This window comes from Aptenodytes patagonicus, chromosome 4 (assembly GCF_965638725.1).
Source record: "Aptenodytes patagonicus chromosome 4, bAptPat1.pri.cur, whole genome shotgun sequence".
Taxonomy (NCBI): Eukaryota; Metazoa; Chordata; class Aves; order Sphenisciformes; family Spheniscidae; genus Aptenodytes; species Aptenodytes patagonicus.
In genome coordinates this window covers 57838978-58127335 of record NC_134952.1, presented here as the reverse complement: position 1 = coordinate 58127335, position 288358 = coordinate 57838978, and the positions used below count along the sequence as shown (strand labels likewise).

Genomic DNA, 288358 nt, shown 5'->3' with positions numbered 1-288358 from the left:
CTTTATGCACTCTCTACCATTATTAATAATTATCTAGACCTATATCTATTTCTAACCACAAAGCACAGTTTCAGCTGATGCAAATCACATTTGTGTCATATAGCTGCTTTTGCTGGCCCTCTGCGATAGCGTCATGGAAATGCTCAGGAAGCCTTCAAAATCCCACCGCCAGTAATTTTGGATGAGTTACAATAGGAGTCTCATAGTCTTCCCAACTGCAGAAGTAGATGAAATAATAACCTTATCTTAGCTGGTATAAAGAGCACTAGAACTGCAGTACCTTTTGGTACTAAGAGTACTTCTAAATATAGCCAATTCAATATCAAAGTAATATAATTGAATGCATTGTACAACTTGCCAGATAGTAAGCACACACTCACTTTAAGAAGCCCACAGTCTATTGCCTTTGACCCTTCAAAAATAAGTAAATAAAATTCAGCCACAGATGCAGACATAAATTCAAGAGACCAATGACACTAAACTTTCACAGCATCAAAAAGAGAGAAGGGGTAAATTGAATTCAGATACCCTCTGACTGGAAAGAAAAAAATGTTCTCATTTGGGTCATATCTGCATTCAATATCTTTTAAGAATAAAAACCCTAGCTAAGCATCATCATAAATAGAGTAACAAGATATTCTAAAATAAACTGAACAGAAAGATCTCAGTACCAAAGGGGAGACACTTTTGATGCAATATTTGCAGAAAAATCCCTAGTGTAGGAAAGGATTCAGTTAAGGAATTATGTTTATATTTCATTTAGCTTTTCCCTTCACAAAGAGGCAAAAATGCAACCACTGTGTAACCCTCAGACAAAACCATCTAGTGCACATGAACACCTAGTTCATGCAGAAAACGAGACCTTCAGTTGCAGCAGGCATGGCAGTAAGGTGCACATCACATTGCTATTCTAGGAACTATTACAATATAGTTTTCATGCCCTCCTTTGAAAGGAAATTAAGACGCACGACAAGATGGTGCCCATGTAGCTCTTTTAACAGAATACACCAGGAATAGCGCTAATGTATTTTTCTTGGTAGTCCAGCTTTGATACTCAGCACAGACCGCAAAGAATTTTTCGAAGAAAAGCATTGGAGAGCAATAACTGCCCAAGGTCAGTGGGCAATCAAATGGCAAAACTTTCAGTACAACCCTGAGCTCCTAGCTCCACCTAATCAGCAAATTTTGGGCCACTCTACTCTGCTTACATACTTGCTTCATGTGGATTATTTATCTTCTTGTCCCTCTTCTCAAACACCAAGCTGTTCAGTAGATGTCCATTTACTTTCCTGGCAGCTCCTATGTTGCTCACACTTTTCTGTTGGAGTCATTCATCACTCCTTGCCTCCAGAGCAGAGCCAAGGACCTAACACGGCTTCAGCTGAAAGAAGCGGCAAAACCCATCCTGATCTTTGCCAGAATAGGAGCTGGATGCAAATTAGCAGACAGTTATTCTTCTACTATACTTCATCCCAAAGGAACTAAATGAAAAATGGTACTGAACAGAAAAGAAACTAGGTCTTATATTACCGCCGTACTCTCAAGAGCATGGTAAGGCCCGCAGGAATCAGAAGACAACCGATTGCAGCTATTTTTCTTTTCTCTTGTCCCTCACAGACATCTTCTATCTTTATAGCTGTTCACAAGGCTGTGGTGTAGAGTGCAGGTTGGTGCCAAGGGTTAAGCAGGACACATAAGGTAGCACCTCTGAATCACCTCCAGGCTGTGCTTTATTAACTCCTTAACAGCACTGACAGCTGCCTTTGTATGCTGCTTCAAGTTCCCACGTTTCTTTTTCAAGTCCTTATTTACAGACAACTCTTCAGTCAATCAACTCAAGGAATGAAAGCTGTGAGAAGCACGTCACTTCAGCTGTAACAGCAGCATACTGTGTTATTTGTTTCCATTGGCCAACAATGACAGGGATGGAAATGAATTTAAATTTGGCTTATTTCTTAAACTATAAAAAGGTATTTTATTGTTGCTTCCACTTTCATTCGAAGTTTCCAAATCCTGCCTTCAGTATTTCCTGTTAGTTGTGTTTCTCTAAACAAATCTTACACACCAAATTTCTGCAAGTAGTTGTGTTTGCACAGATCCCCACCCCACAAACTAAACACAAGTGATCATCTTTGCTGTTGAAATAAAGGCCAATTCTAACAATGAACTTTATAACTTGTAACCATAGCATGGCAGAAACAGGATGAACAGCTACCATCACCTTGAAGGAAAAGAGCTTCACAAAAGCATTCTTCAACTCCTATCTTCAAACCAGGAAATTTTATCAATAATTCATACAACTGTGTATGGTTACCATAGTTGGCAGTTTAGCGTGACTTCATTTGCATTTGTTACCAAATACTAAGTATTATTTTTCATGCTCTCTACTTTGACTCATTGCTCTTTTTCGCTGCCCTCTATTCCTCCCTAATTACGTGTCTGTGGAAACAGACACCAGAAATGCAGCTCCCATTTGATCCTGTGTTATTCTGTATTTAGCCTGTAACGTGTGGCTTCAAATGCAACACACAAAACCTTTTCTTTAAATACAAATGTATCTTCTGAAATCTTGTATCTTGAACATGAAAGGGGCCAAAACCACTCCCAAAACAATCAATGACTGCTAAAAGTCTAAGGTCCTATTATCTTGACTGCACATATAAATGGATAGGTGCTAAACCAGCAAAGCAATTATTTTTCAGAAATTTTGAAAGATAGTATGTTCTGATACAAGTCCTTTAAAAATCATGGTCAACTAAAATTATTTTTAATTCACTATACATTTAAAAATTTTGCACCTAAAAAAGTGTATTTATTTTAATTTCCTGCCATTTTCTGTGGATTAAATTAAGAACATCTTAAAGACCTACAAATTCAAGCTTTTTATGGTCCAGACATTAAGGGGGTTTAGTTTTCTTTCATGGTCTTTGTTTAGAGCAAACTGAAGTGAAAAACTAGACTTTGTGATGCAATAGAGAGATAAATTGATTCAGATACTGCACAGATCTCATCCTTGGCATTTCATGTCAGCATATGGAGAAGTGGAGAGAAGGCTGAGGAGAGATAAATGAATTGTACAAGAATCAGTTCAAATAAATTTTCTAACAGCATTGCCACCAGCTTACATCAACCTGGAAAACACAGATCTGTCTGTCTAGTCTCCCAGTTGTATTCTAACACAAGGCTGTTCCAGGCGGCGATGGCACAGGAAAGGTGAGCGAGGGGAAGTCAACTCTTTCGAACTGTCAAAAAAGCGCCTATGTTGCTGGTTGAGCTGAGTACAAATAAGACAGAAAATGGCTTCAAAGGTAGTGTCAAGACACATTTAGAAAACAGAGCTAAAAAGATATTTAGGCTCAGGCTGGGATTTACCACAGAAAGCAGAGTATGAATTCAACCTCTGACTCACAGGCAGCAACTGCCTCTATGACAAACCGTGCCAGAGAAACCGAGTCAGATGCGTAACTTCAGACAAGCACGGCAGTTGTTAGCGTGTGCGCCCAAAGACTCTTCCCTCTCCCCACAGCTCCCCGTGCCACACACCTGTATCTTCTGTTCAGTCCTGCAAGCCCAACAGCAATGCTCTGGGTGTTCATTGATGTTGTTGTACTTGAGTGAAACATGCAGCTGAGCATTCTTAATACTCTTCTATGCTAACACCATGAAGGGAGAAGACAGCTAGTGTTCTTGAAACACAAGCCTAAGTCACAAACATTTTGCACAGTTTTGCCACAGGGCTTCATTAACGCTACTTAACTTTCCTGTTTATGAATGCTAAAAAATGCTGGAGCTAAGAGACATCTGATTGCTGGCACGTTTCTAAAGGAAAATTAATGTGTCTGCTATGAAAAGAGAAACAAATTACATAGCACGCTGATATATAGCAAACATCAATACAAAGTTGCTGTACGTAACGGACTGGTAAAGCCAGAGAAGCACTCTGCTAGCTTTTAGTAGAAGAAATACGGGAGATGTGAACACAGCAGTTTTGCACTTGCTAGTGACATCCATCAGAAAGCAATGTATTAAAAAATCTTCTTTGAGATATCTTCTGTAATCCAACACTGCAATTGCAATTGCTTATTTAAGATTCTCAAACACTGTGGATGTGGTGTGAGACAGAAAAATACACGTACAACTAATGCCCAAGTGGGCTTATACTATCAATATCTGCTCCAGGCAGTGCGAATAAAATGGATGATTTAAGAACTTCTTATTGTCCTTTTTGCTAAAGTCAGTTTCCTCAAATATTTTTCCATCCTTGTCCATTTTCAGTCACTCACCTCCTGCACTAAGAAAAGTTTTGGACTATTAGTGTTTGAATTCCAGCACGTCTATAAAGCCATGATGCTTAAGATGGTTCTGTGTTACGGCCTGTTCTGTACTATTACAACAACTGGCGGAAGAGACAAGAAACAAAGCTCTGTTAGAGTAAGTTTCCAAGGTAGTGAATATTTCTCACAACAGGAACAGCTGAGAAGTGGGATTATACAGCTTCAATGTGCTATCCTTGAAACTGAAAATGTAGAAAGGTAAGCAATTGTAACTAAAATTCGCAAATTGCAGGGATTTCTATTCACAGTCTCTGCCAAGAAGAGATGGCAGTCAAAGCTATTATTTCAGTACTCTGAAACAACAATGTGAACTAGCTGAAGAATTTACCTTTGAGTTCAGTGAGGACATGTTGTCACCCCTAAGCTATTTGTCTCTACTAGAAAGACTGGGCTTTCATCTTTATTTCCAAGCCAACAATATTTTTTGCACCATTTGAGCAAATAGTACCTATGTTATACATAAAGAAAAAAGGCATGGCACTCCCATTAAAGTCTCTGAATATAACAATAATGTTGGGAAATAAAATGTTTTTCTCCCTAAATGACATGGAAAAGTCAACTACTTTGGCCTACTCATTAGGCTAGAGGAAATCCATCTTATCAAAAACATTGGGAGCTGGACTGGGTCCATAACTGAGACAGATGATTGTTGTTCTTAATACAATGATTCATGTGTAATAATAATAGTGAGCATTTGCACAGTGTTTCTACTTACGTTTTCCAAAAAGCTTCATAAACATCAGCTATTTAATTCACAAAACAACCATTCAAAGGGAGTGATCATTAGGTAAATGCCTAAAGAACACAACCCAGAGATATCTTCTTTAACCTTGTCTCATGTTTTGACTTCCACATACTTCTAACATAAATCTCTGCTGGAAAATCATTTGGATAATTACTGTGAATTATTGTTTGCAAGTTTGTTTTTCTACTTCAGCTGCAGAAGTGAACCATTGAAAAGATAGTCTGTCTTACCCTATTTGAAAAGACCTCCCTATAAACTAGGGTCTTTGCATTCAAACAGCATCAAAGGACAAGCAATGGGTGACCTTGTGAAAGGTGGCTGTTCTTCATGCTGAATGCTGTTGCTGTCCTAGCTGGCCTGTACATTTCTGAGCACAGCCAATTCAACAGCATGCTAGACCTTATTAACAGCAAAATGAGCTGTTTCTGCTCTATGCTTCTCTCTGCTCTCAGCCAGCTAAATATCTTCATATCATTGTAGTTGGGGAAAAAGATATTGCCAGTTTTTTTCAAAAGGGAATAACCAGCTTGACTAACATTTAATAGAAGGTTAGTTTGACTGATATTAATAAGAACTTGGTTTTGGAGGGGGAGTCCTTCCTTGAAATTAATTCTGCTCCTTTCACAGAGGCTGGCTTTAATGCACGTAGCTACACAGTGAGCTCTGTCTTTTGTGCTTCTATATATCCACTAGCTGCTGCTTCCTCAAGCCAAATGCCTTCACATTTTCTCAGCTCTCCTCCTTCTCTCTAATTAGCACCAATCTTTCAGGTTTCTGCAAGGAGCTGAAGGTGCCTCCTTCAGCAAGGAGGCACCGCACACAAGTCATTATAAGAGCAATGATGAACCCTCTCAGACTGCACAATTTATTCATGGACTTCCATATCAGAGGGAGTCCAACAGCTCTGAAAGGAAGGACTGGGGTGTATTTCCCCAAGGCATAAAAACAGACTAACAAAACAAAAACATTTAATCACCAAAAATGCAGCATTTTCTTCCAAGAAGTACAATTCTGTACCTCAACTTAGATGTTTTTGAGATTATCTGAATGACTGTCATCAAGTAACTGCTAATAATTTTGCTTTACTCCAGGCTCAGATGCGAACATCAGCTCCTAAGCAGTTCCTTACACAGTTTTGTCAGCTTCCACTGGACTAGCTGGGCTGATAAAGGGCTCACAGTTCTACATCAGCTGCTCTAAACCAAAATTCAGTCTCAAATGCCTTATAATGAATGCCATTATTGAACTCCAAATACTTTCATTCTCCTGAATGATAGTGTATGTGCTTAACTAAAAAATTACCACTAACTCTTATTAATGTTTGCAAGTACATAATTTCCCTTCTTCAATGTTTTCCATTGACTCCCACAACATTTCTTGCAAAATGTCAACATACTTCTTCAATGACAGTACATATTTTGTTACAGTGTTTGATATCTTATTGTTATACCATTCAATTTATTGTTTTCTAAAAACTGTATTGACCTTTAAGAATGAGGTATGACAGACATAAATGTAAACAGCCTCCTGCCTTTCTGAAGCAAATGCTACTTTTCTCCTGTGTCATTTAGGCTGTCTTCAGTTTTCTCTTATGTCAGTGTAATTCTCACATGTTTTATCCCAAGCGAATGACATTCAGTTACACAATCAAGGTGTTTCTGGCACAGACTTTGCTTTTCAGATACAAGGCAGATTAGAAGATCAAATTAATCAACAAGCTCAATTATGCCTAATAGGGATTAAGTATATGTTCTGTCTCTTTTTTTGATGCTAAATTTGCTAGATAAGAGATACATTTATCCATTTCTATTCCATAGTCCTACCTGTTTGGAGATTTATTACTTAAAGCTGTTGTTTGCTTTTCAACTACCGTACTGCATATTCCTTATAGAGAGAATCTAAGCATTTTACACGATGATCCTCTCCCTCTGGAAACTTCAAACCTACCAACATTATTCAATAGTTCTCCTCCACATTTTGTGGTTTCTATAATTCTGAAAGGCACTGCAAAAAACTCTAGCTAAAGCCTACAAAGAATTTCATTAAAAAATTCAAAATACCATCCCAACCAGAAAAATCATACAGGATTTAGAAGAAATCAACTCATTTTTATATGATGTAAAAACCAGGTAGCATGTAATAGGGAATAGTATTTTTCTACAGGTTTTGACAATCTATTGCTGTTCCAATTTGTATTTTTTAAAAAGCCCTATAAGAATGCTTATATTTTCTCTTAATACTCCAGGAAAATATAAACAGGTGAAGTCATATTGCTCCCTCAGATATAAACGATCAACTCCTTGTACAACAAAAACCTACCCCTTCACATCTCATTAGCTGACAGAAAGATAACTCTAAAAGAAATTCATTGACAGAAGCCCCAGCTTTCTTCCACCAGAGCAATTCCTGTGTCTCATTTATTCTAATCTATGCCTTCCCCCAAGGGATGGCTGTTCTGAAGATTTCTACAGCCAGCCTGTCCTATCCTCTCTCTCTGGCCACCCATCCCTTCCAATTCTCTAACACAAGAATAATCATCTCAAGGATCCAAAAATTAGGATTCTGATCTTAAAAGGCAAAGCAGTCCACTGAAAATCCTCAGCTTGGGGGAGGAAGGCTAAAAGTCTTCAGAGCCTTCTCATTTGCCTTCTGGTTTCTTATGGTATGTAATTTTTCAAATTCTTTTCTACAACTAAGGGTTAGAGATTTTTTTAATTAAAGAAACTTAAAATCCTGTAATAATAACACTGCATGTATATAAAGATCTTTTACTACCAAATGAGTCAGTATTGACTCTCATGGAATGAAGAGCTTTTACTACATACCCCTGTGGCTATGGGCCCACCACGTTAGACTTTAACTGGCTGTCTTCACTCGGAGAAGATATGGCAGAATCAATGCAGATATTCTCAGAAAGCATTGGCTCAGTAGCAGCCAAAGTTCAAATAGGATGTTATGAACTGATAGAAAGGGTATAAAGAACAAAACACAATTGCACCACAGTATGAATCTATAACGCATCTACAACCATTCAGAAAAAAAGACACAGATAACTAGAAGATTTTCAGAGAAAGGCAACAATATTTAACAGAAATGAGACGTGTAGTTTACACGAGACGGTTTAAAAATCCTCTGCTTGCAAAAGAAACACATCAAATACATCATAACTGATTTGGAGAAAATGAATAGAGAATGGCTATTTCTTGAGTTCTAGAAATAAAGATATCAGAGAAAGTCCAAAGAAATTATCAGGCCACAAATTTAAGAGACAAGACAAAATACTTTTTGGCACAGAATATTATTTACTTGTGGGTCTCACAGCCAGATGATGTATATACCAAAAGTATAAATAAAATCACTTTTGCTAGGTCTCAGCGAGGCTATTAAGCATGATACCCTAAATCTGATCTCCTCAGTGAGTTCCCGGGACACCACATAAAATAAAGTTGGATGGCACACCAGGGGAAAGACTGTATTATACTTCTCCGGTTCTTTATGTTTCTGTCATAGAAAGCTGCAGCTGATCATAGTCACATAGAGGGTTCAGCTTTATTCATCTTTGTATGGGAAAAGACCTCGTGCCCAGGTCTTCACCCAGAAGCTCATCCTTACAGAGTCATCACAGAGTCATTCTGTTCTTACCTGTAACTACTGGGGCCTCTTTTATTGGATGAAAAAAATAGCAGGAGCATCACTCTTTATGTGAAACTCTCAGTGGCTGTTGAAAAACATTTTCATTGCAGTGGGAATTCAGGAGAGTAATTTACTTCACTGAGTTTCCTTTTCCCTAAAAGTTGAAGATTTTTACCTCTAAATCTAGTTTCACAGATTCTGTGCTAACCAGGAAATACTCTGTATAGACCTTAGAGTTAGAGCTTTTGGATCTGTGTGCTTTTCAAGACAACATCGTAGGATTGAAGGAGGGATTTCCACTGGACCGATTGCTCAGTGAAGTCAATGGTAAAGATAGACAAGCTTTAAAAAATCTATGTATATAGTGGCACCTTTCTGTGGGATTTGGAGCTAGCGCTGGTAATGATTTATAATGCTAAAATACATTCTAGATCTATCTAAGAGTATATGATTCCACCACAGACAAAAGATGCAGAGTACATATAGCAGAAAAGATTATTTCAGTTGTCTGTGATGGGAGATGATTCCTGGTTAGCTGATTAATTGCATTAGCAGAGTCTTGCAAAAAACAAAGCCTGTGGGACGCAGAACATTCTGACAGGAAAGAGCTCTGCACAAAGGTGACAACATGCATCGATTAGCATATCAATATGAATTTGTCAGTCATATAAACCTGGAATGCCAGGTTGCTCTTCACTTTAAAAAAGAACAGTTTGCTCTTCTCAGATAAGAAGTGACAGCAGTAAAAAACACAGTTGATTGCTGCAGATGGATGGCAGTTGGGGTAAGGGAGATGCAACTGGATAAAGAAAATCTTTAAGTGAAACATACTATTTTCTGTCCACAGTATCAAACTGCTATTTTCTGACCTTAAGGCTTTGGGCTGCCTGTAAAGAGATGGCAGGAGCTGGACAGTATGCAAAAAAGACAGCCTCCAGTGTACAGCCATGAGAAATTTCAATATGTATTTTGGTCCTGAATCAAGACAAAAAAATCAACATAAAGCTTGAGATTAATTTTTTCCCAAGTGAAAATTATCAAAAGTTTAGATTTAAAAAAAAAACAACAACAACCAAACAAACAAAATACTTTGCCATATTTCACAACAGAAGTCATTTCAGCAGTCCGCAAGTCAAACACATTCATTTGAGGTTTGGAGACAAGAGTAGCATCTAGATTCTATGGTAATGGAGGCTGGATAAAATCCTGCCAATGAAAGACAGGGGTCTAAACAAAGCTGCTCTGTGTTGACAGATAAAACTGCAATATTTTTAGGTCTGACAATGGACACCTGACAAAGTGTATCATTATACAAGTATTAATATAACCACAGACACAAACTGTGTTTTTCAGTCCTTCCTTATCTGCCCCCCAAAGAACTCAGTTCAACTTCCAATTATCTTCAGGGCTCTCCTTCCAATCTCCTGTTTCCCTGCTACCTATTGATTCATCTTTTTCCCTTTTGTCCTTCCTTTGGGTTTCTTCTCTTCGGTTTTCTATATTTTTATTCTGAATGGAAGTTGGTTTTAATGGTTGTTGTTGTCCACTGCCCCAGCTCCAGACTCCAATTACCCTTTGCTTTGCCTTCTTGGGCATCCCACACACTACCTCAATAAGAAACAAGAACATGGGGCAAAAACACTGCTCAGCAGCAGGGAACACTAGTTCCTCTTTCTGGGATAAAATGATGTTTCATTAGGGCAATGCTAGAATTCACCTGAAGTACATATGCCAGTCCAGGATTTCTCTATCTCTATCATCCATAAAAGAAAACGTGTGCCGAAGGGCCCTTTCTCTGCCAGATTAATCTGGAAATAAATCCATTAGATAACGCTCTGAACACATTAAGTCAGGCACAAGAAATTAGTTTCTTCAGCCTACAAATGCTACCTCTACACAGATTCCTACCACTACAAATCCTACTTGACAAAATTAAATTATCTGAACAATTTAGTGAGACAACAAACATTTTATCAACACCCACCATCTGTATTGGTTTTAAAAGAGCAAAAGATTTATAAAACAGCCTCAATCCCAAGTGCTTACTACATGTATGAGAACAAATTATTTTCAGACAATAGCCTGAAGGGAATATGGGAGATTTAATCAAAAGATTTTTTTTTTCCTGCCTGCCTCAGGAAAGCTAAGGAAGACTCACATTTTAATTTTAAAAATCCCAGATCTCTGAACTCTTTTTATAGTCCTTTTTGTAGCTACTCTCTTATAAAACCCATTGCATTGGGGAAGGGTAGTTGCCTCTGGTTTTTTAATAGTAAGACTTAGTTTGTAAGTTCGTAATACCGTAGAACTCATTTGCATTTGTCACTTGTTGGAGTAATGATTCAACTACAAGGTACAAAAATTGACTTTAGGACATCCATGTTTGTGTCTGTTCATGTCTTTGAACCGTGTGTGTGTGTGTGTGTGAAAATTCAGGCTGTGAGCCATTTCCTTTGTTGTTTACATAGACAGGAGAGGGTTTTCACCTTTATTTAAACAAAATCCAGTAAAGTTAGAAGGCATTTTTAGCATGAGATCACTGCCTGGTGCCAACCCTAAAAGAATGGTATCCTTTAAAGAGAACAATGTTGTTGACAGATTAATATGGTTAGAGAAATTGCCGGATGATCAACTACCATCATTGTGGATGCAGTAACACATTATAGATGTAGATACAGTGTCCATCCACCTGCCTTGACTCTGTGATCAGGAAAGGAGCAGCAGTGCTATCTACTAACTTCTTTATCATTTCCACATAGAAGTTGTTTTCTTGTTCCAAAAACAGCAACAAGGATCAGAAGTGGTTTATTGCCTGGAAATTATGGAGCTGTCATAGCCCCTTCATCATTAAACTTGCCACAGTGTCAGTTTTGCTTCTGACTACCCTCTCTCCTAGGAAAAACAAGCTATCTGACAAATAGATTGGTCATAAGGCCAACTTAGGTCTACAAAAGTTGAAGTCGATTAGTTAAGGGAACTTAAATTATTGCAATCTGCAATTGGAGGAAAAACATCTCTAAGCCTGTGGCAGGGAAAAAAAATGATCTTGCATCAATTTACTGATTACTAAACTTGTTAAACTTCCAATTAACTGTAAATTCCTAAAGATGACTGCGATTTTAGGACACATCTCTGTTCTCAACATCAGTCTCGGAGCAGAGGTAGCCCTCATATGAAAAAAATCTCTTCTCTGAAATCTCCTTTTCTTGGCAATAAAATATTAAGCCATATTAAAATATGGGGTTTGTGTTTTTTTTCAGTTTTCCAAAAATACAGCCTTTCTTTACTACTTATTTGTACTGTACAGAATGGGAATATTTTAAACATTTATTTGAAAACCTACTTGCTGGATAAGAGTTTCTTTTCAAAAGACAAATGACATATACTTGTTCTTTATAAAGCAAAAAAGCACCCCTTTCATAGCAATATTTGAAACATTAAAAAAAAAAAGATGGTGACATTACTTTTCACAACCTGTTTTCTGGGGGAGTGGCATCACTGGTGCTAGCAAGACACAAGAAGCCAGGTACATGCACAGGTATGTGTTGGAAGGCAGGGATTGACAGATACTCTACTTTTTTGCAACTCACAATTTCTTGTGGTCAAGAAAGTAGCAGCAGGCTTCTTTTTTTGCCAAGAACAAGCTTTTTACGATTGCTACCCCAATCATCATCAGAGAATGAAAGGACTTATAATTTTATCTTCACATATTTTATTTTAAAGGAAAGACAATCCCCTTCCCATCTTTCTTGAAACGTATCATCTAATTTTCTAGTCTTTTTAACACAGATGGCTACTGCCAGTGGTTAGAATATCTTCTTGATATAGCTACCAACGTGCCTACTCATACTACAATACCAGAGATTAAAGGGAACAGTTCACAGAAAGCAGTAAAAGTAATATCCTTGGGTGTCCCAAGATGCTTTTACTGAAGCCTGAACACCCTTACTGAAAACTAGATCTCTTCATTGAAAATTAAATTTCTCTGACTAAATACATTCAAAGTGCATAAAACTCAGATCGCTGCTGAACTATTTGTAATTTTTTCCAGATAAGCAGGAATGAGGGGTTTGTCAAAGCAGCAAGAAAGAAAAGCCTCATATCATAAAGTGTAATGAGGAAATTCTCCAAATTTGGATTTCCCACTTCAATGGCTGTCTAGAGCTTGCCTAATCTCCTGCTTGTTTAGTTTAAGGAATCAGTGACAAAACCAATAATCAATAATTGAGTTACATTTTGGGAAAATATTTTGGGAACACATAGAAATGCAACAATGAAAATTTTCAGGGTCTTGACCACCTATCTTGGTATTCAAATTCTACCCAGTTGCCCAGATCACTTGCTACCCAGCTGTTTCTAAGCCATCTTGAAAGGAAATAAGAGAAATAAAGTGAACACTTTAGAGAAGCTTGCACCTTTATAACATAGCATTAAATGGATGGTATCATCACCAAAATTTTATTTTCATCTTGAAAAATGGAAGATATTATGGAGATATTTCCAAACCTACCCAAGAGAATTACTCCCATTGGGTTTTGATCGCCTGACTCCCACAGTCTGTATTTTGAAACTCCTGCTTTCTGTTATAAGAATTGTTTATCTCTTGAAGACCTGTGTGTCCTTTCTTTGTCTAAGCACATGGAGATGGAACATCTCAGTGAAAAAATTCCTCATCTGCGATTGAGTTAAGAGACTTCCAAAAGGACTGTGAAAGGGTGTGTCTGTGAGTGTAAGTCCTATCTTGGAAAATGTATGCAAACAAAAACTCACATGGGAGGATATTAAAAAAATATAATTTTAGGATCCTGTGGATAGAGGTCTGTACTGGTTTTGCCTGGGATAGAGTTAAATTTCTTGATAGTAGCTTGTATGGGGCTATGTTTTGGGTTAGTGATGAAAAGAGTCTTGATAACACAGGGATGTTTTAGTTATTGCTGAGCAGTGCTTACACAGAGTCAAGGCCTTTTCTGCTTCTCAGACTGCCCTGCCAGTGAGTAGGCTGGTGCACAAGAAGTTGGGAGGGGACACGGCTGGGACAGCTGACAGCTGACCCCAATCCCAATATCCCAAAGGGATATTCCACACCATGTGATGTCACGCTCAGCAATAAAAATCTAAGTACCTTCCACAAAGTTCCAAAATAATTAGTCAGCAAATGTGAATGCTAATGTTTGAAGCTTGTCTAAATAAATAAGATGCATTCTTTACAAATTATATTTATTTACTACTTTTTGCTTTTGTGCCTCTTCCTCCCTCTTTGCTACTGCTTGTTCAAAACTCATCTGGTGATATATGTTGTATTCACAAAAAATAAATTAGTCTAAATCATTTCACCTCAGAAAATTAATTGCCTTCCTCTCTGTTGTCTTCACAATGCCTCTGGAACATGCTGAATTACCGAGAAAGGTCAGCTCATTTGCAACAAGATTATTTTTCTGCCAAATAAGCCTGCATGACACCAGAAATAAGAGAAATGTTTTGTGATTTAGTGCAAAAAAAAGCAATCCGATTTTTTGCAAGGAGTGGCACATACAGAAAAGCTTGGGACAAAATTACTGACATTTGGTTTCCAACCTTAACAGCAACACTTTGTTGATGTAACTGCTAATCTCAGAGCACTTTACAAAACAGATTAGGAGGATGGGAATTCTGAAGTTGAGAGAGGAACTGATTCCTCCAAGCTGGGTTGTGCCACAGCCAAACTAGAATGCAGGTCTCCACAAACCCAGTTCAATGCTCTCAACACTCAGCAACCGATCGTCTTTTGCCTGCCACTGCTCTAGGAAAAAGCATAAGATTAACTAAGAATATTCTTTTCCTTACTTATTTTTTCAAGTAAATATAGCTCATTCCACATGTTCAAAACCAAAAACTGCTGATTTTAAGCAGTGTCAAGAATACTGAAGAGGGCCGATGTAGCACAAAAACGTGTAGCAGCCAGGTGATTTAATAGGTCAGCTCAATTAAAAGAAAAGGCAATAGGAACACTATCCCATGCTAAAACAAAGCTAGTACAACTTGGCTGTCTTTTCGACAATTTACAGAATATATCACCTGAAGAATCTGTGGCAGTGCAGATCAGCCACAGACTAAGCAGTACCAGCATACTTAAAATATTGTGTGCTAAAAGAAGCAAAAAGTGAGAAATACCCTTACCCTTTACTTTCTTCCTCTCCACAACACAACTAAGGCTTATATAAAGCTGAAAAATTAAATATTTTCACCAAAAGCCCAAAACAAAAAACTCAGGAAATAGTTTTGAAAATAATTTCTAATTAGAAGTTACTTTTAGTCAATCTTCTACTCATTAGTTGCTGTGTTAGAAGCACAGAACCTAGTAAGAAAACACTTTCTTCAACTCTTCTAACTCTCTAGTAATACTTCATAAATGAGAGAATAACGTAGCCCAGAAAATACTTTTCTCTAGCATATAGGAAGAGAAATCATTGAGAATAAGAGTTTATGGATCAGACCCCCATAAGTGAGCTAGCGCATCCTCTTACATAAGATGATCAAAGCAAGGAAAATATATTCAGCACTACAAATTATTCCTAGAATTATGATGAACACAAAAATCCTGGCCTGATTCGTGTCTAAATTATACCTGCTCTTCCTGGATTATCTCCACTATATCTCTTTTTTTGGTGGGGAACTTTTAAGTATTTTAAATGATGGCTAAGATAAAAAGAGAAACTACACCCTTACTTTTGGATGCGGTTAAAAGCTGACTTTGCTCTTTAGTTAGAAAGGCAGAAATTTAGAACAACTCCCCAGAAATCAGAGTAATTCTGGATCAACATCAGTGTAAGTGAGATCGGAAACTGTCATGAATACCTAACCTAGCATCAGCATGTCCTGTCATTCTTCCTTACAGTGACTTCTGTGAAGAGTTTAGACCCTACCCCTTTTTTAAGTAAATATATTTACTGTAGTAATCCACTGTGCTATAATACTTCTTAGTTTTATTATTATTATTATTACTTGTAATGTTCAATTCTTCCCAATTCCTTAATCTGCTCTGGATAATCTGTTTGTTTCACAGAGGTTATGGATATTAAATGTGATGATTTACTTTTTCTAAAAGCCTCAAAATGCAATTATTCTGCTTTTCCTTAAACTCTAAGCAATATAGAAAAATGAGTGTAGTAGGAAGCTTCTTTGGCCATGTTTTAAAAAAACAGTTTACTGAGCAGGCAGAAACAGAGTAGCAATTTACAGAACCATTTGCAGCAAATTTGTGGGAAAAAATATTTGTTGTCTGGAAGGCTTGGAGGAGGGAAATTACAGTTAACATATTTCTAGAAAACCTTCCATTAGAAAAACTAACAAAATTACCCCCTTCATCGCTCATTCTCTTTTTTTGCTTTTACTATCACAGCTTTTTGGGGGTCATAATGACCTAAAAATCTTCAAGTCAGTTTGTCATCAGTCATATTTTCTCACATTTTTTGGACTGTAATGCAGCTTGCTGAACATCAACCAAGTATGTGATCTTCAGCAGTCAATACACAATTGGCCAGTCAACTTCAGAGTGTCATTCCTTGGGCTGGCTGCAGGAATGAGTCCTGCCACGCTGAAAAATTCTGATTCTGAATGATGAAAGGCAAATGCCAAGTACTCTTGCTCTTACATAAATAATCTTCTTTCAACATGAATACAGGAAATCAAATGAATAAGAATTTTTTTGTAAATATATATCACAGCAGAAATAAGATCGTCCAACAGTTGCAGAAAAGGAGCAAGAGATTGACTGACTTCTTGAAGTCACAAATTTAATTTCACTGATATGGTCATAGCTGTTTTTCCTTCCATTCCGATTCCAAAGGAAGGAGAAAGATCACACAGCAAAGAAACACAAACTAAGCATTAGAGAGAAGAGACAGGAAAAGAAAAAAGATTACTTTTGGCAACAGTGAATAACTTTCATTGAAAAATAATAGTTCTTAAGACATGATTATTTCAATAACGGGTTCCATAAAACTCTACATAGGCAGATCATATTTTAGAATTTTGGGAAAAGAAATTAAATTATTATTTCTGCTGAAAACCAACTAACTACCAGACCTTTTGGCTTAAGAAACTTTATAGTTTAGAAATAGAATGTTTGTGATAAAATGTTGTAAGAATACAATGATCTGTATGCATCAGTTTTGACGGTTGTTTCTTTTCCACTGACAGACACATAAGCAAATGAACAAAACATGACAAGACATTGTCAGCATGGAGGCCACGACAGTGGTTTAGGATGCAGAAAAGCCAAGTTGAGATCCCCTCTCCACCTGCACCTGAAGCATCTCAGATGAGAAACGGGATTCTGAAGCAGGCAGGGCACGAATCTTAGATTCCAAAATGCTGAACAGGAGAAAGCAAATGTTTTCCTACATTTGAGAGAGTAGCTGTGAATGCATTGGAAGTAAAGGATAAAAAGAAAACAAAAAGACACATTTCAAGACACAAAATTTGTTATGTTGCCAAAACGCTTCCTCCTGTATTTGCTACACAATTTGCAGATACATCTTTTCTACTAAGTTATTATATGCTTCCCACATAAGCAATTACAAAATTGACTTGACTCTGATGCTGCTCTAGCACTTAGAATTTAAAATATTTTTGGACTAAAGTCATAAGAACACAGTAATATATAACTTTTTCTTTTTTTTTTTTTTTTTTACTTTTTTCCTTGTACAACAAAGACAAGAGTAACAAACTATTTCTATGCTGCCAGAATATGGTCTCATATAAGCATTCCAATTAGACAGTCTTCTAAAATGGATGAAATTATACTTTTTTTCAGAAATACTCTGTAGATAGTATTCTAAATCTGTGAATTGCCTGCAATGCTTTATGAAGAACAATCCATAATTTTTTTTTTTTAATGAAGGAAGCAAGTAACGTCATTGAATATTCTCTTGATATGACAGTGATAGTAAGATAATAGGGAAACTGCTTATCAGATCAAGTCTGAAATTTTCATTCATTCTTTAAAATGAACATCAGTAATATCTGTTAAAGGCAAATTGATTCAGTCAGAGGACATTCTAATATCAGCATTATATAACTAAGTAGCTGTATCTAAGTCTTATGAAATTTCTATTTATCGCTTGTTTTTTTCAAAATATTATTTCATATTGTAGTTGATTTACGCTTTACCAAAATTCAAGAATAAAAGGCAACTTTAGAGACACCTATATACATACATGCCTGTTACAAGTGTACTCAGAGCGCCACAGCTAGACAATTAAAATAAAAATAACACGATGCCAAATACTCTATGATTAGCAGATTCATGTGATTTCATTCTTTACATATAGAAGTGATCCTTACACTTTCTGATGCCATAGTGAATTTGTAGATTTTTCTGTTGGTGTGAATACCTCTATGGACCTACGATAACAGCTTGGGAGCATCTCCTGTTATTGAAGGGCAAAGTCAAGAAGCATCCTTGTTTTACTTTTCAGGTAACAGTGAAACACAGATGCATCACTGATGCTCTATGAATAACATGGATAAAGCTACCTGAAAATCTCATTTCCTGATTTCATTCAGCACTGAGTTACTATGATTCCATTCACGCCTCCTCATCTTGCTCAAGGCCTTAAAATATGCATTCTATTATGTATGTATGTACATTTTATTATATATAACATATATTCAGTAACTCCAGGAGAGAGAAAAGTCACCAATAAAATTCCCCTTAATTTGGATGTTTGGAAGGAAACAAACCACTGGAAAGAGGCCTGTGGGAGACAGAGGAAATTGTGTTGCCAGTAGGTGTCTTTTCTACTGACTTTAGTGGACTTACAAACGGGCCCACTGGAATTTCAGGTGGCAACAGCAGCTACCCATTAGTTTCAAGACTGTAGGTTCAGAACCTGCAAGATCTAATAAAACACACTGTTTTCATCTCTGACTTGTGTGACCTTATTTCTGTTGTTAAATGTAACTTTTTTAAAAAAAGAATTATTAAAGCAATTTAAAAGAAAGAATATGGGGAAACACATATGAGTGCACACATATTTGTAAGTTTCTAGTTCATCTCACCTATGACATTAAACAGGCACTTGAGCAGCTGGAGAAAGATGAAAAGGCAGAGGTGCCTGGAATTACAATTGCAAATAATTTATCTCCCACTGGAGAAAATAAAGAATGTACAGCGGTTAGAAGAAAAACATTTTAATTCAGTGAAAATTTCACACTAATTTGTGTCAGGGACTGCAACAAAGAGTGTAAAGAGGAAAAGAATAATAGCAGGAAAGAAGACTAACCACGATAGCCCAAGAAAATGTTTATTATATCACATACCATTTCACTCCGCCTTTCCCTCCTCTCCAGATATACTGCTGGCAGGTAGAAGAACCACTTGAATCAATCCATTTAATTTTTTCCAAAAAATTGCTAGTATCGCACTTTGTATAATGCACTTTCCTCTCAAAGCCCTAGCTGACCAGGAAAGCAAATGAATAAGAATTATTTTTCACAGAACAACTGTGCCCTACAAATTACGTTTTGACACAGGCACCTCACTGTACCAGCTATTCAGCCCCTTCAGTCATGTCCTATGTGCAGCAGCCAAAAAATCAGAAAGCTAAGCTATGCTGGTGACAATGGAAACCAAGCGTATTTAGCCTTCCAGGAGGATCAGAAGATCAAACTCTCAATGGCTGAAGAAATCCTCCTGGTTCTTTCATCATCAAAATTTTTCTCATATGAAATAATTTGTGAATATTATCTATAATTCAGAATAGTCTTCATTTCTATTTAGTGTTAGTTAATTTCCCATAACTCATCCCTAGACCTGCTGAGATTTACTTTATTCTAAAAATAGTTTCAGTGAAGTTGTACCTCAGCATCATATTCCAGAAGAAAACTTGTCTCTAATCAGTTCTTTGGCTCTGACTGTCCCCACCCTTCTGGCCCCCTCTAGCTATGATGAAGAGCCACATACAGTACTTCTGGTTTTGGCCTACCCCTTTGCCGCAACATCCTTACTCACATGCTTGTGAAGTTGCCTGATGTCCTACTGAGTCATTTTGAGTTGGTGCCAGGAAGAAGACTTCTGCATTCATAAGCAATAACCAGAAACCAAGTTCAAACTGAGTTTTCCAGCTGTGTTTTAAGCTACACAAATAAAAGCAACCTTTTCAAAATCCAGGTAGGCTGACATTGTCATGACAGCAGCACAATGCTAACAAGCAGCTATAATAAATAGGACAGCGTTGAGCACCCTTAAATTGCAAAAATTCTCCTGCCATAGCTAAAGCTTTGCACGACTGACTGATGAACGGGAGATATCTAAGCTGAAGAAAAGATTTGGACCACCAAAGCTGCTGCTGAAGGATCATCTCTTCCAGCTGGGGCCTGGAGGAAGGAGGCAGGGAATGAGGTCATCAGGCTAAACCTAATCAAGCAAGCAAATCCAAAAACAAAAGCAAACGTAGCAATGCCCTCAGTGCTATATACAAAAGAAAGGAACCATAGAAGACAGATCTTGTGAAACAGAACTGCTGTGATTAACAATGACGCAGTTAGCACTCATGCTAAATAGATGTATTGTAGAGTACACAGATGAATTTAGTGGAAGAGTGCCTTCAGATGAAAACTTCAAGTACACCAGAAGACCTGTAGAAGATTAAATCATAGTCTCATAAACAGCAAAGAATAGAATAATTTCTAAATCTACCTTGTAGTCAAGGTGCTAAGTCAAGATCTTATCTTCTGCAATGGGCTCAGTAGGAAACATTTTGATGGAAATGTGAAAAAATAGCTTCAAGCTATATAACACAAAGGAAGAACTACAATTACAGCTACTTTCCTGATCACGCTTCGGATATTTCTTTCACATTTCTAAGTATTTCTGTGAAGCTGGGAATGGGGAACTGCTAATAGCCACAAGTTTAACCACAGCTGACTGTACAAGGGAGGAATTGTTTAGATGGTCGCACCCAGAGGGTAGTGGTCAACGGCTCAATGTCCAGATGGAGATTGGTGACGAGTGGCATCCCGCAGGGGTCTGTATTGGGACTGGTACTGTTTAATATCTTCATCAATGACATGGACAGTGGGATCGAGTGCACCCTCAGCAAGTTTGCAGATGACACCAAGCTGAGTGGTGCGGTCGACACGCCAGAGGGACGGGATGCCATCCAGAGGGACCTGGGCAAGCTCAAGAAGTGGGCCTGTGTGAACCTCATGAGGTTTAACAAGGCCAAGTGCAGGGGTCCTGCACCTGGGTAAGGGCAACCCCAGTATCAATACAGGCTGGGGGATGAAGGGATTGAGAGCAGCCCTGCTGAGAAGGACTTGGGGGTGCTGGTGGATGAAAAGCTGGACATGAGCCAGCAATGTGCGCTCGCAGCCCAAAAGGCCAATCGTATCCTGGGCTGCATCAAAAGCAGCGTGGCCAGCAGGTCGAGGGAGGTGATTCTGCCCCTCTACTCTGCTCTGCTGAGACCCCACCTGGAGTACCGCGTCCAGCTCTGGAGCCCCCAGCACAGGAAAGACACGGACCTGTTGGAGCGGGTCCGGAGGAGGGCCACAAAAATGATCAGGGGGATGGAACACCTCTCCTATGAAGAAAGGCTGAGAGAGTTGGGGTTGTTCAGCCTAGAGAAGAGGAGGCTTCGGGGAGACCTTATTGCAGCCTATTAGTACTTAAAGGGGGCTTATAAAAAAGATGGCAGCAAACTTTTTAGCAGGACCTGTTGTGACAGGACAAGGGGGAATGGCTTTAAACTAAAAGGGGGTAGATGTAGACTAGATCTAAGGAAGAAATTTTTTACGCTGAGGGTGGTGAAACACTGGCACAGGTTGCCCAGAGAGGTGGTGGATGCCCCATCCCTGGAAACATTCCAGGTCAGGTTGGACGGGGCTCTGAGCAACCTGATCTAGTTGAAGATGTCCCTGCCCACAGCAGGGGGGTTGGACTAGATGACCTTTAGAGGTCCCTTCCAACCCAAACTATTCTATGATGAGCACGAAGTAGCTATCAGTGGAAGGGCGAAAGACAACAGCAAATAGCAGATGACCAGAAAGCAGGCACTCTAAAATTGAGTACAGTCTTACCTAGAAGAAAATGAAACATTCCCACTATGAATATGTATAGGCTGGAATGGGCAAAAGTTAACATAAGAAATCATGTACCTGTAACAGTTTCAGAAGAAAATGCGAGAATGGTTAGCCTCTACAACTACTATATTTTTCTAGAAGAGACTGAGAAAAACCACAGATCTTTGTCTTTTGTACTGCTCCTTTCCATAAGGAAAAAAAAAAACCAGTCAGGCAGGTTTTGCTACACAGAAGTTATTAATACAAATGTTTTCACCAAAGCTGCTGTGGCACTTATTTGAGAAACTGAATGCTGATGACCTTCAGCTGACCAAATTTCAATCAGTACATGTATAATCAACACAAATTTTGATGGAGAAGCACAGCTGAATTCACTGTCCAAGGGAATTTCCTGTCTAGGCAAGAGCCAGTTACTGGCTGCCTGACCTCTTTCCTTAATTAGTTAAATAAAATGCTAGCAAGACAGGTGCTAAAGCACAGGTCAACGTATTTCTTTGCTGTAGTCTTTTGGATGTAGGAGGGCCTGGTTTTGCTCCAATTGATTGTATCAGACTGCTCCTCTAGGGTTTCAATAAGAATGAAAGCTAGAGCACAGAGGAATTTATTCTAGCAAATTTCTACAGTCATCTCCAAAAGGAATTGTAAATGTTGCTCATGGGAGGCTGATCCAGTTGCCCAATATTTGCCCTGCGCTGTTCAGTGTTCAATTTCTCAAAGCAAAACAGCTCCAGATACTCAGCCACCTCTTCTGCCAGATTTGGATACCTGCCGCAACACAACAGATAACATCCAGCTTACTGAGCAGCAACTGATGAAAAATCTAGGTTGTCCATTATGGAGCTATGCTAATGGTACACCACAGTTTCTCTTCTCATGCGTGGAGAAGAGGGGATGGGGAAGAGCACAGTATATAAGAAGTTCCCTACAGGAGTGGAATATTTCCTCAGTTTCCTCAGGGTACCCCTGAAGAGGAAGACAGGAATCAACGATACTTTCATTTCTACACTGCAAAGCAGACACTTTTGTTCACATACTGTGTTGGTGGTCTGACTGACATTTCACAAACACAGAATACAAAAAGCTTCCTGATTTTTGTTTAAAGTAATTCTCAAGGACTCAATTTACTGATAGCTTTGCTTGCATAATGAGGTGTTGACTTGTACTAACTTCTCACACTGTGACTAGGAATGTATTGAGGAGAACAATTTCCCTTGGGGCCACTGTAGAGGGAAATACATATGGGAATGGTCTCTCCAGAACACGCGGTATGCAATGGCAAGCAATTTTCCAAGACAGAGAGCTAGAACAAGCTTCATTCCTGTGAGAGAAGAGGAACAAGAAATTAGACTCCTGCTCTCAAAGTCAAAATACAGCCCCTAGTTTGCAGCATTGGTGCAGAACTACTGCATAGTGCACATTTTTTAGGGGAATTCACCACTGAGACAGAATTTGCACACAAGACCAGAATGTGACTCCATGAACTATGCAGAGCGAATAGTTCAAACACAGATCCTTTATGTTTCTATACAAGGGAAGTTACTGCAGGTGCTATACTGTATGCTGTTCCTATAGGTTTGCACTCTGCTGCATGCCTAGCAGTACTGTGTGCAAGAAGTAACGTCCCTGTGTCTCTGCTGAAACTGAGGAAAAGGAGTAATAGAGCTGAGGCTGGGAGAGCTGGGTGGAAGCAACAGAAGCACGTGGGACACAAGGACTTGGGCAGCTGGTCTGGGAATGTGGAAAACACATCAGCTTAGTGAAAGGATACAGTCTGGAGTTCCTAGTTTGGGCATAAAGGTGGAAAGGTAGGGCACAGGGCTGGGTTTGTGCTTTCTGGCTCATAGCCATATGAAAAGCTTGAGTGAAGCTTCTGGAGTCGAGTTGAGTGTCCAAGTCTCTGCTATAACTAGTCAGTCCAGTATTCCTCACTCATTGGAACCACCATTTGAATTCTTTCAACACTCAGACTCACAGAGATTTTCTTTACCATAGTTAATTCAATTTCTTACTTGGATTTTGCCTGTGACTTAGATCGTTTATTACAAATCAGATTTCTTTGCCCAGGTATGGGATTCTCACAGTCTATCCCACTGGCCTAATTTGGACAATATGATACAACAAGGGGCCCTAGCTACTAATCCTCTGGCCAGCACCCCACTGATTTTACCAGGAGAGTGCACCTGAATTACTCAACTGCTTATTCTTCACTGCCTTCCCAAAGTCACCTCTATACATGCCCAAAAGGCAGAGAAATACATCCTACAGTTCATTGTAGTTTAAGCTAACTTAAGATTGTGTCAGCTGGTAAGACCTGAGAAGCATATAGAAATGGCCACAGTTGCAGTCATTCAAATTAAAACTGCAGTGAAGACCTGACAATTAAAGTGCAGACACTACTTCCACGGGGTAAATACAGCAGGGAGGAAGTGGCACACAGGAATATTTGATTTTTGTATGAAGCTTTTGTTTAAAAAAATGTAGAATGTGTCATTGCTGATAGGGGTATTGAATAGCTCCCACTGCTGTGATACAGTTGAAATCTCTGCTGATGACAAGTAGTAGCTCTAAATTGTTTAAGCATGGAGCAGATCAGCACTAAAACACATTTCCTCCCTAAAGACTGCAGCCTATTGAATAACAAAGGTTTGTTAGTTGAAGTCCCTTGCAATCAACTCTTGCACAAAGCATGCATTCCCAGTGACAGTTGCTGTTAACATATTAACAAGAAAACTGATTTCTTGGATGTGAAAACATAGGTGCTAAATTTCCTCATATACCCTTTTCTACCAGTATAGAAATCACTGCATATAAAACTATTGTTTGCTCAAAATAATAATAGTACTAAGTGTGGAATAAATGCAAATAAGTAAAAAGAACTAAAAAAACTTTTTTTTCAAAGATACAAAGAAAAAAAAACCCTACCATTTTACCCATATTTAAAGACATCTATGTTTAGGGCTGCATAACGTTTCAACAAAAATCAGTGTCTGCTGAATGTGCAAGTGGCTTTACAGGCACCAAAGTTAGTGCTGTAAGAAAAAGATAGTCACATTTCAATTTTGTAAATGTTTCTTCATGTCAATTACATATTATAGATTGAAAAGTGAAATTAGGGAGCAGCAGGATGTATTTCTTTATCTGAAAGAGGTCACTATTCCAAATCTGTAGTTAACAGAATGGTTAAAAGGAAAGCGTGTACTAAATGAAGAGACAGCAGCAAAAAAAACAGATCTGAATTCATCTGGAATAAATTCATAAATTCATCTGGAAACAGCTTTAATAAAACACAGTCTCAGTCCTGGGTTGTTCAGCTAAGCCAGCTAATTAGCCCTGCAAAGGCAGGGTAAAAAGACTATTTGAAAAGGAAGTGCAATAATGAAACTTAAAGAAAGGCAATATAAAACAAATCTCTCAACAAAAACAAGACGAGAATTCATTTTTCCGGTGGCGCTCTCCACAGCTCCTGAAAGTGCCTGCTGCTGGCAATGAATGAAATAAAAGGGGAGGAGGGAGAACAGAGAGAAAGAGGTGTTATCTTACCAGCTGACAGAGCTTATCGCTCCACTCCCTTCATGACGCTGGGAACTCACAAGCCTATAAAATGTGCCTTGGCTCCCAGTCCCTTTCTCCTTCAGCAAAACCAAAAGCAAGAGGTGGCTGTACAGAGGAGGAATGGGATGCTGTTCTACCCAGACGTAGCTCTCCTGACTCAGCTGGTACAGCATTTCTAACAGTTTGAACACCGTAGCCAAAGCTTTTCCTGACAGATCTCTCCTTCCCAGTACCTGCTGTGCCACCTTACTTCCTTTTTTTCTTCTTTCCTCTTCTTATCTGTTAGTGGGGAATTTGGAGAGTTGGGAGAGGGAGGTGGGAGAGTCACATCGTTCCCGGAAGAGAGGAGAGGAACGTCCAAGATGACTTCTGTCCCCACAGCCAACTGGAACGTGAGCATGAGCAACAGGTGGAACGTGAGCCTTGCTGCAGTGGGCGATCCCTGGGGACAGGCACTGGGAAATGCTTCTTCCCCTGTAGCATCCTCAGCAGCCAACTTCTCCAATCAGTTTGTGCAACCCTCTTGGCGCATTGCCCTGTGGTCTCTGGCTTATGGTGGTGTGGTGGCAGTGGCCGTTTTTGGAAATCTCATTGTCATCTGGATTATCCTGGCTCACAAGCACATGAGGACGGTGACCAATTACTTCCTGGTGAACCTGGCCTTCTCCGATGCCTCCATGGCTGCTTTCAATACTCTCATCAACTTCATCTACGCGCTGCACAGCGAGTGGTACTTTGGAGAGGCTTACTGCCGCTTCCACAACTTCTTCCCAATCACAGCTGTCTTCGCCAGCATCTACTCCATGACAGCGATAGCTGTGGACAGGTGAGAAAAAAGAGGAAAAGTTTAGGGATGAGAGATCGAGATCAGATTCTCTGCTGAAATAAAAATACAGAGATAACAATCATTAAGTGATGAGAGACAGAGCCCTCAATAGTTCATCGATCGTGCTCCTCTGTACTTCTTTAAGATCTCTCCCTAACACAGTTTTTCTCCCTGACTTTGGTCTTTCTTCTTCAGCCTTTCATTGGTTTTACTCTCTTGCTTTCTTTTACAACAAACACTTCCTCTCTCTGTTCTACTTCAGCTGCTCTCTGTGCTCCATCTTTTAATACTAATTCTGTAACAGCAGCCATTGCTCAGGGTTTTGCTTCCCACCTGTGAAAACAGTATCTGTCCCTCAGTCAATGTCATCTAATTCATACTGATAAGGAGTTGTAGAGATTGCATGTGAAGGGAGAGGATTTCAAATTTCCCTCCTCTTTGTATTTCTGCAGCTGGCAGAGGCATTCGCCTCCTCCTCAGAAATCACTTCAGACTCTGTTTTAAATAGCTCTTCTCACAGACAGCTCTGAGCTGCTTGGTTCCTCCTGATTTTAACTAATGAGACTATTTACATTTCCATCTGTGCATATCCAGACATCTGGTAAGAACATGGTTTCAAAGTGCTTGATTTTTTTCTGATTACTTGCAGCAAAACAAGCCTTTGTGACTGTGAAAGAAAACAGGACAGGGAAAAACTTTACCTTTGTGCTCTTGACAATAATGGAATAGGACAGCTGTAGTCTCTGTAAAGGGGAGATGTAGTTGTCAAGTTTCCAACAGAGAAGCTTTGATGGACCACCTTTCTCAGAAGGTGCTGTGAGTGTCTCCCAGGAAATGTTCCTTTCTTTATGATCATTTTCACATTTGCTGTACTGGAGAGATAACTTACCCCGTGCTTTAGAAATCCAATAAATTCCTGAATTTTCATTCAGAAAAACAGATCACTTTGTACTTCAGATCTTTTATTCCTTTTAGCAATGCACTGAAATTACTCACAAAACTCCTTTCTACATATTCAAATCATGTTATGCATCTTTCCTGAATTGACTTGGCAGAACTGCAGCACTTTCCGGTGATGGTAGTTAAGATTTTATAAGGTTCAATCCATCTTCTGAAACGTTATTTCTCATTTCCAGGTCCAAAGATTGGGAAACGTTGTTGTACCTTTTGTCTGTGCTGTGGACAAGTTCATAATAATGCTTTTCTTTTGGCCCTACTAGTTGCAAATTTTAGGTGGCATTCTCAACCAGATGCATTTCTGTTCCGTAAAGCTAAAAATGAAAGAGAAAATGGGATTCTTAGCAACTCCTCTACCTCTCTGCTCCAGGGATGGGTGAAGACAGGAGGAAATCAGTACGCTTTCCTCCTGCCAGTGATGTATCTTGTTCCCAACTGTTACTTTCCATTAATAATAGAGGAGGTAGTGTAAAGCCAGTGATACTATCTTTAACCAGGCAAAGATTTCTTCCATTGTCAATTTGGGTTTAGCTTAAGATTCTCATCTAGCCTGAGGTTTTCAGAAAGATAAAGGGTTTTTAGTTGATGCTGAGGATTTAACTGTTATTGCTGCAGCTGATCATGTCATTAGCAGAGCAGTTACTAGGATGCTCTGAGTAAGGCTTTTTCATTTTTCTGACAAAAACATCCACGGACATGTAGCACTTACTACCTTGAAAGTTCCTAAATTTATGCTAGGAAACTGGAAACAAAGGGGAATATAATTCCTTGGGAAATCCAAAGGGTGCATTTCCGGAGTGAGTGGAGAATAGCTCTGCTCCACACTGACTGGAGTGCAATGGTCAGATACAAACGTATTGGAAATATTTTCCTTGGTTTAGCAATGTGAGACACTGGTGCTCGGAAGTGAGTCAATTACTACTGTTATTCACTCTGATCTATTTCTTGTCTGAAAATCACCTGAAAAAAAATCACAATTTCCACCCCACCACATCTTCCATGCTCACCTGCCCCCAAAGACAAATCAAAATCTTCCCTTGGGGGGGAGCACAGTGAACAATGCCACAGCTGTGTTTAGGTGAGCTCTCTGCAGTACCAAGGAGGATTGTGTAAAACAAACAGAAGAGCAGTCTATCCCTCCTTCCTTATTCACACTGCTATTCCTTTCCCTTTTATACCAGGTCACACCTGATGCATTCAGTACCTTTAACCATTTTCTCACTACCTCTGCAGAACACTTCTGCAGAGTCAAGAGCAAAACTGAGGGTCAAAGTGAATCCCAAGGAATGTCCTTGGATGTACAGACTGCCCTATTCCAGGGCATATATCTGCTGCGTGGACATTTTTTAAAACTTTGGTTCCCATTTGCCTTCTGCAAAAGTTCAGCCAGTGCTTCAGACAGGACACTCTGCTTTAGTTTTGACCCAGTAAACTCATCCTTACACATTCATGTTCATTTAAAAATTAAAAAAAAAAAGAAGCTACAAATTAGGATAAAGCTACTGAGGGAACTGAAATGATGGGATCATATCAGATGATTTTCCAGTAGAAATTGTTAACATCCCAAAATACTGAAAGGTCATGGGTTGCAACTCACTAAAAAGTATGTCGTGATATGCTCCGCTGATTGTTTTAGAACATCCAAATGTTCACAGAGTATGAGTGAGTCACTGTGATTCTAGACATCACTGAGCAGCGGTCAGGGGCAGTACATGTTTCCTTTCACATCTGATTCTGTAGACCGTGTTGTCTAAATTGTGTGCACTGTGAAATTTCTGGACTGACACAGGCTTTTGTGGAGCAGGCAGTTCCACAGAACTGCTGCCTCTGGAGCTGAGGATGAAAGTGTCCAAGACTGCTGTATGACCACCTGGTCATTGAACATAGACTCAAATTTATGCGGGTTTATTCACACTTCTGACCCCCCCTTCCCAGTGGTCTTTTTCCCCTGCCTTCTGCTTCTTTTCCAACTGGCTGTTTGCAGTCTACTGCAGAGATGCCACAGGTGGCGTTAACCAAGCCAGCTCAAGTATCAGAAGCAGCACAGATTTTACACTGTACTGCTTCATGGGCATTCATTCATTCGCTCTGCTGTAGCTCATGCTGCACAGTACCACAGTTACATTGCTTCCAGTGCAATAGATTCTTTAGCTACCTTATGGGGATGAACCTTTAAAATAGCCTAACATAAACTGAATAGGGGATAGTTCTGGAGCCAATACGCCCTTGCCACTGGTCAGTGCATGATCCTAAAGGGTCATGTGTCTTAACTTCATCTGTGACTCCTGGCTGTGGTACAGTTCTTGGACATATTAAAGACAGTAACTTAGACAGAATTTAAGCCATCTGGCCCTGGCCATTGAAGACCCACTGTCCCCTCCTACCAGTTCTTAGCATGCAAAAGAGGTGGTTCATGTACGCTGGCAATTAATTTCCAATCCCAAGATTGCCTCATTATACAACCAGTTCTGTGTGCAGGCCTAGAAATTCTCTGCAGATATCTCATGGTTAAAGTGGCAGTTTGGAGATGTAGCAATGTAGCATGAAATAACATGCCTTCAGTAGAGCACTTAGTATATTTGTATGCATTTTTTCCTGGTATTAGCACATCTACAGTACAACTTTCTCAGTTATTTTTCTCTCAGCAATTCCATAATGATTTTTGCATTTCAACAAGTTTAACTCTTTGTAAAAGCAACTGCTCTGGAATTAAACAAGGTATTCTAACAGTGACGGTGAGTAGTTGCTGATCCTATTCACATCTTACCATTTCTTTTATTCCTAGTATGCCAGCAAACTTTTGGTCTTTGAAGAGCTATTACATATATATTAGATTTCTTTATATGCAAAAGTAATTGCAAAGAATGACATATATATATGCCAATATTTTATACAAATGTAAATAAAATTACATTTATGATACACTAATGTTCTGCATTACTGCAAAACAGCCTACAAGGCTTACTGCTGCTCAACATGGGTCAACATAATAGCATCAAAAAGACCTACATAACTTTTTTTTAACAAATTATTAGGAAAGAGAAAACCAATGGATTTGACCTAATCCTTTCTAAAGATTGGATTCTGCCCAACGTTAATGGATGAAGATGCCTCTAGTGTCACATAACTACACAAAACAGCCCTATCCCCAAACTAAAGTTCAATACAGCTTTTTTTCCAAACTAATGGATGACTTCATAATCATGACTTCATGAATCAGCCTTGGTCACTGCATATCATGAAGGGAAAAATGCAAGATCTCTTTTAAAATTATCACTATTATTACTATTATTACTTTGCCAGTCAAACTATAGAATTCAAACAGGAAATCCCTGTTTCTCTGTGTTTCCCAATTTGTATTTTAAGATGAAGCACATCATATTTCTGGATTCCACTATCTAGGCTGCCCTCTGAAAAATACTAGTCCTCAGAACTGGAGAGAAAAAGTTGAACAGGAGAGCATTAAGCGTTCAAAAATCAAGAGGTGAAACATAAAGGACTCTTTATGACTTGGGGGCCTAAAATGATTTTCTGGGTTTGACAATTCTCTCTCTTTCTGAGAAAAGAGGTGAAATAGTTTCTGCAGAACATCCTGATGCAATGGCTACAAGATTCAGACTGTCAGAAACATAGGAAAAATAATTCATTTCTTGCTGTGGTACAAACTCATAATGATCAGGCAAAAAGACAGAATATTTTTGGGTTTTGGTCAAAATTCATGTCAAAGTTACGTTATTGATAACATAGTGAGACAGTTTGGGAATAAATATAGGCATAACAGCTATTTTTTTCCTCTTTGTTTTGCATTGAGTAAATATTCTATTTAACAAACTGCTTTCAAAAGGTGCAGTCTAAAAAATGAGGTTGATATGCCGATACCTTGAGGAATATAAGCAACATTTACAACAGTGACTAGCCCCAAGTCTTCTTGTTCCAGGCAGGAAACAAGATCTGACAAGTTTGAACCATATGTTCAAATAAGAAGTTCCTTTTAGACAGAGTCTTAGCCTTAAATACATTTTCTCAGTGCCCTTATTTATAGCTTAATGAAAACTATTAAAAGATGTATCTGTGGTTTACTATGTAATGTAGCCTGACTACTTTTCAAAGATAGCCAAGGATTGGGTTTTTCTGTTTTCTTTTTTTTTCCTTTAATATTACTGCCTATATGCATGTATTTCTGACTGATTTACCAACCAGGAGAGAAATTTATATCATTCACATATTTATGTTTACTTAAAATAAAATTATTTCAAAATAACTGCAGAAACAAGAAGGAAGCCATTCAGATGACAGTGTCAGAAATGTAGGCAATAACAGAGTGGGGTGTAGTCTGTGCCAATGGAGCTGTTTTTGCAGAATTTGCATTGATATTGGTCCTTGATAGCCCAGGTAGATCGTATTCAACGAACAGAAGAAACAGAAGTCCTTCTGTCAGGGGAAGTCAGTTAGTCCATCATTTTATGAGACAGACCAAAGAAAAGTGTTATCCCTTTTCTATCAGTATGCATAGGTACAGAATATGTTGTGTAAAATTAATTACATACTTATAAAAATCTAGCCCATTGCCAGTTACCAAAATGTTCCTCAAGTAGAGAGCATTGCACTGTTTATGAGAACTCAGCTATACTGAAGAATTTCAATATTCCTGTTTTAAGGTTTCTGTTAAGAGGTACCCAAAAGCAAGGCATTGGACGCTAGTCCTGATTTCAGAAAAACTGCAGTGTTACCCCCTGCTCAAAGCACGACAGCCATTCACCACGAGCAGCACATGTGCCTCCGGGTAAAAATCAAGGCCACATTATCCCGCTGGAATATTGCCCACTGATCTCTCAAATGTACAATGTGTTTGTTTATCTATCATGCTGTCATACACTCTTTCTTTATGCTGTTAGCTTTAAGGTGATCACTGCCTAACAGTAACATTGTTCACCGTAGATCCTTCTGGCCACCAAAACCAGTCTTATTCAACAGTCAGAGGCAGTCCTACAAAAATGCCCATAGCCACTCTTGCTGCAGAGAAAGTCAGTCTAAATGAATGAATACAGACCACTCCCACAAGAAAAAACGGAGCGTTGCACTAGTAGGTAGAAGATAAAGATTAAAGAATGCAAAAGTTAAAGATTTGGATTTCATCATACAAAAAATGCCTCTAAAATCCCACAGTTCATTCCATCCTCTTTAGTTTACTGTATCTACCTTACAGAGACCTTTTGTAGGATTCTCCACAACAATGTTTTAAATAAGGACAGGGAATCATAGCAATTTCCCTACCTAAGTTTCTTAATTACCACTTGGTTCCAAATACAAAGTTTCAAAACCAGCTTCTGTTTTGAGGGGATAACAGCATCTGTGCATTCCTGAAGGAAGTGCACTCTGCTGTCGACGAGCCACTTCTATGCAAGCATTCTGATTTTCTCTCAGTCTCTTCCTTTGTCAGGTCCCAATTTCCTGTTACAATCTGGGGCTGAACTGATTACTTTTTCCCCCATTTGAGTTTATAAACATAGTGTAAACAGGTGAAACAAATCACTTAGGATGATTAAAGGGTTCCAACTGTGTCTCCAGATGGGCATTTGTAGGATCCAATTTTGAACATAGTTTTGTTTTTAAAACAACTTACGCATTTTTGCTACAATTTTCTAAATAACGTGTTAAAGAGGGAAGATTTTTCCTGCCTCTATTAGTCAGTGTATGCTGTTTTACAAAAAGATAAATTAAGATTATTTTTTTTTTATCATTTCTACTGTCAGGACCATAATACACAAACTTCAGAAGCTTTTATAGTACTTACCAGCTATTTGTCTCTTATGTTATTTGCAAACTGTAACAGAGCTACGTGATTATGCTGTCATTATAACCATTGGCTTAAAGAGTTTATCAATGTTATTCAAATTAGGACTGTCTCTATTATCATTTCAGAGAAAACAGATTTTCTTGATTTGATGAACTCCAGAAACAAGTACCAAACAGTAAATTGTAGATTCCAGCCAAAATGAGCAGTTCTGAAGGAAACTAGATCTATTCTGGCCCCAGCAGATAAGAAAACAGTCTTGAAGGAAAAGAGTGCTGCAGCAAGCACACCATGATGCAGCAGCCATTATATATTGCAGCCTGACTGATTTCTCATTAACTTCAATGGAAAGACTCTTGCTGACTTCAGCAGTAATTAGCTAGGGACAAAGACTAACACAAGCCAAAGCTGGAAGAAAAGCGATGACAGTGGGATAATAGCATGATCACAGCAAACAAAATCATGTGCTAATGATTCTAGTGATGAAACTAAAGTGCTACCTAAAAATGCTTTAGAGTAATACATAGAACATGGTGCAGAGGTTGAATAATCTACATTCTTGCAAGTGTTGGCTTGAGCCTCTACCTGCACATCTTTACATCCCTAAATTTCTAAATGTGCATATTCCATTTTATAATTACCTTCCAAGTGTTAGTGTTTATGTTGGATGGGGTAATAATGGTTTCTACTTGTTGTGATAAATGAGCATAATGAGTTAATTCTTTTCAGTTGATATGTACTTTAGATTCAGTATCCCTGCTTTATTGTGTGGAACAAGCTATCTGTGGCATTATCAGCAGCTCCCACTGGAGTGAGAAAGCATTAGAAGTCCGATCCTGAAATCAAACGACCTCAGTGAGGGTTCAGAGCCCTTTGTTTGGCAGGGGGTCCCACTGCTCCAGCCTGGTAACTGACTGAACAGTAAATGTCCAAAGAATGCAAAGCAAATTGGCACAGCACCCTGCTGAATAATGTTTGTGTGGCTACAGAACTCTTTTCAGCGGTGTAACAAGTCTTCAGTTGCTTGTAGTCATTGTAAGTCCTCCTTCAGCTCAAATGCCTACCGTCTTTCAGTGTCCTTAGAGACAGAGGTGTGGGGAGGTCCAAGGTCTGTGTATAAAGACCACGGAATACGGTGGACCTATGAGGGCCTCAGCACTCGCCACTTTCGCTGACTTCAGAAGGACTGCGTAAGTTCAGGCCACTTGAAAGAACAGTGGAGAAGCAGAACAGTCGTTAAGACAGATGACATGGGAGCATCAGAGAAGTCCATCTGTTCCCTTTGCACGCAGGTTGGCTGACCACAGAAAGAACAACTCTTTGGGAGTTCTCTCCCATACACCTGCAGAGGGAAAAGGGCTTGCCACCACAGAGCCTTACTGTCAAAACATTGTGCTTTTCTACCAGTTCTACTTATCTTGGAATCTCTGGTCCACTAGAGCTGATTTTTCTCATATGTCTTTTGCCTTTACATCACCCCAGTTTCCTTTCTTAGTCTCTCCCCTCTCAACCCAATTTCTATCTGCTATTATTCTACAGTTCTCCTTTCTTTGCTTCTCCTCCTATTAGTTTCTCATTATTCTTGTTTCACTTCTATTCCTATTTTTGCATTCAGCAAACTGTTCTCTAGTCTCAGTTCTTTTGCTTTTGCTCCAGATCCTGTATCTCATCATTCTCCCTTTCATTCCTGGCCTACTCACACAATCCTCTTTTTTTCTACACCATGTTCAGCACCATTCAGTGCACAATTCAGACAGCATTGTTACCGTAAATCGGCAGATGATGAACTCTCTAGGACTCAGTTTGGAGTTTTAGAAAGCAGGCATTCTTTATTGCGGCGCCGGGTGCAAGGTGGAATTTCAACAAATCAAGCAAACCTATGGCTAGATCGCCGTTACATTTATACACAAAAATTATAAGGTAGTACACTCCCAGTTACAATGATTGGTTAGTGATTTACATATAATTATAATATCGGTTATGTCATTCCCTTCTGTTACTACGCTTGCACAGGGGAAGGGTCTTCACCTGGGCAAGGGTCGTCTTGACCTGTGGGTGTGTTTTTTAGTATTATAATGAAGGCAGTTCACTTCAGGACACCTTAAAAGTAGGTTTTGTTGCCAAGTTGGCCAGCTAGATATCTACCTTGCCAGGCTGTCAAATAACTCATCCCGTATACAATAGAACCTAGGGGCTCTGTTTATGGTCTAGAGAGTCCAGAGAATAGGGAATAGGGACTTCAAGCAATACAGCCTCAAATAATAAGTAGCACAGCAGCCTATACATAACACTACCATAGAGGCTAACTTATTGGAATCAAAATGTTCTTATAGTTGATTATTTCACAACCTAAAGATTCAGTAAAACTTAAGATATTCTTCAACAGCATGTCTGCTGGTCCCCCTTGTAACTGGCACTTTGCCACACAAAATATACGTAAGGATATCAAACAGAGTAAGGAAATGACCCCTAATGACAGAGCTACACCATGAAAGACGACAAACAGTTGTCAGCCGTGGGTAACTGGAACATATAGGGACAATATCCTGCATCATACATACACATTATCCCATACTTAGCCTCCTCACCTCACTAATTTTCTGAGCAACAACTAAGCATGGAACCTCTAGCCTGTGCTAGCAGGAGCTTTCCTTCCTGATGGAAACACCCTGGCCAAAACGGACAGAGATCAAAGGCAAGGGCCAACTGAAAAATTAGCTACTGCTCCTTCAGGTTGAGGCTAAAGAGATAGACAAACAACTCACCACACTTAGGTACCAGTAATGGCAAGATGACATTTTCAGCAAACAATATTATGGGCAGGAGTGGCTAAGCCTCCTTTGCAAATGACCGCTAACAGTGCAGGAAGGACTCAATTCTCTTCTGGGCTTCTTTTGGCTACAGAGATTAACACCCAGAAACAGCTCAACTACAGAGGTGTTTTTTAACCTGCAACTGAGAGTCATTCCACATTTTCCACTATCCTTAATTATGGCAATGATGGCTTCTCTAGGAAAATGCTACCAAACTTATAAGACAAATTTGAGTGAGTGTAACAATTGCAGCTATAAAGCAATATCTCACTGTGTTAATTAAGCAATTTTGTTTCTAAGAAAAGCCACTTAAGGAACAAGTTAGATACTTCATTGTAATTGTTAGTGTACTGGCAAATTAGAATAAATTAGATTTGTTATCAAAGGCTCAGTAGTAAAGAGCTGTCAATACTCTCTGGTCAGCTAAGTCCTTCCTGCACGAAGGCATTATTGAGGGAATGGTCAAGGCTCCTCCAGCTCCTCCCCATCTTGTTTGTTAGAATGACTGCCTGCTACATTTTTGTAATCTGTTTTGTGCAAAAGCTAGGCTGTTGGCTTATCACTCAAATTTCAACCAGAAAGACAAGTAGCCTGCTTTTCATCTGATCCTTGTCCTTTGACTTACCTCACTCAGACAGCCAATAGTTAACATTTCCATCGGTACAGCTGTATGAGTCATTTCACACAAACAATCCACATCTTTAATGGGCAGTCACCAGACAGTGTGATAAAACAACAGAACCTTACCTTAGCCAAAGGGAATTACTGCTGGTACCTATTGGGAATAAGAATAATGTGAATGTAATAGAAATCTGACAATAGCACACAAAATAATGTCAATGTGCAATCTGAAGAAAACTAGCAATTGAAAGGAATGATTCCAGGCTAGGAGGAGATGCTTTAAGACTCCCACGAGCATGTGAAAATGATGACTTGTTTATTGGTTATCACCTACTACAGGTAAAGATCATCAAGCATTTTGGACAGTATCTGGCAGCCCATGCTCAAGCTAGCTCAATTTGAAAGACAGGACTCCAAACTTACCTCCATTACCAAGTTGTACTTACTCTTTGGAGGAGAAGGGAACTAGGAGGTAGAGTGCAACAATCCAACCGATGTACATTTTCATGAGATCTGCTGCTTTCTCAGGACAAGATACCCAGCACTTGAATAAAGCCATTTCATAGTTAGTATGTAATACCAAAAGCACCAGTTTAGCTGAAAAAAAACAAAAAGCAGGTAAAGGAGAGAGGAACTAATTTCCCTGTGGGAAAAAATATGTAAGTGCAGTAAAAACAATGCAAAATTAATAGGCTTGATATTCTCGATATGGAAATTGATGATTCAGAACTGAAGTTGTTTTAGATCACTCTGTTTCTAACAGCATTTAGATGTTTTAAGATATTAGCACAGTTATCATGTCTACTAGAGGCTGAGTACCACTATGATGGCAGATGTTGGATTTATCACATATTTGGTGGTTATCTATAAATGGAGTTATTTTTGCTAAAACAAATATCTATTCTATAATTACCCATCTCTCAAGAATGACATTTCCAAAAAGTAGGAATATCTTGGATGAAATTTGTTTGCCATAGCAGATAAATATGATGCAGAAGATTAGTTGCACAAATTCTTATCAGAAGCATTATCTTATTAATATTTTTCTAATTGTCTTGTAGATAATGTCTGTACCTAAAAATCTTGGGCAAGTCTGCCTAGAACCTAGGTGTGTACTGTAACAATTAGGACATGTCGTACCTTCCTTCATTTTAAATGAGTGCTACTCTTCTAATTGCAGCAGAACAGAAATTATTCATCAAAAAAAGGATTGATTCAAATCAGTGGCAGCTTATCCATTGATTTCAATGGATTTCAATTCAAATCCTGCCTGGATTTGGAAGCACATACCCAAGCAGTCACCTAACGGTTCTTGTGACCTAAAGCCAAGGCAGAAGATGAGAACACAAAAAGTAAACATCATGAATGTCTTTGAAATTTTTTTATCTATGAATGTCGAAAGGACAAACATAGACAAGAAAAATAACAATAATCACATATTAGTGTCACTTTGGAATAGGATCTACTAATTTATGCTTGCTTAACTACAAAATAATTCATTCTCTGTGAGTGTAAACCAAACTGATTTTATAACTTCTAAGCCCCACAGCAACACCTAAAGTCTCAACAATAGCACAAAATCTACAAATGCTGATGAGACAAAGTGATTTTTTTCCACAGTCCTGCCATACAATGCCTATTACTGCCTATGTAATTTTCCATACAAAAATAGTCTCTGAATCTATCCCAATCCATCTTTATATGAGGTAGAAATGTAGAGAAAGAGTAGGTGAAGAGCCATAGTACCTATTTTACTTATTTCAATTCCTTTAGAAGGTACAAATGACACAAGGAGGGAAGCAATACTGGAAAGTTCTGAAAATATTTTCTCTACACATGTAGGCTGGAATAGGCGTGGTGTGACTTTCTAACTGTATTTAAAACCTGAAACAGAGAGGGACAAGGGCAGTTACCAGGCATGAAGGCTGGCGACCTACAATGGAAACAAAGAGGACCTTTAGGAAATTACTGATACACTCCAATAATCTCGTCAAAGTTGATCAGATAACTGGACATGTGTACTGTGAAGAGAGTGAAAGTGTATGGGCCATAATTATTCTTTGGCAATGAGTTTGCTTCTTCCATAATTAGTACTAATGCCTGGGACTGATGACAAACTGTTGAAACTGATCCAGACATTGTCCTAGAAATCTGGAAAACTTTCATTAGTAAAACATTCAAGCTGGTTTTCATATTCATCCCAGTTTTCTATCTGCTTCTGGTGTTTTCATAGAATATGAAAACAAAAAAACCACAAGAAAACACAGAAAAGAATATTTTAATTTTGTTAGTTTCCTTTTGGCTTGCCCTGGTTATTCCTGAGGAGCTTCTAAATCATTGCTATTCTAATTCTGATTTCAGAAAAGCAATGGTTTGGGAAACACAGTGTAGAATGTCAATGCTACCAGTGACTGCAGAAGGGCAGATCTTTGGTTTCCTGAATAAGCACAGATACACTGAATACTTCCATGGAAATTTCTTGATTTAAATTGCTGATCCGTTAACTCCCACATTAACTCACGAACAGCATTGTGTTTCAATCATGAATAAAAGGGGGGTTTAATGTACTTTGGGAACCCTCTGGATCTGAACCGAAATATTAAGGTAAAAACCATTTCCTTGTGTTGTTTTGGAAAACATAGGATGTCTGATTAAAGAACATGTAGTTAGTTATTCAGTATGCTATATCAGTAACACAATATGGATATACATATAGCCAGTATCTCCCTGGATTTACGGAAGTACAAAAATTTCTTTAAATGTGATTCTGGCTGATACTTATCAGCGTTCCCCTTACAGTGGAAGAAATTTTGAATAGTGTTCCTATTTAATTAATACGATTAATGATTTTGCAAGTCATTATTTGGTCATTGTTAAATGAAACAAAATAGTGTGATCAGGGAAGTTGGTGGAAAATACATTAATTCAGTGGTTAGCCCAGAAATCAAAGCAGCAGTCACGCTAAGAAAAATGTGAAAAACACATGAAGTATGTGATATGGAGTATACAAAATACAAAATTTCTGTCTCCCTTGTTCCTTGCATCTATAACAGAGATCAAAAGACAGAAAACAAGACTTGTTTTTCTTTTACTGTCTGTCTTGATGCCTTCCTGTCGCGCTTTTTTCCTAAGCTTTTAAATTGTAATTACTTAGAGTAAACTTTTTAATGATTTTTTGCATGTTATTCTAAAGTTATCGGCATACATGGATTGCCAATGCAATTATAGGGCAGCAAGAAGACTGTTATCCCACCTGAGAACACGGGAACTGAGAAAGCAAATGAGATGTTTTCATGCTTTATGCATCTATTTCTCTTGGTGCTTTTATCGCTTCTACATTGCCCGAGGAAACGCTCATATGGTTCCTCTCTCAGCCTCTGTATGAACCGGTTGTAGTCTGGGGCTCTTTGGCAGACAGTCCGAAGTCAGTCTATGTCTACTGAAATAAAGGCATGCGGACTTATCAGGTTGCTGTAGCTTTTGGACAGATGACTAATAATCCTGACAGCTTGGCTGTTAATTTTTTAATCAGAGGTAAACCCTGTATTATGTAGCAGAGTAACAGAGGATCCGGCTGTATTGTTGCTTTTTAATCAGGTTGTGCAGTAACAGGATTAACTAACTCTTTGACAAATAGTTGCTCTACTGGTATACATATGGTTAACCGGGTGTCCCACAGCTTTAAAATAATATTCAATGAACCTTCTTTTTCTTCCAGCACTGCCTTCATGGGGGCTGAACCACCCAAAGAGCACACTGCCATCAGAACTCCAGGAAGACAAATATCTCTGCTTTTATCCTTCTCCCAACCCTAAGCTTTGGTTGATTCTAGATACATCCTAATCTCTGAAGGTTTCTTATGCACAGGTTTTTGCTTTCTTTTACAGATACATGGCCATTATTGATCCTTTGAAACCTAGGCTCTCTGCAACTGCTACCAAGGTGGTCATTGGGAGCATATGGATTTTGGCTTTCCTGTTGGCCTTTCCCCAGTGCCTATACTCCATAACCAAGGTGATGCCTGGGAGAACTCTTTGCTATGTAGCATGGCCAGGTGGTCCAAAACAGCATTTTACGTAAGCTTTTGTTCTTTTAAACTTGTGCATGGTGGTGTCTATACTTGCAATGGACTTGGCAAAAGCTCTAGAGTATCACACAGGTACTCTGCATGCAGAATAACTAACAGCATTGATCATTGAGAAATGTGAAACAAGTTTTCTAAGCTAGGAAGATAGAGCATTTTAAGTGATAAGTGGAACACATTTATTCTCTTCCACTTCTACGAGTGTTCTCCATCCCATGCTGCATGTTTACCATCTTTGCTTCACTTAAGATGGCCACTTCCATACAGACAGAGATGGTCAGAAATGGGGACAGAACATGCAATGCAAAGCAAGCTTCCTTTTCATCCTAACCAGAAAAACAAGTATTTCTAGCCTCTCCTTGTCCTAATCAGATTTTTTCTCTGGATCTCTTCATGAGAGGGTTGGATTTTCCTACTTCGTTCTGTTACACTATCACAATTACTTATCTCATGTATCAGTCCAAATAATAAAACCATAAAACCTATAACTGGTTCCAGTTTCTGAAAGTGTAGAATAACAGTCAATTAAATTGAATATATCCTATTTGTCCCTTTGGCAGAATTAGGAATAAGTGGTTGCCTAGCTATAGAAATATTATCTGCCCTTTCATGTCTTCATTGGCATTTAAGGTGAACTCTGTTTTCAAGGCTGAAAGCCTGTGTAACCATCCAGCATCAAATTTGACCTTTTGCTGTCTTTCAGGCAGGTGAAAGAGGCCCTGGTCATACATAATTTTTATCACTTTAGGAGCCATGCACGGATATTTCTCTTTAGGGCAGTAAGGTCACTCTCAGTGACGGCTGGGGATTCTTCACTGATCATTCACTGCGATTTTATCCGAAGATGGCATTTAACCAGGAACTAACAGGAGGCAAAAGAAGTTTTGGGTTTTTTTTCCCAGTGCTTACATCAGCATTGATGACTATGTTGCACATAGGCAACAGATCTGTGTTGCCTATGTGCAACAGATCTGCCATATGAAGTACGTTGGGTAACACAGGACACTTATCAAGGCCTTTGTATAAATATACCATTTAAATACTTATTCTCCTCTTTCATTTATGGTCCAGACTAGAGCTCAAAATGCCTAGCTTGCCCTTAGGATACTTGGCTGTGCAATAATTAAATCAATTCAGCTAGCTATGGAGAAACATACCTTACTCTGCAGTCACTGATCATGATAATTATAGAGTCATTCTTAATTTATGCTAGTGCAAGTTCAGAATCAGAACTAGAAAACCCATAAAGCACTGGCATTAAAATGTAAATAAATTTGCAGTGCGATTCAAGACTTTCAAAAAGACAGTGAAAACGCCAAGGACTAGCCAGTCAATATAAAACATGCTTTGTGCTACAGCAGCACTCTTGACTTCTAGCAGTCCATTCCATTGGTATAGCTCCTCTGAAAGCACTTATCAGCTTAATGCTTTTTCATTGCAGGTATCATGTCATTGTGATTGTGCTGGTCTACTGCTTTCCACTGCTTGTCATGGGCATCACGTATTCCATAGTGGGAATTACCCTCTGGGGAGGAGAAATACCAGGCGACACATCCGACAAATATCACGAGCAGCTCAAAGCTAAGAGAAAGGTACTGTTCCATTAAATCTCACTAAGTGAAGCCTGATAACATCATCTGCAATTGTGTTGCAAAGTATCACAGTATATTCCTTCAGAAACACCAAGTCACTTGAAATAACAGTAATGAGAGATCTACTTCAATAAAAAATTTGATGAAGTTTGACAAGTTGTCTTCTATGTTCACTAGCTGTTCTTTTTGTAACTTTACTGTTCGCCATTAAATAAAGGTAACATTTGGATTTTAACTTCTTAGTCCACATGTAGCGGCATATACTGTGTCTGATATGTGGAAACTAAGCCCAAATATTTAGCCTTTACAGAGCTAAAATATTGAGTTTTGAACAATGGGATAGCAAACCATTAGATCCTCTTAGGCCAGATTCTCATCCTACTGAAAGAAAAGTGAATCTTGCTATAATTTTCAGTAGATTAAGGTCCATGCATCTTTGAGATGAGTGCTGATCGGCCTATTCATATTGAATAATTAAGGTTTTCAATCAATAACTTTTGGTGAGAAATACAAACTATTTTTTCCCAGTTATTTTCTCTCAATCCTTTTCACTGTAAGTATTGTGTAACCTAACAAGACTGTGGATTGCTTATGAACTGATTATTTGACTATTTCCAGTTCAGTTTTCATGATGTTGCAGTGTTATGAAGGTTTCTTTCTTATAACATTCTTTTTCTTAACCTAAACTTTCTTCTTTAATAAGGCAGCCCTTCTGCTTTTTATTTCTGACATTTTTTTCATGCTCAAATGCATTTAACCTTTCGGATTTGAAAAAATGGTATGCAAACATAGACTTCTAACTCACAGTGATGAGCACATTTTCAATTGCTCAGTTTGCTTCCTGATACTGTGAACGTGTTTGAACAGTGGTATATGCTACCACGCTGTAGCAATAGCAGACTGCAGCATATTGGGTCCTGAGACAATAGGGGATCTTCTGCAAATGCTGGAGAACACTGACGTTTCCATTTCTTTCAGGACACTGCCAGGAATATGAAAGTGTTTTTTCCCCACATACTACACAGAAAAAGTTGTTATGGCAGAGGATATATGAAAGGAAGGATTAGGATCATTTTCTCATTCATACATCTTCAGACTCATAAGAGACAAGTGCAAAACTTCCTATGGCAAGTTTCAGTTGTCAGAATGGTAGACATGCCTAGACAGCTTTACGATATGACGTGCAATGCCTCCTGTGAAACCAAAGGTATTATTTATTTTCACTTTTACATAGCTTTTTTAAGAGGGCAAAATGATAGCCTCTCTTAAGGAAGCAAAATGCAGTTTGACTAGTATTATCACTACTATTGCCTTGTAACAGTTCAAGGATTATTTGGAATGTGAATGGAAAGAAAATGATGAAAAATCATCATGGAAAACTAACAAGTATGCTTTGCATATTTGCCCCAAAGTGAAATTATTGGACTAATTTCCAGAAATGCTGAAAGCATTTCAAAAGATCGGCATTTCACTCTCTAACATTATCCATAAAAGTCCAACTTTACCATTACAATCTTTGCCATGCATGTTGTCACTTACCCAAAAGTGTATTTTCAAAGTTATGAAATTACCTTTCCTACAGAGCATAAGCAGAAAAAGATTTCACTGGTCAATTAACTCTGCTATTACCAATACTGCCCTTTCAGCCAGCGAAAAAAAAGGAAGCAAATACTCAGTTGAGGGTGCCTGGGGTCTGATTGTAAAGACAAACCAAGGAATCGCTTTCTGTAACAGACAGAGTTTGCAAAAGCAAGTGTGGAAAGAAAATTATTAAATGTTAACTTGGAGAAGCAGGAGATCCCAGAACTTCAGCACCTGTTATCATAATGACTAAGTAAAATAAACATCTTATGTCGCAAAAACTAAAGGTCTCTGAAGAGAAAAGCTAACTTTTACTATATGCTATGAAGGGTCCAATTAAATCCCTTGAATACTTTAAAAACAGCACCTCTTTAGAACTCTAAATATATGCAAGAGACAAGGAGTAGCATCCTTAATTAAAGGATTTTAAATGTGAGAGTACTGGAATGCATGCCTTCAATACATGCAACAAGGGGATTAAATTATGTGCAGATATATTGTAACTGCATCAGTGCCTTTATTGGCAGAGCTCCATGACAGCTTTTCAGTTCCACTGCTGTGCTCTCTGGCAGGATTTATGAAATAACTGCTATTTGGAAAGATGAATCATAATTGGTCATTCATGGAGATGAACTAATAGACTGGAATCCAAATAAAGCTATCACTCAGCCTGCCTCTGATAATAGAGCTATTGCTTTTCTTTTATTCAAGCAAAGAAATAATCTGTTTTTCTTGCTATTTAGCATGCAGATATCTAGACATATGGAAAGTCTTTACTGGCTGCACTTATAATGAAGGAGAAATATGAAATAGCTGACTTCATGTTTCATATTATGCAATGATACAGTGCAAAGGATGTTTGATTAGGATTGTTTGAAATGGTATTTAATGTTAAGAAGGTAGTGAACGGTTCATGTAAGACCTTTAAAAGAAATTATGTTTGCCAAGAAAAGATTTGAAGCTTGAGAAAGTTGTTAGTAGTTCGATAGATAGTCTCATCACTTCATATGTGTGACTGTGCAATGCACCCTGAATCCTTCTGAAAGCAATATGAAAGAACAAAGGATTCAAAGAATTTCACAGCAGGCACTACAGGTTGGTCAACACAAAGTCATACTTAGTATCTTTAAGGGTCAAAGACTTGAAATTTTTAGAAATTCAGGACTGCATGAGACTACTACCACTACTTTTTTTTTTTTTTTTTTTTTGACAGCTCAAATGTCTCAAGGACTGATCCATTTAAATTTGCCTGACATCAGTCTTTTGAACTTCTGAACATTCACTACATGTGGGGACTTTGCAGCCATTACCCCTTCTTCTTAAAGCTCCTGGCATGAGACTGACTGATGTTCAGCTGAACATCATTTATTCTCTTGCAATCCCCATTTTCACAAGACGGAATTACAGTTTCAATACTGTCATACATAACTGAAGTTTATATAGGTGGCTCGTAATGTTACTGTTGGTTTTACCAGGCCAAAGTATTCTTTATATTCAATGCAAATACTTAGAGACTTGCTCTCAGATGTTGTCTCCACACTCTGTTTTTTCTATCTATCTAACCTTCTTTTCCAATCCTTCTTCCAAATTCACTTAACCTGTAAGAGGGGATAATCAAGTACTGTAAATAAAATCAATCAGTTACTGTTGTCTTTGTCAAGAGATGGAGTTCTGATACAACTGTCTTCTGAAAAAATAGTGTTTCTCTCAACAGAAGATGTCATTGCCTTGTCCCAATAGGAAGAATACAGAAGAATAGAAAATCCTCTCCTTAACTTTAATATCTTTTCTTTACAGTTCACCTTACCTCTAACTATTAACTTTATCATAATATGTCACTGTGCATCTTTTTCAGCAATTTTCATTCCTCCATACTTATGCCTCTGCCTGTATTCTTTGCTTCTCCTAACACAGCTTGAGGTGCCATCTCAACTTCTTACTGCAATGAAGATTGATTAAAAGCCACATTTTTCCAATATCAAAATTGTTTTGCAAATTTGCGTGTAAAAACAGAAAAAAAACCCCGTACGTTTGCTAGTGACTCACAGTATTACAGGAATCACTAAAGAGATGTAGTTACCAGCCTAACTACATAAGGAAATTTTCAAAGTTTTACATATATACTTTGACAGCAAAAGTAGACATCCCATATCCATTTACAGTCAAATGCATCTATTTAATTAGTTAATACAGTATATGCAACATATATAGGAGGAAAAAATGAAAAAGTAGAAAACTTAAGACTTCCATCTGAAAAGAAAATACTATTCAAAACAATGTGGGACTGTAGGAATAATGATGTCACGAGAACCACTTTTGAATATGAATTTGAAATATCACATAGTGTGAGAAGCCAAATCAAATAAGACAGCAGGACACACTTTTCCAAGTCAGGGTCAGAACGGTTACATGTAAATTCAAAAATCACTCAAAATTACTGTGTGAAAAGCTTTTACTAGATAAACAGAAGTATCCAGGTGAAGTCTTAAAGGACTACAAGTAAATATTACAAAAAGGCATCCCAACAGTTTTAAATAATTTTCTGAAATACTTACATGAATTATTTCCCCACTTTCATAGACTACGGAAGTAAGCACCAGGACAGGATCTGAACAAATGGTCTCTGTGAGTACTACTGCATAAACACTTCACATGTAGCCACTCACATGTATTTCTCTGTTTTGTTCTCTCTTTTTTGGTGGGGTTTTTTTGCCTTTCATGGATTTAGAGAAAGTCCAAAGAAGGGCAACTAAAATGATCAACGGTTATGAAGAGATTAAAATGGCCTGGACTTCTCAGTTTGGAGAGAAGGAGGCCAAGGGATGAGATGACCAAGGTTTACAGAATCACGAAGGTGGTAGATAAAGTGACTGAAGAACTATTGGTCACCAAATCCTGAAATACAAGAACTAATAGGAGAGCAGTTTAAAGCAGGTAGAAGAGAGAGTACTTTAAGAGAGGGTAATTTAAGAGTTGGTAAAGAGCTTCTGAGACTCTCTCCTGCCAGATGCAGGAGAGAACCTCTCAGGAGGTTCAGAAAGGGATTAGGCAAATTAACAGGCAATAAATTCATAAATAGATACTGAAAGGATGAAGCAGGGGTGTACCCCTCTCCAATATGATTTTGGATGCTGGGGTAGTATTAGGAAAATAGAAGATGGAAAATGGCCAGGTTCATGGGATCTCCCTAAACAGCACCTCCTACTGCCACTGTCAGAGACAGAAGGGTAGGATAGATGGACAACTGTCTGATCCAGGAGGAATTGTCCTATGTCCTTATGTTCCTTTTTTACATAGCAGTACAGCTATAAAAATATAGTTCAGCATATTATTCCTGACTTCTCACAGACTTTCAGTGCAACTCAAAAGGCAGATTTTCCTTTTTTTTTTTACCCCATATGAATACATGACATGAAATCATGTTAATATACATTTTATACTGCATTGCACAAAATAAGAAAAGCACTAGTTAGAAATAATGATACTTTTGCTGGCATTAAATGGTAGCTGACCAGGTCAGGATGAAAGAAAAGCTGAATTGTTTCACTATGGAGTAGTTTATTAAGGGGCAGATTTTGTTAACTTAAAAAAAAAAAAAAAAGCAAGAGAGTCAAAGTCCAAAACATTACAGTGTAGTATCAAAACTCATGGAACACTGAATTAATTATGAGAACCCACAAAGGCTGACACAGATTTGGAAAAACAAGACCATACTCATAATATAAAGCTTATTCATCAAAAATAGGTGATGAGAATATTACACTATGAACTGACATGTCACATTGTAAGTAATTCTGAAATCAAAGATCCTTATTGTTAACAAGCAACCACTAAGTCTAGACAGACAGACTAGTTAGATACTGCCCTGTTCATAGAACCTCATGTGAAAGTTTGCATCCAGCCATAAGAAACAAAATGTTTTGACAGTCTGGGTCCAAGGATTTGTCTTGCATGTGACTTCCTATTTCCTGCCAACACCATCTTGAAACTCCACTTTTATCCTAGACATTTGTTCAGACTTCTTCAAGGTGGGAAAATAATTGGTACCCCAGGGGACTGCACAAAGACATGGTAAGTTCAATATCTTCCAGGTTATTTAAGCAATCCGTCTTCTCCAGGACCAGCGTTCCAATCTCCAAGAACTTATATGTTATATTCCATTTTCAAAATGGCACGAGGGAGTCAAACATTTTAATATAACAGTAAGTCAATGTAACTTGATTATCCTAAATTCCATTAAAAACACCAGCTGCAATCAACTACTCTACATAGCTTTGTACTACAAACTTCAAGGGATAGCCAACTCTTCACAGCTGATGCCCTAGTCTATACTGAATCATCACCTATGAATGTTTTTTAAAAGTCAGACAGTAACAACCACAGAATTTTTTGGCCTTTATTCAGGTAATGGTCTACTAAGGCTGCACGTATGTCTAAATATTCACTTCTCCATGTTATGTATGCAAAGAGAACCAAATCCTGGAGCACACAGATACAGGAAGACATCTGGGTTACAGCTCATCCAAACTGGCCATGTAACAGCAGACTGTGGAAGAGACTTATATTGCCATCTTGCCTTTCCCACCACTTATTTATTCATGGGGCATGAATATTTCCACCTTGTAGATTCATTTGTGCATGTGCTTCAGGGACAGAAATGACTGCCATGGTCATGTAGGAGCACTTTGCTTACATACTGACAAGGTGCCCACTCCAGAACTGCACAAACATACACAAAGGGGCACGTGCGCTTCCCCCCTGGGAAGTTACCCCTTCCCTTTGGTTGATTTTACATGTCTGAGCATGATAAGTGAAACAACCTACCCATTCTATCGTGGGGTAATGAGGTGCAGAAATTCAATTTGTTATGAATAATATATACCTCCTGCCAAAAATAGGTGCCTGTGTATTTTGGTCCATCAGTAATCCTCTTCTGTAAATGGGTCTACTCTTTGACTTTGCAGAGATTGACAATGAAAATAAAATGGAGAAAAAAAGATAGGTGTACACTAGAGCAGAAACAAGAGAAGAGGAAGCTGGAGAATTAAACCCTATTTTAAGAACAGGTGGTCTCACTGATCTAACAAGACGTAGCACTATGGCTTATATTGTGTGGATGGCTATATCGCTTGACTATCTGAAATTTCATACAGCTACAGTTAAATTATCATTTATCCAAAATGCTGATACATTATAAGCGCCTTGTAGGCCAAAGCTTTGTCGTGGTGGAAAACCACAGCTGTACTTCAATGCTGCCATTCATAAATTTAGCAAGCATTGTTCAGCACATTCAAAAAGCAAAAAGACTAAGTAATATGAGGTTGAAGGACAATTTACCCCAGCTAGCACCAGTTCTGTACATTCCACTGCTTTGTTGTCAGACAACAGCCAAAAAAAACCCCAGAGATGCTTTTTAATTATTCCAGTCCTTATGTGGAAATGTCCACTGATTTATTCCTTAGGCAGCTGAAGTTGTGACAAAAATACCACCCAAAGTGGCAGCTTGTTATGCTTATATGATGTCTTTCCTCTACATGAAATACAAAGAATTGAACTAAAAGTTTCTCAAGTGATTAGCTCTGAATCTCTCTTTGTTTCCCCTATCATAAAACTAGTCTAACTTTATGATTTCATACTTTTAAGTCAGTCTCCTCTGAGGTTAGACTCACCTAGTCATATATCTTAGACTTTGTGAAACTACTCTAGAAATTAAATCCATTTGAAGATTTTCATATCAATGCAACACGGCAAGTTTTAAACATCAGTTTTATCTGTGGTTGTGTTTGACATTGTCACATTTCTTGCTTAAAGTAAAGAAAAAACAACTCAGGAAGACGGAATTCTCAGGAGCTTTTAAAGGCTGCTCCAAAAGCAAACTCGTCCCTTGTTTGCCAGACACTGGAAGATGTTGAACTGCGTCCAGAGCTTTCTCCACTTATTCCTTGAGTGTCAGTTTGTCTCTTTCAATATTAAAATGTTAAATGAAAACAGGGCAGGAACCAGCCTCAGGGCCCAAGACCTGTCATCAGAGGCAACCCTAACAGAATTCCTCTGAAATCATCTTAAATCTCCATCTTAAAACCATTTTGCCTTCTGGATCGCTACATTTCATGGAAAGTGTTCTAAAAATCTCACCGCTCCTAGAGTTCCAGTTTCCAGGCTAAATTTATTTATGGATGGCTCTATTTATGCCATTATTTTCTGTTAGCTTAATTAATTACTTATTATCCCTCACTGGTGCCACCTCTACAGATGTTTTTATAACCGTATCCTCTCTCAGCTTTTATTTACATTCGTTACATAAATGAAACAAGTGCTTCTGGTCTTCTTTTACATAACAACATCTGTATGCAACAAGTGACCAAAACCAGACAAGAAATGCCAGCAATGAAGTCTCACCATGGTCCTGCACAGTGGTAATAACACCCTCCTGTCTCCACTGAAAATGCCTCATCTGGAACATCCTAATATCTCATTTATTCCTTTCATTGAACAGATGACCTGGTCATGCTGTAATGAATGCATACATCTGTCTCCTCCTCATTTTCTCACAACAGTTCATTCCACAACTCACAGCAGAAAATTTTATTAGTCCTTAATTCAGCAAATCCCAGAATTTTTCCGAGTATGATCCCACCTATGGAAGAACAGTGTAAAACAGTCCCCAAAACTAGCACAGTACCAATCCATCAGTTTCTATCTGCTCTGTGGTATCTGTCACTGCCACGACCCCACTCAGAGACAAAATCGCTACAGGTACCACACTAAGTATACAATTAGCACTTTGAAGGTGCATTTCTGCTCCTGCAGTTCTTCAACATCCAAGTTCTTCCTCTGCTATGCCTCTGTAGCAGCAAAGGTGCACAAAAGTGTGTTTTCACCAAACCTATTTAGCATGCTTTTATTCTTCTGTACTAAACTCCTCGGTAAATACATTAAGTGAGGCCGATCTAAAGATTGACACTTACAGAATATATCCTGGTTTGGAGGGAGGTTAGTATGAAATACTTTCTAATAAAAAATGTTTCTCTCCACTACCTTTCCAGTGGAAAGTGTTTCCCAAATCATGCTCAGTACTGAAATGCAACAGGTAAAAGTTACTTGCAAAGATTAATAACTAAAGACAGGTTTCCTCTGATTCTGCTTCAGGGCACCTCTTACTATGATATCCTTAACGCTGACAATTTATGGGAGGTGTGAAATATCCTTGTTAACATGGTGAATGCAAACCAATCCTAATAAAGCTAGAGCCTGACTTCACAAACTGTTACGCAGGCCTAAAACTGGTTTTGTAACACTGCAGACGAAGTTACACAAGGGGATGTAGCATGCTTCTTAGCATGCTTCCTGCGAAGCACTGATGGTAATTCTGTCTGTTGTTCTTCTCTATGGCTCTGCACGGGTGAGTCAGCACCGGTCATGAAGTAGGTTATTGGACCAGACTGCAAATGTTCGTGTTCCACTAACATTTTGAGCAGTTGTCCCACACCCATAAAGACAGATGCCCTGCCAGACTCGCCGGATTGCTATTAACACAATAGTAAAAGTCACTACTTGCAAGTAGTTGCTATTACAGTTAAAAGCTTGCAGACTAGGGATTTTTTTTTACCTTATTTTCTCATAAGCTTAACGAAAGCTTCTAAAGGGTAATAAAGGCCAGAATATCATGTGAATATCTGTCTGGTGAAAATACTAGATATCTTTTCCTCTTTTGATCAGTAATACATTCCCATAGCTATTAAAAATCTCAGCAAAAATACAAACAGAGTATCGACAGGAAAACTTGATTTGGGCATTTTTATTTACCATTAATTAAATTCTTAAATTCTTGCACAATCAACACATTAATGACAATTATGACCCCCTTCCTAAACACATACACACAGAGAGGCATTTTTCCAGCAATATGAGGCAGCATAACCAAGACTCTGAGAAAACTTTTTTTTTTTTAAGTTTTAAAAAGTTCCGTTAAACCCCTTCCATTACTGAGTACATGGACTGAATACCCACTGAAAATGTAGGGAATGAGCAAAGTAATTCTTAATGTTGTGTATCATAATTTTCATTTTATAGTCTCACTCTTCACATGCTTAGCAGTTGCCTAGGGAAAGACTGGGACATGAGGTACAGGGGAATTATTTTCATTGCACATTAAAACCAAGATATTTTTTACAGACCTGTTTTATGGGCTTAGAACTTCAGAAAACCAGGGTTCATCCTTTCTCCTTTTCAGGATTTTTTTTTTCCCAGGAATTTGTTCTCTTTTTAATAATTTGCCCACATTTTGAACAGGTTTTCCTATTGAGGTAGAAATAAAGTCAGACCTCCTGATCACTTTCTGAACAGCATTAAAACAGTGGAATATAATGAAATTACTGGAAGCTGCCCTGCTCTGCTCTCTGTCTACCAAATAGCTACAGCACACTCAGCAACAGTACCAGCTTCCATTCATTGCCTCAAGTTTTCCTAAAACTCAGCTATGAACTGTGAACACATCACACTCATCGTCCGTGCTTCAAGCAGCAACCACAGCGGAGTAAACAGTAAATTCTAAAAATGGCTTTATACTGTGTATAAAGCTTGCACAGTGTAAGTATTTACTGACTGATGCAAGTTTTCCGGTTAAAACTTTCTTATAGAACGGCTGGCAACAACTCCAGGTCAGGGGCAGAGTTAACAGACTGGTTCTGCATGGTCAGTCAGTAGGCTCAGGATCATGCACTTAGAATTTCTGTGATGTTTCTCCTCTGTATTTCTGTATTTCTGATCACTTGTGGCAGAAAATTCATGTGAAATATTAAGTCTAGTCACAGTCCTAGGGCAAAAATTTCTGTTTAGTAATGCCTCATATTTTTAAGAATGGAAGTAACACTGGACTAAACAGACCAAAAATTTCAGCAAACTACTCCAATGTTAGTGAACTCAGTGTTTTTGAATGCATTGCTGAATTGAACTATACACGTTCCTTAATAACAAAACTAAGATACCTACCGGAAAAACAAATGAAAACCAAATCTGTCTCTTTTTCAAAATTTAAATTTTAAGCATGGAGGGTATGATCTCCATGTTTAAAACTATGGAGCTGGGTTTTTTTAAGACAGTCCTCATTTCCACTGTGTAGTTCTCCCCAAGTTCAAGCTTGGGACCTGACCCTCCAGATAGATAACCTTAATATCCCACATTCAGGACAAAGTATGTTCTTTAAGTTCCACCAGCATAGAAACAAACCTTGAAAACCTCAAAAGGTCTTTTGTTGTCTCTGAATGTGTCTCATCTAATCTGCAGTCAAAGTTATCTCATTACATATACTAAATTGCAACCACATGTATAGCCCTGAGTGTATACATCTCTCTCTCTCTCTCTCTCCACACAGGTAAGAGAGAGCTCATAAGAAGCCCCTTCCTCGCTGAGTCCCTGTAGGGAAGTCGTGAACAAATTGATTTTAGCATGAGTTTTGAGTTTGTTGAGCTTTCTGGAATGGTGCCTAGCACCTGTGTGGTGAAAAGCCCAGGAAACCTGACACAGATCAGCCATTTTGGAGGACCGCAGTGCCGAGAGCTGTATATTCAGCAGAGCAGAACTGCAGTTCCAGTATTGCACTTACACACTTTTTCATTCATTACATGTTGCTATTCATGTAAAAACAAAGCATAATTTCAGCATGTCTTTTTCTGAGTTAAAGCAGAAGGCTGTGTGACTACTTCCTTAAGACTTAGCGTGAGAGACCTCACTAAACCCCTGCTACAGCATAAACTTACAAAGAGGAAACCAGGTGAAACAGCCCAGAGACATCACAAACAGTGGCAGAAGCTGAACTGTAGAGAACCTACAATATTCCAAATGTGCTTTGCAGAAGCAGGTGAAAATTATCACCTACACACAGAGGGGTGTCTGTGCTGTGTCTATTGATACCTTCACCTAACAAATTTAATCCTTTGACTCAAGTACTTTGTGCTGTAGAAGTTTCTGTACTGCAACATTGCAAACAACCTATTCAAAGCACCTTTATGTCATTACTCCTTTTCTGGGGTGGATAGAAAGAGTTTCTTTCATTTCTACAGGCTTTGGAGCAGGTTTCCTAGGAAACAGTTTCAGCCAGCCTGGCATGGGTCAGCTTATACCTTATTCCACAGGAGTATCAAACCAGTGCAGTAATGATCAGTGTGTTGACCATTATGGCCAAGTAGTGTGGATACTCTAATACTTGAAGCAATGCTACAATGTCTGTACAAAAGCAGAAATAGCAGATGCTGTCAGGACAATGACACTCCTGATACTTTTTAGCAAGAATAATTGACCAGAGCATATACCACCTTTTTACTGGCCAAACACTTCCAAAATGTTCTGTGAGTTACAAGTCTACTTCTCCTGATAAATTCATAACCTTGTACAGTCATTTGTGGAATAACAGAAATAAACTAAGTGCATCAAATGCAAAATATCCCTTGGCATCACTGACATTAACGATTTCCTTTCAACTCCATTTAAATTAAAATAGGACCGGGGGACATTTTTTTTGTTTGTTTGCTTTTTCTTAGGTGGTAATAAACACTTTTGCTTTGACCTTTGAAAGGAAAGATGTTACTACCATTGCAAATGCGTAATTATGATGGCAATAAAAGAATAGCTTTAACTGTTTTTTTTCTGAACAGAATTTTGCCATGCATTTTAAACAAGTACAGTCTGGGAATAATTCATTTCATCTTCATGTAACACAATTTTATTCCTATCAACAGAAAAGAGAAGAAAGAGGTTTTTCAAACTATATATTAAATAATCTTCATTCTTTGCCATGATGTTCTTGTGCCAAAATTACAGAGAAATATGGTAAACTTCAAAATGGTTTCTAATTATAAAAATCATTTATTTAATTCCCCTGAGCGAATAAGCTGAAAATAAAGCAATCCAAAAGACTGTAGGCTTTCCATATGAAATAAGAGCCTGTGCTCCTTGTTTGAAGATAACCAAAGGTATCCATCTCATTTTAGGTTCAAGATGGCAGTTTCCATTGATAGGAGCCCACATAAAGCAGACCACGTTTAGGGATACTTTTGCATAATTCATTGGCATAATTCGGCATAGCCTTATTTGCTTATTGCACTGTTCAATATAAGGTCTAGTTTCCAAGAGGAAAAATTCACATGTGCCAATTCTTCTGAAGTCTTATATGGAAAATTCAAGTGAGTCTTAAAACATTGGCAAGGCTCTGGGAGAGCCTTCAATGAGGATTAAAGGTCCCAGAACACTTGTGGCAGAAAGTAGACTTAAGAACCAACTACTCCTATAGGGAAAACAAAAGAAGATACGATTATTTTGTTTCCCCCACACCAAATCTCATCTCTGCTTGGAAGCAAGGAAGTGAAGTGTGCGCCACTACTCATTCCAAGTCATATCTACAGAAGGAAATTATTGTAAAATAAGTGATGGTGTGAATTTTAAGTACAAAAGCACTAGATTGGCTTTTTCACTTTTTTTCAGCACTAGATCTCAGGTGGATAACCATATCCAGTAATGCCAATCCCACAAGCAGCCACTCAGAGTCATTTTCTAAAGAACATAGACTTCTTACATTACTCAGTGCTGAAGACCAAGGCAATGATACAAGGCCACCTACCTTTACTTGTCATCTAGGTTACAGAAAAAAACTTTTTTCATCTGAGCAGCAGACACTAGCATATTGTCTAATATCTAATAATCTTTTGTGAGAAATTAAGACATCTCTTTTAGATAAAGTAACATAAGACTTGTGGCAACTTTTCTTCCCTGTCCCCTATCAGATGCTTGTAAAATCATTTCTTCTCAAGGAAAAAAGCCTGAGCAAAAGATTTACCCCTTTTCTTCAGTGGAATAGATATTTCTTGACATGTTGAGAGAATCTTAAAGTCACTATCAAAGTTGTTTTCCACAGAACATTAGAAAAGTATCATTTAAAAATGGCAGTAGCTAAGACCATTCATGAAAAATGTCAGAACGGCTTTGATTTGGGGGGACCCCACATTTTAGCATTTGTAAGACAGCAATCCGATTCAAAGCTACTTCATACTAGAACAGAATATCTTTTTCAACTTTACAGCTTAAATAAAGTAAGTGATTGTGAATTCTGTCTGTAGCAAGGGATTATGCAAACTGAAATGAAAAGTAGTGTCTTTATTTCAAGCAACTGAGAAAAAATGGATGGAAAGTATAAGTCAGAAGAATAGAATGATTTGTTGAGCACTGGAATTGACAAGTACCTTACCTGACTGAAAGACTTCCAATCTTTTTGATTCTTTCTCCTTCTAAATGTGCATCTCCTTCAGCTATTAAGAATCTATCCTTTCTATGGGCTAAAAGTGCACAGAAAATCCCTGAGCTTGTCACAATTATATGAAAACCCACAGCACTTGGTATCTCAGAAAACAGTCCTATCTCTGTACTAATGCCAGTAGAGTTACCTTTGAATCCTAATTTTCTTGCAAAAGATAGATAGTTTACTCCAACTAAGCGTTGTGGAGAAGCAAAAGACATAATGGAGTTCCTTTCTCTCTGGTGCTTAGTGCACAAGTGCCATGTATGTCCCCAGGATTGGGAAGTGGATTTACTGATTGCATCCTAACACGTTGGGAGAAACACTTTGTGCAATGTCAGTTTGGTATTTTACTTCTTCCAAAAGAGCACAGACCAGAAAGAGAAACACATTATGACTCCCAGAGATTATCTGTGACCTGTGTTTAAGTGGTATTCACATGGACAAATCATATCCATGACTGGGTAAACCAAGACATTCTTACACTGTATGGATCTTAAAGTATTTGCCGTGTTTCTCATTTACATCTGCATAACACCTAGGAGTAAAACTTCCAAAACTAATGAAGTTATAGTGAGTGATATTGGTGCAAATGAAATCAGAAGCCAAATTCCTGACCTTGTAGAAGCAGCAATATCAAAGATGACTTAGAAAGGCAATAAGGAGCTGCAGTGCAGATCGAAAAGGAAATAATTCCCTGGCCTAAGTCTCAGGTATTGATGGCAAATCAATACCTTGCAATCTGAATTGTTATAGCCCCCCAGCATCAACTGAGTCTCTCATAAAAGTGTATTTTATTCCTAATCTTTCGAGAGCTGTTCTCAATGCTACATCTCAATCAGACTCATTTTTCTAGTTATTCCTCATGCAAAATAAAAACAGGAGGAAAAAAAATTTATTTGCTGCTCTTTGTGAGTGTAGCAGAATCTGTTAGCTCCTTTTCACTTTTACTGCTTCAAATGTTTCACAACAAAAGCAAACCTGCAAACTCCAATTCCAATGACTTTATCTCTCTTTTGTTCTTTTAAATACATTTTTTTCTCATTACATATCATTCATTAATGGTAGAATGCTTCTTAGACATAGGCAGAAGTACATCAATATCAGCGTAACGTGTTGATGAAAATCAAAATATAAAATACTTCGATTTTCCATCATATTCCAAATCTAGCCTCAAGACTTGCCTCAAGGTTGCACAACTGAGAGACTCAGTACAACTCATTTTAACAAAAATCCTGGAACAGAAAAAAAACCCTTTCCTCCGGCCGTGCTGCCCACAGTACACAAGGGGAGATTGAACAGAACACCAGGGGAAAACAGTGCCACTGGGACTCAGGTTGGTGATGCTCACTGCAATCACACATTTCGGAAAGCTCTGCGGTGAAATGGTGGCAGGAACAGAGCTAGACGTTAAGCACAACTGAATTCAGTAATTTTCTGGATTGCTTGCTTCAGAAATGCTTCCTAACGCACACGAGCGAACCTTTATTAATGACTTCTATGCAACACAGAACACAGGAGATAGCAATTGAAAAATGGTAGTATCTCAAAAAAAAAAAAAAAAGGCAGAACAGGCATATTAAAAAGAAACAAAATAAAAGAACTTTGTATTGTCAGAGCCACAGGTCTAAATACTCCAAACAAAAAAAACATTGAGGCTCTGTTTTATACTCTTCAGTTGAACCTGCAAAGTGTCATTGGAGATTTTTTAGTGAAACATCACAGCGTACTGGGAAGAGACAATCAGGCTTTTGCAGCAAATTCATGCTTGGCCTGTTTCACTTATTTTCCCTGTGCCCTAATTGAGCCTAACAGTTTACTGGCACTCATTCATCAGGATTTATACCAAGTAAAATCAAGATGCACTGGGTTCATCGACTTTGAAGGCAGTTTCTGTTCATAGTTATTGATATCATCAAGAAATGAAACTTAACACTGGAAAGACCAAGGGGATGGACAAGAACCACAGCCATAAACTGTAAGGTATGGCCTTGCACACTGCGCAGTTCCTGAAGGAAGAAAGGAAATAGGGAATAATCTCCCTCCATTTCAGCTTCCTCTTATTCTTCTTTGCCTCCATTTCTGCCAACACATACTCGTTCTTAGCTGATGAAATGAGGACAGAATAGTGCTTTTTGATTCCTCTCATAACCTCTGTGGTTGACTTCAAATTCACCTGTAACTGCCCTGTGTTTCAAACAATTCTATGCCACACAGACTTGCAACATCTCACTTTTCTTCTTAGGTAACACGACAATGAGTACATTGTACTATATAAATACTCAAAAGAATGACAACTCAACCTTGACTTTTCTTAAACATCCCTTTTGCTGGAAAAATTAGCACCTTTTTGTTCCAGGAAAAAATACTTTACACATTAATAATGAAACACTGTTGCATGTCTCCCCCTAAACATGCATATATTACCATTCACTTCAGTGAAACTCAGACTGATACAGCCTTATCTGAGAGGAAAGTGATACTTCAAATTTTTAGGTAATTTTTGCTATTTATGAAAAACAGCTGCAAACCTGAATGATTAAGAATGTAGTGTGCTTCACTCTCTGTCATTCCGGTGTCTTGTTACTTCACAAATTAAATCAAACACTAATGGCCGTCTAAAACAATCTTTTCCTTGTCTAGTTTAACTATTTGCTTCAGAAATTTCTGGTTTCATTATGATGATGACTTAATATTTAATCATGAATTTCCTGACAGAAACAGCAAGAAGAGAATTTTATGCTGATTTCACTGTTTTTAAAGACAGTGGGTTTTTTTAAACAAAACATTAACCTTGCAGGAAAAGATGTGATTTTCTGGGGGTGATTTGGCATTTTTCATTTAAGAACTTTAAAAAAAAAAAGTTAAAAGGTTTAATATAAGAATCAAATTGCCTGAAATTGTGACAAAAATTTTTTAGTTGAGGATTTTCTTTGTGTCATACTGTAAATAGTTATTTTGGGATTTCTGTTTCCCTGAAGAAAACCTGAAATATTACATTTGGATTAAACCAAAACTTAATTCATTTTGTGTTCATTTTTGAGTGCAGCAGTTGAAATCGAAAAGCTATTATTTGTACAGCCTGTGAAGGTTTATTAGCTTTAGGAGACCTTTACGTAGACTCTTGAAGCACTGCTTGCCTTGCCCTTCGATATAACACAGAAAACTGGCCAATAATAATTTGGATGTCAGAAAAAAGACAAACAACTTTCTTTTGAAAATGTTGTTAACACAATTTAGTATGCCAAACTGGCAACCTGAACTCTTACTGTGATTTCTAGTAGCTCGGGGCATGAGTGACTCGGTGTTCAACCAGATTAAGCTACATTTATTGCTGGAAAGCTCCACTGTTTCAGTTCTTAAGCACGGTACAGATGAAATGTTCAGTATAAATATGGATTTGCCTGATTATACTTTGAAAATCTGGATACAAAAATCAGGCCTCAAATCCTTCTATTTAGTACCTATGATATTCCAATGATAAATAATTTTAGGAATAATTTCACGTGCACAGCTGGTACTGCAGGAGGTGATTCACATGCACAGCCCAGCCCATCTCTAGTTTAAAGCCCTCTTCACCAGCTTGGCAAGCCTATGACCGAAGATGCTCTTCCCCTTCTCTGACAGATGGACCCCGTCAGCCCCCAGTAGACCAGGTTTCTCAAAGCGAGTCCCATGGTCTAAGTAGCCGAAGCCCTGGCTGGGGCACCAGTCCTGTAACCATTTGCTGACTCGCCAGATTCGATTGGTCCTTTCAAATTATGTTGTTGTATGTGTGGACAGATGCCCCTTTTGTATCTTTAAGTGATGATCGGTATATGTATCAGTAATAATAAGCATTCTCATAAGCAAAATGTTGTCCCAGCCAGCAGGAAAGCTCATAAACTGGTGCCAGATACTAAATGAAAAATTGCTTTATGTTTCCCACAGGAAGATGTAATATGAATTAAGGACGGTGCCATGATGTTTATATGTAAAATGATTTAATTACGTTAGCTGAAATTTTATAAAAATATCAACCTAAGACATGTAGGTATGGGAAATTTCAGCTCTTTTTTTTTTTTTTCCTGGTAAAACTACAAACAGTAGGAAACGGCACCTTGTACAGAGAAACGAAAGGAAGTGTTGCTAGCAATCCCTATTATTCCTCAGTATCCACAGTACAAATGAACAAGAGACCTCCCGGCACAGGCCTATCATGTCTGGTTTCCTTTTACCTACAAAAAGAAAATCTGTTGTGTAAACTTGTGACATATTGTACTGAAAAAGGTAGCTGGGCTAGTATTTAACATAGCTGAAGAGGGAAAGACAGGAGTGAAAATTTTACGTGACCCGCAACTTTTCTTCTTGTGTTTCAAGCACAAAACAGAGGTCCTCTTCATTTCTGTTTAATGGAAGCTATGGAAGCTAACAGATGTTACGATGCCTGCAGAAAACAACAAATGATAATCACCAGCCAAGGAAATTGTTAGCCTCTGAAATTAAACAGGTTACTGCAGTTGCTCATTTCCTACAACCTAGTGTTTACTCAAATCACATCTAATCACTGGGGACAAGGAATATACTTGCAGACCACAGCAGAAAAAGACACCAGGGTCAATAAAGGCCAAACGAGGTGTCCAAATAAAACACCCTGTAACCTTATTCCATGATTACGTGTACAGAAAAAAGTAGTATTTTAGATAGCCAAATATAAGTAAGCAAATACATTTCTTGGAAGAATCAATACAAATAAAGTTAGAGAAGATTTTCATGTTATTTTCCTTAGGAAAAGGAGGATCTCCAGCCAAGGGGAAAAAAAAAGAAAATAAACAGAAATTTAGGAAAGTCAGATTAAAAGGAAAACTATATAAAGGCATATTTGTCTTTGCTTTGACTTACTTTAATAATCAAATGCAAGAAAATTATTAATGGATGTTGAAATGCTAGTCTAAATACAATAGGCTAATGTATATTATAAAATAGCATTATTATTTCCTTCTTTCAGGTGGTAAAAATGATGATTGTGGTTGTGCTGACATTTGCCATCTGCTGGCTGCCCTACCACATTTACTTCATAGTTACTGGGATCTATCAACAATTAAATCGGTGGAAATACATTCAGCAAATCTATTTAGCCAGCTTTTGGCTTGCCATGAGCTCTACAATGTACAATCCCATTATCTACTGCTGTCTTAATAAGAGGTAAGAGCTGGTTATGAAACAGTTGGTGTGCATAACTTCAATGAGAATATAAATGGTTTAAATGGGATAAAAGACAAAGAATTTTCACTTGAATAGTTTTCAGTTAGCAGGAAACAAAACAAAACAAAACAAAAACCTTTCTTTAGGTTTGTACTTGCAATGAATCCCAAAAAACCAAATGCGCACTTCCAATAAATACTTTGGTCTACTTAAAATTTCAGAGCAAAATTCAGTATTCAGAAACCAAACCTTCCTGTTTCCATATACAAAATTTAAAATCTATAGCAGTTTAATATTTTTTGGCTTGCAAAACATTAAAATAAAGAAGTAAAGACAGTCATTAGTGATATACAGTGTAATCTGTGTGTTCACTAACTAACTGTAGCCACAAATTTGTTTTGCAGGAAGGATATCATATAAAATGTGATTTACTGTGTATTTTATACCTTACCATTAGATTTCTACTGAGCTCTGAGGTCTGTAACAGGCTAATAAATATTTATATTCTCATTACTCAATAGCAAATTACAGTACTGTTTGATAGCAATGCATTATGCTCTGAATTTCAAAAGCATTGCACTGGTTGAGTTTGGTGAGATTTTACAGATATTTGGCAGTTTGAGACTACTGGATTGCAGAATGAAATCATGTTTTTCGTTTCAGCCTGTAGGACCAGGGTCTAAACAAACATCATCCTGACCATCCTATTTTTCAGTATTTCTTCTAGTATTACTGGATAAAGACCACCAAGAACAATGAATTAGTTCACAAACTCAGTCAGTATGAATCGGTACTGAATAAGTAATCTTAAATATTATTTGAAATCTCTTTTGAATGAGCTGCCAGTGACAAGTTTAATTGCTGACGAGTTTTGTGCCAATTTTGTTAAATATTTATAAAACCCCAGTAAAGATCATGCAATACATGTCAAAAGGAGTCTAATCAAAAATGAAGTGACCAAATCCTGGTGAGTTTTTATTGGTGTAAAAACACTGGAGTCTGCCTCCTTGATGAGAATAGCTTATGATGCTTAACATTCATAGTCTTTTAAAATGTCAAGGTAATGCATGATTTCATATAGCTTTCTGCCCCTTTTGATCATTTACAACTGTTTAAAGAAGAGGTAAAGTTTTAGTATGACGGAATGAAATCTTAACTCAAATGGCAAATTTCCCATTGATTTCAACAGAAACCAGATTTCACTGGGTGTCCAGTGTCTGCAAAACCAAAAGCAAGGAAGAACCAGGCCTCATATTTTCTCAATTACAACCATAAACTCTCTAAAACATTGCCATTTTCTTCAAAAACTTTTTATGGCACAGTTACAACAGACGTTATTCATAGAAAATTAATATCTCTGATGTGGCTTATGTTGACACTCGTACACTGCAAAATTAAACGTCTGGATTAAAGAATACAAGTCAACAAAAATTTTGTAATTTTGAGACACGCTAAAGGTCACCTTGTTCAGAATTTAATGCAAGAATGAAATATTGGTTAAAGTTTTCTTATAATTATGTTCCATATTGAAATCAAGAAGCCTGAACATCTGCTTCCTTTTCATGCAGTAGTAAAATACAGCCTGTTGCTGGGAGTCAGATCAATTCATCCAGTACTATTATCTCTGCTGGATCTAGTATCAGACAGAGTTACACCACCTATCCCAGCCTCATCTTCCAAGCTAATTAGGATATTACTTACATATATAGATAAAGACAGCATTATTTCAACCATGCCCTGAATGAGAAAGAGGATAGAAGGTGAGATAAAAAATAATACAGCCTAAAGATGTTTGGGTTTTACAGCTTCCTTCACTAAATCCATTTCCATCAGAGGTTCTTTCTGTATTTTTCATAATGTTGACTGCATCTAAACAGAGGAATGCTGAATAGCAAGCTACCTGCTCATTTGTTATCATGTGACAGCTCTGAGGCAAACTTAAAAAATTGAGGAGGAAAGAAAGTTATTTCTGTGAGATCAGTCAACTTTCACTGAAAAAGTAATCTAAAATTTTATCTATAGTCATCACTATGGCAGCTGACCCATTGCTCCAAAAAGCTTACAGACACAATAAATAACAGAGCTGATTGTTGAAACAAAAACAAGAGAAACAAGACAAGTGAGAAAGTCTGATAAGTTTTAGGTCTAGGTGAAAAGGTGTTCTTTTTCAGGTTACACATAAATATACAACAAATTGTTTTTCTAATATATTTAACTTCTATTCTGGAAGTGCATCCATACAAAAAGTAATAATAGTCTTTATAGTAAATCTCTGCCTCTGAATTGAAATAAAAAGTAACCCTGTATGAATATTGCAAGCACTAATGTGCTAAAGCCTCAAAATTCCTGTTTATGCATTGTTCACATTCAGTGTTTAACTTTCTAGGATCTTCTTTAATTATTACAAATGATTTTCCAAATATTTTATATGAACAATTATTCGTCATTACATCATTCCCATTTAAGCACCTCTGTTAGAGAGGGAAACACAGAAGGGATATTGGAATCTGGAAGCTGGGATGGTATTTTAGAGAAAAGAATGCTACCAAGTTTCTTGCTGAGAGAAGACGAAAAGATAGGTGCAGATTTCATCATAGGTCAAATCAAAACAGTTTCTGTGAAGACAGCACTATGAAAGCTGGTATTTATTTATTTAGGCATGGGCAAAGGAAGGGAAATTGAGTATCAGGAAAATACCAATGTTAAAATGCAGGGAAAGTATATAGAAAATCAGAAACAGAAATGAGCTGTTACCACTGTCTTTTACCCTACACAGACTTTAGTCAAGTAAACTCCCACTAACTTCACCACAAACAGGATTAGGGGCGAGATAACTAGCCGAGTCAGTGTCCCGTCAGCATGGTAGATGTTTTCAGATAAAGGCCTGTGGCTGGCTCTCACAAGCACAGGCTTTCACCAAGCATCCTTCCTCCCAGGTTCCGAGCTGGCTTCAAGCGAGCTTTCCGCTGGTGCCCCTTCATTGAGGTGTCCAGCTATGATGAGCTAGAGCTCAAGGCAGCCAGGTTTCATCCCACCCGGCAAAGTAGCCTATACGCTGTGTCCAGAATGGAGTCCAGCATGACAGTGGTGTTCGACACTAATGATGGAGACAGCACCCACGCCAGCCGTAAGAAAAGAGCAGCTCCGAGGGACACGAGTTTCAATGGCTGTTCACAGAGAAATTCCAAGACCGTCTCCACAACCTCAAGTCTCACCAGTTCACTGCACACATCAGTAAGTGATTATTCCTAAGCATTTCATGGTGGCAGTTGCCAGAAGGGCAGCACTGGACAATGCTCTCCTACTTTGGGACTAGATATTCATACCACAGGAAAGCAAACATAATTCCACTGATGAACCATAGCTATAAATATTGTGAAACTTTTAGGCATCGCTTACTTTTCTGCTTTGGAGAGAAAGAGGAATTTGAAGACATATGTATGCATCAGGCCGAAAGCACAGTCGCACCTTATACACGGCAATGTTTGTAGGGATTATCTAAAATAAGCCAATGGCAAGAAAAACATTGTTTCAGATGTATTTGACCTGTGGCATTTATGTTTCACCTACTGAAACAGGCTCCTTGTCCTGGTTTCGGCTGGAATAGAGTTAATTTCATCCTAGTAGCTGGCATAGTGCTGGGTTTTGGATTTAGCATGAGAATAATGTGATAACACACTGATGTTTCAGTTGTTGCTAAGCAGTGTTCGTACTAAGTCAAGGACTTTTCAGCTTCTCATGCTCTGCCAGCGAGGAGGTGCACAAGAAGCTGGGAGGGAGCACAGCCAGGACAGCTGACCCAAACTGGCCAAAGGGACATTCCATACCATATGACGTCATGCTCAGCATATAAGCTGAGAGGAGTTGGCTGGGGGGCAGCAACCGCTGCTCGGGGACTGGCTGGGCATCGGTCGGCGGGTGGTGAGCAGTTGCATCACCTGTGGGGTTTTTTTTCTTCCCCCTGGGCTTTTGTTTCTCTCTCTCTCTGTCTCTTTTCTTGTTTTACTTTCCATTACTATTACTACTACTTTTTTTTTTTTTTCCCCCCAAGTATTAAACTGTTCTTATCTCAACCCACGAGTTTTCTTACTTTTGCTCTTCTGATTCTCTCCCCCATCCCACTGGGGAGATGCCAACTGGGATGCCAACTAGTTGCCAACTGGCGTTAAACCACAACACTCCTTTACTTATTGAAGCTGAAATGTATGATGTTTTCTATTATGAGTGTATTAATTCTACAATAACGAAATTACATAAAATCTGATTTAAAAAATTTCTTCATAATGAAGACCTAATGAGCCCCAAGTCTATTCAATTGTTTTACAATTTTTACCTATTCCCAGGCAAATAGACAAAATGAAGTTCACGTGAATGAAGTTCAGGTCTGTCTGCAACAGTACAATTTTTCAAATATATATGAAAAATGTTTTTTTAAAAAGGAGGACATCTCTAAAAGACTAAGTTAAATTCTACTGAAGTTTCTATATTAGTGAACTTTAGATGCCAATGGAATGTGTACTTCCAGCAGGAGGTATTGCTTAGATGAATGTCCTATAGCTTTGTATCTTAGTGCTAAGGGTAAGATCTTCCTCCAGTGACCCTAACAGGAGCTTTGTGATTGACTTTAGAAAGGTCAAAAGATTTTAAACTGGAGATTCACATATAAGAAAAATACCACTGTGGCTATGAACTCTTCTCTGCAGAAGATACAGTAACATGTTTCACTATGAAACACCTTCACCAGGAAAAAAAAATATTTGGGCTATTTTCGCAAATTTTCCATAGCTAGATGCATGTAAAAATACTCCTCTGTCTGCATCTGACAACATGTTAGGCATTATTACACAGACTCTTTCCCACCCAATTCAGTCAAAATCCACTGACCATCGCTGTTGCAACGAAAGCTGAACTTAATACAAAAGGGGCCAGAGGGCAGCCTTTGTTTTAGATAAATGGCTATATCAGTTGCGTGGATCAACTGGTCGCGTGAATGTTTGTTCTCAAACAGTTAATCAAAACTTAAGCAAAAGAATGTGAATGTCTTCCTGAGTTAGTCAGACCAGCACAGGGGAGTGTACACGTGGCTCAACCCGACACAGTACCAAAGCTGAGCAGTTAACAAAGAGAAGTTTGAAGAGAGAAAGGCTTGAGCTGCCTTTAGTCCACATTCCTTCCGAGCAACTGGGGACGCCCAGCATTGTGACATTGAGCATATCATAAAAGACTAGTAATGAGAACCATGTTTGTATTGTGATTCATCTGTATAGTTAATTGCTGTATTCTGCTATGTGTAATTTGTATTTGTATTGTGATTTTAGTGCATTGCTGTATCACTCTGCTAAATCAAAATCCTGCTTAAGGTCAAATATCCTCAAATAAGTAAATCTGGTATTTAACATTAAACCCTCCACGTGTGGAATAACTGAAGAACCTGGTCATAGAGTATTGTACTCTGATAAAGATGTATCACCATTCCAGACTCACACTTCTCCTATCCAAGGCCTGATCTTAAATCCACTGAAGCAAAGAGCTCTGTTCATTAATGGCTTTCTTTTGAAATGCCAATTCATGCTTTTCAACAGTCTGCATTTCTGAAAAAACAGCTCTATTTTCCATCATGCCATAATCGTACTCTCACTTTTTCTTTAAAAAAAAAAAGTGTATAGCAATCCAGCAAGTGTCATGCAATGCCTACAAAAATATTTTTCTATTTTTTCCCCTGAAATACTCTGTTTTAAGAATTTAAAATCTTCACAGGTGTTTTAACAACTGTGCTGAGAAGATTCAGGATAGCCACACACACAAAAAAATGAACATAAGCATATTAACCCGATGGTAATATATTAAAAACATGCTGTAAAGACCTCTGTCTGCTCATGTGCAACTTTTGAGGAACATACATGCAGAAAATGTATAGTTGTTAAATAAACTGTCTTTTCTAACTATGGCTATTACAAAATCAGTGTTGATAAACATCAATGCACAAATGTAAGTTTGAACAATATGGTTGTAGTGAGATGAGTTTATCGTTTTTAAATGTAGGGTATAAATCTTAAAAAGCTGTATATAAAAACACAGCATCACAAATGTACAAAACATCATCCTCATATAACTTTTATGATCCTTGGTTGACAAATATTGAGGAAGCAATGGTGGCTCCCTTACACCTGTGTCTTTAATTAGTGAAAAAATTTCACTTTACTAAGTGTTTTAGGACATGACGTTCTGGATAAGCAATCCATTGATAATCTCACTATATTTTGGTGGGGTAGGGGTGTCAAAAACACCCTCACCATTCCTGCAGTTCTCCTCTGAATTTACAGGATATTCCTGTACAACAAATGAAGAAATCTTTGCTCTTAATCACAGCATTGCTTTAACAAAACATTACAATGATAGACGGTGCAAATCCATCTTTCTGTCTCAGCCTCAAAAAACGTGAAGGGTTACACAGTTAAACAAGTAGCACAGCAAAAGCTGTGACTGAGAGCAGATTGCATTTGAAGGACTATTTCTGAACAAATGTTTTCAGTAAGTGTCCTGGTCACTATAAAATTCATTATAGGCCTCCTGACACCCTCACTGAAGGTAGAGGAAATCAAGTCATCCTCTGTTTGTGCCAATAAGATTGCTCAAAGTAGTAGCCTGCATGCAGTGCACATGCTTCTGTGTGATTGCTGGTGCAGCACTGTAGCAGTCTCATGTCTGCACTGCAACCTTCACTCCACATTCTTTGCTTTTCCTGAGAGGTGAGTTAAGGAAAACAGACAGGTACAAAGCTGGCTTCCTACTGAGAGGGGCATAATACTACTCTAAAACAGCCACAATTCAAGAGCATCAGGAAAGACCTTCTGATCTTGAAGACCTTCTGCGGCATGAGTCCTTCTCATGTATAAGAGTTCCTACTGCTTCAGCCCAGGCTCCTACCGGAGTCTGCCTCTAAAATGTTTATCTGATGAAAAGACTTCATTGCTCCCTGAACTACCATCTTGCAGTGAGGTTCCCTTGGTACAGGACAGGTTTAACTTTCACATCTCCAGAGACAGTATGTTCAGCATCAGTTTTCTCTGTCATTCCCTTAACATTGGCTAAACTTGTATAAAAAAAAAAAACACAAAAAAAAGCCAGAGTGACAGAAAATGAAACATGACTACATTTAAACACAGATCTTCAAAACTCATTTCATGAATAGAGATTTATAATACCTTTGTCTCAAGTCTTCCATATAAAAGCATGATGTTGAGAGGAACAATGAACTCCGAGTGTGCTCAGGGTACTCATGCAAGATGCATTCAGTAGATTGCAGCCTGTAGCTATTTGGTAGGAATCCCTTGACAGCCTCCCTTCCAGTCCACTTAAGTCTTATTGTCAGGGTTAGGAGGCATTGGCAGAACTGCACGTCATGAGCTATTTGCAGCATGTTTACATCTGATAACTAAATGTGTCCATTGAGGAAGGTCATTGACCAATACCACTACACATTTTCAAAAATAACTTACAAAAGGAAGTGGTATAGAAAAGAAGAGCAAAACACAAGTTTTGGAAGTTGCCTTTTTTTTAATCTAGATAAAAACATTCAGGTGTTTTGGACACGGATGTTTCTCCTTTAATACCGGTGAATTTCATTCACAGCAGTAAACAAGATCCTCCTATTTCACTGATACAAATTTCAAAACCTTTCAGGCTGTTCCCTCCAGGAACTACAGAGTTTATAGAAACACTTGTTCCCGTCACATTTATTTCAAGACTTTTGAAGTTGCTCCAGCTCAGGTAGAAATTTAAATCTGCTGTACTACTTCCTCTGGTTCAAGATGAGCTTTAAATTTAGAGTCCTGATTAATATGTGCTGTTTGTTAATGAATACCTCCACATATTGCTACAAAAGATGCAGGAGATACTGCTTAGGATACACCACTATTTACAAATGTTGGGTGAGTTCCTTGTATTAAATAATGCATTCTGTTCAATTTAAGTCTTCCTGTTCATGAGCAGGTTCAAGTGGTTCTATGTTCATAATTCAAAATGATTTGTTGAGTGCAGTCAAAGATAATTCTTTGTCAGTCTATGAGCAGTTGCTGTGGGTATTTAAATTCAAATTGTTTCAGATGAGTTCATATATCACATGGTATACTGTTATTGGCTAATTGGATTGCCTCTCTCCTATCTATAAGACTGAAACATGCATATTGGATTACAACTGGAATCAGACTTCCCAAAGCAAATGGTTACATTTACAAATACCAAACTTGCCTGTTATGACCACTCTGTAACATAGCCTCTGGAATCATTATTTCCAAGTTTCCCAGCAGTAAGTTTTTCACTGCAATATTTGTGATGCAAACGAAAAGGGACACCAGCATCAGTCACATGAACTGTATTTCCAAAGCACGCTCACTTTGAAAATTCATGTTGCCCAGCCTGCTTGGGTTTACATGCTTTAGATTATTAAAAAAACCTAATCATTTAATCAATAGGCATTCACCAACTGAACGCTACAAATCTGTTAACACTTGAAATACTCAGCAGCTCTTCTATAACATTGCCCACAAATTCATATGCAAATGAGAGTAACAACAGATCAAGTCTGTGGATACTATACAAACCAAGACTCCAGGCCAGCTCCTTCCCGAATGCAGGGGAAAACTTCCTGCAGAGCATCTCCAGATTGGCAGAGGTTCTGCCAGATGAGCTCTGACAAGCCGAGGACAGGGAAAGGTTCCAGCATCAAAGGACTTCACAGAGCAGCCTAGCCAGCAGCTCTTTCCTGTCTGCAATACTGAAACCTACCTCTTGGATGTTAACTGAAAAACTTAGGGCAGCCAGCAACACCTCAAAGATCAAAGGTACTGCTTTTCCTTGGCCTGAAGCTCTACTCAGTAGGGCCTTACACTAGAAAAAGGAAGCTTTGTATTCAGAAGTGTGTTCTAATATGTTCACAGCGTTCATTCATTTTGTTCGAGTTTGGAATCTTAAAAACATTTAGCCAAGTTTATCACCAAGAAGTGATGGGCCAGGTGAGGCTACCTGCCTGGAGCAGTTGTCCTGGGGCTTGGTGACTTCAACACGGCAGAAAGGAAGTGATCTTCACTTCTCTCCCTATGCCCCGCACCCCAGCACCCTCAGGGCTACTAACCAATGCCACTGCTGTCACCTAACCAGCTAATATGTATGGGGCAGCAGGACCAGTACTGTCAGAGGAAAGAGACAGCAAGCCAAACAGTTTGTCCCTGGGTGCAAAACTACTTTTCATAGCTTGTTAGGCCTGTAATCCCCCTAAAACTAATAGGATGTAAAGACACTTTGGAGCTAGCAGCAGATGAGCTTAGGTACAAAAAATAGCACAGATGTGTCAACATAGAACTCTGAGGGCTAAAATTTACTTTGAAATTACCAAACTACCAAATTTACCATGGATAAACTTGCCCATGCTGCCAAGGCTGAACCATTCCTAGTATCCATAACCACACACACACCCCTCATAGTACGTGTAGCTACCTCCACGTTACAAAGCAGTTATTGTCCTAGTGTATACTAAGGAAAAAAACAGTGTAACCATCTGCCATGCTCTCAAAAACTTCCAACATTTCTCCCTAGTACTGTCTTAGCAAACATCTCTCTCACACAATGTCTTCTCCCAGACTTCTCGGTAAGTGAAACGCTTCCTCTTTCACCGTGTTCAGGTCATCCCGAGCCCAAGAACGTTCACACAAAGAGCACCACAGCAGTCTGGTTTCCAGGTGAACATGGCAAGCCAAATGAACAAGTGAAACCCTCAAACCCCCCTTTTTCAAGCACAGCTAAATAGCTTCTCCTTTTCCGAACAACTTGAATCATCGGGGAAAACCTTGGGTATAGTTATATCTAATTATTGTGAACTTGTATTGCATAAAATAGACATATTTCTCCTCACAGCAGACATTTATGTCTCCTTTTTTTCCCACCAGATCCTGTGGTTCCTCAGTAGTTTTCCATATTAACCTAAGATCCTGGCTCCTAATCCCTTCCTTCTGGTCTGATCCTGAGGCAAAACACATCTACACGTCTTTTAAATACCTCCAGGGATGGGGACTCCACCACTTCCCTGGGCAGCCTCTTCCAATGCTTGACAACCCTTTCCATGAAGAAATTTTTCCTCATGTCCAATCTAAACCTCCCCTGGTGCAAGTTGAGGCCGTTTCCTCTCATCCTATCGCTAGTTACTTGGGAGAAGAGACCAACACCCACCTCGCTACAACCTCCTTTCAGGTAGTTGTAGAGAGCAATAAGGTCTCCCCTCAGCCTCCTTTTCTCCAGGCTAAACAACCCCAGTTCCCTCAGCCGCTCCTCATCAGACTTGTTCTCCAGACCCCTCACCAGCCTCGTTGCCCTTCTCTGGACACGCTCCAGCACCTCAATGTCTTTCTTGTAGTGAGGGGCCCAAAACTGAACACAGTGTTCAACGTGCGGCCTCATCAGGGCCGAGCACAGGGGCACAATCACTTCCCTAGTCCTGCTGGCCACACTATTTCTGATACAAGCCAGGATGCTGTTGGCCTTCTTGGCCACCTGGGCACACTGCCAGCTCATATTCAGCCAGCTATTGACCAGCACCCCCAGGTCCTTTTCCGCCAGGCAGCTTTCCAGCCACTCTTCCCCAAGCCTGTAGCGTTGCATGGGGTTGTTGTGACCCAAGTGCAGGACCCGGCACTTGGCCTTGTTGAACCTCATACAGCTGGCCTTGCCCCTTCGATCCAGCCTGTCCAGGTCCCTCTGCAAAGCCTTCCTACCCTCGAGCAGATCAACACTGCCGCCCAGTTTGGTGCTGTCTGCAAACTTACTGAGGGTGCACTTGATCTCCTCGTCCAGATCATTGATAAAGATATTAAACAGAACTGGCCCAAATACTGAGCCCTGGGGAACACCACTTGTGACTGGCTACCAGCTGGATTTAACTCCATCCACCACAACTCTTTGGGCCCGGCCATCCAGCTAGTTTTTTTACCCGGCGAAGAGTACGCCCATCCAAGCCATGAGCAGCCAGTTTCTCCAAGAGAATGCTGTGGGAGACGGTGTCAAAGGCTTTACTAAAGTCCAGGTAAACAACATCCACAGCCTTTCCCTCATCCACTAAGCAGGTCACCTTGTCATAGAAGGAGATTAGGTTGGTCAAGCAGGACATGCCTTTCATAAACCCATGCTGACTGGGCCTGATCCCCTGGTTGTCCTGTATGTGCTGCGTGATGGCACTCAGGTTTATCTGCTCCATCACCTTCCCCGGCACCGAGGTCAGGCTGACAGGCCTGTAGTTCCCCGGATCCTCCCTCCAGCCCTTCTTGTAGATGGGCGTCACATTTGCTAACCTCCAGTCAACTGGGACCTTCCCGGTTAGCCAGGACTGCTGATAAAGGATTGAAAGTGGCTTGGTGAGCACCTCCGCCAGCTCCCTCAATACCCTTGGGTGGATCCCATCTGGCCCCATAGACTTGTGTGTGTCTAAGTGGTGTAGCAGGTCGCTAACCATTTCCCCTTGGATTATGGGGGCTTCATAATTGTCTTTTCCAGTAGAAAAGGTTGACGGTAACACTTTTTCAATAGCATTTAAGTAAACAGCATAAAAAACTAATCACAGAATATCAAGTGAAGTGATTTTTTAGTTGAACTATATCTCACCCTTGGAAAAATCTGTGGAAAAGAAAGCAGATGAAAAGAAATTAATTTCCTGGAAAAAAATCTTATTTGAACATGCCAAATATCTAACAAAATTGTCCAGCTTCAGAGTCCCGATTTAGCAGAGTTGTAAGTGAATTACACTGATAAACAGAATTTGTCAAAGTATTCCGCTAATATTTTTGCAAATCTGGAAAATAATTGTCCTAGCTCTTATGAGTTGCATTATTAGTTATCTGAATGCTGAATTCACAAACCACAGAATGCTCTGAATTTTGGCACAAATTATTATATGTCTGAAAGATCATATCAGAAGCATTTTTCCATGCCCATAATGTGCAACAAACCACCCATGATGAACATCAAACACTGTATTGTTGCATCAGCTTAAAAACAACAGTCTGCAAGTATGTTACCATACGGGAAACATTTTTAAATAAATGCTTTTTAAAAATAAAATAGCATGAACAACTGAAGAAAGTAGAAAATTATTACCAAACAAACCCAACAGCCTAAAAATTGCTTCTAATGTATTTCTGTTATTTATCTTTGAAGGTATCTCCTTTTCAAACGGTCTAAGCACCAGTGCCCTGGTGTATTCCCAAGTATCAGGCTGGCTGATTAGGAAATCATCTATAATTAAGTGTCTGTAGCAAGGCTGTCTGTCCTACTAGGCTAACATGATTACATTATGCCAGTGTGTGAGCTGGCACAGGCAGGGTGCAGGAACAACCACAAAACCACGGATGAAATGCAAAGAGTAAATTTATTTTCATTACGTCGCCAACTGGGGGATCCCTGAAGCAGCACCCGGGCAGAGGCACACAAGCAGGAACGCAGGCACCACTGAGCTCGGTCCATGCTAGAGGATCAACGAACCTGCTGTTTTCGCCTGTTTGTCAAGGATTCAGGCAGGCATAGTTTACCACTGTGCTTTGATCTTTCCCCACAGTAGGGCAGGAATCTCAAACATGTTCGATAGGGTGCCTCTATCACAGGCCTATGTTATCTAAACACAGATGTTCTACTTGTCTAACACACAAGGCCAAACAACAATTAGTATGATACATGTGTTTTTCAACACCCCAGCTGCAAGTCACTTGAGTGTGTTTGCAGTCCTCCTCGCCAATCTTCCGTTATATTCCCACAGCCAGTTTCTGTAGACAACAGCATGCAAGGAATACATGTGGCTAACTTTACACCTGGCCAGCTCCCACCCCCAGACAACACTATGTCACCCAATGCAACAATGGGATCAACTGGAAGTCCGCTTGTTACAGCTCTATACAAGGCATAAGCTCACGTCAGCTCAGGAGGATTTAACCAATTTGCTACATAACCTGACTATATGTGCTCAGTTACTTATTGTTTTCCTTTTAAAATCTTGGTATAAGTACATTCCAAAAATGACAAGCATTAGAGTATCAATTGCCTTACTATTAGAGGCTATATAGGAACGAATAGAAATACCAAAATACGTTACAATTTATTCACTTTCTGAGGATATGCCCATAGGCATGAATGGAAAGGTTGAGTTGTGAATGACAATACAATGAAAGCCAGTAAATGAAAGGGCAGTTACGGTCCACAACAACATAAGTTATTATTAAACTATTACATTTACATTTAACATTTATATTTTAGAACCCTTTGGCTCTGCCTGTTCCAAAGGAGAGGGCAAATCTCCTCACACACTCTACCCGCCTCCCATCTTCCTGCCATAACAAGATCTTTGCGCAACCTCTCCTTGTTTCAACTCAAAAGAAGCCTGACCCTGAGGCCATGAGGGAGCTGCGATGCAACCTGACAGGTTTTCCAGCATGGCCGCGCCTCTGCAAGCTCTGAGGCAGAGAGCTCTACAACCCATCTCGATGTAGACTTAGAGACCTGAATGAGGCAGGTATTCTAATTTAGGTAATTCTAATCACTTTCTACCCAGCAATTCCATTTGCCTTGCCTGCCACAGTGACATACCAAGGTGGGTGTTACACAGAAATTCTTTGAAATAGAAAAAATAATGCGCACACACACACAGGTTCCAGGGAAGGAGAAAGACCTTGAATGAAATCTACGAGTTTCATCCATGGAAAAGAACTATGCAATTTCCCAGTGCACCTTGGCTTCTCAGTGGTGGCTCTGGGGCCCATTCACAGAGCTCAGATCCTTGCAAGAATTTTCAAGTGATATAATAAACACCCAACAGGAGTTCAGAAATGAGATGTTGGGACAACCAAATAGTTGGATGCTAATAATCCCCCCCCCCACCCCCCCCACTGGCAGATCAGCATTTCAACAGAAACCCATGGGGATGTATCAGAGGTTGATATGATAGAGGAAAGTGTGTTAATCATATCATTTTGATGTACAGCTTTGAAGGGATCTAGGTCACTGTTTTCCTAATCAATGTAATATGATCTTCAGCCCAAAATGCATGTTCCTGTTCTACTGAATAAATTTGGCTTGGGGACTAATAATTGCAGAAGGGCCTTAATTCTTTTGAGGCCTCTGAGGAGGTGATAAAGGAGCTTGCAGGTCTTGTACCAAAATACCCAGGAGCTTTAGGGGTAATTGAAAACAGAAGCAAAATTAAATTCGTCTTACACAGGCCACCATGTATTTCTGGATATATTAGGACAGGCCTTGATGTTTTAATTGACAAAACACTGTTAACATTACTTCTGTCTTCCTAATCACTGCCAGAGCTATTAGGAATTAAGGTCAAACACTAAATTAACTTTGCTGAGGAGGCAGACTACATATCAAGGGCTGTTAACTCTGAAAGGCCCACAGCTCCTGCCTGAAGGTGAGGGCAGAGAACAATGGAGTAGAATAGATTGGAGTAAGAAGCTATCTTTTGCCTACCAGCCATGAATTTGAAATTTTGGAAAGCATTGACTCTGGAGAGATGTACACTGGTGTTGGGGAACACCAAAGGTAGCAATTCTAACATACCACTCAGGCCGCAGAACAGGGAGCCTGCACACTGACATGCTGCAGAGTGCTAAATCATGAGGTGAGGAGCCAGATTCTGCACCATGGCTGAACCTCATCCGGACCTACTTGTGCCTCCCTGGCAGAGACCCAGCAATCACACTACCCTAGCTGGTGCTCTCAGCTGTAGTAGCGTTGCCGATTCTCAAGCCATTCTCCCAGTTTGTACGGTGCCTTTTCTCTTTTTTTTGATGCGATACAGATTCTCCCCAAACTAACAGGAAACTTCATCTGCTGTCTCTTCGTAGGGGATATTTAGTCAGATTGAAGAGGAAGGCACAGAATTTTGTTGTCTATGCTGGGATCAGCTCTTGTGAGCCAGCCAATCCCCAAACAAGCAGCATAACTATCCTGAGAGCAGCTGACGTGTTAACAGCTGAGCATCAGCTGGATGCTTTTAAAAACCCAGGACTGTGCACACAAATTAAATTAGCATATGTAATTAACTTGTTATCACAAGTTATTGATGCACAGGGCTGGACATTACCATGATATGAATAATGAAAAGTGTACTTTGCTCTCTTCTTCTGCAGCTTGGCTGAGCCCTTCACAAAATCACACTACTGCAGTGTAAGAAACTGATGAAATTCAATGCCTTGCAAATATCTGAGTTTCCTGTCTTTCTCCAACAGATGAAATAGTGTTAGAGCCATCAGTCTCATGCTTCTGCCCATATATGTAAATTCCACCTCTTTTACCTTGCTCCTCTAGTTGGCTATTATGTGTAGACTGTATTTGTAAGGCAGCCTGAAATTGGTCCGACTGAATCAACAAGAAAAAACAGCATTACTCTGTAACACAGATTCAAAGCAGCAAACAGCAGCTGATTATTATAGTTATGTATCTGTATTATATTTCTCCCAAAGGCATTGTGCCCTTAAATGATTAATATAAATGCTTTTAAATAAGACTGTAAGAAATATCTGATTATTCATTTTATTTCAAAGACCTTTGAAAAAAAGGAAGAAAAAGTGGGAAAAGGGACAGAAAAGAGTAGAAAAAAAGGGTATTAATCTTGCTTAATCTGAAAGCACTCAGTCTCTAAGCTATAGAAATCACTAAATGTACATTTTTAAAGCTCAGCATTTCCCTCAATGAACACAGCAGAAAAGCTTTTACTGGAAATAGACGGGGGGCAGGGGGGAAAGGTGTATATCAGGACCAAAGGTAATTTCTTTTCACTTGCTTTCCCACAAATGCCAATAAAGCTTTTTTTTTTTTTTTTAATCCCCTCTCCAGGTCATCTATAGCCTTATACTATCAAATTACAAACATGTCTGTATCCTTCTAATATGGAAGACCAATAGGAACCCCCAAAACGCTTGACAGATATACTTCTTTTTATGTATCAAATGGTGTGCCTGCAGAAGGCACTGGGTAAACATGACACTGAAAACTGTGATAGGGAATTGATATGTCTCATCTCATAGATGGTAGTATGATAAAATAAATAATTATTATTTTATAATCATAATATATAAGAATTGTACTTATTTCTCTTACATTAGTAACATAATACTGTCAAAGCTCTTGCCATGGAGTAAGACCCACTGTGCTGCATACCTCACACAACAGAAAACAAAAACATCTGCTGCTTCAATGAGCTTAAAATTTAAATGCAACATAAGAAATGACTGGCAGACAAAAATAAGTTTGCTAATAATATTAGTCAACTTGATTAGAAAAGGCTTTCAAAATGTCTCCTGGTTCTCTCAGTGGAAAAGTACAATGCCTCTCTTCCCCTTGCAAGGTTAACATTGAATTCACATGGTCTGTGAGAGAGTATCTGGGACCAAATACTGTATTCCTTTCAATTGCATGCAACAAAGTTAGTTAAATTACACAGGGTTCACTCTGATATAACTGAGCAAAATCCGCTAAGATATTTTCATTACAGACTTTTCATTTGTATTCATTCGGGTAGAAAGAAGAAAACATAAAGCATTATTTTTCTTAGTTTTGCTCCTAAGGCACCCATTTACACAGAAATTGAGAATTTGTTAAAGTTATACAGCTATAAATGACAAGATTTTTTGAAAGAGATTAAACAAGCAAGCACTGCTAGCATCCAATCATTAATGAGAGTTGAGGTATTTCCGCTAAGCTATTCAAATGATTTAATTTACTGAATGTAAGAGGAAAGGCTTTTCCTGATGTGCAACAGTGGGTGTTTTAGAGAAATCTTAGAATTATCGGAAATGTAATAGCCAGGGTCTGTTCTCAAAACCTCGTGACATTTTGAAAACACGATGCGCATTAAGGGTGGAATCAAATCCTTACCTGTGGACACAGAGCACAGCCAACAGAGGCAGCAGTTTGCACAGCAGTCTTTGGCTTCTGCAGGAACAATTTTGCCTTTGTTTCACCCTGCCTAAGTCCCTTGGAACTACTAGCTTTTAAGGCACTTGTTTACCTTATTGACAGAGGTTTTATGATCTTTCTCAAGTGACTTTTGTTCTACAACTATCTGATATTTATCCTTCAGTACATACTAATGCTAGCATCATGCATGGAAATCTTGACTGTGAGCAACACAGCCACAGTCCTAATATTTCAAAACCACAAACCCAGCTTCCTAGCTGCGTAAAAGCAAGAACTTCTAATAGGCAAAATAACTTAAATAGGCAAAATAATTTAAAAAGTTGAATGTATTAACAAGCAAGAGATCTGCTTTTGTACTTACTCTAAAAGCTGTTAATGAGCATTATTCCACAATTGGTCTACAGTGTTTAGAGTTCAGGATGTCACTGATATTATTAAGAAGACACAGAGCTTCTCAAAGTACCCCTGATACCACAGCTGACACGGGAGGGCAGTTTAGTGGGTTGAGTGATGTGGACTTACTACAGCTGAACTTAAACAGAAATCCTCACCATTACAGTCGGAACTCACTAGCCCCTCTTCAACTGAGAAACCAAGGGCTGAAACAAAGGGTCTAAACCATCACACATGCTTTTTCTTCTGTATTTGAGTTATTTAGTTCACACCAAGGAAGGCCTTTTCGAACTACAGAAGAGCTTTGTTCTCTGAAGTACTGAGCTCTGATTCCTGACCAAGTCAAGGGAGGTGCTTGTAAAGTAGTTCAGCATCTTGCCAAAGATGTTTGACACTGCACATCCTAGATCTTAAAGTGGTATAAGTTGTGACATTATGAAATAGACATGAAAAAGAAAACATTTCAGATCAATCTGCTTTTTGCCCACGGAGATATTTTGCAAATATGAGGCAAATGCACAGAAAGCAAGCTATTACCTCAATGACTTAGCTATAGACTGGAAAGTCATAACATAGTTGCTTTAATCTCTGTGAAACAGGTTTCAGATGCATGTGTCAGAAAATGGATTCAAGGAACCGTTTGTTCTTTATTCTCATCCACACAATTGTTCCTCTGCAAAACTATCTAAATAGAAAGGGGGCTGAGTGAGAGGTTTTCTTTTGAATATTTATTAAAGCCTAATAAATGGCTTGCCTGAATGACCATCATATAATTGGAAAATTCAGTTTCAGAGGAAGAAAAAAAACCTACTACATGTGATAAAACCACTAGCATCAGAGTAAGAAACAAAGAGAAACAACTCATCTAATGCTACAAACTGGAAAAGTACTCCTGTCTGAAGGATGAGAGAGTCTTTTCCATGTGTCTTATCAGGTAGCCATGAAAGCCTCATGAAAATGAAGTACATATTTTTAGAGACAGCCAGAGAAATTGATTTAACAGTTAAATACCCATTGAAACCCAGTGCTCAGATTATCCATTAAGATTAATTTGTTAGCTTTTCCGGGAAGGAAAGGATGAGCTTCTGAAACACAGGATTATTATTTTCAAAGCAACAGTTTTGGACCATTAAGAAAATCAGTAATTTTAACAGTGGGGAAACCTGTTATTTCAAACAAAGAGTATGAGAAGGTCAGAAGAGAAATGTAAGTAGGTGGGAAGAAGTACTACACTACTCAAAAAACTTTGGGATTTTTATTCCAGCCCCCATTGAGCTAAGTTGTCAATCAAAAATCTTGGCAAGATGAACATCCCTTCCTTCCCAAAAATATTTTAACGGTGCTTAGCCGAAAAGCCTCTCTTAATACCTTTGAACATTTTTAGTATTTCTTATCAGATATGAATATTTCTAAAACAAAAGTAATTTTGAGCTTAAAAAATTTACATTTTACTAACATAAATACTGGTTTTACACATTTCAAAACTTCTTTTCAATATTTTTAAATTTTAATGTTTAGGAAAAATTAACGTTTTCTCAAAATATTTTTTGCCATAAAACTTCTGATCTTCTCTAACCAAAAGATGAAAGAAAAAAATTAATCTGAAATTCCTGTGACATCTAAAATTTCAACTGATGACATAAATTAAGCTTCTTAACCTCTTTAACTGCTTGAAACTTCCCCTGATTAAAAATTATTAGTCCTCAAGAGGCACTTTATCTATATAATATGGAAGCAGATAGCTATGAAGTTCATTAGTAGAGAGGGAATTGGAAAAACTTTGAAAGAAACCCTTCTCTTTCACACAGGAAAGCTATGACCATCTGGAAAGCCTGTGTGCGGGAAAGCCTGCACTAGGAAGAACTGGAAGGGGATTGACTAAACTGGAAAAAAATCACATTAATTTTTGCATAAAATGGTACTAAATAATAAAATCTGAGATATGGTTATCATATTTTTCATTAATGGAAACAAACATTCCTCTTTTATCCACTCACATTTCTGTGAATGTCATGCATGCATGACATCTGCCATGTCCCTCTGTATTTCACAATATTTTTATAAGGCAAACTATATAGCTGGTAACTTAAATAGTTTTCAGGAAGTTTTAACAGTTCTACTCCTTAGACCAGACAATGCTTATGAGTAACTTAACAGATGAATATTTCCATCAGATATAAACCTGCCCAACACAGTGTAAGAACAGATTCCTAATCTGCATTTCAGTTTTATTTTAATCAAGATTTCATCCCAGCTTTCTCTCACAAGAACACAGGTAGAAAAGAGTAAAACAAGATGTCCCATATCTATGACTGTGCCTAAAGGTGTTTGAGCAGCTCACCAAACAATACCACCTTTAAAAATCAGAAACTTCTAAGTACAGGTAATGGAAATCATTATATCACACAAGACAAGGCAGAAAGCTATCTTAATCTAAATGTGAAACTTAGGGAAGATGAACAGTATAATGCACATTCTCTGAGTAACTCAAGTACTGAAACGGATGAATCACAGGCACAAAAGAAAAAAGCTCTCTAACGAAAGTATCACTGAAAATTATTCTTGGGCAGGTATCTTACAAAATGCACACACACCATCATTAGAAGAACAAGAAGTACAGCAATCACTCGCTTCCCTTATGTACCAAGAGTTATTAGTTAACATCTGTATGTCTGGGACATACTTCTCTATCTAATGAGCATCAGAGAAAGCACTTATTCAGCCTCAGCTATTCCCTTGTGATTGCTAGCGCTCACCATTTAGGCCAGGGCATCATTTCACAACTAAACAAAAGCCAAAGAAGTCATCATTAGAGAATATTATGTAGCAGAACACCTTACAATCACAAAGCAACTAAAAGAACATGAAAAAACATAAGGATCAAATCACAAACTGGCTTAGAGAAGCATAAAATATCCCCAAGGAATCAGAGACTTAGACTTTTCCGTGTTTTTAAGAAATCTTCAACTCATCTACTAGCTAAATGCATGTGCCTGTGTAGGTATTTGGGCACATAGCTAGGTGCTCTGAGACACAACCGAGTAGCTAGATACCTAACTAGAAGAACATCTTCCTTCTTCCCATCGCAACCAAAATTTTTTGGCCTCAGTAAATTGGGGACGAAAGTTAAGAACAATTTATAAAAGTTGATCCTTTTCCCCTTAGGAGCTGGTGCAACATATTGAATCTTTAAACTAATGCTTTTAATTAAAATGACCTACCTCAGGCAAATGCAAAAGCTTCATAGGCTTTGAACCAGGAACTTCAGTGGCACCCATTAAAAGTTTTGTTGTAGCAAGTAAATTACTTTCCCATAGCATTTGATTAAAGTAGTACAGGGAACATCAGGACTCAGAGAATTCTTTGGAAGTGTATGTTACTTTCGCAGACATCTGTAAGTTCAAGCATACAAGATGAAAGACCAAAAAATCGGACGCACGCTGATTCACAGAGCAAAAGGAAATACAAAGCCTGTAGGTGAGGTGGACCGCCATATACTACTCTTCTCAGCTACTTGTTCACCCTCTGCACTTCATTTGTCCCCCTGCCAAATTAATACTGTCATACTCCATGGGAAAGAACACATTGGCAGGCTTCCTAGCAGTAACAAGTCCTGTAGTTCTATCTGCAATGCATTACAGGTGACCACTGCTGGTTTTCTACCACAGAAATGTGTCTGAATCAGGTAATAAACAGTCACAAAAATAAATAAATCCTTAATAATCTCTTTTTAGATTCAGTTCTCTCCACCCTGGTTGGATTGGTTCACTATTTTTTTCTTTTTTTGACGTGTAAGCTACAAACAAAATCAAAAGGTAATGAGGATTTTTCATACACACTATATCAAAACAAGAAAAAAGCAGAATTAATATTATGAAGTTATTGATTTATGAATATATATTAATTATAGAGCCACTAAATCTCCCAGCTGATAGCTTTGCTAGAAAAAGTTATTTCTTACGACTTGTTTTATAGTATTTTTCATACCATCCTTTAAAAAATTAGAATCAACACAGTTTCCTGCATTTGCCTTTGGAAATTTTCCATGTGCAGTGAATCTGTGTGTCAGAAGATCTTTTCTGTTAGTGAAAAAGTTGCCTTTTCTTGAACTGACTAAAATTAACCTCAGTTATAACCCATTCTGTTCCATTTACATCAGACTTTCAGTGACTAATCCTACTGCAATATGTATTTACCTCCTCCTCAAATAATTTCTACCAGGTTTTTATATTTTATTTCTTTTTAAACTTAGTACTGTTGAGTTTTTCCTACCTACTTCTAGCATCACTTTCCAGCTCCAGTTATGAGATGTCTGGAATTAAACATGCAGTTGTAAGTCAAGGTGAAGTTTGCACAGGAAGAAAAGACAGTTATTTCTTTGTTCTGTCATATGACACTTCCGAGGAAAGCACAGAACTTCCTTGGCTTTTGCAGTTGGTCTATTTTATTACATCTCATATTTATATAGATATTCACAGGGTTTTACAGCAATAGGCCTTCCTAAAAAGAAGAAATTCAGTTTTTAAATAATGACTTATTTTCTCCTTCATTAATGAACAACTAACTTTCAGTTTTCTTCTTGTTGTGTAATTTCACTTTTCTCCTCATACATATGTAAAGAACCTTACTCTCTCTAGTTACTTTGTCCAACACTAAATCACTGTGTTTAAGTTTGCTTGTCTCTACCAAGTTAAAGAAAGGAAAAGAGTAATGGAGCATGAAGAATTCTGCGCACAGCTTTTCTGGGGCATGACCCTCTGCTAGAGCACTCATTATAGCACAGTCTCTAAAACGGACAGGATGGGTGACAAAAAAACATTGCAACAACTTAGGGTACTGTTCCTAAGACAGTGAGCCAAACACTGCCACCCCCTCCCCACCCTGAAGTGTCCACAGTTTGTGGTACATTCAGTTTTGCAGCATTGTCAGTGTAGTCTCACGATAGGGAAGTCTGTTGTTTTACAGATTCTTTTGAGGGAAATGAAGCTGTCTGTTGTCCTTAAATGTTTAAGAACTTTTATGGAAAATAACATAAGTCAGGATGTCTTGCAAACATATTATACCAATTATTTACTTCTGTTTCTAACAAATCTAACGAATCAAAGGTTTAATTTTAATTCCTACAAAAATGCACTTTTCTAAAAGGTCAATAAAGATGCCTCTGCAAATTGAGAAATAAACTGTTCACAGTGATGAGGTTTTTTATAATCAAACGTGTCACAGATTATTAGATATGTCATCAAGCTGTTCTCATTATTTTGCAACAGGTGAACCAAACAGCAGATTTGACAGTGTTTTACTCACTGAGATGTCTTTAATTGTTAATGTGATAGATTTCAAGCTGTCATTGATGGTTGGTAAAATATCATTCATAAATCAGCACCAGGCCCTGAACTTCAAAGTGAGTCCTGCTATTCAGTGATTATCCCCTCTGGAAAACTTCTATTTTTAGATATTTAACTTACCATCAGTTTAACATAACTTGCAGCAACTGAAAGCTTTGCTTGAGTCCCTAATCTGGTTAATTCATAGACAGAGGCTACAGTAAACACGCACTATTGTAAAAAGCAGTGACTAAAATATCAGTGTCCAGGACTGCCATTCTGTTGTGATAAAGAAACTTGAAATAAATCAACTGTTAGACCACACTGAGCAATGCAGAGGTACTGCTGTATCAGGCAGAGTGGGAAGTAAAACAGTACACCATAAAGATTCTAAAAGAAAATGGGAACAGTGCCCATGTCACATTTCCAGTGCACGTAATAGTGAGGCTCCTGTGATAACACAGTACTCCAGTAGCCAGGGGAAGAACTCATGTCACAAACAGTTTGACTTTCAGGTTAGATGGCTCTGACAAAATAATTTGCATTCTGAAATTAAGGAGAAGTCTTTCCTTGTCCAGAGGAAACAGTCTAGTGGTCTATGCTTTTGGCTGGATACACAGGATGAAATGTCTGGTCTGGGGTTTCCCTTACGAACTGGCTTTGGCAAACAGCAAGCCAAAATCATCTTCCAGTTTTACTGGCTTAACAGAGGGCACTACTTGAGCCACTGCTTCTATTTCCTTACTTCTTTTTCTTTTGGGTACTAATAAAAGATTGGTGATTTTATGTGGCATTACTTAATGGAAGATCATTGACCGCCTCCAAGAAAATTTTATACTGTCTCAATGTCTATTAGAGATGCACATGTAAGAACTCTAGCTGAACTGTACCTTCTCATCAGTATATATTCACACTTTTGCTAGCAGTATTTGCTTTTCATCTAGTCAGTAGAGTGCCTCTCTTCAGAGACTTGATAGATAAAAGAGGCTGAACTTCTCTTCGTTATAAGCTAGATAGTGAAAGCAAGCCATTTGGTGCCCAAAGGCTTATTCAGAAGACCCCAGAAATTATCTCATCTGGTTCTCACCAGTGGTAAGCATTTGCTCACTTCTTTAAAGAAGCTTCCGCTATCTGCGTTACTGAAGACTACCCCACACTCACACCTGAGTATCATAAAAAGCCATAGACAGAAAGCTTAATGGTACCTGAGCTACATATAAAGTGGCATCTGTCCAGCAATTTCCATTAAGTCCACATCAAGAAGACTGCCACTTCTTCCTGCGGGAACTTAATTATTTGAAGTGGGGAAAACATAGTTAAGGTTTATTGCCTACCTTTTGTACCTAAGAGAGAAGGAGCAGCATACACTTCAAGTTTGTTAATCTTACACTTTTTTGAGAGGGTTTGTGTGTCACTTATCAAGCCTAGCTAGACATATGAGAAGGGAAGGTGGTCAGGAAGACTAGTTGAACTACCTGAAGCAAACAGTCTATGGGAGACAGGAAAGGTTGGTGTGTACAGAAGGCAACTGTTTGTCTCAGGCAGATTTCTAAGGGCCATCAGTCTGGTGTTTTCCATTAGCGCTATAAGTTGTACCTATTTTAACCTCTTTAGGTAATTACACTAAGATTGTCAAAGAATGAAACTAATACAATGTATTGTCTCTTTAATGCTTTTGTCAGTATGTACTTTGGTTTTGTTTAATGTGAACCAAAAGACACAATAAAAGTGATTAAGTAACAAGAAATTTCTTCCTTTCAACTGAATTCAAGGTGTGTATATGTGAAGGAGAGCAGGAACTGAGTCTGAATAGAAAGACCAATTAATTAAAGACACAATGAATGTATCTGTAAGAAGACAGTAGGCCAGGTCTGCAGTAGATACAGGAGCCAATTCTAACTACTATTCAACTACTAAGCCAATTCACTCTTGCAAAACAACTAGCTCACTTCATAGGTGATAATAATGATTTCAAGAAGGCTTCAGTCAGACGTGCTATAAATGGAAAGAAATTGTACAGGTAAGGAATCTTACTTTTACAAGGATGTGTCTGTATTTGCTCCTGCAGTGAAGCTAGGAAAACTCCTCCTTGCTGAGGCACAGACGCTTTTGCCAAGTCATGTGTTAATGCATACCTTAATATTACCCAATAAGGCCACTAAAAATAAAGCGCTGTGTGTCACAGAATGAAACTGTCCGTTATATCCAGTCTTCAGGCTTTCTCACACCAATATACAGCTTTGTGCTTAGTTAGATATGCAAATGCACTAGGGATCTCTTTCCACATGAAAATCAATGAACATCTGCATTAGAAAATAGGCAAATATACATGAACATAAGAATCACTAGAGAGGTCTCAGAAAAATCAGCTACCTGCAGATTCCCAGACTACATTCTGATGCTGAGAAAATATCAGAAGCGGTTTTGGAGCAGAAATGAAAGATGAAAGTCAAAATTTCTGATCCAACGTCAATGTTTTCCACTTGCATCAACTGGCTGCCCACTGTAATAAAAACTTCATTGTTTGTTTATAACAAAAAAAAAGCTATTCATGTCCCAAAGTTACTGGAAAAACAAAATCAGTTACCTTTCTAGCTATTGCAAAAAATTCAATGATGTAGCTTACATGGGATTTTTTTTTTTTTTTAAAGATTCATATGAAGATGATTCAGCCTTCTCCTTGCCTTGATGAATACACAGTCCAGTTTGCAAAAGGAGATTATTTTTTCTCCAACCAGGTTGTTAACAAGAATCTATTTATTCTTCCATAGGCTTTGCTTACCTAGCTTTCAGCTACTAGAACAAAGAATGTTTGTCAAATCATTCATTTAAAAATGGCAACATATTATACTATCAAAATGTTCTATCATAGAAAAACAAGCATTAGCTAGTCCACAAAAATTTGAACGCTAAAAATTCCTAAATCCAGGCAAAATATTAATTTGTGTTGAGGGTTTTTTTCTCCCTCCCATTCACTGAGGAATTTTTCTGCTTAAATCTAAAGTGGGTCTTGAGCCAGCAAAAATGAAGATGATTCCTTCTCCACTAACTTTCTTTCAAAGCCAGTAACCAACCAAAACATATTTTGGAAGTTTAATTTTATAAAGTTCCTTTTGCTATTCCGATCATACCAAGAACACCTATATGGCATTACCTAAAAAATATAAAAAGAGCAGCTGACTAGCATAATTTATATGAGGCATATTCAGCAGTAATAGTGATTCTTTTACAAAACCAATTCATCATATTTCAAGTACCATCTCTCATGTTGTTGGAATTTTACTCCATTTTTTCCCCATATGTCAACAGAGACTCCATCATATCACTGTTCCAAAGACCAATTTTTCTAACAGTTTCAGCTCATTGTTGATTCAAATGTCTGCCTACTGGCTTCTCTCCTTAGTTATCTCATTTACAGAGTGTATTGTCTACCTTTTTATCAGGAAATCAGAGCTCATCTTCACTGTGAAAATGCTTTCCCTTTTTTTTCTCCTTCCAAGAGGGATCTTCTGGTTTCTTCCATGTTTCCCTTATGCATTACATTCCTTTACCCCCCTTTAATGCCCCGAAGTAGTCTTAATATCTTCCTTGAACACCTCCTTCCACTTCCATTCTGTCACAATGCCTACAAAGGGTAGGTGCCTAAATACGTGATCATTTGCGTATACTCAATAAATATCTTTGTGCTCCCTTCATACCTCACCTGTTTTTCTTTCGTTTTCTTCAAACAGAAGTTCTGCAAATTCCTTCAAGTAGAATCTGCAGTGCTAAGCGAATACTCTCAAACCAGCTTGAACGCACTAGGGTTTTTTTGCTTAGTTGATATAACTGCAGAGTGATATTCCACCCTGGCTACTGGGCAGGGCATTTACTATACATAGCAAAACACACAATTGTAATGCTGCCAGGAACTAGATAATACATTCAGAGCTAAATCAGCGTAGCTCTGCAAAACAGTGAATTGCATTGTGTTGACATATCTTCAGTTATATTTTGTGCAGTACTTCAGAGAGTGAAGTATTTATCTCTAGAACAAAAATGAACAAAAAAAAAATCAATTTTATTATTCTGCAATGCAAGCCTTTCCCAAGGAATCTGGACTCATTAATCCCCATTCAATACCATCTCATCACCTTTTGTTTACAGGCCTTCCCCTGACTGTTCTTCATGTATCTTTTCACTTGATTCTGGCTGACTTGCATCGAAAACAATTTTACCTAGACATTAAGACAAGTCTATGTTATTGTCACCATGTACCATCTTCAAATCTTTCCTATCAGCTGTCTTGAATGTGACATACTGTTAATAGTAAACAGATTAGTAGAATAATAAGGAGTTCAAAGTATAGCTGTGCCGGTAGGAAAAGGTGTAAGGCTGATATGAGAGCAATATCTTGGCAGTTTTGACTCTGAATGTGGAGCAGCTGTATAGAACAGGACTCAGAATAAACAATAACAACAGCAGTCACAACAGAGCAGAACTTCTGTGAAATTATAACTATTTAGAAGGAGGAGAAAATACCTTGACTTACAAAAAATGAGGAGCTGAGTCCTACTGAATGCATAGCGTCCAGGATAAGAGAGGCTGTGGAGGACACAAAGGGATTTCTGTTCAATTCTCAGCTTGAGGGACAATTTCAGCAAACAACTTACTGTGTTTCTGTCAAAAAGTTAATATTTCCCTCTCTCACCAGAGGGTGTGTGTGCATGTGTGGAGATGTTTGTCAGGATCATTTTGTCAAGGTTTGCAAAGTGCTGGGAAGAGATGAGAACCGTGTAAGGGCTGAATGAGGGCAGGAGTCAATCAACCTCTCAAACATTAAATTTCTGTGGTTTGAAAGAGTTCTCATGAGCTGACTTCACTCAGTTTGACTTCAGAATAACTCTTCTCTTACACTCTTTGTGACATAGGCACAAGTCTCACTCTTGAGACCGAGAGGTCTCACTCTTGATTGAATTTTACAGCTGAAAGTTGGTTTTTAAGATCATTTTTAGTCATTTAATAAGGACCAAACATGGACATCGCAAGAAAGGCAAAACTGCCAGCAATGCTAAAGCCTAAGCTAACACTGTAGAGTTTGCCACAATGATTATTAAAACCATTAATTAAGCTTTGAATGTTATTAAATGGGTATGTAGAACAACATGGTCTGTACTTATTTGAACTAATAAAATCTTTGTTCTTCAGGACATAAAATGATCACCTTCAATGCCTATGAAAATCATTAAAGCCATGGAATTTTTTACTTATGAATTTTCATATATCTACATATACGTACACTTATTCTTATTTTTGGCATACATACCTGGCTCTGCCTGCTTCCAAAAAGCAGTATGAGACTAGAGAGACAGCATATTTTATCTCATGTGAACATCTTCATTCTGCTGCATCTCATAAAAAGATTTTATGTATATATACACACACATTTATGAAAATATCGGTTCTTGCTACAATAGGCACTCTGAATGTACTGTCTCCCAGTCTCATCACTTAAACTTTTCTTCTGCAAGAGATCATTAATAATTCAGATTTGTGTGTTCTAATTTTGATAATCAGCATTAGAGTTGAATATTATTTCTATACAATCAAACTGAAGCAAACTTAGATGTAAAGCTTGATTAATACTTTATTAATACTTAAGCTTGCCTACTGCTCCTACCTGAAATAACTGTCTATCACCCCCTGTGACTAGCCTGATCACAATTACTGTATATTATATCTTCCTTCATTAGTTAGAGAAAATGACTTGCATTAAACACTTCATAAGATTTGATTCATATTCTGCTTTCACTTTGGGGCACCTGAAACTGCAGTATTAGAGCAGAGATTTTCTCTATCATGATACAATTTCTATAAGCATTTGCAAAATAAATACATTAAGGCTTGTTTCTGCTCTAGTCATGTATTGTAAATAAATTCCCAAGAAAATGAAGGGTGCTTTCCATGTATTATAACTGACTAAAGTCAGAATACCTTTTCTTTTCCCAGCCTTCTGCTTACTGCTACCACTAATTAGACGAGTTGCCAGTCACCCGTATGGTGCCTAAATTTCGGAAGTAGCCTGGGAGCGCACCACAAGCATTTTGAGCAATGTTAGTCCCTACCAGGATACAAAGGTGAGCTTCATGACGCTGGCAAAAAAAAGCCTGTAAGTCTGCAGGCATATCCCATTTTCTGCAATAAATTTGTAATTCATGGTTGGTATATTAGACATTCTGGTAACTTAATAGTGTGGGAATTAACAGTTTGGAAGGAAGTAGCAGTTCATTATTCAGCTGCTCCCCACCTTCTGATGGCTGAAGCTTGCTTTGTTTCCTGTTTAAGAGCAATCACAAGCATGACCATTCAGCAAATGCTTCTCCTTCAGGTGTTCAGGAAACATATAATCATCCAGAGCTTTGTGACTGCCCAGAAATGACATATCTAATTTCCTGTTGACACTAGGAGCAGGCTCACTTGTTATCTATGAAGCATCAGGTGATGGCCTTTGTGACCACAATCATATAAAGCACTTGAAAGTCTCCTCCAAAAGTGTTAGAGAGAGCTTAACCTCTCTTTTGTGAAACAGAATAAAAGTAACAGCATTTTCTTGAATATGAAGCCAGGATTTCATATGAAGCCAGGATTTCATTTCCAAGAGAAAAGAAAAAGTTGTAACACGAGCTTGCCCCACTTGGGAGAAATTGGAAAGAGGACCAACATTTACATAAATAGTAAATAAGAAAAACATAGGAAGAAATCAAACAAACAAATATTGGAGCCCTTACCAGAATTCAAAGTAAGGAAGTCCTTGCAATAAAGTAAGCAGGGGAAAAAGTTTAAGCTAATCAAGTTTCAACATCTTTACAGAGTGGACAGTAATGATTCCTGGTTCCCATTTCCAGACTTCAGCCACAGAATATTCTTGTATGCTGATTAAAGGTGATCCCAATGAGTAGGATGCAGTGGAAGGTACCACAGAAGATCTAGATAATGTGTTTTCCAAAGAAATGGAAAGAAAAGTATGCAAATACTGCCACAAGAGTGCTTGACAAACTTCTGTAGAAAGTAGTTTTACTACTGAACAAAAACGTTTGAGAAGAGTTACAAGAAAAAAAAGTTGCTTTCCACCACACCGCCTTACTGTAGTCCACTCTCCTCGAGTATGAATCCATACTCTGCGGACCCCCTTACTACCTCTGCTTAGTTACCATTTTCTGTTTCAGAGACCCATTCTGTCGTATACCATCTACAGCACTGGAGAACTGCATCTTGGCTTAAGAATTTACATAACAATGAGATGTGCAAGACCTGACATCCCAGATAATTTGTATTCAAGAAGGGTGGAGAAGAAGACAATGCTGATGGTGATGAAGTAGAAATCACTTTTAATAGGACAAGCCCTTTCTCTTACACAATAGAGTTACGGGACAGGAAGCAAAAAATGGTGAATCCAGTAGACACCTTAGCCTGCTGTCCCAGAATACAGAAATATGCTTGTTGAGGGAAAAAGAGAGTGAAAAGTGTGTGAAGAAGGAAATGTGGCAGATGATAGCCTAACAGAAAAATGGGTAGGATACCATACATATCCAGGGCACATGATTAACTTACCTGTAAAAGCCAAGTTTAGAGACAAGCTTCTTAAAAATTATCCTTTGTGTGTTACTATAAAACCAAAGAAATTCTGCAGTAGACCACCAATGATGATGCATTGTCTCCCACAGCCCAAAGAGTCTTTATAACTAACGTATAAATAATCTTACAGGTAGCCCTTTCCTATCTGGTATATCTTTTTCAAGTTTGAACCTGCATGAACAGCATCTTCCTCAATATGTTGCCTTTAGGAGTGAATTGCAGACTTCAACCAGCCAGTAGATGTGTAGCCTCTTATACCTTCAAACCCTGTTTTCTAAACTCATACAAAAACATTAATTAAAACCATCACTAAATAGCTTGTGCTGAGGAAAAGAAGTTAATTCTTATTGCTGGAGAAAGTAAATAAACTTCTTCAGTCAGGAAACATTTCACAAAGCTGAGATCACTTCCAACTTTGGTTTTGTCTCAAAGGTAAGGAAAAGTACTTCTAAGATTTCTCTATATCTCAGCATCCACCATCATTGGCTTCCCCCCAGAAATGTCTTATTTAGTGCATTTTTGGTACACAAAATCCAACAAACACTCTTGAGACAAGACTTAGTCAACAATACAATCTGAGTAAACGCATTGCTGAACGAATTTTATTTACTGTGTATTGATTGTTGTAAAATTAAAGGCATGTTCTTACAATAAACCTGAAGTTAAGTCCATGGAACTTAATTACATAGAAAAAAAATATTCTACTGTGCTACAGAGCTTTTTTTTCTTTGCAATCCGTAAAAGCAATCCTTTCTCTTTTCTTGTATTATTTCTTTATATTATAGTGTCATTGCTGAGCCTAGGTGACACGTAAAATTAATAGTAAAACCATGTTAATATAGCCTTAAGATGCACCTAGGGGCCCAGTCAGTCTTAAGAGCAGTTTTAATTAACAAGGATAAATTGATGTCAGTACAATTCCTCAGGACAGTAAAGGTTATCCATATAAATGAGGACTTCAGACTCACCAATGTTAATAAATAGAAGTAAACCTGCAACATTTCTTTATTTAAGGTGTTGTCTTTAATTTCATACATCTCCGGACACACTTTTTTCAAAGCCTGGGTTTTAGGGGAGAGGGCATTTTATACAAAGAACAAACTAATTTGCTACGAATGTTTACATTATTTACAAATTATTACAACTGCACTCTACAAGCCAACTCACCAAGACCATAGTAAACTTGGACTCTGACATCTGATAGTGACTGATATCCAGCCTAAACTCACAGAAAACTTGCAAGCATTCAAAGGCTTCAGCCTCTAAATCCTAGCTCAAATCAAGGAATGACAACTTTTTGATGATTTCCTCATAGATTGCAATTCTGAATTAGAGTAAATAATTTACTGTTGCACTTATACTTCTATGGTTACGTGGTCACAATTAGCGGGACTCAACATTTATCCTTCATTGTATAGTGCAGGGAAATACTAAAATGTAAGAGAAAACGGATTATATTTCCAATGTCTAACCATGAAAAAAAACTGATCACCCTTTTGTTTCACTGAGTCAAAGGTCAAATTCCAACCAAGAAGTAACTTGTGTCATTCACACTAAATGCTTGACTTGCATTTGAGCTACCACTATTGCCAAAAAAAATGGCTCCTACCTCTAGATACCCCTTCTGCTGGCAGCGGTATTTCTGCAGGCATCTTCCAAACAACCAGTACTAGAAAACAGATTGGATCGGAAAAAAAAAATTTGTTGAGGAGGATTTTTTTCCCAAAGAAAAGATTGAGTCATTGTGGAAAGATTAGTTCCATTAATGAGCAGGTGACGGAACAGAGGCAGGAACAAAAGCCATGGAGCAGCAGACAGGGTTAAGACAGCTTAAGCAGCACTGTTGCCAAAGTTCAAATGACAATCCTCAAGTCAATGTTCCTAGCAGTCAACCTGGGAGAGCTGCTATCTGAATCTTCCCATAGTTACATACTATGCTTCCATTAAACCCCAAGGATTGTCTTCCTCCAGATTTTTCTCACATCTTTGAGATATGAGGGACAGAAAAAGTAATCTTTTAATTGGTGTTTAAATCAATTATCATTTAAATGGTGTTTGCTGTAGTCAGTCAGTTGAGTCCACTTTTTTTCCTGCATAGTTGAATTATTAAAACTGTCCCTTCTGCATATTTCTTGTACCTTCTTCAAATATGGCTTCCTACTTCAGAGATTACTTTCTTCATGTTCAGTTTGGCAGGCTTTTATACACTTATCAGTGAAAAAGATTACAAGGAAGAAAAGAATAATGATGTCACTCAATTCATTGAATGAGTAGCTACCACTGCTGTGAGTATCATTCTCTGGCTCACTGGCTATGCATTTATTCTTGATAGCCTGCTTGCTTTTGGAAACCAAAAGCTGGACTACTTTGTAAAGCCAATTTGTTTTCTGCTAGAAAATCCTGTTGGTTTGCCAGCCCTAAAGGTAACCCTGCATATATAAAGCCCTGCTGGTTTGTTACGAGGTGCAACTATTCTCAGTTCAGCACCTAGCCTCCACAGGGCTTATACAGCTACAAGAACATAGTATGAAGAAAAGACACCAGGTTTAGAGCACAGGCAGGACTACACTGAGATCAAGAACTACAGACCAGGAGCTGGCAGTGCAGAAATGGGTAAAACAGATTGAGAAATGGGGCTGGAATGGAGATTGCTGGTGAATGAGTGCAGTGTCTCGGAAATAATACATCCTCAAAACTGCAGGAGGAGCTGGCAGGGACAGGTAGAGTAGTTGAGCACTGTTAAGATACATAGGGCAAAAGTTCTTCAAGCTCTTACTCATCAATGCAGGATAAAATTTGTGTTGACAAGCACGGAGGCTTTGCACTGCCTTGAGTTAATGCGGTAATCCACTTCTGTCACCATGAACCACATAAAACGGATGTATGCCTGTTCCCTTCTGGCATCAAACAAGGCTGACAGTGCAGCCCCTGATCAGCACTGCACTGATACAATAGCGGTGGACAGATTAAAAACTATAACATCACTTAGAAAATATACACAGCAAAATATTCACATGCCACTTGGCTTCTCAAATTCTACCCTATTTACTTTTCCTCAAAAAACAGTTTGGAAGCTGGTGACACTCCTGACTTCCTTCGAACAAACATATTTGATACATTGGAGCACTGAATTGGGCCTGTGCTCTTGTCTTAGACTTTTGTTTCTTTACAAAATTCCAGTAACTACTATGCCCTGTTCCATGTCATAGCACATTCTGCCTATATTTTTCTTCTCTGCTTCACAGCTTAGTTTCTGGATTAGAGCCCCAGAGAACAACAAAGTTTTCTTACCTCCTATAACCTGATAGAAGTAATTACACTGCAGACTAATGTACGCTCAAGGCATCGATATTGGTACATTACTATTCTGAATGAATACAGATACTTATAGCAAAGACAGCTGTTCAGCAATTTGTCTGGAAAAAGATTCTCAGAAAGAAAAACAGCAAAGAAATTCCTTTAGATGTCTCCTGCATAATGCACAGGAAAAAATGTTGTAAAGCATCTCCATGAGAATAAATTATTTCCATAACTTTATGGCCAGTTTTCTGGGAAAATACATTTTCATTGACTAAAAGAGTAGCAAGTTCTTTCTTGCTCTTGTTCCAGAATTCCCAGGCAAGTAACAGCCTAAAAGACAGAACAAATACATTAACTTGACAAAAGTTTCTCCAGGATATGCTGTCTTCAAAGCACAGCAGTAAAAAGGCAGAATTTAGTTGCAATGCTTTATCATTTAAATGATGAAGAAATCAGAACCTCCACCAGGCTGTTAAAAGAGGTAAAACTTGAAATATTTAAGTTAAAATGAAGTAAAAAATGAAGCCTGCCTTTAGACTCATCATAGCACAGAACAAGGGCTAGAGGATTGTCACAAAATCTGCATATACAGAAACTTCACTAACAAAATTATTTTGTGTTTTCACCAGCTGCTACATCAAGTGTTTCAGACAAGGGAGTAAAGGGTAATTACAAAAAGAAAAACCACACAGACCTCTTCCCTATGGACTACAGAAAAGCTACTGGCAGTGAATCTGTCAAAACTTCACATGGAATAATTGAATATAGCAAAAATAATTAATTGAAAAGAAAGGTGCACCTTGAGTGAGATGCCCCATAGTAGTATATATGATTAGTGAGATTAGTTCCTGTCTGCATGCCACAATATTAAAAAGTCCTCCTGTGAGTGATGCTTTTAATATGCTGTTCACTTTCCCTGTTTTCATCAGTAGAACAAAGAAAGGTTAAAGATATAATGAGAAAAAAATCTAGTATATATGATCAATATATTTGCCAGTTTCTCATCATCAGAGTTGGAAGTGTGACAAAATGTCAGATAGAAAACAACTTTTGCAATAAGTTCTTTAAAGCAAAACAATTTAAATAATCAGAGCAAACTCTGACGTCCTTTCCAGAGACTGTCACATTTGGGCTCAATTCTATTATAGCAATATAAAGATAAGGCCATCTTGGAGTGTAGCCTTTTCTTGTCCTTAGAAAGGACAATACTGGATTATTAAAATAACTAAATAAATAATCCAAATTTATAACTTATACACATATTCGGGAGAAACAAACAATTTATTGGGATTCCTTTATGAAAAACATTGTTGATGCTTAACTATAGATACCTTCTGTATTAAAAAATATTCAGATTTTCTGAAATCAAGGTTAAAACTACATCTTGTCTAATACTTCTTGCTTTCTTAGGGCTATTAATAAATACAATCTATTTGAGGATGGGACATACTGTCTGTGTGTTAGAGGGGATTGGAGTCCAAGGTACCTGATGCAATTCAAGAACATTCAGGCAATATATTTAATATTTATCAGACATTTATTTTGTAATTGGAGTAGCAACTATTAAAATAGACCCCAAACTAAAACAATGTTCTTTTTGCAGGAGTAAAAGCAGACCAAAATCTTCCCTTGGCTTTTTGTTTTAACATCATCAATCTTTAGTGTTTGTATAAACACTTTACTAAAGAGTGTACGAATCATTGCCAGCAAAGGCTTTCCTACTGAGCTATGTATGTCAAAGAAAGCCTGTGAAAAACTGGTTTCCTGCTGCTTACTAAAAGTTATTTTCATAAAGATGCTTTACGAAATATTATTATATGCAGTTGTTTTAGTTACAAATATCTAAGACAACTACATTATATGTCTACCAAAATTCTCCCAATATTTTTAGGCTGATTCATCATCACAAATAGATGTTATGTTCAGATCCAGAAAACTTCTAAGATAATCTTGGGTTTAGTACACAAGTCCAAACTGTTAATTTCCTCCATTTCAGAGGAATTGAGGAATTGACCTATTGTACTGCTGTAATGCTATTTGGAATTTGAGATAGCTGGACACCACAGTTTGACAACATAAGAGTATTTGCAGTGGTACAACAATACTCTCCTCAGTACTTTCTCTGTGTTTTTTCCAATTTTCCCATTCTTTTAAGCTGGATAATTGATCTAGAAATGTAACAAGCTTGCCTTGATGTTGCATGTGCTTTAGTAGGGTTTTTTACCTCCTCAGGGCTTTCATCTTTCAATTAGTCTACTACTTTACATGACGTTGACCATTTCCCCATAATGGTATACACACAAGTGCTCCACGGTTTAAGACTCAAAGTGTAGGGCTCAAATAAAACCCATATAGATGTCATCTGACACAAAAAGAATAGGTTATATACTATCAATTAAATTGACATCCCAGTTTAGTTTGCTTTAATTCTGCTTTCTGTGCACTTAAGTCATTTAATGCTTTAATCCATGGACTTCCCTCTGTTCTTTTATAGCTAATATTATAAAATTACTAATTTAAGCCATTAATTTTTTCTGTCTGGAATATCAAAACTGTCAAAAAGCTATACTCTGAAAGTCTTCCAGTGAATTATCTTTCAATAATTAACAGTTTCATCAGTTCTGGTTGGATGGACTCCCATCATTTCGATGATCAATGAAAAACCAGTAACAATAAAAACAGGGCGCTGTCACAGGAAGAAAGTTTCACACCTATCATACCTATAAGTCATTTTATCTCTTTGTACACCACCCAAGGAGGGTAAATATCAAACCACCGCCACAAAAGAAATTAAGTTTAATATTTCAGTTTCTCCTCTGGAGTCTCTGTGGCAAGTGATGGAACTCTGTTAACTAGCCTCCAGCATTGGGAGGGGCTCCCTGGTGGGGGCTCTTTATGAATTAACTCCCATCAGCCCTAACTTGACCTCAGCTTCCATCCATATTCATATAAAGAACACTTTAGAATAGACATTACTTTGGCCAGAGCCTTTTCTGGTGTATATGACCAATTGACTTCTTAATTTAGAAGGGCTGTACTGCTTTATAGTAAGAGTGATTTTAGCCTTTTCGCTTTGAACAATATTAAAGTATTGTTCAAAGTCTGGAAACAGAGACAGTTTAAAAGTTATGGAAAGTCTATCTATGTCAGTTCTCCCTCTTCCTGTTTCAGTAACTGCAGCAAAACTAGGAACAAGACCTAGCTTCCATCAGCTGGCCCCTGACCCACAGCCTTTCCTCCAAGCATTCTCTAACACCACCCACCAGTGCAAGACTCTGCTTTCTCCACCTGCCTCAGCCTTGCTGCAAAATACTCTGTCAGCTGCTGGCATGTTTGGAACAGAATTCCATAGTACAGACATCCAGCATTTGTTTAAACAGAAATGAAACAGATGGTTAAATATGACAGTTTTGGATGTGCTGGCAGATATATTTGGATATATTAGCAGGTCATAATTTACAGGTGTCATACACACATGTACATACTATTGCTGAATTAGGGGCTTGAAATATTTCTGGATTTGCCTCTGATTTTTCCAGTATCATATTTAAGGTATTTGGCATGATGCAGCAGACAAACGCATCATAGTCACCTTTATCAAAAATAGTCTGCAAAACTGTTATGCAAATGTATAGCAAAATCTGTTTTGTCCCACTTCTTCAGCTTCAGAAACAATTGTTGAGGTATATATTTAAACAAAACAGCTAAGCACACTCTGCTGGGAAAAAGCTGAATAGCTCTATGTCTGTCTGAGTAAAAGCTATACACAGCTGAGGAAGAAGGGAGGAAATAGACACGATGACTGAAAATCAGAAAAAGATATTTGTCTGAAATATTGAAAATACTGAGATGGAGATACAGACTAGCTTGAAAATGAACAGGAAGGCAGAAGCACAACCAATACAAATCTAGTTGCTAAGGGCCTTGATAAATTCTGAAATATATATTGCTCTACAACAGAAAAAGTCTAATAACCAGAAGAAAGTCACATAGCATGCAATTGTTATACTCAAAAAAAAAACGTGTGATAGTACATCAACTGTTATTTCTCTTCATGTCTGTGTTTGCCTCTTAATATTGATTTCTCTCACAACATGGAACTTGACACATCTGTTGGTTTTGTTGTTTTTTTTTTTTTAATTGGGCACAGCAAATTTAAGATAAACTTTGAGAGGAATACTATTGAATGGACTTTCTGATCAAAATTACTTTCACGAATTTGTTGTTTCACTTCTTGTTTTAAATGACTGGTTTTATCTTGCTTCGAAGTGTTTGAATTCTAAGTGAATTCCATGAAAACTGTTTAAAACCACTGAGTTAGCCTACAGGCTTTTTTTAAATCTGTCATTAACATAACATAATTAGTAATACAACTTTAAAATATATAAATTATACCCTGCTAGGCTAATCTAAGTACTAAGACACATGAACAATTTATCATGAGATAAAAACTTGCCATGTGTCAAATGATCCATCTAGAATTTATCTGCCTCTGTGCATCTATTTAGCATTCAGTAAAATAATTTAAAGTAGATTCTCCTACAATAAAAAAATGCTAGAACACCCCGTGGGTGATCCCTACAATATATTTTAAATGCGAAGATAAAAAGCATTCCATTGTACAAGACGTCCTAGCAGTTTTCTGATGAGAAAACCTAATGAATTCTACTTTATTAATCCAAAAAGCTCCAGTAAAGATCAGAGTCTATTCATGAAGCCCCTTTCTCATTCACATCTTGTTTGAACTATAAACCACTACTTTTCCTTCTCTTTGATGTACCTTATTTGTTTTCCACCAGAGACATCTGAGATTTGACACCTTCAGTGAAGGCCATTAAGACAGACTTGATGTGAGGAATGGTAATTATTCCTATGTAGGGACTGAAGACTCCTGCTGCTAAGGAGCTGCTGTTAGGTCTCCTGTTCTCCTTTGCTCTTCTCTAACACCAGAATATCCAGAGCACTTGCATCTTACACTACTGTAGCAAGTTTGTACTTATGGGTGTTTGAACTGATGCATAGATGCATGCCACATAAGCATTTTTACTTGAATTGGGAGTGTGCTTTTGAAACAAATCTTTTGGTCATTCCACTCCTACCAGCCAACACCTTGGATCGCACTTCCAACTGGTCTTCGTTTTATCTTCAAGAAGAGATGTCGTGGTTTAGCCTCAGTCGGCAACTGAGCACCACGCAGCCACTCGCTCACTCCCCCCCGGTGGGATGGGGGAGAGAATCGGAACGGTAAAAGTGAGAAAAATCGTGGGTTGAGATAAAGACAGTTTAATAGGTAAAGCAAAGGCCACACACGCAAGCAAAGCAAAACAAGGAATTCATTCACTACTTCCCATCGGCAGGCAGGTGTTCAGCCATCTCCAGGAAAGCAGGGCTCCATCACGCCTAATGGTTACTTGGGAAGACAAACGCCATCACTCCAAACGCCCCCCCCTTCCTTCTTCTTCCCCCAGCTTTATATGCTGAGCATGACGTCACATGGTATGGAATGTCCCTTTAGCCAGTTTGGGTCAGCTGTCCTGGCTGTGCCCCCTCCCAGCTTCTTGTGCACCTCCAGCCTTCTCAGTCGGTAGAGCATGGGAAACTAAAAAGTGTTTTAGTTGTGTAACTAGTTTGTGAATGTAAGTGGCTTGTGTAAGCATTGGCTAGTGTAAGCATTACCTAGCAACAACTAAAACATCAGTGCGTTATCAACTTTGTTCTCATCCTAAATCCAAAACACTGTACCAGCTACTAGAAAGGAAATTAACTCTATCCCTGCTGAAACCAGGACAGGAGATTAACCCATACACATGGTCCAAAGGCTAGCAGACATTCCATCAACAGGACTAGATTAAACCTACTCCGAAGTAGCCCCTCGCTCCTTGAAAACAAAGTATGAATGTCAGGTCCTCAGCACCAGTAATGTGTCTCTACAGATCTCTTGCTAATGTAGACTTAAGCAATGCCTGCTGAATGGCAGTCTACTTCTTGGAAGCAGTGACCCCTATTACCTTAAATTTCTTCTGCCACCACAAAATTATTTATCATCTGACCTTCGCATAAGTTATGCAACTCTTCATAGTGCATAGCAAGTAATGAGCTTCTTGGTCCACTACATAAGTGCTAAGTGCTAGTTTTCAGAAATTGTGCATGAATTCTGTCCCCCAAAATGTAATTCTTCTAACATGAAATACTTCGTTACATTGTGCTGATCTCTACTAAATTTTTAATATTAAAATGCCAAAACAAGTAATTATTGACTTTTGGGTCACATAACAAATGTATAAGAGTTACAACAGGTGTCAGTTACAGTAAAATCAAATGTTGCAATATAAGTGAAAGCAAATTTCCTTTGAGAAAGAAAATATTGTATTTATTATCCAATTTTTTCATTTCATACCTGAAGACTGTGACCTTATTTAAAAAAAAAAAAAAATTCTCCATATATTCTAGTGCTTAGGAACCTCAGTCATGGCATTCATTCGGTACATGTTACAGTATCAGAACATTGTTACCATATCAACCTCAGAGAGAGAGAGAGAAGGAGCTCTCCAGAGGCCTTTTTTCTACACAGAGAATGCCTGAGGAAGCAACTGCATTTCCAGAATGGCGTCACACCACAAATTTCTTCAACATGGGGTTGGATGGAAAGATTCACAAACAAAATATCCTATCCCATTATATGTTTAGAGGAACCCAATGTTAAAAGTAGAAGTCAAGGTTCTTCCCTTGGCTTAGCTAATGAAAATTCATGATTTGCAATCTAAGAGACCACCTTCTGACACCTATTTTACAACTGTGTGTAGTGATAAAAATAGGTAAAGGCTAGACCAAAGGGATGAACAGGGAGGTTATGCTGTCTGCCTGAGCCATAATTCACCTCACAGGAAAATTCTGTAATAGAGCATCTATATGCTGCCTCCCACTCACAGATGTTTGGTGAAGGAATGTGCAATGCAAGGCACTTTGAATTGAGAAATGAGAAATAAACTCATACCCCCTTCTACATTTATTTTATGATTATGAAAAGTACTAAAAGAAACTAGCTTTGCCTTTCACACATCCATATTTATTATCCTTACTCCTTTTGTCACACCTAAAATGAGATCATCCAACTGACTGAAGCAGGAACTAGGTTCTCTAGATTTGGTCAGCTTCTCATCTCATTCAGAGTACAACAAAAAATAGTAATAACCACCTCTGAAGGAAGAGTTACCCTCAGAATCACAGAAGATGAGCAATCAGGTGTAAAGAATTTCAATAGATCTTTTTCTGAGGTTTATCTTCCCTTTGAAACAATACAAAGGAACTAAATCTGCCTCTAACTGCAAGAGATCAAATGTACTAATGCATCCAAAATTTCACATAAAGTTTATTTCTGTGAGCCAGAAAACAACAAATTCACGTGGTTCTGAATAGTTATTTCTCCACCTGAAACTATTCCGCTGGGACAAACGACTATTAGTAGAGGCACTCTCTTCAAATCTGCAAAATTATAAATACATTTATCCTACTGTTAAACAGCAGGTGATGTTCAGCTCTAAAGTTTGAGTCTGTCATTAAATACCTTCTGCTGGCACTTCCCTTCTTCCAGAAATATCACCCTGCAGAGTAAAATAGACCTGGAAGAAGCATGGTACCCCCTACCTTCTCCCTTACAAGCTTCTCTGCCTCCCTTGCTCCAAGGAAGCATTTATTAGAACAAAATACAAAACAGAACCATAAGGGCAATATTATTATTCTTTTTCATTAACCAATACCTCAGGTCTTCATTCTAGCTGTTGGGATTTCACAAAATTCATTCCTGCCTATCTGAAAATAGCAGATATTAAACTAGCCATGCATGTAATCCATGCAGGAAGTTTCCTGACAACGTGCTTGCTGCTGTCACAGCGTCTCCATAAGGAGCACAGCATTCTCAACATTGACTGATTTTAGTGGAAACTGAAGGTGGAACAGAAGCATTAAAAAAGTGTTTATTTGGAATTTCATAGCTGTCACAGCTAGAGACTTGTATGAGCTTGAAATTGCCTCGGTGTTCGCTCATCTACAGTGAAAAACTGAACTGGTGACAGACAAATCTCAGACTCGCCATAGCACTTACAGGATACTGAAGATCAAGAGAACCACAAGCTTAACATAAAGTAAATAAGGCAGGTTTAGGATAGACATATCCTACATCTGGGAAATGTGTAGCGCCATAGCGGTATTCTTACACAGGTATTAACAAATCACAGGAAATTATTAAGATTGGGATTCAGCTTCTGCTCTTGTGCCCTCAAAACCTTCTAATAGCTATGTGATAAAACAGGGTTGCCAAGGCGAACATCTGATCTCCATTAGGTCCTCACTCCATTTACACTTCTAAACTGTGAAAATATTTGACAGATGTCACTCCTATTCATCGGTGTATAGTACCTGAAAAGCAGCACACTGTCTAAAAATACTCTGTTGCAAGAACTACTTGCTTCCCTCAAAAGCAGTCCCTGGCGGGAGGTTCATCTTTGTCTCTGTTCAGTTGGAAATACATCCACCTCCACGGCCAGGTGATCTCCAAAACCTTCCAACTAAGTGCCTGTTGTTACAAAACCATACTTCAACCTCATTAAAATAGAGACCATCTTCAATTAGCACAACCACATCTTGTTACTATAAAAACACTGGTGAATCACCCTCAGAAATAAGAAAGAAGCAGCTCTGTAGACACACCTTTTTTAGGATTCTGCGAGTGTGCAATCTGGCCACAAAGCAAAAGTGTCTGTCTAAAGTTTGCAAGATATTTGGTACAACAACATAAGCATAGTGCAACCTCTTATTTGTATGCACTAAATCTCCAACAAATTTCCACTTACATATAACCAAACCAATATATGATAATCCTCCTCCACTCACAATATCAATTTTTAACCAAAAAACCCTGTTGTTACACTGCATTATCAGTAATTATCTTATGGCCACAAGGTAGGAGTACTTACATGTCCTATTAAGTGCCTCTGTCCACATTAAGACTGCATCTCTCCAACAGCTTCCCCAGCATTCCCAAACATTATGGCTATGCTTAACAACATCTATCTCACAAATATTTGTGAGAACATTACTATCAGCCTAGCTACCAACAGTAAACCATTGCTATTGACAAACAACCATATGGAAGTGAGCTTCCAGGAAATAACTGCTTTAAATTGTTTTCTCTTCATGCAACTTAGCCTTTTGGAAACACGGAAAAACAGTTTCATAACCAGGCAACCTTCAGATTAGAATAATATTTTCTGAAGATTACATCTAGCATTTTCTCTTCTTTTTCCCTTATGTGTGATAATCTCAGTAATTATGCTTATACTTTAAATCTCTCACTAAGACTGTATATTCTTTGAAATTTAAAAGTACTCAGTTTTGAGGTTTCATGGAACACATGATGCAAGAGTTATCCTAGCCTTTCTCATCAGCATCTTTGCACAAATTCTCTCAGCGACTTTTAGTTTTGTCCATCTCAAGGTAATGGAAGGCTGAATTCACATGTACGAAAGTGGAGTAAAGAAGAGTGGCAAGGGCTGTCTTTAAGAATAAAAGATGATCAAATAGCTTCAAATATTTAATTGTCTATGCAGATGTAAGAGATAAAGAGTCATCTTAATGCTGATACTGGGTTCAGAAGGAAAATTCTTCAAATAGTTGCAATTTGATTAATTAACCAAACATTTAATCCTGGAAGAATGTAAATTCATCTAATCTACTGATATCTTAGTATGCACCATGTTAATGAAACATGGAGGACTTGGAAAAGCCCCAAACAAGCTACTCTTTTTAGTCAGTCAGACTCTAACAACATGAGTTCGTGGTTTTGTTTGTATTAGTACATCACACTGCATTATTCCCATAATTTACATCCAATTTACATCCATTCATATTGCTAGATTATGCAGGATGTTGCAACTTGTCATTGAAAATGCAGTATCTGTTTCAAACTAAATTAATTTCCCTCAAGAATGAAGTTTGATGCTGGGAGTGTGTTGTGGTTTAACCCTGGTAGGCAGCTAAGCACCACACAGCCGCTTGCTCACTCCCTGCGGTGGGATGGGGGAGAGAATTGGAAGGGTAAAAGTGTGAAAAATCGTGGGCTGACATAAAGACAGTTTAACAGGTAAAGCAAAAGCTGCACACGCAAGTAAAGCAAAACAAAGAATTCATTCACTACTTCCCACCAGCAGGCAGGTGTTCAGCCATCTCCAGGAAAGCAGGGCTCCATCACGTGTAACGGTTTCTTGGGAAGGCAAACGCCATCACTCCAAACGTCCCCCCCTTCCTACTTCTTCCCCCAGCTTTATATGCTGAACATGACGTCACATGGTATGGAATATCCCTTTGGTCAGTTGGGGTCAGCTGTCCTGGCTGTGCCCCCTCCCAGCTTCTTGTGCACCCCCCAGCCCTACTCACTAGTGGGGCAGCTGAGAAGTAGAAAAGGCCTTGACTCTGTAAGCACTGCTCAGCAATAACTAAAACATCCCTGTGTTATCGACACTGCTTTCAGCACAGGTCCAAAACATAACCGCATACAAGCTACTGTGAAGAAAATAACCTCTATCCCAGCCAAAACCAGCACAGAGTGCCAGTCTCTAACTGGCAGAGAGCTAAAAAGTTTTGGGTTTCAAAGCTAGAGTTGTTTTTCTTTTTTAACCATTAAAAGCTTGAGGCAGTCACTAAATGACACTGGTTCTACAGTGACACGCTAACTTTTGCTGGTCAGTATCTATTCAGTGAACTCCTGTGGGAATTCTGTCTTGTCTTAACATTATCTCACACTCAAGGTGCAAGGACTAACTCCCCAGGGAGGGGAGTGAGCAAGTGGCTGTGTGGTGCTTAGCTGCCGGCTGGGGTTAAAGCACGACACTGGTATATCCCAATGTGATTGTACAAGACTTGTCCTTGTACCAGTCACCATTTGGACCATGAAGAGATTAAAGTGAAATCAGACTATTGTTATTTCTATTCCCTTGATTCTAAGTAAAGGATTTTATTTTACTATTCCCCACAAAATTATATAATATAGTGTAAATCAATAGATGCTTTCAAAAGAGATTCTATCACCTCACTCTCTTCTCCTTGGAAGCCAGTTCTCTGTAGATACATTTTTATGTCAGCATGAAAAAGGGCAAGGAAAACTTGACTTAAACATGTCATTGCTAAATAAAGATAGAAAACTATTCTGTCTTCTGGAATATGAGCTCCTATCCTTCTCAGGTGAGTTTTTTAGGTTCACACTAAATTAGATCAGTTGGTAACTTGAGTTACTTTAATTAAGATACTATCATTCTGTATTCTTTCTGCTTAATTCTGATAAGATTTGAATTACTTTGTTTGAACATCCATAATTTTTCCTGCATAAATTGCCTTTGAAAAACATTCAGCACAGTTGTCTATGAAAAATTTAGTTGTAACCTCCGGTCTATCATTTTAAATTTTATCATTTAAATATCTTAGTTTTAATCCTTATGATTCATCTATTGTCAAGTTGAGTTTTATTATTCAAAAATATAATTTCTAGCTTTGATGAATTAGTGCCTAAAAGCTAAATTGATACATCTGTGTTCAAAGGCTGTTCAGAAAAAATTCCTTAGCCAACAACTATAAAACTGTTGCTATTACAAAATCTGTAGCCTGCCTCTTAGCTTTATGAAGTTCTTCTATATTCCCACTTTCTTACTTGCTCAATCTTTTTCATAAACACCATATTTGAAAAGTCACACCTGTTAAATTCCCAGGTTGGGAGTTCTTCTATTCACATTGAATTCAACTCTGCAAACTAAAACCACCTTGGCAATAAGGAAGGAAGGGGGATGTAAGGAAAGGAATAACTTAGGAGAGATCCTGGGAAGAATGCACCATACTATTATGCACTAAAACCATTGCTCCCTCTACCTAAGCTACTCTACATATTTCCTAGCTATCAGAAGACCTAGCACATTTCATCCTCTGCTGTTATAGAAGACGGTCTCCTCTCCATTTCCCTCCTGAAGAAAAATACCAGAAGTCCAAATTTAGAGTTTCCAAAGTACTCTGAGAACAAATTATGTGAATGTAAGGACAAGGTATGAGCTGGACATTTATTTTGTTCATATTTTCAAAGGCTCTACCATTCTTTCTGCAGAGATTCAAATACTGATTAACTGACTTTTCTGAAGAAAAATCTCTACATATACCTGGTAAGCAAAGCACTTTTCTCATAATGTTTGATTTTCAATGTCACTCTAAAAATGCTAAGAGAGTAGAGCCATGGGAGCAGCACTCAAAGCAAGAATGTAGAACATTTCTACTGCATTTTTACATTAACAGATTCCTTTTTATGTGATATTTCCATCTGCAGCAGACGTGATGTTGTTGTTGCTGCTGTAATTTAAAAAGTAAAATTTGCTGTATAATAAAATCATATCCAGAAAATAGGTTAAAACAGTATAACAAAACAGATCACATAAAAGGGCATAGCTTTACAAAGAATGTTTCAATTATGGAAATTCAACCTGATACTCCAGCTCTTGCTCCCTGAAGAAACTCTAAGGAAAGCGGCAGTTTAATTTTCCCTCTCACCTATTACACCATTTTGATGTACCTTCTGCAGAGCTGCTCCTGGCTGCAGGGTGAAAAAGTATTGAGGTGGACTCTATTGGGAGAGCTTCCATGGGTTTTAATCTATTTGCAAGATTCTGGGAATATTTGTTACCTGTTTATTCCACTGTCCTCAGTGCCCGTTTCTAGAACTTCTAAGGAGAGAGGATTCCCATGGATTTCTAAACCTGTTTATTGAATAGCAAACCCCATGGAATTTCACACGGCATTTCCTGCAGTGAGTGAAGTATCCTTCCTAATAATGTAAGCAATCTTTTAAATTTATACTCTATGGTATTTTGAAGAATGGAGTTTTAGTCTTAAAAAACTCTGCATATTGAAAGTCAGGCTGTAGATAAGGAATTTATTCAGTTAACAAAACAAATTATCTGTTTTCTTACCCTTCAGCACCCTCATATGCAAAAATCTCTGGAACTCACCTGATGAAGGAGGCCTGGTCACCACTGCAGCATTGGTCAGTTTTCAGTAAATTTGACTCTGAGGGAGAAAATCATTAGATTGTTTCTAGAAACAATATCAGGGACCTAATTACAAAAGACACTTAAGCTATCTATTACATGAAATGAAATTTTTGGCAGTACATTTGTCTTTTACTAGTTTATGCACTGATTTGAAACTATTCCTGACACATACTGATGTAAATTCTCAGAAAAATTTCTTTAATAGTTTCAACTGAGACCATTCCAGTTACTAGTTTATGTGACTACACATATTTCTGATATGATCATTATCCTGTGGCCATCCTTAAGGTTTATACAGTATACAGATATAAAAGGTAACAAGTTCTTATAGAGGTAGTCTTTGTGTTATGCCCTGAGCCATCTCCAAATAAAATTAGCTCATTCCACCTGCTACAGATGCTTTCTGTTCACTCTGGCAATGCAGGTTTTAAATAATCATTCTCAGAATTATTTCTGTTGTGTGACTGGCATGTCGTCAATATTGAGTAATGAATAGAAAATTATATTCTATGTTGACTCATTTTTTTGTGACGAATTCACAAAAACTTGTCATGAGTGCTAGCAATTACCTAAATATTAGTTTATAGAGGACAGCAAATCAAATTCAAGTTTTCAAGTCAACAACAATTCATTAGTTTGGGGATTTATTTTTGTTTGAGGGGATGGGGAGTGGTGGTGGTGGTGGTGTTTGGGGGAGGGAGTTTACACTAGTAAGTCAATACATTACCCATATTAATTTTAAGGCCTGAACCTTGTGGACTCTTTTGTATGCATGCCTGTTTGCTTCTGGAGTAGCCAGATTGCCTGGCTAAATTTATTTTACCCATGTTTTAGGCTTGAGTGGACAGAAATTACTACATATTTGAAAAAGATAAATCCTCTTTCATTCCCAGATCGATTTTGCATCCTAAAAGACAGAATAAGCTTCTAGATCTCCCAAAGTAATATGAACTAGAACTGAGTTCTGCTTTCAGATCCAAAGGGAAAAAAGCAGAAAATGTTTGTAACTCATTTCATAAGGTCAGTTACTATATCTGGTTTGAATTTTTAATTTGCATTTTCTAACAGAACTTGTCAAGATATAGGCAAGACTGGTTCTGACCCTTGATCAATTGCTATTTACAGATGCAAAGCCTATAGGAAAAAGGCTGAAAATAAAAAGTGAACTCACAACAATTTCTTATGCAGAACTCCTTGCTGCCTTTCATGAGAAGAGTCTGCCGAGAAGTTACGTTACCAGTGCAGATTTCAATGGGTAAACCACATTCTTGTCTATGCTGGTGAAGTAACCTGATAACAAAAATTAAAAGGGGATGTAGGGATTAAAGCCAGTACTACATACATACTACTGCAAGAAAAAGAAAAAAAAAAAAAAAGAAAAAAGGAATACAAGCAAGTACTCAGTAAAGGACGTATAACTGCCTAAACGATGGCCTTCTAGGATCCATTCAAAATCCTGTTAATGGCAATAGGATCATAGTTAGATCAACGTGCTACTTTATAGTGCTGCAGATTTCCCCCTCCCCTCTATTTGCCAGGCACGTGAGATTGCAGAGTGCACTAGTCTACATGAAGCTTGGTGTTACTATCAGAGGTAGGAATCTAACCACTCTGTCCTTGGTCAGCCAGGACGCTGGGTAATAGTCGTCTTGTGCTCCACTCCTCCACCCCCATTCTCTTACCCAAATATACACCTGGAAAAGAACTTCATTCCAGAGTCCCTGTAGAAGCAGCAAGAAACAGCTCAGAAGCAGCTCTATTTGGTGTGGAAACTATCATTAATAGAATTCATTTTTTGATGATTATAAGAGTGATGTGGAGGGGACATTTATCAGACATGGATTTTTTAAGCCTGAAAGGTCGCATTTGGAAAGAACTGAGACGAGGGACTTTGAACTTACCTGTCTTCCTCTCTGCCTTCTCTTTGTAAAGGCTGTTTTCCTTCAGTCATATCAGTAGTCTTTGAAAATTCAATATACTTCCTTTTTTTTTTAATCTAGCAACTTTAGACTTATTTTTAGATTATTAACTCTGTCAGGAGTTTTTAAGCTTTGTGTTGTGTTTCAGCATATTGGCTGAACTTTAATTTAGAAGGAGTTTTTCTATTAAGCTACTTTTGAATAAGATCCTACTCGATGCCTTTGAGATGTGAGCAGGCTCTACTAATTTAAAAAGTGTGTAGACCACATGCCTTCCTTTCAGATCCACATACAGGCACTAATTCAAACCTCTAGTTATAAAGACAGTTTATCTACTAACTTTTCCCTGTATTTACAGAGGCAGTTAGATGAATTTTTTTCACAGATTAAATTTATTGTCAGCGGGAAGCATTCCTGCCTATACTACTAAGAACACTCCTGTTGCCCAGTTAGACAGCAACAGTAAATCACCCTATTTGTAATGATTAAGCTTTGTAGGGAAAGCTGATATGCAAGGTAAAAGTTAGTGCTGCTATGGAGTTCAGCTAAGGCACTGTAATTTCCACTAGCCTAAGATCTGTCCTGACCTGATGAAAATGCTAGAAGAATAAACAATAGCTCATAGTGAATTTTGAGGGGTGGGATTTGACATATACCAATAAGTAGTCCTTAAGACACGAAGCTTTGTTTTAAACAGGCATTCTCAAATTTCAGTACTAATCACATGCTTCTTGGCTTCTAAGGATTTGACTAACAGGGCTGCAAACAATGGAACAATCATCAGCTTTTGTGTTCCAGCACCTGCTCTTTGTAGACCAGGTAACAAAAAAAGGTCTATCCCTTCACAAGTATTTCAGACAAGCATCAATAAAGAGAAGATGACCCCAGATCTCATCACCTGAGCTGACAAACTAAGAATTATTTACAATTGTTCATCTGTTATGAGCTCTCAAGAATAGTGGAGTACTCATAAGTCTTTCTCACTTAGACACTTTAGCTTGAGCTCTTTCTTCATCATGAAAGGTGGGAGTAAAAAATGGTATTCCCCTTGGCTTCACCTGGAGTGTTGCAAGAAAACACTCCTTAGGTATTTTGTAAATCTGCAATATGATCAATCCTCTACTTTCCTATAAGATAGCAGCAATTAAACAGCCATACTGATACTGAAGTCTGACATGTCATTGAGGCTATAAGTCAGCATCTGCTATCATGGAGCTATAATTCAACAGTTTACAGATTCAGACAGAGCATGTTACATCCGTGACTCACATTTTGAAGATTTATGCATAATCACAAGGATCATGCAGTTTTTTAAATAAAGACTATACTCATTACAAAATTTCCACTTACATGCCATAAGATTTAACACTTCATTTAGCAATAATCATTTTGTCTTTTTTTCCTCTCCCCAGAAAAATTGGTATTCAAGCACTCTGTTACATCTTGAGTTGTAATAGACAGTTGTTCTTAATGCACAATAGAACTATGCTATTTTAAATATATGGCCAAGCTTTCAGCCCTCCTTCAGCCTTCAAAAAAGAAAAGCACCTTGATAGACCTGCGTGAAATTTCTCCTAGACACAATGTCACCCTAGCTGCCTCAAAGGAAATAATTTATGCCCACAATGTCAACAACCATGAGAAGGAAAGGAAATTTAACCTTTCTTGAGACAGCAGAAACAAACAAAAAAGTTATTTAAGCATTCCCAGAAATACTTTAAAAAAAAAAAAAGTCGTGGATCACAATTCAGGGTCTTCTAACCCCAACAACAACAACAAGAAAATTAAAGTTAGGTAAAAACATGCACATTTCCTTGTTTTCTTCAAAATAGTTTGAGGGTAATAATCAGAAGTGCTTTCTTTCAAGTTTTAATGCTGGGAGAATATATGTGCTAAAGCTTTTTCTTCATGAATAAAGAAGGAAGAATGGACAAAAAGATACAGAAAGAGAAACCAGCAGAGAGAAATAGCTTGTTAGAATCAATGGGCTTGTACTTCGCGCCATGCTGGTGCATTTATTTAAGGATTTGGGTTGTTTCCACTTTAAAGCAAACACTAATAGTAGTTTGGAATTAGATCAAGGCTAAGCCTTTATTCAGAACTCAGGCAAAATTCCTACCACAGAATGCTCAGGTGTGAAAAATTTTAGCATTTCTCTCATTTTAATTTTATATTCTTCTAAATCCCCTATCTTTCATAAATGTCAGCATTACATTACAGCAATAAAAATGTGACGTTGTTGACCTGTTAACTCTGAAGTTCCAGAATGACACAGAAGGGCTGAAAAATGGATGTTACTAGATCCAGTCCTCTTCTGTGAGAACAGTTCAGACTTCTATGAATTATCATTTCTTTTTTTCCAACAAACCAATCATCATCTAACTTATCTGTTCATAAATCAGTTCATGACTGTTTCACATTACTATGCATATATGAAGAAAAAGTCTATTAAAAGATGATATGCAAAATAATTTAAAATGCATATCAAACAAGGCACAAAACTGTTTAGCTGAACAAGATAAGCAGAAACTGGGAAAGAATAGAAAAAAAAAAAAAAAAAAACAGGAATTAGGCTATATATGCAAAAGGCAAAAAACCCCAGATTTCAACTCCAAATCAAAATGACAAATCTGTGTTATCTCTGTGTTGATATAAACTTTGACTATTGAATCTTAGGTATTTAAATGGCAGCTGAATACGATGTAACTCCAACCATACCTATTGCTGTTAAGATTGAGCAGTTCCCTCTACGCAGCAGTGTAATGAAGCACCACAAGCCTTCAGTTTGCAAGTGTTTCGCTAGGTGGCTAGTTACAGTTTGTCTGTCTTTTGGACATGTAATTTTTTATAGGTTACATATAGTGCACTTGAGAAAAAGTTAAGTGACACAGATTCACGTGGTTTAAAAACCTAAAGTTATAGTAGGAACAGGTATAGACTAAAATAATATATTTTTTGTTTCAGTTTTCATACATGCATTCATCTGATAAATTTTCCAAATGCTCATTACATAGCTCAAAGAAATTCTCTTGCGCTCACTCTCATAAAGGGCTGCAGAGCTTCACTTGTGAAAACCATGACTTTGCCAACTTTGCATATGACAGCAAAGCTCCCTGTATTTGCCAGGATTTTAGTTGCCTCATTACCCAGCTGGATCTTTTGGATGGTAGAACTTTATCATTTGCCCAAAGTTTTAATTACTGTGGTACTGCTAATTGAATTACTGAATCGCCAGGCATTCCACAAAACCAGGCTCAGTTTTCACCACTGTATTCCATTAATCTTCTGATAACCTTTTCTATCTGGATTATTATTTCCATTTTGCCATTCCCTCTGTTATCTTACTTTACCCTCCCATTCCAATAATTTTTCACCCTATTATCAGTACTGGTACTACTACTCTCATTTATAAACACTACAGAAATAAAAATTACTCCTCAGTCTCCCACTGAGACTGCTGCTTATTTTCCAGTGTTAATTACCAATATGGTATTTCAAAGACATCTTTAGGGGATGACAGTTGTGATTAGGTCTTACTATAAAAACGAGTTGTCTAGAAATGTATGACAACTGAGTTTTGCACTGTATGCAAGTATAACCAGTTGAAATGGATAATTAGCTCATCATGCACAGAAAGACAGCCAGCAGAGTTTAAGAGAAGGAAAAGCCAAAAAAGCAAACCTCAGCTGCCACCACAAACCGTGAAACCTAACATTATACATCATGCTTTTAATTTTTCTAGTCAGCTAAGTGAAGATTCCTTTTGTATATTACTATCCTATTCCTGTATTAATGAATTTCTGCTCTTTCTGTCTCTTGAATGGGCATCAGTATCCTATTACACTAGTGCCTCAAGGCTACCTATTACACTACTACTTTCAAGTAGCTTCTCCATTCCACAAAACTGAAGGATTCCAGCCCTTAAGCACCTGGTCAACATTACAATATCATGCTGTTTGAGCCTTCAAACTAAAGTTCACACAGAACGTAAGTTGTACTGGAGTCTTGTGACCACTTTCTTCTCCAGAGCAATGTTCATGCTGTTTTATATGTAAAACCTGTGTTCTGACTCTTCTGTTAGAACAAAATTCACAAAAGATAATACCCTCTCCACTAAGTAACTTGCAATTAGCCCAAACACAATCAATGTCTCTGCTAAAAGATTATAACAAAATATACCAGATATTGCTTCACTGCACTTCATTAGAACATTACTTCCATTGAGATATTTACTTATACTCGACACGCAGAAATAAACATAGGCCAAGCTGCTAAAACATATCATTGACAGAATGATGGCTTCAATTCTCCGTTTAGTTCGCAGACTTCATAGCTTCTGGCTAAAAGTTCCTTTTCACTACATCGCTGTGTCCATAATTTAATTCAGTCAATATTTATTGCTGCACTTCCACAGGGGAAATTAGTTTACACTACATCAAGAAAATTTGTAGCAAGTAAGTTTATTAACCTAGATTGGGACTGGAGTTACTAAATTGTCTTGCAACATTTCCCGCAAAATAATATTCTGCAATGCAGAAGAGAAGTGTTCTTTACCTCTAATTACTAGTTCATGGGGTTAAATTGCTACCTTCTTTTTCTGTTGGCCTGTCCGTGAAGCATAAACTATAGACAGAAAAAATATACCTTCTTCACTCAAATGAATTCACACAACATACCTGTCAGCATTTACAACACTGCTATATAATTAGTGTGCAGCAGCAGCCCACCATGCTTCAGAATCATTTCTCATAACCATTTGGGAAGTCTTTGAGGAACATGAACATGTTGGCACTCCAGAACCTGATGTGTTTGAGCTTTGTCCCTGTACGCAGCTTTACACATATTGACACCAAGTATACATTCCCTGAAATGCAGGCTGAGACCACTGCAATGGAGCTATCATCTGTCAGGTATTTTTTCACTCTGGCAACCAACTGACAACACTTTGCATAAATTCAGGTTTATCATTTCCAGTGTGCTGGCCAGTGAAGAAAACAGTAATTACCTGAACTTGGATTTAAGTTTCTCCTATAATTTCAGCCGGACTCTGACTATTCATCTTCAATTACTGCTTCATATCATGGCTGGTTTTCAACTGAATGTTTTCATCCTAGTAATTTGTGAGGCACATATAAGGAGCTGACACCACTTAAAGTGCTGAAGAAGCAGCAAGCCTTCCACTCTAAAGCCAGACACCATGCTTTATCTGTAAGATGATATGCGTGAACTTTAGCAACAGAATCTGAAAAGGGACACTCAGCCTACTGCACAGAGGCAGCGGATAGAAATAGTTTCATTCAAAGGAAGCAGGGCTTGTGGGAACCAGTCTATCCTTTTACCTTCCCAACAAATAGTCAAGGGGTGAAAGGGAGGTGGGGGAAAAAGATTAATTCTTCTTTTGCTTACTTAATCTCCTGCAGCCTACTGGCCAGCTTCTGTATACTCTTCACAGAGAACTTGCATCTACTAAAGGTTAAAAGAGACTAAAGACATATGAAGTGAATACAAATCAGATTATTTCATTCAGATCCAACCAAAGCAAAAGAAAAACCAAAAACCTTAGAAGATTCTGATCATTATCTAATAAGCACTTAGCTTCAGTTTTCAATAATTTAGTGGACTCTATATCAAGACAGGCTGCGATGTGCCTAGAAGCTAACAGGACCTTGAAAAAGAAAAGAGAATCCCTTGGTTAGGTGGGACCCAAGTCTCAGATTTAAACCTCTTCTACTGCTTCAGACTTCCTTTCTGTCTTTGAGCAAGTCACTTCAGATTTTACCTACGATTCACTGCAATATTTATAAGCTAAAATTCAAACATAAAAGTGAAATGCTTCAGAGGACTAAAGAAAGCTGAGACAAATAGAAATCATTCCATATGGAACCTGATCTTTGTCACATTGAAATTCATTCACCCCATGCACACAGGGATCCATGCAAGGTAAGCAGAAGAGCTTACCCTACAAAAGACAGCTTTATGTGATCAGCCTGAATTACATTAAAGAATCCCATCTCCTTCCCCTCAGCCTTGTCACACACTCAGAGTCCTGAAGATTCTCCCTCTTGTCTTTCAGAATCTAGTTCAAAGCATGCTTCAAGGCATAGTTTATTAGTGCTAACACAGTCATCCATGGAGAACAGACAATAATTTAAAAGCTACCCTTATACAAGTGCAGTCTCAAAAACAAGGCTGTATCATACAGCAATTCCTCCTTCTCTTGCAGCTTATACCAGTATCAAATTCTCTTGGGTAACCATGGGATTTGCAAACCTGTTATTAACTGTGCATATTTGTGAGCATCTTTCCTTTCTACCCCTTATAAAGTTTTTAACTAAGATTAAACTTTTAGGGGCTGCAAAAGTTATTCTCCTTTGAAGAATATCAAGTGGTCTACCTGGACTTCAGCAAGGCCTTTGACACCGTCTCCCACAGCATTCTCCTCGAGAAGCTGGCGGCTCACGGCTTAGACAGGTGTACTCTGCGCTGGGTCAAAAACTGGCTGGACGGCCGGGCCCAGAGAGTTGTGGTGAATGGAGTTACATCCAGTTGGCGGCCGGTCACGAGCGGTGTTCCCCAGGGCTCAGTACTGGGGCCGGTCTTGTTTAATATCTTTATTGATGATCTGGATGAGGGGATTGAGTGCACCCTCAGTAAGTTTGCAGATGACACCAAGCTGGGTGGGAGTGTTGATCTGCTCGAGGGTAGGAAGGCTCTGCAGAGGGACCTGGACAGGCTGGATCGATGGGCCGAGGCCAGCTGTATGAGGTTCAACAAGGCCAAGTGCCGGGTCCTGCACTTTGGCCACAACAACCCCATGCAGCGCTACAGGCTTGGGGAAGAGTGGCTGGAAAGCTGCCTGGCGGAAAAGGACCTGGGGGTGCTGGTTGACAGCTGGCTGAACATGAGCCGGCAGTGTGCCCAGGCGGCCAAGAAGGCCAATGGCATCCTGGCCTGTATCAGAAATAGTGTGGCCAGCAGGAGCAGGGAAGTGATCGTGCCCCTGTACTTGGCCCCGGTGAGGCCGCACCTCGAACACTGTGTTCAGTTTTGGGCCCCTCACTACAAGAAGGACGTTGAGGTGCTGGAGCGTGTCCAGAGAAGGGCAACGAGGCTGGTGAGGGGTCTGGAGAACAAGTCTGATGAGGAGCGGTTGAGGGAACTGGGGTTGTTTAGCCTGGAGAAAAGGAGGCTGAGGGGAGACCTCATCGCTCTCTACAACTACCTGAAAGGAGGTTGTAGCGAGGTGGGTGTCGGTCTCTTCTCCCAAGTAACAAGCGATAGGACGAGAGGAAATGGCCTCAAGTTGCGCCAGGGGAGGTTTAGATTGGATGTAAGGAAAAATTTCTTTACTGAAAGAGTGGTGAAACATTGGAACAGGCTGCCTAGGGAAGTAGTGGAGTCCCCATCCCTGGAGGTATTTAAAAGACGAGTAGATGAGGCACTTAGGGACATGGTTTAGTGGACATGGTGGTGTTGGGTCGACGGTTGGACTCGATGATCTTAGAGGTCTTTTCCAACCTCAATGATTCTATGATTCTATGATTCTAAGTATCTAGATGGAGCGGGGTCCCTGGCTAGGTTCAGGGAAATGATCAGACTTTAGAGTTCAGAGGAAGTGCAGCACCGTAACTGGAGTGGGGCTCTAAAAGGACTGCAAAGGGGCTGCCAAGTGCAAGTAAGGGCTGCTTGAAGAATGGTCCTGTAAGGAACACTAAGCCTGTGGCTGGGGTCTCCTGGCCTACTGATCAGCCCCTCAGGGTTAGAGTTACAAATAAAAAAAGAGAAAGCACTGAGCTAGATTTAGAGGGTTGCTGGAAAAGTGCTGTCAAAGGAAACTGGGTCTGAAAAGTTTTCCTCTGTGGATTACTGGCTCTGTCAATGGAGTGGAGTCCCTAGTCTATGGTTCCAGCTAGGGCTTAGTTTAGGGTTGAAAGAAAAAGTGCGGAATTACCATCTGAAGGTAACTCTGAAAGAAGATTAAAAGATACTTCTTTGTCCTTAGTGGACTACTTTGTTACTGTTTTTATTGTCTTCTCCATCCCTCACTGGAGAACCAGGATGGTATGGGGAGCACAATTTCAGTTTGCTAAAATTCATGGGTTAATACAGCTGATAAAATATGTTATGGCAGGGTCAGAGAGAGCAAGGAGGGAGTACTAGAAGAAGACTATTACCTTTCACTGCTAAATAAAATGGCTGTTACAGAAGATAATATATAATTTTAAAAATATTAAAAGGGGTTTAACATATTACTCTTTTGGACCTGTAAAATAACACCTGCCCAGACTCACTAGGTAGCATGCTTGCTAACCATGCTTCTCAGCCAGTGTCCAAATTACAATGTTCTATCTATCGTTTGTGAACAGAGAAGCACAGAATTTGCCTACTGTGTGACTCAAATGTCAGGTCTTTTTCTAGTACTACGTGGCTTGGTGCAATCTGTTTAGAGCACTCTTTGGGTTAGCTATGAGAAATTAATAGGTTTTGGGTTAGGTATGAGAAATTAATGACTGAGAATTAAGAGACTCTGAATCTTATTCTGTGTTCCCTAATTGTACTAAGAAAGGTCGTCGTACATCATTATTATAGGGAATATATATCTAAAGTCCCTGTACATCATTGTAAAAGAAATAATTTCAAGAAATAGAATAGAATAGAATAGAATAGAATAGAATAGAATAGAATAGAATAGAATAGAATAGAATAGAATAGACTATTTCAGTTGGAAGGGACCTACAACGATCATCTGGTCCAACTGCCTGACCAATTCAGGGCTGACCAAAAGTTAAAGCACGTTGTTAAGGGCATTGTCCAAATGCCTCTTAAACACTGACAGGCTTGGGGCATCAACCACCTCTCTAGGAAGCCTGTTCCAGTGTTTGACCACCCTCTCGGTAAAGAAATGCTTCCTAATATCCAGTCTAAATCTCCCCTGGTGCAGCTTTGAACCATTCCCACGCGTCCTATCACTGGACACCAGGGAGAAGAGCTCAGCACCTCCCTCTCCACTTCCCCTCCTCAGGAAGCTGTAGAGAGCAGTGAAGTCGCCCCTCAGCCTCCTTTTCTCCAAACTAGACAAGCCCAAAGCCCTCAGCCGCTCCTCACAGGGCATGCCTTCCAGCCCTTTCACCAGCTTTGTTGCCCTCTCTGGATGCATTCAAGGATCTTAGCATCCTTCTTAAATCGTGGGGCCCAGAACTGCACACTGTACTCAAGGTGAGGCCGCACCAATGCTGAATACAGAGGGATAATCACCTCTTTTGACCGGCTGGTTATGCTGCGTTTGATGCACCCCAGGATGCGGTTTGCCCTCCTGGCTGCCAGGGCACACTGCTGACTCATGTTGAGCCTGCTGTCGACCAGCACCCCCAGATCCCTTTCTGCAGGGCTGCTCTCCAGGCACTCCTCTCCCGATTTATATTTGTGCCTGGCGTTACTCTATCCTAGGTGCAGAATCCAGCATTTGGTCTTGTTAAATTTCATCCCATTAATGCTCCAATCTATCTAGATCCCTCTGCAAAGCCTCCTGTCCCTCAAGAGAGTCAACAGCACCTCCCAGTTTGGTACCATCAGCAAACTTGCTAATGGTGCATTCAACTCCTGCATCCAGATCACTGATAAATACATTGAACAGAACTGGCCCTAGAATTGAACCCTGACGAACATCACTGGTGACCGGTCGCCAGCCAGATGTAGCTCCATTCACTACAATCCTTTGAGCTCTGCCCTTCAGCCAGTTCTTTACCCAGCGCACCATAAACCCGCTCATCCCATAGTTGGACAACTTGTCCAGAAGGATGCTGTGAGGGACAGTATCAAAAGCCTTACTAAAATCCAGAAAAACTACATCCACTGCCTTCCCTTGATCCACTAGGTGGGTGACCCTATCACAGAAAAAGGCCATAAAGCAAACATTTTAGGGAGGAAGAGAAGCGTCAGGTGCTATACATAAAATCATGAAGTAGTTTCCTTTAAGATTTCTAAAATTCTGCATTCATGTATGTGTAAGTTTGGAATTATAGCATTCAACAGAACAGGTTATTTTATTTAGGAAATTAACTCTTTAAATAAGTGTTACAGACATAAGATTGTTGCAGCTATTTGGAGGAATAGCCATCCAAATACTAAAGTGTGCCTTTTGGACTCAGGAGATCTTGGTACAACTCCTTCTTCAGTCAGAGGCTTTCGATATCCAGATACATAAAATTGTTTAGGTAATCAAAATTAATGGAAGATAGATATTTAAAAGACAATGAGAATCTGAGCTTCAGTGTCTCATTTCCTCAGCTCCTTGTCTGTTATATAAGCATTCTCCTATATCACCAGTGCTGGGAGAGAATAAATATATCAGGGAGTGAAAAGCGTTGTGAACAGTGAAAAGTATCACTGTTAATGTACAAATGGAGAAGACATAATTTTATTACTTGTATATATAATAATATGCATAATATATCAATCTATAGAATTCTGAGTCTTATATGCATTCCAATGCAAACACAGGAAACAGCGATTAGAGCCTTACTGTGAAAAACTGTAGACAGACAAGTAACAATATGGTTCTGTATTAAAGAATTCACAATGCTAGGTGCTGAACCTGCAATTATTTATGCACAGCCATAACTCTAAGAACATAAGTAGTCCACTGACTAAATTACAATTCCAACAAGTGTTTCCGCAATCAAACCCAAATTATTTGATGACAGACAACAAGTGGATGTACAACCCAGACAGGGAAGAATAATTTCTAAATCATTTCTGAACTGAAGCATGTTTATAAAATCCCCTTTAAAACATTTTCATGATTATTTCCCAAGGGACTACAAAGTGTTTATGCACCCAGAGTTTGATTTAAAAGGATTCTACTAGCTAGCACACTTTCAAATGCAATCACAGAATTCTCTAGCATGGTAGAAGCTAATTATCCAAAATATTGCTAGTTGTGACTCTCAGTTATGCTACTGCTAGTCAAAAGGAGTTCTGCTTAATTCATATTTCACTGGAACCTGTCTGCACACAAGCAATGAAGGAACAAAGAAGATTTGTTACAGCAATGCGTATGAAAGGAGAGCCAGAGCACCCCCAGTTATTCATCCAAAGACAAGCTCTGCTCTTCAGGACACGATGCTTCACGGGGATTTGTCTGCTGACACTTTGTTGACACCAGTCAAGTCTTTTCACTACTATAACCTTTATGCTCCACAACTGATGTTCTGATGTCAAAGCCTATCAAATCTCATAATGAAGAAAGAGGCTTTCCAGAGGTAATTTTTTTTGTATTGCATTTTTTTATGTATTCTTTGACCTGCCAACTTCTTTGGCCAGGTGTCTTTGATAACACAATAATTAACTCACTAGCATAAGTTCTTGTCAGGAAGCATAGAAGTATTCGCTGTGTGATCTTCCTAGGTTAAATGAACCACCTAAATAGAAAGATTCTCCTTTTCTGTAGTGATTTCCATTAAGAAATTCCAGCCTCAGCAATGACATATAAGATTTATGCCATAATGCAAAGAGTTTCTGCAGCTGTTGGACTTCAGTGACTTCAACAAGGAGCTTCATTAATAAGACTATTTATTGCTCTATTTATAGTCAATCATGTAATCACTAATTTACAGAGCAGGCTTTTTCAGTAAGACCATTTTAACACTAACCTATGTTCACATCATATAAACTACGGTCAGTCAATTTTCATAACTTTTTAAATGCATAAATGCTTTAGCACTTGTCATGGGGAATTGTATTAGTGGATTAGTTCTGTGCCCGATGCTTCAGAGACGACTCAAGAAATTCTATAGTACACAATTATCTGGTAACCTCAACATACAGAAAGTGCATGCTTACTTCTGTCCTGCAGGTTGGTTTATATCATCAGGCACAAGGTTTTGAATTTTTTAAGCTAATTCACCTGTTCGTCCTCCAGCCTTTCATCACCAACTCCATACACCTCACCTTCTCCACCCTTTCAAAATACAGTTTACACAAGGCCCTTACACAACATATCATTTTCAGGCACTTCCTTGCTCTCCCTCCTCTCTCTCTCTTCCAAGTCAGGATCCTCAACTGTGCAAGTCACTTTGCTATGATTTTATCCTAACTCATTCAAAATACCTTTCTTTCGTCCCAGTGAACACACAACAGAACTACCTGAAAAATAAGACTTCCAGACTTCCATCTTCAAATGTGATACTTCTGAAATAAGCTAACTCAGCTTCTGTTGCCAGAGGAAGCTGGTTTGTGTATATGAGTTATCATTTTCTGGTTTTTTTTCTTGGATCCTACTAATAAGGATCCATGGAAGATTTTTTCCTTTATCTTTTTTATACCATTGCTGCTTTTCATATACATAATAGATCATTGGTCTGCTACTCTTATAGTATTTACTTTCCAAATTACCTCTTTTCAATTAAAAAAAAATTGAAAGAAAGATAAGGAATCAGGGATGGAGCATTATCATACATCTGAAGATACTATTTTAAGGGCACATTTTGGTACAAAAGAAGAGAACAATTAAATGTGAATAGCTTACTTCAGAGGTGCTAAGTGCCTTGACAACACAAACACACCGGGTCTTCCCCTTGCTATGTTTTCCAGCTCCCTGTTTGGCAACTAATCTACAGACGCTACAGAACCACATCAATGTGTAGTGTGGTCACTGTAGTGGCTGCTTAGGTCAGTAAAGAGGACCCGAGAGCCATGACTTCACTCCATGACTCTGAGATGCTTCTGAACTCCAAGGAGCTTCGTCTCTTCTCATGGCTTCTCCTGCACCATGATCTACAGCTGAGTGAATCCAGTCTATGCATTACCAGGAAGCCAATTAAGCACAATTGTGTGCCTATCCAAACCTTGCTGGGACTGACAGGTTTGTTTTCCTATATACCTCAGACACCGGGCTGAGATCTTTGAGTGCCTGTGGCTAACAGCCCCCAGATCTATTAGCAGCATGCCAGCTGCAATTACGTTGAGGAAAATGTTGCCGTGTACAGAGCGGGGGATTTTAGGGCACTCAGCCTAGCAGAGGGAGTATGGTTAGGAATTGGGCTCTACAGATCTGAAAGAAATTTAGAGTGTGGAAAACTCTGCAGCTAAGGATCTGTTGAGAGAAGACTAGAAAGTCATGGAGAGACCATTCTCGTACACTTTACAACCTCAAGTTAAAAAAGTCTTTGTGCATTTAAGTAGCAACATCTTCATCTCAAGGTATAAAAACATGCCAAAATACACTGAGGAGAGAGGAAAGAAAAACCAGAACATGCACTATGTTAAAATAATTACTCCCAAAACCATCAAAAGTATAGTCTCTTGATAATACAGCGAAAATTTACCACATCAAAAATATTCACCGTAGTTTTTCCAAAGAATATTCTTGAAAGCTTTATGAATTAAATATGTTTACAGATAAGAAGTGTCAGAAAGCAAAACAAAGCAGAAGGGTTATAAAAGACTAGCAAAGTAAAGCTATATATATATGCCATGGAGTAAAGTTTTACCAAGTACAGCTAATGGAACCTCATTAATTTATTTCACAATTTTTATCAGATTCCTGAGCTTTCTAGTAGGGAAACAGAAAACACTACCAGGTCTAGTTTTTCTACTCCTAGTAATTACTCCATCCAAAAATCTCAGTAAGATGTACATTTTCTGGAAATGTTAAATTGTGAAGATACCTCCCCTTCTTCCAGGCAGACAGAAAAGCAAGAGCTGTGGTAATTAGTTATATTTTATGATCTTACTGCACTTAAAATTAACTCCTTGCAACTCACCTTAAAATACCTTACCTGCCAATAAAATCAAACCATACAGTCAGTTCCAATTTTTGCCTGCTATCTGACCTCTCCTAGTGTGAGCATACAGAAACATTTAGAATTCTATCATCAGTTCTCACTAACCTAGTGAGAAAGAGATTATACAAAGCCACAAAAACTGTAACTGAAAAATACTTCGGTACTAACATTGCTAATTAATCACTGACAAAGACCTACATAAAACATTCACATTGTTTTGTCTACGGACAGATACAAGTAAATATACCCAATATATAGCCATATAGTGGCCTGCAGGTACACCATAGACACTAATATACCACTATGCACAACATTCAACATCTACTCTGGAACAGTCAGTGCAAATTTCCAACCAAGTAGCTGGCATAATCTGATTGCTATGTTGATCAAGCTGAGTTGGGGCTTGAAAATGTGAGGGAAAAGCCTAACTGCTAGTTTTCAAACACTTCAGTTTCTTTGCATATTTATTAAAGTCAAGATGTGTTAGGTAGTCACTCAAACATGGAAATGAAATATGCAAAAAAAACTGAGCAGCAGAGTAGGTGCACTCTGCTTTCACATGCCAAGAGTCAAGCAGCTGGCTCTGGCTTAGGAGGCATCTTGCTGAAGAATATATTTTGCTTTTATTTAGTTCAAAGCCTGATAAGTCTGATAAATAGATGATGCAATTTCCATGTCTAACACAAAGTAAAACTTGATTGGAAAAATCAGAAGCCAAATTTGTGTATTAACTTTATGTTCATGCTTCAAAGCATAATACAATCTGAAGTTGACAGTGCTTATCTGACATACTGTGCTGGTTTTCGCTGAGATAGAGTTAATTTTTCCCATAGTAGCTAATATGGGGCTATGTTTTGGATTTGTGCTGAAAACAGTGTTGATGATAACACAGGGATGTTTTAGTTACTGCTGAGCAGGGCTTACACAGAGCCAAGGCCTTTTCTGCTTCTCACACCACCCTACCAGCGAGCAGGCTGGGGGTGCACAAGAAGCTGGGAGGGGACACAGTGGGACAGCTGACCCCAACTGACCAAAGGCATATTCCATACCATGTGACGTCATGCTCAGCATATAAAGCTGGGGGAAGAAGTAGGAAAGGGGGGACGTTCGGAGTGATGGCGTTTGCCTTCCCAAGGAACCATTACATGTGGTGGAGCCCTGCTTTCCTGGAGATGGCTGAACACCTGCCTGCCCATGGGAAGGAGTGAATGAATTCCTTGTTTTGCTTCGCTTGCGTGCGCGGCTTTTGCTTTACCTACTAAACTGTCTTTATCTCAACCCAAGAGTTTTCTCACTTTCACTCTTCCGATTCTCTCCCCAACCCCACCAGGGGGGAGTGAGCAAGCGGCTGTGTGGTGCTTAGTTGTCGGCTGGGGTTAAACCATGACAGTCCTTTTCGGCACCCAACTTGGGTCTCAAAGGATTCAAGATAACGGCAGATTTGTTTGGAACGTGCTAGATCAAATTTATAGCTGTTATTGCTGTTTAGCTATTAATCGGCAGGCTCCTGTGCTTGCCATGGGGCTTGCTTGCCTTACTGTATATTAGAGTCTAGTGCTCGTTAGTGGCTGCTTTTTGCTTTCGCTGCTTGCTGTACTGCTGTGCTGCTGATCACCTTACTCTGCTGTGCCTGGGAACATTTTGATAACAGCAATGGCCATGCGCCTGGGCTGGCAGATGGCCAGGGCATCGCTGCTGTTTCTGTGCTGCTGTACTGGACAGGCTGGAACTCCAGTGTGAACTCGAGTCGAAGGGACTGTGACCTGTGGATAAGTCCACGTGGGAGCAGGACACCCCGAAGTGTCTGTGGCCGTGGATAAGCCCATGCCAGAGCAGGTACATCTTGAAGTGTCTGTGGCCATGGTTATGTCTGTGCCTCAGCAGGTATACCCTTGAAAGGATTGCGGTCCAAGGATCCACGCTGGAGAAGGTACATCTTGAAGCATCTGTGGCCGCACATGAGGTCATGCTGGAGCACCTCAAAGCGTGTGGCTATGGATAAGCCCATGACAGAGGAGGTACACCCATGGAGGGACTGCAGCCATGGGTAAGGCCATGCTGGAGCAGGTATATCTCTGAAGGCATTGTGGCCCATGGAGAAGACCATGCTGGAACACACGCATCTCAAAGCGACTGTGGCAGTGGATAAGTCTATGCTGCAGCAGGTATACCCCTGGAGAGACTGCGGCTCATAGATAAGGCTCCACTTGGAGCAGGTACACCCCTAAGGGACTGCAGTCTGTGGATAAGTCCAAGCTGGAGCAGGGGCAAGGGGAGGAGTTCATTGCAATGTCAAACCCGATGATCTGGTCCAAAGGGACAGGGGCTGGAGATTGTAATAGAAATATCTTTAAATTGTTGTAACCCATGATTTGAGTTGCATGTCATAGGAATTACTATAGTAGGAACCACCTGAACCAATGGAGAACAAGCCTTACAAGAAGCAGTGCAAGTGCGGCAGTGACCTGACCTGAGCTGGCTTTCGTGTCCAGTAACTCCACGCAACACACCACCTCTCCTGTCCTGAGTGACCACTATAACAGATGGAGCCCAAAGTCACGGACTAAATGGACATTTTGTGGATATTTTGAAGACATTTTACAGGGACAGTCCATAGACTAAGGGAATGATATCTGTGTATTATATCAAAGGATGGGAAGGGGGTGGTGGTTAACGAGGATGTGTTGTATAGCGTGGGACCGGAGCACGATGTAAATGGTATGGAATAAGGGGTGGAGAATGTGCTGATTTTGGTTGGGATAGAGTTAATTTTCTTCATAGTAGCTCGTATGGGGCTGTGTTTTGGATTTGTGCTGGAAACAGTATTGGTAACACAGGGATATTTTCATCATTGCTGAGCAGTGCTTACAGAGTCAAGGCCTTTTCTGCTTCTCACGCCACCCATCAGTGAGTAGGCTGGGGGTGCACAAAAAGTTGGGAGGGGACACAGTGGGACAGCTGACCCTAACTGACCAAAGGCATATTCCATACCATATGACATCATGCTCAGCATATAAAGCTGGGGGAAGAAGAAGGAAGAGGGGGACGTTTGGAGTGATGGCGTTTGTCTTCCCAAGTAACCGTTACGCGTGATGGAGCCCTGCTTTCCTGGAGATGGCTGAACACCTGCCTGCCGATGGGAAGTAGTGAATGAATGCCTTGTTTTGCTTCGCTTGCGTGTGCAGCTTTTGCTTTACCTATTAAACTGTCTTTATCTCAACCCACGAGTTTTCTCATTTTTACTCTTCTGATTCTCTCCCCCATCCCGCCAGGAGGGAGTGAGCAAGCGGCTGTGTGGTGCTCAGTTGCCCACTGGGGTTAAACCATGACACATACTTTTAATGTGTCGAGGGGAGCACAGAAAGATAAACCAGTATATTTATTTTTCAGAATGTGTTGCATACGTGCCTGCTCCTAGTAACTTAGTTTCATGTGGCATTTCAGCTGCTGGAAAACAGTGTTCTGCTCTCCTATCCCTCTGTGCCCCAGGGAACTCCAAAAACACAACATGCAGTAAAAGATTACTAACTTTTCATGAGTCCAGATCAAAGCTTACAAAACTTTCACAATATCTTGGTACAGACTCCACAGACATATCGCTAGAAAGCCAAGAAACAGCAATAAAACCATTTTCCTAAGTCCCTGATAGGCAAGCACAGCAGTGCTGGAGGAACAGAGAAAGCCGTAAATCAGGCTCAGTGGGTGAGGAGAAACACGTGAGCCAGCTTAACACAGCTACTGACATACCCTACTCTTTGCTTTCAGTGACATGCAACAACATTTTTAAGGACCAGAGCTAGAGATGATGGCAAAATGCTGTCATACCCATTAGATTTTGGCATGAGGTGTTCATAGCTTTTTTCTTACAGACTTAGCCCAAGGTTCTTGAAACCCTTCCTCACAGGCTCTTTTATATTATGCTTTCCAGCTTACTCACTGTTATTTTAAAGACTTACCGCAGCTACAAGCTCCACTTGAAGCTCCCATTGACAGCCGTATGCTTAACACCACCACTGGCCATGAATTTGTTAACAGGAGGGAGGAGAAAGCACCTAGTATGTAATCACCAGCACTAACTGTATCTTGCAACACTACCATGTTTCTAGGTGACCTGACACCACTAATACAACTTAGTAACATTTTTTACCTTGTGTGGAGTCCAAAACCACACAGCTATGTAAAAGTAGCAAGCAACCGAGTACAGTTTTTTTACTCAGCTATATGTATAAATAGGAGTAATACAAAGTACTAACAAATTAAAAAAACTCTAGTCTACAGATAAAAAAGACCTGTTGGGTTTGTACGTGCTCTTTTGATAAATTGAATATCTAAATTTGCAGATCCGATCAAACATCCTGCCACAGGTTGGCAAGTACAGACAACCTGAAAGCTGACAGCAGATAAAAGCACATTATCATTATTTGGCATTTTACCACTCTACTGAGAAAACTCATTTTGTATCTTCCTTGCTTCCCAGTAACATCCCATTTTATTCTGTGCCTGCAAACTACCAAGACCCATCAGGTCTCTTCAGGAGACTCATCCTGGAAAACATTCTTTTTCAGATTATTTTTAAGGAAAAAAAAAAGAGAGAGTGAGAGAGAGAGAGAGAGAAACTGGATGATAGGCACGTTACTTAGCAAGTTTTTTTACACTCCTGCCTAAGGCCCAGCCAAAACCAGATCCAAATTTGCTAGCGATTAGGAAATCGAGAATACCTTTTTCTTCCCTTCCTCCTCCCCAGGACGCTATATGTGGCTAATTTTCTTCACGCTTCCAATTCTCCAACTAAGTGGCTATTCTATGCTAAGTAAACTGCGCGCACACATTGTATGCACCTCAAGAGCAGTAAGGTGACCTATCTTCCCTGCTCTGTAGGAAAAGATGAAGTATAATGTATAGTGCATAATGGATAACAAATACAATTTCCCTACAGCATTTCTAGCTCAACATAGGAAACAAGAAAAACAATGGTCAAGGATTGAGCAAGATTCCTGGTAACATAGGAAATACAGGGCTTTATTTGGATAGGTAGACTAGCGACCGAGTATTGATAAAATTTTTACCTCGCCTGTCCTTTTGATGAATAACCACTTTCTGCAAAAAGGCTGACTGATTTATTTACAAAAGGGAAGGAAGGAGAGAGTAAAACCCACGCAAGCAAAATGAGGTAGTCACTGGAGAATGACCTTGTGGGTCCAGTGTTCTTTATGACCACTGTAGTGAAACACTCAAAACCTATATTCATGGTGGTACATTATGCGTTCATTGCAGTATGCTGCTTCAGTGGAATTATTGTTGTGCTTAAATTTAAGTGAGTGAGGGGGTGTATAACTGATCTCTCACAGGCTGACATTCTACCTGCTCTCTGGGCAGTTCTGCTTACTCGCAGTCAATTGTAATAGACGTAGCTGTGTGGGTGCAGCTTTTAACCATCGGTAGTGTACTCCTGAACAAGGGTTATTGGCTAAGGCTCAGAACCACACTCATTGAAGTATATTGTTTTGGACAGCTTGAAGTGCATGTGGGGTGAGATTATATCTCAAGGCAAATGATGCTGTGGACAGAATATTGTATTAGATTAAGACCAGAGCATTTAGCATCTTGCAGATCTGAACTCTAGCTTTCATACATCTTGCTTCATGGCCAAAACCATACATACATCTAGACCTTATAGGTGCAAAGCCTTCCTTAAAAGTCTTGAAGAGTCATCTATCTGTCACTCCTGAGACAGAGTTCATAAAGCTCTTAGCTTTCTTGCTAGAAGCACTACTGATTCATTTGGCTGCAAACTACATTTTTAAAATTGCTGCCTATCAAGAAATGTTCAATGCTCTTCTGTGCTCTTAGAAATTACATGCTGCACTGCCCTGTGAGGAGCATTGTTGTGGTTTAACCCAGCAGGCAGCTAAACACCATACAGCCATTCGCTCACTCCCCCACAGTGGGATGGGGGAGAGAATCGAAAAAAAAAGGTAAAACTCATGGGTTAAGATAAAGACAATTTAATATGACAGAAAAGAAGGTGAAAATAATAATAATCATGATAAAAGAATATACAAGTGATGCACAATGCAATTGCTCACCACCCGCTGACTGATGCCCAGCCAATTCCCAAGCAGCAGACCCACAGCCAGCTTTTCCCCTAGTCTATATGCTGAGCATGACGTCACATAGTATGGAATATCCCTTTGGTCAGTTGGGGTCAGCTGTCCTGGCTGTGTCCCCTCCCAGCTTCTTGTGCACCCCAGCCTGCTCGCTGGTGGGGTGGGGTGAGAAGCAGAAAAGGCCTTGACTCTGTGTAAGCCCTGCTCAGCAGTAACTAAAACATCAGTGTGTTATCAACATTATTCTCATCCTAAATCCAAAGCACAGCACTATACCAGCTACTAGAAAGAAAATTAACTCCATCCCAGCCGAAACCAGGATCCACCCCTTATTCTATACCATCTATGTCATATGCCCAGGTCTCACACTTTCCAATACAACTCAGTTAATCACCACCACCTTTCCTGTATTTTGATATACACACGCAGATATAATTCCCTTAGTATATGAGCCATCCCTCTAAAATGTCCATTGAGTTCATTTAGTCCATGACTTTGGGCTCCATCTGTCATAACAGTCCTTCAGGGCAGGAGAGATGGTGTGTGGTGTTGGATTGTTGCATGCTGAAGCCAGTTCTGGTTCCATCACCACTGCACTTGTCCGGTTCTATCACCGCTGCACTTTGCTCGGTTTCATCAAAATTTATTCTTCATTCATCTGGGTGATTCTTACTGTAATACCATTGATGTGGCATATAGCAACCATAGTAGTGATGACATACAGTATTATATAGCAATTAACATCATACAGTTCAAATCATTGGCTATTCTCACCCAAAATCAAATCCCTTGAGGTACACATCGGACTTCCCCATCCTTCTGCATTACCCACCAAGTGCACCCAGGTCCTTGAGCAAAAGCAATCCCACGGATGGGTTTGCCTTTGCCCAAGGCAGGAATAACCCAGACTGTCTTCCCCAGCACATTTTTTATGTGCACTACAGGAACTTTATCCCCTTCTACAGTACGTAAAAGTTTTGATTGGGCAGGGCCAGCTCGATTGGCAGATCCCCTAGTGTTGGCTAACCAGGTGGCCTTTGCTCAATGTGTATCCCAATGTTTGAACGTCCCACCACCCATTGCTCTCAGTGTAGTCTTTAACAGTCCATTGTATCGTTCAATTTTCCCAGAGGCTGGTGCATGATAGGGGATGTGATACACCCACTCAATGCCGTGCTCTTTGGCCCAGGTGTCTATGAGGTTGTTTCGGAAATGAGTCCCGTTGTCTGACTCCATTCTTTCTGGGGTGCCATGTCGCCATAGGACTTGCTTTTCAAGGCCCAGGATAGTGTTCCGGGCAGTGGCATGGGGCACAGGATATGTTTCCAGCCATCCGGTGGTTGCTTCCACCATTGTAAGCACGTGGCGCTTGCCTTGGCGGGTTTGTGGGAGTGTGATATAATCGATCTGCCAGGCCTCCCCATATTTATACTTCAGCCATCGTCCTCCATACCAGAGAGGCTTTAACCACTTGGCTTGCTTGATTGCAGCACGTTTTGCATTCATGGATAACCTGGGCTATAGTGTCCATGGTCAAGTCCACCCCTCGATCACGAGCCCATCTGTATGTTGCATCTCTTCCTTGGTGACCTGAGGTGTCATGGGCCCACCGAGCTATAAATAACTCACCCTTGTGTTGCCAGTCCAGATCCACCTGAGCCACTTCAATCTTAGCAGCCTGATCCACCTGCTGGTTGTTTTGATGTTCTTCAGTAGCCCGACTCTTGGGTATGTGAGCATCTACGTGACGGACTTTTACAAGCAGGTTCTCCACCCGGGCAGCAATATCTTGCCACAATGCGGCAGCCCAGATGGGTTTGCCTCTGCGCTGCCAGTTGCTCTGCTTCCATTGCTGCAACCACCCCCACAGGGCATTTGCCACCATCCATGAGTCAGTATAGAGATAGAGTACTGGCCACTTTTCTCGGTCAGCAATGTCTAAAGCCAGCTGGATGGCCTTTACTTCCGCAAATTGGCTCAATTCACCTTCTCCTTCAGCAGTTTCTGTGACTTGTTGTATAGGACTCCATACATCAGCCTTCCACCTCCAATGCTTTCCCACAAGACGACAGGACCCATCAGTGAACAGGGCATATTGCTTCTCATTTTCTGGCGGTTTATTATACAGTGGGGCCTCTTCAGCACGCGTCACCTCCTCCTCTAGCGATATTCCAAAATCTTTGCCTTCTGGCCAATCCATGATCACTTCCAAGGTTCCTGGGCAACTGGGGTTTCTATTTGAGCCCACTGTGTGATCAGTGCGACCCACTTACTCCATGTAGCATCAGTTGCATGATGTGTACAGGGGACCCTCCCTCTGAACATCCAGCCCAGCACCGGCAGTCGGGGTGCCAGGAGGAGCTGTGCTTCAGCACTAACCACTTCCGAAGCAGCTCGAACCCCTTCATGTGCTGCCAATATCTCTTTTTCAGTTGGAGTATAGCGGGCCTCGGATCCTCTCTATCCTCGACTCTAAAACCCTAAGGGTTGACCTTGAGTCTCCCCTGGTGCTTTCTGCCAGAGGCTCCAGGTAGGGCCATTCTCCCCGGCTGCAACGTAGAGCACATTTTTTACATCTTGCCCTGCCCAGACTGGCCCAAGGGCTACTGCATGAACTATCTCCTCTTTAATTTGTTCAAAGGCTTGTCGTTGCTCAGGGCCCCATTTGAAATTGTTCTTGTCCTGGGCCACTTGATAGAGAGGGCTTACAATCAGACTGTAATTTGGAATATGCATTCTCCAAAAACCCACAATGCCTAAGAAAGCTTGTGTTTCCTTTTTGCTAGTTGGTGGGGACATAGATGTTATTTTGTTGATCACATCTGGCTTGGGATCTGACGACGTCCATCTTGCCATTTTATTCCTAAAAACTGGATCTCCTGTGCAGGTCCCTTGACCTTACTTTGTTTTATGGCAAAACCAGCCTTCAGCAGGATTTGGACTATTTTCTTCCCTTTCTCAAAAAATTCTTCTGCTATGTTGCCCCATATGATGATGTCATCAATGTATTGCAGGTGTTCCAAAGCCTCACCCTGTTCCAGTGCAGTCTGGATCAGTCCATGGCAAATGGTGGGGCTGCATTTCCACCCTGGGGCAGTCGGTTCCAGGTGTACTGAACGCCCCTCCAAGTGAAAGCAAACTTTGGCCTGCACTCCGCTGCCAAAGGGATTGAGAAAAATGCATTAGCGATATCAATTGTGGCATACCACTTGGCTGCCTTTGACTCCAGTTCGTATTGAAGTTCTAGCATGTCTGGCACAGCAGCACTCAGCGGTGGCGTGACTTCATTTAGGCCACAATAGTCTACTGTTAGTCTCCACTCTCCATTAGACTTCCGCACTGGCCATACGGGACTGTTAAAGGGTGAGCGAGTCTTGCTGATCACTCCTTGGCTCTCTAGTTGATGGATCAGCTTATGGATGGGAATCAGGGAGTCTCGGTTGGTGCAATATTGCCGCGGGTGCACCGTGGTGGTAGCGATTGGCACCCATTGTTCTTTGACCCTCAGCAACCCCACAACAGAAGGGTCCTCCAAGAGACCGGGCAAGGTAGACAGCTGTTTAATTTCCTCCATCTCCAAGGCAGCTATACCAAAAGCCCACCGGTACCCTTTTGGGTCCTTGAAATACCCTCTCCTGAGGTAGTCTATGCCAAGGATGCACAGAGCCTCTGGGCCAGTCACAATGGGGTGCTTCTGCCACCCATTCCCAGTTAGGCTCACTTCGGCCTCCAATACAGTTAGCTGTTGGGATCCCCCTGTCACTCCAGAAATACCGATGGGTTCTGCCGCTTTATAGCTTGATGGCATGAGGGTACACTGTGCACCAGTGTCCACTAGAGCCTTCCTTATACTCCCATGGGTCTGATATGCCAGGCCATCAAATCCACACAGTCCAGTAAACCCGGTTGTCCCTTTCCTCCACCTGGCTGGAGGCAGGGCCCCTCTAGTCCTGATCATAGTATTCGTTACTCACTTCTTGTGGATATGAGTCAGGAGTCCCTTTATTAAGATCAGGAATAAGATCAGCCCTTCTACTCTGTCTGGGGAACTGCCCACTGGAAACTGGAGCAGCAATTTTCCTGGAAGAACCCCCTTTTGTGATTGTTTTTCCTTGCAACTCACGTACCCGTGCCTCTAGGGCTGAGGTATATTTTCCATCTCACTTCCTCATGTCCTCTCCATGGTCATGCAGGTAAAACCACAGGGTGGCCCATGGTGTGTACCCACTATATCCTCCCTCTTGAGCAGAGGAATGCTTACTCCTAATAGCCGAGATACTGGTCCGTACAGGTGGGGAGCAGGACATATCCTCTTCAAGTTGCTGGACCTCCTGGGACAGTTTCTCCACAGCCGAGACACAGGCCTGCAGGGAGGAAGAGAGACTTTCTTCGTATTGCTGGAGTTGGCCAGCCAATTCATCTACCATTTGTCCCTCTCCGTCTTTCCAGGTCGTTACTGCCAATGAGTTGGCATATGACGATGGTGCGTTCCTTACAAACTTCCGCCACATGGGTCACGTGCACTTGACTTCATTTGGATCTTTGGATAACTGCTCGTTGTCCAGGTCATCATAAATCAACTCCAGCACAGCTAATTCCCTCAGGTACTGGACACCTCTCTCCATGGTGGTCCACTTGCCTGGATGACATATAACATCTTCCTTGAAGGGATACTTTTCCTTCACACCTGACAGGAGTCACCTCCAGAGGCTGAGGGCTTGTGCCCCTTTTCCAATCGCTTTGTCAATGCCCCCTTCCCTGGAAAGGGATCCCAGCTGCTTGGCTTCCCTACCCTCCAATTCCAGGCTACTGGCCCCATTATCCCAGCACCGGAGCAGCCAGGTGACAATGTGCTCGCCTGGACAACAGCTGAAATCTTTTCGTATATCTCACAGCTCACTCAGGGACAGGGATTGGGTGGTTACCACCTCATTTATAAGTTCTGCCTCTTCCTCCTCCTGTTCTTGTGATGGGCCTGTTTTAGAGTAGTCTGCCTCGTCCACTTCTTCCCTTAGTAGGGGAAGAGTTTCTTCCCTTACTAAACAAGTTGACTTTCACTTCCAACATTTCTTCTTCTGTATAGGGGCAACTGATACCAGCACGGGTTGGTTCTCTGGTTCAGCTGCAGTGCCTGTTGCCGGGGTTAGAGCAGCTGCAGTGCCTGCGCCAAGACTGAGGCAACATATGCTAAGAAAGGATCTTTTTTAAACCCCTGCTTTTCCTCAAGGAGGAAAACACAAGGGTGTTTTGGGGTATTGTTTTTGTTTGGCTTTTTTGGATTTCTTTTTTTTAAGAAAGCAAGCAGATCCTCTAGAAGTGAGGTCTGCTAACTTGAGTAAAAACGAAGGAATGTAACAGGCCCAAAATTATCTAATCCCATTTTCATTAAATGGTGATTTTGAAAGCACTTCCATTTTTAATTAGAAAAAAAATAAAAATGAATGATCTTCTAATTAAGCTGAATTACTCATAACAACTATGTCAGATCCAAACAATATCAACAAAAAAACCTGTTCATCACAAATTGCACAGAATCATTTTTATTTAAAAGCAGCTTGGTTTGATAAATTACCACCCACAATATGTGTGTGGCTTAATGTCTACTTTAAAGAATGATTGCATACACAATTAATTTACCATTAGGTCTGAGCACCTAGAAACCTTGGAGCTGATATATAGGTACTTTGGCTTTAGCAAGGCCTTTTGGATACTCCATACTCCCAAGTGTGCTATTCATACCAGCTCCTTTCGGAAGTTGTAAATGGTGAAAGCTACCCTCTATCACTGCCGTCCCATATGCCTTGAACACTTCATGACTGGGAATCTACACATTTCCTGTACCAAGTGGCTCATATCAAGTTTGGGATTGTTTTGTCTAAAGATCATAGCCAAAATTGTAACAATGAGGACCAGCCATTTACATACCTAACAGCCACAGTGATTCACGGCTTGTAGCAGAAAACAGTATCTCACCATACAAAGGAAACTGGCAAGCTTCAGGCAACAGCTGTTCTTCATGGGCAAGAGCGCACTGCTACAGGAAATCAGTGCAGCTCTTGCCTGATATTTATGCAAGCTTTTCTGTACATATGAAATAATTCTCAAAAATAGTTTTTACTAGTAAAACTGTACTATTGCTTGGCCCATTTGCCTAAAGCAGTATCATGGTTTGCCTTTTTATTTGTTCATTTAATCATTCATACGGTATGGGAAAAAACAGCATAGAGTCCAGTCCAGTTGCCCCTTCCAGATGGACAATGCTAACATCAGCATAAGAATACAAAGATCTAAGAGGCCTCTGAATATTGTAGCACTTTGTTTTTCCCCATTAATGTCCCCCTTGAGTTAAACTGCGTATACTATCATGGCCCTAAAGAGCATTGCCACATCACTGTTTTAATAGGTCTAAGCAGCTTTGCATTAATATAACTGTGCAGGTAATTGCTTAATTGTTTATCAAAATAGTTCTACTGATCCAAAATAGTTCCCAGTGTCAGAAGTCAATGATTCAGTTTTATGATTTCTTGGATGATTGCCATGAGTAAGATTTCATGTTTACTTTGTGAGTTTTAAAAGGCAAAAAAGTTTTAAATCTGGAAAGCAAAGTCTTGAATCTTTCCCTTAAAAAAAGAAGAGTCAGGGGAGATGCTTGGACACTGTTAGGGAATATTGCTATTACATCCTCAGCAGGAAGACTAAAAATCCAGGATTTTACAACCAAAAAGACACTTCCTTCACCTGTGAAAGCCCAGCATGAGATCTATGCTCTTTTTTACCATGTAAGAAGTGAGGATTGAGAGTTGTACTCCTCCTCCTTCCTGGCCTGAGCCGCTCCTAAAAGACCAATCGCTGGAGCCAGTGGAACTGCATTCAGTGCAATACTAGCTTTTGTAATCTTTGATCCAGTTCAATAGGAGTTATAATGCAGCTTGTTTTCATAAAATAAAAAGATTTTAAATGCTTATAATTTCAGAATTTCATCATGGCCATGACTGGAAATTTGTGCCTAACACATGGGTAACAATCTGTTTTTCACATTAGACTACAGTACCTCTCAACAATTAGACTTGAAGACACTTGAAACATTGACCACCTAACCTATGAGTCAATTCTTGCTACCGTCGTGATAATGTTCCACTCTCAGGATTAAAGCCATCTCACTTGAAATACTCAGACAAGTGACAGAAATTATATATTTCAAATATAAAATCTCTTCTACAACAGAAGTTGAATTTATTAGAATATTTATGCTCTAAGCCATACTAAAACTGTTCCTGCCATAATTGCACAAGTGTGATGCAAGAAAACCCCACACACTAACACAGATGCCAGTCACCACAGCAGCTGTTGCAAGGATGAATTCCTGCCCTCTGCAAGTAAGACATGGGCTGGTGTTCCCATTTGCTTGCATATTAGCATCAAAAATTAAAGCAAATATACCTGTAATTGCAAGACACAATTACCTAATGACAGAAGAGAAAGAGCTCCTTGATTTTGCACACAGAGCCATCTGAGAAATAGTGTTTGTTCTTGTAACTCCCCAAGAGTTATAGAGTTGTCCTAACTGCTCTCTATATGAAGTTCAGAAGTACATCTTTAAAGAAATGTTACTAACTTCTGCAATTCAGCTTGCTGAAAAACAGAAAAATATTTAAATAGTGAATTCTTCTGTTACAAACACACACACCCTGATCTTTCTCTCCTCATTTTGTTTCTCACCTGTGTCTTATCAGATGGCATATAGATTATATGCCATAAATATGTAACTGTCAAGTCATTTGAGGAAATCTGATCTACTCTTTCTAGGAGGTTGATTGAACTGTCCACTGGTGAGGGTTTTATAGCATCAACATTTGCGACATCTAATCAGCTAGTGAGCAAATGCTGCCACTGGTGTGCATTATTTACAAGTTGGTGAAGGATAGAGTTTACAACATTAATTTAGTTTTAGATTTGTTTTGAAGCTACAAAACTCATTCAGCCATAGTAGAATCAGCCCACATTTTTAAATCTAGAACTAGAGTTAATCTTCTACAGCTCTCCACCATGTTTAGGGATTCAAATATTCCATGTAAATAAAGCACGAGATTTGCTACCCTAGATACAACTCTTTCACATAAAGCAAACGGGCAGTGCCCAACGTTAGCGAAACACAAAACAGTGAATACAATGAAGTCATGGGTGGACAGTATGGGCAAACGTTATAATTGGCTAAAAATCCAGACTTAATTAAAACAGTATATAGAAACTAAAATAAAGGCAGCTATACAATCCATAACAAGCCAAACATTCTCTCATGTAACTAATCCCTATTATATTTATTGTTGAGTATATTAACTGAAAATTGAATATTTCAGACAAGCTGATTTGTGGTGTTTGAATTTTGGGAGTCATATGATCTATTTACTATGCATTTATTAAAGTATTTTTCATTCTATCCCCCAAAGGTATTAGCAGAAAAATCTTTCAAGAAAGAATTTAAAAGGCCCTTCTTACAGATGAAATGAAAAAGCTCCATCAGCACAAGTATTTGATAAATAGAAACTAATGAACAATTATTTAACCTTATCGCAAGCGTCAGAGGCCTAAAACAACAATGCTTAATTAAGATGATGTGTGCCCCGAGTCTTCTCCCAGGAAACTGGTGAATCACAGCAGATTCCCTTCATTGCCAAATATAGTCACAGAATTATATGAACACATCTGTTAAAAATATATGACTGGCATGAAGTCTCCTGCTGTTAATTCAGATTGATTACTTGTTAAACATAATTAAATGAGGCAGGAGGGAGGTTGTTAACGGTTGTTTACATTAGGATACATAAAATAATGGAGAAAAAGCAGTTGTGGCATTTAAAGAGAGGTTGAGGTACTGTTTGAACAGCAAAGTTTATACATTTCAGATGAAACACATGAAATAACTGTAAGAAAACTATGTTTCCCTTTCATTTTTTACTCCTTTGTGCCTACTGATTTAACAGATTTCAGTGCCTGAATAATATAAACCAGACATGGTGGACCCTTTATTGTTTCTGATAACAGATAAATTATATTCTCCCATCATTGAGCAATGACTGCTTCTAAATCCTATTATTTCACTTTACTGCCTGTTTACAGAAACAAATGCATTACTAGATGAAACTCACACTCCTGAAAGTATATTGCATCTAACTAGAGAAACGTTTTCTACAAATTTCACCTCCTGTATACATTACCCTTCCTTTGAATCTCAGAGCCAGAAGGAATCTAGCCAACTGAAACTGAAAGAGTGTAAACTTGAAATGAGAGTCAGACCAGGTCTTTTCTTTCAATTTTTTTTAAACTTACCATGATTTTGCCTGTTAAGTGACTGTACATCTTTCTGGGCTAGATCTCAGAAGCCTTCCGGGAAAAACTTCCTCTCTTGCAATTGTTGTTTATCCAGAAAGCGCTGATTCAGGAAGTCCATTTTAGGAACACAGCTATTGTTACTGCAAGTCCAACCTCTTTCAAGAGTGGTAACTCCACAAGTGTAATTAATATTACCTTTAACTGTTGAATTTTAGGCATGGTGTTTTCCTGTCTTCTGGCATATTATCAGCCAAATCTGTTTGCCTTTCCTGAGAGTTAATCAGCTTGTTGATTAGTAAAAGGTCCATCAGCTTGACACTTTAATCCTATCTGCTCATCTCAAAACACTCTTGTTCCTTTACTTTGGAATTGAAACAGGCAGAGGAAGTTGGAGGGGAAGAAGATAGCAAGATAGCATCAAGAATTATCAAGAGACAGACACCACAGGAAAGATTTTCAGCTAGCAAAAGTATGCAGTTTCATGGATTGCAATAGAACCGTTCTGATTAAAACCAGTTGAGAATCACAGAATCATAGAATCGCCTTATAATTACAATTGTAGCCATTTAGAAAAGTCGGTATCCATTTGGAAAGTCGGTATTACGATTATTTCTCTTCCTCTCACCATCTTAGTCCAAAATAAAAAATAAAAATTCTTTACAGTTACAAATGGGGTTCACTTAAACACAATACCTTCAAACAGTGACACATTTAGGAGTGGTTTTTGCTAACAAGTGCTCTTCTCTCTGTCCCATAATTCAGGCAGTAACTTCTGTATAATTAAACTAGAATGAAAACTGGCAAGCTATCAGAATGACTTTTCTATTAACACTGGACCAAAACATTAAAAATCTCAAACCAGGGCAAAAGCTAATTTGTGACATTATTGCACTCATTGCGGTGGCGGGGGAAGAGAGAGGAGAGGCTCAATAACTCAGTAACTGAGTTCTCCCTAGCAGAAAATTCATTAATAATCTTTCATTCCTCTGCCCACCCACCCTAGATGAATGTGTTAATTTATTCAGAGCTCATAGACCCTAAGTTATGAACTCTCAAGGTCACTGAAGGGCAAGTTCCACATTCAGAAGGGAGAGCTGGAATGGAAGATAGATGGTAGGTAAATGAATTTATAGCACATGTGTAGAGGAAATGAACAGTATACCAGCTGCATATGCAAGATACACCTATGTCTACAGCGACAGCTTTCAAAAAAACCCTTCCACCACAACTAAAAAAGGGAACAGATAAGGCTTAGGGAAGAAATGCAACTTCTGGAAGGGATCCAGAATTTCGGAAACTACACTGTTTCCCAAAAGTAACTCAAACATTTGCATTTTTTAGGCACTTGGCAAGTTTTACTATTACTGTTTCTTGATTCTTATTATATTTGGATTTCTGTGTTTTCATAATACAGACTGAAACACTGTAAGAATTTTAAGATTAAGAGAATTAAAACTCAAAGAATTAATACTTCTATTTAGAAACCTTTTTCTTTCCCCAGTTTTGTTGTATTTCAGTATTAAGCAAATGAAGAGAAAGGCAACATAAACTATGCGATTTAAAACTGGACCTGATTTTTTTGAGAGCAATCTCACAATAATCCAGTAGTTTTATTACCGGCTTTAATTATTCAAAGTCATCTTTCTGATCACAAAATTACTGAATAAATACACAGAGTGAAAGGCTGATTAAGAATATATGACAAGAATAGTTGAATTAATCATCATACAGAGACCAATACAAGGTCTATACGTCATTTAAATAAAGTTCAAACTCTGGATTATGTGTTAAAAGAAGTTTTGAGTCAGAGCTACTCTAAGATCTCAGGCTGAGGAAGTGTCTCTTTTCTAACAGGTACAGCATTCACAGACCTGGTAATGAAACCAACTGGATGCTATTTTAATCTCCAGAGAAAGAAGAATGTTAACAAGATGTGTCTTCAGGCTCAGGGGAAGCAAATCCAAAGTCAAATGGTACGTAATTAAACCTGTTAGTTAGCTCAGAATTCCACAGCCATGATATCCTTTTTAATACCCGTAACAAACTAACTAAACCTATTCACCCACGTTTTTGATGTTTGTTTCAAAGCAGTAGTTAGAGCAATACCTCACAACACTGAGTAGTATTTATTAAATCTCAACCTAAAATACCAATTACCACGAGTTGTCAAGGCGAGTGGAAATGCAACACAGGTAGGCATATTAAGCCTGCTGAAATTTTTCCTGTTATGATTCATTTTCAATCTGTAAATACACCACCTTGTAAGAGGCTTGGGTGCTTTTTTTTGTTCTTTAAAGCTTGAAGCATTATTCTTATTGCTTCACACTTATTTATATCTGTACAAAAAGTAATTTTTTTTTTAATGCATAAATTTAGTATGTCCTTCTGTGGAATATCGTTAATGAAAAACCTGTAATGCAGATTCCTAATAGACAGGAGTTTGAGCCATAACTGTCTCACAGAGAATTTCACTAATTAACTCCACAATGGAATTTGGCCCTCTGAATAAAATCATGGTCACTTCAGGAAGCAAACCGCTATCTGATTAACAGATGGTGTTTGGACCTAGATTCTTTAAAGAGAAGTCTCAAGCTCTATTGTGAATTATTTGAATACGTTGACTTTTTGCTCCCCATGTTTTCTTCTTACAGTTATTACTGTACCCTGGAAAACTACTGTTGGCTATGAAGTATTAGTTCTAATTGTTTTCACCTTTTTATTGACTGTACTGGAATCTCTTAAGAAATCACTCATGACTGTGCTCCAAGATCATGGTTTTGCTTTATAAAAGATGAAAAAAACAACTTTGAATATTAAGCTAGGAAAAGGATAGTAGAATTTTGTAGCGTATCCAAGTCCCCTCAGACAGACCCAGTTCCCTTATTCAAGATGCAGGGAATATGATTTGAGTCTTAGCCTGAAGGGAGTTGAATTCAGGTCTCTCTCCCTCCTGAGCACTACCCAGGCTGGTATAAAGGGCATATGCTCACAGCAGCTGCTCTTTAGAAAACAAGCCCTACTTATTTCTTTGGACAGTGAAGGAGAAGGGGGGAAGTTGCTTTCTCCTTCAGTAGATCTATAAATTGGGAGTCCGAAATAGATAATCGTGACTCCTTTCAGTTCTGAGAAGGGTGACTAAAGCCTAAAGAGATGCATAATTTATAGCATATCATGACAGAATTTCCACATCATTCAGTTCAGCAATCCTTGCTCAATGCATGGATTGTCATGTCTTTTTAACTCCCAGACATTGTACCCTATGTATATTAACTCCAAGCATCAGAGAGTTCTCAATCTCACTCCAGACAGCTAAAAGTAAAATGTTATAGCCCCTAAGTTTTACATACTTAAGGGCACCTTTTAAGATGCTCTTACAGTTTCTTACATGGACACAATATTTTTTTGTATTTTGACAAAGGAATACAAATAAATTTATAGTTTAATATGGATGCTTTGAACACTTATTAACACTGACAAATAAAGAAGCAGTTTTCATCAACAAAACATAGAAGAGGGAAGCAAGTTTCAAATGCAGGTGAGCAAGACTGTTTACAATGGTTATATAAATATTTTGCAAGGAAAACACAGACTAATAGAATCTATTCTACTATCTAAATTCATAGTATATTTTCTATGGAAAACTTATTTTATGTAATATAGGATGGAAATTGTTGCACCAAAAATCTAGCAATATTGCAAAGTTACTAATATAAAATATGGGGACACATATCTCAGAGACACTTCATAGGTACTCCTGTTTACTTCACCTAAATATAGTCTTCTGATTGCTGATGCAAACTTTTGCCTTGTTTTCGTCATGCTTTTCATAGATAGAAAAAAGACGTGGAGGCTAAGTGACAAAGTGAAAATAGAAGCCCTATGCAAAATAATAAATAGGAAAACAAAGAAGAAAAACAATTAGTTTTCAAGTGAACATGTTTGTTCCCAGAATAAGGTTGTGTACAGGAAGTTCTACATCTCTGGAAAAAGAAAATGGGACAAAGTTATCTGCAACGACAGAGACTGAACCTAGACATCCAATTTACAATGAAAGAGTATTTGAACTTACAGAAATTATTTCCAGAGAAAATGGTTGATCTAATGGTATTTCATGATATAGCAATGACAGAGATGGATTTCTCTCTATTGGAAATCATCACAAAGTGAAATTCATAGGCTTGCTTCCCCATTACACTTTGAGTATTATTTCAAATGAAGAATGCAATTGCATTACGAACTCAGTAGATACAAATTAAACATACTGTTTCTGAGCATACTGCTATCCTCAAACAAGTCAATTATTACATATCACACAGTCAAAATAGCATAATATAGGACAATTTTCTTGGACATTGTTGAAAAAACATGGCCTGAAAAGTTGTATTTTTTTAAAAGTGATATTCAGTAGCATGGATTTTCTGACAGGACTGCAATATAAAGATGGATTTTTGAGCAGAATTTCATATTTATTGAGTCTAACATGGCAAGCTCCTCCTGTGTGAACTTACACGTATGACTAATCCTAGTGAAACACTGAAACTTCTTCTGTATATCCCTAAGTTCCACAAAACCTCCTAGCCATTTCCGGAGTCCCTAACGAAAACAATGCCATCTACACTTCGGAAGGATTTTGATTTTAAAATATTTATTTTTCTAAGTATTTGATAAATAGCAAAGAATATGCTCAGATAGTCCTTCTCCTAATCATTTGAAAGGGCAAAATGTCAGGCCTGGTTCTCTATTTCCTCATGTTTTGTATAGTTTTGTAAAATACTGCTGAATCATTATACCCTGTTTTACACTGCTGCTGCAGACTAGAGGGTTTAGCACAGCAGGGGAAAAAATGATCGAATCCATTCTCTCTACAATGAGAAGCACTATAACACACACAACTAGGGAAAAGCAAAATAGGAATTGACTGAAATATATAATCCTCTTGAAGTGATTGCACTTGCTCAGCTTCACATAAGAATAAAACCATTACATATAATCATTGTAAATTGAATACAGTATCTAATAAATATAAGTTTGTTTTATCACTCAGACAGATCTGCAAAGTGAAAAGTGAACCTCCCTTTTATTAATGACAATAAATCGTTGCTCCATTTTAACTGCCACTTAATCAAATATTAACAGAAACAAAACAGAAACAAAATCCCCAAGAATTTTGACACTGAACAAACCCTCCCCATCCCCCAAGAAAGGAGAACTTTAGATGCACAGCAAGGAGAAACAAGCCTGTTAAGGTTTCACAAGCCTGCAACAAACCAGAGCAGAGGAGGGTATTTGAAGCCCATTCCACCACACTACAGCCACCTGGTAACACTGTTGCAGCAATCAAAGATCCTAAACTCCAACAGCCCGTTTTTCCACTCTTGCAACACCAAGTCGTCAGAATCTATACAGCTCTGAGGAACAAATTTGGGTATCTTCAACATGAACCACTGAAGCAGCGTCAGTTGATGAGAACAGTACAGAAAGGCACAATTATGTGTAGTTAGACCTGTTAAAGAGAAGGCACTATCCCACACAGACATTCAGATTTCTTTGCGTAACAGTCAACAAAAACACGTAACAGAAGCCAAGCTGGCCCTACGTAGATCCAAAACAGGCCCACTTGAACTCTGTATCACAGCTGTAACATGCTAGCAAGGATCACCACTGCTTTTCATCCCACCTTGGCAAGTATCACCCCACACAGCCTCTGAAATCTGCAGCTGTGATCTAACAGACTTGTAGGAAATGGACAGTTCTGAGCACCAGCACAAAGTACCTACATCTTTAGCTTTTCCTTTATATTATGTTTATTAATTAAATACTTATGCTCACTCTGACTGCTTCTAAATGACTTCAAGAGGAAAGGTACTTGAAAAGTGCAGGTTCTGTCTTGTTACCTTTGCTAATTCTCATTAAAAGACTATTAACTACGTAACTACTTTTTAATCTCTTTTATCTGTTCAGAAGCCAATGACATTTGTTTCTCCTGTAGTTCCAAAAAAGCCACATGCAATTTTTACGCTTAGTTAAACATACAGCAAGTGGTTTTAATTGTGTAACAGAGTTTTCTCTTTTACTCTTCTTTTAACCCAGAGAGGATCAAAATGTATTTCTGCATCACTTTCAGAATATAGTTTTCCATTTGATTGAAGTTCTTCTTTTTATGTCACTTCTAATAGCAATTTCCTGCTAAATGTCTAAGTAAGTACTTGTATATATAAAAGCAAACATTATTCTGTAAATCTTAGATGTTTATTGTGCAGAGAGGAATAGATGCTCATGCAAGATCTCCTTAAAATATGGCAGTGACATTTTTTTTGTTAGTTACAAAGGTTATCATCGAGTCATTACTGCTGGTATGCCTCTTTCTTCTTCCATAGGGCTTGATTCTTTTCTCTTCCTCGGGTTATATGCTGAATTCAAACTGTATTCGTCAGGTGGTCATAGATGTTAGATTAGTGCTGGCAGTCTGAGATGCTTTTCTATGAGGCAATATTATTGGAAAGCTGAGAGACCATCATCCTTCTGCAGGGGGCTGACAGGAAATGCATATGGTGTTCTGAAGAGAATAATCATCATTTTCAGAGATCTAGTGCTGGCTTTTGCTCTTCTTGAAGTCAGTGGGAGTTTTGCTACTGACTTCAGTGAAAGTAAGATTAGGTCCTTTGTCATTCCATTATCATTTTTCGACATAGACCAGGTTATATGCTGGGAGACAAACTGACTTACAGTGGAGAGTTGCTGTGGTTAAGGCTGAGGGTGAGTTTGCATCCTGAGGTGTGAATTCTGTATTTTACATCCTCTGAGTTCAGAAACTCACTGTGAGTTACAGGTTAATGTTCAGTAGATATTTAACTATAACTGTGCAGGGGCAGCAACATTGGTGTGGACCAGCAAAATTTCAAGGGGGTAAAAAATTTTATATCACCTGGTAATCTGAGTGCTAAACCTATGTTGTAAACAAAGCTTTTGTTCAAACTATTATTACAGTGACTTGGTGACGATTTTTGTTAAGAGAAGTGCAGGAAACTGAAGTTGATAGCTTTTCAGATACTGGAATGTAATGTCTTTGTGATTATGATTCCTATTACTGAAGGTGATGGTATTTCTCTAGTTTTGGGCACTGTGTGACTGACTAAAAATTGCAGTGGACACCATGACTAGTGCTTTCTGGATGCTGTATCTCTAATTTATTACAATTTTCGTTGATATTGGTATACCATTTCTTACCTGTCAGTACCATCAGAGCATTGTGGGTTTTGGTTGCTATTTAAGAGGAGAAAGCTTAGTTTTCTGGCAAAGAGGGCGTGGCAGTTTTGCATCTTCATATGCTCAGGCACTTTAGTCTTGACCATGGTATCCAGTTTGAAACCTATGCCATACCAAATCGAATAAGAATCTACTAATTATGCCTTCCTCTTAAGTGAGCTGACAGCACACCTGGCAGCCACTTGCCAGAACAAGCTTCACACAGAAAGCAATAGCACCTGATTCCTAGTGTACAGGCTGGAATTCAGTTAAAGTTGCCTTGCCTGCTACACAGTAAAGAGCAGCTTCACTTCAGTATTTACAGGTGCTACTTATGGTGATGTCTGGTGATGAAGGCATTCTTCCAAGACAACACACATGGGACCTTAATCTGGGCTTTCCAATTCAACAGTTGTTTGCACAGAAATCAACAGAGCACAGAAGGATTACCACTTGAAATGGGAAGCTCTATTCAGGTTGCCTGTCATTCCCTTCCCAGTGCAAGCATGTTCAAAATTCACCAATGAAACTATATAGAAATGCAACAGATGTCCAGCTCTACATGCAACATTTTATACCATCTTTAGATCTCCACTTAGAAATTAGCAACAGGCAAGAGTTCAGTTTAAAAGAAAGGGCTACCAAAAACACACACTTGAATCCATAGGACAAGAGACCATTGCTACCTGGCCACAGCAGAGACAATACAAACCATTAACACACCTCCTTTGGAAAGATGAAACATTAATAATTTAGTTACTGTTCAGCTAATTAACCCATGCTACTGACAGTCTTCATCAGAGTAAGATTCTGCAGCAATATTGTATATATCCATTTCCTACTTTTCTGCATCAACAAAAGATCATCACAGCACCTTGCTGAAACATCCTTCTGCACTGAGGTACTCTTTGCCCTGAGCCGTTGTACATTTTACATGTGTCCTAACATATAATTGCAAAGGCAGAAAGGAATATTATTACAAAATATAGGTGCCCCTAGTTTTCTCTTTCTTTGCTGAACAAGATTGAAAAGATAAAGCAGTTACCCTTTCTTGGCTTCGCAGAACATCACAGGTAGAAAGATAACTTAATTCCATACAATTTTTATAGAAGCAAATTACTAAACAAATCAAGTTTTTCCTCCAAGTATGAAATACGGATATCAATAAAAAGGAATTCACAAGTAATTTGCAAGTACTGTACCGCCCTCTGCAGTCAATGTGTAAATTCTGCAAATACATCTGCAAACTGAACTTGTGCACATTCCTTGCAAACATCAGTAGGTCAATAATAAAACCTCTACAAGTTGAAACCCAGCAGAAGTAATATTTTTATATTGTCTTACTTGTTGGAATCATAGGAACACAATACAGAAACTTTTTAATTCTTCATATAAATGCTCTGCCTATTAAAGGATGTGGAAATGTATGTTTTGCTGCTGTTTCAGAATGGGTCAGATTCCTCAGTGATACTTCTGGCATTTACTCTCTTGGAACTTGACAGAAATTTGCAATGCCCCAGCTGAGAATTTTTTCTGGTTACTTTTAATGAATATCCAAAATAAACTGCATTTTTTAAAAGTTACATTAACTGATCCATCAGTGACAGAGAAGTATATTTTACAGTTCAGGTATTGCACTACTTTATTTAACGCAACTTATAACTTTAATAGGGTATTTTGCTGAGATTTGTACAGCATCAACTTCTTCACATGGATATCCTAAGACAGTATTATTTTCCCTGTTGAATTGTTAGAGAACACTTGACAGTTACCCTTGGGCCAGCTGTAGATATTTGCTAAAATGAAACTCTTTAGAAGGCCTTTTTTTTTTTTAACCTCACCTGCTCTACATCTGTTTCTAACCTCCTTGTTGAATACTAAGTATGTGTTTAACTTTACTCAAACAGTAAGAGTTCTTCACTGACTTAATTATGAGCAATTAAGGAGACAATTCATGCAAGCAAATTTTACACACATGATGAGAGCTCTGGATATTAACATAACTTTGAATATCTGTTCAAGTAGATAGCACTGTAGCACATAATACCTGATGGGACTACAAAAGCATACAGCACTGTGCTGCTATATTTCTGTAAAACAAATCTCAAGTAACTAAATTAATAGAAGTTAGCAGATTCTTCCTCTGTAATGTGAGATTTGTCCTTCACATTTTAGTGTTTGAATACTGTTGCAAACAGAAGTTACTCACATTATGGCCAGCTGTCTCCTTGACACTGATAGCATCACACGACAAAACTGTTTTCTATTAGAACACCTTCATTCCAAGTAAATTTACATGTTTTTTTTCCTTGGATCTGTGAATACAGTTTTTTAAAGTAATATCAGATTTTACAATATTTTTCTCCTCCTATAAGAAAAAAACTTTGTACCTTATGGCAACAGCATATCACCACTAAAATGCAGAATATTAAACTGCATTTTCTACTGCACATGATCAAAGCAATAAAGGCAAATGAATGTCACATTTCTTTTTAAATCAAAATTAAGCTTTTGAAGATCCATTCTTCTGCTCTCAGCAGACATCTGAAAGATTCTTGTACCACAAACGTTCAAGACAGAGTACTAACAGCACTTCATGGTTTGTGGGTCATGATGAAAGGAAACAAGCAGGGCTTGAAAACCCCTCTAGAAAATGAAGTAACAGCTTGGGCAGCTTGCTGGGGTTTCCCACCTAGCAAAAACACCCAATCTGTTGGGCTGGGGGAAGCGAGCGCAGCAGGAGCGCCCCCAGCCCCCTGAAGGCGATTCCCCCGGGGCCCGCCCACAGTGACAGCCCCCGCAGGGAACCTCTACGTCTCCCGCCCGGCGCTGAGGAAGGCTGACGGGCACGGCGGCCCCCTCAGAAATCAGGCCGTTCTCCCAGCCAGCCGCCCTTCCTCAGCGTGCGGCGACGCAAACGGGACACCGCCCTGCCCGCCGGGTAACAGCGGGCGACGGGAGGCACCCGGGCGCAGCAGCTCCAACGGCCACCCCGCCACCAAGCGGCTCTCCCGTGCGCGGCGCCTCCAACGGTTTCAACCGCCGGCCTCGGCGCGCGGGGCTCCGCCAACGGTTTCGACGGCCTCCCTCAGCCCCGCCGTGGTGGTGGTGGTGCCGCCGCTCCCCCCAAGGGGCCTGGCTGCAGCGGGCACGGTTAGCGCGCCGGGACAAGCTGCTATCTCTTCCGCAGCGCGGGGAGAAATGGGGCAGTAGTGCTGGCTCCCGACAGAAAACCCGCCGCGGGCCCACCCCTTCCGGCACCGCCCCGCCGGGCGTCCCAAGCAACGGCGGCCGGTTTACCTCGGCGACGCTCCGCCCCGCGGGCGGCAGCCGTTGCTGCGCGACGAGCAGAGCCGAGGGCGGCTGAGGGACGGCTCGGTGCTCCCGGCCCGGCCCGGCCCGCACCCCCCGGGCCAGGCCATGGCCGAGCCTCCCGGGGAGCCCTCGCCCCAGGATGTCCCGCGGGAAGGGCAGGAGCGAGGCCTCAGGGAGCACTTGTGGCCCGGACACAGCCCCGACCGGCCCGAGCCGTACGCTTCCCACCCGCCTCAGCGGGGCCCCGGGCAGCCGCCTTTTGAGGGCTTTGAGCCTGAAGGAGAGCCTTATCAGCTTCAGCAGTCGGAACCGGGACCAGCTTCCTATGATCCACGGGGAGCAGAACAAGCCGCTTACAAGCTACAGGTGCCAGAAATAAACATCAGCCAGAGATACGTGCTGGGACAAGACGCTCATCAGGCACAGGAGGCAAGGCAAAGCATGTATCAGTCGTATGCGCTAGGATTAGACCCTTACCAAACACAAGAACCAATAAGTGCCTATCAGACATATGCAGTAGGACAAGATCCCTGTCAAGCCTATGAACGTGGGCATGGCCCCTATCAGCCACATGAACCAGGTTATGGTCTCTATCAGCCAGGATACAGTCCATATGATGATCAGATACCCGATCCCAAATCCCAAATGCTGGCAATTCAGAATGCAAAAGCCTATTTACTGAAGAGCAGCACAACATCTGGCCTAAACTTGTAAGTCTGAAAAAAGGACACAATTGAAAGGGGTAGGGAGTATGAGTGGAGAGAGAAGTGGTGTTGGTAAGGGTTATGTTAAGAAGGGGAGGGATACCAGGGAGGTATATATAGAATGGAAGAATGTTATAAATGCAATAGTTCATCGCTATGTGATACTTGTGTTTGTCCAGCATCTTTCAGAATCAAAATTCCTAAGGGAATTTACAGAGTTCAAAGGGAAATTGATTTGATTAAGAGCAAGTTTAAATTCAGCTTCAGCTCCTGAGGCACGTGCGGTATATACCAAAAATGGAAGATGGGACCACTCCTAAGTATATTATAATCAGGCTAGTTTCAAGTCTAATTTCCCATAATGCTCCATGATCCCCTTTCATCTAACTATTCCAGTGATTTCTCCAAAGCTCCAGGTGATTAGCTTCTACTTTTGATATTAAAAACGTAATATTCTAAGACTTTTGTTTAGTAGGCCACTAATATTTACATTTATATGACAGATATGATCATCTTGCTAATATGCTAACAAAGATCCTGGACGAACAGCCCACAAATGCAGTAGACATAATTGAGAATATCAGCAAGGATGTGAAGTGGGCTCAGTTGCAGAAAAAAATGGACACTCTTCGAGATGAACATGAGATTCTTCCAACATTTGAAGCTGCAGAAAAGCGTAAAGCTCTGTTCCTCAAGGCAAATGGAGAAGGAGATGAAGAACTAGAAGAAGAGATAGTGAGTTGTTATCAGAGAAAAATAGATATCATATATACCAGGGAATGGGGGGGAGGATGGCGGGAAGGGAAAGGAGGAAGGGAGGAATTTGTGATCTCCCTTGTAGTATTGCCTCTCACGATCATATAAATAATTGCAGCCACAGTACCATGTACCCTCTTCATAGCTGAGTTGGTCCCATGTTTAGCTGTGAAGAAGAAAACCCATCTGGTTACTTAGTTGGGATTTTTTCCTGCAGTAAATCTAATATCCTGAGCCTTTAAAATCATAGATGTTCTAGAGATGATGAACAGAAAGTAAAGTTTACAATATCTCCCATATGCCAGTTCAACATGGAATATTGCATGCAAATTTCTTTTCTTTATCTAAAAGTGACATTTCTTTACCTAAAGTGACCATAATTCTGGACACCACTTCGAGAATATTGTGCACAGCTGCTACTGTAAAATAGAGAATGGAGAATTTTGTGATCCTTCCAGCTCCAGCTGTGGTGCCAGTCTGTCCTTCTCCAACAAAAAAAATATAGTTATAATGAAGGACTACTAGAATTGAAAAGCCATTTCTTAAAATGGGGTATTTTTCAGTATTCAGTTGCTTATATGCAGAGGCATTTGTACCCAATGAAAAATTAAGATAATTCTTATAACAACCAAGGGAAACTAATCAAGATATTGATTTTCATATGAAGTTACTAGTATACATTCAAATGAATTGCCATTGCAGAATACAAATACTAACATCAGAAGAGAGAGTCTTTCATCTTTTCCATAGCCTATTACTTATTTTACAGTAACAGTGTACAGTGGTAAAAATGGAAAAAAGTAGGGTATTTCAGAAAGGAATTTTTCATACTCCTGTCTATCTTGCTTTGATATAAGAAACCTGGAAGGGCCAAAGAAGTTCCATACGAAACTAGCACTACTTCTTCCAAATTCCCTACCCTGCCATGTACAACTCCTAATATCTTTGTGTGATATAATCACCTACCCCCACGAAATGAGAGAAGATAATGAAGAAATCTTCATTATTGGCCAATTTCTGCTTCCACTGAAGCCAGGTGGAGTCTTATTATGGACTTCAGTAAGAGCAGGGGCCAGTATTTTAAAAAATGCAGGGAGCTTTATGTCAAGGTGTTCAAAAGAACAACATTCACTCCAGAGAAATACTGCTGGTCTGGTGTGAAGTATTTATTACATTTTCCCCAAATGCGTCTGCCACAAAGAAACACAGTGACACTGTTTGCGGGCATCAAGGCCTCTTACGTAGCTGACATGCCCTAGCACTGAAGTCCTTTGTAGATTCTGTGTAAGAATTCTGACTTTCCTTATTTTGCGGTAATTAAAAGTGAGTTTGAATTTTGAAATCCCGTATTCTAAAAGCTGCAGTTCATCTGTGTTCTTTTCTTTCCCTTAAAATAGCATTTTAATTTTTCTAAATGATAGTGGAAGATGTAGTGAATGAATGTCTGCAAAGCACTTTGAGACAATGAGTGGCACTGTAGGAAAGTGAAATATAACATTCAGTGGATAACATGTTTAATTTCTCAAATAGATAATTATACCATTCTTCAGCTCTAACTCCAGATCTTCTTTCCTAGGGAGAGACCCCTCTGCCTAATGTGATGGAAACAGCCTTTTATTTTGAACAGGCTGGAATTGGCTTGAGCAAGGATGAATCCTATCACGTATTCCTTGCCCTTAAAAAACTAATTAGTGTTCAGCCAATCCAGACCTGTCGCTTCTGGGGCAAAATTTTGGGCCTGGAGATGAACTATATTATAGCTGAAGTACAGTACCATGAGGGGGAAGAGGAGGAGGAAACAGAAGAGGAAGAAGTTACTGAGGAAGGAGGGAAAGGGATGGGTGAGGTCGAAGACGAAGATGAGAAGAAAGAAAAAGACGATGAACCACCAAAGTCCACCTATAAGCCCCCACCCGTCATCCCAAAAGAAGAAAATGGGACTGGGGCTAATAAATATGTCTACTTTGTCTGTAATGAGCCAGGCAAACCCTGGGTGAAGTTGCCTCCAGTGACGCCAGCCCAGATTGTCTGTGCCAGGAAAATCAAGAAGTTCTTCACTGGTAGGCTGGATGCTCCTGTTGTGAGCTTTCCTCCTTTCCCTGGAAATGAGGCCAATTACCTGCGTGCACAGATAGCTCGGATCTCAGCAGGAACCCAGATCTCTCCCATTGGATTTTACCAGTTTGCAGAGGAAGAAGGAGACGAAGAGGAGGAGGGGGGAGGAGGAAGAGATACATATGAAGAAAACCCTGATTTTCAGCCCCTTTCTGTGGCTGAAATGGTGGATTCTCTCGCCACATGGGTACACCATGGACAGAGTATTCTAAAGCAGGTATGTTCTGGCATAGCTCACGTGGACCTCGGATACCATTCACACTGCAGTACTCATAGGGTTTCAGAATGTAAATGAAGCTCCTCACCTGCACATTTGAACTATTCACCAGAAATAGTATTGGACTGAAATATTTTTCTACAGAAAATATATTTGATATAGTATATAACATATAAATATGTTGCACATATATACTTTTATATTTTATATATACATATATTTAGGAACCTTCTTGGTTTAGTACTGTTTTCAATGGTGTGTTCTTGAGATCGAAACCTGTCTTTAGATAACAGTATGGAGTTAGGTCTTGATCGATAACAATAATTTCTGGTAATCTTCTATATTAGGTTTTCTCTTTTGAAGTCCTTACTTGACAAAAATGTTTTAAATTCTCTTTTCTTGGGAAGGATGCTAAAATGGAACTTAGGTGATGTTTTCTTCTGATTTTTTTTTTTTGTCGCTTACTTTCTGCTGTGAAACATGCAAATGAAAAAGCTTAAAAGCTTGTGATATCAGGCTAGTGCTGGAAAGAGGTATTACTAATTTGGTGATCATTGCTGGATGACTTGCTGGCCAGTCTACCAATTCAAAAATGCTAGTGTAAAATAACAGCGAATGGTAGGAAATAAGGTTTAAAATTATTACCAGCAAAACAATAGTTGTAAAAATAAAATCTATATGCATTAGAATCTTAAGAACATTTTGTTACGTTCCTCTGACTGGTAGCTAAATAACAAGGCAGACTTTAAAAGGAAGGGGCAAAGTCCATAAATTAAGCCTCTTAGTTGGCGGTAACTGGTAATCTAGCAAGGATATAAACCAAACTGGCAAGGAACTGAAGACTACAAAATAACAAAAAGCTGATGACAGAGGTATAAGGTTATTCTGAAATAGTAAGCAGGGATGAGGGAAGAATGAGGGATATAGGGAACACTCTGCCAAGAGGATACAATATTCTGCCAACAATATACCAATTATGGAATATACATTTTTCTTTTCTTCTCCCCCTCCCTTAACTGTGTGCGTGTGCCTGAGCTAATTGTTTTAACTGCATTCTTTCACTGACTGTTACAAGCATTTATTGTTTTTCCATATCAATTATAGGGTCGCTGTGTTTGGCTTAATCCTTTTCAAAAGTCAGAGGAAGAAGAAGAAGAAGATGAAGAGGAGGAGAAAGCAGAGGAGCCAGATGAACTACAGCAAGAAATAGGACCTCCTCTTCTCACTCCACTCTCCGAAGATGAAGGTATTCTTCACGGAATATGAAGTTTTTGACAGAGAGCCACTAGGAATGTTGGCATTTAGGTAGTAAATATTTGAAGTTATAGGTCTCTGATGCCTCATGGAGCAACATAGTTTGCCCCTGTAGGGTAAGCACATTCTTTTACAAAATTGATCAAAAGCAAAATGGTTAACAGTATTGACATTAAAACTGAAATAATTTGGTTTACTAGTTAACAATCTTCTTGAATACAAAGGGAAAAAATACCTCAGACTTGTCAGGCTACTGCAAGTTCAAGACAGCTCACTACATGAAATACATTCAGCTATTTTTCCATCATCTTTTTAGACAAGAAAAAGTGTGTGTGCACATGTAAATAAATAAAAATACATATGTACACACATGGATAGATATACAAATAAGAATTTAGTTCCTGTAGCATATTACTGCAGCAAATCATGGGAATATGGGAACCTGAATATTAGATTACATCAATAGTAAATTATTTTCCTACTCTCCATTCTTCGATCAAGGTGAAATACAACTATGTAATTTATCCGTAAGTGATAAACAGTCCTTGACAAAAGAAACAGCGGTGAGTACTACTGAATTTCAGGAGCAGGATCTTTTCTGTACGTGGCTCTATTAGCATTCCTGTGCTACCTACCCATACATCCAAACCACCTGTTTGAATACAGCGCCTACATTTACTGTTTCTGACTTCTGGCTCTTCTAACATGCAACTTATTATAACCATTGCTTGAATTCTGTGAGAGTCTTGTAGCTCAGTCTTAAATATTTTGTAGAGGCTCCTAAGTCAATTTTTTCATAGACTTTGTGTGTTGGGCTGCCTCCAGGAATTCAAAACATCCCTGCGTGGACAGCTCAGCCTTCTACAAACCTGATCCCACAATACGCTGTTGCAATCCTCCAGTCTAACCGATGGCCCGGAGCATACGCCTTTGCATCTGGCAAGTGAGTAGCTAGTTGACGTGGTTACAACACAGACTGTATATGCTAGACACAGATGCCTGTCTAATGAAGTCAAAGTTGCTTTATTATTAATTCATTGACTGAATTCTAACTACTCCAGAGACTGATGGAGAAGAGCACTTAAATGTACGCAGGAACAGTAAGTATGTATTTAAGACTGAAAATGAATAATCATTGGAAAGGCTAGTATGAAGTTAATGGATATAAATGTCCAGTTAGTATTTCGGCACAGTCCTTGATTTAAAACCTGTATTCTTGAGTCGGTGGTACTTTTTACGAAAATAGCTACATTCTGTGGTTCAAATGTTCATTCGTTTCCACTACACATGGTACTGTCTTTTAAATACTTCTGTTACCACATATCTGCACCACAGTGACTTTTTGCACAGCAGAGCAAGGAAGCCTGACAACGTCTCCACTGATGTTTTGTTGGGGGGAGAATGTGTCATCTTTCACTTTTCTTTCTCAGGAAATTTGATAACATCTACTTTGGCTGGGGTCACAAATACAGTCCAGAGAACCATACTCCCGCACTGCCTCCACCAGTGCAAGCAGAATACCCCAGTGGGCCAGAAACCACCGAGACAAGAGACCCCACTCTGGAAGAGGAACTGGCTTTCAAGGCTGCGACGGAAGAAGCCTTAGCTGCAGCTGAGGACGAGGAAGATGAGGAAGATGTTGTTGAGGATGATGAAGAGGAGGAGGAGGAGGAGGAAGATTAAAATACGGGGGAAACGTTTTTATTTTAAAAGTTTAAACATGAATAGTGTTTTCATAAATTAGTCATTAATTAGTTGACTTAAAAGAAATGCAATTGGAGCGTGCCTTCTTTTTTGCTTTCTGTAGGCTCTTTGCAGCTACCTTCCCCTCCTTCCCTGCCCCCAAGCCCACCCGCGCTGGCGTGAGGGCTGCATTGCTCTCACTGGAAGACAACACAATGAAGTAGCCTTTTCTTTGAAGGGCAGGCAGGCACAGTCTGCCTCCGTTTCCTAAAATAATACTGCTTTGAACTACCCTAACCACCATCCACCAAACGTTCATGTTGTTTTTCTAACCCGCACTTCAATACCCATATAAATTTTACTTAAACCAAAAAAATAAACATAATTGCATGGCAGCGTCACTTTTATGCGTGAAAGCATACTATTTAAGTTCAGTAGATAGCTTATTAAGCTACTGACGGAGCGCACGGTAACGATACCGCCCACCGACGCCCTCCCGCGGAGCGCGGCCATCCCCCGCACGCCGCCACTCTTACGGCGCCGCAGCCCCGGCCGGCACCATCGCCGGACTCCCGACAGACAGGGGTGTGCCGCGGGACAGCTCGTGGGCTGTTCAGCCATCTATGCCTCGCTACGCTTTCCCTGCCCCCCCCTCCCCCCCCGTCAGCTGTTGGCGAGTGGTACGCTCCGCCGTGGCGTCTGCCCTGCGCGGGCCAATAGGAAGCGGCCTCGGGAGCAGTTCAAACGCCGGTGGCGGTTGGGTCGCTGTGTTGCTCCCCTGGGTGCGGGCGGGCGAGAGAGAAGTGAGCGGCTTCCCTGTCGCAGGCGGCCTCGTGCCCAACGGCCGCGGGGATGGCGGACGAGGGAGCCGTGACGGTCTGCGTGCGTGTGCGGCCGCTCATCGCCAGGTGAGGCTCCGTCTAGGCGGGAGAGCCGCACCCGAGCCCCCGGCCTGAGGGGAGGCTGTAGTGCCGTCCGCGGCCTCGGGGTCCCTCGGCTTCCCCGGGTGTTGCTGGGCCCCCGGGGGCGCCGCTACCGCACTACGAAGAGGGGGAGACGGGGGCATAAATGCGGCGTCCGTCCCCGTGGAGGAAGGAGAGAGCCGGAACAAACAGGGCTGGCGGGGGCCTGGGGGTGAGAGGTGCTCGCGGTAAGGTGGGGGTAGACCCGCGTTGTAGGAGCGGAGTCCTAACCTAATGAAGTTAACAGAACATCTCTTCTTTTAGAGAAAGTGCTCTAGAAGATAAAGTGTCACTCCACTGGAAAAGTGAAAATAACACCATTTCTGAAGTGAATGGTACAAAAGTATTCAGTTATGGTAAGAATATGAAAGCGATTATTTTATTTTGATGCTTATATGGACCTTCGTTACTGTGCTACTTGAATGTATCCTAACATCAATGACCTTAGCTTTTTGCAACGTCCCTGAACCTTTTTTTCTAACTTCATAATTCTGAAAGAGTACTAGCGGGGCACACAGGATTTCGGTTTTAGTCAGTACCAGGAATGTGCTTTTGAAGTCAGCTTCCTGACAGACGTTGTTTTTTCTGTTCTAGTTCATGCTGTAGAGCGGTTTTGGAACATGAGCTGGATTCTTTTCATAACAATTCCATTTACAAATGGACTAGACTAGGGCTAGTCCAGAGCATTTAGGGAGAAAGGGGTGGGGGAACCCACAACTGAAAAGTGCCTAGTGTGGATGTTAGGTCCTCATAACTAACTGCCTTGCTTTCAGTCTCTTCCTACCGATTCACTCGGTTAATATGAATGTAGCCACTACAAAGATTTTTCCCAAATTGTAGATTCAATAAAAGCATGCTCCAACCTAGGAGTTTTAACAAGTAGCCTGTCTTGTCAGGCTTATAATCCTCATAGATAAACTAGCCATAACTGGTTTTAGGATTAAATGGGATGACTGTTTAACTATGTCCATCATTCTTAGGTTTTTTTTGATCTGTCTGTTGGCTGTTCATTGTATCTTTCTTGGTCCTGGGTTTAATATTTTTTTTAAAAAAAAAAGAAAGCCTGTGTTAGTAGTGTCACAACTACATTTTATGGTTGAATTGTCCTACAAACAATCTGATGCCCATTTATTGGATTTGAAGTCAACAATACTGAGTAAGATGACAGCTTGTTTTTGACTTGCAATACAATGGATTTACATGCTTTATTTTAATTTTTTTTTAAGATCGTGTCTTTCATTCAAGTGACAACACTCAGCAGTTATATGAAGGTGTAGCTGTTCCAATTATACAGTCAGCTGTGCAAGGTTACAATGGTAAGTTTTAAAACTGTGTTTAAATCCTGTTTGTAATGGTTACATTTTACTAATTACTTATGAAATACATCTTTCTAGGCACAATTTTTGCTTATGGACAGACTGCTTCAGGGAAGACATACACAATGATGGGAAATGAAGATTCTGTGGGCATTATCCCTAAGGCAATTCAACATGTTTTCAAAATTATTTGTGAGGTGAGTAATTCCATTAAATTGAAGTGACTGAAAGGACTGGTATTCTTTCTGATTGTTACAGAAAAATTTATTTTAGTGTCAAGGAGCTTATGAAGAAAACGAATTTATATTGGACTATATGTTGCAGTTGCTTTGCTAGCCTTGCAAAGATGAGTGCTTAAAAAGAAAGATAATGGGACTCTTTTAGTTAGAATCAAATTGGTACAAAACTGAGGGGGGGTGTGTTAAACTTGCAAATATACTAAACCTTGATTACAAGTATAAATAGATGCTCACTCATTAATGTGGTAGATAAGGTAATGTGAAGCTTTGTGTTTGTTCTGCTATTTTAAAACTGAAAAATTAACAGTATTGAAGACTTTTAGTGGGAAGAATATGACACTAAATTTACTTATTTCAGGCTTTCAAAAGAATCATAGGTTAATTGCTCAGTGCTAATAGGAAGTAAGGAGAAGGTGTAAGTTAAAACAGTGATTTCCAAAACATCATATACAGAGCACTTGCTTCTGCCTTGAGGATTTCAGGTAGTCATTATCAGTTATGTGAAATGGTCACTGCTCCTTTGAGGAGGTGCAGAGTACATCAGGGGGTCTATAAAAGTAACTAAAGCCAAGGAAACTTTCCATGGTGCTGTAGTCCTTGAGTCCATTGTGCAGCCTTTCCTCACCCCAGTATTCTCTACCAGGGAGGCAGGAGAAGAAGCAGCAGCAGCAGTAAAGTAAATCTAAGCAAGCAGAGAGAAGACTAGGTACACAGAGAGGAAAGAGCCTAAGCAGGAGGAAATTAGATATGGAAGTGGCATTTAAGTGGGGTGACTATTGTCACACTTCTGTAGGGCAGTTATCTCACTTTTATAACCTACTAAAAGTGATATACCATTAATGCAGCTGGAAAGAGGTGGGATAGAAGAAAAATGATTCTGTATTGGTAGATGCTAACATGCAAAGAGGATGGGGAGGGGGAAGAAATTTGTGGAACAATATCCAAACATGTATACCTCTGAGTTCAGAAAACTTGCGTTAAAAGGTGTTCATTGATTAGTCTTATTTTTTCTTTTTTCTTTTTTTTTTAATTTGAACATTAGATTCCAGATAGAGAATTCTTGCTAAGGGTTTCTTACATGGAAATCTACAATGAAACCATTACAGATTTGCTCTGTGATATCAGGAAAAAGAAGCCTCTGGGAATTCGTGAGGATGTTAATGTAAGTGAATGTTACGTAGTGCAAGTCTTGTATCTGCTTGGAGTAAAAGAAGTTAAAAAAAAAAAAAGCAGCCTTCAGAGGCATCTAGTTGAAGACTTTTCTGTGTCAAATTGTGTAGTTGTTATCTTCAGAATTACCAGAAGGACACTTGATGTAGTAGAGTAACAACAGTGAAGTTGGGCTTGCTGTTGCTGGTTTATCTTTATAAATGTTTGTAAATGTAGACTTAATCCCTTAAGTTTCCCAGGAGAGTATATTTTATTTAACTTTGACAGTGAATACATGGGAGTTGTCTAGCTAATAAAACTTCTACAAATGTGATATTAAGCCTCTAGCTCAATGTGTTAGAAGTCTTCAACAGATATACAGAGTTACTTTAATACTATCTTCATATCATCTACAAAGTAGATACACTTTTCTTCTACAGTAATCATAGAATAACCGTCAGACTAGAACTATTCAGTAAGATGATCAGTAGGGAAAAAAAACTATATTAATGCCATCTTCAGTTTCTTTACATTAAGTTTTGTAGCAAATAATAAAAATTGGTGGTTTGGTTTGGGTCGTTTTTTTTCTTTCAACACCCTAAATGATCAATGCATTTGGAACTTGGCAAGAAGGGAGACTTATCAGTTGTATGATTATGGCTTTATAACATTTACTGAGAAATATACTCCTGGATTCCCTCAGAAAATGTCCAGACGGATATTTCCCTTACCAGTTTTGTTTCTGGGAAACTTCCTAGATCTCTATTTGATTCTTGTGCCTTTAGGCTACAGTTCTGATAAAGGTCTAAACTTCCCCATTCCTTGTGTTCAGAGTAAAAGGACATTCAACTGATATTGCTTCCTTTTAAGAAGGAAGCAAACTGGAATAAATACCATAACAATTGCTGGTAATGTTAACTTAATGTATTGAAGTGAGTTCTAGAGTTCAGTAAAATCTATTACTGTTTTTGCTCTTAAGAGGAATACCTATGTAGAAGATCTGATTGAAGAGGTGGTGGTTGCCCCAGAACAAGTTATGGAATGGATCAGAAAAGGAGAAAGTAAGTTGTTTAGCCAATGTCAGCTGCTATCTTAGAAAAGCCCTGATGAATCTGATATATCTAGAATCATGGGGTATCTCTTTGAGATTATATTCAGAAATCAATGTGTTTCAGAGTTTTAAAATTGTACTTTGTTATCTCCAGTTTATCAGAATATAAGCAGAAGTATTCTAATATTGCTTTTTGACAGAAAATCGCCATTATGGAGAAACAAAAATGAACGAACACAGCAGCCGTTCTCACACGATCTTCAGAATGGTAAAAACTGTTTCACTATTAGGAGCGTTTTTATTATTTTTGAAGTGACAAAAACTTTATTGCATCCTCTTCTTCTAGATCATTGAAAGCAGAGAACGAAGTGACCCTGCAAATGCAAACTGTGATGGAGCAGTGATGGTATCGCACTTGGTAAGCTGTACTCGGAGAAGTTATTAAATAGGCATTTAAGTTGAGAATTTACTGTTACCGCTTGTTTGAGAGAAGAATGTTGCTTTATAATGACATCACAAGCACGCTTAGTTGTTAACTTCTACCAGACATTTCTTAAGCAGAAATCATGTTTCTGATAATCTGTATAGAGGGAAACTCCTGGGATGTTATCTAGAGGATATCTTCCCACCAAAGGGAATTCTGACACGGGAATAGTTCCTAGACAATTTGTGCTGGATTGGGGAGTGTTATGCCCTTCCCAGGAGCCTAAGGGACTATTGTCAGAGTGCTCTTGCATTTTGTTAAATGCAGCTTCCCCTACTGACAAGTTCCTGACCCCTACATGCAGTTCCTGACCACTGACAAGCCCAGTGAAATAACTTCTAAAGTGGGTTACCTTAAGGCTTCTCTTAGTCTCGGATTCAGTTGTTGTTAAAAGAACATGTGATCTACAGCTGCAATTGCCAGAAGATTGATTTTTTCAAAAGTAACCCCACTTAGTATCTGTTTGGTGGATTACTAGTATATGAAACATCCCAAGCTGGGGGGAATACACTGATGTCTAGGGGAGTGTTTTGGTTTCTGAAGCCTTCCCTAACCAGCCTTTCCTTGATTCCCAGAAAAGAATCCAAATCAACTGGAGGAATGAAATCAATATGAAAGTATTTGAGCTTGCTAAAATCTGCATGAGCATTCTTACTCGGAATTGGGAATAGCATTAAGTCAATCGCATTGTGGAAAGTGCTTTCTGTTCTGGCTTCATGTGGAAAAAGCTCTGGGATCTGAATGTAAACACTACCCATGCAGTATCTGAGCAAACTACTGCCTGCTTTTTTTTCTCACTGTAGCTTATGGGATCTACTCTTCTAACACCACCCCCCACCGTCTGCCCTGTCTCTGTTCCAACTGACTTTATAGTAACCTCTACTAACGGGGGGAGATAGAGGGGGTTTTGGCCTTTTTGGTCTGTTGCTGCTTGGTGGAGTTAGTACAGGATTTTGCCCTTCTAAAACAGAAACCAATTAAAGTGAGGGCTACTTGCTCAGGCAAATCATTATGGGATGCTATAAAGTTCTAGTTGACTTTAAACCAGATTGAGTGAGGCTTTTCCTCTGGTTTTTAATTTCTTCCTTTCCTTATCCCCACATTGACAGGCAAGGAGAGACATACAGCTGATTCAGGACAGGGTGCTAGATAATCTCATCTAGGCTTGCTTTCCCATGAAAGACTGGACCAGATGATCTGTGGTTCTATGAAGCTTCCTACGGCTTTAATCTGTAGTCAACATTTCTGTATTGAGAAACTATGTTTATGTCTCTGTTACTGAGGGTAGGGGGAATTGCACTGCAAGTTTGAAATACTGTTCAGGGTGGTATTAATAGAGTTCATACAAACTTATTCCATGTCCTTATGTACCTTGAAAGTATTGTTTGGTATGTGTGTAGTAACATTATTGGAAGTAATCCATAGCTGACAGACCTCCTTGCTTTTTTCTAACTGTAACTTTAGTTCATTAAATTCTTAGCAGAGATTTAGAATTAAGAAGATCTGAAACTAAATTTCCTCAGAACTAACCTGTGAAATATTTAATGAATTTGCAGAACTTGGTAGATCTGGCAGGCAGTGAAAGAGCTAGTCAAACAGGATCTGAAGGTGAGTGTTAAATGAGGCTCTTCTGATGACCACTTCTGTTAATTAACCCTTATGAGAGACTATGATAGAAAGGAAATTATTTGATCTATGTGCTATTGTGTTACTTATTGTTTATAAATAATTTCTTTTCCCATTGGTAGGGCAGGATCTACTCAGGAAAATACTGAAAATGCTGTAAATTGCAAACAATTGGGTAGAAATGTGGCTTTTCTAGAATAGCAGGTCCAGCAACAGTCATGCACTGAACTAATAGAATGGAGATGAATCAGTAAACTTTCACCTGTAGTAAAGAAATCATTAGAAGCTTGTAGGGACTCATATGTAAAGGTAAAGAGTGCATAGGTGGCTCATTCTTTAGCTAAGAGGAAGTTTGATTGTTAACAACAGCATGAAGCTGCACGAAAATACCTTTATCATAAAAAATGATCTGAGAAGAACGCAAGTTAATATTCTCTCTTATAAGGAATAACTAGCCCAAAAGTTGTATCTAAGGCTGGTTTGGTATGCCTACACATGTAAATAAGGGCATTTGCAAAATTTAAACAGGAAACAAAATTAAAGATCTTATGGCCCCAGCAACTTACTATGTGAAGTGATTAATGTTTACTTGTGATAGATTACTATCGTATTTTGATGCATTTCGGCTATTATAAAGGATTTGATAACTGGCTGCTGCTGAGTCATAGTGCATTGTGGCACTTGAGATTTAACTCTTGGATAATCCCTCTGAGCATGACTAGCACAAAAGCTTGACAGGTTGAAAATGTATCTTAATGTTGTTTTAAATTTAAAAATAAAATAAAAATTACTGTGTGATACTTAGGTGTCCGACTGAAAGAAGGCTGCAATATAAACCGGAGCTTGTTCATTCTGGGTCAAGTTATCAAAAAACTTTGTGACGACCCTTCCGGGTAAGCACTTGTGTTTGTATACTTGTTTTAAGAGAAGTCACTAATAAACTAAGAAATTAAAATAGGATTATATATAAGGATTTTATATAGGTAACTATTTCAAATAACATATTACTTCTAGAAAAGATATTTACTGTGTTTTTTCTATACAAAAATATTAATTCTTTCTTCATTTTTTTTCTTTCCTCTTCTTCATCAGCTTCATAAATTACAGAGACAGCAAGCTGACTCGAATTCTGCAGAACTCCCTTGGAGGAAATGCGAAGACGGTTATTATTTGTACAATCACTCCTGTTTCTTTTGATGAAACGCTCAGTACTCTTCAGGTAAAACTCCTCACATGTTTTCAAGCATTATTCTGACTCAAGGCTTCATTGTAGACAGGTCGGAGGAGTGGAAAATGTAATCTGCTGGACCTGTAGTCACTTGAATCTTCTAAAGGTCCTCTGTGGACTTGGAACTTGGAATATCTGTTTTGTACACAGCATCTTTTCCCAGTCATCATCTTCTACTAGGTTGCCTAAGTAGAGCTTTCTGGCAGTTGGAGCAAAGCTCCTTCTTTCACCTTGCAGGCAGTAGATAACCTCTGTTTTCTCATTTGCCTTTTCCAAACACAGTTAGAACTACAAGTCTTTGCTAACACAAGATGTTAGACAGGTCCTACAGTAACTGAACTATTCATGAACTGTATTTTTTAGGTAGGATTGTCTTGCTTTTTGGTGGTCTCTTGAGCTTTTTATTAATAAAAAATAACTTGGTATATTTCTGCTTAAATGTTAAGCTTCACTTTTTAGGTATTAATATCTAGCAAAGAAAACTTACCTTTTTGAAGCTTAGAATACATGAAAAATAAGCAAATGTAAATATTCGTGTCCTTTATTACATGTTGCTCCTTATCTGAAACTGTCCCTTTAATTCTGTTGAGAAATATGAGACAGAATAAGTCTTTAGAGAACAAATATATCAAACCTGTTGCCCATGAGAGAATATTCTTCCAGTTTGCCAATACAGCCAAAAGAATGAAGAATACTCCGAAAGTCAATGAAGTACTTGATGATGATGCCCTCCTGAAGAGATATCGCAAAGAAATTCTGGATTTGAAAAAGCAGCTGGAAGAAGTATGTAACAAACTTATTAAAATTAATTTATCCTTAGTACTGATAGCTATTTGGAAACACTTTGTTTTAAACCAAAACGAGTTAAATTTGGAGGGGTAGGTAAACTCCTTTAAAGTGATATCTGTCATTTCTATTGAGAGAGTCAAAATTCAAAAGGTGATGTGAAGTTTAGAACAACTGGTGATAGTCAACATATCTGTGTGAAAGCTAACATTGAATGAGGTCAACTAACTGAATTGCTTTCTTTCTGTAGGTTAATGTATTTAAGAAATAAAATTTGTCGTGCCTTATAGCACACTTTAATATTGCCACAGATCAAAAGGAATAATTAATTGCAATATAAGAAGTTATTGAAAGATTCCAACTTAATTCATATTTTTCCCCCTTACTGATGTTTAACTTCAGTTTGAGTTGCAAGAAGTTGCAACTGCGTAAGATCACTGGCAAAACTGATGTCACGTATAGGCAGAAGATACATTTTTGAAAATGAACAACAGTAACTTCCCACTAAACAGTGTGGTCTATCCTATGTTCATCTTTCTCCAAAAATCTATGGAGCTGAGGAGCACTCTTGCAAGTCTTGTTAGAGCATACATCGTAATATAAAGCACAGGAAAATCACAATTCTGAACATGTTTTGGTGAATTAAATCATCAAAAGATGCTTTTTTTTCCAAATAAAAATTAGTCATGGGAAGTTTAAGAAAAAATAACTGACCTCTTATTTTTAAAAAGAATTAATTTGCAGTATAAACTCTCACCTAGAAGTGTGTTTGCTATCTTCTGAGATACTAGGTAGTGAGGAAAGTACTTAATTAAGTACAGAAGAGTTTGTTGGAAAATCCCATGTGAACTTCAAATTACTCTATTGTAAGCTTATAATAAAGTTGTCAAAAAAAAAGCTACTGTAATGCAGTTGCCTTACAACAGAATAAATTTTCAGTACTTCAAATTTTAAGAGACCACATGTATTAGAATAGGTTGCTGTTATTTGACAATTGAATCGTAGTTCTTAAAGAGCTTCAGGCTTCTGGCACCGTGGGAAGGTCATCTTAAACTGTTACACTTGAAAGAGTACTTTTTTGTCCTTAGAAAAATTTGAGGCTGTATTGTTTTTGGGGAATTTTGAGCCCTTTAAATGCTAAGTCCACAGGTAAATTGTAGACTAAACTGTCAGTTTCATTGTTAAAGATTAAAGACAGCTCTTCCAGACTTAAAAGAATATATGTGTGTGGTTGTTTCTAAACATTAGTAACTGTGTATCTTAAAATGTCAGTTTGAGTAATATTCTTTTTATGGAAGGTGTCTTCAAAGACTCAAATTCATGCAATGGAAAAAGACCAACTGGCCCAGCTGTTGGAAGAAAAAAATTCTCTTCAAAAAGTACAGGAAGATAGGATACGAAACTTAACTGAGATGCTGGTGACTTCTGCCTCGTTTTCCTCAAAACAGAATGCTAAAGTAAGCACCTGTTGTAGATTTTATTTGTTAACTCTGAAATACTTTGCAAAAGGTAATATTAAATATATAGGGTTATATTCACAATGAAGAATAAGTTTGATAGGCAATTTTCACGTAACTTCTTATTTTTAAAGGGGTAACTTTTAAAATAACTTCTGAGTGAGTATCAATTCAATGTTGCCTTGCAGTGAACAGACTGCAGAGACTTTTGCTTTCACTGTTATGCTGTAGTTTAATTTTGAAGAAACTGTAGAACATTGTCTAGTTAGCTGCTGGTACTTGTTACAGAACTAGCCTAATGCAACATCTACTCTCTACTTAGTGCTTTGGTTGTATCACTTTTTCTGTAAATACTTTTTTTCTAAAGGCCAAGAGAAGAAGAAGAGTTACTTGGGCTCCTGGTAAAATAAACCAGGCGAATGTGAGCTATTTTGAAGACTTTGAAAAACCAAGGCTGACTGAAACAAAAAAAATGAAAATGTCTCTGTCGGCACTACCAGACGTGGAGGATTGTAAGTATCTTCAGGAAAAAATAAGGAAACTCTGCAAAGCAGCTTTGAAATGAGAAATAATCCCTTTATAATAAACTTGTTAAAAAGCAAATTAATTTGCTAACAATACAAAAGCTACATTTAGTTGGCACTATACTACTCAAATTATGTTCCATGGAACCCAGTGTTGAAAGAGTTACCTGTAGCCCATAAGGAAATTACATTTGTCTGCCAGCAAATAATGCTGCCTGGAAGGGAAGTGGTTTTAGCACAATAATACTGGTAGTTCTTGTGCTGGAAAATAAGGTTCATTTTATTTAAAAAGTGGGAGCACGAGTCTTACTATCCCAGCGGAAATAACGTGTAGCAAATTCCTGTTGGATAACTTGCAAGCATTACTTAGTTTCCCAAAGGGGGTAAGTTGACTCTCTGATAGCACAAATTAAAAAAAAAAACCAAACCAAAAACACCAAACTAAATGTCCCTGTACACACTTTCCAAGGAAATTCCCCCCCGTCCCCCTCTCTTCTGGATATTGAGCTTTTTAATTTGTTAAAACCAAAGGTAAGAGCTGTGAGGTGAAAGGGTCTGCAGATACTTCTGCTGTGCAGCCTACCCCAACCCCCCATTTTTTTGTAAAAGTAGCCAAAATTATTCTTAACACAGACTATCCATCCAAACCGTGTTCTCCCCCAAAAAGGAGGGGATAAAAAAATCCTCAACAAGAATAGAGAAGTCATTACTCAAAGATCAGATTGAGATACAGAGAAATTCAAGGACTTATTAGAGGAACGAGGGACAAAAAAAAGTTGAACCGAAGACAAGAGAATAATTGGACAGTATTGTTGCTGAATTGCATCTTCTTACAGCCTTGTTACCTATCCTTCTGTCCAGCTTTTTTGCTTGTGTGTGGATTGTCGGGGGGGGGGGGGTGTCTGTATGTGGGGCGGTGGTGCTTTTTACTTTAAATCTTGCAGGATACTGTTGAGTGGTTTTCCTTGACACTTAAACACATTTCCTAGTCTGTAATTAAGTATATATTCTGGATTTGGTTTAGTATTCAGTAACTTGTGGTAAGGTGGTCAGCATAAGTGTAGGGACTGGACGTCAGTGTTGTTCCCTTTCATAAGAGAAAATCATGAGATTCAGAAGTCCTACTCAGTGTCCTACATCTTTGCCACTGAATGATTGTTTCCAATGTGGTAAAATTCTTTGATAAGAAAATTCTTGATGTCCAGTTTAAAATCTACTGCTACTCTGTATTTTTTAATACATCTTTCTTTTCAGCTATGTTAGAGAATTCTGAACATGACAACCAATGTCTGATGGTTCCTGATCAAACTTCGGATGTAGAATGGACTGCTGGACCTAACATGAATTGGGTAACATCATAATCTATTTCGGTTGTCTGATACAGTGCATATACATTACATGCTTCTCAGTAAGATCAGCCTTACTCTTCTGTAGAACACCAATATTCTTCTATGTGTCTCAAGAATTATTATAACTGGTTAGAAAATAAGTCTCTTGGTCATCTCTGAAGTTGTGGGATGGTTCTACGATTCTATGGTTTTGTGGCGAATGATCCAGTAAGCTTTGGTATTTAAACAGGACTAGCTGTGAAAAGGCAAGCAACAAGAATATGATACTAAACTTGCTTGATCTTGTAGATCAGTTAACTGAGAGTGATTCTTTTTCTAGACTCAGAGAGACTTTGAAGAATCTGTGCAACTCTGTGAAGCGTTAGCACTAGAAAAGGTAAGTCTGTTCTGTATTTTCTAGAAATGAGACTGACATTCCAACAACTTCTAAAGCTTCTTGTGCTGCTTTTTCAGGATATTGCTGTAAATGAGGTCAATGTCCTGCAAGCTAACTTTAACAACCTAGTATTGGAAAATGAGCAGTTGAAATCAGAAATAAATGAAATGAAAGAGAAACTGAAGGAAAAAATAGAAATGGATGAATTTGAAGCACTGGAAAAACAAACACAAAAAGATCATGAGGTAAGGTGCATTGAAATAAATACAGAGACAAGAATTCTCTATGCTTAAATGTTTTCTAGAGTTTATTAAGTGTATGTATACTTGGATGTTGATTCACAAACAGATGGTGTTATAAGCTATGTTCAGCAACAGAATGAATGAACCCAGGATTTAAGCTGGATTTACTCAGTGTAAAATTCAGACTTAAATATTTGGAGGGTCGCATACTGAAGTCTGGTTAAACATATATTTGTGTGTGTGTTTATATGTATTCATATATTATTTTTATATATGCATGATCTGAATTTCACTCTAGATTTCTGCAAGAGACAGTTGTTTTGCTGCATAAATACATTTTAGAACTGTTTTGAAGTTAAAGTATGGTTACTAAACCATATTTCACATTTCTTGTGCAAAACATCTTGGTTTACAATCCAAGATAGCTCTGGCTTTTGAGAATCCATTGAACTATGTGAGCGTTAACTTTTAACATGTTATTTAACTTAGTAAGAAAATACTTTAAAATAATAGTGTGAATAGTAATGTCTGTGGAACACTGAAACATTGTATCTTGTGCCAGGAAATCAGAAAACATAAACCTACCTGCTGGATAACTCATGATATAGGAAATGCTGACTTTCAGTTCCCTTCACCTCCTTGTGCTGTTAGTGGAGCTGTACCTTGTTTGTCCAAATGTTTTATGCTCTGATTCTGTAACCTAAAATATGTATTACATGTATTAGGTTCTAGCTGCCCAAGGGCTAGATGGTGAAATAAGTCACAGCACAAAAAAACAAATAACAAAAAAACCCCAAACCAAACAAAGCCCCCAAACTAACAACTTGAGGTATTAAGATATGGATGCATTATTCCATTTCTTTCCTGATACCTTCTCTACAGATTACTTGTACATGCTAGTCAGTTTAATATCCTCTGACCATGAAACTAAGGTTGAAGCTGAAGTTATCCTTTTGCATTGTTGTTTCAGGTTACAATTTAACAAGATCACCTCTCATTTCCATTGTGTTCCCTATGAAGATTTATGGATCTTAAACAAAATGGATCCATAACAGATTGATTTAGCTTGTATTCAAGACTCTCTTTAGAAGACCCTTTGTATGCTAGACTAATTGTGCCATCTTCCTTATCAGCCAACATTTAACAAATCCTTAGTTACTGTTTTCCCTGCAAAGCTTTTGTGTATCTAATAACAGATGCAATATTCTAAAGTAGCAGTTCAAGAACTGCTTTTTGAATGATTCATGTTTTCAGATAGGTATCTGAAGACAGTCCATAATGTAAGCATTTGTTGATACCCAGGTAGTAGATTAATTACAGCAATGCTGAAAGGTCACATACTTCACTAAATACATTAGTTGCAATCTATCAGTTTAAATCACCGCAGACATATATAGGTAAACTCTTATTCTAATGACATTAAATGACTTCTGACAGTAGTATTGTACCATATCTTCTACAACCGTCCTCTGTTTTTTAAGGTTACAGATTGGGTTTTCTTCTCGCTATTCTAACTACGTAGAAATACTCACAGGAGAGTGCTTGTTTTAAAGATTTTCACTGATCTTAAAAATATAGATTGGATTTTCTCATTACCTGTGCTTGTGACTACACAGAAGTACTTGTAGATGAGTGCTTGTTGTAAAGCTTTTCTAACAAAGACCGAAAGAAAAGAGTTCTTCAATTTTAGAAGTGCTTTTCTCTCTGGTCTTCTACTTGTGCTTCCTTTCAGAGGATGCCACTGAATGTGTTCATGGCTTGCTTTACCTCAACTTTGGCACCTTCTCATTCTTGTTAGTGAATAGATTAAATGATAAATATCTGCACTGTGTCATAAAAAGCTGCTTAACATGACTAGAATTTGAAATGACATATCTGTACAATTTCTGCATTAATTGCTTTGATCACATTGCTCTTGCTTCTCAGCTGTTGCAGATTAAATTGTACTTGAATCCTTTCTAATTACTGGGAAGCTAAAGAGAGCTTTGCATCTCATCTATCTATTCGAAAGAATATGTAGCAACTTGCTTTGTAGCTGTTTAAATAGATATGCGTGTGTATATATGGTTTGCCCACTAATAGAAAAGAAAACACAAGATAGACCTTGCTTATTTTCATGGTGTTGGCAACTAAAACTACTGGTGTGGGTGCTTTCTAACATCCTCTGCAATTTTGCTTCAATTTGCTCCACAGATACAACTAATGCATGAAATTACCAACTTAAAGAATCTAGTTTCAAATGCTGAAGTGTACAATGAGGAACTTGAGGTGAGCCTGTCCGTGAATTTACATGCAATATGACTTCTATGAAATGTGCTTGGTTTGTTTATCTTGAAATACTGTACCTGCTGAGGACAACCTAGACATCATTGGGTTCTGGTTAGTCTTACCAGCTATAAGAAGGATATGTCTAAAACCCATGAATGCTTACTATGTACAAAGCAGGTTTTTGTTAAATTCTTACCTGAAAAACCAGACTGGGTACTAGAATCTTCCTTCTCCCTTTTTTCTCCAATTTTTAGGCAGAAATAAACTCCAAATTGGAACAGCTGAAAGAGAAAGAGGAGAAAATAAAGATATTACAGAATCGTGTGGAAGAATTAAAGAAAGCGGGAGCAGAAAAAAAGGACACGTCTTTTTCAGTGGTAAATTTGAGTTTTCTGCTGGTTGAGAGATGGTTTTGGTTTTGCTGGAGGTGGGTTAAATTTAGGTATAACCTTGGTATAATTGAAATCTGCTTCCCTACAGATGTTAGGAAACTTTTTTACAAAGCTTAAAATGCTAATTACTACATTATCATACAGCAGGACTCTGAAGTAAAGCTAGGGGAAATGCTGCTTTTTATCCCATCTCTCAAACAAGCCTGCCACTGTTCCTTTTAGAGTAAACTTACCAAGTTTTCTGAGCCTGTATTCACATTTTAACTGCATTATAATGAACACATTTGCTTTATTATGGCTATATATTTTTTGATTTCTTTGGGTATTTATCTGTCTTTTTCAGGGAGATTCTGATAAGCTAATTGAGGAAATTCAGCAGCTGAATAAATCCCTCTTAGATAGTGAAACCATAGCCTTGGATGCCAAAAAAGAATCTGCTTTTCTCAGAACTGAAAATTTGGAGCTGAAGGAGAAGATGGCAAGTACTTGTTAAACTACATTTATAGCTGTACAAAATGATGTTAAGGGCCTATCTGCTCCCAGACCAGTGAAGGCGGCAATCAATAAAGACAAAATGTGGTAGAGTATTTGGAGAAAGCTAATTACTTGTGCTCCAAATAATGTTTTTATTATGGAATTCATGGAAAATGGGTCTTCAGAAGAAAGATGAAAAGAAAATAGAGGCTTCTTCCACAGGAGTGGGCAGTTAGTTTTTAGGTTTACTAGTAGAGAGAGCGAGCAGTGAACAGTCTTTGGGGAGTTACTAGGATATATAAGACTCCAAAACTAATTTTACCAGAGAACAGAAGAGAATAAGAGATGTGAACTCAAAAGTGGGATGGAACTTACTCTGAGCTTTGAAGGAGTAAAGACAAAGTAATAGAAGCAGTGATGCCCCTGACCTCTAAAGTAAGGTATGTTTTGTTATAGGACTTTGACAGGAATGCAGTTGTTAAATTGTGGCTTATTCTGCCATATTTATCAAGGCCAAAGTTGTTCAGAGTGACAACAGGAAATGTGACAGATGCAATATTTAAATGTTAAACAAGTAGACTTTTATTTTGTGTGTGACCTGCATGTTGTTTTGTTTTCCTGAAGAATGAACTCTTAAATAATTACAAGCAGATGCAAAAGGATGTTCAATTCTATCAAAGCCAAATAGAAGCAGGAAAAGCCAGTTACAAGAAAATGCAAGCTGACTTGCAGAAAGAGTTGCAGTCTGTATTTCAAGAAAACACAAGGCTAACTTCACTGATGGAGCATAAAGTTCCAAAAGGTACTGTTTCAGGTGGTGCTTTTTTCCCCTCCCCCTCTCCTCCCTTTTCCCCGTAACGGTGGGGGGATAGGGAAGACTTTGGCCTTTTTTCTCAAATACTTGGAGCTTCTGTCAATATAAAATATTAGAGTATCTGGTACTGCTGGCACATAGTAACTGCTTTAGCACTTTCTTGAACTATTTGGAAAACTGCAACTGATGGAATATTTTGTATTTCGCACAAAGACAGTCAAGTTAATGAAGGCTGTCAGGGAGAATCTAAAATAAACTGGATGTCAACCTAACAACTGATGACCAAATTCAGACCAGTAGTTTCATCTTTTAATTGTTGGCCATTGTAAAATATACATTTCTAGAATTATACTGATATGACATCCAGAACGCATTATGAATCTTCTGCTTAATTTAAAACATGCTTTTCACTCACTCTCTTATTAATCTGAACTTGTTAATTCTCTAGATCTGCTCTCTCTTGTGGAGCTGGAAAAAAAGGCAGCTGACTTAAAAGGAGAACTAGAAAAAGCATTGAAAGAGAATGCACTTCTACAAAAACAAGTAAATGAGTTATCAGAATTTCAGTCTCTACCAAGTACTGTTGAAATACAGCAGAAGGAGGTAAACAAAAAAATAACTTTTTCTTTGTTTTTATATTGTACTTGACTGGTAACATATTAATGGAGGCCTATTGGATATGAAGTTTTAAATCCAAATGTTGTCTTGAATCAAATAACCTGAGATTTTACAACTAAGTTCATTAAATTATTGTTCCTTGGGTATTTAATATTTGCACCTAGGAATAAATTTAAAATCACATGTTTAGTCACAAAGTCTACTATAATTAATTGGGAATTTCTAGTCCAACACTTGCCTACCTATTTGCCATGGCCACCACGATAACTCTGTGTGTATGTATAATGGTGTCTGATTCCAGTTTACTGTTCTAAAACTGAGGTTTTGTCTAAATGGGCAAAGAGAAAATTTCAAGACCTCTTAGCAGAAATGCTGCTTGAGAAGTGAGAGATTTAACTTGCAAATTCTGGAAAACTTGTAAGGAAACTTTGCTGTTTCCTGGCAGGTCAGGGCTTAGTAGACTAAGTTTGCTATAAATGTGTCTTAAAGGGTTTGTTTGTGAACACTTTCCAGGTTTCTTTATCCTTAAATACCTGCTACTAAGTGTGTGCAGTGAAAATTATTCTGGGCAAGTAATCTCAAACTCATGAATGCTTTGCAGAAAGTTCCAAACCCTTCCAGTGGTCTACTTCCACTAATAAAGAAAACTTAATTAGATATTAAAAACTTTATAAACTCTGTATCATGAAGAAAGTAGTGATACATCAAAATATTCAGTTTAGGAGTTATTGCTAGCAGTATAAGTCCAGTCCTAGCTCAAACATAGGAAAAAGGAAATATTTAAAGAACATCTAAAGACTTAGAGGAGAGGTTTCAAGGTTTTGGAGGGGGCTTGTCTGTCTTGCTTCTCTTTGAAGGATTGTTTGCTAGACAGCTCCCTCCCAACAAAGCAAAACCCAATGTACTGTGCTGTGTGTTTGTCTGTACTTTACTTCCTATATCTGCATACAAGCATGTTTTTTATTACGCAGCTATGACAAATACTGATTTAGAAAATGCTATTACTATTGCTTTTTTGTTGGTAGATTCTTGAAAAATGTGAGGAGCTGCGCATATTAAAATTGGAAAGAGAAAAACTGCTTTCTGAAGTAGCTGATAATGAAATTAAACTTAAACATATGACTGAAGAAATTGGAAAATCAAAAGACAATCTAGCAGATGCACAACTTAAATATGTGAAGTCTGATCAGGAATATGTAGCACTTAAACAGCTCCATGAAGAACTACAGCAAAAATATGTAGCTGCATCAGAAAACAATGAACAAATGAAGCTCCAAATAGATATTCTATCTAAAGAAGCACGAGAGTCTAAAACAGCTTTGGATGAAGTGAAATTGGAGGTCAGTGTCAGCTCGCTCCTTTTTACAGATAAGACAAGAGGAATTCATTCATAGAATAAAAAAAAAAAACTTTCTTTGAGAAGTAGTCTTCAAGGTATAAATAACACTATCATTGACATTCCGCTAGCATGAGTGGATATTACTTATCCTATGCCAGGTGTATAAGGTTGCAGGATTATGCAGCTCAATGGTCTCTTTCTTCATAGGCAAAGAAGTGTATATGTTGTTCCAGGTTATGTGTTCTCCTTCTATACTTGACCTTTTAATTCTTATTTGCAGAAAAAAGATACAACTTAAGCATGGGAAAAGAAATTTTTTTTATGTGCTGCTATGATCTACTCCATCTAAAGTCATAGCAACAAAGTTTCCTTATCAGGAACTGGAGGCTGGTTAGAACAGAAGATATTTCAAACCAAAGAGAATCACTGCAAAAATTGGCAATTAGAAAGGAAAAAAACACTTAAGAAAAGGGAACTGAAGATGCATATTTTTGACAAGGCTTTTGGGACTGATATGGCTGTCATATTCCAGCTATGGATTTGATAACTCCTAATTTGATAATTCCTAAGCTATACTACAATTTCATGTATGATGTTATGTCTTAGTAAGACTTTTGCTGCTAAGGAGGAACCACAGGAAGGTTCCATAAACAAATGTTTTCTTAATATGGGCAAGAATATAAGCAGTGACTTAAAGTGAAATGATGAACTTCCTATTCTCTTGTTGAAAGCTAGCATCTCTCACCCTTTCTAAGTGAATTTAAGATTCTGTGAGAACATGTACACGTTATGCAGTTTTGCATTACAATGAAAGTGTCTGGCCTTTTCCTTTACAAACTAAAGCTCTCTAGCAAAATGAAAGAACTGGAAGAAAAGACAGCAGAGCACAAACAACTTCTTGAGGTAAGAGAAGATTTTATTGGGACTCAGCAGAAGTTAAATGAAATGGAGCAATTAAAAGAGCAAGAAAAGATTATGGAATTGAGGCTGGAGGCCAAGGATTCGGAGATCCAGGCAGTTCTTCAGCAGCTTACTGAATGTCGGGAGGAAGTAAAAACTCTAACCCAGGAAAGAGATTACCTGAAGCAAAAAGAGGAGTCTCTCCAAGCTGAGACAGACCAACTCAAAGAGGATATAAAGGACACCATTTCAATGGTAGGAATTCTGCCTTTATAGAAATGGACTGTACATATTAAGGGGAAGAGGGTAAGAACACTTATAAACTACACTGAAATATACAGGGGAGTAGGGGAGTGCAGTTTTGTGTGGGGGTTTTTTGGCTTTTTTTTTTTAAATCAAGGTGTGCTTACTAATGTTGTAAGATACTTGAATTTTCTTTTGTGGATTTTCTTTCCTTTATTCTGAAGAACATTTTGGCACATGAAGAACTGAGAAATACACAGAGTTCTCTCAAGCAATCCCAGGACACTGTCAAGAAGTTGGAAAAAAATATTTCTGAAAAAGAATCTCAGATTCTGAGTGTTGAAGAGGCACTGGGGAAAACCATTAAAGAACTCGAAATACAGGTAAAACATCATGTAATAATTCAAAATAAAAATGCTTTTAATGTGTTTTCCAACACTGTGAAAACAAGCCCAGTTAGTCTGCTTATAGCCTCTTCTGCTTGTCCTTAGAAAATTTCTAGGCCTTTGGTACAAAGTGGGCAAGAAAGTACTGCCTGATCCAAGCCTTTACCGCTTGCTGATCCATTTCTGTAGAGCTTCAAGCTGTAATGTACACTCTAAGAAACTTTTACTTAACTAGTGTGCCCCATGGTTGTCAATTTGAGTCGTGGCATTAGATGGCAAATGGAAGAAGAGGTAAGGGTTATTTAAGGGTAGGAATGAGGCTAATGGTTTATAACACAGTCCAAATTAGAAGTGTAACACATGATTGTAAATGGCAGCTCAGTTCCCATCATACAGCAGAAGGCTGATCCACTGGGGGTTTTTGTGCCTGTTTGTTCAACAACTGACAAAGAAGGGTGCTGAGAATATTGTATGTTACACAGTTGCTTCAGTGGCACAGTTTCTCTGGAGGGAGAATCCGTAGTATGTAAGACTGGATTTTTCTTGAAGTATATCATCTGCCAGACCCAGTAAGTCAATGGCTGTCAATTCAGCACTTGCATATTTTGGAACAGATACATAAAAAATAATCCAACAGGTGTTTCTTATTTGGCTTCTTCCTCTCAGACTTTTTCTAGATAAAAATCTGGCTGATATTGCAGAAGAGACTGCTAAAGGTTAGCATTTAAAACAAAACAGGTGACAAAGGCTAAAGACTTGGTTCTGGAGTTTTTCTGGTTTGGTTACAGTGGTTTGATGTTAAAAATATTGTAGCAGAGTGAATCAAACAAAACTGCTGCATTTAATTTTGGTTTTGAATTGATGGAAATACTTTGCACATTTTTGATAGATATCACAAATGACAGAAGAAATAAAAATCGTCACATCGGAGAGAGACCAACTTGCTGAGGAAAAATCAGAAAAGAATAACTGTAGAGAAAGTGATCAGCTTCAGGTGCTAAAGGAACAAATCTGTTTCCTTACACAAGAGAACAATTCATTGCAGGATAAGCTGGACAGTTTACGTTTGAAAAAAGAAGAGTATGGGGAAGGAACTCTGGTAATTATACTAAGGCTGTAATAGAAAGCACGCTTATTTAAACTTTCACTTAAGTGAAAATAACTTGCAAAACAAACTGGAGAAAAGGGTCCTGCTACTTGACTGCAGACCGTTAAACACCAAGATTATTATTGTGTACTTGAAATAAATTCCACCCATATTGTTGTATATGGACAACTAGTAGTAGAATATGACGAACATTTTTCTGTAAATAGAATTTTAACTTGATACAGGATGGTGATGTTCTGAGTTGATCTGCACAGAGATGTGGTTCTATAAGTAGTTGAAGCTAAAAATTGCTCATCTTGAAAGGGTGGTTCTGCTTTTTCAAAGCATAGACAGAACTGACTTTTTTCCTGGCAGTGAAAGGGACATTGCAGCCAATGTCTTCCGTAGTTTGTCATGCTGATTGCATATATGTGTGTATATATACAAAGTGTGCGTGTGTACACACACTTCAAAGAAAGTAAAGTATGTGTGTATATTTTAATATTTATGGGGAGAGTAGACAAACTTCAAGGAAATAATTGTCTTGACACCATTATTATCTACTGTTGAGACTAGAAATATGAATAAGGTCTCTGTAGTTTGGTTTGTGGGGGGTTTTTTGTTGTTGGGGTTTTTTGTTTTGGATTGTTTTCTGGTTTTTTGCCCCTCAGGCTTAAACTATGGCCATGAAATTCTACTTTTGGTAACTTGTTTCAGAAGTCCTCACTTCAAATTTTACTTTTACGTGTCTCTTATTTCAAGAAACTTGAATTGCATACTGAGTTCAGTCAAATCTTATTTATTCTGAAAAAAAATACAGATCTCTCTAAAACATTGCTTCTGTTTGTTTTACATAATCAACCTGTCAAAGGTCAGATATGTTTCTCTTAAAGCTACTTCCCCAAATGTGTTGACTTCTATCTCTGTACAAAATAGATACCACAGATTCAAGAAAAATCTGTTGTGCAAGAATTATTTCTTCTGCGAGAAGAGCTGAGCCAGGCAAAAAGGAAATTGCATGAAATGGAGGAAGTGAAGGCCAATGAACATCAAAGAGAATCTGAAAAAATGGGGAGAACAGATTTTATTCCAAAATTGCATGACTGTCAGGAAGCGAGCACTCTGACAGAAAGAGGAGATGATGATCTTAAAATGCAACTGGAGAATCTCCAAAATGAGAGAGACCAGCTAAGAAAAACTATACAGGAGACAATTAGCATGGTAAGAAAAATTGTCCTATTCCTTTAGGATAATAGCTTTAGTAAACTTCTGTCTTAAATTTTGGAAGTGTTGTTCGGGCTTTAATGTATTTTAACTGTGTTGTGTCTAAAGAATTCAGAGATGCAGGAAGAGTTGAGATGTGCTCATAACTCTCTCAAACAACATCAGGAGACTATTGTGGAGCTGAAAGGAAGTATTTCGGAGAAAGAAAATCAACTCTTGAAAGCGCAAGAGGCATTGAATGAACTGCAACAGAAGGTCAGATGCAGATTTGTCAAGTAAACTAAAAATTCTATCAGGATTGGCAACCCATGTCCTCTGCAGACTTCAGTTTGTAAGGGTTCTGTAAAAGCAATAACAAAACTTAATTAAAAGTTTTTCCTTTCTTTTTTTTCCCTGTACTGCTTCTTGAAAGAATTCTATAGAACAGAGGCAGTGAAAAGATGATCAAATGCAATTTGACCTGCAAGCTACAACCCTTACTTATAACTAAACATGCCTCAGTGCTGAATCATGGAATATTATTTAGAATCAATACTGCTCTTTGACCTCAATGCATTTTCCAAGCCTTAAAACTTTAAATTCTAATAATATGTCTTAGTTATGTTACTCGGAAGATACTTGAGCAACTAAAAGGTAGTTTAGCTCATTCTTTAACTTGCTACACTATTATAAATTTCTTATCTACTTGTTATTTTCACGTCTGAAGCTATTGTGGCTTTTAGGCTTGATTCTAACAAGCGTTAATGTCTTCTATCTGCTGTAGATACAGCAATGATGGAGTCATTTTTATAGAATTATCATGGCCTGTAGGTTTTTACACATTCACTTTTGCCTACCAATGAGACAGAAGGACTAAAAACTTCTAAGCAAAATTGTTACATCTTTCTTCGCTTACTATAGCAGTAAACTAATGGAGGTGTCTTCTGTAAAATAATCCACTTATAACAACCCATATGTACAGATAGTGCTTGTGAAATATGATCTAATAACACTCTTCTTAAATCAGAACCTGATTATTGGGACAACAAAATTTAATAAATTAGAATGTTACTGTTATTTGATAGCTAGTTTAGAAAAAGTACTTCTACCCATGCTAGAGACTTAGAAATATTAATACTGGTTCTTATTTGCTCTTTCAGCTCACTGAAGTAACTGAAAACCTGACTCATGTCTCTTCTGAATACGGCAAGCTACTGGCAGAAAAAGAACAAATTGAAAGAATAACAAACGAGCAAATCTGTCAGCAGCTTGAGAAAATCACTTTACTTAATCAGGAGAAAGATGCACTACAGCAAATGGTAGAGACTTGTAAAGCAGAAAGAGATCGGTTAGAGGCTGACTGTCGGGAAAGCAAGGAGAGAGTATGTGTAAAATCTCTTAAATAATTGTTTTAAAGGCAGGTTGTACCACTGAATTATTTTGGTCATGAAGCCTTCTGCTATTCGGTATCTCTTCCTCTCCCTTCACTTGTTCACAGCAGCAGTAAACTAAAAATTTAGTGTACTAATCCAATCTCGATTTTTGGAATCTCTGTTTTTTCTTTCCCCTGTCCCTTTCCTGCCCTTTTGGTCACTGTGCCGCTCTGAGTTTAGGCACAGTTGTCTGCCACCTGCTGGACAAACACTCTGCAAGTTCCTGTTACATCTTTCATCTACAGTGCCTTTTGTATTTAGCACTGAACAGTGGAGGTAATCCAGGTTTACTGATATCTAAGGGCTTATTTCTTCTACCACTTCCACTTATTCTGGATTGATGAAGAGAAATCTAAACCCAGAAAAAAAACTGATTAGCTATCCTATTTCTCCTTCCTGATCTCTTATTTCTTGGCAGATTAGTGACTTCTTCAATATTCCAAGTATTTGCATGAAAAGTATGCTTATGTTGACACACTATTTCAGACAAATTCGTTCTCATATGTAGTTAACAAAAATCAAGCTGATAATTTCTAAAGTTAAAAGGAAGTCTGGTAAATTTTTTTTCCTAAGAGAAGCTCTGCAAATTATTTTAAGAAATGTAAAAGCTTTCATATGAATTTTAGGAAACCTCAGGTAGAACCACTGATCTCTCACGTATGTACAGACCAACTAATTTAAAAACTAATATCAACAAACTAGGATTATCAAATCTTTAATTTTAGGTTTACATCTTGCTGCTAAACAATTAGACAAATTGTTCATGTAACTGGTGGCAGTTGGCACAAGAATAAGGCTATTTTTCATGGCAGGGTGTTTTTGTTTTTTTTAAATAGTCACCTACATAATCTGTTCCCCCCACAACACTTTTTCCTTTCCTCTTTACTTCTGCCTACTTTTTTTTTTTTAAACTGATAAAGACTGTTTCTAAAGACTGTCTTCCTTTGGAGTTCTTAAACTAGGCATGGGGGAATGACAACTGAGGTTTTTTTTCTAAAGTAAAAGACTGATTCTGATAGTTCTCTCCTAGAAATTCAAATGCTTTGACTTATCGATAAGGAAAAACTTAATTATACTGAGTGAACATCTATGTAATACCTTGTTCTGCAGTCCTTAAAAGTTCTGACAGAAATGGAAAATCTACAGGAAGAACTAAGGCATCAGAAAGAGCAAGCTGATATCCAGAAGAACATGCTAGCAAATGGAGAGGAGAAATTGCAAAACACTGAAGAAAAACTAAATGAAGAAATAAACAAACTGAAAGAAAAGGCAAGTACAGTAATAAGAAATTCTTAGAAATAATTTAGAGGATGTCCCCTCAAGGACTCATTAGAGTAACAGGTATTTACCCATGATAACTTGTGCTGTTTTATTGGTCCAATAGATGATGTTGTGGTAATACAATTTAGCAACAGAAGAGGAGTTTTTGCTAATAGTTGTGTGGTTTTATACTTTTTTAAAAATATTTTTTAATAGGTAGTCAAGTTGAATGAGGACTTAAATTTGGTAACTAAGGAAAGGCACCAGCTTCTGGGAGAACTGAAAGAAAAGACTGAGAGTGAAAGCAGTAAACTTCAGCAGCTGGAGAAACAGTGTAATCTGTTAGCACAGGAGAGAGATCAGCTCCAGGAAATATTGGAAGATGTTCGAGCAGAGAAGAACAAACTGGAGATTAACCTACAGGAGAGTGTTGATAAGGTGCTTTATATTTGATTAAAGTATAATAACTATGAATGCCTGGTAGAGGAAGATGGTTAATTCTTGAAGCTCTCTTGAAAAATATCTTACAAGTATTGATGTTATATACCCAAACTGAAGAATATTGGCATGCTTTAACTTCTGTCTTGTGGAATGGTATTTAAAGATGTATATAAATTCTTTCAAAAATGTTATCTGAGGCTGCTTTATTTAGGAATAAATGAGGAACAGGAAAATACATGGGTTTCATTACCAAAATGCTTAACAGGCATTTTTTAATGAATTTGATGAAATGGTATGTTTTGTAGTTGAGCTGCAAAGTTTTGAAACTAAAGCTGACGAATTCTGACACTTTTATTTCTCTTCTGGATGAGGCATATCTTCACAACAGTGAAGACAAATGAATTGGGTGGTATCCATTGAGCAGCAGTCCTTGTTCAGATATTGAGTAGTCACTTCAAATATCTGTAGTTAATTCAGATCTATGGTGGGAGGAGAATCTACTTATGCTTGCTACCAATATCTTCCAATTCACCTGTGTTTTGAGTATCAATTGTCTTGCTGTAAAACTTCAACTTCACTGGAAATTCAGAGGTTTAGTGAAAGCAATGCTAGTTCCATAATAATTTATCAAAGATAATTTAACAGCACTCTGACAACAGTCCAACTCATAAAATTGTGTTAAGTAATTTCTAGATAGTTCTTGATGTGATCCCTACTCAAATTACATCTCTGCTTTGTGTTATTCATTTGTGTAAACAGGGATTGCAGAAAATATGTCCAAACATGTTTGTAGCAACTTTAATTCTTTACATTACCAAGGATTTATCAGTATGCCAGTTAGCAGGCTTTGCTTAGTGAAAGGAGAAACTTTAAGTTTCTTGTACTCAAACTAAAGGAGTTTGGTTTGTGCCAAGTATTTTAACTCCTATGAAATATTGAGTGGCCTGGTGTGTGAGAGGTAGATTCACGTGTTATCTCAGAACTTAATTTTATATTTGTTGCTCTATTTTTACTCCAGATTCTTGAAACCAAAAAGGAATTGAAATGGCAACAAGAACTCCTCAGCAATGAGAAGATCAAAGCTGAAGAAAGGGAAGACCACTTGTTAAAGGTTCAGAGGCGGTCAGAGATTTTGGAGGACAGCCTAACAAACAAGGTGAGGAGTTTGTCTTCTAATGTTTCACCACTAATGTGCTAAACTTTTGCTCAAGACAAATCCTATTTAATTTTTAACTCTCAGCGCATCATTTTTATGGGCGCTAAACAAGCGTGAACATGGGCAAAGGATTTTGTAGAAGTTTCTTTAGTGATGTTTAGAAGTAGCATCCTCAACTTGTCTCAGCCAGTTGGTCACTCCATTAGAATGGACACAAATTTATCCAACATGTGCAGGTTTAATATAATAGTAATTGTACATGTTTAAAAGGCACTGTGTAGACAGTATGAACCTAAGTGGGTTTGGAATCCTTGGTGCTTTGCACACTTTCAAACTATATTCGTTATTCAGAAAGTCTTGTACTTTTGCCAACTCAGTCTTTTTGCAGTTTTCACTTCTTTACTTGTCACCTGTCAAACTCTTCCTTTGTAGATCAAAGTATAATTAAGGATTGCTTCAAATTAGCTAATGTGTTCTATTCATTAGAGCAGATATGAAGGCAATTCCGTTGCCCATCGCTTATGCTAATCTTCTATTTCTTTTCACTTTCTTGTGATGTGGATGTATGTTGACTGCCTTTTTGTTTGTTTCCTCTTGCTTTACTGAAGACCAAAGTTGACTAAAGTAGAGTTCTCTGGGTGTCATGCTATTCTTCCTTTTAATTTCTTTTTCTGAGTGATTAGAACACCAAAATTATTTTTAAACCTCTCTTGCTCTTAGTGTGAATTTTAGAGTTACTGGAAATTCTTTGTATTTGACACAACAGATTTGAGTACTTCATAGGGGAGTACACAGACCAGGACCAAATTGTAATTCTTGCTTTTTCTCCACTATTTATTATAGATTCAACAGTTAACTGAGATGCTAAATAGCATATCATGTGAAAAAGACCAGTTATTGGCTGAAAGAACTAGTCACTCTTTCCAACTTAAAGAACAAATCTCATCAATTAATCGAGAAAAAGATGAGCTACAAAAACTTCTCCAGGATGTCAGGTCTGAGCGGGATCAGCTCAAGACAGAATTGCAAAAAAATTCTGAGATGGTTGGTGTTGCAAGTTGCATGCCGAAGTTATTCATAACTTCTCTTCTTGAATGGTACTTAAATATGTATGCTTTTATTTTAGTGTGTTGAGACAAATGCAAAACTGGAATGTGCTCTAGACCAACTGAAGCAGAGAAACCTGAATGATATGTCCATTCAGGTGAACCCACTGGATAATGCAGAGCAGATGGTTGATGATAGCCTGAAGGAAAAAACCTTGAAAATTAAGGTAAACTTACTTCTCTCCTTATTTTAAGGATGCATGTAAAACCTTAATACCGTTTGTTCTGGAGCATAAACCTTGCTTCTATGTATAATGTATAAAATTGTTTGCATATCTTGCTAAGATGCTGCAAACCATGGGATCGGTTGATTTGCTGTTGCTGTTCAGTGACCGTGCGTCTTGTTCCAAGAACATTAAATTGAACTTCAGTTGAGACATATCACTTGATTTCATTACTGTCCAGCCACCCCAATGAAAATAACTAGTCATATAGAAGTGCTTCACCATTTTGTTTTTGCAAAATCCCCCCCCCCAATCCTGCCTTCTATTACTCCCCATCAAAAATAAATTGGTTTCAAATAAATTAATTTCATTAAATAGCTTCTCTCCTCAAAATAGGAAGCTTCTGTAATTCCTCAGAGCTTTTGTTAATTAACTGTCCTGAGTATACTTTCTCACAAGTGTGAGAAGTACTGCTAACCTACTGAAAGCCAAAATAAACCAGGATTTATGAATAGTACGAAACATTTAAAAATATTAGAGTACCATTGTACTGCAGTCTGTACGTCTGTGCAGCAGGTTTGGGCATCATTCTATATGTGCTGGAAAAGCCCTGAGTGCTTCTTCAGTTAACACCAAAAGTGGTAAAGGACCAAACTACAAAAATCAGTTATGCGTAGCTTTCTCCAGTCACATTGTCTTTCTATCCTATATCAGCAGTAGGGAGCTGATAATGAGGGAAGTAAACATCAGTTGATCCCTTTTAACGGCACTCTCCTATTTTGTCTTTTGTAATAGGTAAGATCTTGTCTGCCTCTTTCTTGTGCAGTTTTCTCAAGTATCTTGTACTTGCTCCTGTTGGACACAGGACATATGTTAGTTCCAATGTTTTTACTGTGGTGTGAAGAGTTAAAAACTCGCGAATCCTGCTTCTTTCAGCTAAGAACCAAAGATGGAGACAGTATGCCTAGGAAGTTTTATACTTGCTTTAAAATGTCTAACCTAGCTTCATATGTGATATTTGAGTTGCAGTTTACTGGGAGTGCCTTGAAGCCTATTGCATTTCTCAGCCTGCTCACTGCTTGATTACATCTCCCTTTTTATGGCAGAGTGCTAGGAACAATTTCATGATCCGCTTCTTTCAACAAAGGACCAAGTAGATCAACTTGGGAGCCCATCTTGAGGGCAGCCCAGCTGGCAAACCTGTGAACAGGCAACAATTTCATTTCAGGCCTGATCTACAGGTCTTCATGTGGCCAGGCAATCTAAATCATGAAAATAATTTGAGCTTGTGAAATGATTTTCTGGAAAACTAAGAAATTCTCTGCTTTTGTGCCTGGCTTAGTGTTCTTTGTCATATTCCTGTGGCAAGTCAAAACTGAAGTCTTAGTCCTATTAACGTTTCTGTTGTAAAACCAATACATACTGTAGGGGTTAGTCCTGGAGTCTGATTTATTTTAAGCTTCTGTTTATAGCTAGTCACTCTTTTCTTTATTGTGACTGAATGAATTTGTTTCACTTGCATTTAGGAGCTTCTTGAGAAATTCCCAAATATGGGGAAGAGGTATGAATGTCTCTCTACAGTGTCTCTTAATCTAAAGAATGAACTGAGTAGTCAGAAAGCGCTGATAGCTGTGATACTGACTCAACTTTCATCGGAACAGAGTAAACAAGTCAAAAGGCTTCAAACTGAAAATGAGAAAATAAACAGTCATCTCCAGAGTTTATTGAACAAACTGAAGGTACCAACTTAAAATGCTGAATTTGTGGATGCTTCGTATTGTTTTGGTTTGGGGTTTTTTTAATAAGCTCTCAATATTAACAGTTAGGATTCTATATACTCTAGCTTTGATTTTTTGTGAATCCATATATTGTGGAAAATAAACTGATAGTAAATGCTTTACAATCCTGGAAAACTGGAACTATTTAGTTAAGTTAATCAACCTTAGTTTTTGACTGTAGTTCAGCTGCTTTGCACAGTATTATTTCATTATATTAATCCATTTTAATTGGGAAAAACTTTTTTCTGTACTCCATAAATCAAATTATGGACCCCTAAGTATGTATCTTACTGTGGGGGAAAGACATGCAAGAGATCTTGGAGATGCATGTTTACTCTGCAAAACTACCCAAGTACTTTGATAACTTCTATAGCCCTGCAGACCTTCCTCAATGTGTAGTTCAGTGGAGAAACTAATTCCAATTATCAGAAAAGTTATGGGCAATTAGGAAAGAATTCCTATTATATGCAGAAGTACAGTAAATGATAAAAGTTTTCTTCTGTTTATTTAGCATGAAATGTTAAGAGCTTTTTTGTTTGGAGGGGGTGGGGGAGGCAGGCCTGGGGAGACGGCAACATTCATGTCCAGTATACAAAAATGCTGGACATGATCTTGAGAGTCAGTCACCTCTATAAATATCCATTAGCTAAAAAGTTTAACAACTATTCCAAAGAGCCTTATTTCATAATTCATGTAGGGTCTTTAGGTTTTGATCTCTTTCTTTTTTTCCATAGATGCCTTTTAACTTTTATGGTTAAAGTTGTGATCGCTACTAGAATAAAGCTTTAAATCAGCACAGTGATATTATTCTTGTAGATCATCTGTACCTTTCACGACTCTAAAATAAAATAAATACAACAAAGAATACTTTGCTTTTTGAAGTCTAGATTCATGGAAGGCTGTCTAGAGCCTTTAGACTTTTTGGTGTTTTTAGGAGTCTACAAAAAGTAGCATACTTGAGAAATGCTGACCCAGTTGAAAGTCTTATATGCCATTGCTGTACAGCACATGTGAACTTGATCTTCTCAGTCATGTTTTACTTCTCCTGGACACCTATGGACTAGGAGAGTAAATAGATTGAATTATAAAATATGGAATTTTAGCTGGATGCAGGGTACCATTTTAAAACATACTCACTGATATATTCTGTGCTTCTACAACAGTTTCTGTTTGGTCGTGTTTGCTCAAAGAAAAGAGAATACCATACTACTGTTAACAAGTATGAAATGGAATTGCTTGAGGAAAAGAGAAAACAAGATCAGCTACAAGCTCAGATTCAGTGTCTCAGGAAGACTTATTTGAACCAGAATGAAACATCTTCTCAAGAGTTAAACATCAGTGAAGCGCTGCAGAGTTTGCACTTGGATGCAGAGGTAATATTTAAAACAATTTTCAAAGACTTGCATATTTCAAGGCATGGGGTAATGTGGTGGTGCTGATCTAATGGCATTGCTTTTATCTGTTAAGACTTCACTTAAAGGGAGGGGGGTAGAATTCTTTTTTTAGTGCTACTAATTCTATAATATGAAGGTTCTGTTTTATAAAGTGGCTCAAAGTGAAATTGTTAGGTTATAAAATAGTGGAAATGTTTACTCATTTGCCCTGTAAAATACGTATTACCCTATACAAGATGACTTTTAAAACAATGACAAACTTTTACTAACGTGCTCTTTTTTTTCCCCTTTCCCCTTCCCACCTGCCCCAGGAATGTAGATTTTCTTATCTTCTCAGTAGGGTGTAATTTAAGTATAGTGAAATTCCTTTTATATGATAATTAGATGCTAAAACAGACTTCCTGAAAATATTGATAGCTAAGAGGGCAAAATCTATCTTTAGACATATAGTTATCAAAGCAATATTTAAACTTGAATTCCTTCTTTTTTTTAAAGAGCATTCTCAAAGATGTATCAGAAATGGAAAGTGAACTTCTCTGCATAGAGGCAGAGTTACAGCAGGAAGAAAGTGCTAGAAAAGAAACAACACAGTTCTGGGAAGCTTGTTCAGGAACTCACTGTGATGCAGAGGAGCTTAAAGAAGAGTTAAAGAAAGATAATGAAAGGCTTTTGCAAGTCATTAACTTCTGGACTCCTAAAGTAAAGGTACAGTTAAGTCGTCTTTAATCAGAAATGTATTCTGTGTATGTACTCTGTAAATGCCTCTAATCTGATTGAAAACAAAACACACAAAAGGCTATTTAAAGAGCATTCATTATTATCAGCACTTACTATATTCATACTTAACTGTAAGATGTAGGAATACTTAGGACAAGATTTTTAAAGACTTCTTTCCTCATGCATCCAAACTTGGAAACTTGCTTTGTGAAAGACTTTCTAGGCAATAAATGGGGGGGGTGTGTTGCATTTTTATTAGACTGAATTCTTGAAACTGTAGGATCAAAATTTTTATATAGCTTTGCTTGCAGAACTTGGTAGCCTGATACAATCACTTTCTCCAGGCTTTATGCCCACAAGATTGTCTGCTCTCTTCAAGCCACCTTTATCAAAACTACTTTAGCCATTTTTAAAACTCAATTGTAATTTATATTCTCACATCTTTTCTAATTTCAGAAAGTCAAGTTATTCTAGAGGTGGTTCAGCCTTCCTTTCTCTCTTTCCTTCTTCTTACCTCTTGCCCCCTTTGGAAAAAAAAAAAGACCAAGTGTTTTACAGGGTTAAGTGCATCATGAACAGGATTTCTGAGATTTCATCTTTCTGATTAAATGTATTGAACATTTCTCAAAAAACAGGTTATGGGAGGGAATCCACTATATTCTGATTAGTTGTTAAGAACAGTCTTCATAACAAGCGTATCCTGGAAGTTGCTGGTCTGTTCATACTATTATTCCTTCTACTACTATTGATCTGAAGTATGAAGAGCTCATCACCCTCCTTCCCCCAATGTTGTGACTCAGTTCTGTTAGCCTATTTTAAAAAGTTTCTTCTGTAGAGTTAATAACCAGTCTTGACTTTTTCAGGATTTCCCAATGTTGGCAGGCTTTTAGGAAGAATTCCCTGACAGGCATATTATGTGGATCAAAGCTTTTACTAAACAAAAAAAATCTAGTATAATGTTGCCATTTTGCTGACAAGTGTGAAGGTTTTTCTTTATCTGGCATGTTAAGCATATGGGTTTCTAGAATAGTCCAATGTGTATGTTTTCTCTCAAATGGTTTCACTTTAGTCAATGAATACATTCTAGCAAAAACTTCTATGAATAATTGTGTGTGTTTGTTACTGACATTGAAGAAATCTTTCCGATATAGTTCCTTTGTTTCTGTAATGTTAGTGTGTGTTTGAGTTAATGCAGAAATGCTGGTAAACTTGCAATGCATTATCTTCTTCTCGTGTCCCTTCCTGCCTCCCCATCTTTTGGAAATGAAACCAGTCTTTTGAGTGCTAGTGATTCCATTTCTGGTAGCAAGCATCTTCAAATGGGATGCTGAAACAAGAATCTGAAATTAATACATGCCAGGATACTTCCTGTTTCTTCACTTACCTTATTTCTAGTAGATTCAAAAATTATTCAAAATTTATCTGTATGACACTACTTATTTTCAGATACTCCTTCAACTTTCTTCAGAGCTGGATGCCAGAACTGCCAATTATTGTAAAAATGCTGATGTTGAATTGAAACAGAGAAAAGAGAAAAGTGAGGAGTTGCTTCAGGAACTAAACACTCTTAAAGAGCAACTGGCCCCTGGTGGCTCTGCCAGTCTCGCGCTACAAGAAGAAAACTACAGGCTTCATAACAAATTAAAGGCTGCAGAACAAGATATAAAGGTACTGATATCTGTTTCTAAGGAAACCTTCTCTGATGCTTGTTTTCTAAGTGAGAGTACTTCAAACTGAAAAGAAAATAAAGATTGATGGCAACTGTAAATCTGTGCCACACAATACATTAGCCCAGACTGCACTTCATTTTTGTAGCTTTTTTATTCCCAGAGTGAAAATTTGAGCTCTTGCCTGTAATGTGATTATTTTAATTGCCTACACAAATACATGTCAGTTTAGAAATCCATATGAAATGTTCCCATTTGTTTTTGAAGTATTAATTTTAATAGTGTGATACTCTTGATGCATCCTTCAAGTATATGGTATTCACTATGTCAAACTAGAAGCTGGAGAAGAATTCTGTCTTTAATCCTTGGAATTGAGGACTCATTTTCTCTGTCCTATTTTTTTGTCACAGTTACCCTTGTTCAAAGCACTTTTTTTAGACTTGAGTGTTCCAGAATACTAAAAGGTGACACAAAACAGTGAGGTTGCCATAGAGCCTGTAGTGTTGGATTTTTTTTGTGTGTGGCTTGGGGTTTTTGTTTGTTTTTATTAAGAATATGACCATGTGCTGTTACTGTTCTATCTCTTGGCATAACTACTCATAACTAATTGTTATATCTCAATAGGCTATGGGAGTAAAAATTCAGAAGTTGGAAAATGTAATAAATGAAGTAGGAAAAAACGTCAAAGAGAAAGATGACAGCATAAACAAGTTACAAGCACAGATAAGAATAAAAACAGCGACAAGTGAGCTCACCCAACTGCAAGCCAAACTGAATGAGACAGAGAAGTGCCTCAGAACTGCCTTAACAGAGAATCAGAGTCTTCAGGTATGAGCAAAATACTTTACTCTTCTCATTTTCCTCTGATCTCAGAGAGAGTGAGCATGCTTGAGAACAGCTGTAGATGAAATGTAGCTCTCTGAAGTCAATTTATTCTTCTGTATGGCATTCTTAGAATAAAACACTACTCGCCTGTTTAGCATGCAGTTTCACATTCTACCAATGCAGCCTTCAGGAACAAAATATAGAACTCATGTTGTGATATTAGAAGCTAAATTTATCACTTGTACATGATGCATTTCTGAAACGTTCTAAAAAACTTTTAAATTTTGAAACTGAAGCATGAGCTGTTTTTTTCCTATGTAATATATCTGCTTACTAGTTCAAAATTCCTGGACTTATATCTGCAAACAAGTCAGCAAAACTTGCTAAAATATGACTGCATCTAATACACCAGAGTTAGGATACCAACTAATACTATAGTGCTAGTTGGTAATGTGGGCATTCTTACTCCAAAATAACTTCCTGTTCCCAGTCTTGTCCTGCAAAATCTAGCAGATCATAGTAAAGATAGAAAGTAAGCAACCCCTAAATTCATTGCTAAGTAACAAGCCTTTCTTCATACTAAACCTTTTATTTTATCTTCAGGCAAAATTAGATAAAGGTGCTGAGTTGTACAAAGAAGAAATTGATCATCTCAAAACACAATTGGTAAAATATGATATGGAAAGAATGAAACAATCCAACTCTTTTGATATGAAGTGAGTTCCAATTTTACCTTGTTACAATTCTCAACTACTTAGTTCTTAGCTTCTACTTTTCTGTTTACTTTTTTCCACAGAATAAGAAGTGAGCATTCAGCTTTCGGTGTCCTAGGTTTTTATTGTAGCTAGATTGCAGAGAAAGTAAAAACTATACGCATCTCTGAGTACAAAACTCCTTCCCTATACACCCACCAAAATTTCTCAATCAACCCATGTTCAGCCATAAATCAAATAACTGTTCTGACAAAAGAAGGTGAGGGGAAATCAGTAATTGAAAGCACTCTCTAGTTCACCGGAGAGAAGGGATACACGGAGAACGATTCTAGTCCAACTTTTGGTTTTCTGCACTTTACCTAAAATCTAACTGACAATGAAGTTTATGTAGTTTAGCTGTATAACTTGGGTATGCTTTGTATTTGATACTCATTTGGAAATCAAACTAGCTCTCCTGCAACTGTAATAACTTATTAAACTGAGGATTTCTATTTTTTCTTCCCTTCCTGCCCCATATAGACTTGCTAATTATAAAGCTCTTGCAGAACACCAAGAGCAACAGTTAAGAAAGCTAAAAGAAGAACTTAGAAGAGCACAGCAAGAACAAGATGTTACTGGTAAATTCAAGATAAATATAAGGGACTCTTTCATGTTAAACATTTGGTTTTAAGGTTATATGGTTAAGTCCAGATTGAGATGCAGGCCTTTTACCTCAAAGGGTATGAGGGGGATTGGGTGCATTGGAAGATGAGATGGATTGTGATTCACTGCATTAGAATCACAGCAGTTCTTGTGTGTATTTCTCTAGCTGTGTTTGCACTTGTGGTGGGATAAGCTGCAGTGGTATAGCTCGTGTTGCCATTTTTGCCTTGACTGACTTCACATATGAATAGCTAGTTCTAATCATAATTATGACATACCTGAAACTATAACTATTTTCACTCTAAGTGGCCCAATGAAGAATCTTTTAAACTTCTTAATATCTCCCTGGCAGTGTGAATACTGGGAGGTGTGTTTGTGTATAAAAAAAGAATAGCTGTTGTAATGACACTTGTAAAAACCTCACTAGGTTACATATAAGACCATAGGAAGGAATAGGCTAAAAAAAAAATTGGCCTGGTTTTAAGCACTGTCCAAATAACACACATGTGTATAAAACTGTTTTCTAGTGGTGCTGGAAAAAGAAGCTCCTCAGCAATCCCAAAAACCCCTTACTTGTGGTGGTGGCAGTGGTATTGTACAGAGCACACAAATACTTGTTCTAAAATCTGAACAAGCTAAGCTACAGAAAGAGAATTTGCACATGAAGAAACAAAATGACCTTCTACTAAGGTAAGTTATAAAGCTGATCAGCAACATGTAAAATCATTTGTTGCTATTTAACTATGCATGTCATTAGTGTTTCTTTCTGTGAGACCTGTAGAAGTGAGTAATTATTATTAATTTTAGATTTTCTAGATTCTTTCACATCGTAAACTTTTATTTAAAGCTAGTGACTTATTGCTTACATATCTTTATGGCTTTTGAACTTTAAATTGCTTTCTTTCATAAGAATCTCTTAAATGCTAGAAGATATACCTAAATTTTATGTCGGAAGGAATTTTAGCTTAAAAAAAAAATTGTCTCTGAAAGCAAGATACCCAGATATGGTCTTGCATTGCATGTCTGTGGTATGTCATCTGAAAATACAGGAACTGTCTGTTGTCAGGAATTTTTCCTTACTTAAAGGAACTACTTTAAATTTTTTTAAATGCCATTTTTTTTTTTTTTTTCACTTCAGTAATGAGCTTCAACTGAAAGAGGAACTTAGAAAATGGAAAGAAAGAGCACTAAAATGGAAAGAACGATCCTCAAGAGAAACCACTCGAGAGACAGTACCCCTTGGTACTCCAAGGAAGACAGTGTCATATTCCCTTAAAGAGCAAATGCCTTCACCCTCCAAGGAACCTATTTCTCAAGAAATTGTGACTCAGGACGTAGCAAAGCCTCTGCCACTGACTTGTCCAACAAATTTCTTTGATAATTCCAGCTTGGGTACACTAACAGGTACGTAACACGGTGGTGTTGTCCTATAAAGATTTGGAGAGGCAAAATATAAGGGGTGGTCTGCGAGCTGAGTGTAAATGCTCTGTACTTTCTATATTCAGACCTGAAACTTGCATGATAACACAGTTTTCCTGAATGGGGTTAGTCAGCTGTCTGTTGAAGGGCTGACCAGCTAGAGCTGTGAAGCTTATATGTGCTCTACAGAACCTAAATACTTAAATGGATCCTTCACCCCCTGAAGATTATACAAACTTTTTTTCTTTTGCTGCAGTGGAAGTGTTGATGACTGACTTTAAAAAGTGAATTAGCAGAATATCATTACTAGATAGCTGATGCTCTAAAATGTTTTACTTTTTAACTTTACATTGGTTAAGCACAGACTTCTGGCAAAACTATTCAAAGTTAACTGCTGGTTAACTTTTTTCTAAACTTCAAGATGGTAGACTTTAGTCTTTGATGTTGAATCTGCCAGTCTGCCTGGCTCCAGCTGCAGTAGTAGCTGTTTTGGTAACTTCTGTTCCTCAGCCCTACTCAGGATTTCTTATCTGGCCTGGTGACTTCTGGGGAAGTCTCCTAGTGATCTATGCTAGCATATTAATGCTATTGCCCTCATCATTACACTTGCTTCTAAAAACTTTCAGAAGGCCTCAGCAGACATGTTGAAGAGTTAACCAGTTTTCAAGGTATTAATGGCAGACTTCCAGAAAGAATCTGACTCATTGCTGTTTCTTGTGATGGCCAACTTGGTAATAGTACAGACTTCTCACAACACAAAGCTCCTCAGAGGCAAGCTTTGATAGTTGACATTTAAAACACTAGTCAAGATTAAATTGTTGTATTCCTACTGCCTGTCTAACTGGGAAAGTTTAAGTGTTACTTCAATGTTCTTGTCTTCTGTATAGATACACGACCTGCGGGAATAGAGCCCACAGAAGAACATCTTAAGCACTGGTTTGGAACTTCAGATAAAGATAAAGCCCCTGATTGTACCACCCAATAAAGGTGCTCTGTTGTAAGCTGCCTTTGCAGTAGCTACAGCCAGAATCTGCATATATGAAAGACAATTGCTTATCAAAAGCAATCAGCCAAATTCCACGAATTGTGAGAAGAGCGCTGGTGGCGTGCAAATCCCTTGCTGTCTCGGAGTTGCTATTTTTCACAACTGGAAAAGCTGGAATACAAGAACAAAGATGGAAAAGCAGTCAAGTTGCCCACAACCTGCTGATCTGATGATGATCTGCTTTGGGTTTTTTTTTTCGGATGGCAAAGAAAGAAAAGCCAATGTATTGAAGAAAAAAGGGAAACAGGAATGGATCACAAACTAATCTACTGTGAAACTTCTCAATCTTAAACTTAATTCTGTCATTCCTAAAACAGCCCTCTTCTGGGTGGTCGATATTTGTACCTTCAGAGTGCTATTGAGTTGGAAAGAACTATACTTTTTGTTTCTCAGCATATGGCTTTATAGCATGCGCTCTCTCTAAATCCACAGAAACTGCATTTTCAGCACAATTTTAACTTCTCTATCTGGACGTTGCAACTGAAGTTACTAACTTTCTGTTTATAGGGCACACAATCAAGGGTTCCTCTTAAACTCCTTACGATATTTCTGCAGCTCAGCCAATTATGGTACCAAGAGTAACTTTGTATTTTGGATCATCTTTCCAATATACTTGTAGTTCCTGTCTGAAGTTGGGTATTGGAATTTTTTTTATAGTAAGCAGTGGACCTGACACTCTTCTGCTACTCTAGTGAATGGAAAACAAACTGGACGATCAGGGCTGCAAGACGGACTATTTTACTAGCCTGCTTATCTGCATTGCGAGACCTACTTTTTTGTATTTTTTGTATAAGAAGGTTTGTTTTGACAATAAACTTTAATGTGTTAAGTATTTAAAAATACTTCTGCTGGTCACTTCACTTGTGCTATGATCTAAGGATGTTGATTACAATATTCAGTATCTAAAGACTATCTTTTATAGTAATCTCGCCACTTCCATCATCATTATGCTTCTTGTCTGTGTCCTCTCTAGCTTTCCGCAATAATTACTTTGTGTGGAAGTTTACTGTTGCACAGGTCTAGATCACCAGTGTTTTGTTTAATTCTTCTTTCTAACTGAATCTTTCACTGTCAGGAAATGTTTGAAGTCTAAAAGATAGATCCTCCTCCCTTTCCTCCCCATACACCCTCCACTGCCAACTAAGTAGGAATTTGGCACTCAACCCAAGATCAACTCCTTTAAGAATGAAATCATCATGAGGTGAGAAAGTCATACCTAAGAAAGATATCTGCATCAAAAGCATTATCCTTATTTTATAGGAATAGAGTTCTTGATACTCCATTTTGGGTTACCCATACTGATAAGCAAATGGTTACATTGACATGTTCCTGGGCATTCGGCAGTTACTGGAATTGGAAAAGTCGCACGAGGATTATTTACCTGATGGAGGTACTTCAGAGATCTTTATTAAAGAACCAGCTATTTATTTACCTTGAATAGCTGAAAACTCTGCCAACTACTGTAACTACTAAGAAATTGCAAGCATTTATCTCAATCTGACCTGGAATGTATTTTGGGAAGCTTTTAAAGATATTGCTAGCCAAAAATACACAGGTTCTAAATACCATTTCTGAGTTCAGCACTGCAGTCTCTCCTTTCCTACCACAGCAGTAGGTATGTAGGAGCAATTTATTTCCTGACAGTGATAAGTGCAAAGTGCTGGTATTTGCATGGTGGGTGTTTTTGTTTTGGGGTGGGTTGGTTGGTTGGGGGTTTTCTTTGTTTTGGTTTGGTTTTTTTTCAATTTCCCACTATGGTTGAAAGATACTTTCTTTAGCTACCAGCTTTTTTTTCAGTCCCTCCATTTTGGTGTTCTAATAAATTAAACTGACTTTTCCTTCCAGAAGGGGGGGAACTAGGTGTATATATAGATCTCTACCTCTTTTGTATAAAATTTCAAGGGGGTGTTTTGTTAATTATTGCTTGCTTGGAACACTTCTAGATTTGGAGATTTTTCTGGTGACTGAGCTGAAAAACAGGAACCTATTTTGCCTCTGAATTCAGTAGGCAAAAGGTCAGGGACAGAAGGATAAATGCTTTTAGAAAACCTAGTCATTAAAGATTTTGTTTACTGGGGAGCTGATTCACAAAGCCTTAGAAAGCTATCATAGTTTAGCAGAAAGACAAGAAAAACTTAATATTACTGAACTTTGTGTCTGTGTGTCCCGGTTTACCCACAGAAATGGCTTTTCTGAAGAAAATGTGCCTGTTGTGGTTTAACCTCAGCTGGCAACTGAGCACCACACAGCTGCTTGCTCACTCTCCCCCAGTGGAATGGGGGAGAGAATTGGGAGAGTAAAAGTGAGAAAACTCATGGATTGAGATAGGAACAGTTTAATAATTGAAATAAAATAAAGTAAAATAGTAATAATAAAAGAATATACAAAGCAAGTGATGCACAATGCCATTGCTCACCACCTGCCGACCGATGCCCAGCCAGTCCCCAAGCAGCGGCCCCCCCGGCCAGCTTCCCCCAGTTTATGTACTGAGCAGGACGTCACATGGTATGGAATGTCCCTTTGGCCAGTTTGGCTGTGCCCCCTCCCAGCTTCTTGTGCACCTCCAGCCTTCTCAGTCGGTAGAGCATGGAAAACTAAAAAGTCCTTGACTAGTGTAAGCACTACCTAGCAACAACTAAAACATCGGTGTGTTATCAACATTGTTCTCACCCTAAATCCAAAACCCAGCACTGTACCAGCTGGGTTTGCTAGGAAGAAAATTAACTCTATCCCAGCTGAAACCAGGACAGTGCCAACTGAAATTCAGGCAGGATTCCAAATTCTTTAAGAATGCTCTCAGGGTAGCTTTATTAACTCTGCCTTAACAAATGTAAGTTAAACCACTAGATACAAAAAGAAAAGTTGGTAAATCACCAGTTTAACAGAGAACAAAATTTATTATGCATGTATTGTCCTAGTCTGGAATTTGATAGCTTATATTGCTAAAGAGAAATTGCTTGGGAAAAACATGTTTGTGGCCTTTTTTGGTGGGAATCCTGTTGATTTCCTTAGGGTGAATGGACAGCTAATGCTGGTGATCCTTTTTTGTCCTTTCCTGTGCAGAAAATCACACTTCTAAAATCTTGAGTTTCACTAGATGGCAGCATCTCAATGTTTCAACAGGAAATTACGTTCATCTAGAGAAACTTACCAATTAGACTACAAATCCCAAAAAGCACAGCAAAAAAAAGTATAAAACTTCCTTTTGTACAAAGGTCAGTAAACATAACAAGCTGTTTGAGATCTCTTGGTGAGTGACTATATTAATACTTATTTTTAAATGCTTTATACAATCGGTGTGGCAAATGTTCATAAAAACTGATTGTTAGATTGAAAAATGTATTTATAGTGCATTTTGCTTCCAAAGCGTTAAGGTGACTTGGGGAAGTACTTGGACTGATCAGGTTTTTGTTTCCCACTGAAAAGATGTATGTGACAACAAAGAATAAGAAAGAGCTTCCTCTGCCTTGAGTGAGCACTTTGAGCTCATTGTTGAGGTGCTCGGGACTTGCTACAATTAATAGAACCTTTCCTAGAGTTTTGTGTTTGAGGAGTTGCATTTTGGAATGCTTGGTACACTAGAGAGACAGTGCAACCTAGTTGTGTGTATAATCTCATTCTGCTCTGTTAACTTTGTATTTTTCACCTGTCAATACAAAAAGGTTATGCTAAGGCGGGCCTGATCTCATATAACCTTATACAGCCTACTATCAGAGGTACCTGAAGAGACGTCTTTTTACTAGCCAACCTAAAAAGTGATTTTAAGGTATTGTGCTTTCCCCCAATTAGAAAGGTGCATCTCAGTTAGGGTTTGCTTAGGAGGCTGTTCTTTAGTTTTGTGCTTTGTTTCTGTGTGCGTATGTGCGTGTGTGTCCCAGTTATGGGGGGAACCTGCAGCGAAACATTTCAATGTCTTGAAACATGGTCTGTAACTCAGTCCAACTTTAAATCAAAAGAGATCATGTTTTTCATATTGGAACGGAAAGAGTTTTTCAGTTAAACAGCTTCAGAAGAAGTCTGATTTGTTGAATCTGTAACCTTCAGGGAAACATTAGTTTTGCTGCAACTTTTGTCAGGAAAAGCTGCTGAGAAAACAGAATTTCTGGTCAAAATCAGAGAAATGAATAATCTGGTGTAAGATGTAGGACACTAAATTCAACTCGGTAATCTGAGTCACAGCATGGATTGGAGCATCTCTAGATGATAGCATTGGCTGCTAACCTAGAGGAGATCATGGCATCTTTATCTTAACTTCTCAGTGAAGTACTCGGTATGTTGGATTCCTGTATATATTCAAAGACTTCAAGTTCTTGGGACACCTTTCTACACTCATAGCTACATAAACAAATTTTGCTCTGTGGATTATAAAAGTGCAGAAAGTTTTGCTTATTGGGAACCCAGTTAACAAACACCAGATATCTCACTCTGACTGGAACACAGTGGCCTTACTTTTTAGGTAGTTCTTTGAAACATCCTATTAAGTAGTTTACTCCTTAAATAACCAAAAATCCTACTGGAAACTTTTGAATCCATAGGAGTGAGAGGATGGCATTTGCTTTTACTTGTTTGCAACTTTACATGCTATATTTCTTTAAACATAACGCAGCATTTGAAAGTGTGTGCTTGGGCAGAAGAGAAGAGGGCTACATTTTGCCTTTTGGCTGCTACACATTGAATAAGGTGGAACCTCCTAGAGGTTTCCTCCCGCTTGCCCCAAGCATGCTCAGTAGTTCCCTGAGAGCAAGCAATGTGAGAGAGGCGAGACAGGACCTTCATTTCCCCCCTCACCCTCCTGCCTTGTTGGAGCTGGGAATCTGCTGTGCTGGAAGATTCCTAAGATAATTCAGAGCAGACACCTAGGCCAGGGTATTGTGTGGAATTTATTGCAATCTAGGAAGTTGATGAGTTTGTAGTTTGAGGGGAATAGAAGATAGACCTGCTTTCTAAGAACACAATGGACAGTGGAAATGCTAGATTACAAACTATTGTACTTCTATTCTGTTTCATCTTGATTCTCTTTTCTGTTTAAGGAAAAATAAAGTCCGGTTTCTGTTATGTTATAACAGAAAGCTTGGCTTTTGAGCTCAAATGCCTTTTGATCTTTTTGAGGTCCTTACATATGGGGGGGAGAGGTTGAGGCAGTCCCCCCCTCAGCACCCTGCATGACTCAGGGTCATACTGCAGCCAAACAAGACAATCTGTGATGTGATTTGATGGCAGAGGTACTCTGAATCACGTCTAGCTTTTGGAATGCATTTGCATCTGATTCCCAGTAAGTGTTGTTGGCTCATCTTTTTGTTAAAGATTCCGTGACATCTTCTGTCTGCACAGGTCAGCAGTATGGGTCGGCTTGATGGGAAGACGATACTGCTGTCTGCAGCAGCACAGGGGATTGGACGAGCAGCTGCTATAGTAAGTTGGAAAATGTTCTCCTGTACCTAAGCTAGGTCTCTAATGCTAGCTTGTCCAATGACAGCTGCACCAAACAAGTTCTTGAATTAATAAACCCTTGATGAAGTCAGAACTACCCATTGAAAAATTCAGGGAATAATATAGTCGCTATACTGTATCATGCATGCTTTGTGCTATTTGAATTTCTGAAAGTCTTCAGCTCTGAGGGGTGATGTTAGCCATAAGGGAAGATTTCAGAACAGCTGCAACTGCTTTTCTAACAATATATGGTTGTACAGCCTGTACCTTTAATCCAGTATATCTGCTGCTTTGTTCCGGGAGAAGATAAGGAGGATAGAGGGAATATTTCCTGTTATAAGGCTGGATACTGCAAAGATCCCCTACAGTAAAGCCAAGATGTCTTATCTACACTAATAGTTGATGTAACCAAGTCTACGTGATGCTAACAGCATGGCTACAATGTTGTTCACGATGAGCAACTGTGAGAAATCCTTTACAAATTTTATTAAATTACTGTTAAACAGAATTTAACATATCTGTTAACTTTTAATTCCTTCCAACCTGTTCTTCCCCGGCTACTTCCTTCTTCCATAGCAGATAGAGAACCTAGTAGAGTTATCTCAGTACCTCTGTAATGTAATCAACAAGCCAGGAAAAGCTTCTCTAAGTAGGATTTTTGCCAGACTAGTTAGTTTCTCATGTATGCAGTTAAGAATGCAGAAAACTGCTGATCTTGGCACTTAGATTAAAATACTCTGTCAAAGTAGTAGGTAATTTTCCTGATGATTTCACTCTGTAAATACCCAACAAGCCATGGAAGGCTGGCATGTTTAATGCCACTATCGTCTTAAGCTGCACTTGAGACACTTATTTTGAAGATTAGGGGCTACAGTCTGCGATGTCAGAACACTTTTGACACGGAGGCTACTTTGTTAGCGTAGCTGTTGATTTATCAGTAATCACAATGCAGAGAAAGCAGGTTTTGAGGGGAGCATGAAGAATGAAGGAATATTTCTGCTTAAGTATCAAAGAAAAGTCGTGCTGCTTTTAATATTGCTGTATTGCAATGATTTGGATGCAAAGGATTTTCATAAAGTTTATATACCACCATTCCTTTTTTATGACTCATGCCTTTACTTGTCAAATCCCCTAACTTCATTTAAATCCAACAATACGGACAATTCTAGCTCTACATGTTTGTAACGTGCTTGCTAGTGCACATGCAGCTAATAAGGGCAATAATAATACCAGTTGTCTTAGTGTGGTTACTGTTCTCACACTTTATTTATGGATTCCTTAATTTAAGGAAAACATCTTAAATCTATTTTTAGATAGAACTGAACATGCATAGTTACTTAATTGTCCCCAGGATGTGTGGCAATTGATGTCCGTTACTTTCTGACATGCCCAGAATGAAAAGTGAGAGATCAGCTGCCTTCAGCCAACTTTTATTTCAAGCCAAAAAGGAAATGAGAAGAAAACAGATTTTATTTCTGGTAAGATCTGGAATATCTAAATATAAACTGCTTCTCTCACTTGTATTCTTCAGGCTTTTGCTAAAGAAGGAGCCAAAGTCGTTGCTACAGACATCAATGAGTCTAAGCTGCAAGAACTGGAGAAATATCCAGGTAAATGACCTACAGTAGGCATTAGTTTAGCTCTCGCAAGTTTTGTTGTAGACTGGCTGAAATATAATTTGAGGATAGGGCAAAATTCGAAAGGCCAGAAAAAATGGCAAATATCCAGACTAATTCTTTAGACGTTGGCATTGCTTTATTCTGTGGTGTGGAATGGCCGAGATTTAGCATGTAACATACTGCAACATCAGCATATCAGACAGACTATTATTCTAGGCATGTGGAATAACTTTGGCTTTCTTGTGTCACAGAAACAGTTGATTTCTGCTTCCCAGAATGGCACCCATTTCAATTACCTTTTGAGATCACCAGGCTAATTGTCAAACATATCACTCTAAAAGGCATGGAATGCTTTTCTCTGATCGCAAGAACTAACATCTAGCTATACAAAAAGTAGACTTAGTGTCTTGCATTTCCGTGGTCCACACTTACTAAGGAATGCAGTGACAGGATAGCTGTCTAGTAGAATTCGTATGTCTTCAGAAACTAATTCCACCAACACTAGATAAGCCTATTCTGTTTGTACAAATGCTCAAGCCTGAAGGTTGCTTTCCTACTGATATCACAGGAACATACTTCAAGAAGCAGGTTTTGCATAGCTGTGTTTCTTAATCATAAGTGACACAAGTGTGGGACGCTATTAAAAAAAAAAATTTATTTCAAGATTGAAAAAATGACTTGGATATATTTCACAACTGAAAATGCTTCCAACTTAATTTGACAGAAGGAAGTGGATTTACTGAATTCCTATTACAGAGTGACAGTCAAATATGCAAAAACGCTTTTCTCTGGCACAACTTTTAGAGTGAACATCGGTCTCTACTGACGGGAGTTCACCACAAGCAATCCCTTTGTAATTCTTTAGGAACTTTAGGACTTTCCAGGTTCATTCTGAGGGTGTGTAGGAAAGTGTTACATTTTGAACTGTGCATTTTTTTCCCTCTGCTAGTGTGTTCACAAGGAAAGGGGTAACTTTCCATACACTCAGAGCCGTTTCCATCCTTTTGACATATTAGTTAAGCTATAATTCATCAAGACTTGGCACATTGTGATCTTTGAATTTTACCCAGGAGAGGTAATTCCAGTGCTGATGTTAATCACAAGTCTGTAGTCTAATTGCATCGTTATACACAAATCTCTTCAGAAGTGTCTATAACATTTAACTAAGGCATATAAAGCCTGTTCATGGACTTGTCAGTTTGGCTTCAAAAGAAACAGGTTTTTATCCATTTCAAATCAAATTCTCCCATAATTTAGACATCACTCAGATGCGTTACAGACAGCTTTACAGTATTTCATTGAATTGTGTACATTGGATGAGACCTCTGGAGGCCATTTGGTCCTGCCTACTGCTCAAAGTGGCTCTGGCTAGAGCAGGTTGCTCAGGGCTGTGTTGAATCAAGTTCTGAACATCTCCAAGGATGGAATTTCCTCAACAACCTCTGTAGGTCCCTGTTCCAGTGTGACTGCCCTCATGGTTTTAAAATAATAATGGTATTTAAAAAACAAACAACCAAAAAAACCCCCAAAACATCAAAAAAAAGCCCACCAAAAACCATAAAAACCAAACACACCTTATATTCAGTCAGGCTTTCCCATGTTCCAACTTCTTTCTGTTGCCTTTCGTCTTTCCACTGTGGGCCTCTGAGAAGTCTGGCTCCGTCTTCTCTACAGTCTCTCAATAGGTAGCTGTAGGCATTTATTAGATGGTGTGTCACTAGTAGCACATGACTAAATTGTAAAAAACCTGTTTTGGGGCACAGGCGTGTTCTGCACTAGATGTGCCTTCATCCTAGATACAGGATATGCCATGACCAGGCTGTGGCAAAAGGGTCAGCAGCAGCAAGTCTTAGTGCCCTGGGAGCCTAATTGTACCCACTAAGGGAACTACTGGAGTACACCCTGACTCCTTCTTTTCCACTCATCCAGGTTTCCTTTGGATGAAAAATTCATGTATTTGAGAAGGGGGCACAGCTCAGTCTTTACACACAGTATGGAGTGAGGGTGCAGGCAAAGCGTATCGTGAAGTATGCCTATTCCATAGTAAGGATTCAGCCTTGACATGGGTGAGAGAAGCTAGTTGTGTTAGATTACTGGAAGCTACTTAAGTAAAATGAGATAAAATAAGATGTAGCTTATATCATCATATCATATATGACAGCTCATCTGGAAGAGTAGTTCTTTTACTTTGCTCTTTTCACTTCTGGCCAGGGGATGGCACGGCTGTGGTTGGCCCTTAAGCAGTTCTGTTACAGGGGCTGATTTTATTGAAAAGTGTTTGGAAGAGTTGAGCCTGACCCTGTTTTGCAGTAGTTATGTTTCTCAATCTTTCAGAGGTAACTTCTCTGAACAAAATAGAAGGTGGTTTTTTGGAGGGGTTGTTTTGGTTGGGTTTTTTTTTTTATCAGTGTCTTTCTTGAAGGTATGGCACAGGCACAGCCCATGCTATAAGCGCTGACAGTGACAGCTGTCAGAGGCTGAAATACATAGAAGCTTATAGTGAAAAGCAACATGTTTCCAGCCCTCTTTTGTTTGATTATAAATGATTATAAACAAATAATCGCAAAAACATAAGCATCATATTTTTAAACTAGCCTCCATGATAGAAGCCATCAATTTATTACGCTTCCTCTTCATTTCTATTGTCATGGCTATGATATCATTCCAGGTTATGTAAGTTACTGGCTTATGCAAAATCACTTTTTCTCATTAATTAAATGGTATAAAGCTGATTCATCATATCCTCAACTACACATGGATAGATGAGTATATGTGACACATGCAACTAGTTTCAGGTAATTATTACTCTCTAACAGTGGGCATGAAAGCTTGTTATGACTATACAGGCTCTGTAATTTTTCAGTTTGAGAGTGCAGTGGAATTCAAATTTATTGGAAATGTTTTTATGGTAAATGACATTAGCTCATCTGCTTGTGTGATGCTGTATGACAATCAAATGAGTTGATCTTTTTTTAATTCCCTTCTGATATCTTAAATAGCATGCCATGCTGTCCTCGCTGTCCTGATTTAACTATTGCACTAATTTAATCATTAAGTGTAGCTCTCGCTCAGTGAGTCTCCATGTGGTGGTGGACCGCTGAGAGGGGACTGGTCCTGGCAAGCCACTGACTTGAATCGTAAATGCAGTCCTCGGCACTTCAGAAAAATAAACTGCTGATCCTTAGCCAAATATGCTGAAGTGAATACCATGTTTTTCTAGGCATTCAAATACGGGTTCTGGATGTCACCAAAAAGGAGCAGATAGAAAATCTGGCCAAGGAGATTGAAAGGATTGATGTCCTCTGTAACATTGCAGGGTAACCAGCTTCTATTTGATCCTACTTCTTTTTCCGGTTTTCCCCATCCTCCAGAAATAGTTTCTTTTACTTAAATTCATTTTATTTCTTCTGTTTTAATACATTTTATATCTTTAATATAAATTTTCATGTGTTTTCATCAACAGTGAACTTTCTGTGGGTAGCTCTGTTACCCAGGCCAAGATAGAATCATTCTGGAATTTATTATGTTGTCCCTGCTCTATGGGTGCCCTATACTGATGGCTTTGGCCCTCCTGGCACAACAGTAAGCAAAATTGATGGTCTGCCGGTGCACTATCTTTTTTAATTTCCCTGTTACCAAACATTTCTTTGCACATATCAGATCTATCTTGTGTCCCTGATACTCATCAGAAGACAAGTACTGTTGCTTGCTTTCTTCAAAAGAGCTCTTGTCCCTCCTTTTCAAGGTTGGAAGGACTAGCTATTACAAAATAGCAATGGAAAAATATGCATAAAAAGTCATAGAAATATAAACCACAGGCAGTAATCCACTTCATGCACTTATTCTAGGTTTGTTCATCATGGAACCATTCTGGAGTGCGAGGAGCAAGACTGGAACTTCACTATGAACCTCAATGTTCGCAGCGTGTATCTAATGATCAAGACATTCCTTCCTAAGGTAAGGCTTGGTTGCCCGTGATTTTTAGTCTCTGCCTCATTGTGTTTAAAATGTGAGAGGTCTGAAGTTGTTGCCACTGTGACAGCATGGGGTTTGAGATAAAAAGGCAAGTATGGGGCTTTGTATAGGGGAGGCCCTTAGATTACGGTGATCCTACCCTAAAACAGTCTCTGCAACGTGTAATCCTTCAAGTAGACAATCTGTCTGAAGGATATGGTAGAGAAGATTAATTCAGGGGTTTTGCCCTATGTAGTTTGTAACTAAAATCCTTCAAATGCAGAGCAGTGAGGGAGCCATCGCAATACAGTGCTACCGTATTATACTATAGCACACAGCTGCACAATACCACTGCTACAAAGTATTTATAAAATATGTATATTAATATGAATTTTATCCAAATCTGGAAATTATCTTGTAAAGAAATTCAGCGCCACTGATGCCAACATGCTGGTTATATCAGAAAACAATCCAATTAGGCAGTCTAGCAGCTTGAGGACACTTGTTGTGTTTGATGTAGTAACTAGCTTCAGGACTACAAAAATTTGTGGACTGTAAAAGGTGTTTGTATTCCTGTAAATGCAAAGGCCAGAAGTGGAAGCTGTGACCACAACTGCTCTTTTCACTGTTGTTCCAGTCTTTTTTGTTTGTTTTTTGGTTTTGGGTTGGTTTTTTTCTTAGGTGATCTTCATTTTCAAAGGTTCTTTATAACAACTTCAGGCGTCTCAGGTTTTGAGATGCCTAAAAGGTTATAACTTAAAGAAATTTAGCTACAATTCAAAGATGCTAGAGAGTTATGTTTTAGTCTTCTCCAAAGCAATGGAGAAGTTAATTAGTGTATTAGTAGATGGTATGAGCAGATGTCTGTGTACGGTAACTTACTGTAGTGACGAGGACAATGATTCAGAGGTGGCTATCTAGGAAAAAAATCCTTTCCTGTCATAGTCGTCACCCCTGAGATGATCTAGGAGAACCTAGTAAGATTTTTAGATTCTGCTGTACTACTTCAGTCAATAGATCAAAAAGAGATAAGCACCTATTCATGCCAATTAAGCTTTCTTACCCTGCGTACCAATGGCATGTAGGGCTGTTCCACAGGTTGTTATGTGCTATTTTGCTGGACCTGCAGGTGGCAAAATAGTTTGCATTTGAATGACATAAGTATTCTTTTGCAGATGCTTAAACAGAAATCTGGAAATATTATAAATATGTCTTCTGTGGCATCCAGCGTTAAAGGTCAGTAGCTTGCTAGAGTTCCTTATATAATCTTTAAAATGGCAGGAATGCAAAATAAATATTGCACGACTTTGAATTTAGAGGACGTTGCCAATCCTGTGGAGAGATGCAATTAAAAAAAAAAGTGAACACATCAACTCGTACGTACATGTAAGGACACAGATGGGAAATTGCAGAAACATTAAGATCCTTGCCTTTGAGCTTTTAAATCTGTGTCCTGAATGTTTTGTAGCACCCTTTTTACCAGTTTGTATTAACTAAAAAGGAATTACTTCCAGTGATATCTTACCACGTATGTCCTTCAGAGAAACAATGAAGAAATGGCAGTTACGTAAGCACTATAGCTATGCTTCCCAAGGAAACCTGATGGTGACTAACAGATGGGTGTCTGCTGTTCCTAAATCTCTGTGTGCTTTGTTAACTAATCTAGACTACTCCCCAAACTGATACTATTGAAAGATCGTGCGCTTTGCTGTGGTGTATGCCTGAGTAGAATTCTGGCAGTTAGCATTCTAGTTAGCCCGCCCTTATGGAGAGACTGCGGGTGCTATAGGAAATGCTGGAGTCCAGAAGCAGGTGCATATTGAACAAACTTGGGTCTCTTTTTTTTTTCTTAAACATGTTTCTATGCTGCCTTCACACTGACCTTCTGTTAGGAGTTGTGAACAGATGTGTATATAGTACTTCAAAGGCAGCAGTTATTGGTCTAACAAAGTCTGTGGCTGCTGATTTCATTGAACAAGGCATCAGATGCAACTGCATATGTCCTGGTAAGTATTCTTACATTATTTTGTAAGCTAGGAGCGGGTGCTAGAAGGCCCGATTTAGTCTGACATTGTTAACAAAGAATAGACTTGCAAGTGGCAACTAAAGTTACCAGCAATCAAAAAGAACAGGACGTGCTTGAAACACTTCTGAGAATTAAAATAGAAAAGTTGTTACTTTTATAGTATGTTTAGTCTGTTAACCCAGCATATGCACATCATATATCCATTACACAGTGTTTGGATGTTTATTTTCAAAGACATAGTCTGGAAGCAGACAAGGGCTAGCTAACCGGCTAGCCATTGTTTAACCATCTGAAAAGTATTGAATCTGATTCTCAAGGCTTGCCTTTTACTGAAGTTGAGAGTCCTATGCTATGTTGATAGTTTTGCAGTCTTTGTCCTTGTCATGGTTTAACCCCAGCTGGCAACTAGGCACCACACAGCTCCTCACTCACTCCTTACCGGTGGGATGGGGGGGAGAATTGGAAGGGTAAATGTGAGAAAACTCATAGGTTGAGATAAAGACAGTTTAATAGGTAAAGCAAAAGCCGCACACGCAAGCAAAGCAAAACAAGGAATCCATTCACTGCTTCCCATCAGCAGGCAGGTGCTCAGCCATCTCCAGGAAAGCAGGGCTCCATCATGCATAACGGTGACTTGGGAAGACAAAATGCCATCACTCTGAACATCCCCCCTTCCTTCTTCCCCCAGCTTTATATGCTGAGCATGACGTCACATGGTATGGAATGTCCCTTTGGTCAGTTGGGGTCAGCTGTCCCAGCCGTGTCCCCTCCCAGCTTCTTGTGCACCCCCAGCCTGCTCGCTGGTGGGGTGGGTGTGAGAAGCAGAAAAGGCCTTGGCTGTGTGTAAGCCCTGCTCAGCAGTAACTAAAACATCCCTGTGTTATTGACACTGTTTCCAGCACAAATCCAAAACGTAGCCCCGTACAAGCTACTATGGAAAAAATTAACACTACCCCAGCCAAAACCAGCACACTCCTGAATCATATTATGAAGTTACACTTAAGTGTCAAGACATAGAAATAGAACCAATGAACTGCATTTCTTTGTCATGACTGTTGATGCAGTTGTTTTTTAACATTGAATTTAAAATTTTGCTTAGGAACTGTTGACACACCATCTTTACAGGAAAGAATCCAAGCCCAGCCTAACCCAGAACAGGTGAGAAAGCAATTTATTAGTTTGATCATGTACATACATATATTTAACTCCCTTAAAAAAAAAAAAAGGCATTTCTGCCCAGATTCAAGAATGTCCCCTATTTCAGAATACCAATGATAACCTATGTGTCTCCTTTCATAGTTTGGTCAGTTTGTACTCAAGACAGAAGTTTTAAAATGCCTCAGAAGGATACTATTTCTTAGTGACTACAGAGGGTGTGTCACCTATGGAAGTATTTGCAACCATTGGTTACAGTATCTAGTGCAAAAGTAGATGATGTTTTCTACTGTGGCATCTGGCAGCCACAAACTAGTGCAAAACTATGATAGAAAGGGCATTCTGGCCTTCTCATTTCAAAGTTTTATTTAGGATCCTTAACCATACTGACTAGATAACTGTGAGCACTCATTTGAAGGCCCTGGAAATGTCTACCACCAAAGGAAGAAGGACTTATGTTGGCTTTATTCTGGAACCAGAGATTTAGGTCCAGTCTCCTACTATTTTGCAACCTGAAATTCATACTACTGTTAATCTTCCAATTTCGTTTTCTAGCATAAATTCCCTACCCAGTGTACTAAAGGAAGTTGTGGCTTATGGCCTGTTTCCAGTATTGCTTTGTACATGTCAGACTAACCAGATTTAAATAATTGCTTTATTTTTTTTAATATACCAAATGCTCTTATATACCTAGGCATTGAAAGACTTTCTAGCCAGACAGAAGACTGGTAGGATGGCTACTGCTGAAGAAGTAGCCCATCTCTTTGTGTACTTGGCCTCTGATGAAGTAAGTATAGAACGATAAAACTTCCTGTCACAGAATCCCATGCTACTTTGCTGCATCACAATAGAGGGAATTTGTTTTAGGAGGATTTATATTGTCTTTGAGCTAGATTATTACAAAAATAAAAAGCTGGCAATCTTTTACTGAGTTCAACCTACAGTACAAAAAGTACTCTGAACGTTGACGGTGATTGTTAAGGCATTATGTATTTGGTACCATAGCCTGGTGGTTTCATGTCGTCTGAGTAAATTGACTGACCCCAGTTCACCCTGAATGATAGGAGAAATGGGCTTGTCTGCTTTTCCAAGTTTGCACCGCAGCTAGATAATGTTTCAAGGAGGTAGAATTAGTAGTCATCACCTACCTTCGCTATCCAAGAGCAAATATTTGTGTAGAACTGCTGGAGATTTGTAGCTAAAAGGGCTAATGCTCAGAGTAAATCTACCCTTTTGGCATAAAGAAAACAATAGACCCACTGAGGTTGTTATAGACCAAGCTCTTAATGACCACTGCAAATCCCACCAACACTAATGAGCACACATCAAGATGATTTCAGATGCCATAAATTTACTATGAATCTAAAATTGGACTGGATTCCTTTGGACTTGTCCAGCAGTCCTAGTGAGCATAACAGAATACTTTAATGGAATTAATTCAGTCTTAATCATAGAATCATTGAGGTTGGAAAAGACCTCTAAGATCATCAAGTCCAACCGTCGACCCAACACCACGACCCACTAAACCATGTCCCTAAGTGCCTCATCTGTTGCTATCTATCAGTAATCTGTTTCTCATTTTCATCTTAGTTTTAGTGTTTCTGTAAAGCTGATGATTTTTTTTCCAGTCTGGTCACAGGGCTTTCAACCATGTGTAGGCAGAATTCCAGTTTTCCAATATATTCCAATATGCTTCAGTACTGGCATAGTAGAGAGAAGAATGTCAACAGCTCAGTTGCTTACCTCTCTTTTCTGCACCATCTAAATTTTCAGTTAGGTCCCCTTATAATTATTAGCTGACCTGGTCAGATTCTGCTCAGCTGAACAGAGCTAATAACATCATAGTGTGAGGTATTATTCCTGCAGGTGAGATATCCGAAGTCTAGCTTATGTGAATCTGTACAGTTAGGATGCATTCTCATCTTAATGCCTCTAATAATACTTTTGCTACACTCCCCTGAGTTAGATGAAAGGCTTCCATTTATAAGTTTGTTTATATTCTATTTATTCAGATATTTTTGTAAAACAAAAATAGTGTTTGTATAAAAAGAACGCAGTTTTTCGCATTTAAAGAAAAAATGTTTCCCTGTACTTAATAGCCATGAAAAGTTAGTTAAATTATTGTTACTTTTTATGTAATTTCAGTCTGCCTACGTGACTGGTAATGAACTAATCATCGATGGAGGATGGAGCTTGTGATTGACCCTACCTGCAAATGGAAACTCATACTATGACAGGCAAAAAGTGAGGATCATGTTTCTCAGTTAAGATAGCTTGTGAAGATTTAGATCGCTCACATGATGTCATTCAAAACAAATTTGGTGCATTTCTACTGCTATATGATCTCTTTATAGATTGATCTTACTGATTCACTTTTTCCTAAATAGTAAAACACTGTAGTAAAACATACTTTGTGTGGCTTCATTTTGCCGTAACGCCAAAAACATGAAAGAATAGCAATTTAATGTTTAAGATTTCAGAAGGCAAAGAATATTATTTAAGGTACAAAATCTGAGTTGTGTTTTAAGCAAATCTGAGTGAAAGGAATTAAATACTACCTTTATTCTCATTCTGCAAAGTATTTGGAAGTTAAACGTGCACCATTAGATTTCCTACTAGGATTGGCAGACTATCTAGAGAAAATGGAGCAACTACTATTAAATCAGCCGATCGGATCCTGAACTAGGTGTGGTTTAAACAGAAGAAAGCAGAAATAACAGCAAATTTGAAGATTTGAATGTTTGAATCATTTTGTTACTGGTAATGGATGTTTCTATATTAGAGAACATACTAGTTGTGAATTGTAATTGAAAGCACATTCTGCTTTGCAAACTACAAAGTAAGTTCTTTCTGCTCTGTACTATGATTAGCAAAATATTTTAGAACTGTAATAGTGGTAGAAAAACAGTCTGAATTGTCGAGGAAAAAAAAAAATGTCCCAAGCCTAACAACACTTACAGATCCAAAGCGGGTGGTGGAAGACAGTCAAACACATTGTAGATACATGGTGTATGGGCACATGAAACTTCCTGCACACGTGGTAAAGAGTCAGTGTGTACGCACAGCTGGTTTGTGCAACTGCAATGTCCATTTTCCAGATCCCAGGCAAGATAGGCTGTTAGAATCTGGCAAAAACAGTAGGTCATAGCACAAAAGGCAGGGCAACAGATTACCATTAGAAGCAGTAGGATTGGCCACTTTGTGAAGCTTTTTGTCTAAGCACATAATGATTATAGACACCATCTTCATGAAGCAGAAATGACGGAGAGGAGTCTGCTCTAACGGTTGTTAAGACTAAAGCTTAGTATGTAGAGAGCATAGAGAATCACATGTACTTTTACAATCAGTTAGAAAATGAGTACATTAACTAGTACAAAAGAGGTCCTGGTGTGAGAAATAGAGGCCAGAACTGTTTCATTAATGGTATAGATCACTCCTAAAATGGTCTCGGAAGTATCATTACTATAGCTTTTTTTTTTCTCCCCCCTTCCACATATAGAAAGTATTCTGCAAGGACATAGCTCTGGTAGGCACGGATGGGGGGGTATATGTGGAAGAAGTATTATTAAATACACAAGTGGATCTTCATGAATACGCTTGACTTCTGGCACATAAGCAAAAGGAGTGGATTTTACCACTCTAGATGGAGCCAATATATTCCTCTTCAAAAGGATGTACTAATATTGGACAAATGCTGTAAAATCTGTATGCTAGGTGCTAGGCTTTGGTATTCTATTGCTTGATTCTCAAATACAGTTCATACTAAAACACAAGGCTAAGTTTCTCTGAAAAGCACTGTTTCTACAAGAGTTTGTGTTGATGTTTTTATTGTGATAGCACATGCTAGCTTTGATTTATGAATCAGAAACCTGGTATCGTAAAGTCTCACACTCTGGGGAAAAAAACATAGGTCCTGACCCAGAGATCTAAGGCAATGAATAACCTGAAATCCAGAACTACTTGTTTTGCTAACATGCTGTTGCATTTGACATGAATGACATGGGCTGACTGCCTATAAATATGGTTACCTTAAAAAATTGCACATAGCTCCATTTATCTAGTTTGTGAATGAAGCTGTATGTGATTTCATATATATTCATATATATTAAATACATATATATGTGGGGGGAGGAATTAAAGAATAAATGCTACTGAGTATGAGTGATCAGTAATCTGAAAGCACAGGGAAAACTACAATATTTTGTGTTTCTGTAACTGTCATGTTTTTAAAATTATTGCTTAAGCTTTTCAATATTAGCTGAAGCATTAATAGAAATTATTTGATTTCAAAGACAATGGAACATGTCTAGTTAAAATCAGGCTTCTTATTTGTAAAAAGTCTCATTTTAAAATTGTAAGTAAATGTAAAAGTATTGTGGATGTTGGCTTCCTCAGGCTCACTATGGGTTTAACTTTTACCTTTAATCATGGGTGGAGCATTCTGATCTTGTGTAGTTGGTTTATGGGGTTTTGAGTATCTAGTGTTTCAGTAAAGTGACCCAGGCAGCCAAGCAGGATCAGGCTGAGGCAGAAATCCAAAGTTACCCAAAACGGCTCCACCAATGTTCACTGACGTAAATTCAAACGTTAGAAGTTCAGGCTGGCAGGATACAGTTTCAATGCTTTCAGAGTTTAATATGAAGGCCAAAGTCCTTCCTCTGTAGCAGGTGTAGAAGGCTTACCTTGAAAAGAGAATCTCCCAACTGCAGTAGCACAGGAAACTTGCACTGTGCATTCTGAAAATATAATTAAGAATCTGAGAGAAAATTCATTATACATATTGCACTTTATTAGTTAACATTTCTAAACTCGCTGGTAATTGTAATATACAGATACTACTCGAATGTTTTGGGTTTTTTTGTCAAAGCACTCCTGCAAGAAAAGGAGATACCATCTGCTTTTTACATCGCGCTAAAAGCACAGAGATCTGGATTTTTTTCAGTGGTAATCCAAGAAGCTGGTAGACCAAAAAAAACCCCAAAACAAACAAAAAAAACCAGCGGAGATTCCTGTCCCTTGCCTTATTAGCAATGCTTTTCATGGATGCGTTAACAGCCACAACTCTGAAATGTGTTATAATGTCTAGGGGTTTTCCAGCAGACTTGCTGGAATTATTAAAGGAGAATGCTTCTTAATGCTCTTGTGACCTCTTAATTCCCCGATCTGTTTTGATGGAACTGGGTAATTCTGTTTCTTTTCCTTCTACTCCGGTAATAATATCAAGAGGAGTTTTTTGACTTTTCAGATTCTAGGTCAAACTTTTCTCTTTTGCGGGAGGGGGAAAGAGACTTCCCTGATTCAGAGTCCTTCTGGAAAACTTAATCTTACCAAAAAACAGTGCTTTTTTCCCCAAGGATTTGTAGTCAGCTTAATTCTGTGTACTGCTACTAGAAACAAAGTAGCAACATGTGGCATTTGAATCTGCTTTCACACGCACCCAATGTAGCTTGCAAAACGGGGTTGCGGGAGGTGCTCTGCCTCATTCCCTTATGCGCGCTTACAGACGAGGTGGACACTTGATTCTTCTTTAAGCAGTAGAAATGCCTTGGTGAGAACACCACCAATATGCAAATTTTTTAAAATTCTCCTGCCTGCCCTAATGCAATTCTTCTGCACGCATCCAGAGCAGAATCATCCGGAGATCCTTTCCCTTTCTTTGCACCTGACCTCCGGCTGCGGACTGTGCGTAGCTTCCCCGTGTCCCTTCCCACAGCCACGGGAAGGGCAGCGTAGCAAGCAACCTTTTTAATGGGTACAGGTTACAATGAAACGACGTGGGAAGTGGAGGGCTGGCTACGTGGGACGCACAAACCTACTTCCTTCTCATCTCTCGTCCTCCTGGATGCCGTGGGCTCAGGGCTGCTCCATTGCTCAAACCAACCTGACACCTGTTTGACAGCTCGGAAATGGGCCTCCCGCACCCCCCCGCCGTCCTGCCGCCTGCCCGGCGGTGACCTATTCGCGGTGCCAAGAGGTAGGAAGGCACCCGGGAAGCCCTTTCGGTCTTCCCAAGCTCCAGGCTGAGGTTTTCGCTGCTGGTCTAGCGAAGCTGTGGCTTTGGAGGAGGGACCGCGGCACCAGCAGCGACAGCAGGGGAGGAGGGGCCAGAGCTGGCACAGAGCTGTTGCTGCTTGCAGGGAGTGGTTTAACACCTCCGCATCTCCGTGCTGAGGGACGAGCCGTGCGAGAGAGGCTGCACAGGGCGCGGTTCCTTCTCTCCGACCCCTGCCATTCCCCAGGTAAGTTTTCTGCCCCTCCGTCGCGTTGCATTCCCGTCCCCTGCGGCTGGAGGCGGCAGGAGCGGTAACATGGGGGACTGTTAGCTGGCTCTGCCGGCAGGAAGCTGCTGGGGGGGCGGGGGAGGAGGTTGCATCAGGGTTTACTGACGTCTTTTTGTGGATGATGATGCGTGGTTTGGGTTGTCTTTTTTTTTTTTTCTTCCCTTTTTTTTACGTTCTGAATGTTAGTTGCTCTGGCGGTGGTTGTGGAATTTGTATTCCTTTCTGTACTGAGCGCACAACGCAGAACGCTGGCAGTCACCAGGGCAATAGAGCTAATAATAGTCACGCACATGCTGGCCCTGTCAGTCGCCTCCTCAGGTCGGCTCTCCCTCTCTTTCCTCCTCCCTACCAATTAACATCAAGTCAAATGAGAGGATCTAATAAAAACCTCTCGTTTCAAAATAAGGAAAGTATATTTCGCAGGGAGGTACTGAAATAAGTCTGTTACTGGCTGGTTTCCATGGTACAGGCCTTAACCCTGTGGTATGAATTCTGCTCTGTGATTTCTCAATCGCTGATTTTGTTTGTGTAGGGGGTGAAGTTTAAAAAACAAAACAAACCCACAAAAAAAACCCCAACCAAACAAAAACCACGAACCCAAAAAAACCCCACCCTGGTGTGAGTAAACTAACTACTCATTTTGGTCTCATTAATCCAACTGGCTACTTTTACTCAAAAGTAGCAGTATCAAGAACCTGACAGCGTGAAGACCTGTCACAAAACGGATAAGGACAGCACTGTCAGACTCCTCATTCACACCTTGAGACCATTCCTGCTTAATCAATCTCTTCTTTTCTATACGCTACTGTGAACAATGCACACAAGAGCTGAAGCTGTTGTGAGGTGGGCTTGGGTTTCTCAGAAGTATTAACGTATTTCGCGTCAACAACTACATGACCCCAAGAACTGGGATGTTGCCCATGCAAAGCTGGATGGAGAGCAATATCTTTGTCCCTTACCGACACGCACCCCTTTCAGAATTACAAAATTAAGTACATATATGCTGGGGAAGTGGTCAGTGAAGGGAAGGAGGGAGGCACTGGTAGGTTGCTGATACTTTCTGTTCGAGTTAGCAGACTGGCATTTGTGGATTCCCAGCCCCAAGGCAAGGATGAACAGTCCTATGAAAAAACCCAAAAGTATAACTTATTTCATTAAAAAAAACCTTTGAGACCGCAACTATTTGGTTCCACAAGTAGTAATAAAAGGACAGTACTGGAATTTGAGTAAATTAACACTTTACACTTAAAAAGGAAAGAAAGCAAAGCTATTACCTTAGAACACATTGAAAGTGTTTGCCTATGGCTCTGTATTCTTCCTCTATGCCTTGGCCATGTCTCAAGGCAGTTTCATATCAGAAGAGATCAAACAAAGCCACCCAGGTGTTACAATAGCCCCTGTCTTTGTTCATGGCATCAGTTGTTCCCAAATATCAAATATATCATTATAAACTGAAGGCTTGATAATTGTGAGAATCAGCTCTCTGACTTGCCTCCAGCAATTTAGCAAGGAAGGAATTTCTTGGCTCAAAAGTTCTGGCTCAGCTTGAGTGGTGTTTTATATGGCCAGAGCGATGTAAAAGACTTCAAGAAAATGCTGTTAGCACTGAAATGCAGTTGGTGGAGAATATATGCACACCTTTGCTGTAACAGAGAACACTAGCAAGCCTTGTCTTCAGATATGTGCGTGTGACTCTTGCTGGCTTAGACTTGTGAAACTACAGTAAATATTTGTACAAAAAACCCCTCTGACATATAGAACAGTACACTGCCATATCTCTTGTTAGTATCTACGGGACAAGAAGTGGACCAGTTAGACTGAGTAAATAAAATGACAATTACCCACAAGCAACTTGGACCTTATTTCCCACTCTGAGAAGTATCTCCATGGGATATAAGCAGTAAAAAAGAGCCATGTTTTATCAGCCTCACCTGAATATAGAGTGCAAGTTGTGCGTAGTCCTGACCTTTATTCAAACAGGCATCTTCTGTTTCTTAGATATTCAGTCAATGTGTTTGTGAACAGTGACGTCTAACAGAACCATGTTCTTGAAAATTCCCTGAAAATCAAGCTGGATCTGGTCAGGTTTAAGTTAGGGAAAAAGTGTCCCCTCGTGTGTATGCTTCAGAAACTATAGTGTTTCTGTTGGTGTTCTTAGCTTTATGAAATGGTCACTTGCACTGCCATGCACACAGGCCCTGTGACACTTTCAGAACTAATGGTCCTGGTAAGTGTTGACAGCAAATAACCTTTATCTTGTGCTGATAGGAGGCACAAATAGAAATAGACATATTACAGCTATACTTTTAAGGAGGAAATAACAGGTTAGCACAGATCACCGTGATTCTAAAACTCAGAATTTTTTTTAACTTCTTTTTTTTTTTTTTTTAGCACTTGACTTTGTAAGCTTAATACTGTTCTGTTAGTTTCTATCTTTTGTACAGCATACACAGGTGCGCAAAAACCATTTACTTCCAAATTGGGCTGTGAGAGTTTTTTCACCTCGTCTATGGGGAAGGAAATAAACATCACTGCGAAGTCTTGCATCAGGAAAATAATATTATTTGCTTCTCTCTAACTTTTCTACCTTTATTGCTTTCTTTAGGTTTGCAACAATGGTAAAGGAGGATATTGTAAATTATAATGAAGATTCTGAGCCATCAGTACGTGAGAGAAATGGCATGATTCCCATGCATGAGAAAAGCGAGGTAATTAATTAGGATCTCAAAGCATAGTTTTAGTCAGAGGAACCTTCCTTTTCCTTTCTTTTTTCTTCCTACATCTGTTAAAATCCCTACATCTGAAGGGAATACAAAGAGAAATATCCTCAGTAAGAATTTCTTAGAATTAAAAAATGTTCAGTTTTTAAAAGTCTGTGGTACGTTGGATTGCTGGAAATCAGTGGTTGCAATTTCAGCTTGAAGTGGAAAATGCATCGGCGTAAGTTTTACAATCAGCTATGGAAGAGAATTAAATGGACTTAAGATTGCTTCTTTGCTTTCAAATTGTGCCTATCCGTCCACTTGCTGAAAGTTGTTCATGCATCTCTTCCTTTTTTTTATTTAACAAAAATAAAAAACCCCACAGTTTTAAACTTCCATGTGCATATTTCTAGTGTTGACTTCCATGGCTTTAAAAAGACTTGCAGTAAATGCAAGTGAGAATAAAATTCTTAATATAAAAGGCACTTTAGAATAACCATATAATATTGACTGTAAAGATAAGTACCATATGGCATATCTACACATGGGTAGCTGGTGGTCACAGAATCACAGGGTCGATAACCAAATAACTCCATGCTGAAAGCTCACAAGATTTGTGTTCCAACTGTGACTCTGAGTAAAGGAGATATATATAGAGAGAGAAAGAGAGAGAGAGATGAGACGGAAAAATAATGGGAAATGTGGAACTATTACTGGAGGAGGGCCAAACCACAGTATAGGCAAGAATTCCATGTCCATGCTATGATAATGAGCTGACATGAAGGTGAATAATCATAAAGGAAGGTAGATGATTAACTCGTCAAAAATAAGGACCCTAAAATGAAGTGAGACACATATCCAAAAATGGTCAAAAAGTGCTTTGGCTATGAATATGGATAAGTAAATGAATCAGTATAAAAGAACAGCTTCAAGGAACCATTCTTCAAGGAAATAACTCCCGGGGTGGTATTTCTCCATCTCTGCCTTGACTTACCAGCTTGAGCCTTCCAGCAATGGATCATGTGAGTAATGCTTGCACTGGCCAGCTGTTCTGGTTTTTTCATCTTTGTCTAATCACAAGTAGGTTTTGTTATTTTGGTTCAAGGCTTTGCAACAGAAGTTATTTAGGAGTTGTATTAAAGACGCTGTCTCACTGGAACGATGCTAATCATTAACTGTATTGCGGAATCCAGTCTGGAAGCAGAACACTATCAAACTGTAGAAAATATTGATAAATATTTAGCTCGTATACAAGACAAGCTGAACCTGGCCTGTTAATATTGTTTCTTCATCAAAGATGCTGGTATTGATGCTGAACAGGTGCTATTCATATTGGGACAGGAGTCCTGTCAGTTGCAGATAAAAAGGCAAATGTCCCGCAGCCTCTCACATGCAGTTCTTCGTGCCATGCAAAAACAAACACATAACCAAAAATCCCAAATATACTACAAAGCTGGACCGTTCCTACAGCGACTGTGTAGTTAATGTAGTCATCAGTAGACAGTGTGGATCTAGTGCATCACAGCTGGTTTTAAGTCTTGTACACCGCTTCAAAAGTGTACAGCGCCACTTCTGAGAGTGTCTCATTGTTTTCATTCAGGAGGGACCAACAGTAGATGCCAAAGGTACTGATGGGAATACACAAACAGAAGAAACTGCTCTCTTGAATCATTGTGCTCAGCAACCTCCGGAACCGACAGCAGGGTCTTCAATACCTGCAAGAACATGGAGGCAAATATTTACTTGTCCTCCTCAGGGTTTACTGGCCCGAACAGTGACAAATGGTATGTAAGAAAGACAGAGTTTAATTAAACTGAGAAATGGCAAATGAAGTACTTGTTTCTCTGGATGGGATGATATCTGTCCATTGTCCTTGAAAATAACGAAGGGAAATAGCTATGTTTTACACATCACACTTTTGTTTCAATGTTTTAGCAGAAAAAAAATGAGGTGAAACAAAGATTTGAATGTATAGTCTTTGTTCCTCCACCCTCTCTTCTGTGTTTAACGTGGTAGGTATGTTTTCGCATTGCAAATTGTTTTCATCAGAAGAAAGACCGCCTAATTCTTGTCTTGATAGTTCGTTTTGGTGTGAGAGCATTAAGATTATTATAAACACAGTGGCATTTTTGGCACACTGGATGGCTTTTTGTTGAATTAAGGCAACAAATATGAGACTTTGCAGTGATACCTTCTTTTGTTTCTTAGTACCACAGGCTTGCAAAGCCAAGAATCCTAACTACAAGGCAAACTGACCCATTCTGTTTAAGATTTGCCCTGAAGGCTCACAGAAGAGAATGCCTGGCTAAACAGTTATTTCAGACTTTTCCTAACAAAAGACACTTCCTGTGGCTTTGATTGCTTCCACAGCCTCCGTTCTCTCTCATTGGGATTCTTAGGCTTTTATGTTCGGAAACCTACTGGTCTGCCCTTTGCCACCCGTCACCCTCAAAAAAGATAAAGAAAAATCCAATTTGAAATGCAATACATTTTCTTATGATTATGAGAAGGGGGATTTATTCAACGCATTTTTTCGTGTCCTTCAGTCTTCTGCTTTTATATCTGTGTACGCCTGTTGTTGTTGGATAACTGTAGGGACAGATTTGGGAACCTGGAAAGTGCACAGTATTTTCACATATTTTATAATATTTTCACTTAACGTTCTCATCATATTTTTCAGGAATTTTTTTTTTCCTGTGTATTATCCCTCTTTGATTGCTGTATCAAGGGAAGTATCTGTACTACTTTAGGCTGTCCAGAGACACGACCTTCTTCAGATCCCCCCCCCCCCCCCCGGGATAGCAATGCACATCCAGCCAAAAAATGATGCTTAAATTATTTTAAAAATTAGACTGGAGCTGCAGTCATTAGCTCAAAGATATGCCAGGCTGTACAGCAGCAGGTTCTTACTGCAGTTCTGAAGTAGCTGAAGGAAGATAAGCAAATGCAAGATAAGGTAGTGAAAGTCTTTGCTTTAAGTTTGGGGCCTGTTAAGTGCTTTCCACAGTGGCCTGAGGCTCACTCAGTACTTGTTGGTCCCTAATGATATTCCTGTTATCATTTTTTAAAGTATCTTAGCATCTATAAAATCAGAACATCAGTTTAGGGAGCACCGAAGACTAAGCACATTGTTATGATTAAATTAATTTTTAAGGTAAGTGATTTTATTTCTGAAAGTCATGGTACCTTTTTCCTTAGTAGAAAACCAAACGTGATCTGATAGCAAACAAAGTTGTCCCTGAGAGATGATTAAATATGAATATTTCTTGTTTTGTTCCAGTTGCAATCGTGGTCCTGGTTTGGGCTGTGGTTTGGTCCATCACTGGGACTGAGTGTCTCCCAGGTGGAAACCTGTTTGGAATTCTGTTTCTTTATTTTTTTGCTGTCATTGGAGGTAAAATTTTTGGATTCATTAAAATACGAACACTACCCCCCCTCCCTGCTCTTCTGGGTAAGATATCCTTCCTTCTTTTCTTCCTGCATATTTGTGTTGTTTAAACTGTCAAGTAATGGCTGCACGCTAGATGTGTTTTGATTGGGAACAAACAAACTGTGTCACACTCAAAATCTGTAGCTTTTCCAAGTGACTTTTATCTGGTCCTCTCCAAGAAGGTGCAAAATTCCCCAAACTGGCTCAAGTGAAATAGCCTGTATGCTACTGAGGCTCTCCTCTTAATTCTTTGCGGGCCAGAGAACTGTATACTTACAGATTCAAAGTTTATTGTCCTTCAGTCCCCTCTGTCACGTACTGAGGGGTACTGTTTAAGTACTGGGTACTTAAAACTTGGTTTTAATATTGCTAAACAGGATTCTTAATCTGGACCTCCTGTTACAGTAGAATAATTAATTCATAAGGAAATTATTGCTGAGCTGTTTCACATGTATCTCGCACAATGAAAATGTTTTCCAAAGAAAACACTACAGGAATTCCCTACTACTGGTAATCCAAAGCAATTTCTTTCTTCTCCTTCCTTTATCTCAAGATAACTGAAACCTGAGAAAATAAATTCACTACAAGGAATAATTCTTCTGAAGAGAGTTATTTTGAACCAATCATAACACTGTTTTTCATATCAACATCTTGTTTTATTTTACATAAAAATGCAAAATAGAAATGAGAGATGAAAATGATGTTAATTTTGACATCATCAGAACCTTTTCAGACTTCTTTCCTAGAGGAGGTTTAGGTTAGATCAGTACAATATTGTGATGTCAATGAAGCTGAAAAATGAAGTTCCAGGTTCATCTCACCAGCTGTATGCTGCCCCCTTGCTATGCTTAGTGCATAAATGAGTAAAGCCGTTGACAGACAGTAAAACTGCATGGCAGAGTGGGCTACAAATATCTGCCTGTAGTGCACGGATGTGATTTTGTAACCTGCATAGCTGGTGGTGTGCCTCACACAGCAGCACTGCTTACAGAACAGCTAGATAGCTTCATGTACGGCTCTGTCCAGGCAGCACGCAGGTTCTTGCTCCGCTTAATTTCACGAACGAGAAAAAATGCAAATGAGAGGGAGGGAAGTTTTGCATATAGCATGCATGCCTGCAATAATATGAACACAGGATGTAACACAGAGGGAGTCTGCCCTTTCTAAGTAAACATTCCCCTTAAAAAAAAAAGTTTATGACCATTTGGATTCTGCTTTTTTTAATTACATCTGTATCTAAAAGTTATGTGCTGAGCATGAAACTGCTTGTCAGACAGGTTATACTGAACAATAGAAACTTAAGCATGACAGCACGTCTGTAGAGTTGCTTAGGACAGAGTTCATTGTTCAGATCCCCAGTCTTTGAGGAAAATTGGAGAAATCTATGAGTCAGAAGAAGAGAGAGACAATGTCTTTGAATATTCTTTTTTACACTAAAAATACAAATCTTGTAGTCTTACATGTCTTTAATCCACTTGTGCTAGGTGCAGTTGAGTATAATGTGGCTGGCTGAGCACTTAAGCACCTTATAGTGAGCTTCTGTCTGAGGAAAGGAGTGAAATTGCTACTGAAACAGTCACATAGTATATTTTAGGCATACATTGCAGAGAGGTTTCTGCAGCAGGCAACATGGAGCAGAAGAGTGAAGATACCCTTTGAGGTGGAGTTTTTTGCCTTAAGTAGATTTCTAGATCGGGGTAGCTCTAGTGACTTGGACCTCAAGCAAACATTGCAAAGAGCATGTGATCATTATGCTAGCCTGATATAATTGTCATGAGGTGCCACAGATTAATTATGCCACTGTTTTTTTTCCGGGAGGTGGCGAGAAGAACAATGATCGAAAGTTTAGCATGTTCCAGGACAAATCAAGTCCACAGCCAAGGCTCACACCAAGCTGGGACCAACCTAAGCATAGTGTTTGTTTATTTTTTGTCTTTGTTGGTTTCCTGTTTCTTAACATGGCTAATATAAAATTAAGCCACAAGAATGTATCTTTGAATCATCAGGACCTACAATTAATCTCCGCAGGTCTATATTTAAAGTCACCCTTTCCTGTACTTTTCTATATCCTTCCAGAGCTACAGTTCCGATAGCTTTGCAGGAAGTCAATTAGACAGTTTTGCTAATATTTGCAAAAGGTTGGGTCTTGCAAGTAGCTCAAATAGAGGATAAGAGCAAGTTCCTGATTTTCCCCCTTTTTTTCCCCTTTGCATAACAGTCGTATTGCCAGAGCATTTTAAAATGGCTGTTAGTCCATGATTAGCTGTTCTAGATTATATTTCCTAATAACTCGGCATTATGGTTCCTGTGATACCTGCATTTCTTACACCTAAGAGGATTTTTAACCATTTCCAACTTCTGAGATAAATACGCAATATTAGACGATCTTCCTCTTTTCATGTTAAAACAAGATAACAAGAAAAATATCTTTAAGGATGCAGAGGTGTCTTTGCTTATGGTAAGTATGACCTGCACCTGGTGAACAAAGCTGAATCTGTTTGCTTGCACTAAAGCTACGTGTCAACATCCTGCAGATTTATTCATTGGTGACCTGGTGTGTTCTGAGGCTACTTTCGTTGCTTTAAACATGTCTCTCTCTTTCCATGCCTCAGTCCCCATCGTTCAAACATGGCTAATAATTCAGAACGTGAATTGTTTCTTTGACTCATAAATACATAATATGGTGTCTGTTTTTAAGAATTCTATGCAAGCTTTTAGTGCAATAAAAGCAAGTCACTTGACAGGAGCTTATTTGCTTTCATTTAAGGGATGCTACTTGCTGGTTTCCTAATCCGAAATACCCCGTTCATTAGTGACATCGTCCAGATAAACCTACGCTGGTCTGCAGCGCTGAGGAATATTGCTCTTTCAATTATCTTGACCCGAGCAGGACTCGGCCTGGATCCAAAGGTACGGCACCAGCCATTTGTGTGAGGCAAAGTATAAAACAGCCCTCAAAAAAAATTGAATAATTGGTTCTGTTAAAAATATTGAACCGTTCAGTCTTAGGGGATCTGCAAACTAGAGCGTTACAGAAAGTTTAGTTTCTATTGTATAGTCATATGTTAATATTGGCAGTTGGATTTGTAGAGTAGGCAAGCAATCAAAAAAAAACCTAAGGAAAACTGATTTTATGACTGTTTTCCCACTTGCCTTAAAGAAATTTCCTGAATTTTGTGAGCAGACCATCTTGAGGACATGTGCTCCAATTGTGGTCTGTCAGGAAGAGTTTATGCTCCCTGACAAACTCCCTGTCAGTTTACACCGACAAACTAAAACAAGTAATGGAAGGGATCCCCAGTCCTTGAAAGAGAATGTTGCTTGTGTTGACACCAATCAAAAAAACCAACCAACCAAAAAATCCAAACCTGTGTGTCTTTTTCACTTTTTCTTTTCTTTTTTTTTTTAATCATTGCCATTTTAATGCAAATATATTCATTGCAAAGATGAGTTCTGCTGCACTACGGAAACAATGCTTCACATCACAATAAAGCCCATAATGCTCCTGTGAACAAAAAAAATAGTCTGCCTCCACGCAGGATGAAACGTGATGTTCCATGAATTAATGAAGGCAAGGTTTTGCTTGATCAAAATCAGCTGGCTGAAATAAAGCTGTACCATATTGGCCCTTATCTATTTAAGTTTAAGGGGCTGCTTAAAGTTTATATAAAACTGTGGTCAAGTATAGCTAGTTCAGAACAACTAAACAGATTTTTCTTAACCAAGATGAAAACTAGGGAGTTGCCAATGCTTCAGATATTTAGGAAAATAGGGTTTTGTCGTTCTTGAAAAATGCCTGGTTTCCTATATTACTATCATCCATTTTTCCAAGACATTGAAGCTTGTATGAACATGGACTGCGTGTTGTTACACACAGCTTGGATGTCCAGTTCTGTGAGATTGCTTTTCTTTCTATTCCGTGACAACTTTTTTTTGCCAAAGGAACTTCATTTTTGACTCATTTTTCTCCCATGCGGCAATTGAAACTGTCATTTGGACTCTGTATGTAGCAATGCTTTCATGCAGTTACAATCATTCTTCATGTAATTGAAGCTGTGAAGACAAAGATGTCAGTTGCTCTGGTGATTCTCAGCCCTAATTATGCTGGGATAAACTGTGCTGGTAAAAAGTGCAACTCACTGATTTTTTTTTTTTTTTTTCCCCCCATGTCAAAATTAGGGACCGGTCCTAGCAGAGTCATGTTTGTGACTAAATATTAAAGGCAGCTGTTACAAGTAAATATTCTGTTTTAGAGACATTTTTGAATAGAAGTTGCTGAGCCAAATGGAACTTAATCTGCTCTGGATATCAAGTGAGAGACAGCTGAAGGAGATGCTTGGCTCCTTGCGCCAAGTTTATGTAGTTCTACAACTTTTCATTATTTGTTCACGGATTTTGGGATGATTTTTTGGGGGTGCTCATGCAGCTTGTGGGATTATAGCAAAATCTTTTGTGGATGGAGCAAATGACCTGAAGTAACTGTGGGTAAGTCAGCTGTTTTGAGGGTGTACCTTTCAAACGGATCCCAGCTAGTCCAGCCTCTCACAATTAGTTTGCTCTGCACAAGAAGCCAAACAGAATTCTCTGCCACTCCTTCCTGTGACATGCAGGAACCTTGTCGAACCTAGATTCAGTGGGTTTCACTGCCACACTTGGAATTTTATATCCAAATCCAGTTGTCCTTGAGTCTATCTCTGGCTTAGGCCATGTAAAGCCATCATATCCTGTACTGCAGCTCAGAGGGAATTCTTTTAATAAACCATTTCAGATCATAAATGTGTTTCCTCTCTATAAAGCCAAGGGTACTGATACTAATGTCTGAATGTGCTTTCATATTGCAGGCTCTTAAGAAACTCAAAGCAGTCTGTTTACGGCTTTCTTTTGGACCATGCATCTCAGAAACATGCACAGCTGCTGTTCTTGCCTACTTGTTCATGCATTTGCCATGGCAATGGGGATTTATATTAGGGTAATTGCTCTCTTTTCTCCTGTATGACAAAGGTCCCTGTTTTCATGCTACAGTTAAATGATCCAAGCGCAGTCAGTTCTCTGTGCCAAGCAGAGACCTCAGTTTAATGCCAGTTAGGAAGCTGTGCTTAGCCCCTGTGGTTGTTTGCTCACCATCTATGTCTGGCTCTGTGGCTAATTTAAAGGTCACATTTTCAGGCTGTAGAGGAGTACTTGCATCATTGCTCTTCTGTGTGTGTGATCTGGGCACTTGAAGAAGAAACAAGGATGGTGCAATCCCTGAGTCTTTAACCACAAAACGGGGCATTTAGGGACAGAAAATGATACCACATTTTGGAGCATCTTCATGCTGGAATTCAGAATTTCCCTGTAGAGAGATGCACGTGACAGTCTTTCTGTCACAAGTCAAGAATAAGGATATGGCATGTTATATTCTGGAGTAATATCCTTGAAGAGGAAACATTTTCCATCTAGTTCTGTCTAAACTGGGGACTTGGTCCGGACCCATATACTGGAGCAAGATGGATAAACTTCTCCTCCTCTGCCACACACTGATTTTTATGAGAAGGAACTGGCCTACTGAGTCATAAGCATGTCTAGACCAGGTTCCTAAATTGGACAATCAAGGCATATATCAGGGAGCATAACTGGCCTGCAGCGTAGACTCAAGGCTCAGTCTGTGGAGCCCTTTACTTTTAATACTATTGAGTTGGGCAGGAAGTAAAAGCTGATTGCAAATCTGCATAGAAATATCCCTGCTTGTACTTAGCAGGGAAAGGTGAGGAAAATACCTTATGTAAAGGTCTGTTTGTTTATACTTTAAAAGAATTGGGGTCAGAACGTTTTGGAGTTTTTTAGTTCAGTGCTTTCTTTTTGAGAGAGGCTGAACCTGTGTGTCTTCAGTTTTGTTCTAGGTGCAGTCTCCCCTGCTGTGGTGGTTCCCTCAATGCTGATTTTACAGGCTGGTGGATATGGGGTGGAGAAAGGTGTCCCAACTTTGCTAATGGCAGCTGGCAGCGTTGATGACATTCTGGCTATTACAGGCTTCAATACTTGCCTTGGGATGGCTTTCTCTTCCGGTATGCTGGTTAATCTGTATGTGGTGAAATCCAGAACAAACAGTGATATTTTGAGGAATGTGTGCTCTGTTATGACTGACTGGTTTGTGACTTAATGACATCTCCCTATAAAGTTCATGTATGGACTTGAATATTGAGAGGGAAATTGCCAATGATCAAAAGTCTTGGTGTAGCATTGTTGGCTCTGAGTTGTGGGTCACATCAGCTTTCAGAGAACATTTTTCCCTGTCTGCTCCCTCAGCTGCCAAGTCTGGTCCCTGCATGCCCAACATAAGTTCTTTCAAATTTCCATGGGTTTGGCAATGTTCTCGCAGTGGCTCTTTCTCTGGCTTCTCTGGCATACTTTCTTGGCATGAGCTTGCACTATCCATTTCTTTCAGGGTCATAGGTTCCCTCCTGAACCCCTTTACCCCCAAGTCATTTAAAGAAGACACTGTTCTGGAATCACACTTATAGGTCTACAGTGTGGTTTGTGGTGCGTGAAGGGTCTGTGTATGGCCTACTGAACCTGTTTTTCTTTTGCCAAATAGGTTCTACTCTGTACAACGTGCTCCGTGGAGTGCTGGAGGTGGTTGTTGGCATAGCAGCTGGGGGGATTCTGGGAATGTTTGTTCGATATTTCCCAAGCCGTGATCAGGTAAAAATCCAGTAAAAAAAATTTTCTATAAAATAGAGATTCTTTGCTAAGGGATGATATTCCTAAGTTATTCATTTCCAAGTTTCATGTGAAGCTGCTTTTGGGGAAAGCTGTGTACAGCGCTAACAGTTTCCAGGTTGCAAAGCCTATCAAGTGAGGATGTGTTTTATAGGTGATGACTTGTTTACTGCAACAATAACAATGTATGATCTCCTACTCCTTCCTGATGCAGAGTTTGGAACCCAGCTCACCATCCTGGTCTCATTGAAGATCGTGGAAACGTCCACACATAAAGGAGAAAGGGTCTGATACCTATTTCAGGCAGTAAAATAATCATCAATTAGATTGATGTGTGACACATTTACTTCTATAAGATGTTTCCAGTAGGCCTAAGATTAAAAACAAGTAAAGCGGGCAGATCGTGGGCTTTAAGTGATTGGGCATATCATTAATGCTAATTAGAATGTGTTACTTTCAATAAAAATGAAAGTTATATAAAGTGGTAGATTAATTTACTCTCAAAGGGCAATTAAGTGAACAGAAAATTGTGGAAGAAAGTAGATATGTCCTGGACTACTGAAGTCAATTTGCAAAGCAACTATTGCCCTCAGTGGGATGAAATTTTCCTCTTATTAAATAACATAAGGAGTGTGGTACAGGAGCCAAAGAGATAAATAGAAATGGGGACCAATGGCAGAGATATATCTGTCTGCTGTGAGATCAAATAAAACTAGACTGTCCTCGTCAAACATTTGTATGACTTGTCCTTAAAAACATCTAGTGGCAATGATTTCACCTCTCTTTGGATGAACTGTTCCAGTACTTGACTGTACAGGTAGAAAATCCTGTTATCATGAAGTTGAAGCAGGGCTGTTAGAATAGAGCATCATGTTCCTTGTGATACAAAAAGCCTTTTGACAATAAGATTTTGGATGGGCAGAGGAAAGAAAATATTAAATTTCCAAAATTTTAATTTCTTAGGAATTAATGTCCAAAAAAACCCCTCAACTCAACTGAATAGTACAAGTCTCACTTAAAAGCTTTGATTCTTTCGCAATGGTTAATGGTAATTGTTATTTTCAAATCGCTATTTTCAAAATTAACAGAAGTAACCTTTTTCCTCCATTTCTAAAATAAATTTACTTTTTTGTTTGTCTCTTTCCTTGGCTGCAGGCATCTCTGGCATGGAAGAGGTCATATTTTGTACTTGGGCTGTCCATGTTCGCTGTTTTTGGTAGCATCTACTTTGGCTTCCCTGGATCAGGAGGGCTCTGCACATTAGTCTTGGCTTTTGTTGCAGGTGTGGGATGGTCTGATGAAAAGGTGAATGTTTACATAAAGAAGCATACCATACCAAAACTCCTTTGAATGTACGGCTTGACAGGAGTTTGAATTTCTGTCAGGAGTGGTAATGGTGCATTTATGAAGCTTTAGGGGGTGTACGGATTAAAAAAAAAAAACATTCTACATTTATTTTGGAAGTCTTTAACATTTAGCATGACAGAAAGTGACCATGTATGTGAATATATATCAATACAGAGCCTAATATACTGACAGAGAAATACTCAGCTTTTCTTAGACATCTTAAGCCATGTAAAGCAGATTTAGTTGTCAAGGCACTTGACTAGGAATCCAAACCTTTATGTCCCAGTTCTGTCAGTGTCTGTAACCTTACACAGTCACTTTATGGTAAGATTTATAAACAGGTGTCCAAAATACAGTTGTGTACATGGCCTGAATACCCTGACGTTTTGTTCCCTGTTCGGTTTTGTTCCTCTCTCATCTTTCCCAAATCCCAGCCAGTGTATTCTGGATAAATTAGAGAGCAGGGTGCCCACAATAAATGGTGATGTAAGGCCATACAAAAACCATACAAAAGTCTGCTTTTTAGTCACTTTCTCTTACCTACTAAGCCTGCTTCTCCTTACTGTTGCTGCCTCACTGCATTTCTGTACCTTGGCATGTCTCACTGCCTCTTTTGCTTGATACCATTTACACTTAATGTGTTGAGGGCATCTTTCTCTCCACAGCTGTAGCCTTGCGACATGCAATAGGAGAAGGGGAGAAGAAGAGAAAGGAAAGGCGATCGGATATAGCAGAGTCCACATTATTACCCCATCTAGACCTTGACTTCAGTAAGATCTCAAGGTTTGTTAAAACAACAAAAAAGAAACCATGGTTTCTATTTAAAGTATTACATTGTTGTCCAATTTTAAAAGAAAACCTCATCTTGGGACTTAACTACTTAAGGACATTACAATTGATAAAGCTCTCTATTGAAAAGCTTCTAAACCATTTCAGAAGGACAGACCTTAAAAGAGTATATACAGACTATAAATGCTTAGTTTAAATTCTTTTGATCAGTCAATGAAGCTTCTTGGCCTTAAGGATGTTGATTTCAAATGCCTTAGCTCTCTTTTATCGGATACAGTCAGAGATGTCTGCATGCTGTATACATATTGATATACATCAATATGTATATGTATACATATTGATGTTACCACGGTTTTCCTGCTGAGCTTCTCAAAGGCCACTGCCTCCTACTGTCCCTGGTGGAAGTCACTTGGCAAATACTGTCTGCAGAGAACAAGGAACATTGTACCTATTGCTGGAACAGTTAAATGGGCAGTGGACAGACTGAAATAATGCTAACATCTGTAAAGAGGATTTTTTTTTTTTGCCAAAAAAGAAAAGGGTGAGATAACAGGGAGAAATGAGGCAAATGAAGAAAAATGATCAGAGGTCGCTATATTTTTACCTCGTTCTCTTTAAGATTACAGAAGTTTTTGTACTGCAGTCATCTACCATTCCATTGACTGAAGAGCAAGAGATGTTGCAGGATCAGTCCCAGAGAGACCGCCAAGGACAGGACATGTCTAGGCCCTGGATTGATTATTAAGTGACAGAGCATTGCACTTGTATTTTCCACACACACCAGCCTGAACATTCATTTGCTATTGTAGAACTCACTTAATGAAAAAGAAGTGCTGTTAGATATGCTACGTGTACTTCTTCACATAAGTGGAATATTCCTGTTTATCCTGGCAGCAGTTGTTTTAGGAGAACTGTTAGGTGTAAACACAAGGAGAAAAGATGGCTTTGCCCTCATATAGTACATCACACTGGGAAGTTCAACACATTTTGCTAGTATGGGATTTCAGACTTGCTCAGTCTAACTTTGTTCCTGCTCACATGGAGACAGGCCTCTGAGTGCAGCACGAGTGGAATTAGGTCAGGACTACAACTTTTGAGAGTCTGACTCTGCTCAGATACAAATGGAAGAACACGTTTAAGCATGCAGTTCCCAAAGGCTCGGAAACTTCATAGCAAAACTGTTCAAATTACGTCTTCCTAAATACTGAAAATCAACTATGCTTTATTTTCCTCCTCTTGTCTGCAAAATGCTCTGTTACTGTTGAAACATCTGTGATTTTTATTTCTCTTCTTGAGATAGCAAGCATTTATTTACTAGCAGAGCTAGACACACTCTGACCTTCGAAAGGTGCGTAACTGATTTTGAATCTTTTAGTATTAGGTCAAAGAAGGAGGAGCAAGTCTGGACAATCTTTATGATACATTTTCAGTTTGTCCTTTAATTAAATGTTGTGTCTACTTGGCCATATTTTTGTGAATTTACAGATTATTTTTGTTTTGATTACAGAGGGAAGTAGAAAAAACTGTTGCAGTTGCATGGAATATCTTTCAGCCTTTTCTTTTTGGTTTAATTGGAGCAGAAGTATCTGTTACATCTCTTAGGCCTGAAACTGTTGGTAAGATCATTCACTAATTATCCAGCTTTCATTACTAGCTTCCAAAGAATCTCTATAGAGAAATCTAAAGCAAAGCAGACTATGGCTGACCCAAAAAAACCCCCCAAAAAACCAACCCCACTGTAAAGCTACAGTTTTAGGAGGCTTATTCCCCTCAGGCACCTATGTACAAAAGTACTGAGAAGTGTTTGTCTTTGTTGCAGGGCTCTGTGTTGCTACATTAGGCATTGCTCTAGTTGTGCGAATCATAGCAACGTTCCTGATGGTGTGTTTTGCTGGGTTTAATTTCAAGGAAAAAGTGTTTGTCTCATTGGCATGGATTCCCAAAGCCACTGTCCAGGTAAACAGTCCAACATCACTTTCATTCCAGGCTGTATCTATTGTCCTTAGCAAAGCTCCTTGTAACTAGCACAGCAGTAAACACGGAGAGGATCAGGCTCAGTAACAGCAGAGTGTAGTATATGGACAGTTCATGTTCCTAACTGCACTAAGTCTGCTTGAAAAGTGCATGGAGAGCTTTCTACGTGAAGGTGTATTGCTTGCGTCCGGGTTGTACTCTTAATAATGACAGAGATTGTACATATATTATAGGAAGTTTGATTGTTTCTCAGCTATTGCAGGTTATTGTGCCTTTACATACAGATTCTGAGAACTCTCAAAACAAAGGTAAAAGTGTTTCCCTCTTACACCACATGAAGTGTCCGCAGGGACAGTCACACCAAAGGCTCAGAATGGGTTTTCAGCCTGTGGTCATTTTAGTAAGGGGTAGTCTGACAGCCTTATTGCTAGAGAAGCCTCAGGCTGGCTGCATTCCTGCTCCTTTATTTCAGTGATCGTTAAGTCATTTAGACTTTGCCTCAATATCATGATTACTTGCAAACAAAAGTTAACAATCAGAACAGGCAAGGATTATTGCAAGATTTGTGAACTAAATTTTCAGAAGCTGCTACTAGCTGACTGCTTTCAGAATGCATTCTCAAGGTGTGGCATTTTAACAGCTGCAATATGCAATATACCAGCCAATTTCATTAATCACATATTCTCCAAAAACGTGGATAAAATGACAGCTAAGCAATGTTCTTCGCAGGAGGGAACCACCCGGATAAACTCATGAGCTAAGGAAATTCGAAGTCTAGCCGAGTGAAAATTGTTCTCATAGGTGTAATATAATATTTACTTTTCTATGTACTGCCTAGAAATGAACGGGTCGAATGTACTAAAAATGTCTGATTTATGTTAAATGTTGACTGATGATTAGTCCCTTTTTTTCCTCTTTCAGTGCTAAAGGTTACTTGATCCATCTCAGCAATGTTTTCTTTCTTGCAGGCTGCAATAGGTTCCCTTGCCCTGGATACAGCGAGAACTCATCAGGATGAGCAACTAGAAAAGTATGGAATGGATGTACTGACAGTAGCTTTCTTGGCTATCTTGATTACCGCTCCAATTGGAGCCCTGGTTATTGGCTTGGCAGGGCCCAGACTTTTGCAGAAGGCTCAGACAAATGGCAAGGAGGATGAGGAAGGTGCTGAGGTTGGAGAAGAGGCAGAGGCCTGTGAACCTTCATAAGACAGACAACTACAGGAATATGGTCCTTCAGCTCTTACACTTCTGTTGAGTAAACACAGCATGTCTGTAATCTTTCTGGAGGAAACCAAAACAAGAATCAGTTATGTCCGCTATTTTAAAAGCAGCCCTGGTGGAGTTTTATAAAATATTTTTATGTGTTGATGGTGCCTTAAGAGATGAAATAGCTGAACGTACAGTGAATAGGCTGGCCAGGCAGTGAGTCACTGAGAAGTTAGCAGTCAACAGTTACTTGAAATGTGTGGGTGTGAGGCCAGGGAGAGGATCAGAATTGTTCAGGCATGGAGCGAAGTCATGAGGTGGAATATAAACAGAAGAAAATGGAGGCTAATGTGAATAACTTCTTGATGGTTGAAACTGGGCTGTGAGATGACAAGTTCAACAGCTCAAAGAATGCAGCTTCGGAATTAGAGACAGCTGACACACAGTGAATGAGACCTGCCACGGGTTAGTGATTCCCTCTCCTTCCTCATTCGGGTTCCAAAACTTGCCTCTTCCTATTGCTGTTCTTCCTCACAGCTCATGCACTCCTTTGTGCCTTCAAGGGACTGTCAGCTTTGGTCGTAGCAAGAAACAGCAAGTGGTACTTATGTGCTGAAAGACAGATGGATCCATCAGGGACTGTGGTAATACAGGTGTTGCTGGTGCTGGTAGAAAAAAGGACTGAGCTTGAAAACGGGATGAGGGTTGTGGGGAGGCTATGAGGACTGGGAAAGGGTTGTAGGGGATTGGGATGGCTGCTTCTTCACCTGTGTGCCTCAGCCTTCACACAACATGATGTCAATAGAGGGAAAGCCAGCTCTTCGGCCACCGTGAGTGGCTATGTTCTGGTGCTGGCCACTGTAGAACAGAGGGGAGAGTTCCTCTTGGGTGGGGTTTGCTGACAGGGCAAGGCCAAGGTGCAATGAGTTGTCCCTTTCTTCTTCGGCTCCTGTTGGGGAACTTGGCAATAGCAGCAGACCTCTTCTCAAATCAAGATTCATGGGTCAGCCAGGATCTCCTTTGCTTTGTCCTAAGTTAATACTCATCTGGCTGAGAAAATGCCATGATCAGGTCCTTCTCACATCTGCATTCAGGGAACTGCAGAAAAGAAAATCGGGTATTTGCTAAAAATATAGCCAGTTAATGCTCATTTTTCCAAGAGGTGGCTTGCTGGATTGACTGTGGAGAGTGGAGGAGGCCTCTCAAATTTGCCAGGGCACTTTTTATCTCTGATTGATGCAGAAAACTAATAGACTTTAAATGAACAGCCTTGAAAATGCAGTGTTGAGAGGGATGGTACAAAGCAAAAGGAGCCTCACCTACCTTCAGAAAGGCTGCTGTGTGAAGGCAGGTGTCACGAGGAAGTTCAGGACACAGTGCTAGCACCCTAAGCACATACCTACGGGTCCTGTGGGTCTTTCCAGAAACACAGGCTGTGTGTGGCTGTGGATCATGGTAATGACTGGCAATGCTCGTGTTGAGCATCTTGCCAAAACATTTCACCAGGGGGAGCAAAAAGCTCAAATGTGGTTTTCTTCATTTTATTTAATATAGATGCCTCCTGCACAGTCAGTTGCAATATAGTTCACACTTGATTTTCCCATTCCCAGAAGACTTTTCTTTCTCTTCTCCTTGACTGTCCTAAAGCCAGGAGTAAACCTCCTTGGTTGATCAAAATCCTGCTCTTGCCTTTAGCTTTGGTATCAGTTAGGGCTTAGTATTGACCTGTTACAGATACCAGCAAATCTTTCTTACTCTGCTACGTTTTGTACAAGTAACTAGCTCCGAGTAGGTCATTCCCAGCTCCATTCTGACGGATGGAGTCAGTACAGCATCCCTCAGAAACTGGAAGTTTTATTTTGTTATTTTTTAGTAAGGATGTTAGATCGTGCCTAAAATCAAGGTGGACAATGTCTCCTTGCTGATTTCTACACTACAGTTCACTGAACTCGTTTTACAGGATATGCTATAGAATGTATTTGATATGTCTAGATATTTTTGGCATTAGTAAGAATTAATCAATTCTATCTTAGCTTTTATACTTTTGATATGCAACACAAAAACGTACAAAAATACCTTTAAAAGAAAACTATCTGAAACTATTATTTGCAGTGTCCACGTATGCCTCTGTATACAGATTAATTACAGCTCAGTATGTGCACTTTTGTATATGTCTTTCTCTCCAAGCCAAAGAGAAAGCTTCCCGAGAAATATTTGAGGTTCATAGCCTGCAATTCCAGCACAGTGATAAAAATACCAGGAAACTCTTTGCTAAGTTTTCCCCTAACAGTTGTCAAGTACACTGATATTTTTCTTACTATACACACTGCTGTTCTCTCCGCTTCCTTGGGGGAACGTACAATCTTTAGTTCAGTCCATGTTTGCCCATGATCAGAAAGGCAGATGCTTTCAAACTGCACACTGATGAATGGTTAGGGTGCTGTGCTTGGTGGTTATTGTGTCAGCCATTGACTTCTGTGCCTGTTCTGCCTTCTTTGCATGGCTAATGGAGGCACTCTGTTACTTAAATAGGGGAAGTTTTAATAGGAGCTTATTGTGTTTGGAAATTGTAATGTCTGTTAACCTAATGGGTAAGATGAGGGAATATGGTGTTCAGTTCATCAGTGACTGTCTATAAAATAATTCTACTTGAGTAAAACTTACAGGAGTAGAAGCTTTATATAGTTCATTTTTTTTCATAAAGTTTTATAAAAAGTAGAATCTTCCTGCGGGGAGGGATCACTATGCCAAATTCAGAGTCTGTTCAATAACAGAAGTGTAACGTGTAAGGATTATAGCCCTGTAAACTTGAACCCAACCTTAAGTATGCAAGCAAACCTCTGACAAACAGCCCTTGTTCATGATAGCCTCTAATACTTGCTCACCATCATAACAGCATCTCATAAATTGGATTTATTATGTTCCCTTAACCTCAGTGCACTCTCAATTTATTCTTTAGATCACTCCCACTGTTCTGAGTGCTTGCATAGCTAGCTATACCGATGAAAAGCATCATCTTGTTCTCTAATCTAAACGAAATTGAATCAATTTTCCTTTCCTCGCCACCATATGTGGATGTTTCTCACAAGACTCCTTTCTCCCAGCTTTTATTAAATTTTCAAAAAGAATCAGGTTGAAGCTATTACATAGACCTGCAGATCTTAAATGAAAAGCATTAATGCTTCATAATGCTCCTCTCCTTGCCTTCCAGAAAGGAACAAAACACTTGCATCTTGTCATGAAAAGAAATGTTATATCGGGGCTAAGAACCTATGAGACTGGGGTTTTTTTAATAAGTATCATGACAATTTCAGCTGATTTTAAATAGCAGTTAACTTTGAGAGATACAATTTCACTTTTTATCAGTTTGTGTGGGTGAAGTCATGACTTTTAAGACCACCTCCCTTTTAACAAAATGCCATTAAATCATTCATGAATAATGCATAAATTCGAGCCAATAAAATCTTTATGCCATGCCAGTCTCTTATTTGCAAGAAATAAAATTACAACACAATGTGCAGTAAACTATAACCAGAGGAGTCCTGCTGTCATGCAGACATAATCACAGGCATAACATGGGAGAGCACTGAGCACAGTATGTGTATGCAGTTCCAGAAGGCTCACAAGAACCTCTGCAGCAGAAGGATCTGATGGCACAGCACGTTCCTGGCGGCAAGCAGCGGGCAGAGTTACAGCAGGCAGCATATGGGAAAAGACAGAAATTGGCCATCTGGAAGCAGGGAGTCGTACAGGCCAGGGGATGCAGTGATAATGTAATTATAATCACTGTTTTCTCTCTCTTTTTCAGCCAGACTGAGTGTTTTAGGGAATTTAGGCTGAAGTCTAAAATTAACTGAAACACTCATGGTGTAATATAGCCACAAAACAGTGAATGATACAGTTTTTGTATTTTGCTTTTTAAATAAACGGAGTGCAAGAGATGAAATTTTGTGCCAGCTGCACTTCAATTGCATTTACTTTGTCTCGTAGTTGCCACAAGACAGACACCTTTCTCTAAACGTATTTGTTTTACAAGTTTATTTGTAGTCTATTATAACTATTGTTCAAATTCATAATCAAAAGAAAAGTAAACATTTCTGTTCTCGTAGAGTGAAAAGGCATGTCATGACATGCCAAGTTCAGCTTCCCCTGATTTTGCATCAAGGCTGTGAAGACCTGGTCTACTGCCTCAGTCCTGCTCCTTATTAGCATTAGGGGCAAATTTATCCCTTTGTGTGGAGCTTCCAAATTAGGTTAGAAAAGTCATCCAGTGGCAAGACATGACCAAGCACATCCTAGCAGGTAATTGGTTCAACTCTCACAATTGCTGGTGAGACACAGCACTCTGCAGACACTTCAGTTCTTAGCTATTGTGCTGGTTTTGGCTGGGGTAGAGTTAATTTTCTTCATAGTAGCTTGTATGGGGCTGTGTTTTGCATTTGTGCTGGAAACAGTGTTGATAACACAGGGATGTTTTAGCTACTGCTGAGCAGTGCTTACACAGAGTCAAGGCCTTTTCTGCTTCTCACACCACCCTACCAGCGAGCAGGCTGGGGGTGCACAAGAAGCTGGGAGGGGGCACAGCCAGGACAGCTGACCCAAACTGGCCAAAGGGATATTCCACACCATGTGACGTCATGCTCAGCTTATAAAGCTGGGGGAAGAAGAAGGAAGAGGGGGACGTTTGGAGTGATGGCGTTTGTCTTCCCAAGGAACCATTACACATGATGGAGCCCTGCTTTCCTGGAGGTGGCTGAACACCTTCCTGCCCATGGGAAGTAGTGAATGGATTCCTTGTTTTGCTTTGCTTGCATGCATGGCTTTTGCTTTACCTATTAAACTGTCTTTATCTCAACCCAAGAGTTTTCTCACTTTTACTCTCCTGATTCTCTCCCCCACCCCACCAGGGGGGAGTGAATTGAGCAGCTGCGTGGTGCCTAGTTGCCAGCTGGGGTTAAACCATGACAGCTATCTATCCCTGTAGACTTTAAGTAAGTAGATAATTTGAACCGGTTAGTAAATTCTTTGAGATTTTCTATAGAAAATTCTGTGGCCATGAGAAACAGTATTACCTTGACAGATTTTGAAATGCAAGGAAATGGTCATTTATCTTGTTTGTGATCTTCATTTTATTATTATCTTGTGGAAATTATTAAAATGTCCTTTCTACAAAGGAACTGTGACTAAGTGCTGCTATTGCAGGTCCATACTACAACTGTGTTCCATTCCCCTATAGACATAAGCAAAAACAAACAAAAACCACCTGTTTGTTCCATAGCCACATTTGTAGATAGTTTAGCAGCAATCTCATCTAACAGCAAACAGGGAGAAAAAATTAATTACATAATCAAGCTGTGCTAGAGAGAGAGTCAAGAGGTTAAATCTTACACAGTCATTCTCCTTTTAGAGGAGCTTTGTAGGAGAAATAAAACCAATTTTGCTGTATTACTTACTCTAACAGGGTTCATCTGAGTAGAGCCACGGAAGTGAAAACAGGATTGATGTATGTAGTTTACTTCTCAGACTTAGGAGAAAATCAAAACTATTTGAATGCAAAAGTATCCTGATAAAAGCTGGAAGCGCATATAGACTTGTATATAACAACAGCCTGCTACAATAGGCTGTGGATTTTGAAGCCTGGGGAAGAAAAAAAAAAAAAATCTAAAGACAGGCTTTTGCATTTCACATGGTAATTTCTTCACCAAACCCAAGAATTGGGGCTTGGAGTTCAATATATCGCATCTATAAGTGAAGAGTGAGTATAAGACACTTAGTAACATTATGGATTTTCCTCTATTATAAATGTTATATCTTACTATAATGTTTATGGTTTGCTCATCCATCAAGGTAAGAAAGACCACCATGAAGCATTTAAACATTTAAGACTGTACCATGGTTCTATTACACAGTTTGTAAAAGCAGGCATTTAACAATCACATCCTCATCTGCCATCTTTTGCTGCAAGGCAAGAGGTTTAGGTACCTAGAACTACAACCATTATAAATGCAGGAGGAATGATCTACCTTAGTTCTACCGCTGCTGTGAGACCCGTTATGCAGGAACTGCTTCCTAACTTGCTTTCAGTTTCAGCACTGTGGTGATCAGCTTTGGCAATGGCACACCGCTGTGGGTCTTCCCACCTGCCTAACAATGGGTCAAATGAAATGCCATTAAGGAACAGTTGAAATCTGCCTTAGTCTAAAATTGTAGCATGGATGAAATTTTTATTTTTAAACCGATGGATACAGTCTTTCATTGAAGAATAAAGTACTTTAGAAGAATTAATTAGAAGTCTAACAGTTAGATAAGTAGTAATTATTTACCTGCATCTGAAATTAAGCTGTACCACAGCGAAGTTCTAACTTGCCCAAATAATCATTCTGAATGGGTAACAAGCCAAGAATACAGCTCAGCTCTGCTTTCTTGGTTCTGTCATTTAACCCATACCTCCCATGAAAGTCCCCGCTACAAAAGGTAGCGGCTACAGTGCAAGTGAACTTGCAAGGAGCAAATTTGTGTTTCCTTACAGGAGCCCATGAACAATCAACACAGGGGCCCAAAATAAAGGGATAATGTTAGGGACTGACCTGCTCGATAGTTTAGTTTACATGGTCTGGAACTGCAGCACTCCACCTAGGACATGGTATGAGACTGTCCAGCTGTGTGGGGTTTGTCTGACCTGGGCTACTTTGCATGAGACTAATAAACTGCCCGCTTAGGCACTGCACAGGCCAGACCTTCACCTAGCATAACTTAACATTGCTATGCTGCCTGCCCTCAGTGATATGCTTAGGTACATTCACAAAGGATGAATTTATTATCTTTTTTCCCCCACTTAAGTGCACTTAAATTTGTTCCTGAAAAGCAGAACAAAACATGACTTCTCAGCAAAACAAAATCAACAGAAAGGTGCACTTCTGTCACTTGGAAATAATGACAGTTTTATAAATGCATGTTCACACAAAAAAGGCTTAATTGTAGGAAGTCATTTTATTATTGAAATAAACGACTTATTTACAGAGATAGTTACTTTACAGTTTTACAAAGCAGACGTAACTCTTCTTAGAAGTATCAAAACACTGACAGATTTAGCACTGTCTAAATGCAGTTTATTCCAAAAAGAAATCTACAACAATCATTAGACTAAATCATACCAATCACATAATAAAATGCTGTCCCTTGCAACTACAACAGTATAAAAAGACTTTTTATCAGTCATGATCTAGTGGATTAAGCATCTGCTATACTTCTTTCTTCTTGAGTATTAGTGGACCTACATTATCTCCTGTTAATTCATTGTGCTTGTTGTGGGAGCCATCACAGACAGGGAACTGGAAGAAAACATACATGAGGAATTAGTATAACTGTACAGCAATTGCATGGTAATTTTTATACTTCTTCCTACACCAAGAGCACTTTGATAGTGTTGCTAGTTCTTCCTATGTCCCGTTTCAACATCAAACTCCCTGTGTCCTCTCAGAGAGAAGACACATGTTACTAAGGAAAAAAACCACTGCTAACAGGTAACTAAGTTTGTGAGGTCCTAAAATTGCTGTTCTTAGACACAAAGTTAGGGACAAAGCCTTTTCCATGAAAGAACAGCAAGCAAAGCAGCCATCGCAGCCACAAATGGTTTAAGGTTTATTGTGGAAGTAGTAAAAGTGCTCTTAATAGATTTAATCATCTGCAACAAGAAAGTACTGTTTTAAGGAAAACTGAAATACTTTGCTGAAGTGATTATTCTGAGGAGGGAGGGAGGAGGGAGAATAGCTGAGAGGGTTTCTTAGGTCCAGGGCAGATTTTTTTGTTAAAACAGGAAAGCATTCGGTCCAGAGAGCACAAAACCAGAGTGCAGTCAGGACATTCGAAAGAAACTGAGGGTAGATGAAAAATACCCATTACATCTAGTTGATCTGGGGTATACAGACTATCCAAACTGTCATCTATATATTTTTTTTATATATATATATATAATATATATATTATATGTCAGTCATCTACTGGCTGCTCTGGACCAGATGGGGATATGCTCTCCCTCACCAACACAGGTCCAGCCTTACTTTCATTCTAATATGAACAACTTTCTAAGCATTGTTTCTGCAAAATAGAGTAGTTATCTTCTAATTGGTTGCAATATATTTCCAAATATCAAACAAGGCTTGCTTGGTTTTAATCTACTCACAGGTGGTCACTCTGTAAGTGTTTCTAGAAAAACCCTTCTGTGTTTCTTAGAAGTTTCTACAGTTTCTTTCTGCATGTAGATAGGTTTACAGTGAAGAGAAAAAATAAAAACTCTGCCATTCTCAAAAACCAGGAACATGTTGCACCTCCAGAGAAAAGCAACAGGTCAACATGTAGCAATTCACCACTGAAGCACTGATAAAAATATGCAAATTTCAATCTCTAATCTTACAGTAGCACAAAGTGTCTTACCGTCTTAGAACGCCAACACCTGCAGTAAGCTTTAGTGAGGCACAGATCTTCAATGTTTATTTCATTCACTACTTTTGGATTTTCCTTCTGGATCTTGAGGTTAATCAAGCTATCCTTTTGCTGTTTCTTCTTGGGGAGGAATGGACGAACAGCAAGGTAACCAAGCAAGGCCAGCACGCCCAGGAAAGGCAATAACCGCAGCCATTCTGAAACTAAAGACAGGTGGAATTTAGATTGGCTCTTGACACCACTTCAGTATGGTGCAGCATCAGCTACTCTCAAATAACTTAGGCTTAGGGCAGGGAATGGGGTTGCTCAGTCAGCAAGGCTCTGAGAGCAAACAAGACTCTGTGGGTAAGTCTTAAGAAAGAAGACCCAGATTAAAACCTGGGTTTTACTGTAGCCAAGGTAAAAATTTGACTCCTCGAATTTCATCTGAAGTTTAATTTTAATACTTTAGAAGATGACTCAATGGAAGAGAATAAATCCAAAACAAATAAAAGATGTACTGAAATGAGGAATCCTAAAATTACAGGGGTTCTGCTCACCCGAGGTAAACCAGCACTGTGTACTAGCAAACTGGGCATGATTACATGCAGTAAGTATATTCAGTGCCAGTATCTTAACATTCTGTATATGAAGAACTATTCAGTATGTTTTATAATTCAATTTTTAATTGCTTATTTCAGTTTTTAGCTTCTTGAAGTTTTCCTCATTTTATTTGTTCAAAGTTTTTTTAGAAACTTTTGGTAGAAATTATACAGATTATTAGATAAGCACTAGCAAAACCTTCACCAATCTTTTTGGTTTTATTTTTCAGAGCTCTGTTTGCTCAGGGATCTGCAACCAGTTTCTACAATACACAGAGAAAAAAAGAGTCCTGAGATCGGGTGAGTCAAGCCACAGAAAATTGCTTTTTACCAAGCTGAGGAACTTCTTTTAAGTACAGTTAAGAGATTCAAGTATCCTCTGCAGACTTAGCTGCCTTGCTACATCATTATAAATCGTCCAGACATACTGGTGAGAGAAAGGCTTACTGTCCTTTTTAAGAAATTCATCAGCACCTGGCATAAGATCTATATATATTAAAGGTAGATCAAATTTTCCAGCAAAACATGCTGTGACAGTACTCCAGTGTAATTCAAGTACCATGGTGCAATAAAGGAGAGAGCATTTTTCTAAATTTATGGAGAATACATTAAATCGAAACACTCATATAGAAATGGAAGAGAGTTTAAAAATATTTTAAAATTAGAAACGAAGTGTAATGAGCTGGAGCACAAGCACTTTGTAAGACAAGACACTGTAATCAAGTTCCTCTTTTAAACGATCTAGGATCAGAACATAGCAAAATTTTGTTCTACAGTTTGTTTTTCAAGATCAAGACGTACAAGAAAGGAAATGCAATAGAGCAGGCTAAGGATGCTAGGTAGGTTGCAGGTCTCAGAAATTACTTTATTCTGTACAGCTTGATTTTATTTGTAATAATAGAGCATATGTTCATGCTAATACTTCACCAGTTAGAGCACAGTGGCTTTTTCTTAATAATTTGAATTTTCTGAAGTACACCATGTAATGAAAATACTTTGTGGGACTAATTTTATGTTCTTTGAGCCTTCTATAGCCTTTGAAGTGAAAACCACACTTATTGCATTTATCTAGGAATGCACCACGACTGTATAAATGCTAAAGACACTGTAAGAACTTCCAGTAGTCTTTCCACACCTGCACTTGCAGCAGTCCCTACACATAACAATGGACAAAATTTGCTAAGAGTCACTACAATAGACTAATCTCTGTTGCTCTTTTCTCAGTTCCCCCAACAAGCTGTAAGCCCTAAATAATAACAATTAACAGAGATACTTAAACATTTTCAGTTACACAAAACACTGAGTTTCCTGGACAGCAGTGCCTGTTCTTCTTTTCTATCATTACTGTTCCAGAACACCCCATCAATAGGAATCCAAATGCACCTTCTGACCTTACGTGAAGGACTACTTGGAACAGACTTTAGAAGCGAGGAAAAATATTTGGTCACTGAAAAAAAAATTCCAAATTGAGTTTCTAACCTGACTGTTGGCGAAGAGGTGGATGTCTACAAAGCTACTCTGAACTCCAAGACAGAACAGACATTCCAACAGGTGCACCATAACCAGAAGCAGGGCACCTATCAAGCGTGTGATGAATACAACTGGGCTAAGATTGACACACAAAAAGGAAATGTCTCACATCAGAATTAAACATCATTAAGAGACTAGCAACTAAACAGCAAGTGGCATCTCAATACAGCTTGAAACTGCCCGACACGACAAAAAAAAAAAATCGGAACAGTAGTCATGTCTATGGGAGACTTACAACCAGTTGGGTTCATCCAAATGAAACAGGAACATGCTAGCTGTAACCTCTGAGAAAGGAAATTAGAAAAAAACAGGAATAGGAAGTACAAGGATATTATTTATCATGGTTATTATTTAATATTTGTATCATGCTAACTGCTGATAAAGAGTTTTGTCCTCACTAGCCAATGATTTCTTTACATATTTCTAATCTGGGAGTCTCTGGAAAGCCCCCAATTACACCAATGTGTACACTGATCATAAACTGACTTGTTATTGCCGAAAGACTGCCAAAAGCTTATACTTTTAGATTGAAAAATCAACATGACCTTGCTTCTAGGGAATGAGAAACAAGATACTGTCACAAAATAAAAAAGTCACAGATCTTTGGACTGGGTGGCCAGGGATGGGAGAAAAGCTTCACCCAAACTAATGCAAAGATATCTTCCTACAACTGTAAGCTGCTCTGTGTTTTTGAAGCCATTCATACCTTTCTGAAGCAGATGTAAGGCAATTCACAAGACTGTTTATTTTCACAGCTGATAACTCAGAGTTCAGCAATTACATTGATTCTGGAGATTCTTTATCAGTTCTGCTGCATGGGAAGAGGCAGTCTTTGGAGCCAGAAATGGAGAGTAGAGTATCGAAGAGGTTAGTCTTCAAACTTGACTTGTGTTAGACAGAGACCAATCCCAAAGATAAGTCCTGGAAAGTATCAGGAACATCACTGAAACATGAATGCCCAGAGAATTCCAAGAAGTTGAGGCCACAGACCATAGGCCACAGTTAAATTTTTGAGGAGAGGTTGTCTTAACTTTTAGTCCAACAGTAACAAGTCCAGAAAAATAAGAAACACATACACTGTGAACAGAAAGGGACTGGCCAGCCACTGACAGTCAAATCAAAGCAAGTGGTCCCTGCTCGTCTTTCACCAACTACTCCTTTGATATCTTTCACTTCGATTTATGTTTTAGCTAATTTCTGTGGAAATGACCCTATGCAGACCCAAAAGCAGCTTCTTACAGTAACAGCTCAACTGCAAGCCAAAATTTTAACAAGTATGAGCTGCCAGTCAAAACGAAGATTGGAACTGTGATTGTATGTTCTCTAAACTGATGAAATTCTTCATGCAAATTCAAATTACTTAATTACATTCTCTTCAGAACTAATAAGCAGTTCTATCCTAACTGTTTTCTGTTGTTCACTTGGGTCTCTTAAGGGTGTTCTCATTGCTACACGAACTAAACACAAAGGATTCCATGCACCACTTTAATATGCCTATTAGCTTATTCAGCAGCTATGAAGGCAGAGAGTTGATAGTCCTTTTAGCAACATAGCACACTTCAAATAAATTAAAAGCCAAAGCTATGGGTAAGTTAGCAAGCCACTCTGCAAATGACAAATTCATTGTTCAAATGGGTTCTGAAGACTCTTGTTACAATGGTATCACCCTTCTTTCCCTCAGTACTGTAAAAGATGATCCACAAAACTGTCCTCTTCCTGCCTGGCAGCTTGTTACATTAAAGTCCCTTTTAACGTGTAAGCCAAGTGTAAGACAGCCCACACAGGACTGTGTCATATTTATGGAAAGACGACTAGCACCTAGATTCTTACATAAACCTTGAAATTCTAACCACGTGCTATTTTGAGGTGAACGTCTATGCCGTTTTGATGACACGTACCAGGATAAAAAGCAACACCAGCATGAGACAACACTGTTCATTTCAGCGAACTTGAGAAGGAAAGGGTAAAGCAGCTATGACGAGAAACTGAAAGAGGCCTCTGAGCAGCAGCAGCGTGACAATTTAGATATCCACTTTCAAACCCAAGGTCAAACATTCTTTTCTTCCTCCCTCATTGCTTTTAACTTCAGGAGTTTTGCACTGGATGTTAACAGTCTTCCTCTCTGTTTTCCCTTATGATTTGGTGAGGTCACAACAGACAACAGGTGTCTCAAGATTTTTAATCAGCGCACTATACAATATCCTATACAAAAGGATCCTCCCTATGCTTTTGGTCTGTTGTTTCTACAACTGATGCACTACAGGAACCGAAGTTGCATCTGCCTGGAAGCTAATGAAGGTTTACAGAAGTGATAAAAGAGCTAACAAGCAAAGCACTGCACTGTTCCAGATTTGGGTTCTGGCCTGCCTTTGCAAACAAGGTCTATGCTAGCGAGCGTTTGTAGTGCTGGTCCCTAAGTTCAGTAGATGCCACCAAAGGACAAATACTAATGCACTCAAAATGTTTTAAGATCAGTATTATTTCTCACCTTCCAAAAAGAAGCAAAGAAAAATGCTTGACATGTTTGATATGTCATTTGCCAAAGCATACGCTCCTGTAATTTGTAGCAGTAGTAAACACAAAAGAGAGTATTAATCTAACCTCTATTGTCTAATAGTCTGTCACTAACGGTAATTCAATAGATATGACCCTGTAAGTTGCCACTGCAAAATAACTCCCAGAACTGGGAATCCCCTGCTCTTAGAGGCTTATGACTTTAGGACAGGACAGACTAAGACCACAACAATATAGAAGAGGCAGCACTTGCTGAGGCAATCCGGTTTTCTCAGATGAAACTTTAGACTGACAGCAGCTCTGAGTGCAGGTAATTACAAGAGTCTTTAATGAGCAATGAGGTTTCAATGACTTCTAAAAACTTTTAAAAAGTGATCCTCTCTTAGTGCTTAATTTAGGTGCCTAGGATGTGGCGTCCTATGATTTTCTTTTGAAAATCCTCACCATGTTGCATTTACCCTATGCCATAACTTTAAGCACCTTGTACAGTTTTGCTGTTTTTTCCTCCATTTTTGTTCATATCCACCTTAAGAGGAAGATATAGCAGATATTAGTCTATCCTAGCTGACTGTTGGAAAAAAAAAACCAAAAAAGTGTCAAAATGTTTTCTCTATAGCTATGTATTTTTAATTGTACCTCTGCTTCCCCTTTTTAGAGTGTTTAGCACAAGACCAGTCAAAGAAATCACTAAGAACTAGAGGCAGTGGATTTTTTCAGGTACGCTCATTAAATTCTACCAGGTCTCAAAGCACTTTCTGACTCTGTTCCTTCTTTTACCTATGTTTAATATTTTTGGGACTGACATTTCACATGTTTGGTCTCTACTTAAGGTTTCAGTAGTTTGCTTCTTGCCCTCCCTCCAAATTCAAGGAAGTACCTGTTAATGGGGTAAATAACATGACAGCAAACCAGTTCTCCCCCATCGATCATTCTATTAAAAAAATTTCTGACCAGAGGTTTTCAGAATAAATTATATTACTACTATGTAATGTGAATAAGTACAGAGACTGCACAAATAATCCTGTTACAGAAATGTATGTTTGGACAAGTGAAGCAAGAAGAGATGAAACTCAAGCATTACTAAGCTTAACAAATTTTAAATACAACTTGTGGTTAAAAGGGCAATAACTTAAGTAGGAAACTGCCAAATGCTAGCAATATGAGAAGCTGCACTGTTCTGTAGCTTATTGTATCCCCTTCCTCCCAACTTTGTAGCAGCTGAATTTCTCTATTCGGTAAATATAATTAACAGCATTTTCAGATGAGAGAGTAGTTGCATGGAAAGAAGAATGGTTCATTTAAAACGGGTCTCTTTGTCGTGGGAAAGATAATGGGGCTTTACGTTTACAAGCAGCATAAACATGGTGGAAAAAAAGGACTCAAACCTGGTTTTAAATAAATTGTGCCTGTTCTAAATTAAATCATTTTCCAGCACTATTAAAGTCATATAGCTTAGTGCTGCAAGATAAATGTATAAGGTTGATTCTACACTTTGAAGACTTTTCTATTTCCAGAGAGTTTCTGTTAGAGCATTCCTCTTACTTATTATCGCCGAACTAATCTTGTTATTTGACACTACTTGAGGTTCTGCCTGTATTATCACAGCTGAGCCTGAGCTCAGATAGTTCCAGTTTGCAAAGCACTGAAACGCACTGAACACCTAATGAATTTGCTAGTATTTAGTTATCTTTCTTGTTTGCTCTGTGACAGAGCTATGATTAATGAATAGGTATTTTCACTCCCTCACCCAGAAAATACTTATAAAAGTTATTAAAATAAAAACCCCTAACTTTGTGTATGTAGCAGGCTCCCAGAAACAGATCTTTTTTTTTTTTTAAATCAGTATAGACGCTCTCTTTAACCTTTTAGACAAACGAAGAGGCAGTGTTTTAGGCCTTCCGCTAAAATCCCATTTTCTGTATGTGCATGGCCTCTGACTTACTAGTACTTGCACAGAGAGGAATTTTAAGTACGGTGCAAACGAGCTGGGGCCGAGAGGCCTGGTACGTTTTACTCTATCGCTACATTTTACTCTGTTACCATCTACCTCACAGGGCATCTTAAACGTCTTATCGGATAATTTTCCTGCTGAAACAGTTTAACAGCGATTTAACGTTTGGGGATCTCCCCTTCTGTAACAGGTAACTTGTTTAGCACGGCCGGGAGAAAGCGAGCGATGCCTGGAGCGAGGAGTGGAAGTCGCAGCCCGACATGGGACGGGCCCGGGGGATGCGCCGGAGCCCAGGCGGGAGCCAGTGTCCAGGCAGAAGCGCGCCGCCCGACCCGGCCCGGCCCCGCCGCTCCCCTCACGCCATCCGCGGGCGCCGGGGCGGGAAGGGGGTCACGGCCGCCGGGCCCTCCCGCTACCCCCACCTACCTGTGAGGCGGATGAAGCCGCCGATGCTCTCGGGCAGCGGCAGGCGCTTAAGGTACGCGGGCAGCTGGATCTTAACGATGCGGGCCAGGCTCTCCAGCACCATGGCGGCGGCCGTGAGGGAGGGGAGCGCTCCACCGCCACCAATTGCCCCCGCCGCGGCGACCCGCTCGCTTCCTCGGGCTACTCCCGCCGCGCATGCGCGCGGGGCGGGCGACGCCGGTGCCGGCCCCGCGTGCGCATGCGCTCAGAGGTACAGCCCGTTCCCCTCCGCTCGGGCCGCGCTTCCTGCGGACGCCGCGGGGGGGGCGCTGCTGCGCGGGGGGCGGGAGCGCTGCCGCCGCGAGGCGGCGCGCGGGCGGTGCCGGCCGTTACAGCCAGGAGGGAGCGGCGACGCCAGCGGAGCCCGGTGGGCAGCGGGGCCGGGCCGGGCCGGGCCGGGCCGGGGCGGGGCGGGGCGGGGCGGGGCGGGTTGGGGTGGTGGGCGCGGGCCGGCGCCGCGGCCGTTGGCAGCCAGCAGGGCGCCTCCTGAGTCAGCTGCTGTCCTGAGGCGAGGGGGGGCAGCGCCCGGCCTGCGGGTCTGTGGTGATGTCCGGCTGGTCGCTTGGGCCTTGCTTAGCCTGGGCAGGCCTCACTTGACGGTACAGCTGGGGAGGTGAGGGAGTGCGACTTTAATAATGTGTGGCTTATGATTTAGAGGCTATATATGACCTGTCGTCACCCTGTTGTGTTAAAGTTGCATTTCATGTTGACAGTCTTAAAAATATTTAAGCAAAAGACTGAAAATTTTTCTTCATATGAATGATGTTTTTCATGTGGTATCATAACTCTTCTGAGGTGGGATAACGTGAGTGCTGAGAGGTTTAATGTTACAGGGAGAGGCCCATCTGCCTCATGTTTGGCAATAGTTTGCGCAGAACAAGCTGTATCTCTGAGCGCGTTACTTAATTTTATTTCATTTTATGTTAAGGAGACTGATCATTTTGGCATAGAGAATTGCCCCTATATAGCCAGGTGAAAAAATGGGAAGTATACAGCCATTCCGGGTCAATTTGGACAGTCCAGCCAGACCTGAAAACTCTTGTGTTAGAGTCCAACACCATTTGGTTCAAGATGCTTTGCTACTGTGAGTGAATCCATCAAGTGCTAATAGCATATAGCACAGAGCACGAGCACCTTCAGGAAAACTGAAGCAGCACAATCCTTCTAGAAGACGTATCTCCTTCCTTACATGATCTTGACTGGAGCACAGTTCTCCCTCCTCCCTCAGTGTACAGAAACCACACCGTATCTGCCCATATCAACTGTGCATTTTTCCTGCCAGCCCAGAATCGGTAATTAAGAAGTTTTGGGGTAAGTGAATAGGGTTGAGCAAAGCAATGAAAGAGTAATTATAGGTATTTCTTGAGTCAGATGAACCCACTGGTCTGTCTTTGGCTGAATCTACTCAGCAGTCATGTTTGCCTCGTATTGACTAGGATATACAAGCCTAGTGCTAGATCTGTTTCACTAGTTTGCTGTAATGATCGATTCAGGATAATCTTAACCAAAAGTTAAAATCACCATAAAGAACTAAGGCAAAAAACCAAATATTGGAAGCCAGGTTTAAGACAAACAAATCCAGCTTGTTTGTGTTTCTGGCCTGAATATGACTTTTCTACCTGTGACCCTACATTAACATTTCCTGATGAATCATCTTCTCTAGCTAGTGAGAATATTCCTGTGATCTCAGAGTACCTTAGCTCCCTGCCTCACCTAAGTTTATCCTTGTAATGACTATGTCTGGTGTCCTAAGATGATTCCTTCTTGTGTAGGCAAATACCTGCTATTAGACAAGATAATGAAAGAGCAAAATGCTTGATTATTCTGTAAAGATTACAAATCAGATGTCATGATGTAACCTTGTTTGTGAAACTTTCTGAGGGAAGAACACATAAGGCTGAAGATACATAAGGTAAATCCTCCAGCTCTGAATCAAACAACTTCACATTGAAGTAGAAAGCCTCGGTCCTTCCCTCCTCCTCCCTTTCTTCTGCTCTTCCAGCCTTCTCTGGATTCTAGCTGTGATACTGGGAGCACAGCTGACATTTCACTGAAGCTCCTGAGCCCCACTGTGCTGCCTTTGATCAGCGCTCCACTCACCACACTGCTAGATAATCTGCACATGTTGCAGAGAGGAACCGTTCTCACTGCACCTTGCCTGTCTGCATAGGTATCAGTTGACATGAGTGATGAACGGTTTTGGTATATGAAAGGCTGAAGTCATAGATTATGGAAAAACTATAAAGAAAATGAAGCCTGAATGAGATTCTTAACTGAAGGGGAGGCAAAAGATGGTCTTTAGAAATCCAGTTTGAACTGGGGCTTAGGAGATGCGTGTTCACTCTCCAACTTGGCCGCAGACTTCCTGTTTGACTCAAGGGGAAAAATGTAAGCTGCAGGCTTGCTCAGTCCTGCAGAAGAGAACAGAGTTTTACGCAGTAGTCCATCTTCAGGGACCACATTACGAGGTCAGAACTTAAGATCAGTCAACATCAGGAGGTTTACCAGGCAGGTGTGGCGTCTTCCTTCTGTTACACACATTTAACACCCTATGTGGACATTCTTATTCCACAGGCAGATTGCTTCTTCAGGATTTTATCAGCATCCTTTTCAACCTTGCCTCAAATCTCAATGCTGTTGGGTATCTGGAAAATTTTCTAGCTTTTTTGGGGAGAGGAATATGCAACAATTCGTTCTTGCATATTTAGCTTCAGTTTGTGAACTGTTAAAAAGTAGAGATTGCCTCTGCTTATGTGTTTCATGCTGAATTTGGCCACTGAAACTCTGGTATTGGGTAGGATACATAGGAGTCACTGTAATAAAAATAACAGCACAAAAAGCCCAAGCATAGATACTTGAACAGAACCTAGGTCACCGATACTGAAATATGATTATTGCTTTCAGCAGTGGGTCTCCTCTATCACTGGGATTTTTCATCTAGCAAGAACATTGCAGATAAGATGGAGCACGGAGCCCACATGAAGAGATCTACATAATTAGTGCTAGCTCAGGTCTTTTACACGGAATTCCCAAAACACAGCCTGAAAGAGAACCAACCCAATTAACTTACTACTATGCACGCTTTGATGAGAATGGTAGAAAAGTTCGTGGCGCTGATGCAGATCATGTTTGGCAGAGTTTATTCTGCCAAGTATAATGTCACTAAAACATAGCTGCATTGGTCTGGCTCACCGTAGAAATAAGAGCTGCCTTCAGCATCCACAAGCTGGTTGATCCTGGTCCAACAGACTGAGCATAGGTGAAAAGCAGCTGGTTGTGTTCCTCCTCTTGTTACCCTTCAAAAATTGCTTAATTTCCCTGTGCCTTTAATTCACCTGTAAAATGAGATAATACTTACCAGTCTGTCTAGAACACTAAGATTTGCAAAGGAAAAGAACATTTATAAATTATATTTATTTATTTTATTTTACCGAGTACACACCAGTAAGGATAAAAGATGAAAGGTTCTGAGGTAGCAGACACACAGTCCTTCCATCTCCAAAACAAGCCTAAGTAGCACAGTAGTTTGCTCAGCACTCTTTCATGGTAATGAGCTTTGCTATCAACAGGATGTCTCATGTTGTTAAAACCATTTTCTTGGAATTGGCATTGCCATTTTCCATACTGAGCGCCTGGAATAATCTCTGCAGCAGGCAAAAGTACTGTTGTCAACTAAAAACTATCCTGTCACCAAAGGGCTGGCTCCTGTGATCAGCAAACACAAGCCTCTGTCTAGGAGGAAGCTAGATCTCTCCCTTTGTGCTCGAATCATTTCACAATGGGATTTGATTAGCTGCTGTTCCTGCTGTATGCGAAGATCTCTCTCTCTTCCACTTCCCCAAAAGCAAGCAAAATCATTACATCCCAGAAGGGCTGTAGGAACTGTGATTCATTTCATGCAATGTCTCCATCAGTTAGTTATGCAGCACTGTCAACACCCAACTATTAAATAATTGAATCTCAAAAAATAAGGAGACTGGCTTAAAAACGTAAACCATAAGACCATATATGTAAGGTTACTTTCCTCTATTTTATGATTATGAACATTGCAAGCAAGTTGCAATTGCATTGCATGCAGGTTAGGTTTTCATTTCTTATTTTTACATCCAGAGGCTTAATTGCCTTTAGAAGAAAGCTGCGATTGTCATGCTTTCACTTGACTATGAGACCTGGCACCTGAAGTGGCTTCTGCTCGTGTTTATTGAAAATATCTACTATTCTGTGGTGGGCAAAGTGTTTGAGAGAAAAATGAGTTAAAGAAACAAATCACATTTATAATAGAATCAATAGGGTAATTTTGTGATAGCATAACTTCATATTATAAAATTACTACTAAATTAGCATGATATTACTTTCCAATCTAACTAACGTCCAAGAATTTTACAGTATAACTATTGTGTTTTGAAAGCAGGTGCTATTGTAATCGCCTAAGTAACTGCAGTGTCCTACTAATAGCATGTATTATTGTTGAATTTTAAAATTCCCTGTGGCTTAGAGTGCTATTTGTTGTCACAGGTTGTAGCGATTTAATTTGTGAAAAGAACGAAAACAGGAATGTAAAGAAAAATGGCAAGATTTCTAAGAATTGAATCAAGTTTCAACATGGCAACTTTGTGCATGAGAGAACAGAGCAGTAGACACTGTTTTTATTTATTAAAGAAAAATACCGTGCTTTGATCTCTCAGCCACAGGTTTAACATTTTAATTTCTTCTTCTGACTACTACTGCTGGGGAGTGGGAAATGTTACCCATGAATTGGGTCTGAAACAAAGTTGAAGAAAACCCCAGCTCAAGAAAGAATAGGTGTATTCAGTGCTAACTTCCTAGATATCCCCAGATAAAGTTCAGTTACTTTCTACTTACATTGCATGTTTTTTCCAAGCTGGAACTGTCTTTTTATGCAATGGTTAGCACTGGTCCACAGTCGTGGTTTCTACAGCTACTATAATATTTGCAGAAATAGCACAAGATGAAACTATGAATATCCACACCATTACACTGTTACTGATTTCAACTGCCTTTATTTAAAGCGTAGAAAGTAACAAGTTGTATGACATGAAACTATTGTAAGTAACATCAGTCAAGTAACACTGACTGCATGATGCACAAGTACACAGTAAATATAATATTGCAATGAGTTTTAAATTTTGACCCATTACATGAATCATCCAGTCTTTCCATCCACATTAGGTAGCTGATCCAATAGGTACTGCTCATGAGGATCCAGACTGATCTGATCGCTGGTCGCATACAGACTTGCATGGATTTTGAACTTTATTGGCTTCCAGGGAGTTGCTAATTCACAACAGTTTTACTCAAATCAGAACAAGTGTCCTTAGGATTCACTAATATGTTCATAAAAGACCAGATATGTTACTGATTTGTGGCAGGTTCTGCCTGGTTTGTTGCAATAAACCAGGCTGCAAAATCCCCAGATTGTCCCCTGGGAGGAAGCTGCAGTGACGGAAAACAGATACATCCTCCCCTATGCTAAAGGACCTACAGAGGACAAAGCCGGCATAATCTGGGAAGTACACACTGCTAAATGAACGGACATGAACTAAAACCATATCAAAACACTACAAGCCGCTCTCTTATGATGGGAATTCCAGGGAAAAGAAGCTATGTATGTGTCAATATATCCTCAGCAGGGGACCACTCACCATTCCCTTTTAAACTGCATTGATCTTTGCTATCAGTGAAGACTGTATAACCTTGACCAAGCAGCTAAGGGTATATTTGTTCCCTTAGTACTTTATTCCTTTGGCGTAATAGCTGTCACTGAAAGATATTTCCTTCGTTTTGGAAGGCAAAGGTAGGAATGCCACAAGACTAATTCCTGTGACGCAATGTGCATTCGTTGGCAGTGGCTAATTATAGCACAGAGAAACTACCAGCTTCCCCTGCCGAGGACAGAGTACATGATCTCTGCAATATGACTGCACTCTGTTCTTAAGTTCTTCCTGTGTCACAATGCCCACTGACACTGCAGTAAAACAGCAGCTTATCATTCTTTCTCAGGCTGCTGTGTAACAGCAGCACTGTGGAGATTTCTGAGCCTGTCTCCCCTTTTTAAGGTTAGCCAGGTCTGGCATTGACAGTTACCCATACTCCTTCGCTGTCATCTCACGAGAATAAAGAGGAGCAAAACCAAAAAACCCCAAAACACCATGCCTCTTCAATTTCAGGCAACAAATACATGTATAACAGATGGAGATGAAAGCAGGGGAAAAGTAGCTATCTTGATTCCAAGGCGATGCCATGGAATAGTACTACAGCAGGTAAATAGGATTAATATAGCCTCTTTTATGCCTATCACAGCAATGCTTTTTCTTTTCTATTTTTTCCAGGCACTCCCTCTCCTCTGGACTGCAGGTCAGCTATCGCACAGCGCACTTCCAGATCTAGGTAGTTGGCTGTTCCCTAGAAGATTTGTAAGTTACTTCCTCACTTACTTTTCAAAATATTGCCAGAATTTTATATAAATTCTGTACTTCACCCCAGTACAGGGAGCTGTAAGGTCTGTAAATATATATTTTTGAAAATCAGTTTCTTTTTTCCCTTTGAATCAGCAGAGAAAGCAACCAACACAAAAAGTAGGATATAAACATATCACCTCAAAGTTTAGAAAACTTACTTTACAGGAAATGTAAGCCTAATGACTGTGAAAGGTAAAAATTAAATTAAAAATAAACACATGGTAATTAAGAGGCATTCATCTTCAACAACATGCTAAGAGAGTGCTTTTGGAAACTAGGAACAGATCCTAGTGGCCCTTTTTTTTAGAGCAGAAAGTCTTTTATTGAAAATTAGTCTTGTCATAGGTGTCTATAGTTAATATAGATGCTTGAGAAAGTTTTATACTGCTCCCCCAAGAGGAATTAAATTATTTTTATTCAGGTTTTTTTTACACTTTTATGTGAGTTATTTTGACAGCTTCAGGGACAGAAATGTCACAATTTTTCAGAAAACGGGCACGGTAGAAATGGATGCCGCACATAGTCCTTCAAATTGCCTGTCCAATATAATTTGATACTGTCAAATATCCTGAACGATGTAAGGGTAAGCATATCATTTAGTCTCCAAGTACCTAAGTCCTCCATGCCTAATTGCAGCAGTGTTTGTTTTTCCTAATATGGGAGCTAAACAGAGATCATAAAATCATTTAACATAGGCCACCAAATAGTCAGGAAGGACTAAGAAATTATCTTTTTCCCTGTTGACTTGAATTTAAATCACTGTGACTGAGAAAATTAGTATCTTGGATCCCACTACCAACTCCATAAGCCAGTATTTTTCAGTGGGTTTTTTTTAAGATGATGTCCCATTATTCAAAGCAAAAAAAAAAAATTGCAGCCCTCATTGTCTTTATAAAAACGAATTAACATCTATTGCTTGTAAAAGTGACAAATCTATGTAATATTTCTTGAAAGGCTGAAAAGCATGCTTGACCTTGAAGAATAAAAGTCTCCAGGAGTGCAGAAGCTAGGTTGCCTTTGCTTTATAATTTGCAAAATTTTCAACAACTTGCCAACACCTGATCATGTTTCATGACTACCATGTGTGTCACAACCCACCCTCTCAGAAATACTGCCCTGATCCATCCCCCTAACCATAATGATGAACAGTGTAATAACTGGCTAATTTCAGTATTGGTGATTTAGAGTCATCAACAATATTTCCCGAATTACAATATGACAACAAACAAGAATCATATTCCTTTCTTCTAAGAGATGTATTTGGCTGTAATTACCTGGGTATTTAGTAATACCTGGTATAAGTGAGCTCTTGGACATCTAGTGATTAACTGGGACATATCAAAAACTGAAAAGATCAGCCAAATCTTTAAAGATGAGGTTGCTCAAAAGGACAAAAAGAAAAGTGAAATGACTTCTAGTACCACATGATAGTTGGCTAGTTAAATCCATTGTCTAAATACATGGCATATACTCCTGTCAGTTCAAAGACAAACAAAACAAAACCCTGAAGTATTTCTGTGGACTTTCTTATTTACTTAAATCATTATTTTAAATTAAGTCAATATAGCATCAAACAATTAAAACACTGCAATCTACAAGACTATGTAATAATTTCCCCAGGGAAACATAGCATTATTTTGTATAAAACAGAATGGGGGGGCAGGGAGAGAGAATGTTCTACAAGGAAAAAAAGCCTCTAAATGAAGAGTGACAAAGTCAACCTGCTACCTCTGCTGAAGTGTAATGTTTATTTAGCTACAAATATGCGAACGATTCACCAGCAGGACTGCCTCAGGAGAGGGGGGAATGGCCAAGAAAGGTAGTTCGCTGTGGGCCATTTGGGAAGTCAATGGTACTAGGGCTCCTAACTCAGAGAGGGTCCTGCCCCAGGTCTTCTGGAAACACTGGCTGATCTCGGTGGGGAAACCTTCTAAGATAAAAGGCAGTTTATAATCCAGTATAAAGTACACCATCAGTGTCCTGATTAGCTCAGGCTAACTAATTCCCTGTAACTCTAATCAAACAATGAAAATTGTACTTAGCATATAGCAAGCCAGGTGAACAGAAGCCTACACTTCAAATCAATCAACGCAGTATGTTGTGAAGTCTGAACAGCCTTGCCTATACTAGGGAGCCTGTGAAATATATTAGCTAGCCTGTTTGAATAATTAACTTTAATTCTTAACTTTTTATCTGGACTAGCAACTTTTATAGCGTATTAGGTACACTGGTCAAATCATTTGTTAAACCCAGATACTCCTCAAAGGTTGTGGTTTGCTTAGTACATTTGCATCCTGGAACAAGCATTGGAGGAGCAACCGAATTAGGATGGGCCAAATCTGACTAGTAATCAATTATGTCAAAGTAATAAAAATTGAGATATCTTGAAAGCACTTCAGAGAGTCCTTTGATGTCTCCTTTAGTAAACACAATAGGCCAAATTAAGTACTGCTGAAAACTGCCATAAGAGCTTGGTCATTTTCAGTAACAGCGTAACTCCTGCAGACGTAGCATGCAGTCTGAAGGCAGCCTGAGGGGTCAAAAAACAGGTATAACAAGGAAAAGCAACCACCTCCAAAGGGATGGGGTAAAGTAGGTCACTATTAAACACCTTTTTGAAGAGATGTCCAACTGATGTACCCTGGCCAACTGAAACTGATAAAACTCTGATTTGCTCCAGAGAGGAGTTCCACCTGCTGAATTCAGCCTGTGTTACCTTATTTTAGCAACTGTGACTAATGGCTCAGCCCTTTGCGCCCCTATTTTAAGATGCTATTTTGCCATGTATGTATATATTATCTACGTTTATTCAGGAATGTAAAGAATTCATACGGAAGAAGAAAACAAAGGTAGTTAGTAACTGCATGACAACAAAACTTCATTTTTCAAAATTGGCATCGTAATTACGCCATGCACGTGCTCATCTAAGTTCCGTGCTTCAATATCCATAGGGCTGAATCAGCACAGAAAATGAACATTCTTGTTGTCACAAACTGCTGCTGACTTGAAAGGAGTATCTTTTTCATTTAGATCAAATGCTAGTTTTGCTGGGAAAAAATGAATACTCTGTATGAATACTAATAAATATCCTGTAGCAATTCTCAGAGATTTCATTGTTTAGGTCCGTGAAAATAACATAATGAATTTTATGTTGTCAAAACTTTCTGCTTGTAAAATAGCTTTTATTTTCTGTAAGGATTTCAAGAGAAGAGGAAAATCTTCTTTAACTGAAAGAAAACGATGTTGTCGCTACGAGGCTAAAAAAGTGCTGAACAATGAAGTGCTGAACAAAATCCTGAAGACCGGGAGATTTTGTGGGGAACTTTGGTCTGTTGATCTCGGTGTAAGTTACTGAAGTATTTTATATTCTTGTGAATCCCACGTGACCTTGCACAAGCCGTGAAACCTTAGCATGCCATTATTCAACAAAGCACTCAAGCTTTTCACTGGGACTCCTCTGCGGACTTAAATGTTAGATCTTACAACTCCCTACATAGAGCAGCAACAACTTAAAATGGATTAATGTAGGGACTCAGTGTTTTGCCCCATGACCTAGCAGTGAGACAAAAAGCACTACTATACAAAGGAGACATGTGGAATAGCTTGGAAATTGTTTCAGTGAGAATGTCAGAGAAGCTGTCAAGGAAACAATGGGAGATGAAGAATTGCCAAGTTGGAATATAAGACAAAAAGTTACCTTTTATCTAATATTCCTTAGAAAGCTAACTGCTGCCTAACACATTGACCTTGGGCTGGACTCCAGACGCGAAAGGGTTTTGCTACCTCTTCTTCCTAACAGAAGGAGACATAATGGTCCCAGATGCAACAGCCGGGGAACTGAGCACGCAGTACAAAGGCTGTAACTATGACCTTGCCATCCTTCTTGAAGGGGAGAAGCCCCCAGCTACGCAGGAAGGGCTGCTGGTCTTTGGTATTTAAAACACGGATCAGGTGGAACCCAATGACATCCCCAAACCTGTTTTTCTTTCACTGTCATGTAATGGCACTTGGGTTGGCAAATTCAGCCTGTTTATTTGTCGTGTTAAGAAAAAGCCAACGGAACAATCTTATTTTATCAGCTTTCTTCTGTGATCTTCTTTGTCGTCTCCACTGAATCAAAAGGGTCCCCAATAAGGTGAGTTTTGCTCAGATTAAAGAGAGATTTGACTGCAAGCTTGATTTATGATAATTAAAGGAAAAACAAGTTGGACAGGATGCTGAAGAGAAAATTGAGGCCTTGGTAATACATGCAAACAGGGAGAAGCTGCTGCTGTTGTTCATCTTAGCGCTTTGTTTTCCAGCAGCAGAAGCTGTTGTGTTTTGCCTCCTCCAAACAGGAACTAATAATGATCTACCGGATGGACTAGTAAGAAGAAAGTCTTGCTTTTGTTGAAGTAATTTTTTTTCTTTCCTAATAAGGAAGATCTTTTTGGAAACATTTGGCATCTTGTTTCCCCCTTTCCTCTCAGATACATGAAGCGTCCTGAACGGAATGCTGCTTGGTGTCCAGGGTGCTCAGTTGCTCCACCTGTTTTGAAGACAGGTAGAATAGCATGCTCAAAATGGGAAAATGGCTGGTCTCAGGCAAGCGGAAGTGAAAAACTGACATTGATGCGCAAGCAAGCTACACTAACCTTTAAACTAAGGCTGGGCTGCTTTTCCCTCAAGTCCCCTCTGTGCTGAGGGGAAGTGCTATAACAGTATTATCAAGGCAATCTCCATTCACGCTTGCTCTGCTGGACCATCACAAAGCAGCTGAAACGGGCTGGCACATTCAGCCTTCGGAGGTTATTGCCCACTTGGCTGTGCAGGGCTCTGTAACGCCGTACTTGAAAAAGCAAACAAAATTCAAAGATGGAGTTCAAGTGAGCTGGTCTGTTCTCAGTATTTTTATGCAAACTGTTTATTACCGTGCCACATCTACTGAGCTATTTTGCATAATAAACCTCTGAAAATGTAACCCAACTCCACTACCGTATGAGGATTAGACATGGTAATACCTCTCTTCAGCCACTTCTGAGGATTAGCTTCAAAAATCAAATTAAAATGAAGCAAACCTAAATAGACTGGGTAGTTCCACAATAAGTTGCAAAGCCCATATTCAGTAACCATCATCTGTGCCTCTTGCATTTTATATTACTATATGAGGTATCTGTGCAAGTAGCGTTATAGTACACCTGCTGCGTATGCTAAAGGTGAGAAGCTCTTTGTCTCTTCTTAAGGTTACGAGGCCTTACTTGCCTGAGTATTACTACTGAAGTAAAAAAATCTATTTATTTGTTTCCAAACACTGAGGGGAAAATACGTGATTTTTACCTCACAATTTGAGGAACAAGAGATGAGGGTGAGAAATATAACGTTCTCCAAGCAGGACTGTGTGCTGTGACTTGCAGAAATGGCCACAGAACTGTGAGTATGCATCTTGGTTTTCATTCCTACACAAGTCGTTATTTTTTATTCTTTTTCTCAAGTGTATTTAAAGGTAAGTATTTAAATTGACGTGTTTGTTTAAAAAAAAAAAAAAGACCAGTAAGTGTAATAAAGTGTTTGTCTAAACAGGTATACTAAAACAAAATATGCAAACCTGTTTCTGAGCGATGGCTATAAACAGGAGCTATCCAATACATTTTAAATTCTATTTGGGGTCAAATGCTAACAGAGATATTGATTTTAACATGTAACAGTTGAAAGGCACACAAACAAAACTTGATTTACCAGATTAACAATTCCTGTTGTCTTAAATTAGCAGGGAAAATTACACACTGCCAACAGTATGTTTGTGCTGTTCTTAATTCCTTTCATTATACAGTAAAATGCGAACCGCAAGCCAGATCAAAACTCTTAGTACAGAGTCATATTAGAGGTCATTAATCTCAAATAATAATTAAAAATGTAGAACTGGTACTGTTCAGTACCTAAATCTCCTGAGATGACAAACAATAATGAAAAAGTTCAGGAAGTTTGTAAGCAATTTACAAGGCAGAGGAAGACGTCTGTGACAGAAAGGTAGACATGCTGGTGAGTTGGAGCAGTTTAACAGCATCGTAATCCGAAGCAGGCAAGGAACAGCAAGGTATTTTTCAGCAATAGTCTTGATTAAGATAAGAAATTAATGAAATAGTTTGGGACTACACTTCCTGAATATGCTGTTCAGTACAATTAAAATAGTAAGCAGAAAATGAAGACTACACAAGGAAGTTGCTAGGAATGGTTTAGGTGATCACAGAAGGATAACTGGACTTCACAGGTACAAGGCATTGTTTTCTCTCTAGCCTGTACATGATACGAATGCTAAAAAACTATGGCAGTCCTACCACAGTACTATTTTTAAAATAATAAAAAAGAGCATTGCTCCCCTAATGCACTGATGGTTATTCTCAAGCTTCATACTGAAAACTTTGTTACACAATCAGGTTTTCTGAATATGCTGCCTTCGCCAGACAAGTAATAATTAGCATCCTAGATAGCAAGAAAACTAACAGTAGTGCAATAAAGGCACTATAATGAATGCAAACTCGGTTCGGTGCAATAGATTTAGCTAATTACATATCCATACTCCCTGGACAGCAAATGCCACGTTTATTAACATGATATATCCCCTCATTACAGCAGAAAGGCAGTCTGGCAATCTTTCGCTGCTTGTTACTTCATGGAAGCGGAGTAGTAGGAGTCCTTCCCCACGTACACAACTATGCATAAATCTACACAATTTATTACTACCAGAAAAAAAGAGTCTAGCCGAGAGTGATTTCTTGACCTGTGCTGCACAGAATAAAAAGCCTCCAAGGAGCGGGAAGCATCGCAAAAGGTATCACTGCAAATTAAAAAATTATTTGATGACCCTGGCCCCTGCGCTGACAGTGTATTACTGTATCTTCCCTTCGGTGCTGTTTTTTCCCTATACCGATAAACTCGGGTTGCTTTAGTTGCACGTGCCGATACACTGGTAAAACAAAGTTTCCAGGCCCATTACTCTCGCACCAGGCCTGCACTCCTTGTTGATGCTGCTCCTCTCCCGGGCAAGGGCAGACTTTTAGCTGTATCACTAGCACCATAGCGATAGGTGCAAACCCCTTTGCTTGAGGGCCCCCACTCCCCCGTCGAGGCGCCCTCCTTGCTCCGCTTCCAGGCGCTCCGCGTCCCGCCGAGCCCCGCGGCAGCACAGGGCGTGAAAGCGTTGGCGTTATTTCTTCGAGGCGGAAGAACGTCGACCTCGCCGCGCCGCCGCTCGAACTAGTCCCCGGCCGTCCGCCGCGCCGCCACACGGCCGCTCGGACAGGCGAGGGAACAAGGGCCGTGAGGGGCGGAAAGCGGCTCCGACGCCGAGCACGGCGGCAGGCGATGCCCGGCCCCCAGCACGGCCCGACGGCGTGGGGCAGGCCGCGGACGAGCCAGCGCCCCCCTTTCCCCGACACCCTCAGGCGCTGACAGACGGCTGGGGAGGCCTGTTAGTGCGCGGAGGGATACCGCGCCTCCGCGTCAGCGCGGAGATGTAGATCCGGCCGCCGCAGCCATTTCGTGGGAGGGCGGCGGAGGAGCGCAGGTTTATCGTCAGCGGTGCGCGGCACCGCGCCCAGGGGGATGCCGCGGGCCCGCGCCCGGCGCGCCGCAGCGGAGCCCCCGGGCAGTCCTGCTCGGGCGGCGGCAGGAGGCAGTACAGCGGCACTGCGGGGCGCTGCTCGGGCGGCGGCAGGAGGCAGTACAGCGGCACCGCGGGGCGCTGCCCTCGCCGGGGCGCCCGCGGGCAGCCCCAGAACCTTCCTGCCCCTCTCCCTCCCTCCCTGCGCGCCGGCGCGGCAGTCGCGCCTGGCGCTCGCGAGATCGTCCCCTTGCTTCAGCGGGGTTGGGCCACAACACACACAGGCGGCGCATGCGCCTGGCCTGCCCGGCGGCTCTTGTCCCGCCCCGTTCCCCCCTCGCCCCCGGGGGGGGCGCTGGCGGCGGCGGCGTGTATCGCCCCGCCCCGCCGGCTCCGCCTTCCGCCGCGTCTGGGCCTGGCCAGCGGCGGCGGCTGTGCTGGGCTCTCTCGCCCTCTCTCTCGGGCGGGCGGCGCCTCTCGGCTTTCCCCCGCACCCCCTTCCTCCTCCCGGCGGTGACGGGAGGCGGCGAAGCGGCGCGGCGGGCGGAGCGCTCCCCCGGCAGCCTCCCCGGCGCACGGCCTCGCTGCCCGCAGGCAGGCAGGACTCTGGGCGGCCGCCGCGCTCCGGTCGGGCGCCCCCCTCGGCTGTTTCCGGAGGAAGGAGAAGCGCAGCTGCCCCCTCCCCCCTCTCCGCCTTCCTCCCCCACCTCCTCCTCCTCCTCGCTTGCTCCCTCCCTCCCGGCCCCCCCTCGGCGCGAGCGGAGCGCGGAGTCACCGCGGCGCACAGACGGGCCCGGCGGCGGCGGCGGCACTCGCACACAATGGCGCTGAAACGCATCAACAAGGTGAGCGCCGCGGCTCCTCCTCCGCCTGCCCCCCGCTCCCCCCCCTTCCCCACTTCGGTCTTTTTTATTTTTGTTTTTTCCTTCCCCCCTCACCCCCGCGCCGGGAGGAGAGGGGCACGGCTTCGGGGGAGCGCCAGCCGGGCTCGGCGGGGGAGGGAAGGGGGAGGCGGGAGGCGGGAGGCCGGCGGAGCGGGGCCGGGCCGGGCAGCGGCCGGCTCCTTCCGGCGAGGCCGCGGCCCGGCCGAGGCGGTGAGGCCGTTCTCTCCCGGCCTAGGCCCGCGACCTCGGAGGTCGGCCGGGGCCCCGGAGGGCGGGGGAGCTCGGTTGGGGCCGGGACGCGGGCGGCGCCGCTCCCGCGGGCGGGGAGCGGCAGCTCCTGGGGACGCTCAAATGTCAGCGCAACCCGGAGCCACCCCGGCGTGTCGGTGGCGTCGCCGCCGCTGCTCCTCCGCCGCCGGCCGGCCCGGATGGTGCCGGTACATGTGTGCCGGAGGGGCTTTCGGTCCGATCGGGGCCCTCCCCGGGGCAGGCAGCCGGCCTCTCGGGCCGGTCTCTCCTCTCTGGCGTGCAACTTCTTTCCCGCATTGTAAGATGGCGGCGGGTTCGCCTAGTTCGGGCTCTTTCCGGGATCTCTCGCTTTCTGCAATAACATGACACACACACACACGCACGTCCGCGCTCTCGTCGACTCCGGAGCAGCTGCCGCGGTGCCATCCTCTCCCCGCGTTCCCCCCCCCCCCCCCCCCTCCACCCCGGGGCCGGCTCGGCCCTCCCGCCGCCCGGGGATCGCCTGCCGCCTCGCCTCGCCCCCCGCGCCGGGCGGGAGCGCGCACCGCGCCGCCGCTTCCCCGTTGCACAATCGGAGCCGGGTGGAGTAACTTCGCGGCTAACTCGGAAAAAATGCCGAGGTGATGAAAGTTTTTTGGGTTTTGGTGGGGGGTTTTTTTGGTGTTTTTTTTTTTTTTTAACCTCTCCCAGGGAAGAAGGTTCCCGACGTGGGGTCGCGCTTGGGCAGCTTTAGGGTTTCTCGGCGGCAGCGCTTCGGGTTTGGGAATTGCTGGAATGTAATGGCAAACGCGATGGGAGCGCAGTGGCGTTACCGGGAAGTCGCTGCTGATCTGTGCTCCTACGCGAACTACGTGGAGCATTTACGTATTTCGAGAGCTGAGAGGAGTTTCTTGGTCATCTCGTAGCCTGCCAAGATGGCAGAAAGTCAGTGTGTCCTGAAATCGGTGAACTAAACTTTGGTGCACAAAACGCCTTTTATAGTCGCTGTCTAAAGTTTGCCACCTATTAGTCTTACTGTAATGTCACATCTCTTTGGCAGTGCTTGTGGGCATATTATAGTCAAAATGAGGTTATTTATAATTTATTAGTGAAAGGATAGTTCTGTTATCCCTGAAAATTTTAAATCTGTTCTGAATTAGTGCTAGCTAAATGAATTGTCTTTCAATTATGGCTACGCTCTCACAAGAATTTCAAAACAATTCCTTTTGAATCTGCCATCAGAACTTGTTCCCCTGTATTAGCGGATGATATCACTTGAGTTGAAACACAGCTAGGATACTCCCTGGTATGCTTTGTCATCAACTCATGCTTATGAAACACATTCAGGCGCTGCAGGTAAGAATTTATTGTCACATATAAACTGAGGCAAACCCCCACTTACGTAGTAATCTGGTGGTCAAAACCTTAAAACGATTCAGCATGACTCTTGAATCAATAAGTCGTATCTTTGAGTTCAAGGTTTTGGCCTGTTGTGTGCAGTCTCTTGTCCTGTATTGGTCCTTACGCTCTGTGGCACTGTGTAGTAGCAAGCTTCTTCCTTTACCCAGTGCTGGAGTTTAGGATTGGTGAGGTGGTTGGGTTAGGGTTCTTTTATTATTTGTTTTTGGGTTTTGGTTGGGTTTTTTTTTTTTTTGAAGGTGCTATTTTTAATCAATTTAATCACACCATGCTACAAGATACACTTGCAAATTCACATAGGGTTTACAGTTTTGATTTTGTATTTGTCAACCTGGAAAGTGATGTTTTGCTAGACTGAAACCGTTGCTTGCAAGTTGCTTTCTTCCCAGACATGGTTTCCAATACGAATGTTTACTGGGATTGAGGCTGAAATCCAAAAATAGCAGGACCAATTTTGTAAGAAGGTGGTTGTGAATTTAGATTTTAATCTTGCCAACCGGTAAAGCCAGAGAATGGCACTCTGTCACTGGTGAGTTGGGGTCCCCTGTCTTCCAATCGTAAGGTCACAGATCAGACCTTGAAACTCTCTGCTTCCTTGTGGTACATTGTTGGCACTAGATCAGAACAGGCTAAAGAGAGACCAGGACCTCAGAACATTGTAATCACACATAGCTGATTTAGTCTGACTTGCGGTATTACCTGTCAGAGCTAGAATTCATTGTCTCCTGCAGCAGATGACATCCCAAATGCACCGGTGAAGGTATTTTCAGTCTGTTTGGCCGACCCTCTCTTTATGGACTTGACGTATCAAGCAAAATAAAATTCTTTATTATAGTGGGTAAATCAGACTTTCAGACTGTCTTAGTGTGTGTAAATTTAATCTTAAGTATGTTACACATTCAGAATACACAACCCCTACTTAAAACATAACTGACAAATTCTACTTTTGGCTTGGGAATGAAAGCGCATGAGTATTTGTGCATTATGTGTTGGGTTATCTACTTCTGGAACACCCTTTATAAAGCTCTCTTCAAACTGAAGTAGGTGTCAGGTACATAGCCAGTCTCAGAAAGATTATGTTATGCTGGAGCTCATCATCGTATCTGTGCCATCTGCCCTGAGGGTAGCCTGCATTGGATTGGCAAAACTCTGGTTGTATTGATACGGCTTGCTTTGCACACCAGTGGCAGTTGTTTTATTGTAACAAGTGAGTGCTTTTGCCATGGAATAATGTGAACCTACATCTCAGTTTTAACTGTTTCCTTTCCTGAGGATGACATTTTTCCCAAATTATCATAAAGGCAGTGAAACAAATTCATGTTGATTTATGAGCTTGTATCTAAATGCTTGATACATGCTTGTGGCACATTGTCTTGGTCTGAAGTGTCGAGTGGTACCCGCTAAACGCACATCCCATAATTGCTGCAGCACATTGGCACTTCCGGTTCAAATCACGATGATGATCATCTAGTAGTAGGGAAACATTTATGTAGGAGTAGGGAATTGGGGAATGCGTTAAATTGAGAAAACTTGGGAACATTACATCATTGATATACATCCATTTTATCACTGCTATATGCATCCATTAAAGCGAGGTAGTATAAAAGGCCTAAGTGGTGATCTTGGTAGGCTAAAAATAGTTAATACAGGAGATGTATGCATGAAATGTCTCGTCTGTGAAATCCTTAAGAAAACTTGTGCCTGCTGTGGTCTATGCCCATTTGGTTAAGCATAGCACAAACCAGCATCATTATGTCAGGGTATTTTATTAGAAAATCTTAAGTGGAGTTGGCATCCTGAAAGCTGAAGGTGCCAAAACTATTTATTGCTGCTTAAGTACAGATAGAAGGCTTCCATTGACAGTGGTGGAGTGGAGACTAAATAACTATTTTCCTCATGGCTATAGCCTCCAGCACTATTCCTAGATGTATAATTAATTGCAACTTTAACCCCACTCCTCCACATGCTCGTAATAAGAAATGCTACTAACCCTGGAGATATCCATAATATTTTTCAGAGATTGGATGTAATATGCAGCAAAGAAGGCAGCATGGAAGTCTGCATTAATTTAACCAAAGGTGTAGCTTTTGTAGACGTGATTCAGTTAAAATGTTATAAAGCCTGCTTATTACTTTTGTTTTAAACTGCTACTCTTCTCTTCTGAACTTAGTATGAAATTTTAAAAAAATAGCTTAACTAGAAAAAGCTGTTTGGAATTGAGTTTTCTTCTCTAGATGAAACCTATGATACTTTATTTTTGCAGGCAGTCTTGGATTTGGTTTGCTGGGCTTATTCAAAGTAGTTAACTAACTTGAAGCTATGTGATTGATCTTATGCTTTGAGTGAATGTCTAGAAATAAGTCTGGATTTGTCTGTTTAGGGGCTCAGAAAGTTAAGATTAACTAGCTAATGAAATGCAGTTGATGTAAGCTTAGTTAAAATGCTTTAAACCTTTGTGAATGCTCTGTGTATGTATTGAATTACCTTTTTTATTTTAGTTAATTCACCTTAACTATTTTGAGGATCCAGGGGTAGACTAAGTCTTGCTTCAAGTAGATAATGCAGTGCACCTATGGCACTCTGGTCAGAAGAGTCATGTTGAGCCAGAAGGCAGTGGTTGATTTTAAATCATGATTTCAGTAATGGAGTTTGGGAAGCACTAGTATCAAAGAACTTCAGTGTTAATTTTAAGTAAGAATAAAATTATTTAGCATCAGCTGAAAGCTGTCATCACTTAAATTCTGTTTAAGATTTAGCTTATCCAAATAGTCGGAAGTGACATTTATACTACGAACCAGTCACTTTTTATGAGAGGAAAATTGATGCTTCCTTAACTAGAAAGTTTGGACTGCAGTAACTTAAAGATTTCTACTGTTAATTGGGTACTGTGCTTGTGAAACAAGTTTCCAGTCAGCATGGATCTTTAAATGTGTGCATTGGGATGGGGGGAGAAGGGGATCATAATCTCGCTTAAGTAATTTAGAGAACTTCAGAGATCAATATTCCATTAGATGGGTACTTCCTGCATACCTTAAAAACAGAGTTCTCCAGTATGTTAAGGATTTGGGTAGGATAATGTACGGGGTAAAAAGGTTGTCCAGCCAACATTTTCTTTATGATCATTCCAGCTTTTAAAGATCTGGTTTTGAAAGTAAGCCAATGCTTTTGCTATTATTCCCTGCTTGAGTTTCTTCTACAGAAGAGCTGATGTAGAACTCTGCCGAATGAGCTCCCTTCAGCCGCCTCCCCAGTCTGTAACCAGCTTTGAAGCACTGATGCCTTTGTGCTCACACATTAATGGGTAAAGGAGGGGGGAAGGATGTAAACAGCTGTAAGTAGCAGCTGTTGAATACAGAGCAGTAAACTGCCCCTTGCCAAAGGCATCTCTGGTCCTTGTGGAATGAACCTCTAGCCTGGCATCATCCCCTACCTGCGGATGTTTTCTCTGCATCCACTGGGTTGAACTGCTGAAGGAGAGAGAGGATCGAGGTTCTTAACCTTGTCTGAGATGTCAAGTGACAGCTGGTAAGGAGGAGTGGAAAAGGGTAGAGCTTTTGTGTAATTCAGATTAGGGCATTGATACGCGATCTCCGATAAATCTTTCTGTTGCAAATATTAAGCTTTTGCCACTTTAACTGTCTGCCCTGTGTTCTTGTATAGGTCCCTCCCCTGTGCATCAGAGCTGGCAGATGGGAACGTGTGGTCTGCACTTCAGCATTAGGTCTGATATCTCAGTATAAGCTGACTTTTGTTGATATTTTAGGCTAAGATGCTGTAGATTACATTGGAAAGGCTGAGTTACAGGCATGCATTTCCTCCTGTGACCAATGTGATGTAGTAACCTGCCGGTATAATATGCAGAAAAAAATAAATTAGGGTAAGAAATTAAACCAGCAGTGAGAGTGTATATATGAATGCAGTCAGTAGTGCATTTTTATATGCAGTTGCTTTTTGTCAAGTTGGCTTTATCAGAAGAGAGTCTTAAACTGTGTTGAGTTGCACGTGCTGGACAGTTCTGTAAACTTCTTGAATCTAAATTTAATGCCTCAAACTCTAAATGGAAAGTACAGGAGCTTTTTTTAAAAAAACTTTCACTTCAGTGGGCTTTTTATGGGGCACTGATCTGATACATTAAATGTGGTCAGTTGTGTTGGGGAAGCCTTGCAAAAAAAAAAAAATCAGTTAAAATTATATTCACAAGTTTAAATTGGTGTTTATGCCTTTGGCAACTCTTCGTAAAACACTTGGGTGTAGACACGGTTTAATACTGAAAAATGAGCCAAACAGAGCATTGCAGGATTCGGGACTGAAAGCTAAATAGATAGAGGGGATTTTTTTTATGTTGTTTAAACATTGTTCAGAGCCTTCTTACTGACAGTAAACTTCAGTATTAAAATTTTGTGTAAAGGAAGCCTTTGTTCTGAACCTCATCCCTTTGAGATGTGTGATATGCTAGACATCTTCGAGATCTCCTGCAGTTTTTTCCAGTGTAATTGTGATAGGGTTTTATTCTGGTTTTAAGAAAGCAAGATGGGAGGATTGCAGACTGCTTTGCAAATGTTAGGGCCCAGTAAAAAAAGGAGGAGACAAATGTTTAATCCTTACCACAAGCATCTGGACACCAGAGTTGCAAGCTGAACTGAGTGCAGATGCTAAAGTGCTTTAGGTCTTGCTGATGGAGGGCATGAGGATTGTGTTAAGTGCTCAGTTAACTTTATAGCGAGCTTTCTCTGTAACCTGGAGTTAGGTTGGTCAAGTGCTCATCACTTCTGTGAGCTCTTCCAAGAGCTCTTTTCGGTTTCTAGTAAATATGAGTGTCCTGCTCTAAGGTAGTATTTCCCAACCTTTGCTGGCCTATTTGAGTAGTAATGACAGGTAATTCTCTAAATCAGATAACTGCAAACTTTGTTTTTCCTTTTAGCCTTAGTTTTAATTTCTTCTTGCCTTGAATAACATAGGAGAATCTCCTGAATGACAATTTGCCAGACAAGCAATGGCCCCCTTCCATTCCCCTAATTCAGGTTGCAGTCTGTTCATAATGTGCTTTTAAACACTATTTCCTTCATCATCTTTTTTTTTTTTTTTTTTTAGCTTTTTAAAGACCCTTGTGGACATCAGTGTAGATAGCTGAGGTGGAACTCAACTGTAAGAGCAGCTGCACTGCAGAAGCAGGTTTTTTTGGGTTTTTTTTACGCTCTGTTGGCTCAGTGTGAGCTGATTTTGTGTGTAACTGTACCTAATCCTATAGACAGGCCCTTAGTTTTGCATCTCTACCACTAGCTGTTCAAAACACAGAAGGGTAGTTATACACAATAGCATAATATGATAGGGTAATTGTACAGCTGTAGATAAGCTAGTATAATCATCCCCACATAGTTGTGTTCGTAGAATATACCCCTATGGTATATTACAATAGCTTTCACATGTATCTTTGGATTCATACAAAACATGGACTGGTAAAAGTCAAGACAGCTTTTTAAAAGGAGAGCTGATTTTCAGAGTTCATTAGGTTAAATAATTAAATTTCAGGATAATATATCAGACTACTTCCAAACAATGAATTCACCACACTGATTACAGATGTGGTGTTATTTGTTAGAATATTAATTTGATAACTTTCTGTTATACGATCCTCTTTTCCATACATTTCCTTGAGAACATGGAGAATTCGTGTACCTTTATTTGGAAAGTGCAGACTTACCAAGGTTAAATGCCCAATTCAGGCCGCTTGTGATTTCTACAAAAACTTGTCCCATACGCTACCAGTCCCCAAAGTTGTTGTTTGTGTAGGCTTGGAAAACTCTAGGAGGCCTCTGTCACATTGAGTCCAGGGCAGTGTGCATACAGATGCTGCTTCTGGTTGATGTGTCAAATGCTGGTGGCTGAGGTTCTGCTGTATGTTACTGTGTCCTTGACAAGCTGCGGGGCAGCGTGTTGGAAGGTTCTCCTCTCACGTAATGCTGCCAAACCCCAGCATCTAATGAGTGTTAAGCTGGCATTTGTGTGAAATTGTCTATCACAATGCCAAAATCTCATTTCTGAGTGGTAGCCATCAGGCCACAGTGCCTTACTTTGAATATAAACTTCTTTCCAAGTGCATCACTTCACATTTGTCTATACTGAATTTAATCTGTCCCTTCATTTCCCAGTCATTCTGTTTCATTTAGCTAGGTGCATCTTGCTGCTTCTCTTGTGGCCTGTTTACACTAGTTACCCTCTTCTCTGAGGGCTGCATTGTAGTCCTGGGTTACAGAACCAAAGATCAGTGTGGTTCTTGCAGGAAGAACCTGCAAGTGAAAAGTATGCTAAGTTTCAGGGTCCGATATTCAAAAGCTTGGAAATGCCAGAATTCAAATACCTGGTTATCATTGATAGGTAGTTAATGAGTGCTTCACTTCACACTTTTCCCTTCAGCATACTGTAGTCAATGTGCACAGCCCTCATCCTACACCGAGCATATATGTTTCAATAGCGCTGTTATTTTCAGGGAATGGTAATTATTATAATACCTCAGAATTGATGTGTGTAAAGCAGTCAGATTTTCTTCATCTTGAATAAGACAGCTGCTGTGGGTTTTGATTACTTTGGAGGAAACAAGCCATACCTTTGAGTACAAAGCACAACTATAGGTGTGTAGTTGCCACCTTTTTTGTAAGTTGGTTCTGAATGCCTTTAGTGAGTGACCAGGAAAGCAAAGTTGGTAACTGAGCTTCTTTTCCAGTCAGAGCTGTCCAGCTTAGAGGTGAACTCTGCAAAGGGTTGGAATACAATAGAGAGCCATTTTAGCTGCGGTAACTCTGAAATTTGCTGAAAACCATTACCTACATTGTACACCTTCCAAATTTCAGAACAGATGAGAAGAGCTGTAGACAATGGTCTCATTCACAAAGGGCTTGTGTGCCAAAAGGTAGGTTCTTCGAAAAGATAGTGTGTAGTCATCTGAGTAGTTTGTATCACAGTCCAAGCACACAAAGTGACTTAATTACAGTTGCACAGCAGTCTGGCATTTCCTTCCTTGAGTGCAAGGCTTAAAACATGAATATTTCTTACATTTGTGTTCTAATATACCATTATGATATTGACACTAGACATTGTACAAACAATATGCAGTGTGTAGCCTGAAAAATTTAGTACTAAAGGCTTGAGAAAGGAGAACCATGAAAAGTAGAACAGGCAGAATGATCAAGATAGGGACAATCACAACTGTTACATTCCTGGTCGTGTTTTGGGTTTCTTAAAAACTGTTCTGTGCTCTTTGGCCCTCACTGTTTTCTGTGACTGCTGTTTGTGTGTTTTCTCTGCATATTTGCTCTAATGTCTTTTTTTTTTAAATGACAGGAACATACATGTTTCTGTATTATGCACTGTCATTATACATTGTTTTTATCCATTTATTGTTAGCCAAAAGGCCAGCTTGTTTGAAACTGATAATGTTCTGCTGGTTACACTTGTCTTGTGATGCGTATTGTGCCATTGCTTTCTTATTCAGCTTAGAAATCCACATTCATTGTTCTTTCAAACTTATTTTCTGCTTCCAGGGGTAATTAATTTTCATGCTGAAACAAATGTTGCAAATGCAGGTGTGTGGGATGAGGCACACACCAGTTCTTTGCTGGTTGATGCTTCTTAATCTTCAAACAGGCTTAAATGTTCTACCCCTCCCTTTATAGCTGTTTCCAGTCCTTCCTTCTTTTTTAAAGCTGTTTTCAGCTGTGAGCTAATGAGTAAGACTAACGCAGTGATGAATTTTTGGATGCTTAGAGTTTGAAATATCCTGTTTGTCACAGACAACATTAGACAAGCACTTAATAAATGTTGATTTTTGTTTGGCTTAAGTGTTGGGGTTTTTTCCCCTTTTTTTGTTTAAACTTCTGATTTAACTGTGTATCACCTTTCATGCCCTCCAAGGTAGAAGGAGTTATTGTCTGGAAACTTGAAGCAAATTAACCCCATTTTTTTCCATTATGCTTTCCTGACTACAAACCAGAAAGCTGCAATATATGATACTAACAAATAATTGTGTTACAAACCAATATTAAATCTAACTGTGAGTTTATGCCTGTGGAGGAAAATGAGTGATCTTCTGTCACTCTGGTAGGAGTGATCTTCTGCCACTCTGTATTTAAGTCAGCTGCTACTATCATTAAAAATAAGCCCTGGCTATTTCCAGCTTAAACTAGAAAACTGTAGCAGTTGTGCCACAGGGAGTATGAATTCTGACAAACGGGAAGAAAAGGAGCTGACACTGATGCTGCTCTACTTGGTATCTTGCAAGAAGGCAGCTGGGTAGGCGTCATGCTGTCATTTCTTACTGAATTTGCTGAGACCTGAAAACTTCTGTGAGAAAAGCAGCTAGTTCCCTTAAATATTTTCCTTCACTGTCTTGCTCGTGCATATTTGGATGAGGTATCCTTTGTCATTCTTTAAATTTTCTTTATCCTTTAAATGACTTCTGTAATCTTTTAAATAGCTGGTAGAGAGGAGTTGTTTGAGGTTTTTTAGCAGCTTTTCTGTCAAAAAAAAAGACACTTTTGTGGTTTATAATAGGATTGTAGTCTTGCATTCACACTCGCATGTCAATGTTTTGGATCCTCACTTGAAGCATAAGTCATATTTTCTATGTTAGTTATGATTATATTTGTGCAAAACAAGCAGATTAGTTAGCTTTTCTAAGCATTTTTTGTCTTGAAAATACTGGTTTATTTTTTGTTAGCTTTTTGATGAATTTATGGAGAAAGAGAAGAGAGAAGATGAAGAATGGGGCTGTTTCACCAATAAAACTACACCTTGCTGTAGACTTAATGTGAAACTGGCAGAAGACATGGTGCTGAATTTGTGTTAAAGTGGTCTGTTGCAGTGACGGGTACTGTTGCTGTATTTCCAGTTATCTCTGTTTTCCAAAACTCTGTTGCAAAATTGTACATGTTTTGCTTCTCCTATGTGCTACATCGCTGTTGTCCTCTAACACTAGCATTGGCACTTACTCCTTAAACAGTGTTTAAATCTGTAAAATGCTAAGTGACTAATCATCCTTGTGGAGAGGTAGGAAATATCACAACTTTATATTTGGAAACTGGGACACAGAAATGGTGATATGCTGGAGCTATACCGGAAACCTCTGGCAGTGCCAGAGACTACTAGTCACAGTTGTAATTCAGGACGAATCCTTTCCGATAGGCATGTAAAAGCTCAATCTGAACCAAATTTGGCTTATTGTTTCTATGTAAGGTCTTTGGAATTTGCTCCTTGGGAATTTATATGTTTTTTCTTAAGCCACCTGTAAAGTGAAAAAATACAGCAGCTGACTCCAGGAAAATGTGGGCCCTACTTTGGGGATTTTTAAGAAAGTTTGGGATGTAACTTAGTACCTCTTGACAGAGGAAAGTGCTACTGAAACTGAATGTAAACAAAAAGAAGCAAAGTTGGAGATAGCAAGTATTGCAGCAGAAGGAATATTAGAAGCATAAAGTCCGTCCTTATACGTAGAAAATTTACAGAAAAATGCTTGGGAACACTTAATTCTAAAATACTAGTTAAACTCTGCTTTATAAAATGAAACTTAATGTGGTCTTTACCTTCTTGGTGAGAAATAGGTGAAAGCAGGGGAATGATTATGAGCTGATTTCCTAAAAGTTATTTTTCAATCGGCTCGTGGAAATGATGAAGCTTAGTTTTGATGTTAGAAATTTTTTTCAGATTAAATATTTTCCTGTTAACGAATAGTCGGTCTTGATTGCTAAGATGAGAAGGAAGGTCAGGTTGTGTTTCTGCTGCTGAGTGGGAAGCTTTAAAAAAAAAAAAAAAATAAAAAAAGCTCCTCCCTTTCCTTGAATGAAACACTTCAACTGTGCTCCACATATCACAGCCCATCTGCCTCTGCTTGTTTAGTTTCCTGTTATTCCAGTTTGCCTGTTGGATTCAGCAGAGTTGTAGCTTTCAGAACGAGGCACTTTTTACAGTTACACAGAGAGAACTTTCCGCTCCCTTGTTGCAAAAAGCTTCCCTCCTTTTGTGTAGATGTGACGTGTTGCACACTTAACAGGGAGGCGAAATAGGTCTGGTGTTACTGTAAGCAGGCAAAGCTTGCCGATGTTTGTTTCGTGTTTGCCCGAATTCTTCCACACCACTTCACACTCTGCTGGAGCAAACAGCTTTACTACAAATTTTACTCTTCTGACCACAGTACCTAAGAGGAGCAACTACAAGAATGTGTGCCACCTCAGCTTTTTTTTCTTTCTGAATTTAGTGGGTAAATTACTTCCTCTGTGGTTGAAATGCTAAGTGGTGTATCATGTGTTCCTAACCTTATCTGTATTTTGAACTGCTTTGCTTATCACAGTTAGGGTTTTTTACTGAAGTGTTTTGGGCCAGACAAAACTTTAGTCCTTTAGCTTATGAAAATCACTGCTTGTTTGCTCTCTAGAACTGTTCAAGTGGTTAAAAGGGGTAACTCTGTATGGACACGTATTTTGAAGCGACTGGAGACTGGAATATTAACACTCATGTGTTTCAGCTTGTAAATTATTCTTAATATTACTGAAGGGTTTTTTGCACAAATTATTCACTGGAACTTACTAAATTCAATATTTGTCTTACATTTGCAATCCTACTTATTTGCTTTCCCTGGTTGAATTATTGATAAACTTTACATTTCCTGCTGTGTTAAATACCTTATTTTTATCTTGAGTACTGACTTCTTGTTTCTCTGAAGATAGTAGTACCTTTTGAAGAGCTCTCTAGTCTAATGCACATACCTCTGACAGTCCACTTTATGCTGATCTTTTCTTGTTCTTGTGTTCGTGCTACTAATTTTTATAATTTTCATAAACTGCATGAAGAGCCTTCTCATAGTTCCTAGTCCCTGTGATAGTTTTAACAAGATAGGATCTGATCTTCTTCCCCGATTAAATCAAATAATACAGTAATAACTACACAACTACATTAAAATAGTAACATTTGTGTCTTTCTGCTTATTCCATTGCTACCACTTATTTTAAGGGACAAAATACCTTTTTTCTCTCAGATTTTGGAAATGATTGATCATTCTTAGAACTGGAAAATATATTTAGATGAGAAATAAGCCTGATTAGCAAAACCTCCTGTATTTGTTAAATGGAAAAAAAAAAAAACCCACCCTGAAAATTTAAAAAAGCTTTCTATCTGAAGGTTCTTTTACATTTCTTGTTTGCCTTTACATGGATAATGTAAATCTAACTTAACAATTTTTTCTGGAAGGTGCTGAACAACATATGGACCTAATAAGTGATATTTCATGGCAGAAATAAGCCTATCACAGGAACCCCCAATAATAACTGGGAAGTGTAGAGAAATGCACTCTAAATGGATTTACTGTGATGATCTGGAAAGAGCTGTTGCCCATGCTTCTAAATAACAGCAGCAGTGAAATGAACCATAATATTAACTTCATTGTGCCATTGCTTATTGAAACTGATACAATTCCATTTTACAAAACAGTCTGATTCCAGAGCAAAACTGAAATCTGGTTAACTGGAAAGTTCATCAAAATTAGCATGTGTAGGGAGGGGAAATGTGGGACTAAGTTTTCTTGGTGGTTTTGGGGGGGGGGGGTTGGGGTGGGTTTTGGGGGGTTTTTTTGAATGTATGGATTTCTACATGTTGAAGTAGTGTTATTCTCTCTGTGTTTGCAGGAGCTATCATCTTACCAAAGAACAAGGTGTTTAAGTTACAGGGAACGTAATTTTTTTTTCCTCATTTTGTGTTGGCTTACACTTAGTAAATTTTTATCAAGTGCAGAATTTGTGAAACTTCAAGGATGTACATTAGGATCTTCCCAGGCAAAACAGTTAGCTGTCTGGTCCAAATACACATGTGTTTCCAGTACAATAGGTATGCCTGGGTTTTTTTAAATGTCTGACAAAATAATGGAGAGTTCTTGTTTTAATGGCTTGTATAGACTTGCAGCAAAATAACTTGTGTGCAACTGTTAATATATGGGAGAGGGACTGAAGGTTTTCCCTTTTCTCATGACTTCTAGATGCCTTGACAAGTGCAGATTTATAGAAGCTCCTGAAGCCGTTTTTAGATTCAAAAAAGAGCAGGGAAGAGGGAACATATCTGTTACATACTTCAACTGAAAGTATAAATTTAATTTTAAAAGACACTGTCCAAACAAGTAACTTGCAGAGCGTTTAAACAAATTAATGCTGAGCTGCTTTGATTCATCACAGCAATCTTGATACTACACAAGGAATCCTCCATCTGAAGTTTCTGTTTTCATTCCCTCTGTAATGGGGGAGGGAGGGAACTGTTTCTGCAGCTCAGTTATTCAGGATTTTGAAGGCATAATTGTATTAAATGTGAAGTTTAAAATAAAAAATGCAGATATTTTGCCTGATTCCCACACTTGTCAGGCTCTTAATTTTCCTGTCTACTTTAATCTCTTTTAAGATACGTCTCTGCTGGAGGTAGTGGGGAAAATGAAACCGAGTTTGTGTTGTTTTTTTTTTTTCTTTCTGTTCTGAGTTTTAATATCAGATGTTAAATACATAATGCTTTCTGTTTCATGAAGACTCATCAATAGCTTTCTCTCTTCCCACTTCGGGCTTCTCTAGCTAAGACTGAATCCTTGAAAATCTTGATCGGAAAGTGGTTAGACTTTGCCCACTTCAGGCTCTGTGTCCTGCTCTTCTTCCTGTCCCTTCTTCAGCAGGGGTGTCTGTACAGTAGTGATATTTATTTGGAAAAGCATAGTCATTGTGGCTGTTTACCTTCATAGCTGGCTTTGGTGGTCGTTGTCTTCTACAAAGACATTTTTGATACTGATGTAGTGGTTCTAATAGTTGTTACTGGACGTTATTCTGTGTTTGTATATGGAAAAACTGTTAAAGGTTTTTGCTGGACATGAAGTAAAAATGGCCGAGTTCATTAGCGTTCCTTCTCTGAACAGGTTTTTTTGTTTGTTTGTTCTTTTTTTCCTAAAGGAACTTAGTGACTTAGCCCGTGATCCTCCAGCACAGTGTTCAGCAGGTCCTGTTGGAGATGACAGTAAGTAACCTTAAGTTTTATGTTTTGCTCTGCTAACTCAAAGCCTATCATGCATAGATAATAATGCGGAGTTTTTCTTTTGTAGTGTTTCATTGGCAAGCCACAATTATGGGACCTGTAAGTATTCTAATTCTTGTGATGTAATATTAAACTAGTAGTTCTTATTCAGGTGGAAACTGTGGGGTTTCTTGTTTTACTTTTTTTTTTTTAACTCTCCTTATCAGGCTTTAGTTCTAGAGATACTCCTTACAGTAACAGAAGAGGAAGGGGGGGGGCGGGGAATCAGTCTGATGATGATTATTTTATTGCTGGAACGTTTCATGAGGACATGTATTTCAGCTGAAATGATCTCTAGAGCAACGTTAGGCATTATCACTTAATATCTAGAGACTTTGTTTGCATTTAACTTTTTCTAAAGTTTGAATCTTGCATAAACTTTGTACTAGGAGCTGGTCCCAGTGTCAGGAATTAGTTGGGATGCTTTTGTGTGGATCTTAGAACAGAACAGGGCGTCCTTATTCAGTCTGGTGTCACGCACTGAGATCTTGAATACTTTTAGGAATGGAGGGGAAAAAGTCACTGAAATGTGAGGTTCCAGTTATGACTGGAGGAAAAAAGTCTGTGTTAAATATTCAGTAAGCATCTGAAACCTGAATGTGACTTTTTCATTGTTAGAGTAAAGAAGGCAAATGTTTGCCTTTACTGAAAACATAACCTGCAAACACTTGACATCTGGAGTTCTCAGGGCTGGTTATCTATATTTAGAAAACAAAACCTTCTGTAACTTGAGAAGACATACTGGATGCCAGTAGACTTGCAGCCACAATGTGATGCTTCTGGTGAGGGTACAGAGTAGGAATTAAATATCATTGATGCTGAATTGCCCTGACTATATATAGCTACAAGTGTGATTTTAGGAGATCGCTATGGAAAATGTGCTTATTAGAGGTTCACCTGACTGGAAAAATGGCTCTCCATTCCAAAGTCCCTGGTTCTCATTGATTATAACTAGGTGCCTCAAAGATAACTGTTTATAGCTATATTCATGCTTAAATGGCAAGGAATGTTCTGCACTATACTGAGTATGATTTTACGTGGCTGGTGTCTGCATGGTTGTAAGGTATTAAACATCAGTTGAATTTAAATTGGGATTATTATTTTTAGCTTCCCCTTCTGGTTTAATAATGTACAGCTCCTTTTTTCCCCATATGGTTTTTGTGGTGTCAAAAGGTCTGCATTCCTGTTTCAAGATTGGGCAGTACCCTGACAGAAGTGTGGTGTTAGTAGTTCTAGTGTTCCTGTGGTGTTGCTTAGCGCCTTTAATAACAGACAAGGATTGTAGAACCAATCATCTGGCCTTCCACCTCTGCAATAGGGTATTATACAGGCTGTGATTTTCTTAGATAGGTGTAAGAGAGCTTGCATTGGTTTAACACATTCTAAGAGCGGTTTCTGTAACTGCTAAAAAGTATCCCCAGAATATGCACAGTAAAAGGGTTGCTTTCTGGCTCTTCCTCTATTGACCAAATACAAGAGGTTGTATCTTGATTGCTAGGTTTTCAGCAGAGATTGGGTAGGGTATAACCTACATGTTTTCAGGTTTGAGTCCCTTGTCTGGTGTTGCAGAATTTCATTTTCTGGTATTTAACTAAGTAAGATGTAGTTATTTCCTCACATTGGTGAAGTGTTCTTGCAATTAATATAAAAATTCAATTTACAAATAATTCAGAAGCGTACTCTGTGTGTCTTAAATTCATTTTCCCTAGTCCTGAATCCAGAATTAAAAGCATTGTAGCCTTCAGGTTAAACAATGAAATTGTTAGCTCTATTTCAGAAATTTAGTTGTAGTTTCAAGTAAAAACTTCTTACATCTTTCTTCTCTTAACTAGTAACTTACGCAATCCCTATTTAGTCACTCCATTTATTCTCTGCTTACTATCAGCGTTTTTACTTCCACATGTTGCTTTACTGCTAATAATTAACGCCTGAATGAATTGTCCCCATAATTGTTTCCTTGGAGCATGGAAATGTAAAATACTCTTCCATACTAGATTACAGTGAATTTCTAATACAGAAAGGGAGGAAGAATTCACTTCAGTCTTGATGGGGGTTTTTCATTTGATGGTGCGGGTTTTTTATTTTGTTTTTGTTATGGATTTTTTTGCAAGGAACAAGGAGTTAGCTGTGTATTCATAAGTTTTCTGCAGGGCTGTGCAATGCCTAAGGACAGAACTTAAGAGGGAATGGGAGGCCCTTAGAGCTGTCCATGGCCACTGTGAACTTGGGTGGTTGTAAAAAATAAGCTCCAAACACAGAACTTGAGGTTTTTGAACCTGACAGGACCCCCGCTCTGTTAACATTACTTCTCGGAGCTGTCTCAGAGGCATTTGGATGCTTTTGCCAAGTTGTCCTGAGTGGATTGTCAGAGAAGCTGCTTTCTATGAAGCATTAGCTTGGAGAGGTCCATACAGAGAGTGACCTGTATGTGTTCTGTATCGCTTACCTTAGGAAGTAGTAATTGAATTTTAATTGCATTTCTCTTGTATTGGTGGATTAAACAGTTCAGTTGTTTAAACAAATTTCCTCTCCTTTTATTTATTTAAAAACATCATCTTCGGTGATATTTAGTCCTAAAGATGATAACAGGAGAATTATTTGTTTGCTTTGACAGAATGACAGTCCATATCAGGGTGGTGTATTCTTCTTGACAATTCACTTTCCTACAGACTACCCTTTCAAACCACCTAAGGTAAGTATTGCTTTCTCATTTGTGAAATTAGTGCTCTTTAAAGAACCAAGTACAGGAGAGAAATTGTCAGCATCTGTGTTGAAGTGAGAACTTGACAATATTACTTTTCACGCATTCTTACAGTATATTAGATGGCTAGGTCCCCCTCTGACTACCACAAGAATTGGGTGTGTTAGCATATATTTTAGGAGCAAATTCATATATGTGAATTCTGAATGTCTTGGAATGATGTTTGGTTTTATTTCTGTTTTTCTTAATTGATAGGAAAACTCATTAGCTTTGTGTTGCTATAGTGAAGATGGTATCTGTTAGAATTTGGAGTAATTGTAAAATATGCTTTTTTTTGTAGCTTTATCAGCCACTAGCATCATCTTCCAATTTTCAGTCAATACGAAAGCACACACTTGGAGTGACTGCGATGTTTGAAGTTCTTTAGCTCTGTGATAGCAGTGTTACTGTGGTTCAGGCGCTTCTGTTGGGTGTCTTCATCATGATACAGGCACCTGTGATTTAAAACACAGCCTCATACTTGCCCTCTCTCTGTTTGAAATGGTGCCTGGTAATTGGAAACTGAGAGGTTGCAGCTTGGGTGCATTTCCATGAATTTGATGCAGTTTAACTGCTTAATCCTTTTCTTTTAGAGTAAACTGAATTGACTAATAGCTTGACTGAGAAGAAGGGGTGATGTCATTGTTGCCATAGACCGAAACACACTTTTTTTTTTTGTTGCAGGTTGCATTTACAACAAGAATCTATCATCCAAATATTAACAGTAATGGCAGCATTTGTCTTGATATTCTAAGATCACAGTGGTCTCCTGCTTTAACTATTTCTAAAGGTAACTTCCGTGAAGAAGAAATGTTTCCACCTTGTGTTGAATGCTGTGCTTTTAGCTTTGATTGTCTTGAGTTCTTACCCATTTCTTGATTTCCCTTACTCATTCTAGCATGTGTTTTGCCAATTTGATAATGATACCTTACTGCATTTTTAATGGATGTTTGTTTTTTCTAACACCTTCTGCTACTTACTTGCTTCAGTATTCTTAGCAGAGCTTACTAGCTTGGTCCCAGAGGAATGTGCCAGCGTTTGGATTGAAACAGGCCTGTGGTGGTGTATTTGAGTTAAGGCTGAGAAAATGCTTGTTTGCAGCTGTCCATGTAGATACACACTTGCATATTAATTTAAAGATTAATTTAAAGTCAGTTTTTAATAATGAAATCTGCATAGTTTTTTGGCTGAGTCTGTCTGGAGTTACATGCAGAATTATATTGGTATATCTCTGTGGTAGATGAATAAAAGAAAACTGTTATTGATACATGTTGCTTTCTGCCACTGTGCACTGGCATTGTATTACATCATGAACTAAGCTTACTGATTCTGCTTCAGGATAAATTGATGTTGTGCTGCAATAGAAGCATTGTAGCTTTCCTCATTTTACTGTAGTAAATAACAGTTAATTCTCAAATATTTTCACGATGATCAAATTTTGTTTTGCCTCAAAGCCACTGGTCACTGTGACTTCAAAAGATCATCAAAGTGCTCCTTTGTCTATAGAACTTGTAATTCCTGTCTGTCCAAGGAGTAGGTTTGTGATTTGAATGTGGATTCCCTACATTTTAATGCTGTCACTATTGTTTTTCTTTCAAAGCTGCTGTGAGAGTAGAGGATGAAGTCCTCATAGCTGCCTACAATACTGTTACTCCTTTATTTTACAACGTATGTGTAGTTTTATTGTGCAGACTAGGGTATTGCTACCTTACATGCAACAGAGAAAGAATTCAGTCTCAATGTTTTTTTTTTTAAATAATTTGAAGAAGTTCTAGTTTTAATGATTAAAACCATGGAATATGCTGATCATCAGAACACATAATAATGTGCTTTTGTTGGCTGCTACATTGCGTCATAGTGCAGGGGACAACAGTGCTGTTGTTGTGTGTGCTTACTGACAGCTGTAAGTATTGGGAAATAGGAAACATAGTTCTTACGAACTTTTAAGTCATTCTGGGCTTTTTATTTAGAGTGGGTTATAAATTTATTTTGGCGGTATATCAGGAAAAGGCTTTTTAGGTTCTTTCCTGTGTTGACATTGTGCTAATGCAAAGATCTGTGCTCCGTTTTTTCTGAGATTGTTGCTCCTGTTTTGCTATTGAGAATTCTTTTTTTTTTACAGTTCTCTTATCCATTTGTTCACTGTTATGTGATCCAAATCCAGATGACCCACTAGTGCCAGAGATTGCACGTATCTATAAAACAGACAGAGACAAGTAAGTACAGAGTTGCACAAGACTAATATTTTAACAAACTTTGTAAGAGTGCATTGTCAGACAGCAGTTGTGTTGAGTGAGCCTTTTGTGAAAATCTGGGATGGAGAGAACTTGTGTCAAAGAAGTACCTATTCTTGATAGTACGTAATTTAAAAACAAACAGGCTTAGTACCTTTGGAGTTGTGAGTGGAGACGACTATCTTTTTCTCACATGCGTGGCAGTATTTTGAAGTATGTATTGCCCAGTTTTTTGCTTACCATGCATAAATAGAATATAGTTAGATCTTCATTTTGAGGAAAAGATAGCTTTGTTATTTTGGTGCTTTCTTTGGGTAGCAGCTTGACCTTTAATTTTGGTGCTCTACTTGAAAAAAGGCATCATAACTTTTTTCCTATCTGTGTTGAAACAGCTTATTTTTCCTTATGTGTTTTTAACATTTTGCACAGATAGAAAGAATTATATGAAGTAGACTTTGTTTGGTTTTTTGATATATATATATATATATATTAATGCTAAATATACTTGTCCAATTAGGTACAATAGGTTAGCAAGAGAGTGGACAGAGAAATACGCTATGCTGTAGGGTAAGAATATCTGCACATTATGGTGCATTTAACAAAATGGAAACTTGTCAGCACTTGGGTGCTGCATGCTCTAAGGCACTGGATTAACTAACAGATAATGGATGCACCAGTTACTGAACCTGGATATTTAACAGCTTGGTCTGTGGTTAGTGTGAAATGTATTGGCGAGTCACTATTTCTCACAGATACTGCTCTTGCATGGCCAAAAAAAAAAGATAGTATGAAATAATTATCGAGTTTTGAGCCAGCTTTTCAACTTGTTCTGGTAAGTATTTACCCAGATTTTGTCAGAATTTCGTTAAAAGTGATGCCCTGTAGCAGACCTCATGCGTAGACACGGGTGAATTTAGACAATCCAAATTTCAACTTTTTATTTTTCAGCAGTGTCTGTCTTCTACATATAAACTAGGAAAATGTATGGGGATTATGTTCTGCTTGTATAGTTGAAAATTAACTTCTCACTGACAAGCATGGAGTTAAGTATAAACTAATTGTCAACTCAATTCCTGTGGAAGTAGTGTACTTAAATAGTCTTTTAATGTCCTTTTTAAAAATTGTTTGAGCAGTATATTCATGTGGAAAGAGAGTATTAAGTGTGAAGAAATGCTTAGTGTTGTTTTACTCTAAAATGGGAAATTTGGCATTCTGTATCCAATGATACTATTAACCAAGTAATCTTTACTTATGGCATGTGATACTCTGTAATCTTTACTTAAGTACAATATTTAAACAAAACACTCCCCTTGCCTCTCCGACCCCAGGTGGTCTCTATTCCTTCCCCTTCAGTAGTTTTTCACAATAGACTTCTAGCAAATCTGCTTGTCTTGAATTTGAAGTGTTTCATATAAATTAGAGAATATCCTAGTTAGTCTAGGGAGGGATTTGTTCAGTTTTTTCAGTTCAATTATATCTTAGTATAGAAAGAGACTTCTCTTAGTGTGAAGAGAATAGGGAGATGGGGATAAAGTGATACTTAATCATTAACTGTTTAGGAAATCGTCATTTTCATGCTGACACTAATTCAATTCCTGTTTTTATTTGCAGGTACAACAGAATATCTCGGGAATGGACTCAGAAGTATGCCATGTGATGCTACCTTAAAGTCAGAATAACCTGCATTATAGCTGGAATAAACTTTAAATTACTGTTCCTTTTTTGATTTTCTTATCCGGCTGCTCCCCTATCAGACCTCATCTTTTTTATTTTTTTGTTTACCTCCTTCCATTCATGCACATGCTCATCTGAGAAGACTTTAGTTCTTCCAGCTTTGGACAATAACTGCTTTTAGAATCTGTAAAGTAGTTACACAAGAACAATTGCCCAAGATTCAGAATTTTTTTTAATGGAGCATGTGTATTATGTGGCCAATGTCTTCATTCTAACTTGGTTATGAGATTAAAAACAAACATTCCTCACTGCTCTAACCGATACTGAAGATATCACCTGAAGGGGGGAGGGGAGATGGATGTTCATTTTTCTCCCATCAAAGAAGTAACATTGCTGTAGCAACATCCATCTTGTTCCAAACCTTCCAGTGTTAGAGAACTGAGGTTTTATTATACTTTTGCTCATAACTGATGTGTCTGGAGAATTGGTACTGAATCTATAGCATCAGCAGAACAGAAAATGTGATGTATCTTATGCATGTCAATAAAGGAATGACCAGTTCTTGTTTTACAGAGAATGGAAATTGGAAGTCAAACATCCCTTGTATTCCAAAATAGGGTCTAAGAACATTTTTGTAATTCATTTAAATTTTGTTAGGAGGCTTGGAGCTATTAGTTAATCTGTCTTCCAAAACACTGTTTAATATAGCACTGAATAAATGATGCAAGTTGTCAATGGATGAGTGATCAACTAATAGCTCTACTAGTAATTGATTTATTTTCTTCAATAAAGTTGCATAAACCAATGAGTTAGCTGCCTGGATTAATCAATGTGGGAAACAAAATCTTTTGTAAAAGCAAAGCTGGTTTTTGTATATACTGTTGGGATTTGCCTCATTGTTTAACATCAAATAATGATGTAAAGTTCAATAGAGTGAATCTTTTGCCATTTTCAGTTATAATGCTCAGTCTGTTGCAGGTTGACACATTGTTCGGCCTGATGTATGCAGAATTAATAAGCTAACATAGTAGTGTAGCCTTAGTAGTATGCTACACTTGGTGCTGGGAGCCCAGCGTTCAAGGATGGACTTGGGACCCAGCAGATCTGAAGTGGTGTATTGTGGAGATACTTCCTGATGCACCTGTGTTTGCTGACTGAGAACCTTTTTCTTCACCTTGTACACTTGACAGCTGAAAGATCTTAATGTGGGAGTAATGATGAGGCAAAAAAAATATAAAATAAAGTACTGTTTTGATGTGGGAATTGTCATGAGGCTGTGTTGAAGTGACTTTACTATGTGGGATGTTCGTTACCATTGAAAAGGACTTGTTCAGCCATGCTGCCATTTACATTGATGACTATTTTAATGCAACAGACACTTTCCTCATGTCAGGTGACTAAACGTGAATAAAGACTCATTGCTATTGGATTTTTGTTCTACAAGAAACATTGTCTTGTGCCATTAGTTTATCTTTGCAGCAACAAGGGCATTATTAAACATCCGGCTCTCCTCTTTCCTGCCCTCTTCCTTCATATTTTTCCTTGTTTGATTTTTTTGGTCTCCATTCTTAACATCCATAGCTTCATTTTCTCTAGTCTTGTACTATCACTTTATTGTGCATCTGTGACTTCGCACTGGCACCACTTTTGCACTGCTTATAGTTATGTACATTCTGATTCCTTGTCCCCACATGGATGTGGAAAGCTAGATGTAAAATAAATGTTAAACCTTAATTTTTATAAAAATTTGAATATGTAGTTTGGACATGGTTTGTTCTGGTTCTAAACTATGAAAGTGAACTTATTTTAAAGTCTAGTTGGCTTGAAATTTAGAAACCTGGGCTCTCTTTAACAGCACATGCCTCATTGAAATGATGTTCTGAAATTTGTTGATGAAGTTGCAGTTTGTGTAGTATTTCTGCTTTGCTAACCAAAGATTTTTGCTGGAAAATGGAATATACTTAAAATACAGCTGCCAGTTGCATTACAACTGAGGTAAAAGTTTATATTTCTAAGCTTACAAACATGTTGCGCTCACCTTTTTGGTAATTGTGTTAACTTGATGCTTATTACTTTGTCTTGGAGTCATAGCCACTGAAATCATTTATGTGATCAACTAGAAAGATGTTTTGAGATGTAAGGCCACCAGGCTTTATAAAATTCAAGGAGGTGTGGATGAGGGAGGGTCAGGGAAGGAGAAGATAGTAAAATATTACATGGAAGATGGAAATCTTGTTTGGACCACTATATATTTCTCTTGTACATCTGTAATGGTCCTTCTGTGATGATGTTCTGTAATTAGAAAATACGTATTTTGATGAAAGAATGATGGGTAAATTGTAGACGTTATATGCGTGCCGGAGGTCATGCTGAGACTTAAAATCTTATCTTTGTGAAGTGGGAAATGGCAGGTGTTTTGTCCTTGAAGCAGTCTCAGTAGTGTCTCGTGCAGGCTTCCTGCAGAAGTTATATTTGGGCTTGCTGTTCAGGCGGGGGGGGGGGGGGGGGAGGAGCTGGTTAACATGAGCTAATAAGGAGATGATGAAAGAATTTAAGAACTTTTACCGAAACAAAAGTTTAAATAGTGATTACCTCAATGAGTAATCTGCCTACCAAAACCACAGATAGTCTAAAAAGTATGTAGTAGATCTTTGATTACTGTGAAACATGGAGGGGAAAAAAATGATGATTGCTATGGAGGCATGGAACTACAGTCTGGCAAATGATTAAAAGACAACTAGTTAGTATATAGGTGTGCAGATGTACTATACCAGTCCTGTTAGATTTGATAATTGCTTACACAAAAAGGAATTAGTATTAATTAACAGATAACTTAATGGTTTAAACATTCACAGCCAGAAATGTTCTAAATATCTCTCTTACTGTATTCTTTTCTGCAGCTTCCCCTCAATTGTTTTCTCTAGCCCTTTTATTTCAAATCCTTCACTGCTATAAAAAAAATAGTATTTTACAGGCATTATCATCTGAAGCAGATACCGTAGGTCCATCAGATGTGGCTAGTGATTGAGAATTAATCTTCAGTCTGCAAGTCCCTAATAAAACTTAAAGCTTAGTAGAAGGTGGAATTCAGCTGAAGATTTCTTGCTGTGTTTATAGGTGTCCAAAAAAATCTAAATTCAGTTTCTTTCCCTGTTTTTTGTGTAGTTTTATACAAGAAAACTCAGCTAAGACAACCATCTCTGTTAGAGAGTTAAATGAAACAAATTAGCACTAGAACAATGGAATGAGATAAATAATCCATGATCAATAAAGGATCTTAAGGTATAAAGTTTATTTCACTAGAACACAGACTACACTAATTCCTTCAAGCCTGAAAACCAAAAAACTGCTACTCATAGGAATAATTTGCTTTACTCTGTTCAGTTCTCGGTGACATTGTATGGATGCTGTTTTATCCTGGTGCCTTCAATATAAATATAAAATGGGCATAAATTGGAGAACTGTTGGATTCAGATCTCGATAGGCAATTGTGGCATATT

General features: G+C 39.1%; 7 protein-coding genes and 1 long non-coding RNA gene across 12 annotated transcripts; 7 read left to right on the top strand and 1 right to left on the bottom strand.

Moving 5' to 3' along the window:
* Positions 1-25691: 25691 nt before the first annotated feature.
* Positions 25692-64319, top strand: TACR3 (tachykinin receptor 3). Its single transcript, XM_076337643.1, has 5 exons — positions 25692-26155; positions 40228-40416; positions 41866-42016; positions 60871-61067; positions 64004-64319. The coding sequence occupies exons 1-5, from the start codon at positions 25692-25694 to the stop codon at positions 64317-64319; spliced, it is 1317 nt and encodes a 438-aa protein (XP_076193758.1).
* Positions 64320-149491: 85172 nt separating this feature from the next.
* LOC143159655 (radial spoke head protein 6 homolog A-like) lies at positions 149492-156566 on the top strand. The gene is made up of 6 exons (XM_076336839.1): positions 149492-150146; positions 150644-150875; positions 152473-153228; positions 154333-154474; positions 155308-155425; positions 155913-156566. The coding sequence occupies exons 1-6, from the start codon at positions 149542-149544 to the stop codon at positions 156163-156165; spliced, it is 2106 nt and encodes a 701-aa protein (XP_076192954.1). The 5' UTR covers positions 149492-149541; the 3' UTR covers positions 156166-156566.
* A 451-nt stretch (positions 156567-157017) lies between these two features.
* Positions 157018-195268, top strand: CENPE (centromere protein E). The gene is made up of 44 exons (XM_076336838.1): positions 157018-157073; positions 157392-157483; positions 158354-158443; positions 158522-158640; positions 159725-159844; positions 160811-160892; positions 161083-161150; positions 161229-161300; positions 162923-162974; positions 163798-163885; positions 164085-164211; positions 164884-165003; positions 166305-166463; positions 166831-166975; positions 168242-168336; positions 168656-168712; positions 168790-168957; positions 171148-171222; positions 171477-171599; positions 171958-172092; positions 172713-172890; positions 173351-173505; positions 174546-174860; positions 175703-176014; positions 176227-176385; positions 177278-177487; positions 178412-178696; positions 178808-178954; positions 179839-180060; positions 181222-181380; positions 181588-181809; positions 182831-182968; positions 183812-184012; positions 184095-184241; positions 185765-185977; positions 187180-187389; positions 187906-188115; positions 189574-189795; positions 190419-190622; positions 191223-191335; positions 191852-191949; positions 192502-192664; positions 193113-193378; positions 194281-195268. Exons 1-44 carry the CDS (start codon positions 157018-157020, stop codon positions 194376-194378), a joined length of 6690 nt encoding a protein of 2229 aa, XP_076192953.1. The 3' UTR covers positions 194379-195268.
* A 2370-nt stretch (positions 195269-197638) lies between these two features.
* Positions 197639-213757, top strand: BDH2 (3-hydroxybutyrate dehydrogenase 2). The gene is made up of 10 exons (XM_076336837.1): positions 197639-197688; positions 199770-199850; positions 201400-201478; positions 204708-204804; positions 205336-205444; positions 206617-206677; positions 207334-207447; positions 208567-208625; positions 209317-209409; positions 210768-213757. The coding sequence occupies exons 2-10, from the start codon at positions 199779-199781 to the stop codon at positions 210819-210821; spliced, it is 738 nt and encodes a 245-aa protein (XP_076192952.1). The 5' UTR covers positions 197639-197688; positions 199770-199778; the 3' UTR covers positions 210822-213757.
* A 993-nt stretch (positions 213758-214750) lies between these two features.
* Positions 214751-246876, top strand: LOC143159651 (sodium/hydrogen exchanger 9B2-like). Of its 2 annotated transcripts, XM_076336835.1 has the most exons (14): positions 214751-214861; positions 217509-217611; positions 219206-219389; positions 220886-221056; positions 223803-223945; positions 225877-226004; positions 226907-227082; positions 227613-227719; positions 228893-229042; positions 231381-231489; positions 231693-231829; positions 232816-232877; positions 242309-242378; positions 246778-246876. In XM_076336835.1, the coding sequence occupies exons 2-13, from the start codon at positions 217519-217521 to the stop codon at positions 242370-242372; spliced, it is 1524 nt and encodes a 507-aa protein (XP_076192950.1). In that variant the 5' UTR covers positions 214751-214861; positions 217509-217518; the 3' UTR covers positions 242373-242378; positions 246778-246876. The 2 variants fall into 2 exon arrangements, with proteins under 2 accessions (XP_076192950.1, XP_076192948.1); XM_076336833.1 differs by lacking the exons at positions 242309-242378; positions 246778-246876 and having other exon boundaries at positions 232816-233623.
* CISD2 (CDGSH iron sulfur domain 2) lies at positions 240027-248688 on the bottom strand. Its single transcript, XM_076336836.1, has 3 exons — positions 248500-248688; positions 241489-241700; positions 240027-240386 (listed from the first exon to the last, which is right to left on the bottom strand). The coding sequence occupies exons 1-3, from the start codon at positions 248600-248602 to the stop codon at positions 240297-240299; spliced, it is 405 nt and encodes a 134-aa protein (XP_076192951.1). The 5' UTR covers positions 248603-248688; the 3' UTR covers positions 240027-240296.
* A 137-nt stretch (positions 248689-248825) lies between these two features.
* LOC143159650 (uncharacterized) lies at positions 248826-261857 on the top strand. The gene is made up of 3 exons (XR_012995196.1): positions 248826-248905; positions 254889-254972; positions 258214-261857. It is a non-coding gene; the product is annotated as an uncharacterized LOC143159650 (long non-coding RNA).
* A 1161-nt stretch (positions 261858-263018) lies between these two features.
* UBE2D3 (ubiquitin conjugating enzyme E2 D3) lies at positions 263019-286305 on the top strand. 4 transcript variants are annotated; one of them, XM_076336829.1, is made up of 8 exons: positions 263019-263441; positions 278090-278153; positions 278239-278270; positions 280825-280902; positions 281635-281740; positions 283073-283166; positions 283702-283751; positions 284796-286305. In XM_076336829.1, exons 1-7 carry the CDS (start codon positions 263418-263420, stop codon positions 283748-283750), a joined length of 447 nt encoding a protein of 148 aa, XP_076192944.1. In that variant the 5' UTR covers positions 263019-263417; the 3' UTR covers position 283751; positions 284796-286305. The 4 variants fall into 4 exon arrangements, with proteins under 4 accessions (XP_076192944.1, XP_076192945.1, XP_076192947.1 ...); XM_076336832.1 differs by lacking the exon at positions 263019-263441 and adding an exon at positions 264330-264349; XM_076336831.1 differs by lacking the exon at positions 263019-263441 and adding an exon at positions 268786-268848.
* The last annotated feature ends 2053 nt before the right edge of the window (positions 286306-288358 follow it).

What these genes read in the sequence shown, in the direction of transcription:
- TACR3 (XM_076337643.1), top strand. Translation starts at nt 25,692, where the DNA reads ATGACTTCTGTCCCCACAGCCAACTGGAACGTGAGCATGAGCAACAGG. An exon ending in GGTCCAAAACAGCATTTTAC is followed by an intron (nt 40,417 to 41,865) that starts GTAAGCTTTTGT and finishes TTTTCATTGCAG; the next exon opens with GTATCATGTCATTGTGATTG. An exon ending in TACTGCTGTCTTAATAAGAG is followed by an intron (nt 61,068 to 64,003) that starts GTAAGAGCTGGT and finishes CCTTCCTCCCAG; the next exon opens with GTTCCGAGCTGGCTTCAAGC.
- LOC143159655 (XM_076336839.1), top strand. Translation starts at nt 149,542, where the DNA reads ATGGCCGAGCCTCCCGGGGAGCCCTCGCCCCAGGATGTCCCGCGGGAA. An exon ending in AAGAACTAGAAGAAGAGATA is followed by an intron (nt 150,876 to 152,472) that starts GTGAGTTGTTAT and finishes CTTCTTTCCTAG; the next exon opens with GGAGAGACCCCTCTGCCTAA. An exon ending in GACAGAGTATTCTAAAGCAG is followed by an intron (nt 153,229 to 154,332) that starts GTATGTTCTGGC and finishes TATCAATTATAG; the next exon opens with GGTCGCTGTGTTTGGCTTAA.
- CENPE (XM_076336838.1), top strand. Translation starts at nt 157,018, where the DNA reads ATGGCGGACGAGGGAGCCGTGACGGTCTGCGTGCGTGTGCGGCCGCTC. An exon ending in CAGTGATGGTATCGCACTTG is followed by an intron (nt 161,301 to 162,922) that starts GTAAGCTGTACT and finishes ATGAATTTGCAG; the next exon opens with AACTTGGTAGATCTGGCAGG. An exon ending in TACAGGAGAGTGTTGATAAG is followed by an intron (nt 181,810 to 182,830) that starts GTGCTTTATATT and finishes TTTTTACTCCAG; the next exon opens with ATTCTTGAAACCAAAAAGGA.
- BDH2 (XM_076336837.1), top strand. Translation starts at nt 199,779, where the DNA reads ATGGGTCGGCTTGATGGGAAGACGATACTGCTGTCTGCAGCAGCACAG. An exon ending in AGAACTGGAGAAATATCCAG is followed by an intron (nt 201,479 to 204,707) that starts GTAAATGACCTA and finishes ATGTTTTTCTAG; the next exon opens with GCATTCAAATACGGGTTCTG. An exon ending in CCCAGCCTAACCCAGAACAG is followed by an intron (nt 208,626 to 209,316) that starts GTGAGAAAGCAA and finishes TTATATACCTAG; the next exon opens with GCATTGAAAGACTTTCTAGC.
- LOC143159651 (XM_076336833.1), top strand. Translation starts at nt 217,519, where the DNA reads ATGGTAAAGGAGGATATTGTAAATTATAATGAAGATTCTGAGCCATCA. An exon ending in GGCCCGAACAGTGACAAATG is followed by an intron (nt 219,390 to 220,885) that starts GTATGTAAGAAA and finishes GTTTTGTTCCAG; the next exon opens with TTGCAATCGTGGTCCTGGTT. An exon ending in GACTCGGCCTGGATCCAAAG is followed by an intron (nt 223,946 to 225,876) that starts GTACGGCACCAG and finishes TTCATATTGCAG; the next exon opens with GCTCTTAAGAAACTCAAAGC.
- CISD2 (XM_076336836.1), bottom strand. Translation starts at nt 248,602, where the DNA reads ATGGTGCTGGAGAGCCTGGCCCGCATCGTTAAGATCCAGCTGCCCGCG. An exon ending in CGGCTTCATCCGCCTCACAG is followed by an intron (nt 241,701 to 248,499) that starts GTAGGTGGGGGT and finishes ACCTGTCTTTAG; the next exon opens with TTTCAGAATGGCTGCGGTTA. An exon ending in GGTGTTGGCGTTCTAAGACG is followed by an intron (nt 240,387 to 241,488) that starts GTAAGACACTTT and finishes GTTTTCTTCCAG; the next exon opens with TTCCCTGTCTGTGATGGCTC.
- UBE2D3 (XM_076336829.1), top strand. Translation starts at nt 263,418, where the DNA reads ATGGCGCTGAAACGCATCAACAAG. An exon ending in AGGTCCTGTTGGAGATGACA is followed by an intron (nt 278,154 to 278,238) that starts GTAAGTAACCTT and finishes TTTCTTTTGTAG; the next exon opens with TGTTTCATTGGCAAGCCACA. An exon ending in ACCCTTTCAAACCACCTAAG is followed by an intron (nt 280,903 to 281,634) that starts GTAAGTATTGCT and finishes TTTTTGTTGCAG; the next exon opens with GTTGCATTTACAACAAGAAT.